Raw genomic sequence first — 288,358 nt, 5'->3', positions numbered from 1 at the left:
AAGCCCATCCTGTTTTTCCTTTTTCTGTCAGGCGTAGTCCAGGGTCTCATTTTAACACTAACACAATAGTGGGGAATAACTAATTTTGAAAATGCACTTACATCACCACACCAACGGATTAAAATGCATTTATATGTTAATGTTAAAGGTATTTATACCGCGCACCGTCACCAATGGAATTGGTCCCCTGGCACTCAGGCGGATCTGCAAACAAGAGGGCGGGGTTAGTAGGGTAAAGAGGGAGTAGGAAAGTGAGAAAGGTGATGTCCTGTTGGCAGCTTCAGTTCGGTTTTCACCATGCACTGAGCTTGGATGTGAATATTGGATCGATGTGAGTCCTTGTGTGCTGTTGGTGCGACCTATGTGTTGTTTGTTTGTTGGTGCGGTGTGGTGAACTGCATGCGGTTTACTGTGTGAGAAGGTTGTTGTGTGGATTTTTGTGTGAGTTAAGTATGCAGAAATTTGAGCTTTTGGGTTAGTGGGTTATATGTCTCTTAGTCCTTATAATTCTTGTTCTATTTATCTGGTTGTCCTATGGAGTAGGCATATTTTTTCTCTTTTTCTTTCCTGTCCTTCTAATTGTTAGGAGTGTTGGCGTGGAAAGTTCACAGCTGTGTTATTTTCAACCTTTGCGTACCAGGTTGAGGCGTGTATTGTCCCCCACTCTGGTATTGGTGCTGTATTTACATTCTCCCGCTCCCTTCCTATCTATTTCCTGTTGGTGATCCATTGCTGCCTGTGTTTACTCTGTAGGCCAAGGTATTATTGACATATCATCTTTACCCTTCCATCCCGATCGCTTCGTGATCGTTCTTTGGTATGATTCTAGCATATCTATCTTTAATTGGTAGGTTGATATGCCGTAGATTTTTCTTCCCTTACTTCAGTTGATGGGCAGTAGTTTAGGAAGATAGGGAGGATAGATTTCCTCTCTCAGCATTGTTTCAGCTGTGTGTGTGCCCCAATAGGCATTTGTTCTAGTTACGGGGTGAAGAGCCAAGATTTGAGGAGTTTTCTGAATAGGAGGTGATCCCTGGAGTTACGTATGTTATGTTCTTTGGTAGTTCGTTCCAGGTTTTTGGGGCGAGGCGAGAGAAAGAGGATCCTCAGAATTTTCTTTTGTTGTATTGTTTTGGTTCCAAACTGATGTCGCTGCTGGATCTGAGCCGCCTTGTTGGGCGGTGTAAATTTATTTTTCTCTTAGGAACTGCACGCCTTGGCCGTGGATGGCTCTGCGCGTTATGCACATTGATTTGAAGTTGATTCGCTGTTTTTTTGGGAGCCAATGTAGCGTTTTCAGCACTGGTGTGATGTGTTCTCTTCGAGGTAGTTTGAGGAGCAGTCTGTCCGCTGTGTTTTGTATGCATTGGAGTTCTTTTAGAAGTCGTTGTGGCATGCCCAGATATAGGTAGGCTATTGGCGTAGCCTACTCTGGACATGATGACGGTGAGTGTTTTGTTAGCAAATAACAGGAATGGTAGGATCCTTTTCACTGCTCGCAGGAGAAATAAGCATTTCTTGATTAGAGAATTTACTTGTGGCTCTAGAGTAAGTTCGTTGTCCATCAGGACTCCCAGGTTTTTTACAATCGACGATGGGGCTGGGGTTGTGCCAAGTTCTGTTGGCCAGGGGATGTAGTGGTTGTCTCCTCCGTTTTTTGTGATGATCATTATTTCTGTTTTGCCGTGGTTCAGTTTAAGGTAGTTCAAATTCATCCAGTTGTAGATTTCACAAAGACAACTCTCTAATGTTGTGTTTTCTTCTTGTGTGCCTTGTATTTTGTAGACTATTTGTGTGTCGTCAGCATAGTTGTAACAGGTGAGGCTGTGTCTTTTAATGATCTTGATTAGTTGAGACAGGTAGATGTTGAATAATAGTGGGGAGAAGGATGATCCTTATCGTACTCCGTATGAGGATTCTCTTGGGTTGGATTTGAAAGGTTTGATCCATATGGTTTCTGTTCTGTTTGCTAGGAAGGATTTGATGCATAGTAAGGCGCGGTTGGTGATTCTAATTTCTTCCAATCTCATGATGAGGATGTCGTGTTTAACTGTGTTGAATGCCGCAGAGAGGTCTAGAAGTATCAAAGCGGTACTATTGTCTGAGTCTGCGTTTGCCCTTAGATCATCCCAGAGTGAGTGAAGTGCTGTTTCCGTTCCTGTCGTTGGTCTAAAGCCTACTTGTTCCTGGTGCAATAGGAGGTGCTCTTCTATGAATTCTTGGGTTGTTCTATATATGTATGTTTCCAGCAATTTAGCTGGGTATGGGAGGTTGGAGATAGGTCTGCGATTGGAGAGGTCCTCCACGTTTCCTGCTGTATCCTTGAGGAGCACCTTGATGTATGCTGATTTGAAGGATTGCGGCACTTTCCCCGTTGAGATTGATTGGTTGAAGACGTTTCTGTAGTAGTCCATGGATGTTTCTTGTGAGAGGATTGATTTACATATTATGTCTGGGGGGCAGGGATCTGTGGGGGAACCTGTTTTGTTGCTATTGTTTACCAGTTTGATGAATGTCTCCACTGATATTTGTGGTAAGCTTTGGAGTTTGTTCGGTCATTCCTCGTAGGGGTGGGTGGGTTGCATATTGTGGTCGCATGGTCTGCTTGGTATGGTCTGTTGGATGGTCATGATTTTGTTTTGGAAATGGTCTGCAAGGTCATTGCATAGTTTCTTTGATGGTATTAGAGTATTGTTGCAGTCAGGTGGGTTTTTTATTTCGTTTATGATTTTAAACATTTCTTTTTGGGGGGTTGGTGCTTTGAAGATTCTCGCTTTGGCGTAAAGCGCTATATAAATAAAATAACCATAAACATAAACATTTCCTTTTTGCTTTTTGTATTTCCTTTTTGTATGAGCGGGTATGTTGTTGGAATTTGAATTTCTTTTCACAGTCGTATTTGATCCTCCTTTATAGTTCAAGTTTTCCATCGATTTTTCCGTTTCATGGCGCTGAGTAGTGGGGTAAACCATTTTGCCATTGCTCTTTTGCGCGATGGGGTAAACAGTTTTTCTTTGGCGATCTCGTCTGTTGTTGTTGTGATCCAGTTTTGAAGTAGTTCTATTTTTTGTCCAGGTCAGCTTCGCCCATAGTTGTTGCTTGTACTGCTGATTTCCAGTAGTTCAGTTAAGTTGCAGTTTTTGATGGTTCCCAAGTTTCTTTTCATGATGATCGGTGGCTTGTCCTGTTGCTTGATTATTGGTGTGGCCAGTGTGATTATGAAGGGAATGATGAGGTGGTCGCTTCAGAGGATCTGAATTGGTGACGGGAAGTTTTTTGTTGGCAAAGATTGCGTCTAGTGTATGTCCTGCCGTGTGGGTTGCTCCTTTGATTAGTTGATGTAATTTCATTGTTGCTAATTGGCTGGCTAGAGATTTTTGTGTGGTTGTGGTTTCTTCATCAATCGAGATGTTGAAGTCATAGAGGATAATCAGGTGTTTGTGCTCGATGGCTAGGTTGGTGATTGCTTCGGTGAAGGCGTCTGGTTTTTTTTGATAGACAAAGGATTAGAGGTTCGCAGTTATCGATGTTTAATGGGTCTTCCAGTTTAATTCCCAGGTGTTCCTTGTGGATTATTGCCAGTCCGCCACCTCTTCTGGTTTTCCTGTTTGCTTGGATGCACCTGAAGTTGTCAGGCAAGCAGTTGTTGAGAGTGATCTTGTTGTTGTCATCTAGCCATGTTTCAGTTACGAATAGGATGTCGATGCCTCTGTCACATAGGAGGTCGTAGATGTTGGTGACATGTTTGGACATTGCAGTGGATCTTTTTGGTGTGGTTTGGTTTAATTGTTGTTCCCTGTTTTGATTTGTCAGTGTTCAATTGGGGTGTTTCTGTTTTGACACCGGTTGGTTGAGGTTCCGTGGAGGCTGCTTAGTCATTGAATCGGTTTGTTAGATTGATAATTGGGTTGTTGACTTCTACTTCTTCATCATCTCCTGTGGTTTGAGGTGGATATCGGTAGTGCCCTTGTGATATATGGAGTGAGGGGATTGGTATCATCCCATACTCTTCGTGGGTCATCCCTTCTTTTTTTCTGTTGTTCGGGGGAATTCTTTGCCTATCTGGGAATGTCAGTGTTGTTGAAGCATCGAGGTGCTGCGGTTGTTGCGAGGTATGGTGTAAGATATACAGATTTTTCTCTTACAATGTTTGTTCTGTTAATTGAATTATTTGGCGGGGTTTGTTCTGTATTCAAGGCGGCTTCTACTGGAGGCTGTTGAGTTTGTGTTTCGTATTAGTTGTTCCATGTTCCTGCTCTCTTTGTCGGTGTCCAATTCTGCATCGGGAAATTTTGCGTCCAAGGTGCTAGGAGTTGGTCTCGGTATTGAGTTTACAGGGGCAGTTGTCCACCTGTCGTGTCTTGTGCTAGGATAATGTTGAGTTTTCTCCTCTTCTGTTGCGATTCCTGGAAGCTCTCAGAGGGTGACTGCCTGCTCAGTCGGTTGGGTTAGGGTATTCCTCTTTCTATGGGAGGACTGTCCAAGGGAGTAAGTGAGTACTAGGCGTTGGATGTGTGTCGGGTTGGTTCTGGGGGGACTATGGGGTGCAGGTTAACTAGGGTAGTGAGTTTGGTTGCAATTGCTAGCTTTTAGTGGCTGCTAGGTGTTCTTGGGTGTCAAGGGGGGACTAGGACTCAATTATGGCAGGTACTGATAGAGTACCCAGAGGTTTGAGATGACAAGGTAGTGGGGAGCCTAGGTTTCACATGTGGTTTACTCTGAGATAGTACTCTTAGATATCACAGGGTGAAAGATGGATCTGGGTATCAGCGAATGCCAAGCAATAATCAGACACCTCGATTCTTGACTCCCAGACGAAAGGAGAATGGCCTAGGCTCCACAGAGTGGCAGGCAGCAATCAAACACCTAGACCCGGGACGCCTGGACAACAGGAGAAGGCCCAAGCCTCACAGAAAGGCAGGCAGTAATTAAACACCTGAATTTGAGACACTGAGACAATGGGAGAAAGGCCTAGGCTTCGCAGAATGGCATGCAGTATTTAAAAAACCTAGATTTGAGACACCTAGATAACAGGAGGGAGGCCTAGGTTACACGGAATGGCAGGCAGTAATTAAACACCTGAATTTGAGACACCTAGAAACGGGACACCGGCCTAGGCTTCACAGAAAGGCAGGCATTAATTAAAATACCTAGATTTGAGACACCTAGATAACGGGACAGAGGCCTAGGTTTCACAGAATGGCAGGCAGTAATTAAAACACCTAAGGCCTCATTACGACCCTGGCGCTAAGGGATTACCGGTACTGGTAATCCCTTAGCGCCTGATTACGAGGTCCCTTTGCGGGTTCCCACCTTAACAGCTGGTTTTACCAGCCATTAAGGAATGGACCCGCAAAGGGACCTTGGTGCAAATAACGGTACTGCAATTTGCAGTACCGTAATTACCGCCTTCCCCATTCCCATTATGCCCTATGGGGCAAAAATGGGAATGGGGAAGGGCCATGGTGAAATGGGGAAGTACCGCCCTGCCAACCTTGGAATGGAGTGGTACTTCCCCATTTCACCATGGCGGACTCGTTACAATATACCGGCAGCAACCATGGTGCTAATAGCGCCATGGTTTAGCGCCGGTGTTGTAATGAGGGTCCTAGATTTGAGACACCTAGATAACGGGAGAAAGCCCTAGTTTTCAATGAATTGCAGGCAGTAGTTAAATACCTAGAATTGAGACACCTAGACAACGGGAGAAAGTCCTAGGTTTCGCAGAATGGCAGGCAGTAATTAATTGGTGATTTGTGGCTTGTTGGTCATCACTGAGCTCCCTAGGACAGCCCTCTGCCCGGCAGCCCCTGCGGCTAAGGGCCCCAAGGCAAAGGGCGACTCCAGCTAGTGTCTTCAGGTGTCAGCAAGGGAAGCCAGTGGCCAGCCATCAACCAACAGCGACTGAGGAAGGTAGGATTGAGCCGGGTTAGGTATTGAACCTCACTCTACCCTGCAAACCTGTCCATATAGCAGACTCTCAAACTAAGTGTGTTTTCTCCTGTATTCAACATTTTCACTGTGAAAGTGTTTGAAATTGCATTGTGGAACCTAGGCCTTTTCCCCACTTTTCAGGACTCTCAACCGTAGGTGTGTTTCCTCCTATTTTTTAACAATTGCATTGTGAAAGTATTCCCGTTCTGTGGCTGTGCCTCCTAGCAAAGCACTCATCTATCGTACCTTTCTACCACTATTTTAGCGCCCGTCGCCTTGTCCAAATGTCAACTTGTCACATCTCTCTCTGTCTCATCGTCTGCTTGCTCCCTTGCCTTGTGTCCTTCCCAGTGTTCTCCACTTCCCACTCCCTCCCTCCTCTCTCCTCTCCCTACCTTCTCTATGGTGCTCTCTGTCTCTCCTATCTTTTCAAACTGCTTCTCTATTGACTATCCATCTCTCCTCACTAAATCTGGTAGGAAGAAGTTTAAAAAAGGCATCCTAGTCTCCAACCCAGACCTCCCTGTCGCTGACACCTATACCAGTGCCTCCTCCAGGCAAACTTTCACTGACATCCTCTTTGTCATTCCATCACCAGACCTAGGGACTCTTCATATGGTCTCTGTGCTCTCTCCCTTCTCTTCCTCTCCTGTTAAAAGTGACACATGGTGGGAGGTCCTCTTGGCCTCCTTCCACTCCTCTAAGGTCATCATTAATGTTTACTCGAATGGTACCATCATGGTCCACGGCCCTCAAGCAAACCTTCTCCTCTTTGATAGACTCTTCCCACGCCTCATCAATTTCCTTTCTTCTCCTGCCGTCCTCTCTATCTCCTCCACTGCTTCCTTGCCTACTACTGCTGTCCCCTCCTTGGCTACCTTGCCCTCGCCTCTTCCTCTTCTGCCCCTGCTTGGCTGCTTAAACACCTGCGCGGGGCATACCTCTGATTTGTACCCCTCCCTGGAAGTCTTTCAAGGACAGCAACCTTCTCATATTGCCACTCTAAACTCTTGCTCAGCTGTCAAACACTCCTATGACATCTGCCACCTCCTGGAGGAACTTGACCTTGATGTCCTCTGTCTCACCGAGACTTGGTTCACAGCCAGCTCTGTCACAAGCTTTGACACTATCCTCCCTGATGACTATAAGATCCTCTCCACGCCCAGATCCAACTGCTCTGGAGGGGGTGTAGCTCGGATCTTTCCTGAGTGGATTCCTGCCTCCGTTATTCCTGTGCAGGCCTAATCCTCTTCCGAATGCCTCATCTGCAGGCTCTCTCTCTCTCCTAGCCATTCCCTTACTGTGGCTACCATCTATCGGCCACCTGGTCAGATAGCCTCCTTCCCCTCCGAGTGGGCGGACCTCTCGTCTTCCCTCCTGGTCTCAACCACTCAGCTCCTCCTTCTTGGAGACTTCAACATCCACCTGTATGCTTCCTGTCCTCCCACTGGACTCTTTCGTGATCTCTGCGACTCTCTCACTCTCAATACTCCCCTCTGACCTGACTCACTCTGCAGGGCACACTCTGGATGTTCTGATCTCTTCAGACCTTCCCCTTTCTATGCCCCTCACCACTCCTCTCTCCTGGAGTGATCACTTTCTACTTTCCTCCCATCTCAACCTCTGTACCCTTCAGGCCAAGCCAACTCCAGCACTGCCACCTACCTTCTCGGTTATCCGACCCATGAAGCGTGTGTCACTTGAGGCTTTCGCCAACATGTTCTCACCCCCAATGTCCCCTTGGCTGACTCACTCCCTGACACAGCTCTTTCCATGCTCCACTCTGCTATATCTGATACTCTCGATGTTCATTGCTCCTCTCATGAGGATCCGCTTGAAGCCCAAAGCCAAGTGCAACTCTTGGTATGACTCAGACCTGGTCACCCTTAAACGCAAATGCAGGGTGGCTGAATGGAAATGGTGTGCTTCCGGTACATCCTCTGATAAACTGGCCTGCCGCCTGCTCCAAAGGCAATACCGTCTCTCCGTCCACACCAAGAACAGAGCCCACATCCAAGACCGCTTCTCCGGAACATCTAACAACTCGGCCGAACTCTTTAAAATCTGCAAGGAGCTGGTCAATTCTGCTGCAGTCTCTACCGCTCCTGTCCCCTGCCAGGCCCTTTGCACGGCCCTAGCTTCTTATTTTATCTCCAAAACTCAGGACATCCTGTCCTCTCTCTCTTCCTCTCCCCCTCCTGCCTTTACTCCCTGCTCTTCCTCTGGCCCTTCTTCGGCCACCTCTGCTCCCTCCTTCTCTGCCTTTCCCCTGTTCTCCTCAGACGAGGTTTCTAGACAAGTCCGATCTATGAAAGTCTTGCCAAGACAGGTTCACCCCTGTTCCTCCAAAACCATCAAGGATCACATAGACACCCTGGCTCCTGCTCTGGCTGATTTCTGCAGCCACTCCTTCGCCACTGGAGTCTTCCCCTCCCTCCTGAAGCACTCCCTTGTGCACCCTCTTCTTAAGAAACCCTCTGCTGACCCTTCCTGCTCGACCAGATATCGTCTTATCTCCATCACTCCTTTCCTAGGCAAACTCCTGGAAACGCTGGGCATCTCCCAGCTTAATCTTCACTCTGAACTTGTTGGTTGTCTCCATGACCATCAGTCTGGCTTCAGAGCTGCCAGAAGCACGGAAACTGCTCTCCTGAACATGCGTGAAGACCTGCTCTCCAACCTCGATTCTAACACCCCATGTGTCCTCATCCTACTTGATCTCTCTTCTGCCTTTGACGCGGTCAACCATGCCATCCTGCTCAACCGCCTCCGTGATAACCTTGGTATCACCGATCAGGCCCTGGCTTGGTTGACCTCCTTCCTCTCTGACTGACCCACCCAGGTCCAACTTGGGGCCTTCCTCTCCTCTACCTCTGTCTCTACCTGTGGTGTTCCCCAGGGGTCTAACCTCTCTCGCTGGCTTTTCAACCAATACCTTGCACTTCTTGCGCACCGCATTGCCGCTCTCTGCCCCAAATTTCAGTGCTATGCAGATGACACTCAACTCATTTTCAGGCTCCCTTCTGCCACCTCTTCTCCTTCTCTCATCTCAGACTGTCTGTCCACCATCCAGGAGTGGTGTGCCACCAATGGCCTCTGCCTTCATGCCAGTAAGACCGAGATTCTCCTCATCGGCACACCCACCCCCTCCTTTCCTGTCACTCTCTGGCTGGCCTATCTTGGCTCTCTCCCTGTTCCCACCTATGAGGCTAAAAACCTTGGGGTCATCTTCGACTCCACACTTGCCTTCTCACCTCACATCTCTAGGAAGTCACACTACCAGCTGCACCTCCTCAGAGGTATTCTTCTTTTCCTCTCCTTCCACCAGAAACTCACTGGCCCTCATTACGAGGTTGGTGGTAGTCATGGCGCTATTTGCGCCATGACTACCACCAATAACGGTACCGTGTCTGGTTTGGTGAGATGGGGATTTACCAGTCCAGTCCGACCTTGGCGGGACCGGTAAGTCCCCATTCACCAAACCATTCCCCATTCCCATTTGAGCCCCCATAGGGCTCAATGGGAAGGGGGAAGGTGCCAAAAACGGTACCGCAAATTGCGGTACCGTTATTGGCTGTGATTTCCCTTAACGGGTCCCGTTCACAACGCCTGGTCAAACCAGACGTTAAAGGAGGGACCCGTTAAGGGAACTCATAGTAGGGCGCTAAGGGATTACCGGCACTGGTCTCCTTAATGGTGCCCGGTATCCCTTACCGCCCTACTCATAATGAAGCCCACTGTCTCCACAGCTCTGGTTCTCTCGAGGCTAGACTACTGCAACAGCCTCTTTCTAAATCTGCTTGCCTCTACTCTCCGCCCTCTAGAACTCATCCAAAACAGGACTGCGTGACTTGTCCTTGGCCTCAAGCCCAGCAATTGTATCTCTCCAGGACTGAAATCTCTGCACTGGCTCTCAGTGGCTGCAAGGATTAAGTACAACACCCTCTGCATTGCTCACAAGGTCTTCTGGGGCCTCAATACCTTCAACTCTCTCTTCCTAAATATCTTCCTTCTAGGGCTCTTCGCTCATCCACCTCCAACTCCCTCAGGGTTAGTCGCTTCTCCAAGCAGCGAGTTGGTGGTAGATCTCTGTCCTCTGCCGGGGCCTCTCTCTGGAACAGCCTCCCTGTCATCTCTGGTTCCGGAAGCAACTCCAGACCTTCCTCTTTGCTTCTTCTTTCTCTCCTCCTCTCCCCTGCTGACCTCCTGGCTGATTCTGAATCTGCACTGGTAACATGGCTACCCTCTGATCTCGGGCCCAGGTTCCTCCCTGCCAGCTTCACACCTGCACTGCCCCCTGGCAACCCCTGCACTCTGGGACTGTTTCTGTGGCCCTACAGCCCCTACTAGCATTTGACACTTGATGTCAGCACTTACCCTTGCCACCAGCTGGCTGCACTTTTATTTATTTATTACGTATTGTCTTATTTATGTACTGTTATCCTCTTTACTGCACTGCCCCAACTTCCCCTTGCACTTTTCCCCTTCCCACCTCCCCTGCACTTGAACGATCTCAATGTCACCTGGCCTAGTAGGTTCGCTGTCTCTGCCTTCCCTCGTTTCCCCTCTCTTGCCTCCTCGCGCCTTGAAACACTTGTGTATAGTACGCGTTATAAATGCCATATCATATCATATCATATCATATCAAAACACCTAGATTTGAGACACCTAAACAACGGGAGAAAGGCCTAGATTTCACTGAATCGCAGGCAGTAATGAAAACACCTAGATTTGAGACACCTAGACAGCTGGATAAAGGCCTAGGTTTCACGTAATGGCAGGCAGTAATTAAAACACCTAAGTTTGAGACACCTATTTGAAATGCCTAGACAACGGGAGGAAGGCCTAGGTTTCACAGAATGGCAGGCAGTAATTAAAACACAGAGATTGGGACACCTAGACAACGGGAGAAAGGCCTAGGTTTCACAGAATGGCATGCAGCAATTAAAACATCTAGATTTGAGACACCTGGAAAACGGGAGAAAGGCCTAGGTTTCACAGAATGGCAGGCAGTGATAAAAACACCTAGATAACTAGAGAAAGGCCTATGTTTTACAGAATGGCAGGCAGTAATTAAAACACCCAGATTTGAGACACCTGCATAGAGGGAGAAAGGCCTAACACTGAGGGGCATCAGTAAACATGGGCCAACACGGTCTGGAGCTGCTTCTTCAGGAGCTGCTGTCCTTTACCTTGGGTCCTTCACCACGGGGGCTGCATGGGCAGGGGCTGCCCTAGGAGTGTGATCTAAGTGTGTTTCCGGGACCCCTATCAGGGGAGGGGGGTGAAATAGGAGGAGGAAGGGAAAACGGGAAGTGATTCGGGCAGAGGGACCAAGATAATTAACCCCTTTCAAAAACAGGTGGGGAGAGGGCCTGGGGCTGCACACTCACCTTATCCACTTGCCAGAGCTAAAGAGGCTTGGATGAAGGTGTGGGGAAGAGGGGACCATCGGATGGAAAATTACAGGCAGCTAGGCCCAATCACAGATCTCAGGGCGGGAGGTGGCAGGAGAAGATGAAGGCTGTAAACTGGCTTGGGAGGCAGAGAGCAGCAAGTAGGGACCCAAAAGGGCTTCAAACCAAGACAATTAACCCTTACAAAAATGGTTGGGGAGAGGGCCTGGGGCTGCACACTCACCTTATCCACCTGCCAGAGCTAAAGGGGATCGGATGAAGGTGTGTGGAAGAGGGGACACTCGTATGGAAAATTACGGGCAGCTAGGCCCAATCGCGGAGGTCAGGATGGGGGGGGGGCGGGAGCAGAGGAAGGCTATAAACTGGCAGGGAGGCAGAGAGCAGCAAAGTAGGGACCCAAAAGGGCTTCCAAGATAATAGATAATTAACCCTTTCAAAAAACGAGTGGGAAGAGGGCCTGGGGCTGCACACTCACCTTATCCACTTGCCAGAGCTAAAGAGGCTTGGATGAAGGTCTGGGGAAGCGGGGACCCTCGGATGGAAGATTACGGGCAGCTAGGCCCAATCATGGGGTTTGGGGTGGGAGGGGGTGGGAGCAGAGGAATTCTCTAAACTAGCTAGGGAGGCAGAGAGCAGCAAAGTAGGTATCCAAAAGGGCTTCCAAGATAATTAACCCTTTTCGAAGAACCATCAGTAAAGAGGATTTACCCTCCTGCTAAAGCATTCCCCTTCACATGGGGTATATCATCATAAAATTCAACATAAGTAGCACAGTCATGCACATGATCGCCTTCTTCTATTGGCTCAGCTATAAACGTGGCAGGATTCACTATTTTACAGCTTGCAATTTTAATTGTTGGGTTCAAAATCATTACCTGATATGCTGAAGCTCTTTGGGATGTCAATGTGCCCTTGGGTTTCTCTAAAATTGCAAACAGAGCATGCTCCACAAAAAGAGTCATAGATCAGCCCATGATAATACTTGTAGATTTATCAATCGCGAACGCGGCAGCAGCCAATTACTGTTCGCCAGGAAAGTGTAATCTCATAACTGGGTCTAAAATCCCACTGAAATATGCTAAAGGTTTGTACCCCAATGTACTTCTCTGCGTAAGCACTGCTGTCATGACTGTCCCATTTGTGTGTGAAAACAAATACAATTCCTCAGCATAATTGGCAATTTCCAAAACAAGGGCTGTACAAATTGCTTTTTTAAGTTCCTCAAACCCTTCCTCCATCTCTTCAGTCCATTCTATTTTTACTTTTTCCACCTGTGCTTTATTTAAAGCTGTTATGATCACCTGGTCTCTGCCGGGGCGTCGGCACTGTTGGACGATAGACAATCTTCTCCTGGTCCACTGGTCGGGATAACTTGGGACAATCTCCGTGGGATCTGCTCCTATGGAAATAGTGAAGGATGATGAGTCGTGGGCAACCCTAGGATTGTGGAACCCCCCTTCGGCCCTCTCCAGTTTGTACCCCCGTATGGGTGGTTAGGCCAGATGGCTCACCTGATATTTTGTAATGATGGACTCTCCGTCCTGCCGTTCTTGCACGGGCGATATTCTTCCTAGAACCAGTTACTTCACTGAATCCCGATGAGGACTGACCCAGTCCTGCTGTGGTAGTCCTGTCTGTTGCTGCTTATCTTTTCTTCAGCCGTTCGCTATCTGTCTTTGTCCCTTATGTCCTCCTTGCCTTCCTTGTGTAGTTCGTTGTTAGTTCTTACTGTCTGTGTGTTGACGTTGTCCCTTTTTCTTCTTTAGGTGTTAATCATGAAAATGCTTGTTGTCTTTGCATTAACGCTGTTTCTTTATCGCCCCAGGTGTTAGTGCGGCTCCGAGATCGAAGCACAGTGTGCAGGAGCAGCCGTGAAGGAGAAGGGGAACCGGCGTATGCAGATTTGAGCGCCGGGGGATGCAGCGGACACGACTAATGGGTATGTAGGCTCAAGCGCGAGTGACTTGGGCGCTGCACGTGTCTTCAATGTGCTAACCTTTCTCCTCTTTCTCTCTTTGCAGCGCAACGGTCGTGGTGAGGCGTCAGGTCCAACGATAAGTATTTGGAGGTTTCTAGGTTTATTCTCCGCTCCTACAGGTGAGGTCGACTCTGCATCTAAGGGTAAGCTGTTGTTTTGCCAGGTTCTCACATGGATCAAGCTGTTTCTTCTGCAGACTGGATCACAGTGAGTATTACTGGATGAGGATGTTTCTTCTGCAGACTGTATCACGGTTGGCGTTACGTTGCAAGCAAAGTAACGCGAAGCACGGACCAATGTGAGGGCGGGGTTTAAATATCCTTGAGCTGCTTAGCCCCGCCCTTTGGTAGTCTGGCTGTACACGCCCAGCCACACCCGATGGAAGATGCTGGACATACTCTGCCACACCTCCTAATGCACGATGCACGTGCAGAACGAGCCTGGCAGTTAAACAGGCTTAATATTCCACATGGTCTGGCCCTTCTCCTGAGCCTGGCATCCCAGAGGCACCATGACAACACCCACCTGGCTCCATGATGCCTTCCATGGGGAATTCTGGATTCCCCCAAAGAGTCTCCTGAATAGGGGCGGACGGGCATTGTTGCCCCTGACTGGGTGGCCATGACAAAAGTTTTCAGAAGTATTCTTGTATACATACTATAATCAAACACCCAGGCATAGTTGCATAAGCCCAAGAAACCTTTGCATCTGTTTCACTGTGTTTGGTTTTGGCATTTTCATAATCGCCTTTGCTCTTTCAGGCGTCACTTTCTTTCCTTCATGCAAAATCAATTGACCTATGTATAACACCTCTTCTTGACAATATTGCAATTTCTCCTTGCCTACGTGTCTGCTAGAATAGTCATCAACTGAACAGAATCTTGTCTGCACTCAGACCCCAACAAAGGCATCCAAGAAAGGCCCCTGACTGAGCCTGACGTAGCTGGACGTGCGCCATGCGCCAGGGACTATACAAGTTACACTTCCCAGCTAAGTACCATATGTTGACATTGCGTCCCTATATTACACAGCCACAGTAGTGGCTGTGTAGTTACGGTTAAGTTGCTGTTTCCATAGGAAGAACACTTTTGGGGCGGCCTATAACTCTGCTCCGCCTGGACGAATCCACACCAAACTTTGCAAAAAAAAGTATATGGGCCACTCTGAATTTTTTCGCAAAGTTTGGTGAGGTTTGCTCCAGGGGGGGGAAGTTATAGGAGGCGTCCCAAAACGTCTTTTTTTCCCACAGACTGAATGGGGGAAAAACTTTGCGCACAGCTACAGGTCAAGCCGCTGGACGGATTTGCACCAAATTTGTGTCAGGTACAGGGGCTTGGTCCAGAAAGCGTGCTTCTGTAAATTTAGTGACCTTCCGTGCAGTACTTTTCATAAAAATGACCAAAAAGTAGGTCTGAAAAAATTAGTGATATTTATGTCCGCTTCGTGGTCACACTTCCCTGTTCGGTCCACGGACAAGATACCGATTGGCTAAGGGGCTGGCGTCATGACCGCGGACACGCGACGTGTCTGCCGATTGGCTGCAGCGAGACATGTTCTGCGTCAGATTGTATGGATGCGCCCGACATCTTGGATCCGCTGATAGCGGAGCGGCAACCAGCGCAAACATGCTATATTTATAAAACTCTTTTGCTGTGTCATAGAGCGTTGGGAAAGGTTCAGATAGTAAGACATGGATGATCAATGCATTTGTTCTGGCGGTCGGTCTTCATGATGTATTTTCTATGGCCACTTTGTACGCACAGAAAATGAGGGGTCCAATAACGGTAGTATTTCAGTCCATGCAGTGCACAGGCAACTTGTAACTGTTGTAAGGACATGCGTGGTGTTAGCAACCATTGAAATTGACAACATGCCGTAATTGCATTACTTTTCCTATGGGTATTGTATTCATTAGTACACCGCCATGGGTGTGACATGCTACGGTGGTTGTAGCCAGGGCCTAGAGTCTTGGATTCATGGCCGTCGGCCAAAGGCCGAAGGCCTTACTTCCAAGACAGTGGGCCATGGCCACAACCACTGCAGCATGTCACACCCATGAATACACCCGTAGTATTGCGTATCGATTGCCTGGTTGTGGGGAGTGTGTTCACTCTTGGGTGCATAAGCACTGGATGTCCAAGCCACTGCACATCTATCTCATGTAATATCTATGGACATACAGCTAGGAGTGCAGCCTCTGGCCAGAAGCACTGAAGGATACCACACCTATAGAAAAACCCTAACTACCACACATCACTGAGGTGGTTGTGGGGAGACCCTGCATTCTTGAGCCAAAGGCCATGCACCCAACAACAAAGTTATAACCTCTTCACTTACAAGCCAACATGGGTTTTATCTAGTGCGGTGGCTGTGGCCAAGATGTATACTTTTGGGTGCATGGTTGCAGGCTGTATGCCATACACCCAAGCATGTACACACTGCCCACAACCACTGCAGCTTACCACATTTATACTTCACACCCACACAATCGATTATGTATCTGGCAGGTGTGGCCAGCTCCCAGAGTTTTGAGTACAAATTCAGTACATGTTACATTTACAATGTTTCCTTCTATGGGTGTAATACTGATTTTTACGCAACCATGAGTGTAATATGCTGCAGTGATTGTGGCCAGGGCCTACAGTCTTGGGTGCATGGCCGTAGGCCGTAGGCCGCTGGACGCCATACTTCCAAGACTGTAGGCCCTGGCCACAGCCACCGCAGCATGTCACAGCAATGGGTACACCTGTAGTATTCATTATTGATCAGATGGTTGTAGGGAGTGTGTACAGTCTAGGCTGCATGGTCGAAGGCCATGCACCCAAGAAGAAACATCTAAGCACTGGAGTTATAAGCCACTTCACATCCATATATTGAAATGTATGGACATACACCTAAGATTTTAGGCCCTGCCCACAATCACTGCAGTATTTCACAGCTACAGAGACACCCCTAGTATTGAACATCACTCAGGTGGCTGTGGGGAGGTTCTGCAGTCATGCGTGCATAGCCGCAGGCCATGCACCCAAAAGCACAGTTATATGTAGTATACTTACAAGGCACAATGGGTGTGATATGGTGTGGTAGTGCATCACTCAGGCGGCTGTGGGGAGGGGCTGCAGTTTTGGGTGCATGGCCGAAGGCCATGCCCCCAAAAGCACATTTGTATGTTGTGTTGTTATATGCCCCAATGGATGTCATATGGTGTGGTAGTAGTGGCCAGGATGTAGAGTATTTGAACAAAGTAATACGCACTGCAGTTGTAAGCATCTATGGATTTTATATGGTGTATACCCATTCATTGATAAATCTATGGCCTCACACTCATGTCTGTAGCCTGTGGCTACAAACTACTGCAGCATATCACAGCTATAGGTACACTTGTACTATGCAACATCATTAAGATGGTTGTGGGGAGGGCGTAGCGTTTTGGGAGCATGGCCGAAGGCTATGCTCCGAAAAGTAACTTTGTACATAGTGAAATTACAAGGCACAATGGTTCCAATATGCTATGGTGTTTCTGCCCTGGACCCAGAGTGTTGCCTGCATGCTCAAAGGCCATGCACCCAAGACTGAAGTCATAAACAGTGGGGTTATAAGTGAATATGGGTGTGGTGTAATGCGGTAGTTGTGTACACGTCCTAGCGTCTTGGCTTCATGGCTGCAGATGATGGTCCCAAAAGTTAACTTAAAAGTAGTTAATTTACAAGGACCATGGTTTTGATATGCAGCGATGGTTGTGGGTAGGACATATACTCTGTATACCTTGTCGTAAGGCGTAGGTGGTAGCTTACACAACCAAGATGCAAGGGCCAGTTTACAGCCACAGCAGCATATTGCTACCATAGATTTGACGTGTAGGTGTCGCATGTGTACAAAATGACTGGTAATATACTTACGCCTTACTTTGTTCAGAATCCATATATGTTTAAAATGCCTTTAGTACTTGGCGGAAGTATCCTTTCTTAATTTCTGTGATAAAAGAAAAAGGTATGTTAGTCTTTGTATTTTATGAAAACTTACTACATTGCATAATAGACAGTAAACTTTTGTTTTTACCCTCATGTTTAGTTTACAAACCAGTGTACTGTGCATTCTGCTCAGTTTCTGTGTTTGCTTTTCTAATCCTTGGGTCTGGGGAAAAAAAAGCCTTGTCGGATTAAAAAAAACCTTTATTTGCTATGGTACTAATTACTTCCTTGTTTCCTTTGAGTGCTTCCTTCTTCTTTCTGATTAATGTTATGTTTGTTGCCTTGCTGCCGATTTTTAACAACAGTTAGATTCCTGTAGGCATATTCTAACTGTGCATTTGTTCTTACAGATCTGTGATATTCATTTATTTGTGTCATTGTTATATCCTCTTGGGCAGTTAAATACCTGTAGGCGTATTCTAACTGTTTGTTGTCTTTCACATAGTTTTTTGATAATCTTGAAGTACACATTATTTATTAAATTTTGGCTTTAAGAAGATTAAATACGCATTTGTAAGATTAGCTGGCAATCTCTGCTTTAGAGTAATGGTGCTATCATTACATTCGAACCATCCACATTCTTTTTAATGTATGCAGTGTAGTGACCTGCATTGGTTGTAGCTCCTGCATGGTAGATAATACCTATTGTTGTAAAGGTTTTCTTTCCAAGTGACACTTGACGGTGTGTGAATCCAGTCAGTTTGCAGTGGTTTTTAGTACCATCTGCATTATAAGATAGAAGCATAAGTATTATGTAGGCACTATGTGATTGTATCAGTAAGGTGGACCGATTGTCTGAATTGCAAATAGTACATAATCTGCCATGGTTTGCATTCGTACAAGTTGCTGAAATGGAATAGATTCACAATTAGGTATGTAAACATACAGAAATCGCTCATTTGGGATTTGTTCTTGTATCACATTGCTACAGAGAGTGCATGTATGTTTCTGCATGTACGAAATCTGGAAGATTTAATTTACAGTTATGCTTTTGTTTTCCAATACTAGTAGTAAGTACATTAGAAATTCTTGCAGATCTTCTTGTGAGTTTATAGTGAATCTCACCATTCTAGCACAGTGGTCCAATTCTTGCCTTATTCCATGCACACTGTACGTGTTGTCAGGATTGTTTGTTGCGTTTCTATGAAGCACTAACATTTGCAAACACAATTGGTCTGTACTGTGTAAGTAAATATTGTTAACAATTGGTGGCAATTGAAATAGAATATTCATTGCTACATTTGCATAGCAACTTCCCCCAGTTTCTTTTGCAAATTTGAATGGACCAGCTAGTTCTGCATCTGAGTGCATTTTTCGGAGTTTCTGTTCCTTCTTTGAAGACGTACCTGGTTCACATTCCCTAAAAGGTTCTTCTTTGTTTGTGGTAATTGATGAATATTTAGCTTCTTTTGTTTTCTTTGAGGGATTTGCTTTTGGATTCTGTTGCATTTCTGTTTGATTTAGTTTTCTTTTACCACGTTTTACTTTATCTGGAACAGGATATTGTTTCAGATGGGGGGTGTACAGTGAACGCAGTCTATTGTATATTAGAATGCAAGGAATATCAGCTTTGACTTTACTTGCATCAAAGTTCATTAGCAATAGACCATCAAGTGTACGTAAGCGTGATAATTCTACATAGCTCAAGCCTTCTTTAAAGACTGTGTTTCCAATATCTATCAATGCTTTGTATAGGGTAAGACCTTGGGATTTATGAATGGTAACTGCATATGCAATAGTGAGAGAAAATTGCTCTCTACGTACATACATGTCTTTGAAGAGAAGGAATCGAGCAAATGAGCGCCCTATCCTTTTCACTTCTGAAAGTTTATCAAAGCAAATATTGACAAACTGAATATTGCTATCACGTGGGTATGTGTAACGCTCACCTGAATCCCTCGGAGGCGCAGGTCTGGGCTGGGGGTTCTCGGAGTCTTCTAGGGTCACGCGCAGGCCTCGAATGCCACCCTGGAAAGGCCCTTTCCTCACTGAGATCTTGATCTGAAGGGTGAGGTGTCTGCAATTACGAGAGCAAGGGGTTAATATGGATATATAAGCCTGACTGGGTAAGCTGCCTCCCCTTCCTGGTACTCCCAAGTAGTTTGTAGGCTAAATGTGCTCACCTTATGTAGGTGAAAGCGGAGCTCTCCATCCTGCGTTTGTGCAGGGGCGCCGAAGCCAGTTACTTCACTGGTTAATTGTCCAGCCTCTTGGTTGCAGAGGATGAAGATTTGGAGCTAGGCCATTGTTAGCAGCACGAACGGCAGTTGCTTGAATATGGAGGTCCGGAGAGCGATGGAATGGCGAAGGTATTGCAGGCAAGTAAGTAGAAAATGTCAATTCGAAGTTAAAAGCACTTCTTAATGTCTCTTTTCCTTTTTCCGGTCGCAGAAGCAGCTGGGTAGAAAAATGGATGTCGAGGAATGCACCGAGGAGTGAGAAAGATGAGCACTGCCCAAAACACGTGCGTATAGATGGAGTTTTGTATTTCTTAATGATGTCCTTTTGTTTTGCAGATGCGAGTAGCAGCGTCGGCGGAGGCGGGAAGAATGCAGCGCAGGTAAGGAAAGTTTCACGGAGGTTTACTAACCAATGTCTTTGCTTCCACAGGGTGCCGGAAAAAATGGAAAGCTGCAGCCCGTGGCTTGAGATGCACCGATGGACTGGGTAAGTGCTGCGCTGGTTTTTATCTCGTGCTAACCTGGTGTTCTTTTCCCTTTTCAGATGCTGCTGAAGACGAAGATGGTATTTCGGAAGGTAAGATTGCGGATTTCTCTTCCCCAGAGACAGAAGTTGAAGATTCTCTGGAGCTGACACGGTGAGCGTCCTGCTGCGATTGCAGAATAATGCGAAGCACGTTGCTCTGATCGGGCGTGGTTTAAATAGCTTACTGGAGTGCTTATGTGTCTCTTTCCACAGCAGCCTCGCCCAGGTAAGAAGTCCCAGCTTCCAGAATAGTTCCAGTATCCAGTCCCAGGGAGTGGTGCTGGCCACACCCAGAAGGTATAGTAGTTCCAGCCATGGATGGATGAGGATTTCATCCTGCAGGTGAGCGAGCAGCATGGTCTGCAGCAGGTAGGTCCACCCAAGCACCATTCCTTACATCATGAGCCCGGCACGTCCTGTGCCGGGACTGGGTCCCCTTATGAGCCTGGCGCCACTGGCGCCAGGACAAGGTCCATAAGGCCCCTATGGGAGCCGATGGGTGCCTGGAAATGAAGTTGTGACCCAGCTTCCGAGGCAGTTGGGCTAGACCTGACTCCTTGGAGGCTGCGGTCATGACAGCACCCCCCCTCAAGGCCCCTCCCAAGCTTGTCTTTTCCGGAGGTTTTGGCTTGTTAGGAAAAGCCCGATGAAATTTTCGGACTAGACGAGGTGCATGTACATATTCTGAGGGTTCCCAAGATCTCTCCTGGGGTCCATATCCCTTCCAATCAATCAAGTAGTATAGTTTTGATTTGGAAATTTTGGAGTCCAAGATGTCTCGAATTTCAAATTCGGATTCTCCGTCAACTTGGATTGGCTCAGGAGGTTTAGTCAAACGGGTTCCGGGTTTCACAGGTTTCAGGAGAGAAACATGGAAGACAGGATGTATCTTCATTCGAGTAGGTAATTCTAGCTTGACAGCCACTGGGTTAATCACGGCCGTGATCGAGTAGGGTCCTAAATATCTTGGGTTGAAGGTGCGTGGCCCTTTTAAAGATAAATGTTTAGTGGACAGCCAGACTTGATCTCCTTTTTGATATTGAGGAGCCTCTTTTCGATGTTGGTCTGCTCCTTTTTTGTATGATTCTTTAGCTCGTTGAAGATGAGCTGTGGCTTCTTTAAATGCTTGAGTTATCGTCGAATGCAGATGGTCAACAGCAGGTGTTCCGAGAGCTTGAGGTGGGTCCAGATTTGAGGTTCGAGGATGACTTCCATACAGCAGGAAAAAAGGGGTTTTTCCCGTCCCAGAATGGATTGAATTATTGTAAGCGTATTCAGCAATCCAAAGGACATCCTTCCAAGTACCCTCGGATTGATGCAACATGCAGCGCAGATATTGTTCTAAAGTTTGGTTAGTTCTCTCAGTCTGCCCGTCGGTTTGAGGGTGATGGCTGGTGGAAAGTCGTACATCAATTTGTGCTAAACGACAACAACTCCGCCAAAAATGGGAAATAAATTGGCTCCCTCGGTCAGAGATTAGTACTGAAGGGAAACCGTGCAACCGGACAATGTTTTCAAGAAATTCTCGGGCTAGAATGGAAGCTGTAGGTAAACCCTTCAGTGGGATAAAATGAGCCATTTTTGAAAAAAGGTCCACGATCACTAGAATTGTGTTGTATCCGGAGCAAGGGGGTAAATCCGTGATAAAATCCATCGAGAGCGTGTGCCAAGGGCCTGGTGGAATGTCTATTGGACGTAGTAATCCTGCTGGTTTTTCCGTCTGACTCTTGTTTTGTGCGCAGATACCACAAGAAGCCACAAACTTTTTAACATCTTTCCTCCAAGATGGCCACCAAAAATGCCTTTTAATTTTCTCTGAGGTTTTGGCAACTCCAGGATGTCCTTCCATTAGAGAATCATGGTAGCAGGTGATGACCTGTTTTTGTAAGTCAACGCAGGGTAAGAATAGTCTTCCTTGGAAATACAATAGGTTCTGATCTATTGTAAAATCCTTTCCTTTCAATTGCCAATTCGATGAATCTTCGGGAGTTATGAGTTGATTGACCCTTGCTTTAATCTCTTCGAGGGATAGTGTGTTGATTGCTCCTAGTATCTTTTGTTCAGGAATTATTGGCACCGGCTCCGGATTAGCTGTAAATTCGTCTACCCCTATCCGGGAAAGGGCGTCTGCTTTTCCGTTCCTAACGCCTGGTCGATATGTGATTACAAAATCGAATTCTGCGAAGAATAAAGCCCAGCGTAGTTGCCTCGAAGATTGAGCTTTAGCTGACTTCAGGTACTGGAGGTTACGGTGATCCGTGATTACAGTTACTGTGTGCCGGGCTCCCAAAAGATAATGCCGCCAGGCCTTAAAGGCGGACTTAATTGCCAAGAGTTCTTTGTCCGTAATTGTGTAGTTGATCTCAGGAGCCGAAAATTTGCAAGACCAAAAGGCTACAGGGTGTAACTGGTGCGTTTCGGGGTCTCTTTGTGACAGCACCGCCCCCATTGCAAGACTGGAAGCGTCTGTCTCGACGATGTAGGGAAGTTCTGGACGGGGATGCCTTAAGACTGGAGCAGAGATAAATTTGGCTTTTAATTCCTGGAAGGCTTGTTCGGCTTCTGGAGTCCACTCGAATTTTTTATTCTTTTTCAGAAGAGCCGTGATAGGTTGGACTACCCGAGAGAATTCAGGAATGAACCTTCGGTAAAAATTAGCGAAACCTAGCATGCTCTGTACACCTTTCACGGAAGTTGGGGAAGGCCATTTGGTGATAGCATCCACTTTTCTTGAGTCCATGTGAACTCCGTTGGGTGACAAGATGAACCCTAAAAATTCCACTTCCTTTGCATGAAAGGTGCACTTCTCCAGTTTAGCAAACAAGCGGTGTTGGCGAAGTCTCTGTAAAACCGCTGTGACGTGTCTACGATGATCAGTTTCTGAGGCTGAGTATACCAGGATGTCGTCAATATAAACGACTACGCACACATCAATAAGTTCTCTGAGGACATCATTCATGAAAAACTGGAAAGCGGCCGGTGCGTTACATAGTCCGAAGGGCATTACTTGATACTCAAATAATCCATATTTAGTGCGAAAGGCCGTCTTCCATTCGTCGCCCTCCTTAATGCGTACCAAATGGTAAGCTCCTCTGAGGTCTAACTTTGTGTATATGCAGGCGCCTTTTACCTGGTCCAATAATTCAGGAATCAAGGGCAACGGGTATCGGTTTTTGACTGTAATCTGGTTCAGGGCGCGATAATCGATACAAGTTCTTAGGTCACCTTCCTTTTTCGGGACGAAGAACAAAGCTGAGGAAGCCGGGGATTTCGAGGGGCAGATGAATTCGTTAGCCAAGTACTGGTCCAAGTATTGCCTGAGATGGAGGTTTTCTGGTTCAGTGAGGGCATATATTCTACTGCACGGAGGGGTGGACCCAGGTATTAGGTCTATCTGGCAGTCGTATGACCGATGCGGAGGCAGGGTGTTGGCTTGATCTTTCTGAAAGACGTCGCTGAACTCTTGGTATTCCAGAGGTAATCGGGGGTCCTCGGAAGTGATGGCTGCTAGCTTGATTTCGGGCTGAGGATAACAGGTTGAAGCGCATTCTGGAAACCGAATTACCTTGGCTCGGCAGTCTATCTGAGGATTGTGCTTTTCCAACCAAGGCATTCCCAGAATCACCTGAAACTGCGGGGCCTTGATTACATCAAACACGATCTTCTCCCGATGTCCGTCTTGACATAACAACGTTACCTCCATGGTGGTATGAGAAACTGGTCCGGAAGCTATTTCAGTACCATCCACTGTAGTGATTACGTCCTTTACCATCTTGGGACGTAGGGGAAGATCCATCCTGATAGCCAAGTCTTGGTCCACATAATTACCGATTGCTCCGCTATCAATGTATACTTTGATAGCATGCATGCGATCTGGTCTATTGGGACTTATGAGGACCATAGGCATTACCAAATGCGAGGTCAAGGAACTGGTTTTAACGCTCGGCAAGCGGACCTCTACGTTTGTCGGGCGAGGTCGTTTCCCGATTCCAGTTTCTCAGCATTTTTATCAGAAACTCCTACGGTCTTCTTGACCGGTTTCACTGAGCAATCACGAAGGAAATGTCCAGAATTCCCACAGTATAGGCACAGCTGTAATTGCCTTCTTCTTTCCCGTTCTTTCTGAGTTAATGGTCCTTTTACTACTCCTATTTGCATTGGTTCCACAGAGTCATTCCCTTTAGCGGAGCTCTGAGGTCTTGAAAGTACCCGGGTTTCAAATCTGGATCGATCGGTCTTCCTGTTCTGTAGCCGATGATCTAATTGGACTACTAGGTCGATATAATCTGAACAGTCTTGCGGCGGATTAACCACCTGTGCTAAAACGTCTTTGAGTTCCCCACGTAGACCTCTGTAGAAGAGCGTGATTCTCTTATCTTCAGGCCACCTGGTCTCAACCACCAGTCTATTAAAGGACGCTATGTAAGACAGGAGATCCTGATTACCTTGTCTGAGTGACAGGAGTTCATTGTCCAAGGCCTGCCCCTGTGAATGTCTTGCGAACAACTTTTCCATACTGGTCTGAAAGTCTTGAAAGTTATAGAGGAGCGGGTCATCCTGTGTCACGAGAGGAATGGACCAATATGCAGCACTACCACTAAGATAGGAAAGTACAAACGCTACCTTGGCTTGGTCCGTTGGGAATGCGGCGGGTCTACACAGAAAGTGCAAGCGGCATTGATTGATGAATACTGCATATCGCTTTGGATCACCGGAAAAACGTTCGGGCGGGGCCAAAAGCACATTCCCTGGCAGATTAATTTGCACCGGATTACTTGAGGTTGTAGGAGTGCCGCCCCCTCCATAGGGAGGCAGTGGCGTCTGTCCCGCTTGGGCCTGTAGCAACTGTCTGGCCAGATCATCCGTCTGTTCCTTGGCAATGATCAACTCCCTTCGTAAAGCGTTTGTTTCTTGGCGAGATGCGTGTACTTCTGCCCTTAGTTCCCCAAGCAATTGAGCCAGTTGATCTGTGTCCGTGGTTTCCATTGCGCCTGGGTGGGAAAATTGCGGTAGGCTTCGCGTTCTGTAACGCTCACCTGAATCCCCCGGAGGCGCAGGTCTGGGCTGGGGGTTCTCGGAGTCTTCTAGGGTCACGCGCAGGCCTCGAATGCCACCCTGGAAAGGCCCTTTCCTCACTGAGATCTTGATCTGAAGGGTGAGGTGTCTGCAATTATGAGAGCAAGGGGTTAATATGGATATATAAGCCTGACTGGGTAAGCTGCCTCCCCTTCCTGGTACTCCCAAGTAGTTTGTAGGCTAAATGTGCTCACCTTATGTAGGTGAAAGCGGAGCTCTCCATCCTGCGTTTGTGCAGGGGCGCCGAAGCCAGTTACTTCACTGGTTAATTGTCCAGCCTCTTGGTTGCAGAGGATGAAGATTTGGAGCTAGGCCATTGTTAGCAGCACGAACGGCAGTTGCTTGAATATGGAGGTCCGGAGAGCGATGGAATGGCGAAGGTATTGCAGGCAAGTAAGTAGAAAATGTCAATTCGAAGTTAAAAGCACTTCTTAATGTCTCTTTTCCTTTTTCCGGTCGCAGAAGCAGCTGGGTAGAAAAATGGATGTCGAGGAATGCACCGAGGAGTGAGAAAGATGAGCACTGCCCAAAACACGTGCGTATAGATGGAGTTTTGTATTTCTTAATGATGTCCTTTTGTTTTGCAGATGCGAGTAGCAGCGTCGGCGGAGGCGAGAAGAATGCAGCGCAGGTAAGGAAAGTTTCACGGAGGTTTACTAACCAATGTCTTTGCTTCCACAGGGTGCCGGAAAAAATGGAAAGCTGCAGCCCGTGGCTTGAGATGCACCGATGGACTGGGTAAGTGCTGCGCTGGTTTTTATCTCGTGCTAACCTGGTGTTCTTTTCCCTTTTCAGATGCTGCTGAAGACGAAGATGGTATTTCGGAAGGTAAGATTGCGGATTTCTCTTCCCCAGAGACAGAAGTTGAAGATTCTCTGGAGCTGACACGGTGAGCGTCCTGCTGCGATTGCAGAATAATGCGAAGCACGTTGCTCTGATCGGGCGTGGTTTAAATAGCTTACTGGAGTGCTTATGTGTCTCTTTCCACAGCAGCCTCGCCCAGGTAAGAAGTCCCAGCTTCCAGAATAGTTCCAGTATCCAGTCCCAGGGAGTGGTGCTGGCCACACCCAGAAGGTATAGTAGTTCCAGCCATGGATGGATGAGGATTTCATCCTGCAGGTGAGCGAGCAGCATGGTCTGCAGCAGGTAGGTCCACCCAAGCACCGTTCCTTACATCATGAGCCCGGCACGTCCTGTGCCGGGACTGGGTCCCCTTATGAGCCTGGCGCCACTGGCGCCAGGACAAGGTCCATAAGGCCCCTATGGGAGCCGATGGGTGCCTGGAAATGAAGTTGTGACCCAGCTTCCGAGGCAGTTGGGCTAGACCTGGCTCCTTGGAGGCTGCGGTCATGACAGTATGATTGAAAGCCAACATCTGTACCCAGTGCTCCATTAACTAGCCCTTGCTCGATGTCAAGGTTACGTTTAAGCATTACTCTACAATTTAGCTATCCAGCTGTGTTGGAGATAGAATTTTCTAAACTATTTAGTCTTCTTGTGGTTTGCTCACACATGGGTACTGTCATACCATGTACGTCTAGTTTGTCTGTAGCCCTAATTTCCATTATTGGTTGCATTTCTTCATTTAACATTGTTTCATTGAATTTGAAACAGCTTGCAAGAGTTGACATTAAGGCCATACAATTGACATTTTTGTGCGCTAATTGTTCCAACACATCAGTTGCACATGCATTATCGCCATAAAGTGCATGAATGTGCCGGTTTTTCAATACTACTTGTGCTTCTTGCGATAGTACACCAACTCTAATACTTTTTAAGATGTTGGCATAAGTGAGATCTGCAGATTGCCTCATGTTCTCTGTTAATTGTCTGTATTGGAAATGTTGCCAAAGGTTGACATTTCCTATGCTGCCAACAGTTTTACGGCAGAGTTTGTGGCCTAAGGTTTCAAAAATAGGTTCACCTTTCACTGGTGTCAATTGTAGAAGATCTCCGAAAACGATAATGTTTTTCGCTGCAAAAAGTTATTCGTTGTTATTTTTAAGTACTTCCTGCAATCTGAGGTGAATCAAAGCCAACATTAGGTTGGAGACCATGCTCACTTCATCTATTAGTAGCATTTTCATTTGTTTCAATACTCTGCGTACTTCCATTGCAGCTTCTGCAGAAAGTTCGTAATAGTCTAAATTATTTTGATGCTCTACTGGAAGCAGTAGTAATCGGTGTAAAGTGACAACGCCTATGTTCTAGGCAGCTAAACCTGTGGGGGCCGTTACAACAGCTGACAGCTTGTTGTTTGTCATTTGTTGAAGAAACTTGCTGATGATTTTGATCAAGAATGTTTTTCCTGATCCAGCTTCACCACTCACATACAGCAGTATAGGTTTGTAATTTTGGCAGTTACATTCTTTATTTTCGTGTTGTACACCATGTACAATTTGTTTTTTTACGTCTTCAAAAATGGTGCGCTGATCTTTGTTAAGTTTTACTTGTTGTACAGTTAAGTCTTCTGTATCTTCTTGATACTGATACATGGTGTTTTCTACTTCTGCCATAGCTACTTCTGCCTCATTTTCTATTAGTGGTTATCCTAGTGGTTCTTGACTTCCTGTTACAGAAGGTTGACTGCTGTCGGAAGAGTCCTTATCTAGTTGGGCCTGAAATTCTTCTTCCTGTTGCTGCTCATTGTGTAACATTGTTTTGTACTGCATAAAGTTCACTTCGGTGATAGCACTTTCATTTGCTTTGAAAGCATCTTCATAGCAGTCATAGTTATCTAGTATGTCTTCCTCTTTTCTCCATGGTTTCAAAAGTTGTAACAGAGACATGTAATATAGTTCTTTCTGTTGAGAAGTTTTTAATGACAATTTTACATGATTAATTAAGCTTCGTTTGGTAAGTTTCACTAAGCTCCCTTCACAATCGGTCACTCTATATCTATGTTTGCTTTCATCGGGTTTTATATTATTTTTGTATGCAAAGTTTTGAGCTATGTGGTATAGACACGTGCTTTCCAAAGTGCTACTCCTGTTCGGATAGTATGTGTCCAGTAAATTGTTTTTTTAGAATGTCTTGGCTGTTGCGATAATTTCTGGCAATTGTTTCTATGTCATCATATGATTTCAGCACTCTTTTCCTAGATTTAGCAGGACCAAGACTTAGCCATACTATGTTCTCTGATTTTCCATACAAAGCAGTACCAGTTAAACAATGCTGCTTCATAGGCGCCACATTCTCTATGAGAGAGCATTTTTATGCCTAGGCTGTACAATTTCTGTGATAGTGTTTTGTCTGATGCTAGGTCATCCCAGAGGTCTTGAAGCTCTGTTTTTTCTGCTTTTGTTAAGTAGGCTGTAACCTATCGTGCAACAGCAGTAGAATTGTCTGCAATGTACTGCACATCTATGTTTGCATTCCATGAGAGGGCAATGATTGCATTGTAATCATTGATATATTTTGATTCTTCTGTTCTTTTTATGTAATATGTGTTCTTAGGTGATTTACCTTTAACACTATGTCGAACTGAAACATGAAGTTGTTTTCTTCACCTGTTTCTGTAACTGGTCTAGGGAAACCAAAGCGGCATTTGGTGTAGTATTTACCTTTGTTTTTGTATTTGCGGCGACAATATTTGCCACATTTGTGTCTTTGAAATTGTAAAATCTGCTCATGCAACTCTCTATGTGTCTGTTGTGACGGGATTTCACAAGTGACATATTTTTGGATAAACTGCAGAACAGTGCTATCACTGTCGTGACCAAATTTAGGTGCACCTTTGATCCATAACAGCATGTGAATATGTCGTGCTCCTCTCGCTTGATATTCTTTTCTTCAAAAGAAGTGTTGCACTGTCACAATGGTCAGTTATATCCTCTTCTTCAAAAGAAGATTCCGTCTCTCCTCCCTCCCCTTCCTCCTCACCTTTAATTCGCCACGTGGTTTCTGGCTTCTTCTTCCCTTTATGTCTAGGTTTCTCCTTTTTTTATGTAGATAAGGGCGCCCACGGAAGGACACCACAGTGTCGCCATATAGGTGAGCTGTGGGCAATCCTCCCTGGTGGCCAAAAGGGGAAAAAGCCAGAGGCACAAAAAACCCCAATGAAGATCACACAGATGGGAGAAAGTAAGTCCTTCGTTCACGAGCAGGCACCGAAACACACTACCAGTGAGGATCCTGAAGTCCGAAGGCAGGTAAGGGTTTAGTACTCAGGTAGGCAGAGAAGGACAGGAAGGTATGAAGAGGCAATCCGAGGGCAGGCGAAGTATTCCGGTACACAAGTAAGCAGAACAATGTTAGTGGGCCAAGCAGAAGCAATCCAAAGGCAGGCGAAGGTTTCCGGTACACAGGTAAGCAGAACAATGTTAGGGGGCGAAGCAGAAGCAATGCGAAGGCCAGGAATCCGGTACACAGGTAAGCAAACAGAAAAGAAAAGACAGAAGGGGCAGCAAGTACGAGAAGGGTGAAGGTAAGAGAAGACTGGGTAGTAAAAAAGAGCATGGGGGAAAGTCGAGCGGGAGGGAAAAGAATAGCAAGCAGCGGAAGGCAAGACAGGAGGGAGACAAAAAGGCAAAGGGACAAAAGGCAGGCGGGTGAGACCGCAAGGCAAATACGGGAGCGCAGGCAACAACAGGAGGAAAAACCTAGGTACGTTGCAAAGCATCCGAAAACCGGAAGTGGCTGTAGTTACAACCGGCGCCAGATGTGAAGCAAAAAAGAACTGGACCTACACACGACGTTGCGGAGAACGTGATGGAACAATCAATGGCGGACCTCTCTTCCAGCGGTTCCATAGACGCCATCTCCCCCCGGTCGTGACAGTATGCCCCCTCCTGAGACCCCCTCCCCCAGGCTTGCCTGGATGATACCGGTGAAACCTACGTAACAAACGAGGGGCATTAATATGAGATTTGGGTTCTCACGAATTCTCTGACCAGGGATATCCCTTCCAGTGAACCAGATACTCCAACCTACCCCGATGATACCTGGAGTCACAGATCTGAGCGACTTTATATTCTTCTTGGGTCAAGTCTGGGGGTAGGTAGGTGTTTCTGGAGGTACATGCCCACTTATCCGGCTGAAAGGGTTTTAGCTGAGATGTGTGGAACACAGGATGGACTCGTTGAAGACCCACAGGGAGTTGGAGACGAAAGGCCACAGGGTTGATCTTATGAGTGATCTTGTAGGGACCGATGTATCTGGGGGACAATTTGGAAGGACACACTCATCGGGGTAAATATTTGGTAGAGAGCATTACTCGAGATCCTACATCCCAGTCGGGGACAGGTCTGTGGTGTTTGTCGGCCTGGTTTTTATTACGGTCTCGAGCCTCCTGGAGGCTCTGTTTGGCTTTACTGTGTGCCTCATGAATGCGGGTGAGGGAAGACTCAATGGAAGGGACACTTGAGGAAAGACCAGCCAAGGGTAAGACAGAACGGGGGTTGTACCCAAAGGTGCAGAAAAATTTACTCATCCCAAGAGTGGAATGTATGGAGTTGTTATAAGAGAATTCGGCAGTAGACAGGAGTCTGACCCAGTTATCTTGTTGCTGATTTATAAAACAGCAAAGGTACTCTTCCAGGGTGCCATTCAGTCAATCAGTCTGTCCATTGGATTGGGGATGGAAGCCAGAAGTCAATGCCCTTTCGATTCCCAAACCTTTCGCAGAAAGTTTTCCAGAAACGAGAGGTATACTGACTACCACGGTCCGAGATGATTTTGGTGGGAATTCCATGTAGACAGAACACATCCTTTAGGAAGACTTCTGCCATCTCGGTGGCTGAAGGAATCCCTGGCAAGGGTGAGAAATGAGCCAATTTCGAAAATGAATCCACAACGACCATTATGCAGGTACACCCCTGGGACCTGGATAAATCTACAATAAAGTCAGTCGAAATGGTACTCCAGGGACTCGTGGGTATGGCACACGGCTCCAATAATCCCAAAGGTCTTAGAGTTGGTACCTTGTTGCGAAGGCAAGTGGTACATGACTGTACATATTGATTTGTGTCTTCTTTCATGCTGGGCCAGTACAAATGTCTTTGAAGATAGTCTAGCGTACTCTTACTGCCTCAATGTCCTGCGATCTTAGAGTCATGACACCAAGTCAGTGCGGTCTTCCTTAGAGATTGAGTGGGTAGGTACAAGCTTCCCTTGACAAGGTAAAGTCCATACTGGATGTCATAATTTGTGTGCCTGTGATGTCGTTCGACTTCAAAGAGCCCTCCGGATTCTTCTCTTACTTGTTGAAGAAAGGTTGAAAGGGTTCCAATCCTCTTGGTCTGAGGGAACATCAAATCTTTAGTAAGTTCAGTTTCGGAGGAGTAGTCGCTGCGTCTGGAAAGGGTGTCAGCTACCACGTTATGTTCTCCAGGTATGTTTGTAATGTGGAAGTTGAATTGCGCAAAAAAGTGGGCCCATCTCGCCTGTCGGGTATTGTAACACTCAAACTGGCATAGGACCTGCAAGTTTTTATGGTCGTTTCTGATGGTAAAGGGATGTTCACCTCCATGAAGCAAATGACGCCATTCAAGACAAGCCAGCTAACAGTTCACGTTCAATGACCGAATAGTTCTTTTGGCTTGTATTAAGAGTCTTCGAGAAATATGAGATAGGGTGTTCCTTATCTTGATGCTTTTGTAGTAACACTGCCCCTACAGCCGCCGCAGAAGCACTGTTTCTAGAATGAAAGGTAGCTGCTGATCCGGCTGTCGTAGAATGGGTGCTGAGCAAAAAGATTGTTTAATATTTAAGAAGCTGTCTTCTGCTGTCTGGGACCAACAGAATGGAGAAGAGGATTTCTTGAGCAGAGTAGTAATAGGTAATACTTTCTGAGAAGAATTTGGGATGAACTTCCGGTAAAAGTTCGCCAGATCAAGAAATTTCTGGACGTCCTTGACGGTCTTAAGTGAGGGCCAATCAAGAATGGAAACAACCTTCTGTGGATCCATAGCAACACCTTCAGGGGAAAGTATGAACCCCAAATAAGAGATGGAAGTGTCACAAAAGACACATTTGTTCAGTTGGACAGATAGATGATTATCTTGTAATCTCTGAAATAGCTCCTTAACATGCCTGATATGTTCTTCTTGAGTCCAGGAAAATATCAAGATGTCATCGAGATAGACGATTGTCGTGTGGCTCAGTAAATCCGAAAAGAGGCGATCCATAAAACGTTGGAATATCGAGGGAGCATTGACCAATCCAAAAGGCATTACTTGATACTCGTATAATCTAAAAGGGGTACAAAAGGCGGTCTTCCACTCATCAACTTTCTGAACTCGGAGTAGGTGATATGCATTTCTCAAATCGAGCTTGGTGAAAATGGTAGACCCTTGGACAGCTTGTATAATTTCTGATATAAGTGGAGTACCGATCTTTAATTGTCACCTTGTTTAAACCCCTGTAATCGATACAGGTCGTAACTCTTGAGACCCTTTCTTGGGTATGAAGAATAATGATGCTCCTGCCGGTGATTTAGTGGGTCGGATCAGTTCATTGGCGAGATTGTTATCCAGGTATTCTCTGAGATATCGCTTCTCTTCCACTGATAGGGGAAACATGCGGCAAAATGGTACCAGGGCTCCAGGAGTGAGATCTATACAACAATCTTCCGGTCTGTGTGGTGGTAATTCCAACGGGATCTTCTCCGCAACCACTTCGGTGTATTCCCTTAGATGGCTAGGCAGACAGTGAACAGCTCTAGGTTAGGAACTGCACACTGTCTTGACCGTTTCAAACTTTGGTTCAGGTAGACATTCGGCCTTGCAGTGAGGAGAATGGAAGCTTAACAGGTTCTTAGTCCAGTTTATAGTTGGATAGTGTTTGCTTTACCAGCCGATCCCAAGGATAAGAGGAAAATGAGCAGCTCTAATAATATCAAAGATGATGCATTCAGAATGTTGTTGGATAGACAGGTGAGCTCCTCTGTAGTATGGGTAATCAGACCCGAGTTTAAGGGTACACCATCGACACCCTCAACTTTCTGGTCCTCTTTTTTAGCGATGCAGATTAAACCTTTCTGTTCAGCCCACTGTGTGTCAATGAAATTTTCGGCAGCACCACAGTCGAGTAGAGCTTGAGATTGTATCTCAGAACCTCCCAGATGTAAAGTCACAAAAATGACCATGAGACAAGAGTCTTCTGTCCTGTCAGAGGAAGTGACAGAGAGGGTGGCATAAGGACGGATAGTGGCCCCTCGGAAGTGAGTCCCAACACTTACAGAGGGCAATCGTTTCCCGAGTGCCTAGGTGGGACATCTGGACAGTCTCGTAATAAGTGTGGAGATGCACCACAACACATACATAGACTACCATCTCTGCGCCTCCTATGCTCTTCTGGGGTAACAGGGGCACGAGTGGTACCTATTTGCATAGGCTCTTCTCGGGGGATTCGGGTGGAAGATGATTGAATAGGAGGAAGGGTTTCCAGAGGAGGAGTACCATAGGCTTTCGTCTTCTTTCTTTCGGTGCGACGTTCCGTCAAACGAATGTCGATGTGGAGGGTGGCTGTAACTAGCTCCGCAAAAGTAGGAGGTCGAGCTATTCGAGCCTACTCATCTTTTAGATCTTCCCTAAAACCTCTCAGGAAAATGGCATATTGTGCTTGTTCCCGCCATCCGGCTTCAGCTGCAATCTGCCTGAAGGTTGTAATGTAGGACAGTAAATCGGTACTACCTAGTCTGATGTCCAGAAGGTCTTCCGAAGCCAAAAAAGTGCTTTCAGTGCGTAAGAAAGTCTGCTGAATGAGAGTTTTAAAGGTGCTGTAGTCCTGGAGTACTGGATCGGTTTGGTTCACTAATGGAGTAGCCCAGGCCAGGGCGTTTCCAGTCATGTGTGTGATCATGAATCCCACTTTGGCATGATCAGAGGTGTAGGTCTGAGCCCAAAAAAAAAAAAATGTAACTTACAAGCATCCAAAAATTCTTTCACTCTTTTGGGCGTGCAATCTAACTTTCCCGATACCAAAGGAAGTGGGGGTAGATCTGTGGAAGGTCGTTCTCTCTCAGTCATCCTTTGTTGAAGTGTCGAGTTGGCACTCTTGAGATTCTGCACTTCCAAGTTAAGATTCTGAACCGCGGCTACCAGTTCCTGTATTTGTTTTGGAGTAGCCATGGTGCTTTTGTGGCGTTGCAAACTGTAACAATGGTCAGTTATATCCTCTTCTTTAAAAGAAGATTCTGTCTCTCTTCCCTCCCCTTCCTCCTCACCTTTAATTCTCCATGTGGTTTCTGGCTTCTTCTTCCCTTTATGTCCAGGTTTCTCCTTTTTTTATGTAGATTAGGGTGCCCGCAGAAGCACGCCACAGTGTCACCGTATAGGTGAGCTGTGGGCAATCCTCTGTGGTGGCCAAAAGGGGAAAAAGCCCGAGGCACAAAAAACCCCAATGAAGATCACACGGATGGGAGAAAGTAAGTCCTTGGTTCACGAGCAGGCACCGAAACACACTACCAGTGAGGATCCTGAAGTCCGAAGGCAGGTAAGGGTTTAGTACTCAGGTAGACAGAGAAGGACAGGAAGGTATGAAGAAGCAATACGAGGGCAGGCAAAGTATTCCCGTACACAAGTAAGCAGAACAATGTTAGTGGGCGAAGCAGAAGCAATCCAAAGGCAGGCAAAGGTTTCCGGTACACAGGTAAGCAGAACAATGTTAGAGGGCGAAGCAGAAGCAATCCGAAGGCAGGCCAGGAATACGTTACACAGGTAAGCAAACAGGAAAGAAAAGACAGAAGGGGCAGCAAGTACGAGAAGGGTGAAGGTAACAGAAGACTGGGTAGTAAAAGAGGAGCAGGAGGAAAGTCAAGCGGGAGGGTAAAGAATAGCAAGCAGCGGAAGGCAAGACAGAAGGGAGACGAAAAGGCAAAGGGACAAAAGGCAGGTGGGTGAGACCGCAAGGCGAATACGGGAGCGCAAGCAACAACAGGAGGAAAAACCTAGGTATGCTGCAACGCATCCGAAAACCGGAAGTGGCTGTAGTTACAACCGGCGCCGGATGCGAAGCAAAAAAGAACTAGATCTACACACAACGTTGCAGAGAACGTGATGGAACAATCAATGGCGGACCTCTCTTCCATCGGTTCCATACACACCATCTCCCCCAGGTCGTGACATGCACTTCTCCAAGGGGAGGAACAGTTTTATTGCACATAAAGTGTAGCATGGCAATGAAATGATGATGGAAATATCTTGACACATTCACTGGATCTAGAGAGCAAAGTTCTCCAGGTGTTAATATATCTATGTTGTTTTTGTTGCTGTTTGCTATGCGTAGGAACTCATGTAAATCTTCCCATGCATATTCTGCACAAATTAGTGTAACAAACCAAGTCGGTGGTCCAAGGTTTCTGATCATACAACGCACGTCTCCGTGCCGTCGGAACTAGTATTCCTTTGTACCACGCATGTTTGCAAACAAATTTGTTATACTTGATTGTAAATCCTCATCTTTTTCCTGTACTTTTTGTATTAACTGCGTAGCTGACATGTTCTGAAAGTGGGTTCCAGATTTCAAAATGTGTGCAACTCCGTAACATAGCGTTGCTAATTCACTTTCATAGGGTAGGTGGAATATGTATTCCACATTTTGCCTAAATCTGGGATCTTGCGAATACATTCATAATGAGTGGTATTCTGATGCCCCAATCTGAGTGGGTCTATCATCGTATCTTCGACCTTTGCCAGTAGGAAATAGCAGTGGAAAAGCACGTGCCTCTATACTTTTTTCCTATATACTCATTGGTGAACCTTTAGTTTGTCGCATTTGGTAAGTTTCTAGTGCATCATCTATGCTTTCATTGGAATGCAATGGATGAATTGTATACTGGTCCAAAAGAGTGGATACTGTAGCAGGATCCAGAAGTTCAAATTGTCCAGTTTCTGATGGCTCTTGAATTATTTCAGTTGTTTCCCTTAAGCTTTCTTCAATATGTATTTCCTTGTAGTACTCGTTATTGTCGTTTAGATATTGCAATGCTTGTCTCACTTTATGTAAGTCCACCAGTTGTTGCCACATTTTTTTGTCTTTTATTGGTACACCATTTACCAAGATTATTAAAGAATGCTCTATTGAACGTTGCACTCCTAGAGTGTGTACATTTTTTGTTTGATCTAATGGCAAATAAACGACTTTGCCATGAATGCCTTTCACCAATTCAGAGGGAGGTAATTTTGCTGTTTTAGGATGAAGGCGTATAATTGCTTGAATTGGGTGAACTGTTTGAATTATGATGCTCTCATAGAAATTGAGTTGTTGCAGGATTGTTGGTAGTGGGAACAATTCCAAATTATTTGTAATAGCACGTGAAGGAGTGTGGTTGTTGTCTAATTTTGTAGTGCAGTAACTGCAACATATTAGTCATTCAGTTAGTTCATATTTGTTTTCTGCTAAAAGGTAGACATCTAATTCAAACCATTTAGAATCTTCATTGTTTTCTATTTTGTATGCTATGTCCATATTTCTTGTGTTCCTTTTGCAAAACGTTCTGCGGCAACACACAAACACATGGTTTGGTGCTTCAGCCGATGCCCTTTTAAATTTCAGTTTTTCTTTTCTGTATGTGTGTAATAGAAGGTTGCTATGTTCAGAATTGTTGCTACTATGTTCTAAAACTATTGCATTTTGTAAGTGGCTTTCACTTCCAAAATATTTTCTCTGAATACTGTCAATTTCTTCTTGTAAGTATTTGGGTGTACCATGCAAAAGAGTATTATTTAAATTGCTTAATTCTGAAGCTGGACTTTTTGCATAGTATATTGCATACACTAGATTTCTTAAATTTGAATGATGTACTGATATCTTTTGATATCATGGAAGGTGCTTTTGCAAATGGGCCCAGAAATGCAGGCTAATGAATGTCCTTGTAGTCCTGTGTATTTGCGCCCTGGACAAATATCCATATTTTGCAGCACTTTCATTTTACTTTTGTCTTTACCTTTTACATACTGATTGAGGAACTGACGTAAAGATTTGAAAGATTTGTTTGGAATGGCACACATTGATGTGCACAGCCATTTGTAAACTGGACGGTGTGGTTCTGTCGAATCGAGAGGTAATTCTGAGTTTTCAGGGGATACTTTTGTAAGCAGTGTTTCTTGTTCCATGATGGTAGTATTGATTTTATCATACCCTCGTCCACTGCTATGGATGGCAATTGTGTTTGTTCGATTTTGTTTGTATGCTTCTTCATTAAAATATTGTTCTTTGGTTGTCGTGTGACTCCATTCACCTCCACAAACATTTAAGAAATTATTTTTGTTCACATTCCGTTTATTGCTGAGTTTCTTTTGTAGTTAGGTACTTAGTTTTGTTAGTGCTTTCATCCTACTTAACACTAATATGAACAACTTCCTTTTGAAAAGGTTTGCACTGTCCCCAAGAGCTTCTAGGATTAATTTTCTACGGTAGGTTTTAAGGGTTGAGGATGATTTCGGACCTCTTCTTATTAGATTCTGAAGGACTCTGTGGTGAAACATTTTTGCTAAAATACTTTTTTTACTGTGGGTTCTTCTTACTATATCCGGATTATTAGGAACATTGCTAGCTGTACTGGTAGCCGATTGTTTGGCAACATTTTTGTGTTTTGTGACACATTTTGATGGAGGAGGTAATGTTTCAGTAGTTGACGCTTCCTTTGTTCTGCTAAACGACTGTATTAGCTGGTTTGTTCCTACGTTCTCTACAAACTCTACTACAGATGGATGCTTAGATTGGACACTTTTCTTTTTATTTGCTCTAATTCTGCGTTCCTTTCTACGGACTTGCTTTTTGGTAGGCATTCTTTGGTGTCTGTTAAAAAAAAGAAGGCATGCTTTGGTCTGTTGTACAATGTATGTGTGTTGTGTGCATGCATGCAGGATTTTGATGGGGAAGCTGTTTGTCGTAGTGTGTGAATGTGCATTGGACTTTTACAATGATTTGGGAAGGATATTTTTCTATTTATATAGCACTACAATGTGCTTCAGATGACAGTACAAAGTGGCCTAGTGGTCACGAGAAGCATTATTTGTAAACGAAATGGCATAAAATTGAAACAGCTATTTCTTTCCTAGCACTAACATTCTAATGATTACGTATGTTTGAGTACCAAACACACAGGGATTTGTGAGCCATTCTGCCTGTTATATTTTATTTAACAAATGGGGATTTGTGAGTAGAATGGTGTAGAAATCAATGTTTGCTTTGGTGCCCAAAGTTAACAAATAACCCATGCACCCTCATTGAGGAATAGTTAGAATATAAAGGTAGTACTGTACTTACTTTTTTTTGGAAAAAACAGGTTTGTTCGGATATTTCGTTTGCAGTGTAGATGCTGTTTCTTCCCAGGAGAGTAGTCTTCACTGCAATTGAGAAGAAAAAAAATTATTCACTTTGTGTGTTTAAAGCAGTGATGATACTGTACACGTTAATTGTGCATCATTTGTCACAGTATTCTCCTTTCGTATTGCAACACAGTGCATGTGTGCATTTCACTTCACTATGTGCTGTCTTTGTATGTTTTTTGCAGTATGTTACTTGCAAGTCCTTCAGAAATTAGAACAATTTTAAGGTTATGAAAATGCCTTGTTTTTTTAAAGCTATTTTATCTATAGGAGAGAGGTTTGTAAACGATAGGACATTATAGTAGATGGGAAAAAAAATTCTACTTTCAAATTATAAGTACGATGCTGAAAAATCGGGAGACCCTCAGAGGGAGATGTCACCACAGCAATCGGGAGCGCTTATTTTTCCCATACGATCTCATTGCAAGTAGCATTACTGTAGGCCGTACACAGTATACAATTCAGACATTTTGTAATGTAAACTCGAGCTTCGCGCTAAATAGGCATGCCTGTAACGTATGTATAGGTTATGCGCAAGACAATAAGACGTAGTGTGGTTTGCCAATGAAAAATCGGACATCTTGCACTTAAAATTGGAAGCTTTGATATGTATTGCCTATGCAGATTTGGGGGCATTAATTTGTTTAAATGAAATCATAAGGGTTGCACATCTTCCCTGATTAAAATATGCATACCTGTACTCTATAATCATGCATGTGCGCATGCATGGAGGTGTATGTAGAAATCCGCGACACTTGCACAGTCGTTTGTGAGGTAGGTGCTTTGCAACAATATGCGACTACCATTCAGAGTCATCAATAGTAAATTTGAAGTGCGCAATGTTGCTGACGGAGTTAGATTTATCGATGTTTAATGTAATTGGTGGATGGTTGTGTGACTGCTTAGTTGTGTCCAATGAGGGACTGGATTTGCGACTGATGTGGAAAGGGTAGAAGGACTGGGTAAGAGTTACGTGCCGCACGTAGACAACGCTTGTCCGCGGGTAGGGCGTGTCACATACGGGTTTCTACAGCAAATCCAGCATGGAAAGGGGACTGTAGGTATTAGCCAATCAGATGTTCACATTGCTCTTTTGTGTCGAAAGACGGTGTGTATACTGAAGATGGCAGAGGTGGAGGGTCAGGCTTTTGGTGCTTGGAGATATTTTTGTCCATGGCTTACAGCACTATGCCGAGAGTAGGCATGTGGCACACCATTTCGATGTGAGAGGAGTGGAGGTGGTGTGGAGTGCTGAGGCTGATGGCGATGTTGCGTCAATTCTGCAAGTTTGTAGACAAATGCGTACGATGACCTCTCCTCATGTGGTACTTTTGCACTACGGTGCTTGCCATTTGAGGTACGTCAGTTCACGTACTTAGTCTGAAGATTTAAGAGAGTTGGTTCAAGCACTCATGAACATCTTTCCAACTGCGAAAGTAATTTTTTCCGGTTTACTCCCTAGAGGAAAATGGGACAACAGGTCTGTTTTCTGTCCAGATCAAACTATTGGGAGGTGCAACATCAATCGTGGCATGCGTACTTTCATGTTACGAGCTGGTATGTTTTTCTGCAGCCACAACATCATTGATCCCAGTAATGCAGATTATTTTGCAGCAGATTGTGTTGCACTGTCTTCTTTGGGAAATGCCATGTTCTTTTGGAATGTATGGCTTGCTTTAGAGAACATTCTGTAATGGTTGTAGGAGGAAAGTAAGAAAAAAAAAGAAAAACACTAAATAACAGGTGTCTGTAAGGCATCTGCCCAAAAAAATGTAAAAATTAAAAAAAAAAAAACGGCTCTTTTCAGAGCCCACCTTCAAGGGGAAAAGGGGATTATTACTTAACTGTACAGTCGTCACGCTCTGATCCTGTACTTGTCCGCGGACATGGCGGTAGTTTGCAGGCAGCACATATTACCAACAGGGATTCTGGGGTGGAGACGCATGCAAATGAGAATGAGCGCAGTTAGGGATTGGTCAATACAGTTCAGTAGGTGTGTTCTGAACGGAGAGATTTAGTGAGACCGTCCTCTCCCTGACAGGAGACCACTCGGCTATGGCTCTGTGTGCTCGAAAACAGATTATCTGGATTTTGGGAGACTCATGGATACATTGGTTGAAGGTGCATGCAGAAAGTTGCCGTCTATCTACAGATCTTGGATTGCCTCATGCAGAAGTGCGTGGCATGGCGTGTGTGGAATGAGATGGCTGGACTTGGTATCTCTCTGATTTACTTTACTGACAGAGCGTCATCCTGATATACTTATCATTCATTGCGGAGGAAACAGTTTAGGCCACGTGTCTGGAATTTCTTTGCAATTTGCAATAAAGGAAGGACTTGCGCAGATCATGGACATGTTCCCTAATTGCCACATACTTTTTCCCCGTATTGCACAAAGACAAATATGGCTGCGTTCTTCTGCATTTGGACCACAAACGTAGAAAGAGAGACGCAATGTGAATAAGGCTGTTTGTGCTTTTCTAAGAGATGTTGGCATGTCCTCATTCCACAATGAAAAAATTTTCTTTTGGAGCTCTTTCATTTTTCGCCGAGATGGCGTCCATCTCACATATGCTGGCACCCAAATTTTTCTTCACAATATACAAAATGCATTGTTCCCTTTTTTGCAATCACCCTAACCTATTTGCCATTCCGTTTTTCCCAATGTACAGTTTTTGAAGCAGACACAACACCACCAAAGGCTCTTTTCAGAGCCACCACTTACTCGCTGAGTAAAGTCCATTGGTTTTACTCTGCATGCACCCTCCATTTCTGTGTCCTACGACTGTCCGCAGACTTTTTAAAAAATGCGCGGGGGCCTACAACAGTCACTTGCTAATTCTACTGTTAAACTGAGAAAGGTGGCTCTGAAAAAAAGCCATTTGTTTAAAATTTTTATTGTTTTCCACTTCCCTGCTTTTGGGCACACGACACACTAGGAGAGGAGGGTAAGGAAGGGACACCAACCATGGGGATAAGAAGGGGCAGGAGGAGAGAGAAAGCTATAGGGTGATCTTTACTTGGGTAGAAAGCAGTTATTCTGATGCTCTGTGACCGTAGCCTCAAAAGCACTTCGAAAACTCTCCACCCTGCAGAGTACTGCGTCACAAAACATACACACTATTGTCACCTTTGAAAGAAAAGGGTCAATAGCATTTCAAATGGCTTGTGAGGCAGCTGAAAGAAGGCGCTCTCCCACAGGAGTGTCTCTTGTGGTGAGAGGATCGGACATGGAGGATGCTGTGGAGGAACTTAATCTACTACGTTCTTCACATGGCACCACCTTGCGAACGTCTGCACTGTGGAACAAAGTTAGGTGGCGCTTAATGGTTGTAGTACCAACGCTGTACACACCAGGTCTCCCACGTTTCAGCACCAACTGGCACTGGTTACACCTGACCCGGTTCGCACGTGCTTTTGGTACGTTCCCACAAACGGAAAACAACCGCCACACCCACGACTCCCGGCGAGTTCTTGTAGTGCGCAGTTCCTCCACCTCATTCTCTTCTTCCTCCTCTTCCTTGATCTCTTCATCCTCACCCGTATATCCCTCTGCAGGCCCCTGGGGAGGTGGTGGTGGTGGATGGTTTGGGGGTGTTGCTGAGGCTAATGAAGCGACAGTAGCCATGGATGCCATAACAATTAGTTTTCCTATTGGTCACTACAGCAGTAAAGGCAGCACAACTCAATCTGCTATAGCCAGAAGCAGAATGAAGATGCACTCGGGGTGTGGCCATTTATAGGGGTGGAGGGATGCACCTCATCACCATCTTCATCACTGAAAAGCGTTCCAAAAATTTTACACACTATGTCCACTGATAAGCTATTGTCTGCGATATGTGAAATGATATTTTTATACTGTACTTTTATACTGTACAATAATTTGCCTTGTGTGTATAAGTTCTTTTGTACTGTGGGTCATCAGGCGTAAACGTAGCGATCCTGGCGGGGTATAGTGCAGTCTGTTTAGCATTTTAAACTGTATTTGGCGCAGTCCCGCATTAAGGGACACTCTTCTCGTGAGTGCGCAGTATCTTGCCCACTTATCTTCGGGTATTGGCATTTTCAAATCTGCTTCCCATTTCTCCTTCACCTGATTGGTCGTAGAGGAGTAAGTCTGTATTATCTTGTAAAGTTTGGAAATTCCCAGTCCACCCTGTGTTGTGACCAGCTGTACGCACGGGTGGAAAGGGGGTTCATCAGGGAAGGATGGCCAGCGTGCTTGATATGCAGACCTCATTCGGTAGTACTGTAGTGTCCGGTATTGCCCACCTCCCGTACCACTCGTGAATACAGCCAGGGTCGCAAATTCTCCCTCTATGTACATGTCTCCCACTTTCATCTCTGTGTTCGGGTCCCAAGCTTCCTGTATACTGGTGTCAAATGTGGGGGGGAGGTTGGGGTATTTCCACAGGGGGATGTCGGGGTTATATGGGATCTCTATTTTCAGTTTTTTATATATAGCTCCCCAGGCCTTTACCGTGCAGCTCACAGGGTCAAATTCACAAGAGTCCTTATGTCGAGCGCTGAAGATGACCGACCTAATGTCGGTGTGCATCGTGGTGTATTCTTCTATTCGTGTGTGAGGTGAGTTGACCGATTCATCGTACCAGTACCTTGCAAACTGTGCCTGTGCCACCTTGTAATAAAGCTCAAAGTCTGGTGCAGCTATACCCCCCGTTTCATATGGTTCTGTCATTCTCTCCCAGCTGATCCTAGCCGTCTTCCCGTTCCAAAGAAACAACACCACCATGGATCGAAGCCTGGAGAAGAACTCCCTCCCCGGCCATATAGGGATATTTACAAATAGATATAGCAGTTTTGGGTGTACAATGATTTTAAGAATGGCAATCCTGCCGTGTAATGAAGTTGGGAGATGCCTCCAAACCTGCAGTTAGTGTTAAGTGTTTGTAGTGCCCGATCATGATTATCAGCGTATAAGGTTTGTTTATTGCTAGAAACCAGTACCCCAAGGTATCTGATGTGGTGTTCAGACCATTTGAGGCTGCACATTTGAGCTGGGTATTTTGTGGAGGGGGTGAGCAGGAATACTTCTGATTTGGCACTGGTAACCGTACATCCCTGTACTCTGCAAATTCGTTGATGTCTGTCATGATAGGGACAATGTTTTTGTCGGGTTCACGGACATAAAGCAGCGTATCATCCGCGTATAATGATATTATTTGGGTGGCTCCCTTCAGCGTTATGCCTCTGTTGTTATGTCCTAACCGTATTGCCGCTGCCATGGGTTCAATTGTCAGGGCAAAAAGGGTAGGGGAGAAGGGACACCCCTGCCTGGTTCCCCTGCCTAGCTTGAACAGTTCAGTGCAGTGCATACTTTCGCACATGGAGCTGTATAAAGCAGTTTGACATATTGGATGAAATACGGGCCCACCTCGAACGCCTCCAATACCAGAAAAAGGTACTCCCAGGAGACCGAGTCAAACGCTTTCTCGGTGTCAAGGGATATCGCTACTGCTTGCTTATTTGGATTAATCTGTGACATTATGCCGAATAGCCTACGTAGGTTTAAGGCAGTGGATCTTTGGGGAATAAACCCGCTTTGATCCATGTGTACTAGTATTGGCGTTACGGGTAGCATGCCGTTCGCCAGTTCTTTCGCAAAAATCTTGGCATCCACGTTTATCAGGGACAGGGGTCTATAGGATGACATATCCTCTGGCGGGCGTCAGGGTTTGGGCAGCACTGTAATTATGGCCTCGGGCATCGATTGTGGCAAAATTTGTTTACCCAGGGACTCTCCCCACACTTCCAGCAAAACGGGGACCAATTCTTCCCGGAATTCCTTATAAAATTCCACTCCAAGGCCGTCCGAGCCCGGCGCTTTGCCAGACGCAAGCCCCTTCATTGCCTCGGTGAGCTCCTCTGCCGTGACAGGTTGCTCCAATATTAGTTTATTTTCATCTGTAAGTTTAGGGAGGTCCAATGTAGCAAGGTAGTTCTTAATCTCATCTGGGGATTTCCTATCTTTATTCGCGAATAGTGTTTTGTAAAAATCAACAAATTCATCATTTATTCCCTGCTCGCTTGTTATTATCACGTTTTGTGTCGTGTGAATTGATGCGATCGGGGCCATTTGTTTTTCATGCTTAACCAGATTGGCCAGCATTTTCCCTGCTTTATTCCCTTCCTCATATCTGCGAGCCCTTGCAGGGGCTGCTATATATTGTACCTCCCTTACTGCCCGTCGGTCAAATTCCCTAAGAGATTTGTGTATTTCAGCCAGGGTGTCTCCACTGTGCGTCCGGCTATAAACTTCCTCTAGTACGTTCAGTTCCTTCTCCACCCTCTCAAGGTCCCGTCGTACCTCCTTTAGAAGGCCCGTTGTTTTAGATATCAGGGTCACTCTAGCCCAGACTTTAAATGCTTCCCAAACCGACGAGATGTGGTCGACAGACCCGATGTTGTCTGCAAAGAAATTGGCAATTTCTGTGTGTAGGGTTTCAGCAATGTTTGGGTCTTTTAACATATCTCTAGGCATTCTCCATCTCCTAGTCGACCTAGGGGCATTTCCCAGACTAATTTCCAGTGTCACTGGGGAGTGATCAGATAGTGTGCAGGGAAGGATTTCGCAATTATGTAGGGAGTGTGTTGTATTTGAGGGGACGAACCAATAGTCTATGCGCGACTCGCTGTCATGTACGGGAGAGTAGAACGTGTAACGCTTGCTTGTTGGGTGGAGCACTCTCCAGGCATCCAGCATGGATAGTTGCTGGATGATCTGTTTCAAAGCTAGCGCCGTCTTGGAAGGTGGCCTGATTGCCTTGGCGGATCTGTCCAGGGTCTGATCGAGCACCACATTAAAGTCCACTCCCCATAGTATAGTTGCCGTTTCGTGCTTAACAAGGATCTCCAGTATATGTAAGTAGAAGTCCGGGTCATCGAGATTGGGTCCATAGGTGTTCACCAGGGTCGTGTGTTCCCCCGCAATTTCCCCCCAGACCAACACATATCTTCCCATCGGGTCCACAAGGTGGCCCTTGTCGATGAAACCTAGTGATTTGTGAATAAGAGTGCATACCCCTCTGGACTGCGAGGAGTAATTTGTGTAGTAGCACTGTTTACCCCATTTTGCCAGTATTTTCTCATTAGCCGAGCCCTGTGCATGCGTTTCTTGCAACATTAAAATGTGGGGCCCATGTCTGGTGACATAATTACCAACCTTCCTGGCCTTCATTGGGTTATTTAGGCCTCGAACATTCCATGCCATTAGTTTAATCTTCAACCCGTCACCCATTTCCTATATATACACATTGCAATGTATTATAACAACCATAAATGCACAAGTGACCAGAATTAGGGTAGCACCAGTACCTGCGAGACCTTATCTCAACAAACCAACAACCTTCAACAGTGCAAACTCTCCTCCCAGACTTAAACTCGTCCGGTTGGTTATCACAACAAAAAAACTTCCCCCTTCGCCTTATCCCACCCTCCACCCACATCATCTGCCCCAACTTGACGATGGACCCAAATAACCAATTGGAACATTCCTGAGGGTGCTTTGTTGCCGTCCAATGACCAGCCGTCTGGTCGCCCACATGGGAGACTCTACGGCCCGATAACATCGGATCTTAGTCCAGTACAGCTGTGTTGACTTTGCGGAAAGAAAAGCATGTTACTGCTGCAAAGGAGGCGCAATTATCCATCTATCGGATCTCCTCTGCCTTCACCCGGGCCGGGTCTTGCATTTGGGTCCCTTATGCGATCTCTGGGGGGCAGTGGAATGGAGGCCTCCACGTATGCCATTGCCTCTGTAGGGTTTTCAAAAAAATGGGCCCTGCCTCCATGTTGGATTCTCATTTTCGCAGGGAAAATTAGAACATAAGGCATACTGCGGAGCCGTAACTGTTTCTTGACCAACTCATAGGATCTACGTTGTGCTTGTATGTTTGCAGAAAAGTCTGGATACATATGGATCCTGTTTTCTTCATGGTGCAATGTCCCTTTTTCCCTGGCCAGACGGAGTATCGTGTCCCTGTCCCTATAATTCAGGAGACGTGCAATAATGGTTCGGGGTGGAGCGCCCGGCTTGGGGGTTGGTGCAAGGGTGCAGTCAGCTCTTTCAACGAGGAAATGGTTTGAAAGAGATTCTTCCCCAGTACGGATTTCAGCAGTTCTTCCACCTGCCTTTCCATGGAGCCTTTGCCAAACGCCTCCGCCACCCCTACAATACGGATATTGTTCCTGCGGGACCTGGATTCGAGATCCTCGCACTTGTTCTGAGTCTTGTGTAGCTCCGTCTGGAGTAGGGCTATATCATGGCCATGTTGCGAAAGCACATCTTCATTTACACCTATCCTGTTTTCTGCTTCCGAAATGCGTGCGCTTTCCTTTTCCACTCGCGCTTTGAAGGATCCAATCGTCGCCACTATGTCATCCGGTTTTACGTTGACGGCAAGGAACCCACTCTGCACAATAGTTGCCAGGCGGTCCAGGGCATCTGTGTCTTGATTTTCCGGTGTTTGTGTTGCCCCTCCTGTTGTCACCTGCGGCTGGGAGCTGGCAAAGGAGTCCATTGGGCCTGTCTTCTGCCCCCTGTGGCCTTATTCTCAGTGCAGCCCATTAGGCAAAGTGACCACCTGCAGAATGGATTGTGCTCTCCCAAGTGAATGGAACCGCTGTCTCTGCGTTCAGTTATTGCCCACTGTGGCTACAATGGAGGTTGACAGTGCAGCCCCTGCCCTGATCCCACAGCCAGGGTGCGCCGCAGTGCAGGCAGGAAACTGGGCCTTTGTCGCTATGGGCCAAAGATCTTCACTGCAGGGGCCTAGTTACGGAACCACACAGCTCCGGCGTATGAACGGGTATTGGCCACAGGGTATGCCATCTAATCCAGTGCTAATTTATCTGGAGTGCGTTTCCCTGTCTGAAGGATCGTGACAGTGCAGTTCTCTAAGTTGGTGAGGTACTTGGTGTGTTAAGCAAATTTCACACCCTGCGGCCAGCCACGCTCCCCGCCTTTCCTCTGAGCCGCCGCCAACGCATGGAGGCCTCGGTCTTGTTGATGCATTTACTCCCCGTGCCCATGCGACCGAGGCTGTATTGCAGGGTGTCTCGCCTCTCGCCGTGCCTCCCCTTGGTGTTGGCCACCCGATGTTACAGGGCCCCCGGCACTCCCCGCCTCCTACAGCGGCCCACTTACTTCACTAGCGCGTCTCCGCTGGACTTCTGGCGCGCGCTGCAATCCCGGCCGTCTTCAAGCACTCGGTGTGGGCCCTCACAGGCCCGATGCGGAGGGAGCTGCCCCAAGCTCTCGTTCGGCGAAGAGGGGGAGCCGGAGCGCCGCAACCCTTTGCAGCACCCGTATGTTGGTAGGCTGCAACTCCCCGTCCAGGCTCGCGCGGGGGTAGCGTGGAGCCCAGCAGTGGTTACGTCTCAGCTCTCTGAGCGCTGCAACTTCACCGACCAATATCTCCTCAATCCCAGTGTCGTGAGCTCTGTTTTTTAAGGGGCACTTCCTCGGGTCCTACGCCACCGTATTTTGTACATATTTTCTGAGCAGTTGCTGACTGGAAGGATATTCGGGGTAACAGGATTTCGCTCGAGCCGGAGCTCTCCACCTAGGCGGCCATCTTCAACATGCGCAACAGCGCCCCCCCAGTCCGTCCCTTTCTAAAATCAATAGGGAGGGGGTTCTGTATGTTGTATGTTACATGTATATCAAGTACGTCCATTATACTACATATCTCCCAAAATCACATGACAGTTTACATTCAGCACGTCAACTTCATTGACACAATGTTATGATTAAGTTCCCTTTCCAAAAACCTGTACAATTCACTACAAAAAAAACTTTGTTAAGGGGACGTTATCGTTAAGTTACTCTCCCAAAAACCTGGTAAATGCACTACAAAAAAAACTTTGTTAAGGGGAAGTTATGGTTAAGTTGCCCTACCAAAAACCTGCGCACTTCACTAAAAAAAACTTTGCCACCTCCCCATTAAAGTTCAAATTAAAACTGAAAACCCACTGAAATTCGCCAGTTATGGTGAACTAAGCCACGATACCTGCCATCACCACTGTGCACTGCTAACACTAACACCCAGAACATGAAACATGCCATCACAAATGTCAATGATGACATCACTGACGACATCACATGTTTAGCCCCTTTGTTTCCGTTCTCTGCCATACATATATATGTCCATTCAGTAAAAAAACTTTGTTAAAGGGATGTTACACTTCACCTCACCTTTTAAGCACTGTGTCAGTAGGGTGGAGCTGTTCTTTTTTTTGGAAAGAGATTTTTTTCTGCTAAATCAGATGAGGGCATTTATTCAGAAAGGCAGACGGGGGTTGGGGATTGCAGAAGGGCGAGGCGTGAATTTCGGAGATGTGTTTTTGTTTTATAAATATGAATGAACGTTGCTGTAATTGTCGGAATTAGGATGCAGCCTCGAGAGAAAACTGATGACAATGTATTGTGTTCCCTACTTTCCCTATGCTTTGCGAAATCTTCCTGTGTTGTGAGCAGCACCCCTCCCCCAGAAACAAACACCCTCCCCCCCCCACACACACACACAGACACCCTGCCCTGACACCCAATATGATGTAGCAGGCTAGCAGCTAAAGATGGACCATGGGCTGGCTAGCATACAACACGAGCATTGTAACAGGTGATTGAGTACCACGTGCATTAACCAATCCCAAAGCGGCCCCCAAAAGTTGCCCGCTTTGGCCACAGGCCGTGGTGTGACCCGAGAGTTGTGCATTCTGCACTAATTCGGTGTTATCTGAACCCAGCCCAGGAGATATAACAGCAAAGTGCAATATATATAAATTGACTGTGATTGTATAAACCGGTTGCATGCACTAGTGGGCCCGATTCATGGAATGTTTGCCCGCTTCAAAGTGAATTGGATGAGCATTATTTACAGTAATGGGCCTTGGAGTTTGAATAAGGGAATTAGGGGCAGGTGAGATACCACTATAGGGTGCCCTGGGCCAGGCCCTTTGCCTGGACAAGGGGTGATTTATATTTTTAGAACCAATCCAGAACACCTGTAAATCGGTTGTCATCTCAGTTTTGGGCATCCCACTGTGCGGCGCTAGAAGTATTCATGTTTCAGACTGTGGACCAAGGAATTGCCTCACAACCTGTGTAATAAGGTTAAAGGGAGTCTCCAAGCCCGGTCCTCGAAATACCCCAACCTCTGTGCCTTAGAGCTGTGGACCTCATATATCATTACATACTCATCTCACCCCCCTGCCATGTTGGGTCGGACTAGTGGGGGGGCCATAAAATTGCCTTGGGCAGCCGCATCAATGAAAAAGTGGGCAGTGGGCGGCCCACAGTTACAAATGGCTATTCATTCCTTTTGAGACACTGTTGGAATAGTAACCAAGGGGGAGTTGTTTGATAAAGTGTGATGCAAATTGTGCATTTTAAAGAATATTTACTCAGCAACATTGGTCAAACACTACTAGCCTCAGAGTGAATTAACTCATCATCAAACTGGTCCAAATTGGCCAAAAAAGTGGCCCACTTACTTTGACCAAAAAAACTGGCCTCCACCAGCATTTTGTGTTTTTGGTTCGGCCATAGGCCTATTGCCAGTACGAGCCTGGCTGACACGAAGTAATGTATGGGGTAAGAAATTGTATAATAAATATAAATAATCATAGTGCCAACCTTTCTCAAAGGCCTTATACTTTTAAGCACATCTACCAAGTTACCCTCACTTTGAGGGCCCCCATCATATCTTTTTTACAAGCCCTGCACTGTATTTGTATGATATGTACTGTGTTTATTGAGTTTTCGTCATCTTTACATTGTTTCTTTTTGCAGGCAGGTTGCTGTTCAAGTATTCACTGTAGCCTGGCTGTAGCAGAGCTAACAGCCAGCCAGGCAAGCCCATCCCTGTGGGTAAGTAACCACTAGTGACTGACTGTATAGCTTCAATGCAGTGTAATGTAAGGGGGCCCTGTATAGCACACTTAAACCACTTTGGTGACCTTCATTATGCACACCTTTTGTCTCCCCCCAGGAGCACAGCCACCCTAGGCTCCAGTCCAGCCTATAAGCAGCAGTGACCAGGCAGAACGTCTATCCTATTCCTCCGCGCCCAAATTAGAGTCAGAGAATCAGTCGCTCTACTCTTTCAATCTGGCCAAGTTTTGTTATTGTGAATTTGCACCCAGGCCTAATGTGCACCAGGGCAAAAGAAAAACCTAGATTACACCTCTCTCAAAGGCCCTGTTACAGAGCACACACTGTGGTGAAGGGTAGGATGATTACACAAACGTGCACATTTGTGTGCATGTAGCAGGAATTCACTTGCTATACATATATGTATCTATTGCTGCATGCCTCTGTGTTTTTCATATGTTAATTACAATGCAGCTTTCCTTTTTGGGTACTTTTTTTTCTGAGACATCAGACCATTTGAACAGCTACTACGACACATCCTGGCACAACGAAATTGCAGGAGACAACAAGGGACACTATGGTGACAACTAAGCTAAGATGCTGCACTACCTCACGTGTGTTTATTATGTTACTGTGCCTTTCTATACTGCTAAAGTGATATTGTATATGTGTGTAGAGTCAGAAACAGGGACGTGTGTTTCTATGAGTGTAACTGCTCGCTGGAAGCGTGCGCAGTGATCTAAACCTTACCCTAACATCCCCAACCTACTCAAAACCTCTCCGTAAACCTCATTCCGGGTTTCCTACTCCCCCCTCTTCCTATCCAACTATCGTCACCCTAACCCTCCTTCCCTGCTGGGGTTGCGGAGCCCTGTATAAGAATCGACTTGCAGCAAGTCCCAAAACCAAAAAAAAAAGTGGAGGTGGTTGGTTCATGCCACTCCTGTGCCTCGGATCTGTGGATCCTGTCACACAACTGTTTGCAAAGTTATGTTATTTTATGAGTTGTGTTGTAATGTAACAGACACATGAACCCTCCATAAGTAGCATTTTCTGCAAAGTCGTGAATTGACACGATTCACAGATGATGGTTTGAGGGCCACTTTTTTTGAGGCGTGGGGTGCGCCACTTTTTTGAGGCGAGGGGTGGGCCACTTTTTTTTGGGTGTCCGGGCTTATTTCTTATCCCAGTCCGACCCTGCTAAGATCATGCCAAATTGAAAGACTAAAAGGACACGAAATCCTACTAGCCAAACTCCCCATAGATGGGAAAACTACTATCAGTATAATAGTCACCTTCAGAGCCCCCAACTCCAACAATCAGACAGAGGTTGACATCCCGCTACTACTGGCACCCATCATTAAACCTAAAACCAAATGCATACTTTTGGGAGACTTTAATTTGGGATTTAATGATAGCCAGGACCCTGAAGCAGAAGCCCTACACTCAGCCATGAAGGATATGAACTTCACTCAATTAGTGAACGCCCCCACACACGCCAAAGGAAGAACCCTAGATTGGATTCTCTCAATCAACACCGACATTACTATTGATGCCATCTCAGCTCTAGACTGGTCAGGCCATCACAATATCATGTTCACCATTAATTCCATTGCTCCTATGGCTAAGGAAGGGATCCCTAACTCATTTGAAACCAGAAACCTCCGCAAACTCACTCCAGAAATGCTAGAACGACAACCCCAACTCATTAGCAGACGCATATCATAATTGCCTCACATCCACCATCAATGTTGTGGCCCCACTCATTAACAAAACCAAGCGTTCAGAAAAACGCTTATGCTTCTGGTTCAATGAGGAACTTATCTCACTCAGAAGAACGGGCCGTTGAACATACGTGTAGAAAACTACTCTTACCAGTAAACAAATTAGCTTTCCAAGAAGCAAACAGAATTTACAAAAAAGCCATTGTCACACACAAAGCCAATGCCCTCAACACTCGGATCACCAATGCTGCATCCGATTCCAAAGAACTCTTTACAATACTAAGAGAACTGGAAAACCCCACACCTATCACCAACTGCACCAATACTAGTAAAGAATGGTGCACCACGATCCAAGACGCGCTTACCGCAAAGATCAACATCCTTCAAAACAAAATCCAAACTAAAAAACAAGCACTAGCAGATAAATATGACAATGACTCCCAAGCCCCCACCGGCAACACCAAACCCACCTTCCAATTCACACGTGTTTCACAAGCTTTAGTGTTCAACACCATCTCCAAAATTAAAGCATCTAATTGCAAGGGAGACGCTGTTCCGGCAAAAGTAGTAAAATCCTGTATCCACGCACTGACACCGATCATAACGAAATTTGTAAATGCCTCCTTTGCTACAAATATAGTACCAGCTAGCATCAAAGAAGCCTGGGTTACCCCTCTATTAAAAAATCCTAACCTTGACCCCACAGTGCCCACCAACTACAGACCGATAACAACGGTCCCATTCCTTCTAAAAATCCTGGACAAAATAGCATACAATCAAGTCCAAGCACACTTAGAACACAACCAGCTCCTTGACACCAGACAATCTAGCTTCCGTCACAACCACAGCACTGAAACAGCCCTTTTGGACCTCAAAATCCAAATGGATTCCATCAGAGACTGAGGAAAGCTCTGTATCCTCCTTCTCCTGGACCTCTCTGCAGCGTTCGACCTTGTCGACCACAACAAACTCTGCTCCACCCTAACAAAAGATTTTAACTTCTCCAAGGATGCCGCTTTGTGGATCAAATCTTTTCTCGCTGAACGTACCTCCAGAGTGTCCATAAGTAAAGAAGCAGCAGACCCTATACCAGTTCCCATAGGCGTCCCAAAAAGTTCCTGCCTATCCCCACCCTTTATTACGCCTACACAAAGCTCCTCTTCTCAGCCCTGGATGACATGGGTGTCATTTACACAAATGTTGCAGATGACACCCAGATCCTCATCACCCTTTCAGGAAACTACACTCAAGACACTGCCACTATAAATAAAATGTATTCATTATCCAAAACTGGATGGCCCTAAATAGCCTCTGTCTCAATGACGAAAAGACAGAGATCCTCATTGTAGGCCCACAAGCCAAAATCAACACCCTTCTGCCTAATTATGCACCTATCAACATAGATGGAACCATCATTCCAGTCCTCAAACATGTAAAAACACTAGGAATGTACTTAGACTCGAATCTATCCTTGAGCAAACACATTAGCGCTCTTTTCTCCTCCACCTGATACACGTCTAAACTGATCTCACTGAGCAGCAAATTCCTGACCCCTGCTAACTGCATCACGTTAGCCAGGGCATTGATACTATCCAATCTGGACTACTGCAACATACTATTTCTAGGCACCACAACCACTAACCTCAAGAAACTGCAATTAATCCAAAATAAAGCCCTCAGGGCTGCCTTGGGAATAAGAAAATCTGACTACATCTCTAACACTAGAAGAGAGCGCCATTGGCTCTCTATCAAAGATAGAATCTTATTCAAAACATTATGCATCACATTCAAATGCCTACATGATAATGCACCTATATACCTTACCACATAATAACCAAAAAAACGATCACCAGAACCTTAAGATCCAACAACCTCTCACTACTCTCAGTCCCCCACATCAAAAAGATCAGAGCAGGAGGCACCAGCTTTCAGTATTTAGCCCCCAAACACTGGAACGCGCTGCCACTCCGTATTAAAAATGAGAAAACCCTCACTGGGTTCAAAAAATCAGTGAAAATGTGGATGTTTAATCAAGAGCATCTCCCTAGTTGAAAATACACTTTTCCCTCGTATATCTGCTAAGATCATGTATATATATTCGCTGTAATGCTTTTGTATATTGTTTCCTAACTGTTATGGTTATATTTTTTTGCTTTACAATCGTATTCATCCTCAAGCTCTCTGTAACCTCACTGTGATACCTACGGGATTAAAAAAAATCTTCTGTGGTGCTACAAATTAAAATGTCATATATGTATTGTATCACTGCACTCTTAAAATCAATATTGCCTAAATCCATCTATAGGACTCTAAAGATCGATGGGGACTCACAGTACCCTTGGGGCAAACAAGTATTTTTCAGTCGAGTTTGACGGAACATAAATGACGTCAAGTCTTGTGAGTCATTGTGCAATAGTATCGAGAAAAACGCATTCTTCAAATCTATCACCATAAAATATCGAGCTTCCACCGGGATACTACATAGTATCGTCGCCGGATTAGGAACTAAAGTAAACTCTGCATCTACTATATATCTTGTATAAATCTTCACGATCCTCCTGCAGATTTCTTAATCGGATACACTGCGGTATTACACGACTATTCCGATGCCACCAGAAATCCTTGTTTCATCAATGCTGAGAGAGTCTGGAATATACCCTTATCAGCTTCTCAAGACATGGGGTACTGCTTTGCTCGGGGTAAAATTGCTCCTGGCTTAAGCTTTATTTTAACTTCCCCTATTCCCTTCAATAAACCTACATCATAAGGGCCTGTGGTCCAAAGGACGCTTGCCACCTTTTCCAAGTCTTCCTGAAAAAATGCTGGATGTTGCCGCTTTATTGCCATTCGTTGTCAGACTTCCCTTTTCTCTATCCTTATCCAGTATGTAATGCGCATGAAGAACACCACTTGATCGTCTGTTTGGTCTTCCGTGAACATGTCGTCATCAGTTATGTCAGTCAATCTGTACCCTTCCTCTAGAGCTATTACTGTTCTCCATGGTCTACCCTCATCGTCTACTACTTCTAGGATTGCCATTTGCTTTCGTACTATGGCTGCCTCCAATTCTATAGGGATAGTATGTCCCCCGTGTTCGTCCATTGGTATTCATGGTCTAAACAAGAACTCGTCAGGTATCCTCACAATTTTTCCCACTAAACCAGGTAGCCATGTCAGTAAAATGCTGAATCCATGCAGAAAAACCTCTGGATCTACTGGAACACCTCGCAGAGCCACTTGCCCTGTGAATGCCAGCATGAATTCTCCCACGTTTAAATAGTGTATACCTGGAGTGGAACACACTATCCCTTGATCAGTGAATAAAATCGTCATGTTAAGTTTTGTCATTACATTTCTTCCTAAAATGTTAACCAGCGTCTGTCGTGAATATAACAAAGCAACAGACATGTCACACTCTCCCATAGAGACTGGTAATTCTTAAAAGGAACTCAACTTGTAGCTCCAAAGAACCCTTGAGCATTCATGGCAATTCCCGACATTTGATATTTTCCCTCTTGTTTATATGAACGAGTAGCTACAGTGTCTACTAGAAAAGAAAAAGATTTGCCTCCTATCGTCACATTGACCCTTTGTTCCTCTTGGGGGTCTGGTATCACAGATAGTACTGAACACATCATGTCACCCTTTGGGATGTCCTATTGTGGGTACAGGCTCATCCCCATCCCTGTGAAAGGATTCCCCCCTACCACAGTAACACCTCCTATCCTGGGTGTCAGTACTTGTCATGAATTTGCATACTACTGTGTCTGCATGGGGGCTTGTTGCGACTGCCCTTGCAGTGGATTAATTTGCACTCGTTCTTGCTGTTGCACCTGCTGCTTTTGCAGAGCTTGTGTCTAATACAATGTATGATCCTGGGTGAACCCTTCTCTAGTCTGTGTACTATATGGTGGAGGATAAACTGTCCCCCTCTTGAAAATTGGCCATTCTGTACATTCCCTTTGCTCCCACATTCAGGTGCAATGTGCACTGTCATCCCACAAGTCCACCATACTGGGGATGCCCGTCTGACAAGTCCTCCTTGAGTGCTCTGGTTCGCATTCTGTATACCTTGAAACCCACCTTGATTATTTTGAAATCCTCATCTTCTTCTATAGCCTTTTTGCCACGGCCCACGAGTTTCAAGTTGCCATTTCTCCCAAATATCCTGAATTGTAAGCAATAGGGTCTTCATCTTCCTTCATCTTGCATGTCACAATTGCACCCATATCTGATGTGTCAGGATACTGTACCCTGAGTGCTTTCCAAACATCTGCTCTCCAATTATTAAACGCTGCCCCATTATGCGCTGTATTCTGTGTGGTTGCACTTGAATATCCCGCTCTTCTCCATATGTCGTCAGCTCTCTCCCCAAGAACAGCTGCCAGGAGACCTTTTATGTCCCCTATGGCCAACGTGTTTCCTCCTGTCATTTTTTCTAATTCGTATATCCATTTCTTCCTGTCATTTTTTCTAATTCGTATATCCATTTCCCAGCACCCGAAGTCAAACTCAGGAGCTTACACCTTAAATTATCCTATTCCATCTGCGGCCATGGAATATACTGTGGCCTGGCTCACCCGTTTTCAAATAAGAGAAACTGTAAAACCCTGCGCCACAGGCGGATCCTACTATCAGTCTATCCCTGGCAGGGAAATTCATCCCTGTTTGCCTCCTTATGGGTAATGACCTTAACCTGCTCACATACTGTGGTGACTCTCCCTTCTCACTGTACGATCGTCCTCGGGGACGCTCCGGATATGCTATGGGATTTGGCGTCCTATCCCTAGGTTGCTCCAGATCAGACCATCTCACTTCTTTGTTCATTTGCAAGCTTCCTTCAGGGGCACACATGTTCCCTCCTCCTACCTCAAGGGTAGACTCTCTTTCCTCATCTGACATGTCTTGTCCCCAACTAGTGTGACTATCATCCCCTTCACCCTTATCCAGATTCAATCTACTTAAAGACAATGCTTGACGTTCATCACTGAATAGACTTCCCTCCTCTCTTCGTGATTGAGGCTTTAGGGATTGATCATCGTTCCCTCGAGTTTCATACTCGCTATTTCGTCTCAACTGTTGATAGACCTTATCGATCCTTTCTCTGATGCTTTCTGCATCGAATCTTTCATCGTCTAACGCAACTCTCGATGCCCCTCGTGTTGCTTCCTTTATTGGAAGGAACTCTTCTATCCTATCCCATTGTATTTCTGGGCATGGCCCTACTGGTTCTTTATGAGTGAGACTGGTATCAAGACTGGTATCAAGACCTTGTTGCCACCTTTTTCGTTCAATTTTTTCATCTATCCCTCTTCGCTTTCTCGCATCCTTTCTTATTCTTTCTTCCTCTTGCCTCCATTCTTCCCCTCTCCTTATTCCTTCCCTCATTTCCTCTTCTTCACTTCATCTCTGTAATCTTTTGTCCCTTAGTCTTTGTGCGTCCTTCTCTTCTTTCTTCCTTTCTTGTCTATCTCTTTCTTCTATCACTCTCTGTCTTTTGTCATACTTTCTTTGTTCTTCTGCCTGTTCTTTTCTCTCTTGCTCCTCCTGACATATCTTCTGCTCATCTTCTCTCAATCTCTTCTCTTGTTCTTTCTCCTTTCTTTCTTGTTCGTCCTTGTCTTCTCTTTGCCTAACTTCCTCAATACTCTTCCCATCTATTTTAAGTAAGATCAGTCCTCCCATCCATTCTTTCAGTACGTGCTTTATCTCGTCAGCTTTATCCTTCTCTCCTTTCCATCTCTTACTGTCCCTGTCTATTTCTGGCAACAATTTTGACAGCTCACTCCTTTCTTCTTTGTCCTGTATGATCTTATAGATCTCTTCTTTTCTCTTATTCTCGGGGGGTTCGTATATCAAATTACTATACCCCATCACCACTTTCAACTCCTTTAAAGGGTACAAACTTACTTCTTCCATGCTAGCCCCTTTTACTTCGGGCGAGGTAGTGGGAGCTGAAGGCTCAACACCTTCCTCCTTTTGCTGACTAAGCATCCACTCCTCAGGTGGAGGGTCTTCCCTTTCTTCCTGGTATATTTTCCAGAGCTCTAAAATCACTTCTCGTTTCTCTAATTTCTTCCCTGTGTACGCAGCGTGCATGTATGTGGTCATGTGTTGCAATACCGCTTTTGACAATGATTCCCTTTGTAGCCATTGGATGAACATTTTACTTGCTGTGCCTTTCACCCATTCCGCACTACACTCTTTGAGCTTGGGCATATGTTTTCGTAATGTTTTACATAAGTGGATCAGAGGAATATCTCCCATAGTGACAAGTCTCAATTGACTGTCAATACTTAACAGACTTATGAAACAACCTTTATACTTTTGCTTAAATCACCACTTTTTCAACGCCTTTAAAACAGCAAATATGAGCATGCACCATCATTCGCCACTCAAGCCTCTAATTTCTTAGCTTTCTCTACCTTTTGATTGGTACCAATCACTTCACTATGCTCAATCACTATTGCTCCTCAACTTTTTCAATTACTTCACAACTTCTATCGCTCTTCTATATTTTTACTCAACAAACAACATACAGACTAGTCGACATTACACATTAATAAACACTGTGATTACCTTTTTCTCACTCGCCTTTACTTTATACGCTATATAGGGTTTGAGACGTCACCTTAGGTAAACCTGTTTATGCGTTATATGTTTCTTCTCTACCCCCTTTGGGATTTGAAACGCCTCCTTCTGAAACTCCCTTGAGTCAGGACTCCTAGGCGCTACCTTTTCTTCACACAATATTTTTGGTTACTTAAAAAGATCACAATCCCATCCCCTTCATTTGCCATTCCCCTTAGTCTACTCACCATTCGTTCATTAATCGCCTCTGGTCTTTCGGTATCGACTCCTCCTCCAATCTGACCACTTCAACTTCCGTCCGCAGAGCGCCTGTGTAAACCGGGCAGGGATTTTGTCAAAGGGGGACCTGCCCACCATCTCGGTTCTTCTTGCAAGTTTATTTCTATCGCCTGGTCTCCACAGGAAACCCTGCGATCTTCTGGCTGATGGCAGAGGATACTTGATCATCCGAAAGACTGGGGAAAAACTGGTTTGGATCTTTTCCAATCATCCCCACCGCTATCACGTGAACTTATGGGGTTTGCAAAATAACTCTTGAGTCCAAATAATCTAACCAACTCAGGAAGATGGGAAAGGTTGCTGTTTTATTAACAATTATCTAAAACAGGGAGGTTACAGCAGACATCAACGGACATTCGCTCAGTTCTTGACAAATTTCCCATAAAAACATCCTCATGTGCAAAAAATATGTCAGCAGTGACATCATACTACGTGGCAAATAAGAAAAACCTATGAGGGATTGTGATAGGTTCAAGGGGAACATCTAAGTATACATTCTATAAGGACTGGGATTGTGATTGGATTTCTACTGTCAGGTGGACAACTTATGCCTACCTCTGAAACATGTCATCTTCAACACTGTTCAGTACACGTTATATCATTGGCTCTCAAATTATAAGGCCCTTTGTTATATGGCCCTCGACAATTGGTTGGCACGCTCGTGCCACGTCTGGAACATTCGGTTCACTTAGCAGCACGTAAGCTCATACCCAGGTACCAGGAGGTGGACTTGACTTTAACTCCCCATCCAATTAGCCCAACATCTGTCATCTCACAAGCCTTCTGCCATGCAGATTGTCTTTGAACTTGGCCTTACAAAGTATCCTTGTCTGTGGGAATAAATGGGAGTACAGGATTTCACTATCGTTTTTCTAGGATTCCAAGCTCAACTCTATTTCTATCCACAGCTCACGTGACAGGGGACCATGATTCTGGTCTATTCTGCAGCATTTAATTGTCTAAAATAAATAAAACATGGCACTCTTGGTGTTCTTTCTTTGCCCCTTGATAAGGGATGATTCATCCTTCTAACGTTATTGCTTTCAAGAATAGATAACCTACAATGCCTACTTCTGTTTTGCTGCCAGGCCAGACAGCCCTGCCAGGCCCTTCCACGATCTCAGCTTTTTCTTGCTGCAACACAATTCTCAGCCTTTCCTCTCCATGGGTTTCAGCTTAATAAAATGCATGACACCAATGTCCGGCTTCTATACAGTGGCGGCTTTGCCTGCAGTCTATTCACTACGTATAGCCAGCATCTATGATCACTTATTCTACTTGCACTTCAGCGTCTGTACAATCATTGAACGGTTGCATTTCTGTAGCACTTCGCATACCTGCAATCTTCTTTTCTGCATGTGAAAGTTTACTCAGTTCTTAACTTCATCATCAGTTCTGTAAGATCCAAGCATTCGCTTCAGCCAGTATTCTCATTGAGTCACGCTCGTCTCTTGTGATGTCACCAGCTTCTCTGTCACTCTTTTTCATATTCCTTCAGGTAGTTCCTCAGATTGTCGTCTATTCGGGGATACATTCGATAGAGATTTCTCAGAGGATACCTTTTCTCAAACTACTGGTGTCAAACATGGCGCAGTCTCCGACTTCCAACATATAGGGGTTAGGGGGTGGCATTTCCTGCAGAGGCATGCAGCTGCTCCTCTACAGGCCGGATGACTGAGAAGGAAGGTGTCAGTGCTGGGGGAGGCTTTGCATTGGGGTCTAGAAGTTTCAGGTGGGAGAAGAGCAGAGAGTGGTCGGTCCAAGAGAGAGTGGTGAGAAGGTTAGAGAGGGGGATGTTTGAGGAGATGAGAACATCCAAGTTGTGTCCAGCAGAGTGTGTCGGACAAGAGGGTAGAATGGAATGGGAGAGAGTGTCACAAAGGTTGCGTAAAAGCCAGGAGGCAGGATTAGAAGCAGATGGGTGGATGTTGAGGTCTCTGAGGAGGAGTTGAGAGGATCTTGTAGCCTTCAGGGAGGAGAGTGTCAAAACTTGTGACAGAGCTGGCCAAGAACCATGTCTTGGTGAGAGCAAGGACATCCAGGTCAAGGTCTTTGAGGAGATGTCAGAGGGGTGTTTGACAGCTGAGCGAGAGACGAGAGTAACGCCATGGAGCAGGTTGCCACATTTGAAAGACTTCCAGGGTGGGGTACAGAAGTGAGATGCACCCAGCAGAAACAGTACATGGGCCGAAGAGTGGGCAGAAGCAGCAGACAGAGGTGGCATAGGGACCAGAGAGGAGGGGGAGGAAGCAGTAAAAGGAAGTGGCATGGGGCCAGAGAGCAGGATGGGAGGGTGCCAGAGAGGTGGCGGAGGAGGAAGGCAGTGACAGAGGAACCAGAGAGGTGGTAGAAGGAGTAGATTGGAGAGACACAGCCATCTTGTTTACCCTGTGGACTCTTCCTTGCCACTGAAGTCTTGCCCGGCTGTGGTCCCTGTTGTCGGCATGTAGACGAAAAACTCAGCTGATTCTGACAAATTGGATACAGGGATTGAAAAGCAAGTGGGGAGGAAAGTGGTCTACTGTGGTCCTCCTTGAGTGTCTCTACTATTTCCATTGCTATTGCTGGTGTGGAGGAGGAGCCTGTTACCTGCCTGCCTGCTGTCCCTCAAATATCTAACACCCACTTCTGCATGGAGAACTGCGCAGGAAGCAAGTGGGGATGAAAGTGGTCTCCTGTGGTCTGCTGGAGTTGCGTGAGGCGGGGGAGTCTGCTGTTCGATAAATTCCGGTAAGCAAACTCACTTGTTGTTGATTGAGCCCAGAGCTGTTTCTGTCACGGACTACAATCTGGAGCTTTAACGCTCACTATTTTTCAAACACCCACACGCCCTATGCCATTATTTGGTCAATTATTCTGGTTTGTGCTAAACAGGGCTAATCTGCACCAAACTACTACAAGTCGGAAATTGGGAAAACAGAAAAACCTGGAACATTGGCCTATATGGATTAAAGACTGGATTTGTGCAGCTTTGGGATCCTGGGCTAAAATCGAAAGTGAACCCAAAAACTTGGAAATAATAGACTTCCCGTTAACTTGATTCTTATTCCCCGAGCAAGGGCTCGTGGGGCGCGAGGGGTTTGGCCACATTCTCTCGGCCTCTGGCCTCTCTGGCACCTGAAACCTGGGTGCTTGCCTCTGAACGGTTAGGCGGCCCATGCGGGAGGAGGGGCGTACTAAGGCAGCCCTTTAAACCTGTCGGGCATTACCTGAATGCCTTTTATAGCTTTTCTTCTTTTCCACTCTGCGTGCTCCAAGCTTCCTGCCACTGTTTTGCACTGCCACTGGGACTTTATTCTAGAAATTACTATAAACTCAATTGCTGCAATAATTTTTCACGTTTGCTGGCCTGTGCTGCAGTGCTTTTTCTTTTTTAATAATGGAATGACATTTTATACGATTGTCCTTTTTAGCACGAAGAGCTTCCATGAATTTCATGAACTTTTACCCCTAGCTTTTATGAATTTTATTCTTAGATTTTTATATGTGCCATGGTTCTCGTTAATTCGCCCATTGTCTTGTCGCCTCATTATCGTTTGCTGCTTAGCAGATTGTTAGGCGAAACCTGTGCAGTTCCCTCTGGGACCACTGCAAAAGATTTAGGACTACAGGTGTTTGGCAGTAAACACACATGGTAGCAGTCTGTACCACACAGATTCACTTGGTAGCTGTGGCTGAGCAGTTAGACTTCCCTCAAGAAGAGTTACGCAGTATGTGGAGTATACAAGATAGGGCAATTTACACAGTAGAACAAGCAAACATGGACAGAGCTTCGGTGTAAAGATATATAGGTATTTATTTATAACAACACATCTATGAAAAACACTCTGGCACTAATACGGCAAACAACTCTTATCACAATTACTATTGGAAAATCAATCCCCCTAACAATATTTCGACAAGTCTAGGTTCAACGGCACCACTTATTTGCAGATAGAGGTGAATGCTTTAACCTAGATGGCACTCTAGTATTCGTTAGGATGGGAGAGAAAAGAAGCAGGTTATGAAATCAACTCGGTACCAACACTTTTACGAACAAATGCAAGGCAAGTAAGGCAGGGTCTACTGTAGATCGCAAAGTTCAGAGGTCAGGCCCACTCGGAGAGAGGCAAGGCGATATGTCCCAAAAAGTATCACAGTGGAAATGCACTTTGAGTCTTTGTCGCAAATTGTTATGGAAAGATTAGACCAGTTCAGAACAGAAAGCTTGGAGGCGACCCAATGGAGAGGCGAGGATTAAGACACCTCACTCTATCCGGCAAAAAGGGAAGCCAGGCGGACACGGTACCTTGTTTGTGGAGAGACAGCTCCGGCGGGGGCAGTTGTTCCTGGTGGTGGATGCAAGTCGAGGCTTTGACAAGAGAAGAGATGATCTCGTCGTCGAAGGAAAAGTTGAAGATCGTTGCACCACCAGGGAAGAGACCAGCCGCGGAGTGCTCCGTCACAAGGCACCACCTTTTGGTCGCGGTACAGGGGTAGTGGCTATCCGGTTGCCGGGGTGCTCTGCACAGACAATTCGACCACTACGTCCTGGAACGAAGAAAAAGCAAAGGGGACTCGTTGTTCACACCAGTCAGGGGAAGAAGACGCTCCGGCCGGGAGATCTCCTCTGTCATCGGGAAGTGGTGAGTCGGTTCAGCAGGGCTCCACCGGAGGTGTCGTCGTTGCAGGTCGGCTCAGCGTTACCCTCGTCGGATTCTTAGGTCCTGTGTCGATTTCTGAAGATCCAGTCCCAAAAGCCCTGCTTTTATGCAGAAAACCCCCATTCATTCAGCCTAGCTTTCAATCAAAACACGCTAAGTGGTGAGCGGGGTGGCTCACCACCTGGGCCAATCACACCAGAGTGCGACTTTAGTTGGCAAGGCAACTCAGTCCAGTGTGCCTAAACCCCCTCCCACACCTCCTGTGGTACCCAGACAGAATGGCACCACTTTGGAGGGCCTCTGTACAGAAGCCCGCCAAAAGTGTAACAAAGGGCTCAACCTTTGGTTTAGGAGTCACAGAGATGAACACAGACACCATTTTAAAAACCGAGTTCTGGCAGAAAATACCAACCGATAGATTTGTTTAAGACAAATAAACCGGTGGTATGTTAGAGATTAACGAGAAAAAGTATTAACCGCCAACAATGGGAAGAATCCCATAGGGTTATATATTCGGGGTCGAATATAACAAGTAGTTTCCACTGCCACCAGCCAAAACTCTTCGAGGGAGGACGGGACAGTGCCCCCCTCAAATAACAGACCCAGGAGTAATCCAATTACCCCTACTAGTACGTCCACAATAGGATGGTTTGTACTAGTTCTGTTAGTAAATTTAGGTCTAGTAAAGCCAATGGTGACTTTACATTCCCGGGGAGACAGTAGTCAGTCCCCGGGTATGGAGTCTATGGTGGGGATCCTCTAGGACGCCCCAGTGTTACGGCACGGAGGGTGCGGTGTAACACACATAGCAAAACATATGAGACCCTATGGAGTAAAAGACCCCATAGCCCATAGAACACATTGACATTCAAAGGAATTACACACATTCATGTCCAAGAGTGGGAGAAAAAGAGTCTCACTCTTGGCAGGATGGAAAAAACAAACTCCAGAAACCCAGCAAAACTGCTGGGGGACTCACTAGGTTAGGAAATTCAGCCTAAACAGAGAATTCTCCCTAACACAGATACCTGCATAATTTGCGCTGTCCGAATAGTCTAATTGGCCACCCACAAGAACTCTATTCAGGTGTTTGGGTTTGCTTATGTTGTTTACGGGTTTGCACATATTTGCAATGTTTTGCAAATTTTTGCACACTTGCATAACCTACACAACCTGGTCTTAGTCCGCTAAGTTTATTGGGTGTGCCCTGCCCTGTTACTCTGGTATTGTTTGTTTTATGCATGTTTTGTACATGTTTGCATAATTTGCACAAATTAGATATTCCGTGTCCAAATTGTCTAGCAAAACTAACCCAGCATTAGTCTGCCCTGCCTTATCCTAGTGGGCGTGCATTAAGAGTAGGACTCACTATGACTAAACACAAGGCAACAGATCTATTGCCCACCGAGAGCAAAATTAAAAAGAGCAAGCAGAGTCAAAATGGGGCCAAGACACAAGGTGCTCTCATCTCCCAACAACCTACCCTGAATGAATACTTGAAACAGATGGCAGGGAAAATCGAGGAACGAATTTTGAACACTGAGAGGGCAATTGACTTGGAGGGAATATTAACAATTTCATCTCGCCCCAACTCTAGCACTCAAGGGGTGCCCCCTGTATCAATTTAAATGGCCCTTCTGTTGGGACTGGAGTAGACCTTCTGATAAATCACACATTGCCCGACCCTGTCTTAAACAGAGATAGCCCTTCAGAGAGGGGTAATGAGAGCAGAGGCTTGTTCCATTCATCATTTTCACAGGGGCTAATAGTGTGGTCTTAGTATCCAGTCACTTCAACAAGAAATTGGCCACATTATTGCTATGATATGTTATCTCATAATTAAAAAACTCCCTCAATATTTCCCTGACCATCTTAGATGATCTCAAGAGAGGGATGAGGAACGACGTCCTGGATCTTAAACAGGTGGTTTCTGAAAGGAGCGCAGCCTTTGGTCGGCATTCTGCCTTGGAACCGGCCATTGAGGCACAGTCCAAATCCCGGGCTAAACCCCAGGGTGTGCAAAGTTCACTAGGCCAGCAGACACTGCGCATATTCCCCCGAACAGTGTTGGTCTCCCACCTGAAGCCACGCCATTGGTGGGTGTTATCACGGGTGGTGTCCCAATCTTGGCAGAGGAGACAACAATCTCATTAATTTACAAAAAAACAGACTGGATTAACACCCATTTACCTAGCATGAAGATCAACCCACGGGGCTTCTTGGCTAAACAGGGAGAGGGTGATTGCGTGATTATCACAGTAGTAACACCAGCTATGCTGGACTATTTGGTCCCTGCCCTTGGCCCCAGTCGACATAACATGGAGGGTGCAAACAATGGAAGCAAATGTATCCCCTTGGCTGTCTTCTATCCCTGGCACATTACTCCTCTGAGCTCACAGCGGGACCACTGGGAGGTGGTAAGAGGGAGGGTAGGGGCAGGCTGCCCACTTGGTGCAGTCGCAAGGGACGCCTGGAATGGGGGTGGGGCAGTTATTACATCAAACTGTTTTGACACCCTATCAGGCATTGAGGAATTAGACTTACTAGGGGCTCCTGAGGTAGGAACCCAAAACCCCTCAGGATCAGAGCCTTCTCCTCACCGGGTTGGGGAATTGCCTGTCCACCCTTCAGAGGATGTGGTCGCCATCCTCAGCTGGAACATTGCAAGGGCTGCGTCTAACTGGAGAAAATGGACGTAGTGGCATGTATGAATTAACATGACATCATTTATTTACAGGAAACCTGGGCCTTAGAACCTGTACGGCTGGATGGATTTGTCTCACTTTCCATTCCAGCACATCACATAAGAACACACGAGGCCGTTGTTATGGGAGGATGACGATCTAGATTAAATCATCCATGAATTATTGTATTAGGGCAAGGTAAGTTAACACCACCTGCATTCAATATGCCACTGCAACTCCTGAGCTGGGAGATAAATTATTGTTGGTCAACTTCTACAATAGCATCCATGCCTCAGAAGCCAATTGGCTTGGGCCATTGAAAGTTCTGCTCGAGTGTACAATTTTAGACCACCTGGATGAGCACACGGTTTTGATCTTGGGGGGGAGGTGGATTTCAATGTGAAACTGGGCAATGGGATTTCAACTCTCGCCAAGCTGGGTGAGGACTTTGTATATGGCATTGCATGCCCGCAAATGGCAGATGACCGGGTGTGCTCCAGGGGCTTACAAGTGAGCATGTGGCTCATGAAATGGGGCATGCGTTCTTTGAACGGACGCATGCAGTCTGATGTTGCTGGCAAGATGACATTTACAAATGCCCAGGGGTCATCAACCATTGAATATTTTTGCATGCATGTCCAACTTTGGAAGCTAATAGTGGATTTCATGGTTGTAATAGAAATCTTTAGCGACCACTGCCCGTTGAGACTGGTGTTAAGACAGGACCGCCTTCATTTGCCTGTTGTTGTTCTTCCACAGTGGATTCATGTGAGATCAATCCACATTGCAAACATAGAGTAAAATGGGCAAAGTGTGACCCATAATAATCCAAAACAAAGCGGTGTCCATCAACCTGGAGTACACCCTGTCTATCCTTGCTCTGGACGCTCACTCGAACCAGATGATTTTCTGGTCTAAAGTCTTGTGCAAGTCCTTGACAGAATCATTTCAGCATGATTTTAAACTGAAGAAAAGGAGGCTGAGTAGCTTGTTTGATGAACCGTGCAAGACTGTGCAAAACCATCTAAAGGGGACATTAAGAAATAAGGATTATCCCAAGGTGAGGTCATTAGGGCAAGGGAAATTTACAGAAGTACAGTGGAACTTAGGAAAGATTCTCTGGAGAATGAAGCTTGGGAAGAACGTCTGCTAGCAGTGTCCAACAAAGACACCCAGGAATGTTGGGACTTTGTTGCAGGAGGCCCGCCCTATAAGAGAATGAATACACATTGAGAACATGACGTGGGAGCAAAATCTTGGCTTGACCACTATTCGCCCCTATATCAGGGCCAGTTGATGAGGTATGTGGGTGGAGACCATTGTTCCTCGATAGGGCTGACTTTGAAGGAGGTAGAGACAGCAGTTAATCAGCAATTGCATAATCACGCAACGAGTCCAGGCACAGTTCCAGCAGACTTATATAAGGGTGAACTAGATGTGTGGGTCCCTCTCTTGATGATTTGTTTTAACTCCTTCCTGAAAACAGGTGTTTACCCGCAATCCTGGAAAAGTGCAAATATCCAACCCATATTCAAAAAAGGTGACCCTGGAAGTCCTTTGGCTTACAGACCAATTTCACTGCTGGTCACCTCCTTCAAGGTCTTTGGACGTGTCATACTACAACACCTAGAGGACTGGATCCTGAATAGCCAAGTTCTATCAGAGATCCAATATGGTTTCAGGCCGGGTCTGGGCACACATGATCAAGCACTCACTCTGTACTTGGTAGGGGCATGATCTGTCTGTAAAGTAAAAATGTGCAACATGGTGAGCAATGGTGCATCATCCCAAGTGTGTCAAAATGTGATTATTTAGGCATTTGCTTCTTCGAAAACTGGAGGGTCAGGCTAATCCACAATGGAAAGCGGGATGCTCATATTTGGAAAGCCAACTTACTTTTGAATAAAAAGAGTAAAGCTGTATTGGGGGTTGCCCATGTGCAGAGACAAGGCATTAACTTAATCCTTGAAGTGTATCGAGTACAAGCTAAGGCAGCTACCAATTACGGGGCAGCACTGTGGGGGAATGAAAACTTAGCAGCCATTGAGGTTATTTAGAATAATTTCCTGAAAAGGCTACTAGGGCTCCCTAGTTCTGCTCCGAACTATGCTGTGCACGCAGAACTAGGCATACCCCCCATTGGGGATCATAGGTACAAGGTGCCACTCATGCACTGGCTTGGAACATGGTCCAACCCGAGAGCAAGTTTATCTCATGAAATCAGCAAAGGTTTACTCTCAAGTTCCTTTGACGTAAAGTACCATGGATGAATTTGATTTCTGTCTATCTGAGACAGTTGAAGTCTGTAGTGAAGTCTGACAGTTGAAGTCTGTAGTGTCCAGATGTTCTGCGCACTGCAGGTGAGAGCAATATGTACAAGGGTGCCTTCCGATCCTTATTTTCAACAAGACGTGAATCCACTGAGCTTTTACTTGAGCCAAACAGAAAACATATGCTCCTCATGAAAGCTGATGCAATTCAGCCTTATTTGTTACACAGCAACAAACCTGTAGATCGCTGAGCATTGACTAGGGCACAGTTTAACCTCCTGCTGCTAAGAGATAACACGAGGAATTGGTAGCGCTATGAGCAGTCCTCGGTTTGCCCAGAATGCAGTGCTGTGAAAGAATTTCAATGTAACAAAAAGTTACATTTTGTTTTATTCTGTCCATGATATGATGACATCAGGAAACAGACCATCACTCCACTATTGAGAGAGGCCAATTTTAACCAATGCCGACAGGCACTCATATTCTTGCTGCGGGCTGTTCCCTAGAATCTCTGAGAAAGGCATGGAACAGAAGAAAACATATCGTGAATTTTAATTGATGAGATATTTTTTACTATGATTATGAATATTGCATTTTATTATATTTAACCATGTATACCTATATTTCCTTGCATTGGTTTATGGATTTTATCCGGATAAACTTTATTATGATGATGATGAGTAGTAGGAGAAGGGAGTAAGTTAATAAGACACAGGGGACGCCTATCCAGAAGGAGGAGAGACATTGGGCTGAGAGCCCTGGACCATGACAGTACCATTTATATAGACATTGTTGAAGGCGTTGGAGGAATGCAAGGAATGGAAGGAAGCCAAGAGGACCTCCTGCCAGGTGCCATAATTAATGAGAGAGGAGGAGAAAGGAGAGAGAACGGTCTGGCAGTAAAACAGGCTGCCCAAGCAGGGGGTTATGCATGTGGATCAAAGTAATTTTAAATGCTTCCAGTTAATACCAGGATTTGGATTCAATTGATCTTCAAGGCCTATATATTGAATTTGTGGGAGGGGCTGATTTTCTAGTTTTTAACATTTGTAAACGTCCTTTTGGCCCTTAAGGCATCAACACCTTGAACAAATTGGACCATGCAATAGAACATTGGAATCCTGTGACTGGAAAAATACCAATCATCATAATCATGGGAGACCTTAATCTCCAATGTCAACCCCTTACACAGATTGCATAGAGGAGGAGGAGGATTTAATTTGGATATCCCCCCTCTAGTCCTGCCAAAATGCCATAGACATTAAAAATATGCCTCTTCTCACAGCCCAGTTTTTCTATAAACTAGGTGTTCAAGCTTGTAATAGAAGTACCTGATATACCACCGGCCCATTCATATCGAAAAGGTGAAATAACTAGACATATTGTTCAGCATCCCAGATTGGAGATGTGTAAACAAAATGGAAGTTTTCTCCAGAGAGGAAACTGACCATGTTTTATTAACAATACCTTTAGAGGGCCTTATAACTATGAGCGAAACATCAATTAGTAGTCTGGTGTAGGAGGAAACTGAAGTAGGAGGATGGCGACCATGGCAAAATTATTCTAATTGCTTATTCTAATATAATCCCAATGTTCGAGAAGATTATGGTTGAACACCCACTGCATCTGGCATTAATATGCTGCTCATATGATAATATCATAACAGCCCTTCAGCCAATATTCACGAAACCTCTGAAAATCATCTAAGCTGACAACCAACAAATGATCCTTGATTTGATAAGGAATGCAGAGTTAAAAGAAAAATAGTTTAGTGAAAGTCTTAAAAGCCCGGACAGCAAGAGATAGTGATAATGTTAATAATTTATGAATACAATATAAGAACTTGATAGAACATGAAAAGGCTAAGAAAAAAGTCGAGAAATGGGAATTTCTTATCAAGGCCACTAAATATAAGGATTATAAACGTTTTGGGAAAATGGTTAAAAAAAGTAGTAAATCCGAGGCCAATGCTCCAAAACTGTATTTCTGAAAACATACAGCTCGAGTATTTCAAATTACTATATAGAGAAGGTAAAACTGCTTCCCTATCTATATCTTATGAAATTCGGAATTTAGGCAGCCAATCTCTGTTGAAATTGTCACCCCCAGAGATCGTAGTTGCCATCAAGAGTCAGGCCCTGGGGAAAGAACTGGGGCTGGGCAGGAGTTTGTGGACTTATATGAAAGCAAAATATTAATATAAGCTCCAAACTTTTTACTTATATTTAATTCAATTACAGAGATGGGTAAAATCCCATAAACAAGGGGCACTGCCGAGATTGCAAGAATATATAAAAAAAGGTGGGTGATCTTAGCAAGGTACATGCCAATATAATTGCTTGATGCAAGTAGCAAGATCTATGGCAAGGTATTGTTAACAGGACTTGAGGACCGGGCAAGCCAATTTAATTTAGTAATCTGCAGGCTAACTTCTCCAAGGGGTTTAGGATCGTTGACCTGGGACCAGATTACAGAAACTTTGCACTGGTGCAAGTGCAAAATTGCACAATATTAGCAATAGGGCCTTTGCCCTATTTCTAGAAACACTGGGACATACTAGAAAACCATTACACCATCACATGTGAAGTTTGGAATGGTACAATAGCCATAGATGTTCAATGCATTTTTGCGCCAGGGCAAAGTTTGCCCTAGTCCATGGCACTAGAGAAAACATTGCCCTTGGCCTAATACTGTGCAACTTTGCACTTGCACCGGTGCAAAGTTCATGTAATCTGGCCCAGGTCTTCAGGTTTACCCTCATTGTGAACAAGTATTTGTTTATCAGTATTGAAGCACGTTATTACATGGTCCTTGGCCTGAAAGCTGCCTTCCACAGCATCCCTAGACAGATGTTATGGCAAGCATTAATGAGAAAAAACATAGCGCTATCAGTGCTTAAAGCAATACCTGAGTTATATGGCAATAGCATTGCCACAGTGAGATGGGGACCAGGAGGAGAATCTATAATACCTTTCCCAGTTGAAAAAGAGAGTTTTGGCTCTGTTTTAGCTTAACCTTATTTCAATGGGGTGGTGGATTGGCTAACGTCATTATCCTCTGATGCACCCACTTTTGGGGGAGGGGGATTTTGCAATTATCGTGGTCTGGTGATCAACTCTGAAGAAACAAACCAAAGTAATGCGTTGTGCTAAAAAGTATAGGTCCTTTGCTCCCCTACACCGATATATAGAAGAATCCAAGATTGAAGAAGTTGGGTTCTTAGATTATCGAAGGGTCAGGTTAACCCACAATGGAAAGTGGGATGGCCATATTTCGAAAGCCAACTTAGTTTTGAATGCATAGAGTAAAGCTGCATTGGAGGTTCTCTAAATCATACGGTACTAATATCCTGTGGCCAGCATTGGAGACTCTGTAGGGCTCAGGCCAGTGCAGTTGCTGTCTATGGGGCAGAGCTGCAGGAACATTGAAACACAACATGTTTGACTGTCACAGAAAATAACTTTTATTTCTACCAGGAAGTACACCTAATGTGACCCTTTCAGCTCGAGCTTGGTATAACACCCAATGAGGACCACATTGCACATTGCTGCTAGGATTGCAGGGAGTTAGATCATTACCCTGGTTTGGATACCCCGACAATCATTACAGAATGGTTGCGGTAACGAGAAATTAATGCATTTGAAGAATGTACTCTAGCAGGGAAAATTGATAAATGTTTAAGCCTCTGAACAGGACAAATGTACCTGTTTTATAAGAATGTTTATGGCACGGAGAAGTATTTGACACTGGTAACTAAACCATTTTAAAGAACCCCATACATCCAACTAAGATTGGGAACACTACATGTTGCTGCATTTAAAGAACAGTGGTCCAATACTTCCAAAGCCAAATGCTCCTTCTGTCCTGAAGTTGAAGAAACGGTTCAACACTTCTTTTTCATGTGTTCAATGTATGAGCTTATTTTTCGTAGGAAAGTAAAACTCTCCCTTTCTATTCATGGCGTTCGAACATTATGTGATGCAGAGATTATATGTGTAAACTCACAATTTATGAATGTAATATTTGCTGTAACAAACTACATCAGGTCTGCCTGGCCAAGGAGAAAAAGAAACATTAACAAGATTTGACTGCATTTTAAACCCAGCATTTGAACTTGGAAAAAGTCCCACTTCCAGCTGCACCTCCTCAGAGGTATTCTACCTTTTCTCACTTTCCCCTTGATGCTCACCGTCTCCAGAGCCCTGGTTCTCTCTAGACTGGACTACTGCAACAGTCTCTTTCTCATTCTTCCTACTTCTACTCTCCGACCTCTTCAACTTATCCAGGACAGAACCGCGAGACTTATCCTTGGCCTCAAGCCCAGTGACCACATCTCCCGTCCGCTGAAATCCCCCCACTGGCTCCCAGTGGCTGCAAGGATCAAGTACAAGTCCCTCTGCATAGTCCGCAAGGCTTTCTGGGGCCGGGGCCCACACTACCTACAATGCTCTCTTCCTAAAAACTCTCCTTCTAGAGCCCTCAATTCTGCCCCCTCCAACTCTCTGCAGGCGAGTCGCTTCTCCAAACAGAGATTTGGGGGTGGAACGTTATCCTCTGCAGATGCCTCACTCTGGAACAGCCTCCCTGCCTCTCTTCGTCTTGAGCCGGGCCATCTCAAGTTCTGTAAACTCCTCAAGACCTTCCTCTTCTCCTCTTTCTCTCTCCCTCTCCTCTGCTAACCTCCTTTCTCCTCTATCCTGCTTCCCTCCTCCTTTATCTTCCCCAACTGTGCTCAGTCTCACTAACTGGCCGCCTGGTGCACCTCCAGAGCCACACAGTTCCCAGGCTCCCCCACCAGTCTTACACTTGCCTTCGGGCTTCTGCACTCTGCCCTTGCACTACTGCACTCGGAATACTTTCCATGTGAGGGGCAACCTCTCTGCAGTTAACCCAGGCCCCTGATGGACTGGGCGCTCTAGTTCTTCCTCCCTCGTACTTCCTGTCTGCACACTTGCACGACCCTGAATGCACTAGGCATAGCAAGATTGTTGTCCTGTCCTCCCTTGTCTCCTCTCCCTAGCCTGGTTGTGTCTGAAACACTTGGGCATAGGTGCATTATTGATGATGACCAATCATCAAGCAATCGGAATGTCGCCAAGCCTAGGTCGATTGTCTATATGTTCTGTATGTTCTATATGTTCCCCCTCTCCACACCCCTTGTCTTGCACTTCTACGCTCTTTCCTTCTCTCCCCCTTCTCTCCTTTCCCTCCTGTCATGCACTTGCACTAGTAGAAATGCCTCAGGACTAGTATGCTAGTTAATTGTGTTAGATCATTCGGGAACTTCAAGTCCTAAGAATGACCACTGTACTCCCTTGTTCCCTTCCCGCCTTGAAGCGCTTTGAAGCACTTCAGTTGTGTATAAGCGCTGTACAAATAAACAATACAATTCAACTGGTTTGTAAAATCCTAAGGTTAGCTGAGTGGGCAAAGGGAGATATAATCCACTTTATACTAATTTCAGCGTTTTTTTTTTTAAATTGAATGATTATCGTCTTTTATTGTTCTTGTTAGAATTATCTTTCATCAGTAATGTGAAATGTGTACAATGCCTCCTTTTATGGTTAAACCGAAATATAGACTTTTGACTAACTCTCCCACTACTCTGCCTCTGCATATGCCTGTCATACGTTTCCTAGCGCCCTCTGCCTGGAGAGCAGGATATGAGAGCGGAAATCAGTCACCCTGAAGCCAACATGCTTCCTCTTAAAAATCAAGTTGTTAGCAATCTTTTTTTTTGTTTGTTGTCACTTAGTTCCTAAAATGAGCGGGCAGCTGTTGTGAAAGTTTCATGAAAGGCGGGGGATGGTAGTTTTGTGGTGCTTAAATGGTTAAGGATGGTTAGCTGCTTCCCCGTCAGTTCCCCACTTGCTCCTGTTGCAAGTTTCAGCTGACACTGAGATTTAGGTTTCTGACTAAACAAGGCGCTCATCATGACATCGGCTTTCATCCCCTGCCTCGTCTTTAGCTGTAAGTACCCAGCTCGTCTTTCATATCACACATGATACAAGATAACGAGATAAATCCCCCGGCTGTCTGCACCTGTTATCTTCTTCTTGGAAACTCGGTCATATATATGTTGCACCCTAGCTTTTAGCAGACCTTCCCACATTTGATTTGACTAATGTTTGTCAGGTTTTTTAATTTTTTTTTTAAATCCCTAAGCACGGTATACAAATACGAATTGTTTTGCTTTAAAAACCAGTGGCAACGTGTAGGGGTGGACGAAAATCTCGCCCATTGGCAAGGCGGAATTGGCAACCAGCCGTACTCGACTTCCTCCCTTCTCTAATTAGCCAGAAGGCGCACAATCAGCAGCAGAATCCCGCCCAAGCAATCAGAGTCCATGAGCCATTTTGACCGCCTCATTGGATGAAGGTATTGTTCTGGACTTTTTGACGCAAAATTAATTTTGCACATCACAGTTGCAGCAAGAAGTGGACGAGGCAAAATCTGCTTCCGCTATAGAAATGTAGTCCATCATTCCACATGCGCATGTCATAGTTATTAAAGGGTATTGAAGGTTTTTTGGTTTGGGGTTCACAGTAGGTTGTATTTATGAGCATTGGTGTTCTAACGATATTGTTTGGTGTATGTATAATGGATGTTTACGTATGGAGTTATTCATTGACTATATTTGACTGAAAACATTTGACCACTATAGTGGTCATCAGACACATTTTGGAAACCTATTGTTAGTGCTTGTTAATGAGGCAGGCATGGGCATTCTGGGATTCTTATGATGGGTCATTTATGGCCATGCAGCGAGAGCTACAGATAGATGGAATGGCTTATTTTCCCTAGATATCCCTTAAAGGGTTTGTGGGTGTTCATGTTGCTGAGTGTTCCCTCTCCATGTGTTGCTGCACTCATCTCCGATGCCCAGCTTCCTCGCTAGCCTTCATTGTTTCCTGACATTTTGTGGCATCTTACTCTCTGTGGCTCATGAGAGCAGTTGAGAAAGTAAATGTACCTTCTTGAGTGACATTCGCTCTGCATGTGAGTCCCCCAGCACTTTTTGTTGGACTCTTGGACTTTTGTCGGATTCTCCTTAGTGAGTGAGGCCATTTTCCACACTCACTCATTCTTTTACTCTGATCTTGGAAACCCCTTTTCTCCCTTTTTGGTATTTTATTTTGGAGTCATGCTTTCCTCCATTTTTTCTGCATCTACGCTTTACTGAAGTAGTATGCAGCACTTCTTATGCAGTGTTACTGGAAGCTCCACAGTAATGTTTCTTTATTTTCCTTTGGTTAACAAACTGTTACCAAGGCGGGGAATACATTTTGTCTTACCTGCATTTACTTTTGTGAGGTCAGCACCCGCAACATTACGTGGAGCGCTGAGGGGATCCAATGTATCATTTTTCTAACTTCTCCAGTAACCTTTGCCATAACCGAATTATGGCTACATGCAGCAGCAGGCCCTGCCCTCATGCTTGCAGTGCCTGATAACTATATAATTCTTAGAGCAGACACGATCGATGCGCATAACTCTCATAGCCAAATCTAACCTAGCCATGAGACTGGCCCCCTCACTGGACTTCAAGTCCTGCAAAGCTCTTACTGCGAAAATACCCATCTCTGACTCTCAAACGCTCACCATTCATCTTACCTATAGACCTCCAGGCCCCATTGGCGCATTTGAGGAGGACATCTCTACTATCCTATCTGCCAAACTAAAAAATAACTCTCAAATACTCCTGCTGGGGGACCTCAATTTGGGATTCAATGACCCCAAACACCAGCAAGCTACAGCTTTCTCTAATGTGCTTAATGAACTTGGCCTCACCCAAAGAGTGCCGGTACCCACACATAACAAAGGGAGAACACTGGATTGGGTGTCAGACTTTAACAGCAATGCCTTACTCACTGCCATAACTCCACAGCTACGGACAGACCACCACCTTCTATCATTCACACTAGCAGTTAAAACACTCCTAAAAATAACCTAGCAGCTCCTCCCATCCTAACTAGGAACAAAAAGAACATCACAGCAGATAAGACTATACCTCAAATACAACCTACCCTTAACTCACTGGCAGATACCAATGACCCCTCTACCTTAGTAGATGAATATAACAAAACCATGACCGTAGTTTTAGATACTATTGCTCTACTAGAAATGAGGAAAGGTAAACCCAGTGCTCACCTGAACTCTTGGTTCACTCCACAAGTTAAAACCCTAAGAGCTGAAAAAATGAAAATGCAAAGTCACTTGGAGACACTTACCCTCTGACGAATACAAAACGAATCTTATCAACATTTCGTCCCTATATACGAATGAAATATTACGTACCAAGCGGGAAACGTACAACAATAGGATTCTTCAAGCAAACTCAAGCACAAAGGAACTCTTTGTAATCCGAAAAGAGCTTGAAGCTCAGGTTCCTATATCTGACAGCTGCGTGAAGGACAAACTCTGATGTTCTAACATTCAGAAGGTCCTTACTAACAAAGTTAATCTCCTTCAGCATAAAATCACCAACAGAAAAGCTAACTTACTGACATGCCGGCCAGTACTCCCACGTATTCCCATAAAGCAGGACCACACTTTAGCTTTTCAAGAGTCTCAATCCTCGAGGTTGAAAAAATGATCCTCTCCCTCAAACCATCTAACTGTCAGGTAGATAAGTGCCCAGCCCAAATTATTAAGGATGCCGCGAGAGACCTCACACCCTTCATTGCTGAGCTAATAATGCCTCTTTCTAAACTGGCACTATCCCTAACAATTTAAAGGAGTCCTGGGTCCTTCCCCCTCCTCAAAAGACAATAATTAGATCCAACCAAACCCACCAACTACAGGCCTATCACGACAGTGCCATTCCTACTTAAAATCTTAGGGGTGGCCTATCTCCAGATACAGGAGTACTTGGAATCCAATCAGCTCCTTGGAGTCCACCAATCGGGTTTCAGGCCCCAACATGGCACCAAAACTCTGCTCATTGATCTCAAAGCACAGATTGACAAACATAAGGATAAGGAGAACGCAGCTTTGTTTCTCCTCCTGAATCTCTCAGCTGCTTTCGACCTGTTGGACCACAATGTCTTATGCAACCACCTTAACTCAGCAGCCCATTTTACACAGGAGGCCATAGCTTGGATCCAGTCCTTTCTGAGCAACAGGACTAGAGTCTTCTCGCCACCAGTGGCAGCAGACCCTATTCTTATTACATATGGTGTGCCACAGGGCTCCTGTGACTCACCCACAATGTAAAACATATTTACTAAGCCCCTTTTCGATGATCTGGACAATCTTGGTGTCACCTACATTAACTATGCAGATTACACCCACATTCTCTTATCGCTTACCGGGGATTATGACAAGGGTTTGGCCTTGGTAAACAAAATCTATCTCATCATCCGGACATGGATAGCTGGCCACGGACTATGCCTGAATGATGACAAAACCGAGCTCATCATTCTGGGGACTGCATTCAACCTCAATAAACTTGGCCACAAATACACCTCTTTCAATATCGATGGCAACTTCATTAAAGTTGCTAAAGAGGTAAACACTCTAGGCTTTTTCCTAGACTCTACCCTCACTTTTGCTAAACGGGTCAACACAATGGCCTCTGCCTCTGCATATACATGTAAGTTGATCAGAGCCGGTAAACCGTACCTATCTAAGAATAGTTGCACCATTCTGGCCTGAGCCTTAATTTTGACCAAACTGGACTACTGCAACTCCCTATAATTGGGCGCTTACAAGTACATTATCAACAAGATACAAATTCCCCAAAACAATGCCCTGAGAGTGGCACATGGTATTGGTAGAAAAGAGCATATCTCAGAGGTAAGGAGACAGAATAAATGGCTGTCCACTAGCGAAACAATCTTGCTTAAAAGTGCCTCGTTAACCCACAAATGCCTAAATAATGCTGCACCTCGCCACCTTATGGAGAAAATCATTTTAAAAACCTCCTGCCGCCCTACGAGGACTGCTAATACAAACTGCCTAGTTGTACCGGTTCCATGTAATAATGACCCCTCAAAAATATTGCCATGCAAAAAAATCACCGAAAAATGGCAGTTTTTTGTGGGGAAATTATTGCATGGAATAATCGGGGGACACCCCTGCAACCCCAAACCCTTTTTTATTTTTCATGGGGAGCGGGGGACACCCCTGAAACCCCTGCTGCCCCTGCCCCTGTCCCTATATATATGGTCACCTATATAATGTTGCCACAACCTTTTCCCGGCGACATTATATACGGCGACCATATATATAGTGATGTTATTACCTGATAGCGTTGTACCTAGGTTTAAACTGACCAAAGCTGGAGGGAGCAGTTTCCCAGTCAAAGCAGCCCAGTTATGGAACTCCCTCCCCCACTTCTTGAGGGCAGACAAAACCTTCTTGAACTTCAGACACAACATTGCTAAATGGCTTAGAGGAAAAAGACCACTAAGTTCCCCCAGTGACTGGCCCACTGCTCCTACACTTCTCTGCACTACAAACTAACTTTTACTATAAATAGTAATGACACAGTTTATTATATGTTTAACTTCACCCATGTAAATTATGTAAATACGCGTACACTGCCTCTTTACTACATGCTTTTTGTAAATATTGTATTCCTTTATGTAACTATGTAACTTTAAGCTGAAAGTATTAATGTCTCCTCCTGTTCCTCTGTGCCCTGATACCCCCGGGTCTGGTGCGCTTTACAAATATATAAATAAAACAACCTTTTGATTACTGTGACAAGTCCCTCTTTCCAGACTGGTGACAGTGTTCCTTTTCCAAGACTTTTTGTGAACTTTTATTACAGGCTGTCATTGTGGCTGTGGTAGGAGACACATGGGTCACCATTGTATCAAAATCGTGGATGTAATTTTTTAAGCCCTAACAAGATGACTTGTCCTTTCTTAGGTCTTCTTCTACGTACCTGGATGGAGGAGGTACCTCTAGTTCCTTCGTCTTAACCAGGCTTCCCTTGGAACGCCCGCAAAGAGTCTTTGACTGGCAGGATAGGAAGTGGGGTGGGTCAACCGAAATCCCCCAGTCGTTTGTCCTGCAGGGTGCCTGAGAGAAACCAGTTCTGACTGGGAGGCTGGCTATACCCATTAGACAGCCATCCCCAGGTTGTGAATGTTGCATGGGATACGATTGGTGTGCTCAGCTAGTGTTTCTGCATAAATTCTGAGGTTCTGGAGCAGAAACCCAGAGTTGACGACTGGAACAGAAGAATCCAAAGAAGATGCCCAAAGTAAGAAGACGCCAGCCACTTCCAGTGACCGCTAAAGCCCGCTGAGTAACCGCTGCTGCCCCGACCTCCACTTATGAGTGACTGGGAAGATTCAAACACGACGACTGCCTCCATTGGACTGGTGGGTCTAACCAGTCCCAAAACTGCATTTTGTGCAATCACTGGAAGCGCTGCAACCTCCATGGCCTGCAATTCACCAATACCTGTGCCACAGAGCAGTTCATCATCGCCCGAAGAACAAATTTGCCTGGAACTTTGTGGGCATCCTTCCGGATCTGCAGTGACAAGACGAGGGCTGAGAAAAGGAGAAGAGTCTGCCACCATAACATCCGTCCTTTAACAAAGCCGGGAAAAGCTACCAACAAGCCAGAACTGAGAAGATACTTTGCTGGGCGTCCGTCTGCATGACAGCTGTCACCAGATCTGCCAAAGTCAATTTCTTCTGTCTCCAAGACTGAGAAACCTGTGACTGGATTTGCTGTTACCTCACTGCTGGAACTGTCCTGCAGCAACAACTTTTTCATTTCAAGGTACTGTCTTGCTCCTAATAAAACTTGCTTGGAGCTTTGCTAGCAGATTCTCTATTCCTGAGGGCTGTAGATAGCTGTATCTGACACCCCTCCAGAGCTCCTATTGAGATACATTGGGGTGAACAACCCATTGTACTCTAATCCTGCCTTACGACACAAGTCATTGGGGCAACTCCTGATTCCCCTGCTTAGAACAAACTGACTTTACTTAGATTCAAACCCAGAAGTGATCCTGCTGGACTCTGCCACCATAGAACTTTGAACAATGTATCCTGTCTATCCTGCTCAACTCCTAACCTTTGGTGGTCTAGTGCCCCTCTGAACACTGTGAGACTCTAATAAAATAGGGTAGACCTTTTTAAGACATGCTAAAACAAAGTTTTTCTAAGTTACAGTAAGTTTGAAACGTTTGCATCTATGTTTTAAGATGGTTATACTAAGATGTGTTACTGTGAAAGTACTTCTAAAAGTTACTACACCTATGGTCTATTGCCTTGCCTTAAGAATCTGTCATTTGTGTTCTGCATGTGTTGCTATGGTTTAGTACTTAATTACCTTGAGAATATTTAACAGTGTGCCTTACTGTATATAATGGCTTTTTTTTATATAACTTCAAGTGTATCAGTGTTTTCCTGAATTAGTGTATGCTCAGAGTTCTTTGTACTTTCCTACAACCCTCCTCCACTCCTAGACTAGGCCTGGCTGCTCAGTCATTCTACCAAAACTGTGTGTGATTCAGGCCAAACCTAAGAGTTGGAACCCTATACCTCCAAGCTGGGCTTTGCTAAGTTCTGTCACAGACAGTAACTTGTGTAAAAAAAAAAAACTCCCTAACAGCAGTCCTTTAGTATCAGGTGTAGAGAATAGTGCATCTGCATCACCTGCAGACTTCAGTAGAGCAGCGGTCTGCAACCTTAGGCTCCCAGACATTTTGAACTACAACTGCCATCTGCTGTAGCCAGCAGATTCAGTGGTGAGGGATCATTGGAATTGTAGTGCAAAACATCTGGAGAGATGCAGGTTGCAGACCCCAGCAGTAGAAGATGCAAGAGCTTGGGGATTAATTGATGAGGAGCTCTGTCCCAACTGGTGGGGCCAGAGAGGGGCCAGAGAAGATCTTCCTGTGATCACGCAGAAGAGATGTGTCAATTCTATTACACACCTCTAAAGGAGCTTTGTTTCATGGGGTGAAACACTCACCCACACACATCTTCCAAATTTAAGTGAAAATATAAACATGTGCATACAATCTCCATCACTTGTTTTGCATGTAGATAATGCTCCTCTTGGAGTCCAAGAAAGGGCCAGACTCATAATGTCGCAATGGCAGTTATTTAAAAGAAAAAAAAAAACATTTGGGGGGTGATTTGGTTCCTAACCAAGATGGCAGCATCTCATCAAAGCTCCTAGGGAGGAGAGAATAAGCAATGGGGGTAATTCATGGAATATTTGCACCGAAAAAACCGGGATTTGTGCGCCATTCTGCCCGCAAATCCCTCTTTAACAAATGGAGATTTGCGGGCAGAATGGCTCACAAATCCCAATTTTTTCAGCGCAAATATTCCATGAATTACCCCCAATGTGTTCAGCCCAAAAGTGGATACTGGAATCCTTATATTTGTCATGGAATGGCACTCTGAATGCGGTGACCTTAAACAGCAGGTTGGTGCAAGCAAAAGCAGCTACAGGGAACGGGGAAGATGTGTGCAGCTCTGTTCTACCCTCTGACTGGGAAGAGCACAATGTGACTGCAGAGTGTAAGGACAGACATAGAATCAAGGATTTAAGGGGCAGAGGCAAGCCTCCGTTTTTACTGACCTGAACTTGATGGCGCTCGATTCGTTCTGTGTGCTGGATCGCTGCATAAAGGAGCCAGCGGGGGATTTTGGCGATGAATTAGGAAGCTGGTGTGAGCCCTGGAGTTCAATCACTTTGAACATTGTTAGTGAAAGTCTGACCCCACTGACCACAGCAAAGTGGACATTACCCTACATTAGCACCGTCGGCGGGTGCGGGAGCCATTCAGGTTGCTCCAAAACCGGGCTGTATCTGGTGATGCTAGACCGGGTTCGGAGCAACCTGAGTGCTCTCTGCACCCTCCCTCTACCTGGTGCTGCACTGTTACCCCCTCCCCTGCCTCCCGTCCCCAGATGCAGCCCCTGAGCACCCCCCCACCTCCCTCTCCTAAATTCAAAGGGGCTCCTCTGCCAGGGCCGAACTTTCATCTTCGTTTCCTGGTGAAGGCATGGAAATCACAGAGGGGCTCCGAGCGGAGCCCAGCATCACCCTGATGGCAGCAATGTGTAGCCGGTCGGGACAGTGCAGGATAATTACTTTTTTTTTTTAATAAAAAAAATGAAAACATTAGCACCTGTGTAGGGAACTTCAGAGGCTGCAGCACCAGAGTTATTTTGCCTGCCCCACACTGGAGAGCCATAATCATGGTTTTCCCCCCTCCCCCAGCAAAGGGTATGATGTGTGTGTTGGAGGGGATTCTTTCACTGGTCACCTGAATTGTTCAAATGGGTTTACTACGTTGACCATAATTCCTAGAGACTGCAACTGCATTTATATTGGTTTCACCTGATTTGATTGGCAACTCAGCCTCCCTGATGAGTATTACAGATATGAAAGCGCTTGGAGGAGTACAACAGTGCAAGTAGGGAATCAGCCCTGTGAACAATTGGGCAGAAAATTGGGATTTAACCGTGTGAATTATTTGGACACTTGGAGGAGCACAACAGTGCAAAAAGGGAATCAACCCTGTGATTGGGATTTAACCCTGTGATTGTTTTTGGACACTTGTTCAGGTAATATATTGGCCAGGAATTGGAGTGTGCAACTCGCCCCTGCTTTTTTGAACATTTAACTTGTGGAGATCCGGACTCCAGAGGCTGCATCACCAGGGTTATTTTGCCCTACACTGGAGAGCCATAGTCATGGTTTTCCCCCTCCCACTGCTAAAGGTATGATGTGTGTGTTGGAGGGGAGGCTTTCACTGGTCACCTGAATTGTTTAAATGGGTTTACTACATTGACCATAATTCCTAGAGACAGCAACTGCATTTATATTGGTTTCACATGATTTGAATGGCAACTCAGCCTCCCTGATGAGTATTGCAGATACGAAAGCGCTTGGAGGAGTACAACAGTGCAAGTAGGGAATCAACCCTGTGAACTATTGGGCAGCAAACTGGGATTTAACCCTGTGAATTTTTTGGACACTTGGAGGAGCACAACAGTGCAAAAAGGGAATCAACCCTGTGATTGGGATTTAACCCTGTGATTGTTTTTGGACACTTGTTCAGGTAATATATTGGCCAGGAATTGGAGTGCGCGCCTCGCCTCTGCTTTTTTGAACACTTATCTTAGGTTAGTTGTTACCAGAGTGTTGCTTCTTGTCTCCTGCGATTTCGTTGTGCCAGGATGTGTCGTAGTAGCTGTTCAAATGCTGCAAGAAAGTGCTATAATTAGTGCACATATCAAACACTGTTACATGTGGCTGTTCATGTGCTTGTACACATGCAAGAGATTTAGAGAGGCTGCACGCACTTGGCTACTACTAATCATGCACAGTAGGGGCCGCCAATGGGTCCTGTCCCTCTGCCCTGTGCCCCTCTCTCCTCTTCATTTCTCTGCCACACCTATCTCTTCTTTCCCCTGCCATCTCTTCTCTCCCCTGCCCTAGACACACCTTGCCCCAACTTCCTATTCTGCAATGTTACCTCTAGTACCAACTCTGTCTCGACCCGTTTTTCTCTACTGCACTCTGCCAGCCTTCAGCCTGGTTCTCTCTCCTGCCTTGCGCTCTGCTAGGACGTTTCCCTACCATGCCCTCTGCCCCCTCTTTCATAAGGTTCGCTCTCCCTCTCTCTCTTCCTCTGCCCTCCTCTCCAGGTCTTTTGTGGTTCTCTCCTCCATGTTGCCCTGCCCCCCCCAACACACCCACCTTCTGTTATCCGGCCTCTGCCATCTCACATCCTACTTTAAATTTCTAGTGGTAGAGTTTAGTGCCAACTAGTCGGGCAGGCGTTGCCAGCGAAAGATATGGATCAAGAAGCAGTAAAATTTCTCAGCAAGTGCAATGCCAGGGGCTGAGATGTTTGATCCGTATGCAAGGATCCCAGTGGCAGACTCTGCCTTTCGTCGTACGGGGCGATATGAGTATCGACTTTGCTTGTGTAATAATACACCTGCAGGCGGTTGTGCCACTGCCTGAGTGTGTTGGTGAAACCCCAATGTGCTCAAATAACTATAGTGTGCACCTCTAGAGGCCAGGCAACCCTGTCACTCCCATGAGCCCCCCGCCATACCGACGGAGTGCATGTTAGATCACAAGCAGAGAACATTTGCTAATGACCATCCCAGGAGCAAATGCGGGGGGAGTGGATACGGGGGGAGAGAACGGAAGGCAGTTAGAGACAAAAAGGGAAGTGAAGAGTGTACAGGTGGTGTGTAGTGGCGTGAAATATTTATCTCTCACATTTTCAAATTGGCAATGAGGAACACTTCATTCATGATGCGCTGGCCATGCTGTCACAAACAGTGAATCGGGTGGAGACCTGTTATTAACCGCCAAAAGAGAGTCATGGTAAGAAGTGGTGGTGTAGAGAAAAAGCTGTTGGCCTACCATATTAGGTTTGGGGGGGTTTTATGCACACTCATTGGAGTTACAATGCAGGTGCTGCAGGACAGAGAGCCATATAGCCAATGTTATACAATCTACCCGGGTGAAGCATGCACATAGAGCAGCAGCTAATGTGAGGTGAAAGGTCCAGGAAGTTTAGGAGGGTTCACACACAGCCAATGCTAAGCGATCTCCCCAGGAGGAACAGAAGCAGAACACAGCAGCCAAGGTGAGGCGAAAGCTCCAGGAGGATTAGGAAGGATTGCAGCCATTGCAAGTGAAGTTTACAGCATTAACATACATTCAGATCTGCTTTTGCCAGCACTGAGATAGTACAAATATTGACTTTTGAGAAATGGTCCTGGAAACGTACTTGGTCTGGATGAAGAAGATCACAATGCCAGCTGCTAGGTGGCAGGTGCAGTGCCGCTGCAGTGGCAGGTGCCGTGCCACCCACTGCAGTGCCCAAGAATTTGGTGTGGTGGGGGTGCAGGCTGGGGCTGGGCACTATTATTACTGCGATCTCACTCTCGTATGCTGCACCGGGCACACAGACTGCCTGCTACTGCTGCCTCTCCCTCCGTGTGCGGCTGTCTGTCTGTGCACCCAAAAAATCATGCCCGGCAGCCCAGCCCAAGGCCCAATATCCTCTCTCAGAGTCACGTCACACACATCATGGAATTTACCTCTCCGATCTCCTCCCGGCGCTGGCAGTGCAGAGTCTGTGTGTGTGTGTGTGTGTGTGCAGCCAGGCTGCATTTTCATTGGCCTGTCGTTCCCCGGCGGCCCTGAACCCCAGGCACAAGTTGATTTCAACTTTGCAGGCAAGTGCAACAAATTTGTTGTTACTTCCTGCAAAGTTGAAAGCAACTTAAATAGAGAACTTGTGTGCCATGGCGTGTGCTGTGGTGGCCCAGCCCAGCCATGTCTGCTGCTGCCCGACCCCAGTCCTAGAGCCCAATTAGGACTTTTGTTAATTCAATTGTCTCTCTGCTCGCACAGGAGCATGGCCTGGCTGACTGGTGCCAGCCACGCTGTCGCCAAATGCCCAGGCCACACTGAATCTGCGGCAACAGGCAGAGCGAGCACTGCATGGTGGCCCTAGCGGCCCCTCTCTATGCATGATGATGCATGCAATTTGCAAAATCATCAAAGCAAGGTAACAACGTGTGTGTGTTACCTTGCTTTGATGAATGCTGCCCAGGGCCAGCTCCTGCCAGTTCCATCATTGCTGGCGCCCCTGCTGCTTGGGCCGCGGCCCGCACACTGGCAGACATTCCAAGTTAAGTTACAGTCAACAAACAAACATAATTTCAAAAAACACCTACAACAAATGGCCCAGTGGTGGCATGGTGGAAAACCAGCCCCCAGGTCCTCAAGGTCATTCAGCCAGTGGCCAAATGATCTATAGCCCAGTCCGACCCTGAATGTAGACAAAGGTATGAGTTAAATCCCCATATTTTTCTCTCCATTGGTGAGGTCAGTCTCTTGCACCTTAGTGGAAATCAATTCCTCTGGCTCCGAGTATTCCTATGACTACTGTTAGAAACATTATTAAAGTGTTTAGATATGGGAGAAAAACGTTGCTACCTGTTGAAAGTGTTGACCTAGGGTACTTTTGTTGGTTTTGGCTTGACACTAAGAATGAACACAGGGGGACAGTTAACATACTTGTTGCAGCATTAGCGGTCTAACAAGATAATTGACCTTCGCAAGAAGATGGGTACCAGGCTCCTCACAGGGTATGCTAATGAATCCGGTGGTGGAAGCATATCTCCTTGAACAGTAAGGTTACACCAACTCTACAAACACTAATAAAGAGGGCTAGAATGTTATCGACTTCCTGAGTTGTTGAAGTTAGTGTTGTTTTTTATTGTTCTCCAGTTTCCTTAAACTTTTATAGAGCATAGGTATGGGCCTGAAAAGAATTTGAAAATATGCATTTGTTCTGTTATGCCAGATTTATGATTCCAATAGATTCTCCTCTATTCGAATTTACTCTGAACTGTACTCGTCTCCCGTACAAACATGATTATAAAGACTTCTAGAGTGCTCCCATGGCACTCAAAGCTGTGGAAGTATTTTTGGATATACTTTGGGGACGGGTGTCACGGATGGCACTCTGTTAAGAGTGGTACAGGACACCCAGGAAGGGTTTGGGTGGTTGTGCCGAAGTAAGGTGGACAGATAAGTACACACACAGCTGAAAGTAAAGAGAACGAAGAGTAGGCAAGTGTAGCAAGGACATAAGGTACAACAGAATGGATTCCCTCTTGGGGTGTATGCAGATATAGGAAAAGAGTATTCCACGGACCTTAGGAAAAACTCTAGCCTTCTGCACAGTTTGCTATAACAGAGGCCCACGCTGATTGCTCATGGCTTGGAACAACAGCTATGGGTGTCTGTAATGCAGAAACAAGACAAGGGAAGGGTCAGAGTTTGCCTGACGGAAACCAACAGACAAGCTCTGTACAAGGGGTCTACAAACAGAACAAGAGAAGACACTAACAGACAAATCCAGGAAAAAGGAAGTCGATAGCAAACTAGCAGAAGGAAATGAAGGGAAATCCGTATAACAGGATTGGATAGGGATAAAGAACAGAGGGTTGAAAACAAGGAAGAAAGCAAGGGAGCAGCAGTCAGGAAACAGGGGGACTGCAATAACTGAAAGTAAATAACGTAGGTGAACTGTTGTGGATAGCAGAGGACGGTAGGGTACAAGGTTGAAAGCTCAGAGGAGCAGGAAAGCAATGAGCAAGCCCAAGGGAGCAGGGCTGTAAGGAAGGGAGCCCAGAGGGAAAGGGCTTAGGGCAGCGGAGTAAAGCAGACTGCACGGCAAGGAGCCAGAAGGGCCGGGCAGCAAGGAGTGAGCCCAGGGGAGCAGGGCCGCTGACTGTAGAAGGCTGCAGAGGACTGTAGAGGGCTGCTAGGCTGAGAACCCAGCGGACAAAGGCTGTAGGTAGCAAGCAGCGGAGCGTGATCGGCTGCAAGGTAGGAAGCCCCGAGGACAAGGGCTATTGGCAGCAGAGAGAAGCAGGCTGCGCGGCAAGGAGTCAGAAGGACCGTGCAGCAAGGAGTAAGCCCAGAGGAGCAGGGCCGCTGACTGTAGAATGCTGCAAAGGACTGTAGAGGGCTACTAGGCTGGAAGCCCAGTGGACGAAGGCTGTAGATTGAAGGCAGCAGAGCGTGATCGGCTGCAAGGCAGGAGCCTGGAAGACAATGGCGGAAGGTAGTAGCGGAGCGTGATCGGCTGCAAGGCAGGAGCCTGGAAGAGAAAGGCGGAAGGTAGCAGCTGAGCATGATCGGCTGCAAGGCAGAAGCCCGGAAGGGCAAAGGCAGAGGCTGGAAAGCAGCAGAGCATGATCGGCTGCAAGGCAGGAGCCCAGAAGGGCGGAGGCTGGAAAGCAGCAGAGCGTGATCGGCTGCAATGCAGAGAGCCGGGCAGGGCACTGTATCCAAAGCAGGAGTAAGGAGGAACTGCATACAAAGATCTGTAGCTCGAAGCAAAAAGGTGCCGGAAGGACTCTTAATGCAAGAGACTGAGCTCCTGCAGGCAGCAGCTTTTATACCGCCCAGCCCAGCACAGAGGCAGGCTAATTGGTCGCACCTGGATCAGCACACCTGCATACAATCTGCCTCCTCCCTCTCTGTCCCTCAGCTGGTGAAAGCAGAGCTGATCCCTAGGGCTTCTGGGGATTGTAGTTCCGATGATGACGAATAGGAACGGCCAGGAATAGATAGTTATAGCCAAGTGCATTGTGGTAAGTGTAGTTTGTTGGGAAAAATAGAAAAGCACCAGAGTCTCGCAAATGGGAAACAAGGTCCAAAAAGTGAACAACGGTTGATCCAAGAGTTCTCCGCAGAAAAATGAATAACAATTAGTCCATATTGATCGCCAATGTATGCGCCCATGGCGCAGGCATGACAACGGGCCTCTAATGTTAAAGATTTTTGTGCTTACTTCGTTATGTGCTGCGAATTGGAACAAACAAAAAATAAATTAAAACTCTTGCTCCATTCGCCCACTATTTTTTTACTTTCAGTGATTGACTTCATCTCAAATAGGGGTGCAAATTATGTCCACCTTAACTTTGTTTAAAAAAACTGTTTGATAGGACCACACTAAAGATGGGCATTATGGGTATATTGCCCTGTGTTTTAATTGAAACAATGCCACTTAGGGGACAGCTGTCATTTTTATAAGTTCTATTTGGCAAATGCTACAGGCAGCATCACATTTGTGAAAGGTAGAAACAAAGGACCAAAATAAGATGCTGTCTGGATCCTTTTGTGTCATGGACCATAAATGCCTGTGTGGTGTGAGAGTGAAGAGGGTGGGGACATAAGCAACAGCAAACCTCTTTTCTCCACACTCGAGCACTGTATTGTATGATCGTACCAAAAAAAAGGTCCTTCCGTACAATACGACCGAAAAATGCTACCACCAAAGGTTCGAACCCCAAAGTTCGGACCTTTGGTGGTAGCATTGCAGGTAAGTAAAACAAATTTTAAAAAGGCTGTGCGGGCTGCGGGTATGCCCTCCGCAACACCCCGCTCACTATACTGTGTGGTATAGTGAGCGGGGTGTTGCAGGGGACACCCCCGCAGCACACAGGCAAAAAAACAAAACAAAAAACAAAAAAAAACAGGGGCTGCAGGGGTGTACCCGCTCATGAGCAGGGGTTGCGGGGGAAACCCCTGCAACCCCCGTAGTATTTAAGTGTTTTCGCATGAGAAAGGTGCAAACTTCTGGTAGTTCGCACCTTTCTCATGCAAACTTTCTGGCTGCTGAAAAATCAGCCGCGGTCGGATCACTTAGAATCCTCGAGCACTACATAGGTCTCACACTAGTTGGTGCTAATGCGACACCTATGGAAGAGATCTAATACATGACTTCTGGGTCCCAATGGATACATAAAAGGTCTGTGTTTTACCAAAGGGACATCACTAATATCTTTTAAATGGGTTATGGTGGAGGTGATGAGGAAAGAATAAAAAAAATCATTAGTTGGAATAATTCTTTGCTTAGCTTCTGGGGATATACTCGTTGTGAAATGCTATACCTGTTATATAAATGATAATATTCTGATTGCATATTCTTAAAATGTCTTGGTGCTCGTCTGAGGGGGTGCATTTATGGTGTACCACAGGTTTTTATAATCTGACATTTCAAACTGAAAGTAAAAGCCAGCAAGTTAACTTTGGAAAATTAAAAACAAATGTTTAGAAATAGATTACTCTTATGCCCATTGAGTTTGCTGTTCCCCGTTTTATTTTAGGTTACCTTTTGGACAGGTGGAACTGGTTGTCATTGGGTCAGGGTGAGTACCTGTAATGAAGCATACATTTTTCATTTAAGAATCTTGTCAAAACAAGCTCTTCCCTGTGTATCATAAGCCAAACTAGCGTGATATGTCTCTCTGTCTTTCTCTCACTCTAGAGGTCCTCATTACGAGTATGCCGGCCCAGTAACAATGTCTAAAGAAATGCTGGCAATACCAGATCTGGCATTGCTACCGGACCGGCAAACTCTGAGTTTGCTGGTAGGCGCAGTGAACTACAGGCAGGCCTGCCCTGCCGGGAGTTCAGTATCCTACAGGAAAGGAATTGCGGCTATCACCTGCAATGTTACTACCGGTGCTGGTTATAGGGGCAAAACTATTCCTATAGAGTCCTTTTGGACACCATGGAATGGGAACTTACCACTGTTGCCGGCACCCATAATATCCTGGTAACACCAGGATATCGGGCACCGGTAACTTGCCTGGGCTACCTGCGGGTTACCGGCAAACTCGTAATGAGCGTCTGTCTTTCTTTGGGCGGAAGACAGGTTTTCAGGTGTGCCTTTGCTTTATCTATCCAGTTGCTGGTGGCAGTGTGAACTGAGAAGAAATACAGATATCTTGAAGAAGGTGGTGATGTGTTTTATATGACTAACAGCAGAATGAGAGCAGCACCAATAGAGGCCTCCCCTGTGATAGGGTCCGTCCTAGAATTCTGAGATTTATATGTTGTCATTGGGTGTGCCCTGCAGGGTTCTCACTATCACAATGAGAAAGCATTGTCCATACCAAGGGAGGAAAAGGAGCTGTGAATAGATTCTGAGGTGATGCTGGGGCTCTGACAAACTTTGTAATAGTATGTGTATAATCTGGTAGAATTGTTATTTCAAAAAACATTCTGAAGATCCTTTCCAGTGTACATTGAAGTCGTAATAAGAATATTAAAATTGTCTTAATGTGCAAAGCATATTATCAGAACCTAGAATAACAATGTAAATGATCTCCTGAAGACTGTTTTCAGTCCAGGAAGGGCACTTTGGAGCACTCATGGTGTACTCTATTGAAATACACTTATGAGAAAGGAGATGGTGACAAGTAGAACCAACAAGGATTCCTGGCTGCTTTCCGTAACATTAAAGACCTTTTAGGAACGTAGGCATGACCGCAGAACTTAACATTTGACAAATATGTGTAGGTTTGAATCACTAAATTCATAATGGACACTGCGGTCGGTGCCCATTTCATGAAACGTTTATACAGATTCGAACAGGCTCAGAATTTGTATAGGAGGATAACATGGATGTGAGAATTGTACTCCTTTGGGAAACAAATGACCCAAGCGTGAATGTTCGAAGAGAGGAGGATGAGAGGGAATGCCGGGATTTGCAATTGCTTTCAGAATGGTATAGCATAGTTAAGTGTAAGACCAATTATTTATATCATTCTCCAAGCATGCCCGTGCATTAGGAATTGAGTATGTGCACATTTGTTTCTGAAACACAATTACACAATTCGTCTAAACCTTTACTACACTAGCATGATAGTATATATACATATATATAAATATATTATAAATTATAGGGCTACTGTCTCCGCCCTACAGTTGAGGTGAGTGACTCGATCCATAGAAAATGCAAACATTCTATTGCTAATAGCTTTTGACTTGCACTGCGGATTTGGCTGATTTTATTCCAAAACAGAAAAATTGTCACGGGCCCCCCAGAATGGACAGTTTGGGAAAGATGTGTTAAAAAAATGTAAAAGTTATTAAGAAAACAAAAAAACACCGTTTTTCACCTACTTCCCATAGAGAAAAAGTCAACATTTTGTCAAGCCTAAGCAGAAAAGCTTCTGCAGTGAATTGGAGTAAATACGAAACAACTTGGCAAGAAAACATTAAATCGATTCACTTGACAGGTTTGGGATAAATCCGTCCAGGAACTTTACAAATATATGACAGGGATTGGGGTGCCCACTGCTCCCAAAAAAATAGCTATATCGCCCATGGTGCTTTGCAGCAGAGACTGAGAGGCTTTTCAGAAATGAAAAAACAGTCATTTTAGTTACAATATTCTATTAGTAATAACAATTGATTTGCTGGATGTATTTATTTGACATTTTTGAAACTAAAAGTTTGTCAAGGTCCCCTGCAAACTGCAGACTATGGGAACAATATGTTATAAAATGAAAAAAGTTATAAAGAAAACAAAACACAGCTTTCAGCCCATCCTTTTTCCCACAGAGAAAAAGTGCAATATTTGAACCGCCATAGCATGAAAACCACTTATTTGTACAAAATAAGAAACAATATGGGCAAAAAGCGTTGATGTAATTTCCTTGTCTGGTTTGGGGTAAATCCATCCAGCAGTTTCTAAAATATTTGACAGGGAAGGGGTTGTCCCCTGTTCCGTAAAACTTTTATATGAGACTTGGTGCTTTTGAGAGCAGAGCGGCTGAGCGAGGCTAATAACTTTTCATTTTCCCATTGAGAAAAAGTGCAGGTTTTGAACAGCAATAGCATGAAAGCAGCTTGGCAGATGTGGACCAAGTAAGAAACAATTGACTTAACTGTTGACTTGATTTCCTTGACTCGTCTGGGGTTATTCTGTACAGTATATTGTTGAAATATTTGATGAGCAAGTGGGCCCAAACGACCAACATATTGGGGAAACATGCACAGTGGACACGGCCGAAGCGGCCAGGGCCAGTGGCCCAGTAGTGTTTTCAAAATATACAATGGCCGTGCTCAGTGGGTCCAAAAGACATGTATATTAGGCACAGCCAAAGGTCGTGGCCACCTAGTGGGTGAAAAGAAACACATTTGGGGAACATGTACAATCGACACGCCCGAAGGCCCGGGATAATGTTTTGTAAAAAAATGTATGGTATAACATAACCCTTGAACTTCACAGAAACAACTTTAGTTAAGGTGTAGTTAAGTTGAGCAGATATAATGCATCAAAACCCTTGAGATTCAGAGGATCTGGGAAGTCATGGCCATCTTAACTCTGCGCTTACCTGCTGCAAAGCCCATGAGTACATATATAATAAGAGTAGGGATTCACAATGACATACAAAATGGCATTGTGGGGGACATAGCATTATGGGGCACATAGCATTATGGGGATGTCACGTTTTATGTGTGAGAAAGGTTTTGGGACTGTATTAGTGCAATTGCAAAATCAGCCCAAAAAGTGTTGATACTTTTTATTGGACTAATAAAATATTGTGCTCAGATGGTGGTTCCATAAGCTTTGGAAGTCCTAGAGACCTCTTAATCATATGGTAATTACAAGACAATATGTCATATAAGACATAATGGGCCTCATTACAGGTCTGGCGGTAGTCCTGCCGGTGACACCAGCAGATTTCCGCCAGACCCGAAAACAATTACGAGCACCTGACTTTCCGGTTACACTGGGGTATTACAACCCCGGTGGCCGGGAAGTCAGGCACCAGTAATTCTGTAAATCCCCATTCCCATAGAGTCCAACTCTATGGGAATGGGGAACATGGTAGCACTGGCACTGCTAATAACGGTGCCGGTGTTACCGTTACGGTCTGCTTACAGCGACTCCAGCAAGCAGACCCTTAGTGTACCGGTCTGGTAACAACGGTGCCTGTAGGCTTACTGGCACCGTTGTTACTGGACCGGCACACTTGTAATGAGGTCCAATGTCTTGTAACTACCATATGATTAAGAGGTGTCTAGGATTTTGTTAGTCCAATAAAATATATAATAACTTGGATATTCTTTTATTTTTAAAAATGTTGTTTAAATTATTGTATTTGAACCCTTTTAAACATGGGTTTTCCAATTTAAAAAAAAACATGTTTTCTGTGCAAATATCTCAAAATTGGTTGTTTTTCATTTACAGGATTTTTAACATGCTCCTCGTCGGGATCTGGTTAATTAAATTCTTTTTCAAAAACCCAGCTAGCCAATATTGAGATATTCAATTTTTTCAGAATGATTGCACATCTCCTTTATGAAATGCAGATATACAAGCATGTGTGCATGCACAAAATGCTTGTGTCCGAAATGTACATGTATATTAAAAAAATCGAGCAGGCCAATTGTGAGCCATTCTGATTTGAAGATCGATAGCTCACACATGCACATAATTAATGTGCATTTCATATATGATTTGTAAACTCACTTCAAAGTCAGTCCTCATTTTAATGTGAGTGATCATATGGATAGGTGGCGTTGAGGACATGTGCATGCCATATGAGTTGATAACAAGCACTCATACTTCACTCATACGCCAAGCATTGATATGCCATATCTCAACCACAATACCTCACATGCATAATCCTCACATGCCATATGCTCACGACAGACACCCATACATCAAACACCCATACACTATGTCATACACTCATATGTCATACACATATATGCCATACACTCATGCACTGAACACTCATATGCCAAACTCTCATAGGTTGCACACTTATTTTCAGCAGATGCACGCCATACATGCATACATCATGCACTGATATATCACACACTCATGCACCACACCATCATATGCCACACACTAATATGCCACACACAAATATGCCATACAGCAATATTCTATACACTCATACTCCATACACGTGTTTGCCATAATTTTGATGTGAATCATATTATGTACATGTAGGAAAAGTATATATACATTAAAAAACTGTACATGTAGATGTACAGTTTGTACATGAACATGTCCAAATAGACTTTTATGTGTTTTGTTACCTTTAGGATACATGTGGGAAATGTACATTTCCTACATGTTCGATTTATAAATCTTATATATGCCTCCTATGTGTATGAAAACTCCCATTAAAGTCAGGGCAGACTGATGTGAGTTTTATCGCCTGTAGGAGACGTGTAGGAGACATTGCTGACATGTACAAAATGTACATGTACAAAAAGTACAGGTATGTGTACATGTGGAAGTATGACATATATATGTACACAGACATATACTTTTAAGGCTCACTTTGATGTGAGATTTCAATATATACATTGTGCACATCTACGAAATCTGAATCTCCTATATGTCTCTGATACTTATGAAAATGTATGTCAAAGACAGTGTTCAGTTTAAAGTGAATGTTCATATCTTTAGGAGCTGTACAAATTATGTGATTTTCATATGATTTAATACGAAACACTCCCTTACATATTCCAAACAATATGTCATACACTCATAAACCATATATTCACACACTATACAATCACACGCCATATGCTCCCACGACATACACTGAAATGCTAGAAATACAACAGACACTCATAAGCCATAGGTCACACACTCATACGTTACACACTTATAACCACACACTAATATGTCACACACAAACTCCAACAATAAGCATCAAACACTCATACCTCCAGTGCTGGGGTGAGGACAGGTGCTCCACGGCACTATAAATTGTGCATTTGTAAAAGTTTTATTGTTGCGCTGCAGCGTATGTGTGCCCACTCCCCCTTTGCTGCATTGTATTGCATTGTGCTCTGCTGCATTCTTCCTTCTAGGTTTACATTTGTCGACTGCTTTGTTCTTTTGTATATTGATCTTTGTTCTGTTGTGCTCCACCCTCTTCTAAGTTCTCTTTTTAATGACTGCTCTGTTCCTGATTGGCTTACCAAACTGCCTGGTTTTCTGCCTGCTCTTCCATCTGAGCTCTTGTCTACTTAGTCAATCATCCACCATTGTATTGTCCCTTTCTGTCTCATCTACTTGCACCCCTTCTTGTGTCCTCCCCTAGTGTCTCCCCCCACCTTTCCCACCCACCCCTCTTCCTCTCTCATCTTCCCCCACCTATTCTATGGTGCTCTCATTGCTTCTCTGGTGACTCTCCTGCTCTTCTCACAAAGTCTGGTAGGAATAAGTTCAAAAAGGATATCCTGGTCTCCAACCCAGGCCTTTCTATCGCTGACACCTGTACCAGTGCTTCCTCCAGGAAGACCCTCACTGACATCCTCTTTGTCGTTCCCTTGCCAGACCTATGGACTCTTCATATGGTCTCTGTGCTCTCTCCTTTCTCTTCTTCTCTCATTCTGGTGGCACCGGGTGGGAGGCCCTCCTCGACCCCTTCCACTCCTCTAAGGTCATCATTAATGTTTACCTGAATGCCACCGTCTTGGTCCAAGGCCCTGAAGGCTAACCTTCTCCTCTTTGATAGACGCTTCCCGTGCCTCATCCATTTATTTTCTTCTCCTACTGTCACTTGTCTCCCTTCTGCGGTTTCCTTACCTCCCCGCTCTGCCTCCTCCTTGTCTACCTTGCCCTCTCCTCCTTCCTCTTCTGCCCCCCCTCGGGCTCCTTCTACAACTCTGCAGGGTGTACCTCAAGACCCTCTCCGTGCCCAGAGCCAACCGTTCCGGAGGGGGTGTAGCCTTGATCTTCCCGGAGTGGATTCCTGCCTCTGTCATTCCTATGCTGGGCTATTCCTCTTTCAAATGCCTTGTCTGCAGGCTCTCTATCTAATGGCCCCTCTCTTACTGTGCTTACTATCTATCAGCCACCTGGTCAGATCACCTTCTTCCTCCCTGAGTGGGCGAACCACACCTCCTCCCTCCTGACCTCGAACACTCAACTCCTCCTTCTTGGAGACTTTAACATCCACCTGGATTCTTCCTTTCCCTCCTCTGGACTCTTTTGTGACCTCTGCAACTCTCTCTCTCTCTTTCTATTCTCCCCTCTGGCCAGACTCACTTTGCAGGGTACACTCTGGATGTTCTAATCTATTTAGACCTCCCACTCTCTATCCCCCTCACCACTCCTCTCTCCTGTAGAGATCACTTTCTACTTTCCTCCCATCTCTCCATCTCTACCCCTCAGGCCAAGCCAACTCCAACTCTGCCACCTACACTCTTGTCATCTGACCCATGAAGCATGTGTCAGTTGAGGCTTTTGCCGCCACTCCCCCCCCTGTCCTCCTCCTTTGGCTGACTCGCATCTTGACACAGCCCTTTTCATGTACCACTCTTCTATCTGTGACACTCTTGATGTTCTTGCCCCTGTCATGAGGATCCGCTTGAGGCCCAAACCAAGTGCAACTCCTGGTATGACTCTGATCTCATCATCCTTAAATGCAAGTACAAGGTGGCTGAGAGGAAATGGCTAGCTTCTTGTGCATCCTCTGACAAACTGGCCTGCCGCTTGCTCCAATGGCAATACCGGCTCTCTGCCTGCACTGAGAAGAGAACCCACATCCAAGCCTGTGTCTCTGCGGCATCTAACAACTCATCCGAACTGTTTAAATCTGCAAGGAGCTGGCCAATCCTGCTGCAGTCTCTACCTCTCCTTTCACCTCGCAGGCCCTCTGCATGGCCCTGACTTCTCATTTCAAACTCTAAAACCTGCCCACCCTCTCGTCCTCTCCTCCTCCTCCCTCTATTCTCTCCTCTACATCCGCCCCCCCTGTAGCCACCTCTCCTCCCTCTTTCTCTTCCTTTCCTCTGTTCTCCCCAGACAAGGTTTCTAGACAAGTCCGATCTATGAAAGTCTTGTAAAAACAGGTTCTTCCCTGTTCTTCCAAAACCATCAAGGACCACATTGACACCCTCGCTCCTGCCCTGGCTGACTTCTGCAACCACTCCTTCACCACTGGAGCTTTCCCTCCCCCCCTGAAGCACTCTCTTGTGCACCCTCATCTCAAGAAACCCTCAGCCGACCCCTGCTGCCTGGCTAACTATCACCCCATTTCCTTCACTCCTTTCCTGGGCAAACTCGTGGAAAGGCTGGCCATCTCCCAACTTAATCTTCACACTGAATCTGTTGGCTGTCTCCATGACCATCAGTCTGGCGTCAGAGCAGCCAGAAGCACTGAAACTGCTCTCCTGAACATCCGTGAAGACCTGCTCTCTATCCTTGATTCTAATGTCCCCTCTATCCTCATCTTACTTGATCTCTCTTCTGCCTCTGACACGGTCAACCATGCCATCCTGCTCAATCGTCTCTTTGATAACCTGGGTATCACCGAACAGGCACTGGCCTGGCTATCCTTGTTCCTCTCTGATCGTCCCTCCCAGGTCCAACTTGGCTCCTTCCTTTCCACTATCTTACTCTCTACCTATGGTGTTCCTCAGGGGTCTAACCTCTCTTCCTGGCTGTTTAACCACTACCTGACACCTCTCGCCCACCGCATTGCTGCTCTCTGCTTCAACTTTTAGTGCTATGCGGGTGACACTCATTTAATCTTCAGGCTCCCTCTGCCACCTCTTCTCCTTCTCTCATCTCTGACTGTCTGTCTGCTATCCAGGAGTTGTGTTCCGCCAACAATCTCTGCCTTAATGCCAGTAAGACAGAGATGCTCCTCATCAGTACACCTGCACCCTCCTTTCCTGTCACTCTCTGGCCAGCCTCCCCTGGCCCTCTTCCTGCTCCCACCCGTGAGGCTAGGAACCTCTGGGTCATCTTCGACTCCACACTATCCTTTTCTCCTCACATCTCTGATGTCTCTAAGAAGTCAAACTATCAACTGCACCTCCTCAGAGGTATTCTTCCTTGCCTCTCCTTCCATCAGAAGCTCACTGTCTCTAGAGCTCTGCTTCTCTATAGGCTGGACTACTGCAACAGCCTCTTTCTAAATCTGCCTGAATCTACTCTCCGCCCTCTGCAACTCATCGAGAACAGGACTGCGAGACTTGTCATGACCATCGTATCGCTCCAGCATTGAAATATCTGCATTAGCTCCCAGTGGCTGCAAGGATTAAGTTCAAGACCCTCTGCATTGTCCACAAGGCCTTCTGGAGCCTGGGTCCTCAATACCTTGAACTCTCTCTTCATAAATACCTTCCTACTCGAGCTCGTCGCTCCTCCACCTCCAACTCCCTCAGGGTCAGTTGCTTCTCCAAGCAACGAGTTGGTGGTAGATCTTTTTCTTTGGCTGGGCCTCCCTGTGGAACAGCCTACCTGCCTCTCTGAAACTTGAGGAGAACCATCTATGGTTCCAGGAGCACCTCAAGACCTTCCTCTTTGCTTCTGCCTCTTCCTCTCCACTGCTGATTTCCTTTCTGATACTGCACTGGTCACCTGGCTACCCTCTGATTTCGGGCCCAGGTCCCTACCTGCCCAGTTGCACACCTGCACTGCCTCCCGGCATCCCTTGCACTTGGGTCTGTATCTGTAACCCTACAGTCCCCCTACCTGCACTTTTGGACACCTTCTGTCTACACTTACCCTTGCACCTGCCACCTGCTGGCCACACTTCTTGTTATTGTTTTGATCCCATGTACAGCACTGTACCCTCCCCTTTCCCCTGGCACTTTTTCCTTCTCCCCTCTGCTGCACTTGCACGATCTCAATGTCACTTGGCCTAGTAAGGTCGTTGTCTCTGTCCTCCCTCTGTTCACCCTTCCTTGCCTCATCGCACCTTAAAACACTTGTGTATAAGCATGTTACAAATGGCATATCATATCATATGCTATACGTTTAATATGTTTTCTCTTGTATATTTTAAAAATGAAGCTGGCCAATTTTGAGATGTTTAAGTTTTAAGATTTACCAACATTGCACACATGTGTGAAATACATGTCCCTCTCCTATATGAAATGTACATGTCTATGGGCCTCATCACGAGTCTGGCAGTAACCCTTAAATGCGGCAGTAGCACTATTACCGCTGCATTTAAGGGTCCGCCAGATCATGGCTTTGGCGGATTTCCCCCCAGCTTTTAGCTGGGGGGAAATCTGCGGCAAAATTGCTGTTTTTCGGTGCGAATACCGCCAGCGGGAAAACGGCCAGCAGTAATAGCACAAATTTTCCCCATTGGGCCCAATGGGGAATGAGGAATTCCCGAATGGGCCCAATGGGGAATGGGCAATAACCCTTCCGCCAAACCCGTGATCCGGCGCTAATAGCGCTGGGGGTTTGGCGGTAGGGCTATTAGCGCTGGTGCTAATAGCGCCGGCGTTACCGCCCAACTCGTGATGAGGCCCTTTGTATATGTTTGAACTTTGCATGTTCATCTACATGTAGAGGAGCAGCTGAATGCCCCTGCAGGAAGTCCTGTCCCCTACTGCCTGTATTTGTATTTATTAACTTTAATATAGCGCTTTAAGCCAAAGTGTTTTACATGAAACAACAGTGAATACATTACTTGTGCCATGCTTGGCACCAGCAGTTGTGACCATACCACAAAGAATATCCTAAAGAAGATACCCACTGAGAAAACCATATCAGATGTATTCCTGAAGAGAGCGACTATCTGAGGGAAGGAGCGCCCCGAAGAAATATGAAGAAGAGCGAAAGAGGAACTGGTGACGTCACAAGAGACGAATGTGATGCACTACGAAGACTGACTAAAGAGAATGTATGGACCTTAAAGAAACTGATGACAAAATTAAAAATCGAGCAAACTTTCATATGCGAAAAGGAGATTGCATGTGTGTGATGCACTGCAGAAAATACAAACCATTCAATAACTGTACAGATGCAGCAACGCAAGTAGATTGAGTAATCTTAGAAGCTGGCTATTTGTAGTGAATAGACTTCAGGGGGAGCCGCCATTGTATAGAAGCTGGACATCGGTGTCATGAATTTAGTAAGCCCATACCGATGGAGAGAAAGGCTGAGAGCTGTGTTGCAGCAAAGAGTTAGCTGAGATTGTGGACATGAGTGGCGAGGCTGTCTGGCCTGGTATCAAAGCTGAAGACTGCTAAGGCCGGCTGTATGTTCTTGAAGGCAGTGAACGTGAAAAGCGGAATCATCCATTGTTAAGGTATAAAGAAAGAACATCATGCGTGCCAAGCTTTTTTCAATTAACACATTTAAATTCTGAAAAATGGCCCAAACTGTGGTCTCCTGTAACGTGAGCCCAGCATGAAAATAGAGTTGAGCATTGAGTTCCAGAACTACGATAGTGCATGCCCGCACTCCCTTATATTCCCAGAGACAAGAATACTCTGCAAGGCCAAGTTCAAAGACAATCTTCATGGCAGAAGGCATAGGTGATAAAAGACGTTGGGCTAATTGGATGGGGAAGTAAAGTCAAGTCCACCTCCTGGCACCTGGGTCCGAGTTCACAGGCTGCTAAGTGAACCGGATGTTCAAGGCCTGAGCCTATCACAACCCCTCGGAGGTTTTCAAATTTGCCATGTAGTAGGATGTCACTTATGATGAATATTTTGTATATAAATGTGTTTTTTTATGAGATTCGACGAGAGAACTGTGCAAACATCCGTTGATGTCCGTTGTAACTCCCTCTTTTAGACAATTGATATTAAAACAGTAAACTTTGCCATCTTCCTGAGTCGGTGCCATTATTTAGTGTCAGTTATTCTGCATCCCATCCACTGCATGCGTGTTACTCAAAGGGCTCTAAACTCAGGTGGTAGCACTGCAGATGGTTCAAGATTCAAACTAAGTTCTGCTCCAATGTTTCGGGCGATCAAGTATTCTCTGCCATTAGCTGGAAGATCGCAGGGTTTCCTGTGGAGAGCGGCCAGATAGAAATAAACTTGCAAGAAGAACCAAGACAGTGGGCAGGTCTCCCTTTGTTGAAATCCCTGCAGTTTCCATGGGTGCTCTGCGGACGGAAGGCGAAGTAGTCGGATTGGAGAGAGGAGTCAATACCGAGTAGAGTGAAATATAAAATGCACAAACAGGTTTGTGTAAGGTGACATCTTAAAACCTGTATAGGGTATAAGTAAAGGCGAGAGAGAAAAAAAGTGTGATCACAGTGTTTATTTGTGTGTAAAGTTGATAGGTCTGTCTGCTAGTCTGTCTGTTTGTTTTGTTGAGTACAAATATCGAAGAGCAATAGAAGTTGTGACATAATTGGAAAAAGTCAAGGAGCTATAGTGACTACCTACTGAAGAGGTTGGTACCAATCCAGAGGTAGAGATGGCTAATTAAGGAATTAGAGGCTTGAGCAGTGATTGATGGTGCACGCTCATATTTGTTGTTTTCAGGGCATTGAAAAAGTGGTGATTTCACATTCTGGTAAGTATTGATAGTCAATTGAGACTTGTCATCATGGGAGACACTCCGGTCATGCACCTATGCAAGACACTGCCAAGACACATGCCCAAGCTCAAACGGTATAGTGTGGAATGGGTGAAAGGCACAGCAGATAAGATGTTCATTCCATGGCCACAAGGGGGATCGCTGTCAAAAGCGGTATTGCAACACATGACTACATACTTGTACGCTGCGCACAGGGGGAAGAAATTAGAGAAAAGGTTAGCTATTCTAGAGCTTTGGAAAATGTACCAGGAAGAGAGAGAGGATCCGCCACCTGAGGAGAGGATGCTTAGTTAGCGAAAGGAGGAAGGTGTTGAGCCTCAGCTCCCCTTACCTCGTCTGAAGTAAAAGTCGATAGCACGTAAGAAGTAGGGTTCTTTCCTTTAAAGGAGTTGAAAGCGGCAACGGGGTAAAGTAATCCAATATACGACCCTCCCGCTTATAACAGTGATGATAGTCCATAGGAGAATAAGAGGAAAAAAAAGAGATCAGTAAGATTATGCAAGACAAAGAAGAAAAGAGTGAGCGGTCAAATATATCAACAGAAATAGAAAGGGAGATTAAAAGATGGAAAGGAGAAATGGATAAAGGTGCGAGTTAGTGCTTGTGCAGAACGAATGGATGGGAGGACAGATATTGCTCAAATTAGATGGGAAAAGCATCAAGGAAGTTAGGCAAAGACAATATAAGGATGAATAAAAAAGAAGAGACAAAGAACAAGAGAAGAGATTGAAAGAAGATGATCAGAAAAAGAAGAGCAGGGAGTGACGAGAACAGATGTATCAGGAGGAACAAGAAAGAAAAGAAGATTGGACAGAAGAACAAAGAAAGTATGACAATAGATAGAGGGCGATGGAGACAGGGACAGAAGAGAAAGGAAGAGAGAAGTGAGGAATCGCAGAAATGAAGGCATAAAATAATACAGAGATGAAGGGAAGAAGAGGAAACAAGGGAAGGAGTAAGGAGAGAACAACTAAGGCAAAAGGAAGAAAGAGTTAGAAGGGAGGCAAGAAATCAAAAAGAACTAGATGAAGAAATGGAAGGAAGGCGGAGACAGCAGGGTCTTGATATCAGTCTCATTCGTAAGGAGCCATTAGGGCCAATCCCAGAAATATGATGGGATAGAACAGAACAGTTCCTTCCAATAAAGGAAGTAACACCAGGGGCATCTAGGGTTGCATTAGACGAGGAAAGACTTGATGCAGAAAGTATCGGAGTAAGGATCGATAAAGCCTATCAACAGTTGAGACAAAATAGCGAGCATGGAACTCGAGGGAATGATGATCGACCCCTAATGCCTCGGTCACAAAGAGAGGAAGAAAGCTTGTTCAGTAATGAACAAAGAGCATTGTGCTTAACTAGATTGAATCTGGATAAGGGTGAAGGTGATGATAGTCACACTAGTTGGGGAGAAGACATGTCAGACGAGGAAAGAGAGTCCATCCTAGAGGCAGGAGGGTGGAGCGCGTGCCTGCCTGAAGGAAGCCTGCAAATGGATAAAGAAGTAAGATGGTCGGATTTGCTGGCGTCTGACTTTCCAGGCTGCTGGACTCATAATGAGCCGGTGGCACCGGGAAGTCAGGTGCCGGTAAATTATTACGGGTTTGGCGGCAACCCGCCGGTAGCACCGGCAGGATTACAGCCGGACCCGTAATGAGGCCCAGTGTGTAAAATAATTAAAATGTTGTTTAAAAAAAATGAAGTTGCAGCTTAGTCCCCATTCATTTTCCCATTACAAAAAAGGTCTGTTTTTGCCAGACTGCACAGCCCAAATTGCTGGACGGGTTTGCACCAGGTGCGGAACAACCTGGCCACTTTTGTGGTTTGGGGTAATTCAGTCCAGTAGTTTTTATAATATTTGATGGAAAAGGCGGTTCTCCTTTCTCCAAAATAGATAGCTAATTCACAGTATTGCCAAGAAACCGGGAGTTTATAAATGAAACAGCCACCATCTTTTTTTTTTTTTAAATCAATTCGAGAGATAGCCGTGGTTATACCCCAGGTTATACCACAGGTTATAGCAGAGGGTATCGGAAAATGAAATGCAGAAAAAATGCTTTTGGGGTAAAAACAACATGCAAATGACATCCTGCATGGGGGAGGCATGAGGACATCAAGTGAATTTGGCAGTTGGAGGAGATCTAGGTACTGAGTTTGCAAAACAAAGCTTTTCTGTAACCTCAGCTATCGGACAGAATAGTTGCGAATAGCTGACTTTTCATAGCAAACTGCATCACAGAAACAGCGAGAACTGTGAAAGGGAATGGGAGAGCGCAGGCCTTCACAAGAGTGTGGGGAGCTGGCACAGATGAGGGGTGCACTTGGAGTGGGACTGGGGGACAAAAAGCATTTTATTCTTCTGCCACTTTTACAATATTTGCAGCTACAAAACTACACATACCCGTGACTATCTGTAGTCCATATTAAACTGGTCATCCAGGTATGCCTTCCATGCAGTAACCAGGACCAACCCTGCTTGGCATCAAAGCGAGGAAGGGGCAGGCTCCCTCAGGCCATGTTGCCTAACAAATGAGCACGGGTTACATGATCAGTTAGAGCAACATTGCCTGAGGGGGCCACCTCTTCTTAGCTTTGAAGCTAAGGAGGGCCGGTTCAGTCCACAGTCATGGATGCAGTGTGTTTTCTTTGTTTTAAACATCTCAAAATACACTATGAAAACACACAGCATCCACATTATTATTTTTCAAACTGTGCTACTATCAGTACTTGAAAGTACTTCACTGAGAGACCATTGTTTTGCCTTTTGTTGAATTGCATTCTGGCATTTGTAGTCTCCCAGTCAAGATGGGGAGAATAAGGCCACAATTTACACTTTTTGCCTAACATAGTTCTATAAGAATTTATATATTTGATTGACACTATAGTTTTTGATCTTTATAAAGCAGAGTATTGTTGAAAGCCAGACAAGGTTGTGGGGAGGGAGAATGATGAGAGGACTAGTAAGTCATGAGTATTAGTGCAGGATGTGGCAAGAGAGTTTGCAATCCTTGACCCTGGTGCAGTTGTTTTCCGCTAATTGTGGCTGTTTTTCAGGGCACGATTAAAGGACACATGTGGGTGGATGGTGTAACATTTTTCAGATGGCAGACCCAGCCCCATGGGTTTTCTGAGGTTGGCAAGCTTGCTGATGTATTTGGCTACCAGGATTTTACTCAGGTTGTCATGTTCCCAGTGCAGACGCTTACCCACAAGACCACAAGCACTTATTATTGGGATTTTGTTTTCCAGGGAATATTTAACTACAGATTGCTGAGTTTAGAAGGTGAGCACCTTTCACACTTTACCAGTATTTTTATTGGAACATATCCTCTCTCAGGTTATTTTCCTGGTGTTCATTACTTTTTTTTAAAAAGTCCAATGATATTTTGTCTTGTGCACTTTCGTCTAAGGAGTAGGTCAATTGAACTACATTTGTATATTTCACTTTAAGATATATGTTCACTTACCATGCGTACATTCATGGGTACCAACTTTTGATTTTCACTATAGGAGAAGTACCTGGGCATATCTTATTCTTGCAGCCGGTCATTTTTACACTTTCTGTGCTGCTCAAATGCGGCCAATTGGGGTTGTGCGATGTATCACAACAGTCAACAAGAGATCAGCCATAAAACAAGGGGCTTGTAGCACGCTGCTCAACCAAAGTGTGTGACGCTTGGAAAATAATTTAATATCACTGCTCACTGCCTAAAAAATTGGGAGTTCTAAAAGCTTGCCATCTTTAATACATAAAAATACTGACAAAACATGTCATAATCAGTCTGTGACTGATAAACGTCTTTGAGCGATAGGTTTCAAGTGTTGTAAAATGTAGAATGGGCATGGCCAAAGGCTGTACTCACTGGCCATGGCCGAGGGCATAGCTGTTGGTCTGGTAGTGTTTTAAAATGGACATAGATATCATCTGTGATGTCATCATTGTGGGCATAGGCTGCACAACAGGCGGCGCAAAGTTAAGGTGGCTTTAGCTGAATTTCAGGGGTTTTGTTACATTATGTTCTCACATTAACGTCCCTGCAACTAAAGTTTTTTCCTTGAAAAAAAAAAAAAAAAAAAAAAAAATATATATATATATATATATATATATATATATATATATATATATATATATATATATATATATATATATATTCAGTGATTCAGTGAACAACCTTTGTTAATGGGACATTATGGTTAAGTTGCGCCACTAAAAACCAATGAAATTCAGTGAAAACATGTTGTCAAATGGATGTTATGGTTTTAAGTAAAACCAAAAAACCCTAGAAATTCACCAGTTATGGTAAGCTAAGCAACCATAACTCACGCCACCACCATGCATTGCTAAGACTAATACCCATGACATCAAAGATCACTGATAACATTACATATCTTATTACTACTTCTTTTTTGTTCACTAACATATCTTGGCCAGGTTTCTTTTTTAGTAACAGTCAGGAAGTAAACATGCAAAAGATACTGTTTCTATACCTTACTCTTCTTTTATATACTTACACTACGTTCCTTAGAATTCACTCACATTATACAACACATAAACATAAGGAAATAAGCAGCTTTAAGATACAGCAATCATGTCTGTGCAGGAACTTAAATAGGCAGGTTATTAACACTTTCTGGCAATGCTGCTGTTTTTTGTTTACTTTACTTTCCTTGTATATATTCATATTTATGTGCATTGTGGTCTTTTTATATTTTACGTGTACTACTACAATTATGCAGTAAAGAAGGCATTGTTAGGTACTTAGTATATGTGTCACAGTGCAAAAAATGCTAAATAAAAGGATTCATCAATTTACTATCCAACATAGTAAGGTATTGAATATTGCTGCTCTCTGGCGCATGCTGTAGAGAATGCCTACCTTTCTACACAAGTTCATTCATGTACTGGAAAGAAATCAGTAACACAATGATGTTTATAGCAATGCATCACCTAATGAACTATTTGGCAAATGCTAGTTCTTCCAATGATTTTTTGACTTTTTTATGCCAACATTATAAAAACAATCCCTTGTATAGGCTGCACATAAAAACTAAAATGCATATGTAATGTCATTTGTGATGTCATCTTTGATGTCATGGGTATTATGTTATGTTATATACATTTCTAAAGCGCGCATACACCCGAGGCTATCTTGGCGCTGAGTGATACAGAGAGAGCAGTAGTTCAGAGGAGCCTAGTAGAGATAGGTCTTAAGGGCACGACGAAAAGACAGATGGTTATCAACCCTTCGGAGAGACAGAGGAAGACTGTTCCAGGCCTTTGCGGCAGTGACAGAGAAAGCCCGGCCGCCGACACGAGAGAGTTTGACTCGAGGAATGGAAATCAGAACAGCAGAGTGGGAGCGCAGAGGACAGGACGGCACATAGCAGGGAAATTTTGTTTGGATGTATTCTGCACCCTGTTTGTAGAAAGCACGGTGCACAATGCACATTGATTTAAAAAGGATGCGCTTCTCGATGAGCGGCCCGTGCAGTTGCCTGTGGAGAAGGGGATGTGAGCTCCAAAAGGAGGGCCAGTGACTGCCCGAACTGTGGCATTTTGCAGCATCTGGAGGCGGTTGATAAGGTAGCCTGGCTGACCCAAATAGAGGGAGTTGCAGTTGTCCGTGGTGCTCAACACTAAGGAAGCTACCACAGGTGCGTGGTATTCAATAGGCACAAAGAGGAGCACCTTGCGCAGTATACACAGTTTCAAGTGACCAGACTTTCATACAGCCCCCACCTGGGGTACCATGGATAGAGAAGATGACAATGTCACACCAAGATTTTTTATTGTTGCCGCGGGAGAAGGGCAGGTACCTAAAGAAATTGCCCAGAACTCAGGGGTCCAGAAGGAGAGGGGGCAGGAAGTACCGACCACCATCACCTCTGTCTTGGACCCATTGAGCTTCAGCTAGTTAGCAGCCATCCAAGTGCCAAGATCTTCCAGGCAGCTCCTTAACCGAGTTGCAGTGTCAGCTCTGGTGAGATCAAGCCGGACAAGAATCTGTGTGTCGTCGGCATAGGAATAAAATCTGAATCCATGCAACAGAATAAGAAGCAGGAGAAGACGGATATAAATATTAAATAGAATAGGGGAGAGGGCGGATCCCTGAGGAACTCCACAGGGGAGCAGGCCAGGAAGGGAGCAAAAAGGGGGCAGAGCTACTTGAGTCTGATTGGAGAGAAAGGCTTGAAACCACTCAAGGACTTGGCCAGAAATCCCAGCATCAGACAGGCTGGCCAGGAGGGTGGGGTGGTCGACCGTGTCAAACGCGGCCAACAGATATAACAACAACACGGCTCCAACCCCACCTTGATTGACTAGCCGAGAAAGATCATCCATCACAGAGTTAAGGACCATTTCAGTTCCTCTTCCGGGATGGAAACCTGATTGAAAAGGGTCATAAATTCATAAGGTTGTACCCTGTGATAAACGTAGTAGGTTGAGTTCCTCTGCAGCATCCTCCGTTTCTGCTTCTGCCACCACAAGAGGCACTCCTGTGGAGCAGCGCATCCCTCCAGCTGCCTCGCAGGCCAAACATGATGCTGTAGATCCTTACCTTTCGTAGGTCACAGTATTGTGTATGTACTGCGACACAGTACTCTGCAGGGGGGAGACCCTTCGAAGTGCTTTCGAGGCTGCGGTCGAAGGGAGCATGAGAAGGACTGCCAACTACCTGATTAAGGCCTACACTACATCTTCCTCTTTCCACCTGCCCTTTCTTATCCCCGTGGTTAGTGCCCCTTCCTTACCCGCCCTCCCTTCACTTCCTTTCCATATGTGTCATGTCTGAAAAACCAAAAGAAAATACAAAACAACAAAACCAAAAAAAAAGGATCTTTTCAGAGCCGCCTTTCACAGTTCAAAAATAGAAGTGCCAATGAAATGCTGCAGAACCCTGTGCATTTTTAGAAGTCTGCAGACATTTAACATTTTATTGTACTGCCCTATCAAAACTATTTCACTCTTCTCTGGGTGGAAGTGGTGGCTCTGAAAATAGCCTTTTTGTGGTGTTTTTTTGTGTTTCAAAAACTTCAAATGGTCAACACCTACTGGAAAAGGGATTGCTATAATTCCAAAAAGAATCGCAATCCAGTTTGTATATTTTGCAGAAAAATCTGATTGCCAGCATAAGTAAGATGTACTCCATCTCTACGAAAAATGTGTGTACTACGAAACATAATATTTTCATTGTGAAAAGAGAACATGCCAACATCTCCCAAAAAGGCACAAACAGCCCTGTTGACATTGCGCCTCATTTTGTCCATTTGTGGACTAAATGAAGAAGAACAGAGCAATACGAGAAAAAATTACTCGGCAGTTTGGAAACATGTCCATTACTTTTCCAAGTCCTTCTTTCATTTCAAATTGCAAAGAGATTCCAGAGACATGTCCTAAACTGTTCCCTCCACAATGAATAATAATAATGTCTGGATGAAGCTGTGTCACCAAAGTAGCACAAAGAGGTACCAAATCCAGCCAGTTAATTCCAGTGCACTTGCACATGAGGGAATCCAAAATGTGCAGCCACTCCACAGCGATCTGCATGCATCTCCATGCACCTCCAACCAATGTATACATGAGTCTCCCAAAATCCAGACAATCTGACTTCTGAAAGACACAGCCATAGCTATCGGCTCTCTTCTCACAAAAAAGACTTTCTGACAAAGTCTCTTCTTACACATCACACCCAGTAAACCTTATTGACCAAACCCTTGCCCTGCTAAGTCTCATTTGCATGACTCTCAGCCTCAAAATCCCTGTATGTAATACGCACTGTCCGCGGACAGCCGTGATGTCCGCGGACAAATCATAAAATCTGAAAGTGTGGAATAAAAATGTAAATAGTGTTCCCCACTTCCTCTTTGAGGTTGGCTCTGAAAAGAGCCTTTTTTTGGAAACTGCTTATAAACAAACAGCTTTCATTTTGTAATTTGTTTTTTCCACTTACTTTCTTCCTGATGTCTTCACATTATCCTCTGTAAAGCACTCCTTATATTTTGAAATAACATGGCATTGCCAAATATGGATAAAGAAATGCCATCTGATTTAAAATAGTCACCATTGACATAATCAATATTATCATTTAACAAGACAACATTCCACTTCTCTACAAAAAGCAGCCATCCCATCAGTCTGTTCACCAAACACCTTGCACCATTTTGCTGGGGACAGAAACATTGGAATTGTCCCATAGTGCCCTAGGCAGTGTTTGAGAATAAAATCACTTTACCATTTGGAACAACCTCTATCACTGCCTGAACCACGTTTTCAAGACTACTGAACAAAGTAGGAGCACTGGTGTATCCCAAATGGACACCAACCCAACGCAGTACCACTACATCTGGACTCTTCCACATGCAGAAGGTTTTACAAGCTCCAACCACTGCCTGCATATTGCAACCAGGCACAGTTGACCAGTAAACCTCCACTCTTCCAAAACCAAAACTGGAAGCCTTATGTTTAAACATAGCATACCATCTATAATCATATTTGCAACCATCAGCACCCTGACTTTCTCCAACTCTGCCATCTTCACTACACACAACCTCTCTCAATACAAAGCAGAACCTCAACACCTGATTGGCTAATCCCCAAAATACACTCCCATTTCATGCTCAGAAGCCCCAGATGGTGTACGCCCTGTCCGCAAACACCCATTCCGTTCTAGAATTTACAACATCATTCAACTATACACAGGTGCAGTCATGTCTATCACATCAAGTACAACAGTGTAGTAAACCAACACATATAACATCTCCCCCTTCCCTTCAGTCTGCAAAACAAGCAGTAGACCCTTTCATGCAACCCTTACTTTATTTCAGACTCTCCCATCTCCAAGCACCACAGGATCACCCAGTAGTTTGCTAATCACCTACAGTCCGGTAAACTTGCTTTGTCCCTTTGGCACTTTTCCAGGTTTTCTTATTTAAACCTTCTCCCCTACAACTATCCAGTAATAAGCTGCTGAACGCATCAAAGCCTTATCCTTTATTTCCCACACTTTCACAAATACATACATTGCATGCTTTTCCCCACAGTTCATGACATTTACCCTGTATAAATAGCAAGAAAAGCATACAGTTATTTGTCCTATTTCCAAACATCCAATAGCACTGCTTTAAAAAGCCAAGTGTGCTCTGTGTGCTTACTATTGTAATCATTTCTAAGGCAAGTTCAACTGACAGATTCTAAGTAAAATATACAGAATGCACATAGACAAAGGAAACTGCATCTACATTCTATGCACAGTTATCATAAAGCACTACTACTACAAAAATAAACAAATTCATGTCTACATTAACAACATTGCTATTAACACACATATTTACTAACTTCTTTCTTTCACAATTGCAGTGAAGACCACTCTCCTGAAAACCAGCAGCGTCTGAAGTACGAACCAGAACTCAGACAGAAGAAACCTACTCTTTCCATCCAAAAATGTAAGTGCAATACTGCCATAATGTTCTAACTGTTACTCAAACACTTAAGAATTCTGGTATTGTAGAACAAACAATTGTATAAACCCTGCAGCATTAGATTCAGTATTACTGATTGCCCCTCAGCTGGTGCACACTTTGTATTGTCATCTGAACACCAGTATAGTAACCCACAAATACGAGAATAGCCTTCCCAACCTGAAGTAACAGCCCATTGCACAATCACAATCAGATACCTCTACATACATGCCTACGATCATACTCAGCCACTCATGCACAAAGCACACATACATTGCAAAACGTCCCAACCCACACTTTCTTTTTTTTCTCCAACAGACCCCAAAGAATGCCTACCAAAAAGCAACTCTGTAGAAAGGAACGCAAAAATAGACAAAATCAAAATAAGTGTCCAAACTAAGCATCCACCTCTAGCAGAATTTATACAAAAAGTTCAAACAAAACAGCTAATACAGTCACTAAGCGGAAAAAAGCAGCCTCCACTAAATAAACTTGGCCTCCTCTTTCAAAATGTAAAACTAAACAGAAAGTTATTAAAAAGACTGCAGCTACCACTAGTGCTAACACTGCACCTATAAATCCACCAAAAAAAATATTTTATAAAATATTTTCCACCAGAGTCCTTCAGAACCTTATAAAAACAGGTGAGAAATCGAGCACAACCCGTAAAACCTATCATAGAAAATTAATCCTAGAAGCTCTCATAGACAGTGCAATCATTCTCACAAGGAAATTATTTATTTTAGTGTTAAACAGTGAAACCACTAACAAAACTAACTACTAGACTACAAAAAGACTTCTTAATGAATGGAATATCAACAAAGATGGCTTTGCAAACATCTGTGGAGGTGAATCTGTGGTCACACCACCAGCACAGAACCATATTTCAATGAAGAAGCATAAAAACAAAAGCAAAGAAACCCAATTGCCATACATAGCAGTGGACGAGGGTATGAAAAACTTAACAATACCATTATGGAACAAGAAACGCTGCTCACAAAAATAACCCCAGAAAACTTAGTATCAACTCTCTATTCCACTGAACCAATGCGTCCAGTCTACAAATGGCCGTGCACATCAATGTGTAATATAGGCAAAAAATCTTTCACATCTTCATGTCAGTTCCTCAATCAGTATGTGAAAGGCAAAGAAAAATTGAAAATAAAACTATTATAAAGTATGGACTCCGGTCCAGTGTGAAAATACCCAGGACTACAAGGACATTCAATAGCCTGCATTTCTGGACCTATTTGCAAAAGCACCATCCACCATATCAAACTTATATCAACACACCATTCAACTATAAGAAATCTTGTTCATAAACTGTACTATGCCAAAGGTCCTGCTTTAGCACTACCAATTTAAATAACAATCTTCTACATGGTACAGCCAAAGAACTACTCTAAGAAATAGAGCATATGCAGAGAAAATATTTTAGAAGTGAAAGCCACTTACAAAATGCAATAGCTTTACAACAGACCAGCAACAACTTTACAGATGGCAACCTTCTACTACACACATACAAAAAAGAAATACTAAAAGTTTAAAAGCACATGTGCTGAAGTATCAAACTATGTGTGTGTGTGTTGCCGCAGGACTTTTTATAAAAATAGCACAAAATCTGTAGACATAATGTACAAAATAGAAGACAATGAAGATTCCAAGTGGTTCCAATTAGCTCTCCATCTTATAGCAGAAAACAAATGCGAAATTACTGACCCCTTAATACTTTGCAGTTACTGCACTGCAAAACTTGACAACAACCAAATACCTTCATGTGCTATCACAAATAACTTGGAATTATTCCCACTACCAAAACCCCTGCAACAACTTAACTTGTATGAGAGCATCATAATTCAAACAGTGCACCCATTTCAAGCAAGAATACGCATTCAACCAAAAACAGCAAAACTACCTCCCTCTAAATTACTGAAAGGCATTTGTGGCAAAGTAGTTTATTTGTCATTAGATCTCAAAGAAAATGTATACACTCTGGGAGTGCAATGTCCAATAGATCAATCTTTAATTATCTTAGTAAATGGCGTACCTACAAAAGACGAAACATTTGGCAACAACTCGTGGACTTACATAAAGCTAGAGAAGCATTGCAATATCTAAAAGACAACAATGAATACTCCAAAGAAATAACTATTGAAGAAAACCTGAGGGAAACCACCAAAATAATTAAAGACTCATCAGAAACTGGTCAATTTCAAATTCTAGATCCTGCTACAGAATCCAATATTTTAGACCATTATACAATTCACACATTACACTCTAAAGACACCATAGATTATGCCCTGAAAACTTACCAAATGCGACAAGCCAAAGGATCTCCAATCAGCATATGGGAAAAAAGTATAGAAGCACAAGTCTTTCCTTTTACTCTTTCCTACTGGAAAAGGTGGAAGGTACGATGAAATACTCAAACAAATAACAGCATTGGAATACCGCTCTTTACAAATGTATTTTGAAGACCCCAGATTCGGACAAAACGTGCAATAAAATCCCTCCTTCTCTTTGAAAGTGAACTAGCAACTCTATGCTACAGAGTTGCACACACATTAAAATCAAGTACCAATTTTCAAAATGTCAGCTACGCAATTACTACAAAAAGTACAAGAAAAAGATGAGGTTTTACAGTCAAGCATTACAACTCTTTTAGCAAACATGTGTGGTACAAAAAAATACTGGTTCCGACATCATGCAGATAGACGCTGTATGATAAGAAATCTTGGCCCACCCACTTGGTTTGTGACATTAAGTTGTGCAGAATATGCTAGGGAAGAATTACACAATTTCCTACGCATAGCAATCAAAAACAAAACAAATATAGATTTAAAACACCAGGAGAACTCTGCTCTCTAGATCTGGTAAATGTATCAAGATATTTCCATCATCACTTCATTGCTATGCTACACTTCATTTGTAATAAAACTGTTCCTCCCCTTGGAGAAGTTCAACACTTCTTTTGGAGAAAAAAATACCAAGCAAGAGGAGCACCACACATCCACATGCATTTGTGGATTAAAGATACTCCTGAATTTGGTCAGGACAGTGACGCCACTGTTTTGCAGTTCATCCAAAAATATATCACTTGTGAAATCCCTTCACAAATGACACATAGTGACCTTGATGCACAAGTTTTACAATTTCAAAGACACAAAGGTGGGAAGTATTGTCATCGCAAATATAAAAACAAAGGGAAATACTACAACAAATGCTGCTTTGGTTTCCCTAGACCAGTTTCAACAACAGGTCAAGTAAAGAACTTCATGTCTTCTGTTAGACATAGTGTCAAAGGTAAATCACGTAAGAACACATATTACATAAAAAGAACAGAAGGATCAAAATACATCAATGATTACAATGCAATCATTGCCCTCCTATGGAATCCAAATATAGGTGTGCTGTACATTGCAGACAATTACACTGCTGTTGCACAATTTGTCACAGCCTACTTAACCAAAGCAAAAAAACAGAGCTCAAAGATCTCTGGGATGACAAATCATCCGACAAAACACTATCAGAGACATTTTACAGCTTAGGCATAACAATGCTCTCCCATAGAGAATGTGGCTGCTATGAAGACTGCAGCACGTTTAACCGGTACTGCCTTGTATGGAAAATCTGAAAATAAAGTATGGCTAAGCCTTGGTCCTGCTAAATCTAGAAAAAGAGTTCTCAAATCATATCAAGAAATAGAAACAATAGCCAACAATGATCCCAACAGCCAAGACATGCTAACAACAACTTAATAGACACATACTATCCAAACAGAATTGCCATAGGGACAAAGACTGATATGCAAATGGATATTTCCCATCTGTGAAAGGTACAGTGAGCAAAAAGCGTGTGCTGCAAGCTCTCATCTCAGAACAGGTTATCATGCCATGTTCTTTCTGGAGAGGAGCTCCTGCTACCTCTTTTAAAATATTTTCAAGGAACTTGGAGTTGGTCATCCTGAGTTACCTGGGGGCAACCAGACGTGGACTCCCTGCTCACTGTGCTCAGAGAGGCACAGCTCCACCTCACTGATGAGGCCCAACAAGGCTGAAACATGTGTATGGGGTTGCTGTTGGTACTCTTGTTCAGAGAGGAATTGCCATAGCATTTTGGTGCTGGACTGCCCATGCGGGCGGGACAAAGACTGATATGCAAATTGATATTTTCCATCTGTGAAAGGTACAGTGAGCAAAAAGCATGTGCTGCAAACTCTCATCTCAGAACAGGTTATCATGCCATGTTCTTTCTGGGGGGGGAGTGCCTGCTACCTTTTTTGAAATATTTGCGAGGAACTTGGGGTTGGTCATCCTGGGTTACCTCGTGGCAACCAGACGTGGACGCCCCGCTCACTGTGCTGAGAGGCACAGCTCCACCTCACTGATGAGGCCCAACAAGACTGAAACACGTGTATGGGGTTGCTGTTGGTGCTCTTGTTCAGAGAGGAATTGCCATAGCATTTTGGTGCTGGACTGCCCATGCGGGCGAGACAAATACTGATATGCAAATGGATATTTCCCATCTGTGAAAGTTACAGTGAGCAAAAAGCGAGTGCTGCAAACTCTCATCTCAGAACAGGTTACCATGCCATATGATCTGATATGATATGATATGACATTTATAACGCACCCATACACAAGTGTTTCATGTTCCATGTTCTTTCTGGAGAGGAGCGCCTGCTACCTTTTTTGAAATATTTGCAAGAAACTTGGGGTTGGTCACCCTGAGTTACCTGAACATGGCGTGCAGCATGAAACTAGAAATCGTACCTGCCAAGACTACAAACCTATACTGTTATATATGAGTGGTCAAGCTGGTTCAGGCAAACATTTTTAATCAAAATCATCAGCAAGTTCCTCCAACAACTGACAAACAACAAACTGTTAGCTGTTGTAACTGCCGCCACAGGCTTAGCTGCCTACAATATAGGCAGTGTCACTTTAGACCAATTACTTCTCCTTCCAGTAGAACACCAAAACAAATGAGACTACCACAAGCTTTCTCCAGAAGCTGCAATGGAACTGTGCAGAGTTTTCAAACAAATGAAAATGCTGCTAATAGATGAGGTAAGCATGGTTTCCAATCTAATGTTAGCCTTCATTCACCTCAGATTACAAGAGGTCCTGAAAACAGACTATGAAGAACTCTTTGGAGGAAAACACATTATAGTTTTTGGAGATCTTCTTTAATTAACACCAGTTAAAGGTGAACCTATTTTTAAAACCTTAGGGCACAAACTATGCCGTAAAACTCTTGGCAGCATAGAAAATGTCAACCTTTGGCAACATTTCCAATACAAAGAATTAACTGAAAACATGCGTCAGTCTGCAGACCTCACATACGCCAACATTTTAAAAAGTATTAGAGTGGTGTACTATCTCAAGAAGCACAATCTATATTAAAAACCAGGCACATCCATGCACTCTGTGACCATATGTCATGTGCTACTGATGTCATGGAACAATTAGCACACAAACATTTAAACTGTATGTCCTTGATGCCAACTCTTGCAAGCTGTTCAGAATTCAATGAAACAATGTTAAAAAAAGAAATGCAACCAATAGTTCAAATTTGCTCCACAGACAAGCTGGACGTACATGGTATGACACTACCCATGTGTCAAGAAGCCACAACAAGGGTAAATACCTTACAAAAAACTATCTCTAACACAGCTGGTTCTGAGAAAATATTAAAATTATCTCTAAACTGTAGAGTAATGCTTAAACGTAACTTTCACGTGGACCAAGGACTAGTTAATGGAGCACTTGGTACAGTTATTGCCTTTCAAACATACCCACGTGACAACAGCATTCAGTTTGTCAATATTCTCTTTGACAAACTATCAGAAGTTAAAAGGATAGGACGCTCAACAGCCCGCTTCTTTCTTTTCAAAGACATGTATGTACGAAGAGAACAATTTTCTCTAACTAGCATACGCAGTCACCATTCACCATGTAAGGCAGGAATTGGACTACTGTGCTGGAATGGTCAAATTTACTATAAACACACAAGATCCACAAGAATTTCTAATGTACTTACTACAAGTACTGGAAAACAAAATCATACCTATAAATGAATTCTTCCAGATTTCATACATGTGGAAACATACATGCACTCTTTGCAGCCATGTGGCACAAGAACAAGTCCCTAATGAACGCTTTGTGTATGTATCCATACCTAACTGTGAATCCATTCAATTTCAGCAATTTATACAAAATGCAAACCATGGCAGATTATGTACTACCTACAATTTAGATAATCTCTCGACCTTACAAATACAGACACATAGTAAATACATAATAGTAATGCTTTTACATTACAATACAGATGGTACCAAAAACAACTGCAAGCTAACTGGATTCACACATGGACAAGTATCACTTGGTAAGAAAACCTTCACAACAATAGGTATAATCTACCATGCAGGAGCCACAACCAATGCAGGTCACTACACTGCAAATATAAAAAAGAATGGTGGATGGTTCGAATGTAATGATACTACCATTAATCTAAAACAGAGATTACCAGCAAATCTTGTAAACGCTTACTTAATATTCTTAAAACCAAAATTTAATAACTAATCTGTGTATGAACATCAACAAAACTTCAACTGCAAAACTATCAACAGTTAGAATACTCCAACAGGTATCTAACTGCCCCAAAATTCTGCAACAAGCAAACACATAAAAGAATACTGCTCAAAAGAAACAAAAAAGAAAGTTAGAATACGCCAACAGGTATCTAACTGCCCCAAAATTCTGCAGCAAGCAAACAGATAGATGAATACCACTCAAATGGAACAAGAAATAAACAATTAGAATACATCAACTGCTATCTAATTGCAACAATACTACCATCACTTCCAAATAAAAAACCACACACCTATTCACTTCCTCCTATTGAAATCAACCAAAGAAATATATTGTACCATAACGCAGAAAGTTTTTTTTTTTTAATCCAGCATGGATTTTTTTCCCACAGACCCAATGATTTAATGAACAAACACAGGAACTGAGCAAATTGCACAGTACACTGGTTTGAACTGTAGTACTTCTAAAGTACTAACTATGAGGGTCGACAAAATACCGAAATGTCTACTATGTAATGCAATAACTCATTATAAACTACTTACACTAACATGTGATCTTTTCTTTTATCACAGAGATTGAAAAAGAATGTCTGTTCCAATTACCCATGTCATGAAAAAACTGCATACAACCACAAAAAGTCCAACAGTAAGTATATAATGATTGGACTCACAAAGCCCACAGCATAACACACCTATTCAGCAAACACCTGACCATAGACCACAATCCAAAATGTTTGCTTCCATGAGTATCTTATGCTTCAGTGCTTGTTGCCAAAACCTACAATCTTGACTGCATGGCATGGCCAAAGCTCTACATAGAGCCTCAACAAAGGAAACCGTAAGTGTATAATAATTAGACTCACAAACACCACAACATAACACAGCCATGCAAACGAACACCTCACCAATAAATACAACCCAAAATGTCTAGAGTCTTCAATACCAACATTCTGAACACAATCCAACAAACAAACTAACACACATCATCTCACTATACTATAAACACTATTACACTACTGCCAATCAGTACACAAACTTTTGAAAACATATCCCCTAAGCAGCCCACATACCACAGTCAAAATATTTGCTAGCATGTATGTGTTATGCTGCGGTGGTTGTGCCCAGAGCCTAGAGTTTTGGGTGCATGGTTGGTGCGTGCCTCGGCCATGCACCCAAGACTCTAGGCCTTGGCCACAACCATCGCAGCATAACCCACCCATGGAAGCAAACACCTACCAAATGACCACAACCCAAAAACATAACACGTCCACTTCAAAACCTATCCTCTTCAATTAACATTCTAAAACAATCATTACAACCAATGCACAAAGTCTTCAATACATACCCTCTTCACCCAATGCTCTACTAACGACCCAAAACCAACATCATAGTAAAGTTAAAATAGCCAGTAGTGCGCCCAGTGTTTAGTATGTCCATGGACAACCACGGTGACCACGGACACCGCAAGCACATCACAGCCTTCTCCCACCTAAAAAAATACAGCATTTGACCCATCTCTCACTCCCCCACCCTCCCTCTCCAGCCACTCCTACACACCAACACATTCCCCAAAATTAGATTTATGCTCACTTCCACGCCGCACTGTTCGCGGATCCAACATGACGGCCGCATCGAAAGAATGTGACGCACCTCACGCTTCACCCCAACCAATCAGCAAACACGTCGTATGTCTGCGGACATGACGTGAGCCGATTATCCAATCGGTGTCCTGTCCACGGAGCGAACATGAAAGTTTTTCTCCATTCAGTCTATGGGAAAAAAGAAATGTTGCCCCCCCCCTATACCTTTGCCCCCCTACACCAAACCTCACCAAACTTTGCATATAAATTCAGATTGGCCCATATACTGTGTTTGCAATGTTTGGTGAGGATTTGTCCAGGGGGAGCGAAGTTATATTCCACCCAAAAAGTGCTCTTCCTGTGGGTTTAGCAACTTAACCATAACTACATGGCCGCTACCGCAGCCCATGTAATATGCATATGTATATATGCATATATACACACATACAATTTGATTGGTACTATGCTAACTTGGTAATGCATTGACTCTGGGGGTAACTTTTTCTATTAACATAACACTTATTACAATGCTTAGAAGCACCAGGATTATGTAAAGGCTTTCTAGTAAACCTGATAATAGTGTATATTTTCTTTTAAAAAGGACTGGCAGAGACAGGAGAGGGGGCGTGCATAGATGCCCTAATAAATGTTTCTTTTAACTGCAAAGTTCATTAAACAGCATACTGTGCTGCCACTGGATAGCTCAATTCTGACATGTGTCAGCATCTTTCTGATGGTGATGATTTAAGCACCATTAGCACCAAATTGGACGAGGCCTCTCAGCTAATCAAGGAGCTTGGAACTCGGGCATTGCCTCATGGGAATTCCTGTATTCTGAGCCTCCTCACAAGTGGGAGACCACCATCTTCCCAACCGGATAGAAGTTAAGTCCCCCTTGACCTCTTCCCCATCTCTATCTCCAATTTAAACCTCCCCACCCACTCCCCAACATACAACCCCGTCCCACGTACATGCAGCTGCCTCGTCTCACTTCCACACCTGGAAACTCATAGTTCCGGTTCATTTCGACAGCAGCAATGGCCGCCAAGGAATAGGTGAAGGAACTAAGTAGTTTTGCTTGGGCCTGTAGCCCCGGGCATTACCTGACCTGGTAATGCCTCTGCCCATCAGGGTTGATTGCTCAATTAACGCTTGCAGTAATAATTTCTATTCTTACTGCACTTTGAAGCACAAAGAGTCAGGAGTCAAATATGAAGTGCTAGACATAAAAATATGATAGAATGCCAACTCTTCTGCCTGGATACAGGAACAACTAGGCCATGGTAACATCAAAACAGTGAGTATTTCTGCACAAAATGATGTACCTCAGACACATAAAAGACTCAAGTTAACTCTAAAAACGAAGATGCGGGTCTGGTGCACACAGTTATGCCTGGCCTATAAAGGCAAACACTACTGTGTAGCTGTATCTGTGTGAATATAGCACATTAGAGGAATCCAAAACACACTTGAAATGAGGAGGGCTTCTCACAGGGGGATATTGTGATGGAAATGTCATACTTTAGCTCACATTAGCTGCAATGTGTCCATATTTCATCTGCCTTGACTGTATGGGATATGCTCATGGTTACTGCCCCTAGATACTCAGTGCTGGAAATTGACATGTTTTTACAGTGGGATCCCACCAGTGACGTGTGGTATGTGGGTATGGAGGGATTGGTCTGACCCCCACTCCCTGCCCACATAAACATTTGTCTCTCAGATTAATCATGAACACATGGAAGATAATTCAAAGGAGGAGTATAAAAATGCACACCTTTTAAAACTAAATAGTAGTTCTTAAATATTGCCATATTTTCGGATTTCCCGCTCATTATCATTGTAACAAGAGAGTTCACAGTACTCCTGAACAGCTGCTAAACTGGGACTGTAGATAAGTGTCTCACGGCCAGGTGCAAACAATTGTGGCTTCAATCCTGGCGTTGGTAGCACAGCACAATTAAAAGCAGTCCAAATGCCTTAAAATAAACTAAGAATGCAATGGATTTCCTTGAGATCTGGGGAGACATTTATTTCAGAATTCCAGATCCGTGAAAATCTGTCCCAATAGTCAACACTGTAGATACTGGTGGAACATTTAATATATTGGACAACCATGACATGATCTTTGCAAGATTTTCAGGGTATTCAGACTCCATGTTTTCCCTACAAATCCTTTTGATGGCAAATTCAGCTGACCAACAGCTAGATATTATCTTAGCCCTGCTGCACCCAGAGGCCTCATCAGCATATCTATGCCCTCCACACATAAAATCAAAGGGAGATTCTTTGTGTCTCTCATTCACAATGCCTCTTGTGATTGCAGAAAATATCAATGGGGCCTCATGTGAAAGAGTCAATCACATGAGGGGTTGAAGTATATGAAACCAGGTGATGTTATCTGGTAACATTCGGCCTCACAGCACCTCACAGCATTATTCTGAATATGAAGGAATGAGTGAAGGAGGGCGGGACATATACATGATAAAGGACATTTTAACTGGCGAATGGGAAAAGAGATTGTCTTTGTAGGTGCTTTTATCTAAGCTAGTCTCCTGTGTGTTCTGGTTGCCAGGTTACAGAGGAAGAAAGAGAGAACTTATGCCTGGGCTTATTAGAAAGTAGCACTGAAAATGATCTTCAGTTAAATAGATTTTTTTAAATAGAGGAAGAAACATTGATTGGAGTGTGAGGTCCATGAAAGGAGAAGCTCCAGGAACAGCTAATAACTGACAGCTGAGTTTGCAGGAGTGCTGAGAGAAGTGAAGCAGAAACAGCTGATCTCGCTTCCTGAATGTAGAGAAAGGAAAGGCCCGGGTAGCGAGGACCTCTAGGAGCCATCAGTGGAACTGCAGGTACCAAGAATTGCTGTTAAGCCTGTAGCGAGGACCTCTAGAAGCCACCAGTGGAACTGCAGATACCAAGAATTGCTGTTGCCTGCTGCAAGGACCTCTATGAGCCACCAGTGGAACTGCAGATACCAAGAATTGCTGTTGCCTGCTGCAAGGACCTCTATGAGCCACCAGTGGAACTGCAGGTACCAAGAATTAATGTTAAGCCTGCTGCAAGGACCTCTAGGAGCCATCAGTGAACTGCAGCTAGGAAAAAGAGAGGAATGAAAGGATAAAGAGAAAGTCAGACTTTAATAATAAGAAATAGAGTGCAAAGTGGAAGGAGAGAAAAAAAACAAGAAAGGAAAGAATGAAATGACTTTTACGATGTGATTGAAAGTGGCTGGAGAACGTTCAAGTTAAATTTAGTAGATAAGAAATGTTCTGTCTAAGTGATAAGTTGAGAGACTGATTCTGGCACACCTTCTGGAAGAATTTAAAGAAATATCACTTCAGCAGTGAAGAGAAGCTAGTTTTCTAATCAACTACAGAGAATCTTTCTTGCAGTTAAAAGTTCGTGTTGAGTTTGAATAAAAGTTGACAGTTTTTACAGAATATCTAGAGTGATTGCCTTTATTCCCATTTTGAAACTTGACATTTGGTGGCAGCTGTGGGATAAGGCACAACACAATGGAAGCTCTAATAAAGACTTGAAGTGAGGGGCAGTATCTTTAACAACAATTACTGCAGTTACAGAGTCAACAGGCACAAGCAGACCGCCAGGCATTCCAACAAGCACTACAAGTTCAACAGGCACAACTAATTGAAACCACTAACCTAAGAAGACATGCTCAGGTACCAGCCTTTGTACTACAAAAATATACCCCCAGAGAAGATCCAGCCCATTTCTTTGTACATTTTGAGAGGGTGGCGAGTAATGCTCAGTGGCCAGCTGAACAATGGTGTCATTTCATTGATTCCCCTGATGACGGGCGAGATGCAAAGTGCATATCAGGCTGCCAATCCGACAGATGACATCAATTGTGTCGACATGAAAAGAGTAGTACTTGAAAGGTTGGGACCTGATGAGGAGGCATACCGGATTAAATTTAGAGAAATCAAATTACAAAGTGAGGAAACCCGGAGACAATTATTTTATCACGTTAAAGAATTAGGCGACAAGTGGCTACAAACCTCAACCACCTCAACTCAAGAAATGGCCAAGAAGATTGTATTAGAACAATTTATAGATGCGCTACCACCAACGATACAACGATGGGTTAGACAGCACCACCGTCCTAGTTCGATGGAACTAGTGAACATTGCATCGGCATACGAAAAGGCAGGTCAAAGTAAAATGATGACATATGCAGCACCCTGCAGAATCGTCAATGGACCCTCGACCACCGTCAATAGATCAACAAATGTGTCAAGGTGGCCAAATTCAATGATACGCAGTTATGAGTGGGAGGGATCACAATCCCGACCTGGCAGTGAAGGTATTCCAGGAACTGTTATAACAAGACCAGCTAGTCAATCCTTCAAAGGTCCCCAATGTTTCGAATGTGGTGAGTGGGGACATCTAGCACGACTCTGTCCTAAGCGAAACAAGTCCGAGCCGATGGACGTTGGCACTTTTGAAATTTCAAAAGAAACTGGGGACAATGAAGAACACCAGCTTATCAAAATGCCATCTGTTTATACCTGTGAAGCTGAAGTGGAGGGCCGCCCAACCCGAGCAATGATTGATTCCGGGAGCCTGCAAACAGCAGTTACAGCTGATCTGGTAGGTAAAGTGCCTGAGTCGAATGTTAGCATCCCAATAAGGTGTGTGCATGGGGATGTGAAAAGGTATCCCACTAAGGAGATCAGGATTAAGGTGGCGGGGCAGCAAATTGGGGTAAGAGCTGCTGTGATGCCGATGTTACCAAAACCCCTATTAGTCGGATCGGATGTTCCCGATCTGCCACGACTAATACAAAACATCGGGAAAGAGTGGTTGAAGACTGCCCCCTTCTATGAGCAAGTCATTGTGACCACTTCCACAAAGGAACAGAAAAGCATAACCAAACATCGGAACGAAAAGAAAGAGTGGCTCGAGCAGAATATGTACCCTGTCACGGTGGATTGGAGGCTCGACGAGCAGGGGGACAGTTTCCGGATGGCACAAGAATTGGATCCGGTCTTGAAAAATGCACGAGAATGTGTAGAAGGACGCCGGGAAGGGAAGAGCCCGAGCATCAAAAGGACAAAGGTCTATATTACCGGGTCACACAAAACCAAGGGGGTGAAACACTTAGACAACTGTTAATTCCCAGTAAGTATTATTAGACCGTATTAGAAGTAGCTCATGTGCAAGTGGGGTCACTTGGGTACAGAGAAAACAACGCAAAGGATATTAGCATGATTCTTCTGGCCCGGGGTATACGGTCAAGTGACCAGGTTTTGTCAACAATGTACTGAATGCCAGAAGAAGAATAAGGCAGTAGTCGTAAAAGCTCCACTACAAACTAGGCCTTTAATTGTGGAACCATTCCATCGAATACGTATGGATAAAGTTGCGCTTTGGATCCTACTAGTCGAGGGCACAAATACATATTAGTGTTAGTTGACTACGCCACCCGCTATCCAGAGGCTTTTCCATTGAGGTCTACCAACACACAACAGATATGTGATGTGTTAGTTCCCTTCATTGCTCGAGTGGGAAGCCCCAAAGCAATTGTGACTGATAGAGGAAGTTATTTTATGTCAGCAGTGATGAAACAGGTGTGTGAAACGTTAAAGATTGAACATCTCAAGACCGCCGTCTATCACCCACAGACAGATGGATTAGTCGAGCGATATAATCAAACAATCAAACAAATGTTAAGAAAAACTACAACTCCAGGAGAAGGAAATTGGCATTGCTTATTACCTTGGATTTTGATGACTCTCAGAAATGCACCACAGTCGTCAACGGGATTTGCCCCTTTTGAACTTCTTTTTGGTAGACCAGTCCGTACACTGCTTGATATATTAAAAGAAGGATGGGAGGAACAACCACATCAAGAAATAAGGGTGACTGAATATGCTTCACAACTAAGAGAGAGAGTAGAAAATCTCTGCTCGATAGCCCTAGATAACCTGTTACAAGCTCAAGGGAATCAAGAAAGATATTATAATCAGCATTCCCGAATGCAGAAGTTTCAAGTAAGGGACAAAGTACTGGTTATTCTTCCAACTTCTGAGAATAAAATGTTGCCCACATGGAGAGGCCCCTATATGGTGGAATAAGTACTAGGACCAGTGACCTATAAAATACGCCAATCAGATAGGAGACTGCCTCTACAAACTTACCACGTGAACCTGTTAAAGGAGTGGATCGAACCTTTACCTATGTTATCCATGATTAATACTGAAGAGATGTCAACTGGACACTTAACACAAGCTTCAGAAGAAGTGGGGAAAGAAGCCTTAAAGGTCAACCCAGAATTGTCTCTACTGCAAAAATCAGATCTTTCCAAGTTAATTGACAAATACGCTGAAATATTTTCATCCATTCCTGGGAGAACCACTTTAACATATCATAACATAAATACTTCTCCAGGAGTTACAGTAACTCTTCGACCTTATAGGATACCTGAAGCTCGGATACAAACCATTGACGTGGAAGTAAAAGAAATGCTTAAATTGGGAGTCATTGAACCTTCACACAGTGCTGGGTGTTATCCCATGGTATTAGTCCCTAAACCGGATGGGAGTTTAATATTCTGTATGGATTTCAGGAGATTGAATGAAGTGTCTAAGTTTGATGCATTTCCAATGCCACGAATTAAAGACTTGTTGGATAAATTGGGGAAAGCAAAATTCTTAACTACCATCGACCTTACGAACGGATACAGGCAAATTCCTCTTTGGCCTTCGGATAAAGAGAAGACAGCCTTTGCGAAGCCAACAGGCCTTTATCAATTCACAGATCTCCCCTTTGGGCTCAATGGCGCACCAGCTACCTTCAAAGGTTAATGAACTCCTTAATCAAAGGACATGAGCAATATGTAGGAGCCTACTTAGATGATATTATTGTTTATAGTCAGTCTTGGGTAGAACACCTGACACATTTAGAGTGAGCATTGATGACCCTACAACAGGCAGGCTTATATATCAATCCTAAGAAAACACATGCGGCCAATTTTCATACTAAATACCGAGGATATATTGTGGGGCAAGTGTTAAGATGGATTTCTGAACTCTGACCTGGAAGGGCAGAGGTTCAGAAGGCCAACCTAGTTTCTTGGAACAGGGTAACCTCTGGACAAGCCAGACCAATCAGGGTAGCTATGGCAGGCAGTCAAGACTAAGTCTCAAGAGGGGTGAGGGTGACTGAAAGACCTCAATGAGCACACAAAGCAAGGACACTTACAAATGACTCTAGACAGGTGTTATATTAAAAATATAGACACATTTATTACAAGGCCTTTGTAATATAGACCATAGCAAAGAATCACAATAATAATGAAGTAAACCAACACATCACAATCAACACGATATATATACTAGACCAGAGGGGTCTAATGGATTAAGAAGCACGAAATATGTAGACCACCTAGATGGGGAGGAAAACAGGCAGTGCAAGTAATCTTTAGACCCAGTTCCACATCAAGAATACACCTAACTAAGAGGCAGTCCAAGCCCTATGAAGAGATGAGCCTTATGCTCAATAGTACATGCACACGCTTGTGCCACTGGATAACATAGGGTCTCTTCAAGAGTCACTAGCAGCTCAAGAAGGCATGTAAGGTCGATGAAGAACAAGTCCCCACTATTCAAGCAGGACCTCCACTTGCGGGCAGAGGCAGGTTGAGAGTGCGGGATAGAGTCGCTATTTTCCAACAGCGGTAGAAAAGAAATGGGCTCCTGCGCTAGGGGCTACCGTTTGGGGTATGGACTACTCACCGGTCCCCGACGCAGGCAGACCCAGACTTCGCCAGTTCAGTCCACTTCGCTGGCAGGTTCGACAATCAGGACGTCTCGACACTGTGTAGTTTCCACGGTAGCAGGCTTCAGGGTCAAGAGGGTCACAAGTGCAGCGAACTTGCACAGGTTGTTGCCACAGCAGGGCAACACGGTAACTGCGTTTACTCCGGTTCGGGCGCACTCGTCTCACTTCAGACCTGGGAAAGCCAAGTGTACGAAATTCACTGTGAGGGTGCCGTGGACACAGAGCAAGCAGTATACCAAGTTTCGAGGGCTTCTGCGAAACCGCAGCGATGACAGAGCAAATGTTCTGCGTAAGCTGGTCAGCCCACTGGTTGGCCCAGGGACACTTCCGAAGAGGCTTACTTGCAGGGTTTGATGAAGGTGCCGAGAATAGTTGGCCCCACTATTCCAATGGGTCGAAGCGCCTTCGCTGACCTTCTAGGATAATCAGAGGCAGAAGGGTCTCGCAGGACGACAGCGGGCTCAGGGTGCCAAACCTTCCAGCGGGTCACCAGCGGTTCCTCGACTCGGCTTCTTGTTGCAGGATACTTGGCTCCTTATCCTTTGTTTGTGTGAACTCAGGAGATTGACCTGGTAGTGGTGTTTTCGGCCTCCTCTTATCCAAAGTTCCCTTCGCGCCAAAACGGAGAAGACCCAATGGGAGATCTGCTCACAAACACTCACTCCATACGTGGACCAATCACGGACCACGGTGGTCCCAGGCATTCAGGACACTCCAGACTCTCTGGCACCCAGGATGTGTATTGGGAACAGACATCCCAGCCCACATCCTGGAGGCACACACACAAGGCATGCAGAGGCCCGCGAAAGCTTTGAGTTTCGCGGGAAAGTGCATGACCAAATAAGGACTGACCTGGGTCGGCTCGACCTGGGGAAGGTGAAGGGTCAAGATGGCCAAAGGACAGGAGAAAGAACCTCGTGGCATGGCTATTTTGGAGCCAGGCCACCTATTTGTGCCAAACGTGGTAAGTGCGGATAACATGGCACAAAAGGGTTCAAAACATAAGATAAACGATAGCTGCCACCAGTCCTGTCCGTGGCGCATCTGCACAGTTCATAATAAGTCCAGCGAGAGTTTTTAGGGCCTTTGGAATGACTAGAGACCCAAGGGTGCGGTAAAGTAAGTTACATTGCACTCTTGTTACATGTTGCACCAAAGCTGCAACATGAGGAAAGGACTTAGGGAAACAAAGTCTCCCAGTACTGACTGTCTTAAGGACATGTAAGTTTCCCCATAAGAAGTGAGCGAAAGCCCAGAGGAGTGCGGCTGAGGGCTACGCTTCTCTGGCAAAGGTTAGATCAGGGTGTAAAACAGCAGCAAAAAGTTTGGGGGTTGACTCATGGAGGCGAAATTACATTCAAATATGAAATCTTTCCTATCACTCGTCCCTCCCAGACTAAGGACAGGGGGAACTAATCCACCCCTGGATGAGTTTCTTGTTCAGGTCGGTTAAACATTCTGGACAACCCATCAGCATTGCTATGTTGGACACCTGGCCCATGCTCAATAGTGAAGTCAAAGCCTTGCAGACTTATGGACCACCTAAGCAACTTTGGATTCTCTCACTTCATGTTCATTAGCCACATTAAGGGCTTATGGTTAGTTTGCACAGTGAAGTGGGTCCCATAGAGGTAGGGCCTCAGCGTCCGTAGGGCCCACACAACAGAGAAACATTCTTTCTCTACTGTGGACCATCTGAGCTCTCTGTCCTTAAACTGGCGACTAATGAAGCCAATAGGGTGTTCCTTACCCTTCTCATCTACTTGTGATAGTACAGCTCCTATCCCAGTGTCAGAGGCATCTGTCTGCACAATAAAAGGTCTTTGGTAATCAGGGGCCCTGAGCACAGGGGCCTGGCACAAGAAGTCTTTTAAGCCATTGAAGGCCTTCTCACACTTTTCAGTCCAAGTTACCTTCTTGGGTTTCTTTGGAGTAGTGAGAGCAGTCAGAGGGACAGCTATGGTGCCATAGTCTGCCATGAAATTTCTGTAATACCCAGTGAGTCCTAAGAAGGCTCTCACTTGGGTCTGTGTAGTGGGGGTAGGCCAGCCTTGTACTGATTGTACTTTACTGGGTAGAGGCTGTATCCGCCCTCCACCTACTTCATGTCCAAGGTAAACCACTGCGCCTTGTCCAATCTGGCATTTACTGGCCTTTATGGTCAAGCGGGCCTTCTGAAGAGCCTGTAACACAATCCCAAGGTGTTTCACATGGTCTTCCCAGTTGGCACTGAAAACTGCTATATCATCCAGATATGCAAGACAGAATTCGTCCAACCCATTCAACACATGATTCACAAGCCTCCGGAATGTGGCAGGTGTATTCTTCAACCCAAAAGGCATTACCCTGAACTGGTAAAGGCCCTCTGGAGTTGAGAAAGCTGTCTTCTCCTTGGCATGTTCTGCAAGGGCTATTTTCCAATAGCCTGCAGTGAGGTCAAACGTGCTGAGGTACTTGGGGGCGCCTAAGGTATCCACCAGCTCATCTGTACTAGGCAAGGGGTATGCATCTGTCTTGGTGACAGCATTCAGAGCCCTGTAATCCACACAGAAACTCAATTCAGAAGTACCTGCTTTTGGAACCAAAACCACAGGGCTGGACCAAGGACTACTAGAGGGTTCAATCACCCCAAGATCCAACATTTTGTTGACCTCTGTCTTAATGTAAGACTGCACTTTGTCTGACATTCTGTATCCCCTACTTTTTGTAGGAACACTGTCTCCTGTGTCTATGTTATGTTTGCACCAAGGTGTCAAACCAGGGGACTGTGAAAAAAAGGGGGGAAAAATGCCTAAGCAAACTTTTCACCTCAGCCTGCTGATCAGAAGTCAGGTTAGGGGCCACACGGACACCCTCAATGGAGTTATCTGAAGGACTGCTTTGGAATAGGTCAGGAAGAGGTTCAGACTCCTCTTCCTCAACATCTGAAGCCAATAGCAGTGCTGCTATTTCAACTCTTGGGATGAAAGCATTCAGCCTGTTTACATGGAACACTTTTGTAGCCTGACCGGCCTGGCAAGGTCCACTAAATAGTTGACCTCACCCAGTGACTCCACCACTGTGTAAGGGTCTTTAATGAGGGAAGCTTTCTGGTCATACCAATGTTTCACCAGAGCTTGTCCTGCCTTCAAATTGTCACTAGCCAGGCCCATCAGGAGTACCATCCTTTTTCTGAGCCCTAACACATAGTCTACTATGTTGGTAGTAATTGGGGGAGTGGGCATCTCCCATCCCTCCTTGACTATCTCTAAGGGTCCCCGTACTGGGTGACCAAGCAGAAGTTCAAAGGGGCTGAAGCCAACACCCTCTTGTGGTACCTCTCGGTAGGCAAACAGTAAGCATGGTAAAAGAAGATCCCATTTTCTTCTTTGAGGTTCTTCCAGAGCCCCAATCATATCAAGGCCCTGTTACACCGTTCCACCAGACCATTGGTCTGGGGGTGGTATGCGGAGAAAAACGTATAGGTGACCCCACATTCCTTCCACATAGCCTGCATATACTTTGACATAAAGTTGCTTCCTCTGTCAGACACAACTTCTTTAGGGAAGCCAACCCTAGTAAAGATGCCAAGTAAGCTTTTGCAACTGACTTGGCAGTCACAGTTTTCAATGGGTTGGCCTCAGGATACCTGGTGGCATAGTCGACCAGGATAAACCTATTGCCTGAGGATGTTTGGGGGTCAAGGGATCCCTACCCTCTCAAATGGTACCCCCACAACTGGGAGTGGTACCAATGGAGCTTGGATTGTTGAACCACTCTTACCATATAACTGGCAGGAGGCACAACTCCTGCAGTGACTTTCTACTTGCACCCCCATCTTGGGCCAGTAGAAGTGCATGGATAACCTTTGCTTGGTCCTCTTAATACCAAGGTGACCAGCAAGGGGCACTTCATGCGCCAGCTGCAGGAGGAAGGGTCGTACAGCAAGGGGAACCACCAACCTCCTATGGTCTCTTTCTGTAGACTCTGTAGGCTCACTATACAGGAGCCCACCTTCCCAATAAATCTGATGCTTCCCAGGAGGTTCACCCTCAAGCTGTAAGCAGGCCTGTCTCCTTAGGCCTTCCAGAGATGGGCACTCACGTTGGGCTTTACTGAATTCTTCCCTGTCAGGACCACCTTCTACTAACAAATTGTTTAGTTCAGGATGGTCATTGGGGTCAAATACTTCAGGCATCACCACCTCCTCGTCAGGTCCGGGTGATTGACCAACTACCTCTACCTCAGTGGTAGGTGAGTTAGGGGGAATATTTTCTTTCCCTCTTTTTACTTTTTTGACTCCTTTAGCATTGGGTTTCCCCTTTGGCTGGGGCAGGGCATTGGTCTTGGCCAGTGCTGCCCTCGTTTGAGACCTTGTGCAGGGTCTGTCAGCAGTGTCTCCCACAAGCCCTAAAGCTCGGAGATCATTGCCCAACAAGACCTTTCCTGGGACACTCCTCTGAATGCTCACTGGAATCCTGACTGCTGTACCATTGATAGTAAGATTTACAAGTATTACTGGGAACATGAGAGGTGGGCCATCAGCCACTTTAGTGGGCATCAGAGTAGCTCTGGCAACTTCCTCTGGGTCTACCAAGGTAGAATCCACTACAGTCCGACTGCACCCACTATCCCTAAGAGCTGGAGTATCTACTCCATTGATCTGATCAGCACACTGGCCCTCATCATAAGGTTGGCGGAATGGGTTTACCGTCACCGGTAAAGGTGCCGGTAAACCCATTCCGCCCTACCACGAGGTCTCCTCGCGGGACCCGCAATGGGCACCTGGAAAAACCAGGCATCCATACCGGGTCCCGCGAGGACACCAGGCAGCTAACAACGGGCCCGTCATTAATGGGCCCGTTGTTAGCTCCATCCCCATTCCCATTGAGCCCTATGGGGGCTCGAATGGGAATGGGGATGGACCGGGTCCGGGTTCCTCGGACGGGGAATTACCGGGTCCGCCAAGGTTGCGATGGCCCGGTAAGTCCTCATTCGAAGGACCCGGGCCCGGATTGCGGTAAGGAGGCAACCATGCCGCTAAAACCGGCATGGTTACCTCCAACCTCCTGATGAGGGCCACTGTCTTTAAAGTAGTGCTTGGTGTTATCTGGAATCCTAGCATAAACCTCTGAGACTTTAGGCTCCCAGGAACCCAGGGAAACTAAAACTACCTCAGCTTCTATCCCACTGGGGAAGGAGTCTGAGGAGAAGGATGCTCTGCTCTGGTAATCTCTTCTTCCTCGTAGGAGGAGAAGGCCAGATTAGCAGAGTGCACCACCAAGGTTTTGAACTTACATCTGGGATCCCCCTTCACGTGGTCAGTTGCTCCACAAGCAAAACAAGATCCATTGGGTCTGTTCACATAGGGAGGCTTACTATAACCAGAGTTCTGTTTCGGAGGCTGACCTCCACTACCCTGTGAGTTCTCTTGTGTCTTACCCTTATTTTTCTTTTTGTGGCCCTTTTGGGAAGAAGATTTATCAGTTTCCCCACCCTCCTTATCTTTGGACTTTTTCCCTTCCTCCTGCTTACCAGGATGAGTCTTGTCCTTATGGGACACTCGATGTGACACCCACAAATCTGCTGCAATGGCTAGCATCTTAGGATCTATCTCCTTTGAATCTGCCAAATGCTGCTTAAGCTCAGGGGAAGAAGATGCAAAAATATGTTCCAGCATGACAAGACTTATCATACCTTCAAAGGTAGAAACCTTATAACCTTCGACCCAGCCAGTCAAGTTTTTTAAGGATTCGTTTACATAAGATACCCAAGTACCACCTTCTTTTTTCTTATACTCTCTGAATCTATTGAAGTATGAGGCAGGAGTCTTTCCAAACTTTAAGATGAGAGTTTGCTTCAACATTGCAAAATCTGCTCTCTCAGCTTTCGACATTTCCATAATGGCACTGCAGCCAGAATGGGGCAGTCTGCTAAGTAACCAGGCAATTTTATCAGCATTGTCAACTTATTGAACTTCACATGCATACTCAAATGTATTCAGCCAGTCCATAATGTAATTATTTTCCTCATACACACTGAGCAGATCTTTTGGAAACCTTGGATGAAAAGAGGCCCCAGACCCATGTCCAGGACCCTTGGACCCATTGGCAACTTGAAGCTTGGCCTGTTCCAACTGGTGATCCCTGTCTTTTTGTTTTTCTGCCTGCTCTATCTTTAGTTTGGCCATGTTGAATTCAAGCTCCTTCAGCTCTTGCTTCTTGAATTCAAGTATGGCCTCCCCATCAGCACTGGCAGAGGAAACATTCGACATTACATCCTCCCTGTCCTCATGGTCGCTGTAGATCAGTGCAGTGGTAGAACCATCAGTTCTACCAGTGAGAGCAGCCCCACCTCCTTCTGCACCGTCCCCGGAAGCTATAGCTCTAAGCTGAGCTTCTTGCTAGTCCATGATTCTCTGGATCATTTCTACTTTTGAGCCTTGAGAGGAAACACCTCTCTCAGTGCACATCTTTCTTAATGTGTCGGATTTCGAAGCATTTAAAGTTAACAAGGTACTTGTTTCCATACTGTTAGATAGGACTATGGCCTTTTAAAAGTTATACTATGACAATTCACTATGTGTCCTGGTAGGAATAACTCAACATGCCTTCACTCGTGCGCAACACTGGATTCCTTCAGTCCTATCCCAACGCTGTACACCAATTTGTTAAGATGGATTTCTGAACTCTGACCTGGAGGGGCAGAGGTTCAGAAGGCCAACCTAGTTTCTTGGAACAGGGTAACCTCTGGACAAGCCAGATCAATCAGGGTAGCTATGGCAGGCGGTCAAGACTAAGTCTCAAGAGGGGTGAGGGTGACTGAAAGACCTCAATGAGCACACAAAGCAAAGACACTTACAAATTACTCCAGACAGGTGTTATATTAAAAATATAGACACATTTATTACAAGGCCTTTGTAATATAGACCATAGCAAAGAATCACAATAATACTGAAGTAAACCAACACATCACAATCAACATGATATATATACAAGACCAGAGGGGTCTAACGGATTAAGAAGCACAAAATATGTAGTCCACCCAGATGGGGAGGAAAACAGGCAGTGCAAGTAATCTTTAGACCCAGTTCCACATCAAGAATACACCTAAGAGGCAGTCCAAGCCCTACGAAGAGAGGAGCCTTATGCTCAATTGTACATGCACACGCTTGTGCCACTGGACAAAATAGGGTCTCTTCAAGGGTCACTAGCAGCTCAGGAAGGCGGGTAAGGTCGATGAAGAACAAGTCCCCACTATTCAAGCAGGACCTCCACTTGCGGGCAGAGGCAGGTTGAGAGTGCGGGATAGAGTCGCTATTTCGCAACAGTGGTAGAAAAGAAATGGGCTCCTGCGCTAGGGGCCACCGTTTGGGGTATGGACTACTCACCGGTCCCCGACGCAGGAAGACCCAGACTTCACCAGTTCAGTCCACTTCGCTGGCAGGTTCGACAATCACAACCTCTCGACACCATGTAGTTTCCACGGTAGCAGGCTTCAGGGTCAAGAGGGTCACAAGTGCAGAGAACTTGCACAGGTCGTTGCAACAGCAGGGCAACACGGTAACCGCGTTTACTCTGGTCCGGGCGCACTCGTCTCACTTCAGACCTGGGAATGCCAACTGTACGAAATTCGGTGTGAGGGTGCCGTGGACACAGAGCAAGCAGTATACCAAGTTTCGAGGGCTTCCTCGAAACCGCAGTGATGACAGAGCAAACGTCCTGCGTAAGCTGGTCAGCCCACTGGTTGGCCCAGGGACTCTTCCAAAGAGGCTTACTTGCGGGGTTTGATGAAGGTGCCGAGAATAGTTGGTACCACTATTCCAATGGGTCAAAGTGCCTTCGCAGACCTTCTAGGACGATCAGATGCAGAGGGGTCTCGCAGGACGACAGCAGGCTCAGGTTGTCAAACCTTCCAGCGGGTCACCAGCAGTTCCCCGACTCTGCTTCTTGTTGCAGGATACTTGGCTCCTTATCCTTTGTTCGTGTGAACTCAGGAGATCGACTTGGTAGTGGTGTTTTCGGCCTCCTCTTATCCAAAGTTCCCTTCGTGCCAAAACGCAGACGGCCCAATGGGAGATCCGCTCACAAACACTCACTCCATACGGGGACCAATCACGGACCACGGTGGTCCCAGGCATTCAGGACACTCCAGACTCTCTGGCACCCAGGATGTGTATTGGGAACAGGCATCCCAGCCCACATCCTGGAGGCACACACACAAGGCATGCAGAGGCCCGCGAAAGCTTTGGGTTTCGCGGGAAAGTGCATGACCAAATAAGGACTGACCTGGGTCAGCTCGACCTGGGGAAGGTGAAGGGGCAAAATGGCCAAAGGACAGGACAAAGAACCTCATGGCATGGCCATTTTGGAGCCAGGCCACCTATTCGTGCCAAACGCGGTAAGCGCGGATAACATGGCACAAAAGGGTTCAAAACAAAAAATAATCGATAGCTGCCACCAGTCCTGTCCGTGGCGCATCTGCACAGTTCATAATAAGTCCAGCGAGAGTTTCTAGGGCCTTTGGAATGACTAGAGACCCAAGGGTGCGGTAAAGTAAGTTACACTGCACTCTTGTTACATGTTGCACAAAAGCTGCAACATGAGGAAAGGACTAAGGGAAACGAAGTCTCCCAGTACTGACTGTCTTAAGGGCATGTCAGTTTCCCCATAAGAAGTGAGCGAAAGCCCAGAGGAGTGCGGCTGAGGGCTGCGCTTCTCTGGCAAAGGTTAGATCAGGGTGTAAAACAGCAGCAGAAAGTTTGGGGGTTGACACATGGAGGGAAAATTACATTCAAATATGAAATCTTTCCTAACACCAAGGTATTATCAGACCACAAAAAGAAAGGCTCATCCCACACTTCTCTACTATGGCAACACCTCTAACCAACTAGTTAGGATCATCATCCCCTCCAAAAAGGGAATAGAAAAATTAAGAAACAGAAGGATCCTTTAATGCCCTCAAGAATGCACTGTCTGACAAAGCCATGCTTCAATGTCCTGATTTTACAGCACCTTTCTTTTTACATACAGACGCTTCAGGGACAGGACTGGGAGCAGTATTATTTCAAAGAAGGGGTGATGAAGAAAGGCTCATACTGTTTATCGGCAGGAAGTTACTCCCTCATGAATTAGGGTGTGCAACTATTGAAAAGGAATGCTTAGCCGTCAAATGGGCTATAGAAGTGCTCAGATATTATGTACTGGGGAAGAATTTCACACTGGTGACAGATCATGCACCATTAGTATGGCTATCAAGGAATAAGGATACCAATCCAAGGATATTAAGATGGTTTCTGTCTTTGCAAACTTACTCTTTTCAAACTATACATCAGTCAGGTCGGTTGTTAAAACAGGCCGACTTTCTTTCACGCACTCATGCCCTTCCTGAACTTAAGGGCTCAGGAGGGGGGGTCTGTGAAAGGGTCAATCACATGAGGGGTTGAAGTATATGAAGCCAGGGGATGTTATCTGATAACATCCGGCCTCACAGCACCTCAAAGCATTATTCTGAATATGAAGGAATGAGTGAACAAGGGCGGGACATATACATAATAAAGGACATTTTAACTGGTGAATGGGAAAAGCTAGTCTCCTGTGTGTTCTGGTTGCCAGGTTACAGAGGAAGAAAGAGAGGGCAGTTATGCCTGGGCTTACTAGAAAGTAGCCCTGAAAATGATCTTCAGTTAAATAGTTTTTTTTAAATAGAGGAAGAAACATTGATTGGAGTGTGAGGTCAGTGATATGATATTTTAGGAGAAGCTCCAGGAACAGCTGATAACTGACAGCTGAGTTTTTATGAGCACTGAGAGAAGTGAAGCAGAGATGGGGAAGCTGAAACAGCTGATCTCGCTTCCTGAATGTAGAGAAAGGAAAGGCCCGGGTAGCGAGGACCTCTAGGAGCCATCAGTGGAACTCCAGTTACCAAGTTTAGCTGTTAAGCCTGTAGCGAGGACCTCTAGAAGCCACCAGTGGAACTTCAGGTACCAAGAATTGCTGTTAAGCCTGCTGCGAGGACCTCTAGGAGCTATCAGTGGAACTGCAGTTAGGAAAAGAGACGAATGAAAGGATAAAGAGAAAGTCATACTTTAAAGGAGAGTTCCGGGACTTTTTTTTTATTGTCCCTACGGGTCGGCCATGTGTTTGTAAGCATAAATCGGTAGATCGTAGGAAACTTTCCTATGGACCTTACCCGACTTTTCGCCCATTATCGCACTCGAAATCAGCCTCCATTTTGTGATAATCCTATCATTTCGCCCCATCGACCTGGCTCACCTGCCTTTGCGGCACTAAATCAAATCCCCCGCCCCTGAAACAGACTTTATCAAAACATTCATATTCCCCGCCTCTATCCGTGACGTGACTGAGCTGCGTAGGCAAACGCGCCCAGGCGTCTTCTACGCGACTCCACACAGACCCCGGAAATCAACACAGATCAGCTCACAATACAGCGCACCACAATTCGGAATATGAAACTGTACTTTGAAATCAAACCGCAAGATTGTAAATGTGGTAAAGTACATTTATTTGACATCAAATGTTTAGAGAATATTCAGCGATTTGCATTTTTATTTGCTCATGTTCCAAAAAGTTCGTATTGAGGGAAGCGATGTTCGTGTGCAGTACACAGGGTGTTGGTTTACGATAAAAATAAGCTCTTCGGTCGCACTGATAATCGCATGGCTGTTCCAACAACGAGGCACTAGGCCACCACAACGGTAGGTATGTTGCATCTAACCGTTAGTACCGCGTAAGGGCATACTTGTACTTGGCGATCGTCCCATAAAATGGTCAGGGTGGTAACGTTGTTCACGCGGAGAAGCAACTGGCGGCTGTAGAAGCCGTCCGCCGGTGTCTGGTACTCGTGACACAGACAGTAGTGAATGATGTACCTAAAAACATAAAAAATGAAATTAGTCTCACCATCAGATCCTTATTAAAATTATTCATTTCATAGCGAGGACAGCGCTACTGGGTGTACACAAGTGTTTAAAGGCGTGGCGAGGCATGGAGGGGGGGGGAGTGGAGTACAAGGTAAGTAGCATAAAATAATAAATAAATAGGGCCAGCTGGTGGCAAGTGCAAGGTAAGTGCAGAACAAGTGCTGGGAAGGGGGGGGCTGTAGGATACTGAGACAGTCCCCCAGTGCAGGGGTTGACAGGGAGGCAGTGCAGGTGGAGAGTGGAAGGGCCCAGGACCGAGGTCGCAGACAGTGGACCAGTTGTAGCAGGGGAGAGGGAGAGAGAAAGCAGAAGCAAAGAGGAAGGTTTTGAGGTACTTCAGTAAAAGCAGATGTTTCTCCTCAAGATAGTGCGCGGTAGAAAACAATATGCCACATAGAACGAACAAGTACAACTGAACCCGTCTTTAAAGCCACTGTATAGTAATGAAATTGCGGTATAAACTAATCAAAAGTTACTTACATTATATTTGCATTTTCCATTGTGTCTCTGTGTAGGGCAGACCCGAAACACCACTCCTTCTTTGCCGACGTTACTTCTTCTAATGAACGTGGCTCATCGTTTCGTTTCTGAAATTTTATTCATTATCTTTTCTTATTCTTTCGCGATGGTCCCGGCCTGTCAAGGTCAAATCACAATAGAACCTTATACTGGGTTGTGGGCCGTTCCGCCACCCGAGCAAAACATCAAAGCAGCTGACCTTCACTTTGAGCGAGCACACATTTCTAGTTTGGGCCTGCAACATGAGGAGACTTGAGAGAACAGACAATCAAATTACAATCATTTAAACCGTGATGTGTATTTCTCAATGAGCTCTGCTTTAGGTGGACATGGAACAGAGGCAATGTTGGGTGGCAATGCAGTTGTCCCCTGCATAGGTTCGTTCACCACTCCATGTATGTGCCTATCGAGGACATCTACGATAAGTCTCTCAATAAACTCATATTGCATATCCTCAAACACTGGTTTGATCACCCATTGTTTACTTCTTTTAGTGAAGGCCTTATTGTAGCGAAGCGTCCCTAAAGTTCCGGTCGTCCTACTTTGTTGACGGCCAACATTATGGTTATGTGCCAAGACCGCTAGAAGAGTCCGATTTATCATGCCTTCCATGCCAAAATGCAATCTTTTGGGCCTGTACTTTAGGCACATATTGTGGAACACCTCCAAATCTCCTGTGTGGCAGAATTCCGTGAGTCCCCTCAAATCTCTTGTTATAGTTTTATCAAATACAATCTTTTCAATGGCCTTGTGAGTGGGTGATGAAGGAATCAACCACTTCTTCTTCCGTGCCTCCTCTGTGGACAAATGGCCATGTTCACATTTGTGGAAATGTTCATTTGTCGACCATCGATGTACGTTGCTACAGTGCAACATTACTGACCGCCATTTTTCCAGTAGAATTTCCAACGACCCTTCACATGTTTTTGAGCTCCACCAAAGATGGTTGCTGATTGACTTGGACCACTGTGAAATACCTTGCAATTCTTTTTTTTTACCTGCAGCCGACAATTTTTTATTGATTGATTTTGCAAGATGCCAAACGTCAAATTGGTGATTTATATTTTTGTACTGTTCTCTCATTGTCTTGGCAATTGAAACGTGTCTGTCAGTGGCTATCAGGTCGATCACCATTCCCCGCGATTGTAGTTCTTGCAATGATGCTACAAAGCCAACTTTCTCCATGGTCACTGAGGATGTACTTTGTGACACCTGCACGACCACCGAACTCACAATTTTCTTACTTTCCATGTCCTGAAAGTGGTAGGTGCAGTACTTGGCTGAAAATCCTGGGCTGTCGCACTGTCCATCACCGGCTAGCCTGAAGCGTTTGCCCGCGAATGTACTTTCCATTGACATTTTTTCCATTCTCCAAGCTTCGCTGATGGCTGGAAATAGATAATCGGTTTGGTATTTGTAGAACTGAGTTTTCGCAATGAAATGGATTCCCACAAACTGAAAGAAATACTGTAACTTTTTAAAACTTGAACCACTAAAAAGTGCGGCCGCTGCACAAAGTAGATTGCCTGCTGGCAGTTGCCCCAGCATGGGTTGTGCAGACCATGCGAACGGATGATATTGTGTACAGGTGGCATGTATTTTAAGGTTAGTGCCTCGAATTGCACGAGTCACATTAATCAATGGCTCCCCACATACTTCCCCACCAACCGAATGCCCACATTTCATCATCATAATAATATCCATCAAACAGCTATCGAATACAATGAATTTGGCCTCTTTCCTTATACTGTCACTCTGCATCCCAGCTGGTTCGGCCTGTAACGTTGAGGACATGTCACTCGCATGAAAGGTACAATCTCTGATATCGTCTTCCGCTATGCTGAGTGATATTGATGGTGTTTCATTGTCGTCCATGTCATTCTCTTCCACTGCAACAACTGTTCCTTGTCCGGAGATGGGAGAAAAAAACAATGTCTTCAACTTTCGCGCGCTCTTATTTTTTGCGGGTGTGGATTCTGTGAATTGATCTCCGACTGCATCCAAACTACCAGGAGGACATTCACTATCAATGGCTGGTGGTGGTATAGCTCCGTTGTCAATCACTTCATATTCTTCCCATTGGCACGATGCATCTCCAGTCTCAAGTCCCTGCCAAAAGGTTTGACAAGCAACATCTCTCGTTCGCTTCACTGTCTGTGTAGATCTAGTTCTTACACCCACTCGCAACTAGAGGACAGATTAGAAAAGGGATGTTCAGTTTAAACACAACTTACAGTATTGAACTATTGACAGTGAAAGACAACATATTATAGTGAACAGGACACTAACCTTCTTTTGCTTTCTTTTCTTTGAAACTTTCTTGCCTCGAACTTCAACATCTGGACGCTGTTGCTCCGACTCGTGTGTGCATGTCTCCACTTCCTCTCGCGCTGCAACGACTATATTTTCATAATAAGCACATCCATCACTCACTGAGGCTCCATCGACTCCCTGAAACATAGAACTTTCATTAGTACGTATAATAATATTGAAAACACAAAATGTACTTGGGGACCAATACCCATACGTACATCTCAATAGCAAAACACGAATGAACGCATTGTGTAGAACATTCAAACGACAATAGTTCACGCATTGTTGTTCTAGTTAGATTGAACTGTCAAGATCCATACCTCGGGCTCCGCATAGACTTCCATTGATGATATTATTGAAGATGACGCTTCAGCAACTCCCTGAAACACAGTAATTGCATTAGTATGGTTTTCTATTTTGTTTAAAAGAACATAAACTTTCTGCAGGCGTCAACGGCTCATCTAAATAGACCTGCACAAATGATCAGTTGTCTAAAATAAATAATGGATATCTAAATATGATTCGATTTGCTCCATCGTTGGAAGTGTCACCACCCAGAGATCTGCATCAACTACTAGGGGTGATGTTCTTGTTGAAGAAGCTCCGTCAGCTCCCTGAAACATAGTAGTTGCGTTAATAAAGAAGGAAGTATAGCGGATGTAATCACGTCATTTGATCTCGCATGATTGATCTGTCAGTATCCATACCTCGAAATGCATAAGAACATCAAGGGACGCTGTAACTGCGGTGCACACTTCTGCAAGCTGTTGCGCCGACCCGTAACTGCATGCTCCCCCTTCTTCTTGGACTAATGCTCCATCAACTCCCTGAAACATAGGACTTTCATTAGTAATGAACACAATATTGAAAAAAGAAGACACATAGGAGGGCGCCGATAGAAGGACATACCAATGGCTAAAAACGAAAGAAACATTGTGTGTAACAATCACGCTACAAGAATGCAAGATCTGATGATCTCCATCGATGGAACTGTCCGGAAACGTACCTCGAGCATCTGAGTGACATCTACGGTTGTCGTCAATGCGTTGGACTCCTCAGCATCTCCCTGAAAGACAGTACTTGCATTATTTTGGATAACAATAATTATAACTGAAAACAAAGACTAGAGGACGAGTACTGTGGTGTACCATTAGGTAAAATAATTACACGATCAATTAAAACTATTGATTTACATGCCTACAACAAGTCAGTGTCAGAATAGCTAAGTAAGATTACCCGATAGGCGCTTGAAGTGGCTGATGACTGCAATAACGACACGGATGGAGAATCTTCCGCCTTCATATTGAGTGGATACATAAATGGGGAAATTATTGTTAGCTAATGCTACACACTACCGCAAGGCCGAGAGATAAATACGTAAACTTGACTCACCAGTGGAGGGATGTGGACGAATAGAGTGGGAATAGCGGTTGAGAGCAATTTTCGCCTCGCTCGCGGTGTTTTCTTCTTTATTAGCAATGATGTGGAGTACATGTCTGGGCTAAAGTGCCTGCTGCAGATGCGGTATCGATCACCCCTCTTGTCCGCAAAGACTTCTAGGACTCTACTTTCTAGCTCAGAGGCTGGATATCCGCAATATCGGACCCATTCTCTTATCTGATCTATTGTCTTAGGGAAAACATGCATTATAGTACCTTCAGATTTGTTATGGGTCTTCGAAGGGCAACCGCCAATGGAACAGGCAGGCATTATGGAAAGTTCTGAAAAGTAAAGATCAACAATTCTCTATGAATACCAATGTGTTAAAACAGTAAATGACACATAAAAGGTTCAATGCAAGGTCCGTTTTGGTTCTTGGAACTATACACGTTATTCACATGCGGATAAGTATTTCAATAACTTTCAAAAAATAGAAAAAGTAATTTGACTAAACTCAGAACATGTGACTAGTTCCTTGCATGTACTGTCGTGAACGAAAAGAAAACATGGATGCAATTTGATGACTACTAGCAAATAGATATAAATTAAAAAATTGGACGCAAAATGATTATGGTACATGGACTTACCTTGACGAACAAACAGTTAGATGCAGGGATCAGAGTAGTTTCTTGTCGTAGAACAGGGAGCAGTTCACAGGTTGCAAACTGACGAGTTTGCTCAAAGTGGTCACGGAAGTTCACAGAGACGAAGAGCAGATAACCAGCACCTTCACGGGTTGACTAGCAAAGCGCAAAGAAGTTCTCATTAGAAATATGAAGTGGGTTATAAAGAATTCGAAACAGGGGTGTGTTTGTGAATGAATGACGTGTATATGTCGTGGCATTATGTGGATTGCAGGGGGGCGTCCAGCGTGAGGGGGGATGCTTGGCAGGAGACACGGGGTCTGGAGGTAGACATGGGAACAACAACCCATGCTCTATAGACCACTTTGAAGTGTACATGGTCTTTGGCACCTCTTGGCCTTTATCGCTCCCTGACAGCTCCACTTGCCAGCAGCGCAAGTACCCTGGTGCGAACTGCCTTTGATAGGGCGGGGGGTGGATCGGGGCGGTGGTCGTGCAGACAAGACACAGGAAGACTCGTGAATGGAGACACACTTATGTGGATTGCAGGGGGCGTCCAGCGTGAGGGGGGATGCTTGGCAGGAGACACGGGGTCTGGAGGTAGACATGGGAACAACAACCCATGCTCTATAGACCACTTTGAAGTGTACATGGTCTTTGGCACCTCTTGGCCTTTATCGCTCCCTGACAGCTCCACTTGCCAGCAGCGCAAGTACCCTGGTGCGAACTGCCTTTGATAGGGCGGGGGGTGGATCGGGGCGGTGGTCGTGCAGACAAGACCCGTTTGCCGCAGGGCCTCACCAAGGAGAGGCCATCTAACTGAATGTAAGAGGATGGCTGCAGGATCTACTACATGGAAGGCAGGGGGGTGAGTTTATAAATACCTCACCCTCCCAGGAGAATATATGGGGGTCATCTCTGTACCCGGTGCCCAAAAAGAGGATTTATTATGATCAACCATATTTATTATTTACCTATAACCATGTTTTGTATCAATAAAATCCAACGGCTTTTTATTGCCAACGCTTGATGCCAACCCACAAAATAATATATGTATGACTGCTGCATATATGGCTTCAACGGTTATGTGGATTGAAGTTGTGCGGCCAGCGTGAGAGAGGATGCTGGCCGGAGACATGTGGTGTGACAAGACAAGGCACTGGAAGGCTATTCAACGGAGACACACTAGATTCATTTAAAAAATCAAAACAACCATTGTTAAAATATATGTTGGGCTTTATTTTAGATTTTAATTAAACATAAATAATAAACATTACACATTGTAAAGTTGAGGTTGCAGCACATCGAGGGAAAATCTGCGGTATTGTCCACTGTCACTGGGGAAATGTTGTCTAATGGCAAGTACCGCACAGGCAGGTATTACTCTCCGAACGCGGTGTCCGAGCCTCCCGTGAAGCCACCAAGTGAAGCAACGATAGGCCACCAGCCTGTACCACCTGTGAAAAAAAAAAAAAACTGTATTAAACTGACAAAACTTTCTTATCAATGTCGATTCAGGTAACACATGTCATTTTTCTTAGAAAAAAATTATATCTAGAAAATGCACTATATGGAACCAATTTACATGCGTTCGAATGATATGTAAATGTAATTTTATATGTGGGAGACGACCATGAAATAGTAGTGGCATCACTGACATCACAAACAGAGTATACTTACTCGTTACTCGGATTACGCGGACGAACAGTGCCACGAAGTTCGTGCATAAGCACCATCATCATCCTCAACACGGTCCGTGAGAGGCAAGCTTCCCTGAACTCTGGCAGCTCGGTGATGCATTGCGGACTTTGCTCGCCTTCCTGCAGACTTTGCTCGCTTTCCGAAATGTAGGCCAAGCACCCGGAATTTTCACGGCAGCAGCAGTTCTCCTCCTCAGTTGGCATTAGCTCGCACCGATTGCACGTGCACCAGGTGGAGACGCCGTCCATGCGACATGGTCCAGGCTCTTCATCCGTTGACTGGTCCTCCCAACTGCCGTCCGAATCCCCATCGTTTTCGCGTGCTTGCCTTTCCAGTAGTTCCTCCTCGGTGTACTCGGGCTCGTACATATACGGCATTATTGTGGCCATTGTGCGGTAAAGATAGTAAAATAATTTACAGAGATGGTACAGGTGTTCACACGGGCTACAAGCGGCGAAGGTAGCTGACCAGAGCACTGAAACGAGTCACAGAATACTCAAAGTAACACAGAGAGAGGAATGGAATCGAAAATCTGCTGCTGTGTGTTGTGAAACGGTCTGTTTATACTTATTGGGGAAAGAGGCGTCCTGCCATTTCCATGGCAACACGTCAATAGCTGAGGCGCAGCGATTGATGACACGAGACGTGCTTGAAATGGGCAGTACGCGTCTGCTGATGTCAGGCTCAGGGGCGGGGGATTTGATTTAGTGCCGCAAAGGCAGGTGAGCCAGGTCGATGGGGCGAAATGATAGGATTATCACAAAATGGAGGCTGATTTCGAGTGCGATAATGGGCGAAAAGTCGGGTAAGGTCCATAGGAAAGTTTCCTACGATCTACCGATTTATGCTTACAAACACATGGTTGACCCGTAGGGACAATAAAAAAAAAGTCCCGGAACTCTCCTTTAATAATAAGAAATAGAGTGCAAAGTGGAAAGAGAGAAAAATAAAAACAAGAAAAGAAAGAATGCAAAGACTTTTAAGATGTGATTGAAAGTGGCTGGAGAACGTTCAAGTTAAATTTAGTAGATAAGAAAAGTTCCGTCTAAGTTACAAGTTGAGAGACTGATTCTGGCACAGCTTCTGGAAGAATTTAAAGAAATATCACTTCAGCAGTGAAGAGAAGCTAGTTTTCTAAACAACTACAAAGAATCTTTCTTGCAGTTAAAAGATGGTGTTGAGTTTGAATAAAAGTTGACAGTTTTTACAGACTATCTACAGTGATTGCCTTTATTCCCATTTTGAAACTTGACACCTCACCAAACCATGTCACAGCCCTGCCCTGCTCCCCTCTTACATGGCCTGGGCCCTGACTCAGCTATAATATGGCAGGGTCAGGGTCTTGGTTGTCATAATTGGTCCCTTTGAATAGTAACTCTAATAGAATATTGTCCTCTATCCTCTACACGTGTTTCGACACTCAGGTGTGGCTCATCAGGAGAAAAAAGTCTGCCTTTAGTATGTCCTCCCAGCTTAATAAAGGTTCACGTAAATTATTTCTTGTATATCATTCTAGATTATAACACATTCTTGAAAAACAAAATAACCTTTTCCCATTATTGAGAAGCAGAATTTTACTTTTGCTCTTTGATGAGGATAGAGGAGGAAAACGAATTGAATTCACTATTTGCCACGAACCATCATTCTTAATCATTGTATGGATTGGTTTTCAAATCCATTATCAAAGTAAACTTTTAAAACAAAAATACTGAAAATAAACTTATGAAACCAATTTCAGAACACAAAGAACAATATTGAACTTCTACATTTTCAAAGGAATTGATGAAGTAAGTACTAAGGAGAGTATTTGATGTTAAAATAGAACAAAATAGTTGATCAACTAAAGGAGTAAAAACCTGGGTATTAAGCACATTATAAATACCCAATTACAAAATTACTCATCCCACATACCTATCACATACGCAGATATGAATTCGGACCCCCTGTCAGAAATGACTTCTTTGAGGAATCCTATGTGAGAGAATATCCCTATAAAAGCCTTTGCCAGCACCAGGGCGTTGATGCTTCCCAAAGGTACAGCATTTGGGTACCTGGAGGCATGGTCTACCACAGCCAAGATGTACCTGTTTCCTGAGGTGGTCTGAGCATACAAAGGACCCAGTATGTCCACGCCAGTTCTGGATTCTTGGCAAGTCTGCCAGACCTAACAAACACATTTATTTTTACAACCATCTGGGGCCAGTAAAAATGAGCAGACACCTTGTCAGCTGTCTTGGCCACTCATAAATGAACTGCCAAAGGCATGACATGAGCCAAGTCCAGTAGGAACCTCCTGTAACATTGGAGCAAAACCAGCCAATGGTTGGTCCCGGCCACAGGATTCTTGAGCTCACTGTTTGTACAGAAGCACATTCTTCCAGTCAGTACACCTTGAACACCCCAGGGGCTTCCCCCTGAGCCTGTTTCTCTGCCTGCTACGCAGAGTTGGACAGTCACACTGCTCTTTGCAAATGTCAGCCTGTCTGTTGGCTCCAGTTAAGGACATGTCATCAAGCTCTGACAGACCCTTGAGGTCTGGGACTACTATGTCATCCACCCCAGGTTGTGGTTCTATGCCTGTAGGCAATCCTAGGGTCACTGTATCTGGTGCCACCAAAGGAGGCACCCCATGGCCACTAGGTCCTCTCTGGTCAGAGCAGGCCTCCCTGTGGACTCAGGATCTAGACTAGGCACCACCTGCAGCACTGGTCATTCACCATCTTCTTCTGGTAGCACCCCTGGACACATGGCCAGGAAGGTAGATAACCATGCTACATCTTTGGGCCTAGATCCCTTGATCGTGGCCATTATTTTGACTTCAAACCTGTCATTCCCTGACAGTCCACTGGAATTGCATCCATGACAGCAACTCAAAGCTGAAAGGTTTCACCGGTCCAATTTAACTCTTGGAATCTGGTGATGCCTTCGAATCCTTTGACTAACTTGGGAGGACCATGAAAGATATTGTCTTTGCGCACCCACCGTCATCAGACAGCAGTGATGCTCACAGCTGATGCTCTGTCCCAATTTATGAACATGTGGTCCAATTATATTACTGTATTGGTGGTAACCAGGGCCTCTGTTGGAGACCCTGTGCTTTTCCCACATAGAGATATTAGGGTGCCTTCAGCAAGCCCTTGGCCTAATGGGAATTCATCATGTATGATGCCCACATTGACTATTGTCTCCTCTTCCATGAGGGTAGCACTAAGTATGGCCTCTATGGGTCTATCCTTGTATGCTGGATCTTCTCTCTCTCCTATGTGTAGTACATGCAGGAGTACAAGCATGAGTAGAGGCTAAAGCACTAGTCAACCTGTATACCTCTACAAACCAAGAGTGAGCCCATTCATAAAGGTAAAACAGGCACATTTAAGAGATATACCTCCTTTGCCTTCTGTGGTAAAGTGGGCCAAGGAAAGGCTTTACTCTCAAGAAGGGTGCTAATATGAAACAGTAGCAACTCTATCAGCAAAGTATAACAATCCAACATAAAGGAATGTCCAATTAAGGTGCTAGAAAAATATATGCACTTTAATTAAAGAGACATATGCAGTAATTACTAAATAGAAAACACTACAAAAGCCCACCCATGTAAAAAATAAAAAAAACACAGAATATTCAAGATATGAAGATTCAGCACTCTGGGTAATGAGACAGGGGACAAACAGCAATACAAATCACAATGTTCAAAAGGATATGCTCCTCAGTTGCAAAAGGGGATTACTGTGACCTAGGCAGGCTATACGTCCCAAAATAGACCAACAGGTAGTTATCAGGCAATAGTAACTTTGCAGTGTCTTCACGGTTCAACAAGAGTGAACCTGTCTTCTCAGCGCTGTCAGGTGGTCCAATTTGGTTAGAAGATGTGGCAGTCATTGTGGTCCAGCTACAATCAGATGTCGAGGCAGGGTCAAACTAAAGAAGGCTGCATTTCGAAGTGTTACTCAATACAGATTGTGGAGGCCACCAGGTTTGTTTGTCGAACTACGACAGTGGTTGAGCTGGTGGCAGGATGCGCAAACGACTAGGTTTGAAGCAAAGTCTCGAAGGATGCAGTTCAGCAAGAACACCTGGGTCGGTTTGATTGTTGACTGAAGTGGCGATGAAGAAACAGGTGGTTCAAACAGCGGTTTAAGAGATGCTTCTTTGGTCGAGCCGAGGCAACAATACACTTCAATTGACGTGGTGCAGCGGCAAACTGGTTGGAATGGGTGGAACTTCTGTTTGAATGTCAAAAAGTGGAAAAAGTAGCTCTGGAGGATCCTGTGGTTGGAACTGGTTCAAACATGCTCGACTCACAGCGAGCAGCAGTTTGACAGCAAAATTGCAGGAATCCTAGCTGTCTTGGCTTTCAGGAGCTGTAAGCCCCACTCCCTGGTCTCAAGGATAATATGGGTCTATTTGCCGGGCACCCGAATATGGGGAGACAGGCACACACATTCAGGGGTCCTACAACATGTTGAGGTACTGAGCAACAGAGTATCTGGCATAGATGGAGGTCTTGTTCCTGCAGATGTTCACCTCTACGGGCTCCAGGGATGGTTAGGGGAAGGAGGTTGCCTCTTCTTTGTAACAAGCGTCTTCACTTCACAAATGGAGGACTTTGGAAAGGACTGCTCTCCCAACAGGGTCCACAGAAATCTTCTTGAAGGTTGAAGTTCAGAGATGATTCAGGGAAGTGGTGAAAGACCCCTTCATTTAAAGACAAAACTCTACAGGTTATTGGATAAAAAGCCTGCTTTATGGGTCCAATGCCTATCCTTTGAACTATTGAGTGTTGCCTTCGGATATCACTCCAGAAGGGCTTTGTGCTACAAGAAGGGAAGGGACAGGAAGGAAAGACAGAGGCAGAAATAAATAAGATGGTGGAACCTTTAACAGCTGTCAGGAGCTACCTCTGTCTGCACTAACCATGTCCCTTCCCTTCTCAATAGCATCAAAGGCCTTTTGGTATGCAGCACCCTGGTGTGAGGCTACTCCTTTTGTTAATGGATGTGCCCTTTGATTTCTGTTCCCAAGGTAGCTTCCTGTGGAGTCGCTGTCTCTCTGGGGAGGGTGTTACCTTCCCGCAGAAAGAAAAAAGAGAGACAACTCCCAAGACTAGTCTGTCTAGCAGCATCAAGGACAGCCTATTTGGGGATAATAGACAAAAACCTTCCAAGGCTGAACTGGGCTCACAGGGCGTTCACATGTGTAATATCAAATCGATGTGGCTTGCATAACTATGATAGATGTTGGCCACCACATCCTTAACTCAGGTACGGCTAATATTTAGTTTAGTGTGCTACCAGGACAGCATTCTCATAGTTATGTAATTTTTGGAGCTGGGGTGCATATCTTAAATGCAGCCCCCCTTGCGCTGCAGAGACTTGGCTGTCAATGCAGCTGTCAAATATGCACCTATGTGCTCTGAACCTGCTCTGTACCGCTGGCAGAGCAGGTGCTGTCGATCATGCTTCTGATCCAGCAGGGCACAGGCATACACTATGCTTTTGGCATGGAGTTTTGGGAATGGGGGACCTGATAAGTAGGTGGATCTACCTGCAGCATTGTATTAGTTAATACAAATGTAAAACGCCAGGGCTTCTACATCCTTGCCAGATGGCAATTCCTCAGTTTGTCCTCCATTCATGGGTTGTTGGAAGAAGCATGCAGAATAAAACCACAGAGGTCTAAGGCAAGTGGACTGGTGTGAGGGGGGGTGCACATAGAAGAAGAGATTATGTGTATGCCCTGAAGATGGATGCATAATAGATTAAAGAAAACATACTATGGACACATCGACCAGCCATTCATAATTCACTGGATTCTCTGTGATGGTCTAAAAATCTCTTTGCTTTGATGCTAATCTTCCCTGAAATACAGTCCATTGACCCACGTCATTCTAAAACGTTTCTTTAAAGACATCTTCACGATTCTGACATAATCTGACATTTCCGCTGGTCAGTGGCAAATGGTTTCTGCCCGATCCTGTTGCAGTGTAAGGGACTTAACAATGAGCCATGACAAAAAAAACACACACACAAAAACCCAAGCGGAATTAAGCTGTTAAATAATGCACTCTGAAATACCGTGAGACATCGATATGCAACAATTTAGGAACATGACAAACTATGACGTGTCTGCTTTGGCCTCCCCATGCAGCATTTTGTACAAACATCCTGCAAGACAACACTTAATTTAAAGACCACAAAAAAGCAACATTTATTGCAACGTTTATTAAAAAAAGAATAAAACTCAAAAATGTTCACAAAGTACAAGCAGGTCGAATGATATGCCTTTCATAAAATGCATTGTGTTGGTGCACAGAAATGGGAAGACTACGTATTTATATTAAGTATAGAATATCAACACCTTTGATTGTGGAAGAACATTCAAGCACATATCAAATGTGTGTTCCATGTTTAATTCAAGTGTGTTTGTTATGTATGAAAAACAATGGGCCTTATTACGGGTCTGGTGGTAATCGTGCCAGTTCTGCCAGCAGGTTGCCACCGGACCCGTAATAATTTACTAGCGCCTGACTTCCCCGTACCAATGGGGGATTACAACCCCGGCGGTCCGAGAAGTCAGGTGCCGGCAAATTGTAAGTCCCCATTCCATGGGACTCTATGGGAATGGAGACCAAAGAAGCACCGGCACCGTTGTTAATGGTGCCGGTGCTTCCGTGACGGCTTGCCTACCGTGGCCGCTGTGGCCGGCAGTGTCAGACCTGTCGGGCACAGCGGCTCCAGCAGGCAAACCCGCAGTGTGCCGGTCTGGAAACAACGGTGCCGGGTTAGCTTACCGGCACTGTTGTTCCCGGACCCGCACACTTATAATGAGGCCCAATGTCTTTTGTCACAGTACATAAAAAGGGGTGCATATTTATTTTCGGCCTTTTTTATAGGTTATCTGATTTTCAAAGAAACTATATATCAGCAACTGTATCCTGTATCCATCTGTTGACTCATGTTTTTCACCTAAAAGCACAGTGTTCTGGTATAAATCACAGTTAACTGTCTCCAGATGTTTCCTAATGGATCCAGTAGCTCACAGATGGGTGTCTGAAGATCTCTTGAATTGCCATCAAGGAAGGACCAGGGGTATTTGTTTTATTTTGTCCAATGCATTCCATTATTAAAACCCATATGCTTCAAAAGCAAACAGCAGAGACCATTTCCTAAATGTCAGTTGAAAGTTTACTGGCATGAGCTGCTTGGAGCTGACATGGAACTTCTTGCGATATTCTCCCCTTTCCATAACCAGCATCGGCTGTCTCAAGTTTTTAACTTAAAGGCAGTGTGCCCTGTTATAAATTTCATTTTTTTTTTTTTTTTATTTTATTCGTATGTGGTTCATACATGAACCTTTATAAACAGAGATAGGGCCTCATTCCGAGTAGGGCACAAAGGGATACCGGGCACCGTTAAGGACATCGGTGCTGGTAATCCCTTTGCGCCCTATTCCGAGGTCCCTTAGCGGGTCCCTCCTTTAACACCTGGTTTTACCAGGCGTTGTGGACGGGACCCGTTAAGGGACTTCGGAGCTAATAACGGTACTGGAATTTGCGGTATCGTTTTTAGCGCCTTCCCCCTTCCCATTGAGCTCTATGGGTGCTCAACGGGAATGGGGAATGGATTTTTCAATGGGGACTTGCCGGTCCCGCACAGGTCGGACTAGACCGGTAAGTCCCCATTGAACCAGGGCGGAGTCGGTACTGGTATGGGAGGTAGTCATGGCACAAATAGAGCCATGACTACGTTCATACTCGGAATGAGGCCCATACTCTATTTAATCAATCCAACGTTTCAGTAGTTCTAAAAACATGTTCCGATTTCATAAAAACATAAAACATATATTGATTACAGACATTTGTCATAAAACATGTAAACATTGCATTTTGATTTTGACTTCTATTTTCGTTTTTGTCCTTTTCCTCTTTGCGCATAAATTGCTAAAGTGAAAAGTTGCGCATGATGCATACACTAGCACAACTCAAACACCTAACTGCTACCCAAGTGCTAGTGTACGTTTTATACATTAGAATGTGTAAAATGGCAATATAATTTAAAATATACCTTCCACATAGATATGACGCCTTTTCACTGTAACCAAAAAGAGCACTTAGTAAATAAAATGTGAGTCGTTAAATCTTATAACTGATTAAAATGCCTGCAACACCTCATTGAGTTCCTTAGATACCAAAACAATATCTCAAAGTAAAAACTGTCACTACATAGTTTCCAAACCAGATAAATGATCATCAATTGTGTGCAACAGGGGAATGAGTGATAACACCAATGATGTGTTTTCTCCCAACATACAGCAGATCTTTAATAATTCCCTTGAAACACTAGCTGACACAAAAGAAAAGAAAATTTACCAAAGGCCGAACTTCTAGCCGGTTCCCAATGCACGCAGAAGATGACAAGATGCTTAAGGGTTTTGAGTTTGTTACTGCATGAGCAAAAGCGACACATCCCATCAGACTTCAATACATTATTTGTTTGCCAATATTGTAGACAGTCGTTCGTATGAAATTGATTAAGCTTGAATCTTACATATAGCGATCAGGCTTTGTCACACGGAAAGCATAGTTTATATTGTGATCATGGATATTTCTTTTTCATAAAGTGGGCATATTCATTATAAAATTTATATCCAAAGATGGTCTCAATCATACACCCCCAGTCATATTCAAAATGCTACTTCTTAACGTGAGCAGGGCACAAACATAGATCAAGAGCAAGTTTTTCCATGTTTTTCAAAAGTACTTTCTTTTTAAGATCAAAGCATACAATTGACGCATGCTGAAGATTAGTTATCATTTGTAAAAGATCTAGATACAGTGAGTTACGAGGAGGTGTGATCATTTTCATGTAATTACTCAACAACCTCCATTGGTGTTTGGACGCTAAAGAATGTAACCCCAACTCATGCCTTAAAATCTCATTTTGGGGGGCATTTGTCAATCCAAGCGTTCTCTTCATAATCCTGCTTTGTAATTGATCTAGCAGTTTATCAATATCTAAAAGACACATATCGAGGCCATAGTGTAAAATTGCTTTGACCTTGAGAGTATAAAATTCTAATATTGGCATAATTGAAAACTTGCAGTGTTTGCGATATATCATTCTCATGTGTGACAATAGAGGTCTGATCTTTTGATTTAGAGAATCCTTCCACATCAATAGCAAAGATGTATCACAAAGGTTGCATCCTAAGTAACAAGTTGTTAGTGTACGCTCTATTCGCGTCCCTTCAATAGACCATTTGAAGGATCGAATCTTCTTCCTATTTGCGAAAATAACAATGGTGGATTTACTCGCATTCGTCTGCAGATTATATTTTTGTGCATATATCGAAAAAAATAGCAATTTATTTTGCAGACCAAATGGAGTTCTATCAAAAAAGATCAGATCATCAGCGTTAGCCATCCAATGTAAATGGAGCCTGACAAGTTTTACTGCAAAAATAATGTCATGGTTCCATATGTCGTCTAAATCACACAAATAACGATTGAACAAAATGGCTGCCATGTTACATCCTTGCTTCACTCTGATGGAGGTGGGAATCACATCTGTAAGCAACCCCTCTTGATTGATGCAGACCTTGTAGTTAGTGTTTGGAGTGAAACATTACAATCATACCAATTATACTCAAAGGAATTGCATGTGTCTGAGTCTACTGCTGATTCCAACATTTCGGGCCCTAATGCGCAACTTTGTCAGTCTGTTCTATTAGGTCTGTGAGAGGGGACAGGTTGTTGGGTGTGTCATAAGTGGACGCCATGTTCATGTCCCTCCTCTGATTAAATTCCTGACATTGCTTACAGTCAACAAGGGAGGGAGAGTTCCTTTGAACTTTTTATGTATTTCTCAATTTCTGAAATTCTCTCATGCTGTGATTGGACTACTTGCACAAGATCAATTGCAATGTCTCCAAATTTTCGATCTCTAATTTTTGTTGGTGTTACCCAGCACATTCGCATGAGACCTATTTTTTAAACCATGAGAGGCATCGTCACTGCGTCGACCTAGAGCTTGCTCCTGCAATAGAGGTGTGTGTCATACTTGAAGTAGAGAGAACAGATTTCGCACCCTTCTGTAAAGAGGGTTCAGCAAACAAAGTGATTCTTGTGCAGCTATAAACCCTTGGAGCCTGTTCAATTTCGCCAGGACATCAGAAAGGGATACTTTCATGTCTCTGATTTGATAGTGCGTTGTTTCGTGTCCTTTATCAGTAAGTTTAATATGCGCATCAGGACTGGAAAAGAGTAGTTATCAGGTGCAGTAAGGTCATGAGACGTGTCACTACAGGCAGAGAACGAAGTGTGACCAGAATCCATCCTGGTGCGATTCACACCCTCAAGATTCCTACCAAGACAAAATTCATCAGCATTAGGAGGCGGTGAGGCAGAGGCATGAGCAGAGTGCTTAGAGAGAATAGAGGGCGAACTGGCTGTCATTACACGGGACGGCCTACTGCCCGTGTTTCTGTGTGATGGGGGTGTTCCGGCAGTAAAGAGTTTGAATTGCAGTAGTTGTTAAACAGGCGGCGCCCCTCCTCCACATTAGTAGGTAGTGTGGCAGCTGGTGTGGGCGGACCCAGCGGGAGTCTGATACGCTTGCCCAATTCTGCCATGACGGCAGGAGCACGCATGGAATTGGAGGCGTTAAAGCATTCAGATGAATTTAGTGTCATGGAGCTATTCGTGTGTGCCAAATTCCAGAAATTTGCTGGAGGAATTATGGTCACATTATTTACCTCATGGAGTGTGAACGTATTGTAATCACCTTGCAGGGCGAGGGCAGCATGCACCTGAACACACACATGTGTGGACCAATGGGCGCACAGAGGCTCTGGCGTACTGGCGCTCAACCGCATCTTCGACCTCAGTGCGCTCATTGGCTGGCATGGCCTGTTGCGGCGCATTTCCTGCTTCATTTACTCTCCAGTCTTCTAGATCAGACATGATGGGGGCGTTTTATTGTCACGGGGTTACCAATGTATTCCTTAATGCGTCTCCCACTTCTGCGACCCCTAATCCTTCTGTTAGGTTGTGGGCAAAAACCGTTCCACACACTAATGAGGGCTTGCTTATAGTAAGTGTATTTGAGCACAAGGTATTCCAAGCAAAAATAAAAAGCGGAGAACCAGTGACCCTTGCAACGTTGCCCTTACCATACACATTGTGGCCAGTACCATAGGGACCACTCAACATCCGTGAGCTAGGATTGGGCGACGAAGGAGCTACGGTGCTGGTATCAGCAACAGAACCTATATACGTCATATAGACGCTGGGATTTAGCCAACCTTATTACAACGGAACGGGGCAGAAAAAACACGGCACAGCAAAGTCTTGTTACAATACAGTTTGGTATAATGACAAACGTGCAGCCCGCTACCAGTAAACAGTTCACGATATAAAGGTCGCTAACTTAACAAACCCATACAACCAGCCTTTAAGCTGCAACAAAGTACACATTGCTGTCCAACAATGAGTAGTAAACCTCAGATCTTACCACGTTTGGGAGTAGATGGAAATAGCACATGACAAGATTACATGTCGTTGAAAGGAGTTAGTTAATAGCAGCCCACACCCAGCCACACATTCCAAACAGGCGAAACAGGCACTTGATATGATAGTTCATTTATATAGCGCCTATACACAATGTGTTTCAAAGCGCTTCCAGGCACTCTTACTAGGTGCATGCGGGCGTTCCCTTTTACTTTGGTGTACGGGGGGCGTGGCTTGAGACAGATGGGCTAAATGAGTAAATAAACGATGTGTTCGGAAGCGGCTCCGTCGATTTTGCACGTAGGATCAAAACATGTGCTTCTATAGTTCCCTGAGTCCAGTTACTGTATCAGTCCAGGAATTGAAACTTGCTCACAACAAACGGGCCGATCAGCAGGGTGCAGTGAGAAGCAGGATCAGCGTGCCAGGCGAAACAGGCACTTCCAGGCACTTACTAGGTGCGTACCTATTTCACTTTACCATTTCCAAATAGGTTTTACTGGATCCAGGTGCTGATATTTTGATTTGTGTACATCTCCTGAACCAGTTTGAAGAAGGGTTTAGTTTAGTGGTGCTATTTCTCCAGACGTGTGCGCAGCATCACCCTCCCCCTCCCCGACCATACATCACAGCCACAGGTTTAAATTCCAATACTATTGCTTGGCATGTTACGGCACCTGTGTCAGAACAGTGCGTGCAACCAGAGGTTGCAACTCGCTAAGAAACTGGGAGAGGGAAATCAAAGGACACAGAGAGAGGGAAAGATAGGTGGGAAGAGGAAGAGAAAGGAGAAGAGGGAGGAAGGTAGTTAAAGAGAGATAAAGTGGCAGGGAGAGAGCAAGAGATAGGAATGTCAGTGGTAGAGGAGGGGGCAGGTTGGGCAGGAGAAAAGAAAGAGCAGCTAAGTGGGTTTGAGAAAAGAGGTAATCATGGAAGTAAGATGAATGGGGATATTTATTTATTTATTTGTTTTGGTTTGTCATAAACCTTTATAATGCAAAAGAAGCAAAACATTTCACATAAAATACAGCTAAAAGTTGCACATTAAAATATACTAATATCACATGAATAACCATTTCATTCCTGAAGGAAACATCCCGATAAATTACATATCTAACATAAGTATACATTTAAAACTCCACAATAAACTCTTAATCTCAAACCGACACATTAACAGAGATCACAGATGTTTTTCAAGAAGACACGTATGGTCAAAACTAATGATTTTTCACGTAGCATTCTATGCCAGAGCCATTCTCTGTTCACAGAAGCGGTTGAATTCACAAATTGAGCAAAATACGCAATTCGGTGTCCCACAAGCGCGGGACAGATGAGCAAAATATGTGGGAGTGTTTCCTCCACACCCTCTTTTTTACAAAATCGACATCATTTCCAGCCGTCTTCTGTTTCTTTCTTATATGCCTAATTTGATTAGTCAACATCACATTCATTCTACAAACGCATGAATTCATTCCGAATCAACCTGGAAGGATATTTCCACATATACCCTTCCATTTCAGGAAAGAATTTCCACGGAGAATATGCCTGATTATACAGCTTCGAATTGATGGATGTATTGGGAGAGACATGGCGAGAGAGAAGGAGGGGTGAGAAGAAGGCAGATAAACAGGGGGACATTGAGTAGTGTGTGTAAGAGAGATGGAAGGAGCAAAGTGAAGAGAACAGAAAACTATTGCCACAGAATGAAAAATGAAAACTGTACACCGCAGAGACCTGGCAAAAGCCTGAGCAGGGAATCCCATTTAATCATGCCTGAGGAATAAAAGGTGTGCACCTTTTATTAAAAATGTATGCATTAATTGAGCTACAAAAGCAGTACAACCACAGACAAAAGAAGCAAGAACAGTAGGGTGACATCAATCTACCAATAGTCCCTATCCATCCTTTCCATTGCATCCACCCCTCTTCACCTTTTACCCCACAGTCAATTTACAGAAAATCCTTTTTACCACCATCCCAGTTTACTACCACTTCTTGGCAGTACAATCTCACCAATTATGTCTTATGTGCCTGGCTGGGGAGAGTACAGGATGACACCTCTTCTCCTGTGCAAGGGCTGAGCGATGGGGACCCCAGCTCTTATTCCCTTTCAGATTCATTGCACTCCACAATGCCTCTCTGAACACCGTGGCCACTCCTAGCAGGCCGCTGGGGGGCGGGTGGGGAGGGCACAGGGGCCTGGTATCTTGTAATGAAAGACAGAACCCCTGTCCCTCAGATTACCGCAGCATGGAATGAGACAGTTTTTAACTGAAAGAAAGACATTTTAAAGCACAAAATGATCTATGTTGCTCATGTTTGCAGCACATTTTTCAATTGAGTTGAGTGTGTGAGGTAGTGCTGGTATGCAGGAGAGAGACAGGGTGAAACAGCAATTGGAAATGTAACCAAAATTCTTAGGGTAACACACATTGATATGCAAGATCTGCAACTTTGGATGGTGAATATGAAAGTCCACTATTACTATTTTTTTGTATTGTGTATATGGTTGATTATCAATCCTTACACAAAACTTTATATATGAACATGAAACAAGAAAAAAAGAGCAATACGTTATTCACCCCATAACAAATAACATGTGTATGACCGTACACCTACACAGGGTAACACATCCACTCATCAAAAACACAAAGCCTCCCACATGTTTTCGACCGCAAGGTATTGCTCGCCCAATCATTAACCAACCGCCTATTCAATCAATCCAAAATCAATTCTTATTTTTAAAATCCCTCTAACATTTACGAATGTCCTAACTACACCTCAGTGCCGCTCAAATTAGGGAGACTTGATTCCCAGCCAATGTCATGTTCCAAAAGTGCAAATGTGCATTAATATTCATATCCTGCTTAGAGCCCTTAAAATATTTGCATCTCACCTGGACGGTTTTGGGATACTCCCTGAGGACTTTGAAAAGGACTGCTCCCTCCTCGACGCACCATTTACGTTCTTCTTTTGGGATATATGTCCTAGATCCCACTACTTTCATTGTAAGAAATAGGTTGAATCTAAGTCTTGAAAAATCGGATACTAACATTACATATGGGGCAACACTAGTGTATTAACCCACGAGTGAGACTTTTTTGGAATAGTGTGCACTGCAAAGTGAATCACTTCTGGGGGCATCTGATTTCGACAGGTAAGGGCACATTGAGATTAAAATATTTGCCCATGATCACATGTTTATGTGGTGCTCTCACATGCTCTCTGCTCTACCTCTCAGCACCCATTCACACTCCCAACTCGACATGGGTGGCTAGCAGGCACTTGGCCACCCCTACCTACCTTTGTATTGGCCAAAACACACACGCACATTTAAATCTCTCTGACAACTTCCCAATACCTGTACTTCTGTCCTCCGAGGGCATTCAACCTACATCGCATTGGGACCATGTCAATGGTGAAAGGCACTATACAAATGACAGATGATAATGATGATGATGGGGAAGCTGGAATTTGAGACTAGACTGTAATGTAGGTACTTGATCAAGTATTGTGTCAGCTCATGTTGACAGAAATATGTGTTAATGTTGGAGTGCAAAAACATAAAAGAATACTCCATTTTGCACAGGTGATTTAAATTTGCACAAGTCACATGATAAACCAACTTGACAACACATATATACATCATTGTTTGAAACATGTTGATAAAAAAGTGCATGAGCCTAATTCCATTTGCATCCTAAATTGCATGGAGGAGACCACTTCTGTTTTACGCTCTTGGGCAAAAAGTCTCTGGTGCTAGTTTAATTGTTTCCACCACGTAGTGGAAAAGTAAATAGTAAAACACAGGCAAAACAGCCTTAACTCTTCAGTAAGTGTCTGGAAAAGGGTGACTGCCTCTCAAAATTAATGATCGTGGGAGACATCTATAATGGATTCCTTTGGAATCTGTCTGCTTTTACCAGGATGTACAATTTAGGTGGATTCCTTAGGTATCTATTGGTTTTCCTCCAGCATAAAAATACATGCCAGTGGAAAATTAAGCAGATTTGGCAGAGGGACTTTACTTTCACACAGCTTCTTCTGTAGCCACATCATTTCTAAACACCCAACAATCCCACTCAAATCACTTATTAAAATCTGGTGTAATTCTAAGAAAAATAGGGCCATAGCAATGGCCACTGCCTGTCATCAAGTCCCATCACTAATCAATTCCCGCTGTAAATGGTCTGATGGTGAGACATGTCCAAAAGATAAAGCCTCGAGGAAGTCCATGAGCAGCCCTGGCTGTGTGTCTTTGAAGTGAGGGAGACGGAGCAAGGGAGGCCTGTGGGTATATGTCTCTTGTCTGATTGATAAAGTCGCCCCAGTCGCCTCCTCCAATGTATGCAGGAGGATTCATTTTTTTCAATCCATTGCTCCTTTAGACACCATACAACAAAATCCTATGTTTTGACCAACTATAACTTGTTGGTGTAAATCTTGATACTTTTACAGCATTTGAGTTAAGGATTTAGTTAAATAAAGACATCTCGCCTGTACCTAACATCAAAAGTCGGCACCCATGTGCACGGCTGCGGTTTGTGCTGATACTGTGGTGTTTGTGTGAGGGAAGTCCGGGCATAGGTGTTACTGCCGAATTGCTGATCATGCTCTACCTGTTCTTTGTGTGGGGGAGGCCTGCCGCGCTACACGTTTAAAGGATGTTTTCACTGCTTACACCTGTGTTGTGTCTGTTCTCTGACTTTTGGGAAGGAGTGTGCACTTCTGCTGCCTGTGTACGATGCACCAAAGACCCTCTGCGAACCTGGGGGCTCGCCTCAGTGATCTAATGTGCTCTGTGGGAGTGCACACTGCGCGCAGTGCGCTCGCACAGAGCACATTAGGTTTGCTGAGTGCGCACAAAACAGAATCCATTTGGAAAACGCAATTCTCACCGAGCCCCGATCATTGTCGTTCCCAACTGAATTCTGGTATTTGTAGTTTTGGGGGGATGTCAACACGGACAGTAATGATCTGCTCAGAAAGATGGCTTAAAACTACACAAACCATAGTACAGTACGCTTACCATGGTTTGCGTACTTTTCAAGCAATTAAAGAAATTGCAACATTTTTACGAACATTTCCTTCGATCAGAGTTCAACTGGCAGCTCCGCCCCCTCCGAACTCCCTCTCCTCGGAACTCCACCCCCTCCTCCAAACTCCAACCCCACACCGTCCCTTGTGGGATCCCCCTCCACATTATTTCCATTTCCACCACTGGCAAGACAGTGAGGACAGTTCAAGCCTCACACCCAAAATGTGTGGCTGTCCAAATGAGAATACTCGGTTCAGGGTTTACAGAAAATGTACTGTAAGGGTGCGTTTTTTGACAAATTAATTAAACACGAAGCCCTGCATGCATCACATGCTCAGAAGGGTTAAAGGGTTGAATCAGAAATATTTGTCAAATCTAAAACCTTGTGCTCATTCTTATGTCCCCAAAATGCTCTTTGATTTTATGCAAAGCAGCTAGGAACCCACGCTGGTGCTTTTTGTCCCCTCTCCTTCCTCAAAGATTTATTTACAGTCTAAGGGTGATTTACATACTGGCTGGATGCTTACATGCTAAGTGAGAGAGTGCTTTATTTAGAGAAAGTGTTTTATTTGTAAACCTGGCCATAGGGGGATATAGTCACAATATATAGAATGGAATAAAAAAGACCACCATGAGACCATGCTGAGTGACACAGAATGCATGTTTGCAAGGTCTCTTTATGTTTTGTTTCGGGCCGGCTGCTCTCAGGTGGTCTTTTTTTAAAATCCCTTCTGTATATTGTAAATGCATCCCCCTGTAGGCCAAATCCAGCACTCTTTAGTATGCGCGCAGCACTACAGCCACGCCCCCTTGTTAGAGCTGCACCTGTTCTCTGTGTGAGAGCCAATCTTGCTGTGCTGCTCCCCATTCTGTACATGCACTGCTCGCGAGAGGGGAGCGTGCTTCCACTGCTGCGCTTTTACTGAGTGATGCGTGCCACTGTATACTGAGAGTTACTAGGACCGGCCTTCATTCCTTAAGCGGCCTCAAGGCTACTCTCAAAGGCCCCATTACTACTCTGGGCATGCAAAGGTAAGTGGTAGGGTAGTGCTAGAGGTCGGGCAGAGGGCTCAAGCTGGAGATTCTCCAAGGTCAAGAGGGCGACGCCCCATAGAAGCCCAGGAAGGTAGTTCCCTCTAGCAGAGTAGGGGTCTCTCATTTTTCGAAGAAGGAAGTGATCGGGGGGGCGGAGCTGTTAATGAGGATGCATGGGACTAGAATGTGCTCACAGATATCGAATGGCAGTGCTGAGGGACAGACTTTTTCTCTCACCAATCACTTTCTCTCTTTGTTTTATGGATACAGGATCCTACCCTAAACCAACAGTTGAGGTGATCCCAGGCAACCTGATCGCCAGAGGAGGAAACCTGACCATCCGCTGTGTGGTGCTCTATCCATCTATGAGATTCATCCTTTATAGAGGTATAACTGTCCTCAAGACACAGGACCCTCTTGGAAGTGAGGCCAGATTTCTCCTCACTGACCTGCAGCCGGCAGATGAAGGGGCCTACACCTGCCGCTATCGCCCAAGAACAGGACCCGCCATCTATTCTGATGCCAGTGACATCATACAGATTGAGGTTCTAGGTAAGGGGGGTGTTGTGGTGGACATAGTGACTTAACAGTGGCCAGAGCTCAAGACAGCTTTTGGCTAAATGAACATATTGCCAAACAATCCATTACCTATCCTATTCCTTCTCCTTACCTTTCCACTCCTTATTTCCTTCCTATCCCTACCATAGCCTCTCCGTCCTGTGCCTTTCCTGTGTCCTGGCCTCTCCCTTCCTACTCCTATCCCATGCCTATCACTCTTTTCTTTGCCTCTCCATTCCCATTATATGCAGCTTCCTGCAGCTATCTTATGCCCTTGCCTCTCGGGTCTTTCTTCCTCCCCCTTGCCTGTCCCTATGCCAGCCTGTACCCTGCCCACCCAAAGTGGTCTGTAAGGACACATGCAGTTTCTCCATCTCACTCTGGGCTTCAAGGGTCAGCGTTCTTCAGTTTTAAAAGATTCATTTTGAAAAACACACTTTGCAAAAAGAAAACATTACAATTATTTCACAAACAGAACTAATATGTTTATAGTTAAATTTACATCATACAACTTAAAGATGGTGTGCACGAATATTAATTCTCTCCATGAAATATCTTTCATAAATATGCTTTCGGGTCATGAGAAGCCTCCACCGCTGCAGCTGCTAGCCAGTGATGGAGTCTACATCGATACACGGGTTTACCCCAAAATACGCATTCGGCATAGGTCAAAAAATGCTGAATCCGAAAATACCAAACCAGGGGAGGGGAGCTTTCAGGGGGGTGCCCATGTCCCTTAGTTCGGTATTTTGGGGTTCGAGGGTTGCGGGGGTATCCTCTGCATACATGAAAGGGAAAGCGGGGGACAACTGCACAAATTCCGAAGAGCTCGAATTGCAAAATGCTACAAAAGGGGGACTCACTACTGTGTAATTCGAGCTCTTCGGAATGCGGAATGATCACGTAGATCCTAAGACACAGAGGATCTCAGCCTTCTAATGTCTAGAAGTGCACCTGTGAATGTCCTCCCAGCTCTAGTCAGCCCAATGTATTCTTTGACGTCAGCATAAATGTGAACTGTTTCTCTGCACTGTCCAGCATCCTCTTCGTTTAGGGAAGTAGTGTCATTTCTACTGAGATGTCGACACAAGTCAGGCTCTGGGTCCCGGGGTTCGGGACAAATGACTGTAAAGGTGGGGGGCTTTACTTTTACTGACATGTTTACAGATCCACAGTGTTTCCCATAATTTGTCAGGCGGATTTAGGGAGCAGGATCGACTTCAGATGTCTGCCTGCTTTTTCCACTCACCTGACAAATGCGACTGCAATATCCCAGCATGTACTTTCATGCTGGCGGTAATGCAATAGATTCCTGTGGAAACTGCCAGCATTTACCAACTGGTAAAAACACACAGGAAGCCATTGTATATGCCGCTCGCAATCGTTACTTGTGCGAGGCATTCACACTTTTCCACAAACATACTTCACCAATGTTTTACTCTGTACTTTTCAACTATGTAGTGGAATATTTCAAAAGTGCCCGAAGGGGACATTGTGCACTTAATCCATTCATTCTTTTAAATGAAACTGACCCTGACCAGAATGGACCATCTTCTTCTGGTCATTTTTTAGTCTTCTGAGTATCGGTCACTACTGGTGATGTAACTACTATTCCCTGCAAATAGAAGACTTGAAGAATAGTGCATAAGTATTGGTTTTGTATTCCGTTAGTAAATAAATAGTATTCATACAGTTGCCTTAACAGAAAGACTACTATGGATTACTAAAGAAGACTCACATAGTCTGTGATTACTATTAGAATCGAAGTTAACTACTGAGGGCCTGATTCACAGGAGCATTTCATAATGGTGCAATCCCATTGGACACGCTCTCTGAATCAGGCTCTAAGTGTAGAATTTGACTTTGGCAAGGCACCCCCCATAATAGACTTTCCTCTAACGAATTCCCAGCCCATTGCAACTGTCCATATTTAGAAGGCAGTTATTTACCTCTAATCTTTGTGGACCTCACCCTAAACTCGAAGTTACACATAACTAAATGAGGTTTCACGTCCTCGTGGATTTTAAAAGGACGGACTTGACTTTCTATTTGATTAGGAGCTAAAGTGATCATTTTCGATAAAGTGTAAAATTGCAGGGGACTTGGTGCAAACATATCGCTGCCCTGCAATTGTCATTCCTGAACTGTACTATTAGAGAAACGTGTTTAACTCGGTATTAGCAGGTTTAACACATTTCTTTTGCACTATGATTCAAGAAAATCATACATTCCTGCTGCAATTAACGACGGCAGCAGGCAGTTACCATGGTGCTCATTTTCTAAACCCCGGGATTTGTAATAAGTGGTGGTAAAAGTGGGGGGAATGGTTACCGCCACCTTTCAGGCCACACTTACTGATCTAGAGATTTTGATGGATGTCCAAGGCAGATAAGGAAAGCGGAGCAGACCTTGCATGGCCGTCTTAGCCCTATCATTTTGCTTTGGAATTGCAACAGCATTACCACTAGAATGAGACTTTATGCTGACAGTAATGCTGACAGTAATGCACTGGATTCCATCTCTAATAATCACTAAGCCCCAAATACTACTTACACCAAAGTGCTTTTAACGGTCTAAGGAGGTGTTATTCCCTGTCAAAGCAAGCCGGCCCTGTCTGTTATGTTCCGCCACCCTAGGGTAAGGGCCTGAGAAAAGTGAGAGTCCCTTAAAGCAGACACAGTGCCCTCATTTCCTCAAAGTCCCTCCTCACCCTCAGACCCTCATGCATGATTAGACCAGAATTTCAAGCCACTCAACTTTACATCCACAGGCGTAGATGAGCGGGTGAAAGAAAGTGACCTACACGGTTCACATGCAGCCCCAATTGACAGACGAACATGTATCCAGGTACTAAGTTCCCTTAGCCAAAATTTGCATTTGTATTTATTTGTTTATATAGCGCTTTACACCAAAGTGCTGCAGAATTGAACAACTTAGTACATGAAACATAACAAATAACGATAGAAGCAAATTACAATATGAATCAGTCAACAAAACAGTAAGAAGAGCAATTAACTGGATGGAGTAGGGAGAGAAGTGGAGTAGGACTGTGTGGGAGGGGGAGGGGTAAGGAGGAGAAGGAGGAGGGGAGGGGAAAAGGTGAGAGTGGGGAGTTAGGGGTGGGGGCGAAGATATTCAAGGGGAAAGATAAGGAGGGAGGGGAAGCAGGGAAATATCCTGCCACTGACACCCACTTTATCAGAGCAGAGCAAAGTCTGTGCCCTAAGCGCCCACATGCACACACACAGACAGACAACATACTACGAGGATATGAAAAGACACCAGCAGCCACCAAGCACTCATGTGGGCATTTACACACTCTCTCTAGAATCCTGCACAACTGCTTAACCTGCTACATAAAACCAGCATCGCCACTCTGACTAGGACTTGCTTTGCCCAGTGTTAGTCGTGGGGCTTCTCCTCTACCTGACTCCAAAATGGCGGACTAAGGTTTTAAACTCTGTGTGACTGTCAGAGGAGAGATGACAGCTGCCAATAAAAGAGGTAAGAAAAGGAATACCGGCAGCTGCGAAACCTAACAGAGGAACAAGAAACACCTGAAGGAGCCCAAAGAGAACGTAAGCAGGTCCAATCCTGAATCACTGAGGGAAAAAGACAGGAAAAGCACCATTCAAAAGCTTTAGGAGATACAAATAGATATCAGGGGTAATAGAAAATAATGGAGAAGAGATCCTGATAGCAATCCTGGAAGTGGTATAGCGACCCTGGAGGAAATACTGGGAGTGGAGCTGGAATCCTAAGGGAATTTCTGCGAATGTGACAGTGGGCCTGAGGAAATGTGAGGAACAATTTAAGCATCCTGTCAACAGCTCTGGAAGTGTGACGGTGGTCCTGAAAGAAAATCCTGGGGTTAGGGCTGCTATCATGGGGGCAATACATACTGGAATTGCCAGGGCTCCTTACAGCAAATCTAGGAATGTGACATTATGTTCTAGTAATGAAAATTACTCATCACCTTAATATGTGAAATGCGCGAGGGGGCTGAGAGACAATTCTAGAAATTGGGCATGGATGCCCATGCCACATAAAACACCCAGTAGCTGCACTTATCACCCTGATAACTGTGGCAGCCAGTAAGGTTGCTCAAAACCCAGGCTGGATTTCCTGCTCCAAGCTGCGCTCAGTGCTTAACCGCCGTGCTGCCTAGTTTGCAAACCTGCCAGCACAGCGAGTACAGCCCACCTGCTCCACCACCTCTCTGAGACCACACTTTCCTTCTCTTAGACGCCACCTTCCATGGTGTGGCGCTGCTTCTGCTCTGACCAGACCAGCCATGGAAATGGAAGAGGGGATCTGCACCTGGCCCGAGCTTGTATTTTCATGGCAGAGATTTAATGAGTGTTTATCGCCATCTAATTTCTAGTTAATTATCTCCCTGAACAGAATGTAAGTTGTTTGTTCACAAAATTCTTTGAGCTCACTCAGGTACATTTGATTTGTTAAAAAAATAAATAAGCAGCATTCCCTTTTTAAATTGTGTATCTACCCACCAGAGGTGCACGCAAAGCACATTCCTAAACATTCAGAAAAACATCAACATCTACAGAAATACGGCCAAATGGTAATGCCATTGCTGCATGTGGTAAGCATGTGGTAACCTTAAGGGTATGCATGATTCTGACTCATACGCACCCTTGAATGATTCCTCTTTTTGGAGTTCCATAGTACCCCATGGGAATCTTTAACGCTGCACAGAGAACACGTGGAGTGGAGTGGGGCGGAAGGGATTCAATGCTCAAACGATTCAATGTGAAGACAGAAATAGTGCACTCCGCCCCACCTGCGGGTGGCTGCATGTGTGATTGGGGTTCCCGGTGACAGCTCCTGAATGGGAGCAGGATTTCCTGATATCCAGTGTTCTTGACCAGATTCCTTCTCTTTGCCACTCACAGATCTGGCCAAGCCCTCCATCTCCTGGGAGCTAGTGACGGGTGTAAAGGGAGAATACCAGATTCACTGTTCAGCGCCCGAGGACCGGAAAGTGAAGCACTTTTTTCTCCATGAGGGCAGTGTCACCACTCTAATAATGGATCGCAGTCCTCCACCGGGGCGACATCAAGTGACTTTCCCCATCAGCGACAGCACATCAATGGAGTACAGGTGTTCATATCAGGTCCAGGAATCAGGACAATTGGTGGAATCACCGCTCAGTGACCCAGTGTACATTAGAAAATGTAAGTGACATGATCATATACTATAACATCAGAAAATCTCACGTGTGCATAAAAAATTACAACAAAGGGCATTGGAATCACACAAGTGCTAAGTTTTCTCCACCCAAAGGTTCCATATGTAAGCATGCTCTGGAAATCAAGAGTGCCACCATGTGTAGCACAATTGCACAACAGACAGAAATGTTTCATGATATGTCTATGCCATTTCTAATGTCCGGCAGGGACATTATTTGGAGTCGCCAGGGGTCGCAACTGCGACCAGGGCACTTCCTTGCTATGCCTGTGGTCTCCCTTGCTACCACTAAAAAAAGTGCTAATTATTATTGTTTTTATTTTTTTAAATGTAAGCTCCTGGGCTGGCTGTGGCCAGTGCCATATGGCTCTTTGTTTCTGGAGTGGCTGGCTTTCTTGTTCAGGCCTCTTTAAAGAAATTAACAAATAAAAATATGGGGTTGCACTAGTGTAAGACTTTGAGCAGTGACCCTAAATAAGAAAGAATAGGAATAAAAGATGATTTGTCTTTCTAGAATTCTATCCAATAATTGCTAGACTCATTAAAGGTTTATTTCAGACACACTCCAGGGGGTGAGTACCTGATTTAGCCTGTTCTTAAACACCTGAACTCAGCCTTTGATCCTTCTGATGTCGATAAATGAGTACCAACACAAGTTGGGTGACATTGTATCTATATTTGTTCTATATAAAGCGCTTAGGCGTAAGTGCTTCATAATAACACATCATTATCACTTGGCCTTGGATGTCTGCTTGCATTAACAGTAATTCGATAATATGGGCCTAAACACACTGATATTAATGATACATATGGTGACCCATTCTTGTATGAAATGTATATTACATTACAGTGATATTGTAACAATATCTTTCGTTGTGTACATAGGAACAAATGGTATGTGATGCCCCTTCCTGTTTTGTCAACGGGTGAAAGGTCAAGTTCCTCCGCTTCCTCTGATGTCACTTCGGGGTTAGGTCAAATGACATCACTTCCTGTGATGTCATCTGAGGGCAAGGGTCGTGTGATGTCACTTCTGCTACCCCTGTCATTTTGGTGAAATTGCGTCCCTGATGTCAGGACTCGGGATATTCTTCTAAGGCTTTTTTGCTTGGTTGTAACACAGCTTCAGGTGGTTTTATATCACACATGAGGGACCATTCGTGTGACCTGCTGTCCAGGTTTAGACATTGTTTGTATAATAATTAAGTAAGGTTATTGTTCTACTAACAATGCAAATTAATTATTAGCACAACTGCCTCAGTTGGATTCCAATGAGACATCACCAATAAACATTATTTGCCTATGTGTCACTTTATATTCAGTGTTGGCTGAAAGGACTTTTAAATTCTGATTCAGTATCTGTCTTAAATGAATGGCACCGTTGCTTCAGGACAGTGGCTGCACCCCTCTTTTTCTTGCCCCAGGCGTAGACTGACAGTAAACCTGGAAATGGGACAGGGACCGGCACATAAGCTCTGGGAATGGCGGACAGCTCATTGAAGCAGTGGCAATAGTGATAATCCATCTGAGGTCGATAAAGTTGGGCAACAATAAACATCTGTTATCTGTCAATAGCGCCAAGATGCCACTCTGGGTGTGAACGTGCCCTCTACAAATACACCAGCTATGTTATTTTGTATTTGGCAATTCGTTTATTTTAACTTTTACCAACCATTACAAACAATCCCATAAAATCTAATAAAAAAGAAAGAGGTCAGGTAGGAGATGAGTTTGTAACTCACCGATAGCTGAACAGGCCGGGGTGTTGCTCGACCTCGAATCCGCAGATAAGAGGGATCTGCACTGGAATATAGTTCAACCCAAGCTGTGTGTCTCCAAACAAGGATACACTCAGAACCGGGTGTCCTCAACCTGAGGAGCTCTTTTAGGCAATATACCACTTTGCTGTGGATGTAACAGACAGAGTGATGGATTACTCAAAAGAGCGGCGATACCACACCGCTATAACAGGTCTGTAAGGGAAAAAAGGAACACGTTAATCAACTCGGACACAATGGTAATGAAATTATCCTGTTCTAGAGATAGCTACCTTAAAGCCCAAGGATGGGGTATAAAGATGTTCTTAAGACAGCCACCAACTAAGGAAAGTAGAACAGAGACAGCAATTACCCAAATATCCCTTAATAGATACAAAACGATAATCAGAGCTATCCGTAGAAGCTTACCCTAGGGGGTGTAGGATGGTATCAGGGTAAGAAAAACAACGACAGGAGAAAACAACAAATAGGGTGGTTAGTACAGGAAACTACCCCGGACGGAAACGGCACGCACTAGAGCCGGGATGGTGCACTAACCCGGGTAGCGTCCAAGTGCACTAGGATCCAGTGGAGAAAACAAACACACAGTTCCACATAGTAGAAGTCTTTTAGGAAGGTCAAGGTCCTCTTGAGTCAAGGAGAAAGTTCCAGGAAGTGGGAAGGACACAACACTATTTTAATTCCCCTCAGACAGGAGCAGAATGTCTAAAAAATATGAAACAGGGACTGGACTAAGCTCACCTGATTATGGTCTTGTATTTCAGGCAGGAACTCCCTGCCTGATGCAACTTAACCCAGCACGAGCGGTGTCAAAGTAACGTGCAAGTTGCGAGTGCGAGCACACCAGTAGAACTTGCGGCTGAAGAACATCAGCAGAAGATTTGCAGCGGAAGATGGATCCACGGGAACTGTAACCGAGGGATCCAGGGATTGCTGCAGAGGAAGGAAGAAGTCACAGGTTCCGATTCACCAAAACCAAGGGAGAGACAGGTAGCAAAGTCGAATGGAATTCCGAGGGTCGATACACGAAGGTAGAGGATTCAGATGAAAAGCAGGTAAGTAAACGCTAATTAGAAGCAGCGTTCATCTCCTGCGAGTAGCGTTATATCTGTGTTGCCGGTGGGCGGACCCTAACGTGCCACGATCAGCTGACCTGACAAGTGACACGGTACGAAGCCGCGCATCGCGTCCCCAGCGTCTCCAAGGCAACCTCCAGTGTTGGAAACACGAAAGCGTGTTCCGCCGGCCGCAATCCAAACGGACACTTCGGATGCTGGACCGGCATGTTACAGTATCCGCCCTCAAAGGCCAGGGCAACCCCCTGGCAGTATGAAAAGCCCAGAGCAAGACAGGTGAGTGGATATGGCTCAAGGGCTCCCAAGTCCGGTCTTCAGGCCCATACCCTTTCCAATCCACCAGATAGAACTGCCTGCCCCTGGACCATCGGACATCTAGGATAGCAGAGACCTCAAATTCTTCCTCCCCATTGACCATGACAGGGACCGGACGATGCAACAATCCGGTGCCAGCTATGTAAGGTTTTATGAGCGAAACATGAAACACCGGATGGACTCTCCATGAGGGAGGCAGGGATAAACGGACTGCCACAGGATTGATTATGGACGTAATAGGGTAAGGACCCACAAACTTGGGCAGCAAGAACTTTTTTCCTGGTATCCTCAGATTCCACGTGGACAACCAAACCTTCATACCAGGCAGGTAAGTAGGGGCCGGGGACCTGTGTGCGTCTGCATGTTTTTTAGCCCTAGCCTGGGCGCGAAGAAGATGCAAATGTACATCCCAATGTATCTGATCCATGTCTCTTACACAGGAAAAAGCAGTCGGACTACTTGCAGGTAATGTTGGGTCAAGTGGCAAATACCGAGGGTGAAAACCATGTAAGGTAACAAATGGCGATGAACCAGCAGCTGAGTGCAAGGAATTATTGTAAGCAAATTCGGCTTGAGGCAGGGCAGTGAGCCATGAGCACTGCAATTGGAGGCATAAGCACCTCAGGTACAGTTCCATGGTGGAATTAAGACGTTCCGTCTGTCCATCAGTCTGTGGATGCAAGGCAGAGGAAAACCGGTCTTCGAATCTAAGAGACGAGGTAAGAGCCTTCCAAAATTTGGAAGTGAACTGGGGCCCTCTGCCACGGTTTATAAGGAACAGGAAGTGGTTGGAGAAGGCCCATGGGTTTGGACCGTGACTGTTTGCACTGAGCACATACCGCACAAGTGGAAATGTAGTCCATGACATCCCGAGACATCGAAGGCCACCATGACCAACGCCGAAGTGATTCCAGCGTCTTCTAATGGCCTGGATGTGCTGCGACAACCGAATCGTGAGCCCATTGTAAAGCATGCAGCCGAGCCCTACCAGGCGGCACAAATAGACGATCCTGAATGAATGGCAAACCATCATTAATAACGAGATCGAAAGAGTCGACATCAGCTGGGTTAGTGGCTACCCAATTAGTAATGATGGAGCGCAATGACGGCTGAACAGAACATCCGCAAACAACGTTGCCAGATAAGAGAGGAGCGGCGTCTTTCGCTGGATGTCGGACCATAGCAGTTTGTCTTGACAAAGCATCTGCGGGAACATGTAGACGGGCTGGTCGGTAGGTGATGATAAAATTGAATTGAGAAAAGAACAGGTGCCAACGAGCCTGACGGGCAGTGAGGCATTTCATGGATTTGAAAGCAAGAAGGCTCCTGTGATCGGAATAAACAGTGACAACGTGTCTGGCCCCCAGGAGATGATGTCTCCATTCCATGAAAGCGTCTTTGATGGCCAAAAGCTCTCTTTCCGTGATAGGATAGTTTCTTTCAAAAATGGACAATTTACGGGAGTAAAAGGCGACAGGGTGCGTTTCTCCAGAATGTGGACAAGTCTGTGACAATACGGCACCGAGGGCATACCCCGAGGCGTCGGCCTCCACAATGAATGGCAATTCCGGATTCGGATGCTGCAAAACCGGGGCCGATGTAAAACCCTCCTTTAGTGAATCAAAGGCCGTCTGAGCAGCAGGGGTCCACAGAAAAGCGGATTTGGAGCTAGTCAGAGCTGTAAGTGGCACAGCAATGGCTGAAAAAGAGTGGATAAAGCAGCGATACAAATTAGCAAACCCTAAAAAGGATTGTAATGGTTTCACCGACTTCGGAATGGGTCATTCTAATACTGCCTTTACCTTGGACGAACTCATCCTGATGCCTCGGTTGGTGAATCAAGACCCAGAAATTCCACTTCTGTGGTATGAAATACACATTTCTCGGCTTTTACATACAGATGGTTATCTCTCAATCTTTGTAGAACATTAGACACATGCTGTACGTGTTCATGCATGGACTCAGAATAGATGAGAATATCGTTGAGGTAGACTACCATATATTGGTCTTGTATATCATGAAATATGTCGTTCATGAACGCCTGGAATGTAGCCGGGGTGTTGCAAAGACCGAACGGCATCACCAGGTATTTGAACAGACCAAAATGTGTCTTGAATGCCGTTTTCCATTCGTCACCACTTCGGATACGGACAAGATTGTAGGCACCTCGAAGATCGAGTTTGGTGAAGATTTTAGAGTTACCCAATTGGTCAACCAAAACTGAAATGAGAGGTAATGGGTACTGATTTTTTACCGTACTTAATTCAATGCCCTGTAATCGATGCACGGATGTAAATCGCCCTCTTTTTTAGGCACGAAGAATAACAGAGAGGCCGCAGGTGATTTAGAAGGACGTATAAACCCCATGGCAAGCGCTTTGTCAAGATAATCCTTCAAGATCTGATCTTCTTTTAGGGAGAGAGAATACACACGACCTGAAGGGATTTTAGCTCCGGGAACAAGATCTATGGGGCAGTCATAAATCCGGTGGGGGGGGGGCAAGGACTCTGCTCTCCCTTTATCAAAAACATCTTAGAATTTGGCATATTCGCTGGGAATAGCCAGAACCGATGTGAGCGTAATTGCCCCTATGCACGCAGGAATGGTGGAGAGCGTCTGACTAGGAACCTCAGACACGATACCAAGAGCAGAAAGACAGGTATTGTTGCAAAAGGAAGACGGAAACTGAATCGAGCCAAAACCCAATCTACTACAGGATTATGCAATCGTAACCAAGGAATGCCCAGGATGACCTTGTATGCAGGAGCCGTGATAACATCAAAGATGATCTCCTCGGAATGACCTTCCGATGTGTTCATGGAAATGGGAACAGTTTGTTGGGTAACCAGACCAGATATCAATGCAGACCCATCAACCGCACAGACAGATTCAGGGTGTTTTTTGTTTACCAGCTCAACTCCGGAGATCGTGGCAAATTGTCGATCGATATAATTTCCTGTGGCTCCTGAGTCTAGTGTCACTGTAGCAGGAAATGGGCGACCTGCAGAAACTGAGAATGACACAGACAGATGAAATAGATCTGTCTGTTGATGAAGACGAGAGTCCAATGCTAACCTTCCCGACGTAGGGACTCCAACTACTGTCGGGATCTGGCGTTTCCCGCCTTCTTCTTGGGTTTCTTAGTACAATCAGAAAGGAGATGTTCAGAAGAGCCACAATACATACATAGATTATGACTACGGCGGTGTTCTCTCTGTGCAGGAGTAAGAGGTGCTCGAACGGCTCCTATTTGCATAGGTTTCGTGGTAGGGACGACTGCCGTTGGGACCTCTGAGAGTAGAGGAACAACGTTGGGTCTTTTCTCACCCTTCCGTTCGGCTCTGCAAGCATCTATTTGAAGCACCATATCCAGGAGCTCCCCAAACGCGGTTGGGACAATAGGAACTGTAGACAGAGTATCTTTCAATTCATCATAAAGGCCCTGATAAAAGACGGCAGATTTCTTTTCCTCCGGCCAATCTGTTTCGGCTGCTAGCTGATTAAAACGGGCTAGATAAGTCAGTAGGGAGGATGAGCCTTGTCTCAGTTTGAGCAGCTCCAGATCTGAGGCTTGAGAGGTATACCGGGTGTCAAAAACCCTGCTCATAGCGGTCAACAGGGCATCACAGTTGTATAGCACATGACTGTTGGCCTCCAATAGGGGATTCGCCCAAGCAGCGGCGGTGCCTCCCAAATGGGACAAGATGAATGCAGCCTTGGTAGTAGAAGTGGGGAAAGAAGTAGGACGACACAAGAAATGCAGTTTGCATTGGTTGACAAATGTCCTGTCATGTTTTGGGTCACCCAAAAAGCATTCAGGTGGAGCCAAAGGGAATTGTGCTGAAAGCACTATTGGAGTAGCTTCTTGCCTGGTCGGAGGAAACCCGGAACCAGATGCAGTAGCTCCTGATGCTTCTGCCCCCTGTTGCCCGAAGCAACCAAGGAATGGTTGGCATCAATGCTCTGCTGGAAATTGTCCTTCATGGAAGACATTTCGGTCTTCAAATCTGCAACAACTTGCAGCATCTGAGCCATTGCTTCCGAAGGATCCATGGCTTCTAATTTTGTAACTCACTGATAGCTGAACAGGCCGGGGTGTTGCTCGACCTCGAATCCGCAGATAAGAGGGATCTGCACCGGAATATAGTTCAACCCAAGCTGTGTGTCTCCAAACAAGGATACACTCAGAACCGGGTCTCCTCAACTTGAGGAGCTCTTTTAGGCAATATACCACTTTGCTGTGGATGTAACAGACAGAGTGATGGATTACTCAAAAGAGCGGAGATACCACACTGCTATAACAGGGCTGTAAGGGAAAAAAGGAACACGTTAATCAACCCGGACACAATGGTAATGAAATTATCCTGTTCTAGAGATATCTACCTTAAAGCCCAAGGATGGAGTATAAAGATGTTCTTAAGACAGCCACCAACTAAGGAAAGTAGAACAGAGCCAGCAATTACCCAAATATCCCTTAATAGATACAAAACAATAATCAGAGCTATCCGTAGAAGCTTACCCTAGGGGGAGTAGGATGGTATCAGGGTAAGAAAAACAACGACAGGAGAAAACAACAAATAGGGTGGTTAGTACAGGAACCTACCCCGGACGGAAACGGCACGCAACTAGAGCCGGGATGGTGCACTAACCCGGGTAGCGTCCAAGTGCACTAGGATCCAGTGGAGAAAACAAACACACAGTTCCACACAGTAGAAGTCTTTTAGGAAGGTCAAGGTCCTCTTGAGTCAAGGAGAAAGTTCCAGGAAGTGGTAAGGACACAACACTGTTTTAATTCCCCTCAGACAGGAGCAGAATGTCTAAAAAATATGAAACAGGGACTGGACTAAGCTCACCTGATTATGGTCTTGTATTTCAGGCAGGAACTCCCTGCCTGATGCAACTTAACCCAGCACGAGCGGTGTCAAAGTAACGTGCTGTAAGTTGCGAGTGCGAGCACACCAGTAGAACTTGCGGAGGAAGAACAGCAGCAGAAGATTTGCAGCGGAAGATGGATCCACGGGAACTGTAACCGAGGCATCCAGGGATTGCTGCAGAGGAAGGAAGAAGTCACAGGTTCCGATTCGCCAAATCCAAGGGAGAGATGGGTAGCAAAGTCGAATGGAATTCCGAGGGTCGATACACGAAGGTAGAGGATTCAGATGAAAAGCAGGTAAGTAAACGCTAATTAGAAGCAGTGTTCATCTCCTGCGAGTAGTGTTATATCTGTGTTGCCGGTGGGCGGACCCTAACGTGCCACGATCAGCTGACCTGACAAGTGACACGGTACGAAGCCGCGCATCGCGTCCCCAGCGTCTCCAAGGCAACCTCCAGCATTGGAAACACAAAAGCGTGTTCCGCTGGCCGCAATCCAAACGGGCACATCGGATGCTGGACCGGCATGTTACAGAGTTGGTGGGGGAACGATAACAAGAAAACAGGTCATTAAACAAATCAGAAAAATCATTAAAAGGAGAAAGGAAATGCAGCAGAGTGCCTAACCATCTCCGATTTCTCCTTTACTGTAGATTAGTAACTAATTCATTTCGGACATTGCAGCTCTGTGAGTAGCTTGAAAGTCACTTCTAGGAATTTTGCAAGTGCATAAATCAATCTGACATTTATCCCCCCCAATACACAGCCTCCCAAAATGCCTCTGTGCCAGTTCCGAATATCACATTCATACATTTATACAAATATAGAGTTCTCAAAGATCTCTGTTTCGGGTAAAACAATAGCAGGTGCTTTAAAGTTTTTGGGTGATTATTAAACAATCAGCACCTATCGTCTCCCACTTCACATGCATATCTGAGGAGGGTAACCTTTGTGTGCAGAATGTTCTGTCGAATTCTCAGATATAGATTCCTATACCTTGTTCTCGGGAACCTTCTCAGGTATTGCCGTGTTACGTTGGATAGAGCGAAAAGGCTCTTTCAGAGCGTATGCAGCTAAGCGCTGGATCGTTTTGCTCAGTTTCCCTCCAATCGTCAGCCCATAGGATCTTTTTTACATACATAGGGTTTTTACAAAGAGTATCGACCGATACGCCCAACCTTGACAATATTTCAATACAGCGTGTAAGCCTAAATCCCTTAGTTTGATGTTCTCTGAAGATGGCCAGAACACTATCATATTCTACCCCCTTGTCATCCTGGAATTGCCATGCAAGAAGATTTTCAGTCAATTGTGGGACTTCTTACTGTTTCTACCCACTTCCATCTCCAATCTTTGATTCCACAGTTTGTCTTTTTTCACTGCAGAGGCAAATCAAGACAATATTATCGGATCAAGATCGCTGTGTGTGGTGGGAGAGACTTGCAGGGATATAACCCGGGGAAGCACATTACCGGAGACAAAAAAAGTAATCCAGAGTGGCGCTTGATTTTCCATTGCATCAGGTCATAGCACCCGGGATGTCACCCCTTGCCTTACCATTCAGCACATAAATACATATAGTCTCTGTTTCCTCTAACCAAACTTTGAATCTTCTTCTCTTAGACCCAATGCCTTCTTCAGAGCCCTTTTTATTTCTCTGCCCTAGCGTCAGACAGTCTATATTTAAGTCACCACAGATTATCAGCAGTAGCTCTGTAGATATACAATACAGTGTGTTGATCAATAACATCTCAGGTATCAGGGCTCCAATACAATTTGAAAAGGATCAAGCAGCTCTGACCAATATGCGTATGCTCCACCAATTTTATAATTAGGATCTGAATGTAAGGGTTAGGACTGATAACTAAAATCACTTGCAAGTTTAAGCCGTTTCTCAATATTGTCAAGAGACTCGAGGAGGGCCTACCGTACCTTCCCTTTTTGGCGTTGTTTAAGTGCAGGGAAAAGCCATCTAAAAGTTGGGTCTCCAATAGCCATGTTTCTTGCAGGCATATTATGTCTAACCCAGCAACAACCGAGTCAATGCTGCGAAAGCGGTGGGCAAAGCCCCTGGTGTTCCAAGAGCCAACCTGTAGCCTACAGAGGTCCTCATCTCTATGGCTCTATTCTTTGCCCCAGGGAACCAATGCCTTTGCCAGCCAGTCACATGATTGCACACCCTCCAGGGATGATTTCTAGCACCATTCTTGACAGACCACTCTCTTGTTTTCATTCTGATTATTTGCCCCACTTATGGTAACCTTTATCGAATTTTGACCATTCAAAAGGTCAACCTTTTCCCAAGTGGTCTTATTGGGCATCCTACCCAGGAGGTTTGTTCAGCTCTTTAATACCCCCTTCGGTGTTACTGCTCATCACAGGCATCACTCATTTTAATACAGCCCCCCCCTCTCTGACACTTTTCTTAGTAGCTTATCGCTTTCCCTTAAGTCAAAACCCAGAGATCAAAGCTCATTACTAGCATCAAGAGCAGCGAGTTCAAAGAGGCAGAACGCATAAGCAGGTACACTTGATCATGCTTTTTCTCATCAAACAAGTCAACAATTCTAATGTCTTTTAAGTCAATCACATGCAGTCTAGGTATGTGATGTAATAGGCACAGAATGTTAGAACGGTTTCGTATTAGTCTGTCGTCTGCCCTCAGTATCCGTTCGAGAGTTACGGTGTGGTCAACATTGTTCATTTCATTAGACCCGTTGGTTTCAGGAGGCGATCTTCGATACTGTCTGCAACCACAGCGATCACCTCCCTCTGCGGATTCCTTGGCCAGAGGAACCAAGGAACGATCCAGTATGGATTTCATGATCATTTTTTCCATGACATTAGTGGCTTTTGGGGATTCATCCTGTGTTCCTATCACCCTTGCTCGCCTCTCAGCCAGGATGAAAAAACAGGAAATGTTCATTTCCTACAACGGGTCGATCTCTCTGCCATACCTCCATTTGAGGGATCAGTTTTGGGGTGATGTTTACAGTTAAAGTCTCGACCGCTGAACCATCCAATTCACTCTCTTCATGTGTGGACAATTTGATTAACGGAGCCTTGCAGCTTTTCCAACTCGATCGGGTCTTCTGATCTCATAGTTACATTTTCAATGACCTCAGTGTCACTTAAGCTCACAGATGTTTTTGTGTTGTGTGCCTTTTTCCAATTTTTGGCTGGAGCTGAAAAAGCATCCAAAAGGACATTCTTGAGGTTTCTTAAAAAGCTCCTGGATCCACCAGCTTTCCCTGGTTTTATTTTTGGCATGTTTTTAGGTTTCCTGGGTTGATCTGGTTTCTTCGTCTCATCCAGAGCTTTTTTATTGATTTTATTGCTGGGTTCACGCTCCCGCCCTCCTCAACCCCGTCACCAGTACCACCAAGCTGGTTTGACACAGCTATTATAGGCTGATTGGTGCAGGTCATGAAGTTTGGGGAGAGGAGGGGTTGATGGCGTGCACAGGGTAGGTACAAAGGTCAGCAGTTCAGTGGGTTCTGTAAGAAAGGCATTGTAGCAAAGTAAGACAGACACAAGTGATCACAGTTCAAGGGTGTTTATTAAACTGTAAAATGGGTGAGATAAACACCTAATCTAAACCTAAATCTAAGATGGGAGCAAGCTACGACCATCAAATAATAATACAGTCCTAGCAGAGTCTAGTCAAATAAAAAGGGCCTATACTAAAAAAAAACTATTGCCAATCCTTACCGCTTTGCTACAAAATAGTGTGGGATATTGTTCACAAGAAAAGAAAGTAGTGTTCACAAAAATGATAAGTCAGGATGTTATGGCTGGGGTCTCCCTTCCCCACGTTTTTAGCACGGGACAAGGTGAGACTGTTGAGCAGAGCACACTCCTGGGCTTCTCTGGCACGATTTTACTGTTCCTTTTCTCTTTATCAGGGCCTTCTGTGTCCAAGTCTCTTTTCATACAAAGTCTCTTTCTTCAGAGGGCCTGATATGCAAAAAAAACAAAACAAAAGTTCCTTCTGGTAATCTTCGTGTTGGGTGATTACCCTTCACCCTTGGATCTCCCTCAGTCGGGCTCTGATCCTTCTCTCAATCGTCAGCCTCCCTCTGTTAGGCTCAGACTTTTCAGAGCACTTGCCAATTTTAAACAGAGACTTCCAAAGGGCGATCATGTCTCGCTGGGTCACTCTCCTAGGCCTATGGCAAGTGCGGCTTTGCAACATTACAGTTTGCATGCTGTTCCCCTCAGCCGGGTGCAAACACCTGTCTCACAACTCCCTCAGTCGGGTTCACAATTGTCAAAAACGTCTGCATCTTGTCAAGGAATTTCGATTGTACAAGGCGTTTGGCTTGACCCTTCTATGACCACCTTGACACCACACGCCAGCCTGCTCTAGGGCCTCTTGGTATTTGTAGTGTTAATACTTTTTCAATTCCATATTCTCTTTGTTCAGGAGAGGGGTACCAGCTAGAGGCCTTCGAATGAGCACCCACATGGCGGTGGACCACTCTATCTCTGGTACAAAGTTCGTTGACAACAAAAGACCTCGGTCTATTAATCTTAATGTTGCCACTGCAACCTTGGGTCTAACCAGTTCCGGTCCCCTATTAAGTTCTTCCGACTCACCGACTGCGCTGAACTCATTGACATTTCTCTTGCCTCTGGAGTCAAGGACGGTACCACGATGGCAACCACATCTCCCCACCGTGGCTATCATTGCAGGAGGGTTACATGTACCACTGACATTCATCACACCATTCGCCAGCTGTGATTCCGGTCTTATGTTTTCTTTGTGGTATGCTTCATGGGCCTGGGTTGAAAAGGGCATGGGCAACTACCTCCTTGACGTCCTTTCAGTTCTTGCTGCCTTTCTCTTCCGTTTCAACTGCTGTCCTGGAATAACTACTTCAACGTGCGTTCGGGCTTGCTCAGAGTATGCTCTCGTGCTTTCCTATGGGAAAGGGAAAGGGTGGTCAGGTGTGTGTAGTTGTTAATTGGTTGACTCTTCCTGACACTTTTGTTGGGACATTTCAGGTAAACGGCTCGGGTCTTAGTCCGTTGTCGGTCACAGTGTGAGAATGTGTTCGTGTTGGGAGTGGTGGTAGAGTTTCTAAATATCCAGCATGGCAGGATGGAACAATGGTGTCAAATGGAAGGGGATACCGCATCTCACCCTTCAGCATCCCACTTCCACTCCCTGATTACCCCTCAGCCAGGTGATCCTCCCTCACTGGTCCACCCACAGGAACTGGATCCAATAGCGATGTCCTGGCCACCTGGATGACAGATCCTCGGGGACTAGCAAGTTATGTTGTGTTATGTTAAAGGTACTTATATAGCGCACTGTCACCAAAGGAATTGGTCCCCAGGTGCTCTGGCGGATCAGTAAACAGGAAGGAGGATGGTTAGGGTTAGTCAGGAGGAGGGGAGAAGGAGAGTGGGAGAAGTGGTGTGCTGTTGGCAGCTTCAGCTCGGTATACACCGAGTGCTGGTCTTTGTATCGGATTGGGCGAGACCTTGTGTGTTGTAGGTGATGTTTATCTGTTGTTGATGCAGTGCTGTAAAGTTCGTGCGGATTGCTGGGAGAGAGATGGTTGTGTGGCTTTTGTATGGGTTAAGTATGCAGAAGATTGATGGTTGGGTTAGTGGGGTCTGTATCCTGATTCAGGTACTTCTGGTTCCGTTAGAGCTGTATCCCTGTGGGTGGGGTTGTTGCTTGTTCCTCATGGGCGTTCTTGCTGTGGTGGTGCTGAGCTGATCCAGCTGTATCATAGTGTCATGATGCCTACCCCCGGGCATCCAGATCAAGCCCATCAGTCCCGGGAGCAGGCATCCAGGTATTTAATAAAACCCCAGCAGCCCCGGCTGGAGGCTGTCTGGGTTCAGTCCTGGCGCCTTAGGCACCAGGCTCATAATAGAAATCAGTCCTGGCGCCATAGGCCATAGGCGCCAGGCTCATAGACTTTACTTACCTCATGCAGACCATGCTGCAAATTAATCCAAGCCAACGTGAGGCCTGGATGGGACTATTTTTCTACAGGGACAATTTTTTACTCGGGTGTGGTTCTAGGGACTTCTTACCTGGAACTACTTTGGAGGCTATTTAAACCACGCCCGAACAGCAGCACATGCTTCGTGTTATTCTGCATCCAGCAGCGTAACCCTCACCCTGCCTGCAGTCAGCATGCAGTCTTCAGCCACGCCCGTCTCAAATCCAGAGCTCCTAGCAATAGAAGAAAGAAGAAGGAAAGGTTAGAAAACAGATATTATTTCAATCCTTACCTGAATTCCGGATCCATCAATTCTTCGAACTTGAAAAGGACATTATTCTACACGCATCGCATCGCCAGCTGCAGTGCCGCGCCATACTCACCAGTCCTCACAGCATTTTTTGGTCCGGCGCAGCCTCCATAATTTTCTCTGCCGAATTCCACCATCTAGGGGACAAAAGAAACATAAGGTGAGCCAAGAGAGCCAACACATACAACCTCTCCACCATAGACTTATCTGATTAACAACCAGAGGCATTATTCTGTAACAAACCGCAACTTCTTACGCCGCACCTGTAAGGAGAGAGAAACCAGCAATTTAAACACACGCATCTTTTGCCGGACAGTGTTGGGTAATACAGACTCTTACCTCAACACCATCAGCTGCCACAAGACAATCTTCCCTTGGACCCAGCTTCAACACAAGAAAGGAATGTACAAGAGTGGACATCAGACATATCGAACTCTTTGAACTTTATACTTACGGGTTCTCGCCTGGAACCTCGGAGTCAATATTCATCCAGAACTCTTCCAACGCCCTCAAACCAGTGAAGTAACTGGTATCTACGCGCCACAGCATTCCACGCAGGATGGAGAGCTCATCATTTAAAAACATAAGGTGAGCTTACAGAAAGTGAATATCGGTGGTGATTAGTGGGGAGAGCAGTGGGGTGCAATTACTAAAATCCACGGGTGGCTGAATCCCTTTCTCCACTTGCAGGAGAATATTTCTACAGGTAAAGCAGACGAGATTAGGCGGTCTAGTCCAGTCTGTCATCTCTGCACTACGCTTCACGTTGGAGGAGGTCGCAGCTGTCCGGGTCCGATCAACACCCCTCTGGGAGCCAGGTGAGCGTAACAGAACATGAAGCCTATCTACAAATTCCCACCCGGGCGTTATGGAAACCTCCGAAACAGACCAACTAGCCCAATTATTAGGGGAACTTAGGGCGGAAATGCACTCTGCGCGCCAAGAGATTAATGCCCTCAGGAGAGAACTGATTGTGTCAAAGGAATGCACAGATGATCTTGCTAGACAACTGCTGCAAAATCAAGCTGGGCAAACACCCCTACCTGGACTCGGGGGAAACCCAGCTCCTGTTTCATCGAGCAATCCTGTGCAAGTAATCCTACCAGGGGCTATTCCTTTACCTCCACCCGAACGCTTTGCTGGGGACCCAAAAAGGTTCGCAGTGTTTATGAATCAATGCCGCTTGCACTTTTTATGCAGACCTGGAGCTTTTCCAAATGACCAAGCCAAAGTAGCCTTTGTACTATCATATTTTAGTTGCAGCGCAGCTGACTGGTCAATTCCACTAGTCAACCAGGATGATCCTCTTCTTCGGGATTTTCAGGGTTTTCAAAGAAGCATGGAAAGACTATTTGCCAGACATTCAAAGGGACAGGCCCTGGATAACAAACTTTTATCCCTTCGACAGGGTAATCAGGATCTGCTAACCTATATCGCAACCTTCAATAGGTTGGTGGTGGAAACTGGATGGCCTGAGGAGAAACGAATTACATTATTTCATTGTGGGCTTCGGGGAGAACTCAAAAATTTTTTGGCTCAAGTTGTGAACCCACCTCAGGATTGCGCAGAATACATAGACTTAGTGGTCCAGTTAGACCACCGACTTCAGAATAGAAAGGCTGAGCGAACTAAGTTCAAGAGTTGGGTATGGGTTAAACCCAATGTCACTCCCAAAGGAACAGATGCATCAGAACCTATGCAGATCGGGGGGGTTAAAGGACCCTTAACTCAAAAGGAAAGAGAAAAGAGACGGCAGATGCAATTGTGTCTGTACTGTGGAACCGCAGAACATTTTCTACGGGAGTGCCCTATAAAACCACCCAAGAAAGTAGTAGGAGTTGCTGACAAAAGTCAAATAGAGCCTGATTCGGGAAACGACCACGCCCGACAAGCGTAGAGGTCCGCTTGCCGAGCTTAAAGAAGGACACTCAGACCTACGACCTAATTATACCAATGGTCCTAATTGATCCAAGGCAGCCATCACGTATGCACGCAGTAAGGGCATACATTGATAGCGGGGCCGTAGGAAACTACATGGACCATGAATTGGCCTCAAGGATAAATCTACCCCTTTGCAAAAAGACCGCTTCGGATGGCATCACCGCAGTCGATGGAACTGAAATTTCCTCTGGGCCTGTAACTCATTCCACTACTGAGCTGACACTGTTGAGTCAAGATGGGCATTGAGAAACTATTGTGTTTGATTTAATCAAGGCCCTGCAATTCCAAATAATTCTGGGAATGCCATGGTTGGAAACACATAATCCTTGTATTGATTGGCGAGAGAAGAGAGTGACCTTCCCAGATTGTGCACACACCTGTTACCTGGAAGAAACCTTGAACAAAAGCCTGACCACCGTTACTAATCCAGTTGTGCAGTTACCTCAGGAATATCAAGAATTTCAGGATGTTTTTCAAAAAGAACAGGCAAATACCTTACCACCTCACAGATCATACGATTGTCAAATTGACCTAGTACCCGGTGCACAACCTCCATGCAGTAGAATCTACGCCCTTACGGAACCCGAAAATCTTCACCTATGACAATATCTGGACCAATACCTTGCTAATGGCTTCATTCGTCCATCCAAATCTCCTGCATCCTCAGCTCTATTTTTCGTGCCTAAAAAGGAAGGTGACCTTAGAACATGCATAGACTACCGCGCATTAAATCAGATTACAGTAAAAAAACGATACCCATTGCCTCTGATCCCCGAATTACTAGACCAAGTAAAGGATGCTTGTATCTACACTAAGTTAGACCTCCGAGGGGCATATCATCTGGTACGTGTAAAGAAAGGCGATGAATGGAAGACTGCCTTTCGCACCAAGTATGGGTTAATCGAATACCAGGTGATGCCCTTCGGGTTGTGCAATGCACCAGCAGCCTTCCAGTATTTTATGAACGATGTCCTTCGTGAACTCATTGACGTCTGTGTTGTCGTATACATAGATGATATTCTGGTGTACTCCTCCTCAGCATCAGACCATGTGAAGCACGTTCGTGCAGTCCTAGAGAAACTACGCCAGCACAAATTCTACGCAAAATTGAAGAAATGTGTTTTTCATTCTACAGAAGTTGAATTCCTGGGATTTATCCTGACTCCAAAAGGAGTTTGAATGGACTCTCGAAAGGTGGACGCAATCCTCAAGTGGCCATCACCCAGTTCTGTTAAAGGGGTACAAAGCATGCTTGGATTTGCTAATTTCTATCGCAGATTTATTCCTGAATTCTCACATATTGTACAACCCATCACAGCACTTTTGCGAAAAAACAAACGTTTTTTGTGGACTGAAGAGGCTGAAAGAGCCTTCCAAGAGCTAAAATCGAAATTCACGTCTGCACCTGTCTTAAAGCATCCACGCCCTGAGCTTCCATATATAGTTGAAACCGATGCATCCAGTTTAGCCATGGGAGCTGTCCTGTCCCAGAAGGATCCCGAAACCGGTCAACTTCATCCAGTAGCATTCTGGTCAAGAAAGTCCTCAGCACCAGAATTAAACTATGCGGTTACTGATAAGGAGTTATTAGCCATTAAGTCGGCCTTCAAGGCTTGGCGGCATTATCTTCTCGGTGCCAGGCATACCATCACTGTAATCACAGTTCACAGGAATCTGCAGTATTTGAAAACAGCAAAGGCCCAATCATCGCGTCAACTTCGGTGGGCATTATTCTTTGCCGAATTTGATTTCGTGATCACTTATCGACCAGGTTGTAAAAACGGCAAGGCAGATACCCTATCCCGAATAGGGATGGGAGAAGTATATTCGAACCCGGAACCGGTGCCTATAATTTCAGAACAAAGAATTCTTGGCATAACTACTCTACAGACTCTAGAAGACATTCATTTAAAAATCCAACAACTTTTCGATCCAGCAGCCTTGCAGGACGGGGTAAAGAAAGGCCAAGATTATACAGTCATCAATGACCTGCCTTACTAGCAAGGACGTCTATTTCTACCACACAAGGAACTACAAGAACTAGTCTTCTACAATTATCATGACGCCCTTATGGAAGGACACCCAGGTATCGCAAAAACTGAAGCTAAAATTAAAAGACAATTCTGGTGGCCCACCTGGCGAAAGGACGTAAAGTCTTTGTGATGTCTTGTGGTATCTGCGCCCAAAACAAAAGTCAGAAGAAAAAACCAGCTGGCCTTTTACAACCTTTGGATATTCCACCTACACCATGGCACACCTTGTCTTTAGACTTCATTACAGATCTACCTCCGTGTAATGGATTTAACACCATTCTAGTTATTGTGGATCTTTTTTCCAAAATGGGCAACTTTATTCCTTTAAAAGGATTACCTTCCGCTTCGATTTTGGCCAAGGAATTTCTCGAAAACATTGTTCAAATGCATGGATTTCCTTCCGTATTGGTCTCTGACCGAGGTAGTCAATTCATTTCGCAATTTTGGAAGAAATGCTGTCAATTGGCGCAAATCGATGTAAGGCTATCAACCAGTCACCACCCCCAAACTGATGGTCAGACGGAGAGGACCAACCAGACTCTTGAACAATACCTACGTTGTATGCTACACCAAACCGAAAGCAATTGGAAAGATATTTTATGGATTTCCGAATACGCATACAATAACTCTGTACATTCAGGAACCGGACAAAGCCCCTTTTATACCATATATGGACATCATCCTCGAACCTCAGAACTCGATTCGCCTCAACACTTAGAAATGCCTGCAGTGACTCATCTGCACTCTACTATTACATAAGCCTTTAAGGAAGCAATAGAACACTTGAAACAAGCAAAGGAGAAATACAAGAAAAATGCTGATCGACATAGAAGTGAAACTCCACAATACCAGATTGAAGATCAAGTTTGGCTAGCTACAAAACACATACCTCTAAAGGGAACTCGAACTTTCAATCCTAGATATTTGGGACTTTACACCATTAAGGCCATTATAAACCTGGTGGCCGTCAAATTGGAACTACCCTCTAATTTGCAGATTCATCCTGTCTTTCATGTTTCACTTCTAAAACCAGTTCAACCTGGGACAAGATTAACCAAACCACCTGACCCCATCCTAATAGATGGAGAACCTGAATTCGAGGTAAAGAAAATCCTGGACTCTAAGATGGTTAAATCAAGACTTTTTTATTTAATCGGCTGGAAGGGTTACGGACCACAAGAAAGGTCATGGGAACCTAGTGACCACGTTCATGCACCTCGGTTGGTGAAGAAATTCCATCGGAACTTCCCAGACAAACCAGGACCAAGGGGAAGAGCAACTTTAGGAGGGGCCTTGCGGGGGAGTGCTGTCATGATGCCTACCGCCGGGCATCCGGATCAAGCCCATCAACCCCGGGAGCAGGCATCCAGGTATTTAATAAAACCCCAGCAGCCCCGGCCTGGGGCTGTCTGGGTTCAGTCCTGGCGTCTTAGGCGCCAGGCTCATAATAGAAATCAGTCCTGGCGCCATAGGCGCCAGGCTCTTAGACTTTACTTGCCTCATGCAGACCATGCTGCAAATTAATCCAAGCCAATGTAAGGCCTGCATGGGACTATTTTTCTACAGGGACTATTTTTTACTCGGGTGTGGTTCTAGGGACTTCTTACCTGGAACTACTTTGGAGGCTATTTAAACCACGCCCGAACAGCAGCACATGCTTTGTGTTATTCTTCATCCAGCAGCGTAACGCTCACTGTGCCTGCAGTCAGCATCCAGTCTTCAGCCACACCCCGTCTCGAATCCAGAGCTCCTAGCAATAGAAGAAAGAAGAAGGAAAGGTTAGAAAACAGATATTATTTCAATCCTTACCTGAATTCCGGATCCATCACGTCTTCGAACTTGAAAAGGACATTATTCTACATGCATCGCATCGCCAGCTGCAGCGCCGCACCGTACTCACAAGTCCTCACAGCATTTTTCGATCCGGCGCAGCCTCCATCATTTTCTCTGCCGAATTCCACCATCTAGGGGACAAAAGAAACATAAGGTGAGCCGAGAGAGCCAACAAATACAACCTCTCCACCATAGACTTACCTGATTAACAACCGGAGGCATTATTCTGTAACAAACCGCAACTTCTTACGCTGCACCTGTAAGGAGAGAGAAACCAGCAATTTAAACACACGCATCTTTTGCCGGACAGTGTTGGGTAATACAGACTCTTACCTCAACACCATCAGCTGCCACAAGACAATCTTCCCTTGGACCCAGCTGCAACACAAGAAAGGAATGTACAAGAGTGAACATCGGACATATTGAACTCTTTGAACTTTATACTTACGGGTTCTCGCCTGGAACCTTGGAGTCAATATTCATCCGGAACTCTTCCAACGCCCTCAAACCAGTGAAGTAACTGGTATCTACGTGCCCCTGCATTCCACGCAGGATGGTGAGCTCATCATTTACAAACATAAGGTGAGCTTACAGAAAGTGAATATCGGTGGTGATTAGTGGGGAGAACAGTGGGGTGCCATTACTAAAATCCACGGGTGGCTGAATCCCTTTCTCCAATTGCAGGAGAATATTTCTACGGGTCAAGCAGACGAGATTAGGCGGTCCAGTCCAGTCTGTCATCTCTGCACTACGCTTCACGTTAGAGGAGGTCGCAGCTGTCCGGGTCCGATCGACGCCCCTGTGGAAGCCAGGTGAGTGTAACACATAGTGAGTATTATATGGACTGATAGGTGTGTCTGAACCTTTTCTTCGGTTGTGGAACTGGGTTGATAATATCAATTCTCTTATTATCTAATGTGACACTGGTCGGTTGAGGCTTTGAATGGTTCAGTGTTGTAGTGCCGTTGATGGGGCGTCCTAGTGCATCCGTCTTGGTCAGCCTGGGTATTCAATCGTTAGTTTCCTCCTATCATGACTATCTTTCAGTTGGATCTTTGGTTTCCGTGGGGTGGCTTCTTTGGGGCTATTTTTTAGTTGTAGTTTTTGTGTGATTGTGCATTGTGCTTGCACTGTGTATTGATGACCATTGTGTAATGATGAAACATTCTGTTTCTCACCCTCTGGATTGGAACTAGTGGTGCAGGGTTTCCTGTTCCCTTGCTATCTGCCGGGATTAGGTCTGTTGGGAATGGCTATAGTTTAGGGTCATGGTCCTATTGATGAGTCGTCCTAGTGTTTCTGTCTTCTTGCTATGTATTCGGTCTTTGGTCGTATTGCGGCTGTCTCCCGGTTAGTCATTAGGTATGTCGTGGGATATTTTCCTTAAGGTTTTTCCATTGATTGCTTGGTGTGGATCTGCGACTGTCTCTTCGTTCATCGATGTTTTAGTTGTGTGTGTGCCCCTGTGGCCGGTCTTTCTAGTTATGACGTGAAGAGCCAAGTTTTGAGTAGTTTCCTGAATAGTAGTTGGTTTCTTGTGTTACATATGTACTTTGGAAGGTCGTTCCAGGTTTTCGGTGCTTGGTGAGAGAAGGAGGATCCGCCAAGATTTCTTTTGTTGTAGGGTTTCAGTTCCAATGCTTGATCTGAGCGTTCTTGTTGGTTGATGTAGACGCAGTTTGTCTCTCAGGAACTCATTGCCTTGGTTGTGTACTGCATGATGCGCATTGTTTTGAATTTTATTTGTTGTTTTATTGGTAGCCAATATAGTGTTTTCAGTGCTGGTGTGGTGTGTTCTCTTCAGGGTAGTTTCAGAAGCAGTCTGGCTGCAGCGTTTTGTATGCGTTGTAGTTTTTAAAAAAGTTGTTCGGGCATACCTAAGTATAGACTGTTAGCGTAGTATACTCGGGACAGGAGGAGGGCGATGATCGTGGTTGTTTTGTTGGCGAACGATAGGAACGGTATCTTACAGGTCAATGGACAGAACAAGAATATTACCTTGCAGATACAGAGCTACCGCCGGATTGCCTAGGACTGGCACTCGTCCCACTGCGGGGATTGTGGATTCTCTGTGTTCTCCATGTTCAATCATCAGTTGTAGGTGGGCTTGACGTCTTGTTCTTTGGTGGCAGCCAACCTCCTACGATGCTTTCATCTGCCCTAGCACGGGAACCGCTACCACTCTGCTAACACTCTCCAATGCTCCACGTTGGGTGAGGCTGTTTCAAGGCTAGCGTTCCGCCTCACAATAGTCAACAAAGAAAGACTTGGCCACCAGCTCCACAGCACGCCAACGCTCTGCCAACATTCCGCACCAAAGGCTTTAAGTAGGCCGGACCCTCCTTCACCTAATTAGAGCCCCAGAGCGATTTCAGATGTGCCAAATCAGGTGTCTAAAATTGCACTTCAGAAGTTGAGTTGAGTTCTAGTTGAGAATTGCAGGGACCACAATCTATTTACAACTGAGCTCTGTAACACGCTCTTCTCCACATGTTTTAAACTGTGTCTCCCGTCATAACTCACTGTGGACTACTTTGGCTAGGGCTGATGGATGTTGTAGTAAAGGTTGCAGACACCTGATTTAAAAGCTGTGAAAGGTAAGAATAGGGAAAATAGAAGTCCTTCTCTCTTTGAGCAGAACAGTCAGGAGACTCCCACAATTTGAGGCTGTCCAAATGAGAATACATGGTTTATGCTTTGCAGAAGGTTTACTGTATGGGTGAGTGTTATGGCAAATGAATTGAACACGAAGCCCAGCATGCATCACATGCTCAGAATGGTTAAAGGCTTCAATCAGAAAATGTTGACAAATCTAAAACAATGTGTTCCTTCTTATGTTCCCAAAATGCTCTTTGATTTCATGTAAAGCAGCCCCCTCTCCTTCCCCATAGGTGATTTATTTACAGTCTGAGGGTGATTTATATACTGATTGGATGCTTACATGCTAAGTGAGAGAGTGTTTAATTTAGAAAAAGTGTGTTACTTATGAACTGAGCCATAGGGGGATATATTTAGAATATACAGAATGGATTAAAAAAAGACCACCTGAGACCATGCTGAGTGACACAAAATACATGTTTGCAGGTGGTACGCCATGTTTTGGTGCCAGCTTTTTGGCGTCAGCCATTTCGGCACACCACTGTGGCCGCAGAGCCCATTTTGGCACGGCCACATTGGCACGAAAGCCAACTCGGCGCTGGTCATTTGGCAAGAGGGTCGTTTAGACGCGACTGACATTGCAGCCTATGTGTAAACAGCCCTCGTGCCAAATTATCTCCATAAACTTAAGAAGTTTACACTGCTTCGACACCTCCAGCTTAAATATGTTGTGAGCCGCAAAGTATGATGTGGTTTTTCATAAAAAAGTAATATATTTTAGGGAGCAGATGCATCACATGCATGAACCACCGTAATCATCATAAGCACTTTGGGGAAACATGGAAATCGTAATATGTGGAAATCGTAACAGTTAACCTTTCTTATAAACTGCCCCTGTCATGAATAGTAACACACCCTTCGAAATTAGCTGCTTGGTAAGAGCAACCATTAAAAGGCACAAAGGCATTGCTTTGGCTTATTTAGCTGCATATCATTGAACCACCCTTGCTATCTGGTCTCCAGTTTTACCTTTAATGGTTTGCTGCTGGTGCTGAATGTTATATGGTGTGGGCTGCCCAGGGCCCACAACTGCACTCACACGCAGGCATTCACACACGCTGCAGAGAACACACGGGATGCGTGTGTGTTGCTCACGTCCCCGGCCGCAACTGCCGGGTTTGCCGTCTTTATTACAAACGCGAATGCGCAAGCCTCGTTCCCGGCAGCGCATGCGTAACACTGTGCAGTCACTACGCAACATCCCTCCTTTTCCCCCAAACAAGAAACAGTCATAACATGTGCAACCATCAACAACAGTTTAAACGTATACGAACAGTCTTCCACCAGTTACGACGCAGGGTCCTTGATAAAGTCTTGGAACCTCTGCAGCGGCTTGCACCCCGCTCGGCTTGGGTACCTTCGGGCCTCCTCTGAGGGCGTATTGGATGTCCCAGGAGCCTCTGGCGGTCCATCGTCCCTTGGTGGAGATCCCGCCAGCCTCTGGTCCAGGCATGTTGCTCATTTCGGGGGTGGGCGCAGCCTCAATCCGCTTGAAGAACAACACATTCCTAGTGACCGTGCCTCGGGCATTGGCCGCTGTGACCATGGACCCCTTGACGTGGGTCACCCCCATCGGCTGCGCTTCGTTTGGCAATGACAGCTTTCCTTCTGGCCTTCTGTTCCGGACCAGCACCGTGTCCCCCACTGCAATCGTCTTCTCCGGCAGGTTCCGCCTGGTGCTTTCCCGCTCATTCTGAATGGCCCTTTACGCTCGCACTCGGTTGTTGTCGATCACCCCCGGGCAGAGGCCTTCGACCTCGGGCAGTAGGCCCCTGGGAGCTCGTTTGAAGAGGGCCTCCGCTGGCGTGACCCCGGTAGACTGATGCAGGGTCGTGCGTTATTCACACAGAAATTCAAACAGATTGCGTCTGAGTTCCTCCCCTCCATTCAGCGATATTCGGAAGACTTTATTCAGCGTCCGCATGAAGTGTTCTACTTCCCCATTAGCTCTGGGCCATAGCGGGGTGACCTTCTGATGCTTGATCCCCCTTTCCTCACAGTACTGAGCAAACTGCTGCCCCTGGAACGGCGCCCCGTTATCCGAACAGATCTCGATGGGGAACCCATGGGTGGCAAACATCTTCTCCAGGGCCAGAATGGTGTGGTCACTGGCCGTGGATTCCACCAGCTCCACTTCAGGATAATGCGACCACTGGTCTACCACTGCCAGAAAGTACATTCCTCGGCCCGTGGACCCGAAGTCGGCATGCACCGTCCCCCACGCGTGTTCACTCCTTTCCATGGCCTGGATGGGCGGCCTCTCTCCACTGGACTCGCCACCTGGCATGGTATGCATGCCCGCACAAATTTGTCTACCTTGCTATCCAGGTCCGGGAACCACACCTTCAGCCTGAGGCGTGCCTTAGTCTTTGCGGTCCCCTGGTGCCCTTTATGGGCGAGCTGCAGCACCTTACCCGCCAGTGCTCGTGGGACAATGATTTGGTGCTCCCTCAATAGGAGACCATCGTCAGCCACTGACAGCTCGTTGCGTGCCCTCCATAGAGCCTGTAAATCCTTCTGTGCACCATAGTCCCTCCTGGCATTGTTCATGAGCACTTCACGCCACTCTCCACTGGCCACGGCCTCCTTGATATTCAGGAATACCTCGTCCACATTTGAAGCATCTGCAATTTCTTGGTGCGTCAGGGCTACAGGCAGCACCGACTCCACCACGAGTTGTACCACCTCCACACAGTCTGCCACCTCAGCAGAGTCTCGGGGGTGCCCTGCCCACGGGTGGCGCGACAGATAGTCCGCTGGATTGTGCGTGCCGGGGCGATACAGCAGCTTGACTCCGTATTCCATGAGCGAGAGCATCCACCTCTCGATGCGCGCGGGGGCTTGGACGATGCCCCGGACATGATCGGAATCAGGGGCTTGTGGTCCGTTCCGACGACTACTGGCTTGCCTAGGATGTAAATCTGAAAATGCTTGCAGCCCCATAGGATGGCCAGGGCTTTGCACTCAATTTGCGAATATCGCTTCTCAGTCTCTGTGAGGGCCTTGCTGGCATAGGCGATGGGTCGCATGGTCCGCCTGCATGAGGACCGCCCCCAGTCCCACCGGGCTGGCGTCCACCACGATCTCCGACTCGCGGTCCGGACTCAAATACGCCATAGTCTCTTGCCCCGACAAGGCGTTCTTGATATCGGCGAACACTCTTTGTTCCTTCTCCGTCAAGGTCCAGGCCACATCAGCCCTGGTCAGAGCCCGCAAGGGTTCCGACAGCGAGGCCAAATTGCAAATAAATCATCCACAATAATTTACCATCCCCATGAAGCTCCTTATCTCTGCGGGAGACTCTGGAGGTGCCGCCTCTTGAATGTCCCGAACCTTCTCTGGGTCAGGGAGATGCCCCCGGCATGGAACACAAATCCGGAGAATTCTATCCGGTCTTTCAAAAATTCTAACTTTTGTCAGTGCAGGGTCAGCCCCAGGCTTCGGAGTCTCTCCAGTGTCCGCTCCAAGCGCTTCAGGTGCTCTGCTTCCGAGTGTGCGAACACCAGGATGTCATCCGACATGTTGATCACCCCTTTCAGCCCCGACTGAGCTCCCCGGATGGCGTTCTGGAAAACCTCCGCTGCCGACGAGACCCCAAAGCTGAGTCTCTTAAACTGGTACAGCCCCTCGTGAGTCGTAAAGGTGGTAATGTATCTTGACTCAGGGTGAAGCTCCAGTTGATGGTAGCCGGACCTCAGATCCTGTTTGGAAAATACTCTCACTCCCTGTAGCTCGCGACAATGTCATCCAGGGTGGGCGTGAGATGATGTTCCCTTTTGATCGCCATGTTCGGCAACCTCATGTCCACGCAGATGCGGACTGCTCCTGGCTGTTTGGGCTTTGGTGCGACCACAATCGGAGAAACCCACGGAGTCGGGCCTTCCACCCTCTCAATAATGTCTAAGTCAATGAGAGATTGTAGCTTCTTCTCCACCTGTGCCCTCACGTGGAACGGGATTCAGCGATGTTTGAGGGCTATTGGTCTCACCGATCCGTCGATATGAAGCCTGGGTCCCCTTTCATCTTTCCGACCCCTTAGAAGATAGTGTCAAAACGTTGTAGTAGGCGTTCTATATCAGTGTGATAAACGGCCAGCGTGAAGTGCACTATATTGAGGGCTTCGGAGGCAGCACAGCTTAGGAGAGAGTGCGGGCTTACACTTGTCACGAAGAACCGTGCCTTAATCTTGCTCTGCCCATGGGACACTGGTGCCACAAACACTCCCTGGATTGGAAGCGGGGTGTCTCCTCCAAAAGCATATATCAGCGCCCTCGAATCTGACAACACGGGAGGGCCTGGGAGAGCTTCATAATGTTCAGTCGCTGGCACGCACACTGACGCGCCCGTGTCTATAAGAACCGGAGTTGGGACCTCCCCGATGTTCATCGTGCATGTCGGTTGTCGGCTTCCTCTGGGACCAGTGGCAATGCCCGAGATGAAAAAGATCTCCTCTTCCTCCTCTTCCTCTTCCGCTATGTCCAGGTCCTGCATGCTTTGCTCGACCGACGACACACCCCTCACTCTCCGGGCGTTGCTCCCTCCTGTTCTCGCTGTCCCCCTCGATGCCGGCACCAGGGTGGATGCCCTGCACACCCTCGTGTAATGTCCCGGTGTGCCACACCGGCCGCAGATTTGCGTCTTTGCTGGGCACTCTCCCACATGTGGCAGATCATAACCACAATAGGGGCATGACTGTGCATTGCCAGTCGCAGGAGGACCATCCCCCGCTGTGGTGTCCATGGCGCCCTCCCTGGGGCAGAGCGCCCTGTAGCAAAACTTCTTCGCCCTTGCCAGGGTGCATGGCCGCATCCATCTTTGCCCCCCTGCATTCCGCCAGTTCGTAAGTCTCCCTGTGTCAAGGATTTGCTGTAGGGTCAGACCAAGCTCTCTCAACACTTGCCTCCTTAGCTTCCCCGAACTGCACCCTTGCAGCAGCTGGTTCCGTACCATCTCCTCCTCATTCACCCACCTGCAGGTGCTCGCTAGGTGCCTCAGCCGCGCACAGAACTGGTCCAGCGACTCCCCTTTGCTGCCTCTCCGCACACATAACGAATCTGTCAAAATTGACATTTGCCATGGGAAGAAAATGATCTCGGAAAGTCTGTTTCACAGCATCATATGTGAACACTGGGATGTTGAGAGAGTCATAAATTCTGTGGACCTCCGTGCCTGCAGAGTACACCATGGTGGCGATCTACGTGTCATCATCCTCTTCCCCAGAGGCCCTGAAAAACATTTCCAGTTTCTTGACCCACAGAAGCCATTTTGGCCCCAGCTTGGATGGTGGGCCAGTGGTGTCAAATTTGGGCTTGGAGGCTTATGTCTTGTGCATCCTGCGTGGGATAGGCGCAAGGGCACCCTCTTCTTCTCCTCCCTCAACCCATGATAGCAGCAGGGCAAAGTACTTACAGACTGGCGCTCTTCAGATGTGGAAAAGAAACAGCACAGTCACTGGATGGGAGTGCGGGTGTCCAGCACCAACGGATGATAGCAAAAGGCTTGGTGTGCTTGGGTGTATAAAGTTCCAGGCACTTCCTTTGCACAGCCAGGGACAACCTCCCTTTTTCCTTCTTTCCTTCTTGATTTTTTTTTTTTGATGCCACAGCCCTTATGCAAGCAAGGGCTGTGGAAGGTTCCAAAAATTGGCTTCTCAGACGAGGGGATCGCAGCCGGCGCACGAGCACCCTCATGGGCCGCAACCGCTGCGATCCGTGTATGAACAAAATGGCCACCGGCCGTACGTCTGAGTCCTTGCCGACACAGAGTAGAGCCTCTGTCTCCGACACCTTCGGAGCAGTGATACAGGGCTCCGGCGTCGTCCTTGTCGCCAGTGTTATATGGTGTGGGCTGCCCAGGGCCCACACCTGCACTCACACGCAGGTATTCACACACGCTGCAGAGAACACACATGACGCGTGTGTGTTGCTCAGGTCCCTGGCCGCAACTGCCGGGTAGACCGTCTTTATTCCAAACGCGCATGCGCGAGCCTCGTTCCCGGCCATGCATGCATAACACTGCGTAGTCACTACGCAACACTGAAGATGTAGACCCAGTGTGGTCACGCTCAGAGCTATGCTTGGCCTATTGGGTAATGTGGAGTTTTCCCAAGCGGGACAATGCCCATGAAAGTCTTGTGCCGGAACATGCCAGACCCTTCTGACATTCACCTCGGCCCGTCCAGCTGTATATTTAGTTTGTATTTTGAGTCTGCATATCATCCGTGCAGATCTTCATTATCATCACGTTTTCTTGTAAATATAAAACATCCTATTCAGATGCAGAGTGCTCAGCTCCAATAACCTTTCTCATTCTCAAAATATTTTTTTTTAAGTTTTTTTTATCTTCATTTATCTTTTTGGGGCAAGTGCACATAGAACCTGTGCCAAAAATCCTTTTCCATTTAGGCTCCGTAAAAACATCCATTTGATGGAAAAATATCTTTTCCTTTTGATTAGTTGTTTTTATTGACTAAGAAATGAACTTCGAGGAAGGCGATCCATTCGTTCTTGGATTATGGTTCATGCGTAGTTCCACATATCGATAGAATCTGCTACATGGCATTAGGACTGACACCTTTTAAGTATGGTGGCTGCAAAGCGAGCTCATGTCTTGCGGCTAGATATGAGCGCATGCAATCTTTTTAGGCAAACACTTTGATCTTTCCACTAGAGGGTTTCAGTGTTATTGTTCGATAGACATGTAGGCCCTGTAAGGCCCCGGAATACCAGTGACCCCATGGCATGCTACTAGTGGGCAGGAATACATAGGGAATGTATCCAGCTGCTTTCATAGTGATTAAGGCAATGCAGGTTTACCAGAGAGGTGGGGTTGAAGGGGTGTTTCTTCGGCTGGATGCCTTCTTCTCTCCTGCGCAATTTTTGCTAACTTCAGCACTAACTGCCGGAAAGAGTACCAGATCGATAGGGCTTTGTCGATTCATGTGTGGAGTTTGGGCTAGCTCGGCACGTCTAGGCGAGCTGCCGAGGGCTTTGCGCGAGACTCCAGCAGAGCATGGGCGTGGCTTGCGCAGAGGGCTGGGAAGGGGCGGAAACACCAAAAATATGGAAGAAATTGCAAAAAAGTGCGCATTCTGAGAGACGGCCTGCAGGCAGTGCCTCGAACACCCACAATCGCGCGGCACGAGACGTATTCATGGAATCGATCACGCAACCTATCGGCCAGGAAATGGCCATGCAAGTCCTTCATACAATCTGCCACCCGAAGGCAGGCGTAAGTAAAATTGCGCGTAAGATTTGCAGCACGGAGGGGGGGTTTAATGTCAGATTTTGGGGTGCGTGTACTAAATCGGGGTTCGAATGTTACTTAGGGGTGCGCGTAAGCAATGAGGCGGGGCGCAAGAATGGTTTACGGGGGTACGCACACAGATTTTCCGAGTTTAGACTGAGTTACGATTTCTCATACGCAGGTTTCGAGGTGCCGGGAACAGTTATGGGGGACCCTGTGCAGAGTCCCCGGGGTGCAGGTCTGCTTGCGGTGGACAGCACGTACTGTTTGAAGGGTGCGTGTTTTCAAGCCCGGGTAAGTGCGCAAAGCTAGCTGATCTGGCTGTTTATGCTTTGCATGTGGGCGTGTCAGGGGCGTTCCAGTTGCGACTTGCGAATACGGTTACTTTGCGCAAACTATTCCATGAATACGTGGGTGTGCATTTTTTTTCTGTGCGCAGGTTCCCACAGAGTCTTTCTCGGCGCATGGCCCTTATGGGATTTCTGCCCACATTTCCATGAATTGAGCCCTCAGCGACCACTGGAATGTTGTCACTCAGTATGCAAAACCGATAACTGATGATGCGAGGTTTTAAACAATTGATAACTCCTGACTTTGCTCTGGGCCTCCGCCAAACCCCGCTTTTCAGGTTTCTATGCCACTGCAAAAGACCGAGAACTGGATACATATCAGTCCGAGTCACACCCCAAAAGCCACACTCCAGCCCGAACTCCTCATGTGATGTCACATCTTGTTATTGTTTTATTTAATAAGTGGTGCATTAGGTTCATTGATAAACCGTGTACACTCTTAAGAAAAACAATATATTATTCACATCTTCATAATAAGAATAATGTCACACCACTAATGCTTGAGCTTCAAGCAACCCCAGACATGTTTCAGCTATAGTGGGTATCATCAGTGAGCTGTAGGTTGGGGCTCCAGCAACAGTAAGCTTGGGACCGATACATTTCATGAAAGCAGTTTTAACTGAATAGGAATTCACTTTTGGAATTAATATAAAACACATGATGTGAGTGTATGCGCACTGCTATTTAAAAGGCAAAAGACTGCTACAAAGATCATGATTTTCTCACAGAGCTGCAGTCTACTTTCATATTTCTAACGTATGATCTCATTTCTGACTTTTTAAAAATATACACATATTTCGTACCGCAACCCCATTACCTGTTGCACACCCACTAACTAGATCGTTTCTAAACAGGACTCTGCAAATTATTATCAATGTGTTCTGCTAGATGGAAGCCTATTCGCATTTAATCATAGCGGATCCCATACCGGTGTGTTCCCGATTAATTGAAAAAGCGCACAGTCCCTGAAAAGGGTTACCAGACAATTCATCGAAAGAAATTGGTCGACTGGACAAATGGTCGAACCAATTTCGTCGAAAACCAAATGGTCGAATTTTTATTATTTTTTTATTTTTACCCTTTTTTTTTTTTTTTTTGGAGGGGCCCCCCCCCAACCCCCTTTTTTGACTAAATAACCATTTTTTTCTCTAAACTACAACCTTAAAAATAAATATATACATTTTAAAAAAAAATCGACCATTTGGTTTTCGACGAAATTACGTCGACCAAATGTCCTGTCGACCAATTGTTGTCGATGAAATGTCCGGACACCCCTGAAAAGTACTGAGCACATAAAACAACTTTGCACCTACCTGCACGCAAAAGTATTTTTTTGTGTGTTCTGCATATTCATGGAATTCTAACTGCAAAGTCACCCTAGGTGCAGAGAAACTAGTGTAGTGCCCGGCACACCCACAACACACCCCCAGGTAAACCAAAACCAGCGGCATATACCAACCTTTGCCCTTACCTTATCCCCACAATCAAGCACCACGACAATACTGCAGGCCGCCCTTCCGCAACCAAGGGAGCACTCTGGTGACACTGTGTACGAACACCTACAACCCAAAAATGTACCCCCATAATCTGTATACCATTTCTACTCCAGGCAGCGCTCAGTTAACCTGTGTACAAACCACCACAATTCAAGGCAGCATATCCTATCATGTGGCAGCATGGGGACAGGCATTTGGGAGAAAGAAAGCTTTGCGTGTGACTTCTCCCGACATGAAGAGGCGTGTTGAAATCCATGAATTCGGTTGCGTTTGAGGTTGACTGGGCATACAATTTCTTTGCAGCACGCCATCGTTATTTCTTGTTCTTCCTCATTTTGCCGGGCGAATGGGGTATATGCATGTTCTACTCCATATTTATCACTTTGTGTAGGCCCGTCCCACACTTTCAGGCCGATTCATGGAAATACAGTCAAAAGTATCGCACGCGGCTGGCGCAGAGTGTTCCCCTGCGAATGTCTGCGCCAGCCGCGTGCGATAAAATCCATTTCAGCGCACATCGTATTCATGGATTAATCCTCCAAAACAAGCCGTGGCGCAGAGTATCGCAGCGACCCTGCAGCAGCGCCAGTTACGCCCCCAAGAAAGCCCTCGCGCAAGGAAAAGCCATCAAGATCGCAAAACCATTGCAAAGGGCTGCGCCAACCCTGTACCAGTGCGAGAAGTAACACACGCGACCTGGGGGAGCGTGTGCGTGTAATTCAGGGGTGCGCGAGAAGTTCCACACGCGATTGGCCTGGTCGCGTGTATTTCAGGGGCTCGCGGGTGGTTACACACGCGATCGGGCCTGGGGGAGCGCGTGCGTGTAATTCAGGGGTGCGCGAGAAGTTCCACACGCGATTGGCCTGGGCGCGTGTATTTCAGGGGCTCGCGGGTGGTCTCACACGCGATTGGCCTGGGCGCGTGTATTTCAGGGGTGCGCGAGAAGTTCCACACGCGATTGGGCTGCGTGCATGTATTTCAGGGGTGCGCGAGAAGTTCCACACGCGATTGGGCTTCGTGCGTGTATTTCAGGGGTGCGCGAGAAGTTCCACACGCGATTGGCCTGGGCGCGTGTATTTCAGGGGCTCGCGGGTGGTTTCACACGCGATCGGGCCTGGGGGAGCGTGTGCGTGTAATACAGGGGTGCGCGAGAAGTTCCACACGCGATCGGGCTGCGTGCGTGTATTTCAGGGGTGCGCGGGAAGATCCACACGCGATTGGGCTGCGTGCGTGTATTACAGGGGCTCGCGGGTGGTTTCACACGTGATTGGGCTGCGTGCGTGTATTTCAGGGGTGCGTGAGAAGTTCCACACGCGATTGGCCTGGGCGCGTGTATTTCAGGGGCTCGCGGGTGGTTTCACACACGATTGGCCTGGGCGCGTGTATTTCAGGGGTGCGCGAGAAGTTCCACATGCGATTGGGCTGCGTGCGTGTATTTCAGGGGTGCGCGAGAAGTTCCACACGCGATTGGGCTGCGTGCGTGTATTTCAGGGGTGCGCGAGAAGTTCCACACGCGATTGGCCTGGGCGCGTGTATTTCAGGGGTGCGCGGGAAGTTCCACACGCGATTGGGCTGCGTGCGTGTATTTCAGGGGTGCGCGAGAAGTTCCACACGCGATTGGGCTGGGCGCGTGTATTTCAGGGGTGCGCGAGAAGTTCCACACGCGATTGGGCTGCGTGCGTGTATTTCAGGGGTGCGCGGGTGGTTTCACACGCGATTGGCCTGGGCGCGTGTATTTCAGGGGTGCGCGAGAAGTTCCACACGCGATTGCCGTGGGCGCGTGTATTTCAGGGGTGCGCGAGAAGTTCCACACGCGATTGGCCTGGGCGCGTGTATTTCAGGGGCTCGCGGGTGGTTTCACACGTGATCGGGCCTGGGGGAGCGTGTGCGTGTATTTCAGGTGTGCGCGAGAAGTTCCACACGCGATCGGGCTGCGTGCGTGTATTTCAGGGGTGCGCGGGAAGATCCACACGCGATTGGGCTGCGTGCGTGTATTACAGGGGCTCGCGGGTGGTTTCACACGCGATTGGGCTGCGTGCGTGTATTTCAGGTGTGCGCGAGAAGTTCCACACGCGATTGGCCTGGGCGCGTGTATTTCAGGGGCTCGCGGGTGGTTTTACACGCGATCTGGCCTGGGGGAGCGTGTGCGTGTATACCAGGGGTGCGCAAAAAGTTTTACACGCAATTTCAGCAGGGTACGTGTATTGCAGGGGTGCCGGGAGTCCTACATGTGATTTGCCAGTGTGGGTCCTCCCAGGTGTTCCCTGTACACCCTCCACGGCCCCTGCAGGCAGCCCACACCACAGGGGACTACCCTGCATCCCTGGTCATGTCCCACAGGCAGCCCACCCAACATGGGCATGCCCCCCAGCAAAGGCACATGTCTCCTTGCACAAATAATCACCAACTCATGTTCCCCACCACCCCCACCCCCCAGCACTGTGGGGCACCTGCCAGCAGGCCCCCACCCATGTCCAACTCATGTACCCCACCACCCCACCCCCCAGCAGTGCAGGGGCACCCTCCACCAGGCCCCCACCCATGTCTCCCACCACCCCCACCCCCAGCACTGTGGGGCACCTGCCAGCAGGCCCCCACCCATGTCCAACTCATGTTCCCCACCACCCCCACCTCCCAGCACTGTGGGGCACCTGCCAGCATGCCCCCACCCATGTCCAACTCATGTTCCCCACCACCCCCACCCCCCAGCACTGTGGGGCTCCTGCCAGCAGGCCCCCACCCATGTCCAACTCATGTTCCCCACCACCCCCACCCCCCAGCACTCTGGGGCACCTGCCAGCAGGCCCCCACCCATGTCCAACTCATGTTCCCCACCACCCCCACCCCCCAGCACTGTGGGGCACTTGCCAGCAGGCCCCCACCCATGTCCAACTCAAGTTCCCTACCACCCCCACCCCCAGCACTGTGGGGCACCTGCCAGCAGGCCCACACTCATCTCCACCATGGCATGTCATGCAATGTGAGAGCAAACAAATTCATACCCCAAACATTACACAAGTGCCACGAAGTACAGTGTCACAAATGGAAACTGCCCACACACAATATGCCCACATACATGTAGAAATAACAACAAACATGACCAAATACTAAAGGATACGTTGACCTACAACCTGATAATGCCAGCACATCGACCACCTCTTACTGTACAGTGTTGGTGCCAGCCACATCTGTGAGTGCACTGCTTACAACATGAACTCCATCTCCAAAGTAGACGGGCTTGTGAAGACATGAGGACTGACCCTGCAAATTAGGAGGGAGACATGGAAGCACAAGCACACATCAATACACCATGCAGTGTACAATACTTCTACAATATGCACTAGGAATGTATACACAGTATTGACTACAGACTGGCCACATAGCTCATGGGAGTCCAACGTCACTGTGTAAGTCACTGTCACTTGGGCACACCCTTTGCAAGCCCATGGAAACGGGAAGCAGGAGGGGTGTGTGTCTCACAAACCCAAGCATCTAACCCAAACTCAGGACAAGCCTGCATGTGCCCAACGGAATACAGTGGATGCCCACAGGAGCCACACAAGGCAACACACTGCACCTCAAAAATCAAAAAGCAAAAATCAAAAATGGCCATGTGGGGGCCAGGGGGGTGGGGGAGGCCACCCAGGATGTCCGAGGACAGGATGCTCACCAACAGCCACCTGGGTGAATGTTGCAAAAATAAAACACCTCCATGGGCTCATGGCCTGCACGGCTACTAATTTGTGGGAGAATCACTGCTGGATTCGCTCTCCTCAACCTCTGCTGCTGCCACAGGAGGTGGTGGTGCTATGGGAGGCAGCCCACGCAAAGCCCTGGTTTGGTCCTCCATTGCAGCAAGCATGCGGGGGTTGAAGGCCTCGTTCTGGAGGGATATGGTGCGGAGATCCCCATGCAACACCCGACGTGTTGCCCGGACCTCCGCCCGAGTTGCCTGCATCTCTGCTGAGAGCGTACGGGTGAGGCGCTCCAGCAGCTGTTCTGTCCTGGTGACAGTGGAAGCCTCAAGGTCCAGTAGAGTCTGCCTGAGGTGCTGGACCTCTCCCCTCAGGGCTTCCCTCTGTCCCTGGGCATCTAGAGAAATTGATTCCCTCAGATTGTCCAGGGCCGCCTGTCTGTCCCTGTTGGACGCCAACATGTCCTCCCTTACTGATTGGCAAATGGAGGCTGTTGCCTGCTCTAGTAGCTCCCTCTGCCTTTCTGGGGGGACAATGGAAGTGGCCACCCTGTCCATGGCTTGAGCAATCATTTCTGATGATGCTGCCTGTTGGTTGGCCATACCATATATGGATTGCTCCCATACGGTATTGCCAGGTGGCGGACGGCCACCGCGTTGGCGGGCACCACACCTGTCTGGGGCAAGGCGAACTGCGCCTCGCTGTGTCGGCACTGCCTGAGGCTGCAGGACTGCATTTCCCCTCTGATCTGCTGGCCCAGGAACAGGATCAGATGTTGCGGAGTGTGGCCCTGCATCCGTAACCACCACAGGCGCACCTACCAACACTGACATCCCCATAGTGGGCTCTACCCCTGGTGCAGGTGGGTCGGACAGAACAGTATCCCTTCCATGAACACATACCTGCGAATCCACATGGGTCTCATCCGAATCAACACTTGAAAAGAGTTCTGGGGAGGTGCACCCATATACAGCCCTGGAGAGAATGCCCTGCAGCAAGAGTGGGTTCTCACCCACCAACACACCACGTCCCCCACTCGTGCACAGACGTGTCAGAGATCCCTCCTGGGTGAGCACCATCTCCTCACCCTCAACAGCATCAAGTGCGTCATCCTCTGAAAAAACATGAAAGACAGAAAATGGAAACAAGCATTAGCACCATGGCACACAAATAGGCCAGACAAGCTACAGAAACAGTACTTGATAGACACATGTCCCACATGACCATGACCCTCCCATGCATGCACTGTCACTGAGTTGGAAGGGGAGGAAAATGTCAGACACTGATGACACCAAGATGGAAGGGCAACACATCAGATGCATGCTGGCTAGCAGTGCCATCCCACAGTTGGCATGTACCAGAGGCATGTCATATTTGTGAGAATGGGGCAGAGTGATGTACAATAGAACTGGGGGTATTTCAACAATCAGCCAGAACGTGCACAGCAAAATACGGTACAATGTTGTTGCATGTTGCCACTTCAAGGTCAACTGGCGCAATATAGTGGCAAATGCCTGCTGTGGCCAGAAGGGACACTGCAATACCCAAATCCCCGGGGGCCAAATGCATTGGATGAAGCACATGGGTGACCCAAACCACTCAGGCACACACACCCTGACCTGGCACCCACCCTGGACCCCTCCCACATGCAACGTACACATGGATCACACACACATGCATGTGCACTCACCGGACAATGCCTCGTAATCTGGAAGTTCTCCCACACCTTGGATCTGCTCCTCTGTGACGTAGGTCCCAGCAACATTCTCATGTAGAGTGAGCTCAATGTCCTCTACTGGAGACCCACTTCCAGTCACCAGAGTTGCGGCATGACTTGAGCCCAGCTTACTCTTTGCCCTGCGCTTTAGGTCATTCCATCGCTTGTAGCACTCAGTAGCTGTGCGCCTCATAAACCCAAGGGAACTTATGCTGTCCGCGACGGCCTGCCAGTGTGCCTGACGCCGAGCAGGTGTGATCCTAGACCCTGGAGTGCTCAACATTTCGGCGTCATGATCGGACACATACTGCACAAGTTGATTCAGTTCGGCATCATTGAAGCTAGGCTTCCTCGGTGTGCCGGACTGTGTAGCCGTGTCTGGGGCATCAGCCTGTAGTGCACGAGCACTCTTCCTCTTCCTCTTGTAAGGTGGTGGGGACTGTGAGTGGCATATGCCGCTCTGGCCACTCGGGGCAGGAGCACCGGTGGACTGTGTCGTAGTGTGCAATGGCACACTGACCATCTGACTTCCTGCAGGCATTAGCTCGAGTGTGATAGTGGCAGGGGGAACCTCAGACTGACGGACTGGGACCAACACTGTCCTGGCTGGGAGAGACAGAGCTGGGGTGGACGGAGCTGCAGCTGCCCCTGCAGCCTTCCCACCCCGCCTACTTGGGGCAGCAGATGACATGGCTGCCCCTGATACACGTGGCCTGGTGACACTGACTGGCACGGCCACCCGTGGCCTAGACTTGGGGACCTGGTAATCAGCCTCGGAGTCAGCCTGTGCCAGGTCAGGTGCCACAATGGACGGGTCCAACAAGGGCTGAGCATCGATGGTGTCAGTCACGTTTTCCTCAACCAGGGGGGGGCATGGTTCTCCCTGACTGGTCCTCCACACGTGGGGTGCTAGGGGTAGCCTGCAAATCCCGGCCACGTCCCCTACCGCGCCCACCACGCCCACCTCTTGAGGGTCGGCCACCTTTGCCACCCTTACCTCTTGCTCGCCTCCCAGACATGGCACTGATGTAGCTGTGCGTATGGGAGTAGCAGGAAAGTATTGTCCTGGGCAATTGGGGGTCAAAGGGGTAGGGTACTAGATGGTATTCATACCCTAGTGCACTTGCAAGGCTGAATGGAACCCCTGGGGAAAGATGACGGGTCACGCAAAGCACAGGCACCCCAATAACAGAAAATGACGTGCAAGCGACCCCTCGTAGACCACGTGCGTGGAAACAAAAACACGCACTACGCTGTGGCACCCAGAAACACAATAATGAACGTATGCGTGTCACACGCAGCCTACAATGACCTCTGAAGGGGTACGCGACACACGGGGCAAGCACTGTTGGAAAATAGGTGTGCAACTCACCGTCTGCCAGGAAAAAGTGCGGGAAGTAGACGCGCGTGCGCGCCCACGCATTGGCAACACCCCCGCCAAAAGAAGAATTGTACGCTGTCTGAGGAGACAGGACTACAGGAGAAGTGAACGCTGTCTGAGGAAACAGGTCCAGAGAAAAAGAGGAAAAGAAAAACTGACAGAGGTAACAGGGAGTACGAACTCGAAACGCTGTGAAGTAATTCGCGTGTGAACCGACAAGAAGTACAGATTTCACCCACTCGCTCTCCACGAAAAGCACGTACAAGGAAATGACATCCTACACGTACCTTTTAAACCGGACCACACGTCCAACGTCACTTCCGCGTATACGTGCTAAGGACCTATTACAAGAGCTGTGACTAGGATGTGCAGTTCACGTCACAGACGCGCCTGCGCTGTAAGGGCCTTTGGTCCAATGGATTTGCGTACCCAGCCAAAACGCTTGTGAAACTTCTCCCGCACCCCTGAAATACACGCACCCAGCCAAAACGTGTGTGACACTTCTCGCGCACCCCTGAAATACACGCACCCGCTCCCCCAGGCCCCATCGCGTGTGAATCCTCCCGCAGGCCCCTGGAATACACGCACCCCGCTCACCCAGGCCCCATCGCGTGTGAGACCACCCGCAGGCCCCTGAAATACACGCACCCGCTCCCCCAGGCCCCATCGCGTGTGAAACCACCCGCAGGCCCCTGAAATACACGCACCCCGCTCCCCCAGGCACCATCGCGTGTAAGACTTCTCGCGCACCCCTGAAATACACGCACCCGCTCCCCCAGGCCCCATCGCGTGTGAGACCACCCGCAGGCCCCTGAAATACACGCACCCGCTCCCCCAGGCCCCATCGCGTGTGAAACCACCCGCAGGCCCCTGAAATACACGCACCCCGCTCCCCCAGGCACCATCGCGTGTAAGACTTCTCACGCACCCCTGAAATACACGCACCCGCTCCCCCAGGCCCCATCGCATGTGAAACCACCTGCAGGCCCCTGGAATACACGCACCCCGCTCACCCAGACCCCATCACGTGTGAGACCACCCGCAGGCCCCTGAAATACACGCACCCGCTCCCCCAGGCCCCATCGCGTGTGAAACCACCCGCAGGCCCCTGAAATACACGCACCCCGCTCCCCCAGGCACCTTCGCATGTGAAACTTCTCGTGCACCCCTGAAATACACGCACCCGCTCCCCCAGGCCCCATCGCGTGTGAAACTACCCGCAGGCCCCTGAAATACACGCACCCCGCTCCCCCAGGCACCTTCGCGTGTGAAACCACCCGCAGGCCCCTGGAATACACGCACCCCGCTCACCCAGGCCCCATCGCGTGTGAGACCACCCGCAGGCCCCTGAAATACACGCACCCGCTCCCCCAGGCCCCATCGCGTGTGAAACCACCCGCAGGCCCCTGAAATACACGCACCCCGCTCCCCCAGGCCTCATCGCGTGTGAAACCACCCGCAGGCCCCTGGAATACACGCACCCCGCTCACCCAGGTCCCATCGCGTGTGAGACCACCCGCAGGCCCCTGAAATACACGCACCCGCTCCCCCAGGCCCCATCGCGTGTGAAATCATCCGCAGGCCCCTGAAATACACGCACCCCACTCACCCAGGCCCCATTGCGTGTGAGACCACCCGCAGGCCCCTGAAATACATGCACCCGCTCCCCCAGGCCCCATCGCGTGTGAAACCACCCGCAGGCCCCTGAAATACACGCACCCCGCTCCCCCAGGCACCATCGCGTGTGAAACCACCCGCAGGCCCCTGAAATACACGCACCCGCTCCCCCAGGCCCCATCGCGTGTGAAACCACCCGCAGGACCCTGAAATACACGCACCCCGCTCCCCCAGGCCCCATCGCGTGTGAAACCACCCGCAGGCCCCTGAAATACACGCACCCCGCTCCCCCAGGCACCATCGCGTGTGACACTTCTCGCGCACCCCTGAGATACACGCACCCAGCCAAAACGCGTGTGAAACTTCTCGCGCACCCCTGAAATACATGCACCCAGCCAAAACGCGCGTATGACTTCGCGCGCACCCCTGAAATGCACGCACACGCTCCCCCAGGCACAATCGCTGAGCTGTGTATACGGTATTTTTTAAGCGCACATTTTGGCGCACATGTATTGGGACGCTACCGCCTGCTTTCTGTGGCGTACGGGTATGGGCATGTGCGCGTCTTTGGCCGTGCGCTGTTTTACCCGATTCGATTCCATGAATGCCTGTTGTAGGCGAGCGTCTGGGCGTTCCGCGCACTTGCCTCCTGGTCCTCCCCTGTGACGCCCACATTTTCACGAGTTGTTCCCCATTCCGCGTGTCACGCCCCGTTTTCCGCCTACTTTTGGGATGTGCGCCGCGCTATGTGCGAATTCGCTGTGGCTTTATCGCACAGCGTTAGATGACCTGTGCGCTAGCATGCGGCGCCACTTTTTCGGTGCACATCCCACATTTTGCTCATGCCCGTGCTTCCATGAATGGATGTGCGCTGTTTTCTGTGCGATTTTCTGAGATTTTTTCTGTGGCACTGCGAATCGCACGTTTTCGCACACGTGCGTCGGTTTTTCTGCGCACATTATTTCCATGAATCGGCCTGTTTGTGTGGCGTGTCACGCAAAGCGCTCGACTGCAGGCAAAGATGTGACGGAGCCAAGCAAAGTCTCGGAAATACAGGCAAAGTCCAATCCATGAATTGGACGAAGGAGTTTTGCGCGCTGAAACGTGCGCAAAGACATTTTTCAGCATGCACAAAATTCCCTGAATCAGGCGCTGTTTGTTCTTTATTCTTGAATGCAGTGGTCTGCGCCAAAACATACTGGTGCCTAAAGGTCCCTGCGCCCTTTTGGCTGGGGCAACAGGGCACGCTGAAAGAGGACCTTCAGCCAAACGGTCGTGCCTAAACGTCCTGTTCCAGTTTGCAGCGTCTCCCTATGTTTTCTTTCGGGCCGGCAGCTCCCCCTAAAGAATAAATCCAGCACTATTTACTCTTCGCCCAGCACTACGGCCATGCCCCCTAGTTAGTGCCACCGTCCTCAATGGCGGGTCCTACTTCACGCACCGGCGGCACCTGCTTCCACCGCAGCGGGTTTGCTGGTGAAGCTGGCTCTGTGTGCCACTGTATAGTGAGCGTTATTGCGGGAAGCACATGTGTGAGGCCAGCCCATTATTCCTTAAGTGACCTCAAAGCTACACTAAAGGCCATGCTATTACTCTGGCATCCAAAGGTAAATGGTAGGGTAGTGGTAAAGTTCGGGCAAAAGGCTCCAGAAGCAACTTCTCCAAAGGTGAATAATCTTTTAATTGGGAGACGCCCGATAGAAGCCATGAAGGCAATGACTTCTTGCAGACTGGGGTCTCTCGTGTTTTTCGAAGAGGGAAGAGATTGAGGGCAGGAGGCTGTTAGTGAGGAAGCATTAGACCACGACCTGCTGGGAGCCATCTAATGGGAGTGCTGAGGGGCAGACGTTTTGCATTCTCTCACCAGTCACTTCCATTCTTTTTTGTAGATGCAGGATCCCCCCCAAAACCAACAGTTGAGGTGATCCCAGGCAACGTGATCACGAGAGGAGGAAACCTGACCATCCGCTGTGTGGGGCTCTATCCATCTATGAGATTCACCCTTTATAGAGGTGCCGCTGTTGTCCTCCCGACACAGGACCCTCCTGGAACAGAGGCCACATTTCTCCTCACTGACCTGCAGCAGGAAGATGAAGGGGCCTACACCTGCCGCTATCACCCAAGAACAGGACCCACCATCTATTCTGACGCCAGTGACATCATACAGATTAAAGTTCTAGGTAAGGGGGGTGTTGTGGTGGCTATGTAAGGGGGTGTTGTGGTGGACATAATGACGTAAAAGTGGCCAGAGGTCAAAACAATCTTTGGCTAGAAAGAATATTGCCAAACAAGCTATTACCTATCCTATTCCTTTTCCTTACCTTTCCACTCCTTATTTCTTTGATATACCTATCATAGCCACGTGCATGCTATTTCCTGTGTCCTTGCCTCTCCCTTCCTACTCCTATCCCATGCCTATCACTCTTTTCTTTGCCTCTCCATTCCCATTATATGCAGCTTCCTGCAGCTATCTTATGCCCTTGCCTCTCGGGTCTTTCTTCCTCCCCCTTGCCTGTCCCTATGCCAGCCTGTACCCTGCCCACCCAAAGTGGTCTGTAAGGACACATGCAGTTTCTCCATCTCACTGTGGGCTTCAAGGGTCAGCGTCCTTTAGTTGCACAACATTTATTTTAAAAATCACACACTTTGCAAAAATAAACCATTACAATTATTTCACAGCCAGAACTAATATGGTTTTAGTTACATTTAAATTACTCAATTTAAAGATGGTTTGCAGGTTTGCATAAATGTTTATTCTTTCATAAATATGCATTCAGGTCATGAGAAAGAAACCTCCACCCCTGCTGCTGCCAGCCCGTGGTGTTGTCTACATTAACACACAGAGGATCTCACCCTTCTAATTTCTAGAAGCGCACCTGTGAAGGTCCTCCTAGCTCTAGTCAGGCCAATGTATTCTTTGACGTCAGCATAAATATAAACTATTTGTCTGCACTGTCCAGCATCACATTTGCTTAGGGAAGTAGTGCCATGTCTACTGAGATGCCGCCAGAAATCATGGTCTGGGTCCCTGGGTTCGGTACAAAGGACTGTACAAGTGTAGGTTTACTTCTATTGCCACTTTTATAGATTCATAGGATGTTCTGCAGTTTGTCCGGCAGATGTAGGGAGCAGGGCGGACTTTACATGTACTCCCGCCTTTTCAACTCAACTAACAAATGCGGCTACAATATCCCAGCATGTATTTTCATGCTGGTGGTAATGCAATAGATCCCTGTGGAATTTGCGTGAATTTACCACCTGGTAAAAACAAACAGTGAATTCCATGGGAATCAATTTTACATGCCGCCTGCAATTTTTGCTTGTGTGAGGAATTCACGTTTCCACAAACAAACCTCACCAGTGTTTTATTCTTCACTTTTCAACTCCGTCGTGGAATATTTCAAATTTGCCTTAAGGGGACACTGTCATCATCATAATATTTTATTCCGGTTTCTCCATTAACATAATGAATACATTAGATCACAGCACATTACATAATAAAACAGAACCGTAAAATATAACTTGGTCCAATTAAGACCACATCCTTTACAATGTTTGATAGCACCATCAGACCTTTCCTCAAAAACCTGTGCTAAAACTTGTTATGTGAAACCTCTTTTTTAAAGACTGACCTAGGTAATTCATCAGATCATAGAGGAAGTTAAAACTTAGAAACATCGCCTCCTTACAAGATCTAATATTTAAGGCAAAAAAATGAGGTGCCAGCCATCTCATACTCTCCCTTTTGTAAAATGGGCATAACAGAATAAAGGTCACCAGATCATCCTCTGCACCTGTACCACATTTTCATTTTGTTGAAGCCTTTAACCAAGTAGTTACTTTCGCCAGGAGGAGCAGGTTTAGCCTGGCTTTGAGAAGGAGTCCTGGTCCTTCCAGGAAATCTGAATCTTATATGGGCCCCCAGGGACACAGGCTCCCCTTATACTGTACATAGGCTACCAGGGAGAGTAGAGCACGAACCCTCTCCCATCATTCCATAGCCGTTCTCTGGACAAGGTTTTAATCTCTATTTTGACTTGGTCATAGTTGACTCTTCCTCTTTCTGCCAAGAACCTTTCCTGAAGTTTGCTTCCAGTTTCATGCCAGACCGGCTTGTGTACGGCGGCTTTCCATGACTACAAATCCCAAGTGGAGATTCTGATTCTGATTAGCTGTTACCTTTAGTTTTATTTTTGCAAAATAGGCTGGTTGTCTGGCTTGTGCCAGAGAGGTGATATTCTCGATTCCCAGCAGAATCCTCAGTGCCTTGCTTGGGCAACCGGGCGGGAGCCCCAGAGCCTAACGCCAAAATTGCAACTGTACCACCTCACGTGGACACTGTGCACATATTCTATTCACGTTTTAAATGATACTGACCCTCACCAGAATGGACAATCTTCTTCTGGTAATTTTTTAGTCTTCTGAGTATTGGTCACTAGTGGTGATGTACTTACTATTCACTGCAAAGTGAATACTTAAAGAATAGAACATACATTTTGTTCGTGTATTCTGTTAGTAAATAAAGAGTATGCATACACTAGCCTTAATAAAAAAAGACTTTTATGGATCACTAAAAAAGACCAAATATAGTCTTAGAATACTATTTAAAAAAAGCCATATTATCTACTAAGAACCACATTCTAAACTCTAAGTTACACATAACTAAACAAGGTTTCATGTCCTGTTGGATTTTAGTAGGATGAACAGCATTGACAGACTTCACTTTCTATTTGATTAAGAGCTAAAGGGACCATTTTCGATAAAGTGTAAAATTGCAGGGAACACATCAATGTGCACTTAGTACAATTCTTATTCCTGAACTGTACTACAAGAGAAAAGTGTCTAACTTGGCATTAGCAGTTTTAACACATTTCTTTTGCACTATGATTCAAGAAAATCACAAATTCCTGCTGCAATTAACGACTGCAGCAGGCAGTTACCATGCTGGACATTTTCTAAACCCTGTGATTTGTAATAAGTGATGGAAAACATGGGAAAAATGGTTACCGCCACCATTCCGGCCACTTTTACCGATGCAAGGGATTTTGATGGATGTCCAAGGTGGATAAGGAAAGCGGAGCAGACCTTGCATGACTGTCTGAGCCCTACCATTTTGTCTTGGAAATGCACCAGCATTACCACTAGAATGAGACTTTATGTTGACAGTAATGCTGACAGTAATGCACTGGATTCCATCTCCAATTATCACTAAACCCCAAATGCCCTTAAAATACAAAGCAAGGGAGATTGAGTTTGTCTTACACATTTTAAAGCTAATTGCATCAAAGCCTTTTTAAAGGTCTAATGAAGTGTTAGTCCATCACAAACCAAGCAAGCCGACCCTGTCTGTTATGTCCCACCACCCAAGGTAAGGTAATGCCCTCATTCCCCCAAAGTCCCTCCACACCTACAGACCCTCATGCATGGTAAGATCAGAATTTCAAGCCAATCAACTTTACATCCACAGGCGTAAATCAAACAAGTGAAAGAAAGTGACATACATGGTTCGCATGCAGTCCCAGTTAAAAGATCAAGATCCAGGTACTAAGTTCCCTTACCCAAGGTCACCCTGCCAATGACACCCGCTTAATCGGAGCAGAGCGAAGTCTGTGCCCTAAACGCACACATACACACACACACACACCTAAATACCACGAGGAAAAGGAAAGGCATCAACAGCCACAATGGTCTGGAGGGTTTCCCAGAGCGATGCCTGAGGTTACGATTAATTCAGAACTTTCCAGCCATCACTTTTTTGTTTTGCTTAAGTCACCCCAAGTGGGATGGGTATGCCCAGACGTGGGTCCCATGCCTTCTAGGCTCAGACACTCAAGCTACTCCTCACTGATGATGCCCAACAAGGCCAAAACATGTCTGGGGATTCTTGTGGTTTCGTGCAGAAGGGGTGTGACCTAGCAGTTTGGGCTTGACTGCCTCTTTTGGGGTGGGACCAATCCTGATTTGCATATGGTCTTTCCCCTTCTGTAATGGCTTGGCAGGCTGAAAAACGATGGTCTGGAGGGTTGCCCAGAGCTGCACCCATGGTTATGATTAATTCAAAACCTTCCAGCCATCAACTTTTTGTTTTGCCTACCTGCACTTACACGCTCATCCACTCTGTCTAAACCCTCTCTCGCTAAACCAAACGGTCATATAATGCACCTCATTCGAGCTGCTCACCACTCTCCACTCCCGATGCCACCTTCCCGAACAAGTTGTTCCCTGCCAACCCGCCAGACTCGTTGAGCTGCAGTCTTTCCACTCACCCATCCTGACATTCCCATCACCATTGTACCCCTCTACACCCACTCTAACCCTGCCTACTCTAACAATCAACATAATTTCCAGTACAATCATGCCCTCCATTCACACCACTGTATGAATCTTTAATCTTGACAGACCACAACCATTTATGTCAGTACCGCTGCAGTCCCATACTAACATGCCTGCTCACTGTCCATCGATAACCATACACTCCATACCCATGCTCATCTGGCACCTCCTTACCTCCCATCCCAACACTAACTAATTGATGACTCCACTATCTCTGCCCAACTCACTAAGTGCAACCCTCCATGTCTCACTGAGCCCCAACTATTCAGACCTCACCTTCATCTGCAATGCATTGCTAAATGCCACACAGGTTGTTGCAGCCCTGCCCCATTCAATACCCTCTAAACTCTCCACCTGATGGCCCCAGTCTCCCCTCCCCCCATCCTCTCATCAACAACCATCCACTAACGTCACCTAAACTCAACCAGGCCTTCACCTCTTACATGCCTGCCTAAGAGGAGGAATATAGCTCATTTGGGGCCACATATCCCCGATGCTAAATCAAAATGTCCCACTTTTTTTGATTTATCAGGGCCCTGGGGCTGCTGCATTTTGGCATATTGTTTTGGTGCTGTATAAAACTGTGAATTAGTATATTTAAACTATACTGATAAGCACCCTGTCTTGGGAACACATTAACAAAACAGAAAATACTCTCTCCCCATCCTTCATTTCCGAAAGGACCTGAAGACCCTACTCTTCCTCCAAGAACATCTCGCTAATCACTGATCGCTCCACTCAATGCTACGTCTTCCTCTCCATAGCGCCTACCTCCCGGTCTCCTCCTGTGCATTCTGGCTCTTCTGCCTCCCCTGCACCCTCTGTTGCTTCACAGCTAGGTTTGTGTTCTATAGATCACTTGTATACATATGTACGAACGATGGACACTAAGCTTCTTCAGCATGGCTGCTAACTTGTTGCCCACAGTTATTGGCAGATTCCTGAAAGTGACATCCTTATTCCATATGTGTGGGCGTGTGTGTTTGTGCATGTGTGCCTGCATGCCGCTCAGGGATAAAACCATTGATAAAAGGCATTTCAGACACAAATCTGTGAAAAAAAATCTCCTCGGTGTGCCCTCCATTGAAGGAGGTCAGAAACCTGAAAAAATGACACCTGGGGGGACTAACTGTACATAAACGCTGGGTGTCATGCACATATCTATTGATAGTATTACATATTGTATTTAGGAATATGTCCACTGCACTCTTGGATCTAGAGTATTAGATATGTTTTAAAACAATGACAACATCAATCACATACATCACAAAATTGAAACAATTGCAAAATACAAGCAAATCAAATGCAATGACAAATGATAATTTTCACAATAGAAAGCCAGAGATAACATGCAGTAATATGCACATTTTTCTATGTACATCAGTGCACAACTGTAATTTCTCTAAATACATCCGGACCACATCTATACAGCCTTCATTAACCACTGCTAAACTATACACAGTTTAGCAGTAATTACATGTGTAGCTAATCTCCAGATATGCTGATCAATATAGTTCCTCTATATACAAAATATGGCAATTAACAGTTATTTCACAAAAAACGAATGCATGAATTAATCTAAAGAATTATCTACCCGAACATAGAACAACTACAGGCAGCTCACAAACCTTTTAAAGCTCACTCAGGTATATTTGAGTTGTTGTAAAAGAAAAACAAATAACAGCATGTACATTTTTAAACTCCACTCTAACACATCAATGGTGCAAGGAAAACACACTTTTTCAAGTCGAGCAAAACAGCTAGGAACTTTATTCCCTGTTGATCTAATTTGCCTCCTTTAACAAACACTTACCATCAACTCTTACTATATTGGCATACAAACCTAAGGGGATAATTACAGGTTTTGAGTATTCCCTCAGGAAACACCACCCAACCGGAATACCAATACTGTATAAAGTAAGCATCCAGTAATTTCAAGGTTCCACATGGTTCTGAGTCATGCAGACCCCTAATCTATGCCCCATTTGGAGGTCCTATAGTACTCCATGAAGATTGGTAATTACCGCCTTCGGTAATGCTTTTATGTGGCAGTAACTACTGCCACACATAAGCAGCAGAAGTGGAAGAGTATCAAGCCTGAATCTCGTAGATAGAGGAATGCTAAATCATCCAATATTCTAAACGACCTTATGTGTCACAACTACGTCCAAAAGTCTAAATCATAATTTAGGCTTCTGGTTTTCTGGTGCTTATATTTTTAGCATTTCCGTCTGTATTTACCACAATCAAATTTCACAAATGTTATCTGTAATTATCTACGTTTCTATCAGCACTGTAAAAAAAGAATTTGCAACTAGTGCTTTTCTGCACTTATTGAAATAAAAGAGGTAGCACTTTAATGCCAATAATGGGAACTGGAAACTGTGCTCTTTCACAACAAGCATAGCAATGTAGTACAGCAGGGATGTCATTTCACGAACATGCCATGGGTAGTGGCAGTGACACCACACGACCCTTGGCCTCTGATGACATGACAGGAAGTGATGCCATTGCACTGCACCCCCACATGACATCGCAGGAAGTGATGGCACACATTTCACCCCTTGACAAAACAGGAAGTGGCATCACATAGCATTGTTCCTCAGTACAATAAGAAAAATATGGTTACGATATCACTATAATATGATATACATTACATGATATACATTTCATACAAGAATGGAACAGCATATGAAGCGTTAATATCATTGTGCATGGGCCCATTTTACCGAATTACTATGAATGTATGCAGACGTACAGCACAACAACCTGGACTATTGTACATCACTCAGGCTAAACTGTAAACAGACAGAGCATCTGGAGGAGGCCTTAACCCCTAAGCGCGACATGCAGTGCATGAAAAGTCTGGCCCCAGACTGGAAACAGCAAATGAACAACACAAGTCCAACCAGAAAAACGATGGTCGGCAGGGTTGCCCAGAGCTGTGCCAGTGGTTATGAATGATTGAAAACCTTCCAGCCATCACATTTCTGTTTTGCTTATTTGTTATTTTTGTTAGATGGGAGATAGAGGGGAAGAATGTGGTGCATGTCAAACTAATTGCAGGTTTTTTAAAATGTTAAATTGTAAACAGCAACAGCTCCATGACATCACCACTAGAAAAAGGCCCATTTTATTATTTTCTTGGCCCTTCATATCTGGCTTTATGACAGCCTCCTCCAGCTTCTAAGCACTGGAACAGGAACTGAACCCATGTAGGACTGCATCCTCTTGTACATAAAGCAAGTGCATTGCCCCTGGGCAGACCTTCCAAACATATATTTGTTTTGCTTGAAGAAACAACAGAGGGTTTACTTTAAAGGTGGAGTGAAACTTCATGCAAATGAATGATCTCACTTTGCGTCTGTCCACAGTGTTCTTTTGATGAAGGTCTGGCAGATCTGGGTCAGGTCACACAGTGCCAAGGCAGGATTAGTGGCAGAAGCTAGGGCACACCCCTCTCATCTCAGGCCCAGTGACTCACTGGATGTGCAAAGCAGACAACAAGAAACACTGATGAAATTTGCGTTCATACTGTGCTGTCACTGAGTACTGCAAGCTGCTCTTACCCATCCCCAGCTAGCTAGACCTAGCCCATACCCTTCCTGTTGCTACAGTACTGGATATGAGCTGCACAGACAGCCCTCCCTCTAAACCCAACCATTCAGGCATTCTTCACAAATGGACTGCCAACTTGTTAGTGATGGCAGCTTCATGGTTTTCCTGCATCCTTGTTATTTCTCCTGCTAATGAGATCTAGTCTTCTGGTGAAAAATGCTGTGGCACATTTAACTGCATTTACAACCTCCTTTTTCACGTGCAACACAGATATCTGCTCCTGGCATTGCTTCTTTGTCCAGGGGACAAGGGGTCGCAAGGACCAGGTCTAAGGGTTTTAGAGGGGGTACCAGGGGTAGCAGCTGCGATCCCTGGTAACACCCAAATGATGTCCCTGGAGTACTGGTGTTCATATCGGATGCAGGAATCAGGACAATTGTTGGCATCACTGCTCAGTGACCCTGTGTCTATTAGAAAAGGTAAGTGATATGACCATGCAAGTTTATTATCAGAAAATCTCATGTGCACAATAGAAGATAGAAGAAAGGACATTAGAATCGCACAAGGGCTCAGGATTCTCCACCCAAAAGCAAAGTCATGCAAAAGTTCCACGTTTAAGCATGTATTGAACATGAGAAGAACAAGGCGACTATGTCTGACTACGAGTGTTCACATATGTAGTGCAATTGCCCAACATGCGGAAATGTTTATAATGTCTCCATTATTTCTAATGTCTGAGATTTTTCTGAGGCTTTTTCACTTGATTATAATACAGGCAGGTTTATATCAGATATGAATGACCATGCATGTGACCTGCTGTGCAGTCTTTAGACAGCAAAGCCGGAAAGGGGACAGGGAGCTGTACAAGAGCTCTGGAAATGGAACCGAGATTATGAGAGCAATCGCAAAAAGGAATAGGAATCCCAACAGCACTCCTGAAATGGAGTAGTGATCCTGATAGCAATCATGGGATTTGGATAGCGATCCGGGAAGTAATCCTGGGAGTGGAGCTGGCATTCTGAGGGCAATTCTGGAATAAGACAGTGAGCCTGAGGCAATACTAGGAATAATATAGGCATCCTGTCATCTGTTATGGAAATGTGACAGTGGTCCTGAAGGAAATCCTGGGAATAGGGGGCAATACTGGAAATGGACAGGGATTCTTATAGCAAAGCTGCGAATCGGACGGGCATTATACCAGTAATACGTGAAATGAGTTAGGCGCCAAGAGACAATTCTCAAAATTGGGCACGGATGCCCACGCCACATCAAATCCCTAGTAGCTGCAAGTTGCCCACATAATTCACTCAGGTACATTTAAGTTGTAAAAATAAACCTAAGGAGCATTTCCTTTTTAAACTGTGCTTCTACCCATCAGGGGTGTGTGTAAAACATACTCCTTCACATTCAGAAAAAAATCAAGAGACTTTATATCTTGTTAACATAATGTGCCACCTTTAATTTAGCACTCAATAAGAGACAGGCTCCCGATGACCGAGCTGAGGTTGAGCAGGGATACAATGGCGGAAGAAAAAATCTTTTCAGTTGCGAGGGGAAGATATGCGGTCAACAGAGGAGTCTGCAAAGACTTTGGGGGAACTAACCCCGTCAATAGGGGGGATTGATTCTGCACACGGATCCACAAAGAGATTGTGGAAGGACACCATTGGAGGTGACGAGGGGTTGCTGCAGCATGGAAATGGGCGGGGGTGCCTATGAGCTTGATCTCTAGGCGTTCTTATACTTAAGGTCCTCTGGTCATGCACAGAGACCTCAAACCCTACACAGGTCTGCGCGAGGCCGTGCACCCTTAGCACAAGCACAGGGTCAAGAGCTTCTGACGGAGAGGTGGACCACTGCGGTTCTACTATCATGGTTCATTTGTTACTGAATTCTATTGTTGTGTTGGGGGATGTTATGGTGTTGAGGGGGCAGGGGGCAGGGAGTTCAGGGGGGCGGGAGGAGGGTGGTGGATCCCAGTTCAAGGTTACATGCCATGCTGGGTGTCGGAAGATACGAGGTGCTGCAAGGACAAGAGGAGGGGACTCACAGTCACAATTATGGGATCACTGATGGTTCTTACGTGGAATGTGAGAGGGCTGGGATGGCCTGCTAAACGGCAAAAGGTACAGGGGTTCCTTAAGAGGTAGGGGATGCAGATAGCGCTCCTCCAAGAAACACACCTAAATATAACCGAGCTGGAGAAGGTGAAATCGAGCTGGGTAGGCGAGGTACGTGGCACAACTTATTCCTCCTACTCCCGGGTGGTCCTGACCTGAGTAGCGGGTGGGATTCCTTTCCAGACAACCAAAGTTATATGAGATGTGGATGGGAGGACTCTCATTCTTCTTACCCCGCTAGATGTGAGGGAGATATGCTTACTAAACTCATACACCCACAACCTTGATAATGATACAGGGGTGGTCAAAAGGTTGGGGGGCGGGGGGAACAAGTGTGGGGAGGAGATGTCAACTGCATCCTCAAACCTCAGCTGGACAGACCGGACCACAGGGAGCGGTTTAAGCCACTAACTTCCAAATCCTTGAGCCGTACTCTGGTACCTTGACGTAATAGATCTTTGGCGAGAGAGCAAGGGGGATGAGAGGGGCTACTCATTTTACTCCCACCCAAATGGCATATACTCACGATTAGACTACATTTTCGTGGGGAGGGAACAGTTACCCCAGTTTTGGAAGGATGAATACATGGGGAGAACATTTCTGGATCACGCCCCTCTAAACGCAATAATAACTTGGCGGAAGAATACAAGCACATCTCATACCCGGTGGTTGTGGGCTGAATCTCTGACAGATGGGCAGTATGTGGAGAAGATTAGACTGGCCTTTGCAGATTACTTTGATCTTAACAACGACTCCGTGGATGATTATGTGGTACTGTGGGAGGCACTTAAGGCGATGATCAGGGCTAAATGCATCGCCACCTCTCATTGCATTCGCACTACGGTAACTCTCCACTTTGAAGGGCGCAGAGGATCAGATCAAAATACTGGAAGGCGAAATGGCAACAGGGTCACTGTGCGGGGCGGAACTCCTCTGGAAAAGGGTGCACCGACAGGAGCACCTAGGGCAGCATGACTATGCATACTAAACATCGAAGATTCATGGGGAGGGGGACAAAGCGGGACAACTCTTAGCCTGGCTCCTCAGATGGGAACAGCCATGGTGTCAGCTTTGATGTCCATGCAGAGAAATTTGTCTGCATGTCGGAAGCAGCTTCAGAGAGATGGGTGCAGCTTGACACAGCGGATAGCAGATAGCGAAAGAGCAATGTTGCCACTCAGACATGTTCCGCGGTCCTTTCCTCTCTTGTTTTGCTTTGCCTAAAGGTAGTTTGCCTGGTGCTCGTTTGCCTGGGAGCTGCAAGCTATGTGCTGTGGTGGTGTCACTCATCTTATGGAGTTGAGTTGAGTTGGAGCATTGGTGTTGGCATTGGACCCTCCCCCCTCTGGTTTTGCAGAAAGTGCCCTGTTGAGCCCTGCTGAGCCCTGATAAGGTGGCACTGTAATCAAGTGTTGGCTGGTTGGCAGGCTGGCTGGTTCGCTGGCGGTGCAGCTCCACGAATGTATACCATTGTTTACCAGCCATCCACCAGTCATTGCTCGAAGAGTGAGGGTGGATGGTGTGTGGAGTAGTGGATTATTGGGGGGTTTTGGAAGTGTTGGGGGGATTGAGGTCCTGCAGCTGATCTTGAGCATGGGGGATAGCGGCAGTACGTAGTGAGTAGTCTAACAAATAAATCATTACAAATCACTACAATTTACTACAAATTAAGTGTAAGCAGTGGGAGGTCTGAGGAATGAGCGGGGGCGCTCCCCCCTTTTTTGCCTCCCCTCTAGAGCCTGTGGGCAGAGCATTGTAGTGCAATGTTGATCTTTGGGGGGCAACAACTTTTCCATGGTGCTCACTCCAAGATCTAGAAGATGGGGGACCAGAAAGTTGAAAAGGAACAAGACGTCCTTTGACCTCTAGGACCTGCAGTGGTCGAACAAGCTTATGCAATTTACCATGAAGTGGGCACTGGAAAGGCAGAAAGTGTTGGAGCAGGATTGTGGGACTCAGGAACTACCTTTTAAAGCTACTTCATCAACTGTCTCCTCTGCTGTCTTGCTGATCCCCCCAAGCTCTCCTTAGCTCTTCGATAGTACTGATACTGATATTGCATATGATGTCCTGAGATGGAATATTGACCCTTCTGACCCCCCCCACCTCTGTCCCCCTACCCCATTATTAGTAGGAATGGTGCAGGGAGGGCCGGGGCAGCTCCTAGTGCACCAAGCTGATCCATTGGGAGTCATGGAAAGTATGGCAGTGCCTAGGGCCAAAGAATACTTCAGAGAAACACAACAGGAGAACACAGATTGGTCAATTTTAGAGGCACTGGAGCGCTCCATTGATCATTTCTATACCGAGAATTGCCTAGGGCTGGTTAATAACAATGCTAATAATGCTAACAATGCTATGGTGGATATGGCAAATGGTATGGGCAACATAATGGAGGAGCCCCGGAGGTTGGAATCGATTTAGATTACATTGGGTGATTCTGTATCGGCTCTTAAGGGCGGTTGCCCCCCTCAGCGACTACAGTGTCAATAGTAAGAAAAGCTCCTATGATGCAGAACTTTGCCAAAATTCCAGATGTCCATTAACTAATTATGGAGTGGTACGATAGTCAGGAGGGCTCTGCCTCTTTGGAAGTAGGCTCTGTAAGGGGCGATAGACTGTCTCAGAGGGAAGTGAATCTCGATCCATTGGCGATGGTATTAAAGTGGTCTCACAAGATGTGGGATTGCCTATTTCTTTGACCTCAGACTTGGCCATGAGGGCACTAGTAGTTTCCATGTGAGTCCAGGGGTTTCCCCCTTTTCCCCAATCATGGTAACTATTATGCAACGTTTACAGGATCTTGAAAAGGCTATTTGGGCACAGGAGGAATTAAGGCAAACTGATAATGCATGGTTGGAAAAGTGCTTAGCTATTTTAGAAAGGCTGGTAATCAATGATGTATACTGGGGGTGGACATGCTGGCAATGTGAGGTTGAGGTTGAGAACGTCTTACAACAAGGTGGATAAAGCATCACAGGCATCACAACCATCATTAAGGTTGGTGGGATCCAAGAGATTGGATGTGTGGTCATCGAACAAGGGGACGCTGTCTTGCAGAAGTTTTTGATCTCGGTGGTTCGACCACCCCCAGTTGCAGTATCGAGTGAATGTGCCATCTCCACACTTGTGCACCGCTCTGCAGTCACGGATGCTTGTTATGGTGATAGTGCTTGTGGGAATTCTGGTCAACAGCTTGGAAATGCTGCTGTTGGAGGCCTTGTTGATGCAATATTGGCAGTAGAGACCATTTACGGTTGTTACTGGAGAAGAACAAGCTCCATGCTAGTTCGTCTGACCCCAGAAAGGATACAGTGCCCAGAAAGGAGACAGCGCACAGAAAGGAGACACCACCTGATTTGTAGGATTCAAGTTTGGGGAGTGTGCCTGATTTATTGAAGGGATGGAGATCCACTAATCTGATTTGTACCTTTAAGGGCAGGTAAAACGGAAATGAGAACGCCTATAAGCACGCCGTGGTTAAAGCCTTGTCAGAGATTATGGAAGTGCATGATATCATGAGTAGTATTTTTACCACCTGCCAAATTCTTTTGGACTACATGTTTTGTGGGGGCTGTAACATTAGATATAGATTTGTTAACCCTTTTGTGAGAACATGTATAATCATTATATGAATACTGTTTTTAAAACGTGTCATCTTCATGATTCCTGGCACAAGCCTATTGTTGAGACTTCATCTGCATTGGTAGTTACATCTGAGGTAAAGAGGGGGGAAATTGGTCTCTTGGACTATCCTAGAGAATCTCTTGATCATGTATTGAAGGTATGTATGACTCCGAGTTTAGTTATTTCCTGAGGGGCTTCTGAGAGTGTATACCGCTCCTTAAAACCTGTCCCATTGTTGCAGGTTTAAATGTCCCTTAGTAGGCGTTGTAAAAAGTGTGTCTGGTTCAGGGCCACATCTCAAGGCGGATAGTGGTATTACGATCTACTCATGGAACATCAGGGGCTTAGTTCAAATACTGATGACTTGGAGTGGAACAAGTTTATTTCTAAAGCTGAGATTATCTGTCTTCAGGAGACGTGGAGTATTATCCCAGTTCATAGACCGGGTTACCAGATCTTCTTCCAACCAGCACTTGAAGGCCAAAGAGGGCGCCCCAAGTGTGGGCTTATCATCTGGGTCCAAACATCTATTGGTGCACTGTGCACTCCCCTATAGTTATCAAGCTCTCAGGATTTTTGGGGGATTAAAATCAAGTGGAAGGATAATTGGACGCTTGTCCTTTTTAATGTTTATCTCAGGCAGTCTACGGAAGCAGTGGGGATAATGGACAATGCTATATCATTGATAATGGACAGTAACTTACATGTAGGCCAAGAACAGCTGGTGGCGGTAGGTGACTTAAAGTGCCAATTTGAATCTGATCTTGTTGTTAATAGAGATTATTTGCCTTCAGGAGACGTGGAGTATTATCCCAGTTTATAGACCGGGTTACGAGACCTTCTTCCAACCAGCATTTGAAGGCCAAAGAGGGCGCCCCAAAGGTGGGCTTATCATCTGAGTCGAAACATCTATTGGTGCACTGTGCACTGCCCTATAGTTATCAAGCTTTCCGGATTTTTGGGGGATTAAAATCAAATGGAAGGATAATCGGACGCTTGTCCTTCTTAATGTTTATCTCAGGCAGTCTACGGAAGCAGTGGGGATAATAGACAATGCTATATCATTGATAATGGATGGCAACTTACATGTAGGCCAAGAACAGCTGGTGGTGGTAGGTGACTTACATTTCCAATTTGAACCTGATCTTGTTGTTAATAGAGATCAGTTTACTGATGATGAACTTTGGGGTATTCCAGAGTTATCCCTTGATGCCAGCAGACCTATGCTCTGTGAGACAGGCATGGTATCAAGAGAGACACAGACTCAAAAGTATTTGTTTTAAAAACCTTTATTTACTAAGTTTCCTGGGTTGGTGGAATGCCTGACCGGCCCTAACTCTAAAGGGATGGTTCCCTTAACTGATGTTTCTAATGTCCACCGTTGTCTAATAGTCCAAAACAAAAGTATCTCTGTGTCTAAACCTATGCTTGTCCTCACACTCTACAAAGACGTGATAGCAAGTCTTTTTTGAAAAGGACAAATAGTGGTTCAACAAAAATGGCAAAACCAGAGTTGGTTTCAAGTGGTCTTCTCATCAGGTGCAATTTGGTCAATGTCACAGAGATGCACTCACTGTGCAGGTCTGTTCAAAAGACCTTCTCCACAGGGTTCTTACAGTGAATTCCAGTACCTTCAACGTCTCTGAGTTCCTTTGGGATTCCCTTCCCTAAGCTTCAACTTGTTCACTTTGCTTTCTTCAATAGGCCTCTCTGGGTTTCCTTCCCCAAGCTCAGGCCTTTTCCAGCTTTCAGCACAAAACACAAAGTCTACTTGTCTCAATAGGCATCTCAGGGTTCCCTTCCCCAAGCTCAGGCCTCTTTCAGCTTTCCAAACAAACAAACAAACAAACAAACAAACAAACAAACAAACAAACAAACAAACAAACACAAAGCAATATGTATCACAGTTCCTTCTTAAACTCTCAGGGCACCCGCCCTCAAGCTTAGGCCCCTATAGTTTCAAACACCAACTTATCTGTTTAGGATGCACCTTTTCCATATACATATCCTTTCTTACATGTCACCATCTCATGGGGTAGAATCAGAGGCTTTAAGAAATGCCAGGCTATTTGCTTTTCCTTGGCGTGAACACTCTGACCCTTTTGCCCCTCTCTTTATTTTCGTGTGCTCCTTTGCCTTTGTAGCAACTTTTCTGCATTATTCTTTTCCTTTTGTGCCTCTTGCACCTTTTCCACAGGCTTCTAGCCGCATTTTCATTCACATTACTTTTCGTGCCCCTTGGACCCTTTCCACAGACTTCTAGCCCTCTTCACATTCACATTACTTTCACTGTTCAATTTTACTTTCTTTATTCTTGCACACACGCACATCTTCCCAGTTTCGCACTTATACTACACTGTTCCTTGTGTCAATGACTTTGCACCCTATCAAATCTTCCCGTTAGCCTAAATTGAACACTCGCACAAACGCAATCCTCTTTCTTACACATTTCCATTGTTACTATGCATCACGCTCTTCACAATCCGGCTCTGCAATTCATTCAGACTCACTGGGCTGACTTCGGTACTTTGGCTCTTACGGGGCACTCTGTTCCGAGGTCAGGGTCTCACCGCCTGCCCCTCGGAAGGAGGGATAACCCGGCTAAATGTACTTTTAGGTCTAAGGTTAGCTCAGACGCATATCGATTATAGGTTGTTGGATCTTGCATCTTGGTGCAGTGTGTTCTCGTTCGAGGTCATCATGAGACCAGAGAGGGATCACGGTCCCTTAAAACTATATGATGTTTTGGAGCTAAGGGGTGAGGTCCTTGGTGCACATACTGTGGTAAAATGTTCACAGCACTCGGCAATGTTGAAATCTGTTAAATGGTATTCTTTGAATATTGCAAGCTTTATACTCAGATTTGTTACTCCTGTTGAATGTTTACTCGACAGGTGATGTGGATTGTAATTATTTGTTGTTTTATGACCAGCTAGCGACTACTGAAAATGGTCATGTTACCTGTAAAATCAGTTATCACAAGCCACCAGTAAAGGGGCACATATGGTATGACAAGGAATGTAGAGGAGCAAAGGTTGACCTACTTGCGGATTTAAAACATCTGCCCGGTGGGAATTGGGATGTTATTAAAAGGAAACACCTAGCCTATAAGTAATTGCCTCTCTGGCCCTGCATCCACCACCAAGGAACCACAGTCCCTGCAGGAGTTGCCACATGATTCCAGCAAGCCACAGGTAAACCCAGTTGGGCTACAGCATCCCCACAATCATATGCTCTGCAAACATGGTTGCCCGCTTCTCAATGACCGACACACTTGTTTCCAGTATTGTCTTTATCCGCCTCTACCCGACGCTTATTGGCCGGCTCTGCCTTTGTTATCAGCATCCCCTGGGAGCTGGCAGGCGATGATGCCCCCCTTTAAAGACCTGGTTTAAGGCCTTGATGCCTCAATGGCCGTCTGGCCCTTCCTGGCCATGGCCGCAGGCCGCCGGCCCTCCATGGCCACATTGCTTTACATGCATATCTTGGCATTCCACCATCTCCTTGTCCTTCTACTTGACCAGGCAAACTCCAATCTCGGTACCATACTTCTAGTTTTGGATACACTAGGTAAGGGTACTAATGCTGCATTGCATAAGTGCCACTGCCATCCCTCCTCACCAATTATTGCAAGGATAGGAATGTATAATGTCTGACTCATCTGCCCTGTTTACCTCTCATCATGCCTGATGCCCCCTGTCACTTGCTCTGCTGGGACGTAGGCTTCCCTCGAAACAACTCATCGACTCACCTGCTCCTCCTCCACCTTAACTTGCACACCTGAACTTTGTTGCCAGATTGGGCTGCCCTTCATGTTATGCAAATCTATCTACACCTATCTCCCACTTCTGCAGTAATAGCTAAAATATGATTTGCTTACGGAATCTATCTGCTTGCCTTGTAGCCTTGTATTGTAAATCAATTTGAACTTTCTGACGTCCTACTGGTCTTGACCCACAGCTGTGGGCCGTGCATGCAACCTGAACTTGCCTTTCACATTCTGAATTCGTCCCACAGCCTTGTGCTGCATATGCTAATGACCTTTCCCGCAACGTACCGGACCTTAAGTACAGTGGCGTGTGCAATATATAATGGGCCTCATTACGGCCCTGGCGGTACGAGGTTAACAGCGCCATAAAAGGTGCCGGCGCAGTTAACCCTGTACCGCCTCATTACAAGGTCCCCTCGTGGGACCTGGTAAGTAACGCCTGGTCAAACCAGGCGTGCTTTCCGGGTCCCGCGAGGGGAAGAGGGAGCAACAACGGGCTAACTCGTAATGGCCCGTTGTTTGCTCCCTCTCCCATTCCCATTCAGCCCTATGGGGGCTGGAATGGGAATGGGGAAGGACCGGGTCCGGGTCCTTGGAGGGAGGAATTACCAGGCTTTCTGAACTCGGAATGGCTCAGTAATTCCTCATTCCGTGGACCCGGACGCGACTTTGGCGGCAGCCATGCCGCCAACAGCGGCATGGCTATCGCCGAGGTCGTAATGAGGGCCAATCTGTTTTTTTCTCCATAACATACCTAATTGGGCACAATGCTGTTTTTTGCCTATGTATTCTTAATTTATTTGTAATCAACCAAATCTGACATGCAATCGTATGCTGAACTTTTAATTTGCTTGTGTCTACAAAGCACCCCATTTGATCTACAGCCGTTTGTGGCTTATGTATTCTCAACGCGTCTGCAACGCAACGGTCTTGACGCACAGTTGAGAGTTGTACATGTATTCTTATCGTGTCTGAAATGTTCTGGATTTGACCCTGTCTTTGTAACTGGATGAGACCAGATCTTTCCAAACTAGTTACCCACTCCACTTTGTTTTTTTGCCTTGCCTGAATAACAGTTGTAGCCATGAGGCGTGTCCTTGCCAGAAAGTGCCATCTTTCTTGCTCTGCATTATGACCTGGTAGCTCTGGCTGTACTTGAAACCTATCTTGTCTACAACCATACGTTCTGCATATGCCTGCCTGATGTAGCCAACGCACCATGAGTTGAAGCTTTGCCTGTCTGTATACACTCATACCTATTTTGTCTCATTTTCTTGTCTGCATGCCTGATGAAGCCCCCGCACTATGAGGTGAGACTCTGCCAGTCCATATACACACATACCTATTTTGTCTTTCAACTCCCTTCTGCATATTGTAACCATTATGCGTTGTTTTTCACTGTATTACCTGTTCACTTTGCACTTAATGTAACTAGCGCTGTGATTCCTGAGGGTCTTGGGCACTTATCTAAAAGCTAAAATAAAATAAAAAATGAAACAAATTACTTGCTACAAAAAAATAGCAATGTGAGAAGTGCTTTCAAGCCCTGAAAGCTGCATTATTATTTTGTAATCGGTGAGGCTGGATGCTCAAGGTTCAACGTCTTCTGTGCAGCCTTCTTTGATAGCAGGTCATTTAATGCTATCTCACTTTAGTTTGATGGAGATATCGTGGGCACAGGCCTGTCGGAGAAGCAGACTAATTATGCAGGTCTGTGAATCATAGAGTTGGGTCCTGCTGAGTTTGAGCCCCTGACGTTCATCGAAGGGGGGATAGAATTTGCATTAGCTCATCAGAAACCTAATAAGGCACCGGGATTGGATTTCTTGCCAATGGATTTCTTTACGGAGGAACCATTATTATGGGTACCTTTCTTGACAAAATTCTTTAATGAAGTTCTTGAGAGTAATACAATCCCTAATAGGTGGCAGGGCTCAGCCATTATTCCATTATTTAAAATGGGGGACCCGAGTGTCCCCTCTATCGACCGATATCCCTATTAGATTCCCTATCTAAGCTTTTCGCTGAAGCATTAACCTTAAGACTTGAGTCTTGGTGTGCTGATAATAGCATCCTATCCCCATCTCAAGTAGGGTTTAGGAAAGCTACATCGACACTCGATCAGTCCTTCAGATTGTCTCTCTTAGTGGAGGATGCCTTTATATGTCACTTTTATTGACCTACATGCAGCTTTGGATTCTGTTCCTAGGCCTCAATTATGGGCCTTCTTAGAATCAAAACTGGGTCCAGTAACATTGATTTTGGTAATATCTTAATTATATGAAAACAACTTTGCAGTTGTCCGTTGGGGCAGTGCAGGTGAGTACAGTCCCCATTTTCCAATCTCAAAAGGAGCAAGGCAGGGGTGCGTTATGGTGCCTCTCCTATTTTCAATATTTAATAATGATATTGCACTAGGGATTAACACTTTGGAAGCTGATGCGCCGCTAATGGATGGCAAAAGGCGGGGTATTTTACTATTTGCCGATGATGCTGTTTTAATTTCCAAGACCCCCTTAGGCCTACAAAAACAATCGACTGCTTTTTCAACCTACTGTGAGGATAAATAATTAAAAATTAATACTTCAAAGTCTAAAGCTATGTTTTTACTCCTAAGAACTAAGATATCCGCAGATTGTATTCATTTTATTTAGGTAATGTTAATTTGGAACAGGTGGAGGGTTATGTTTATCTGGGGCTATTGGTTCGCTATAATTGCAGTTGGAGTTCCCAGATAGAGAAAAGCTTAAATACCCTGTCCAGGAGGGGACAATTACTTTGGTTAAACAATACATCAAATCAAGGAGAAGAGAAGAAGTCCCTTGGTATTTTCACATAGCATTTCTAAATCCCTTAGTCTTAAAGCCGCAATGGTTACCATTTAGCCTTGTCCCCAATGGTGTAAGATTCGTACCAGATAAAGCGGAATTGAATGAGAGATTTCAAAATAGGCCAGATTTCTAATAGGAATAAGAGTCAATTAGAATCCTCCTATTTACAGTCCTGCCAGGGACCCCAGCTCTACCCAAAACACCATTGGCCACGCTTGGATCCCAAAATTCCAGTTTAGCAGAATCACAGGAATTGGCACCCTCATTGCACACTATATGACAACTCGCCATGGCTTCCCATGACACAAAAGAACAGCCCCTTACAGTACAAAGCTAGTGGAGGAATTTGTTTGAGAGTGCTTCCCTTGATTGCTGTTGGTTAGTAGGCAATTTATGTACCCCTTGAAGAAAAACTGTGGCCCTCCTTGGGCCCCCGGGGACTAGGTGGCTGGTCATACTTTCCCTAGGCCATGGTCTGTGTACTCTATTTTCAACCAAGCTGGGGCCTTGGGTTCCCCCTGTGTTTGTGGCCCAATTCTTCCCTACGGTATTCATAATGTTAACTTTAGGGACCTCGTTGACTCCCCTGAGTATATTCTGCAGGGAAACTTGCTCATCTTCAGGCTTTGTCACATGAATATGCATATTGGTCTTGCAGTGGATAGGTGCCTGAATTTGTATCACATTTTCAGAATTGCTAGAATTAGCCATTTCATCAGGGGGAGATGTATTGCATATATTTACTTCCCCTGGGATTCCAGGGGTAGATTATAGGACCTCTTTACATCCAGTGGGCTATTATTAAGGCCCCCTTTGGGTCCCTCTCCTCACCTCCCATGGACTTCTACCAGAATCAGTAATAGCCTTTTGATATCTGCAAGTTCGAAGAGCACTTGTTTACAATTACATCCCTGTGCAAAGCGATCCTCCTTAAGAAAAGGTCTTGGTTAGATCAAGGGGGTAATTCATGGAATTTCGCACAAAGGTGGCGCACGCGGCTGGCGCACAGTGTTCCCGTGCTATAGACTGCGCCAGCCGCGTGCGATAAAATCCATTTCATCGCACAGCGTATTCATGGATTTTAGCCTCCAAAACCAGCCGTGGCGCAGAGTGGCGCAGCGACCCTGCAGCAGCGCCAGTTACGCCCCCAAGAACGCCCTCGCGCAAGGAAAATCCATCAAAAGTCCCAATACAGTGCAAAGGGCTGCGCTAACCCTGGACGAGTTTACAGGGCTGCCAAACAGCAAACGCCAAGCGGGGAACGTGTATTTCAGGGGTGCGCGGGAAGTTCCACATGCGATTGTGCTGGGTACGTGTATTTCAGGGGTGCGCGGGAAGTTTCACACGTGACTATGCCGGGTACGTGTATTTCATGGGTGCGCGTGAAGTTTCACACGCGAATGTGCTGGGTACGTGTATTTCAGGGGTGCGTGGGAAGTTTCACACGCGATTGTGCCGGGTACGTGTATTTCAGGGGTGCGTGGGAAGTTTCACACGCGATTGTGCCGGGTATGTGTATTTCAGGAGTGCGTGGGAAGTTTCACACATGATTGTGCTGGGTACGTGTATTTCAGGGGTGCGCGGGAAGTGCCACACGCGATTTCAGCAGGGTACGTGCATTTCAGGGGTGCGCGGGAAGTGCCACACATGATTTCAGCAGGTTACGTGCATTTCGGGGTGCGCGGGAAGTTCCACACACGATTGGGCTGGGTACGTGTATTTCAGGGGTGCGCGGGAAGTTTCACATGCGATTGTGCCGGGTACGTGTATTTCAGGGGTGCGCGGGAAGTTTCACACCTGACTGGGCCTGGGAGAGTGGGCTATGTGTATTCCTGTGGTGGGCGGGAAGATTTACACGGTCGCCTACAACGCGCCAAAAAAGACGGTCCAATCCGGAAACACGTACGCCAGCATGATGCCGGCGTATGTCGACTCGCAGGAAGCAGGCGTACGTCGACACGCGCAGCATAAAAGTGCATGCAAACAACAAACAAGCTCATACGCCAGGATGAATATACCGTTCCTAGCAGCAGTGGCCGTGGGATACTGCAGGAGGAGGAGGAGGATAGTCAGGGCCAGAATCTTCACACCCAGAACCAGCCTTTTTGGGATGCCTGATGACCAGGTGTATGGGAGGTACAGGTTTCGACCTCACATAATACTCGACCTGGTCAGTGAGTGGGAGGATGACCTCACATCACCCACCCTCTGCTCCCAAGCACTCACCCCCCTGGAGAAGGTCCTCAATGTACTGCACTTCTTGGCTACCGGATCATTTCAGCGGACAAGTGCCATAGTGGGGGGGGTGTCACAGGCCACGCAGTCACGGTGCCTACACCAGGTGTTGGCCATCATCCCTGCACGCCCATCAGTCCGCAGGCACATATACCTGCCCAGAACACCAGCAGAAAAGCAGGCTGCCGCCCAGGATTTCTATGGGGTGGCACAATTCCCCAAAGTGCTAGGTGCCATTGATTGCACCCATATGGCTCTATGTCCCCCCAGGGCATCTGAGCACATCTATAGAAACCGCAAGCACTGGCATGCCATCAACATCCAGGTAGTATGTGATGAAAAGGGAATCATCACCTCAGTATATGCCAACTATCCAGGGTCCACCCACGACAGCTTCATTTACAGAATGTCAACCCTAAACCGGGCTGCTTGGTGAGTATAAATGCCACTGCACATGCATGCATGTCAGATACAGAGTAATGTCACTACCCCACTAATGATACCCATCACCACCTCCCCAGGGGACAGTGCCTACCCTCTGAGCACCCACATGATGACGCCAATTCGGAACCCCATCACTCCTCCCGAGGTAAGATACAACACAGCCCATATTGCAACCCAGGGCATAGTGGAGCGCACATTCGGCGTGCTCAAGTCATGCTTTCGCTCCCTTGACCGTTCTGGCGGGCAGCTGTTATACGCTCCCCCAGTAGTGTACAGGATCATAGTGGCAGCATGTGTCCTGCACAATGTTGCAACACGCCGGGGCCTGGCTGTGGACATGGTGGTGCCCCTACATCCCCAACCACATGCACGCCCGCTGCTCATGGGAGGGGAAAGGGCACGGGGTGAGGCAGCCCGTACACAGCTGGTGGCTAATTACTTCACATAGAAATCACACCCCTGTGGAGTGCACACAGCCCTGGCACATACCATCTGACAATCAATGATGCCTCAATCAGACAATGATGATGAATGAAGGGACAGTCAACTGTCACAACCATAGGAGCCTGAGATTGTTCACCTGGAAGTGTTACAATGTGTGCATCCCTACCTACACAAACGCCACCAATGCAGTGTCATCAAAAGACACACTACTATGCAGCAACAATGAATACCCACTTGCAAAATACAACATGAGAACAGTGCCATGTCACCCAACCCCTCCCCGGCACCGCCACACAACACACCATGGCATGTCATGCAATGTGAGATCAAACAAAGTAATCCCCACAACATGACAAAAGTGTCACAAAGTTCAGTGTCCCTAATGGAAACTGGCCACACATGAAATGCTCACAGTAATGCAGGACCAACAACACACATGAGCAAATATTTAGCAATAACACAAATCAGCTACACAACCTCAAGCCTACCATAAACATGACAGTACGAATTTCAAAAAATGTGTAGTCTCACTACCTGATAATGCCAGCACTTCGACCACTTCCAACTGTACAGTGTTGGTGCCATGCAAAAGTGTAGGTGCACTGCTTACAACATGGACTCCATCTCCAAAGTAGACGGCCTTGTGAAGAAATGAGGAATGGACCTGCAAATCAGGAGGAAGACATGGATGCAGAGGCACATATCAATACACCATGCAGTGTACAATACAACAACAATATGCACTAGGAATGTATACACAGTATTGACTACAGACTGACCACACAGCACATGGGAGTCCAACGTCACTGTGTAAGTCAATGTCACTTGGGCACACCCTTTGCAAGCCCATGGAAATGGGAAGCAGGAGGGGTGTGTGTCTCACAAACCCAAGCATCTAACCCAAATTCAGGACAAGCCTGCATGTGCCCAGCCACAATACAGCGGATGCCCACGGGAGCCACACAAGGCAACACACTGAAAAAAAATCAAAAATCAAAAATTTAAAATCAAAAATCAAAATTCAAAAATCCAAAATCCAAAATCCAAAATCCAAAATCCAAAATCCAAAATCCAAAATCCAAAATCAAAAATCAAAAATCAAATATGGCCATGTATGGGCTGGGGGGGTGGGGAGGGCACCCAGGAGGTCCGAGGACAGGGTGCACGCCAAAACCCACCTGTGTGGATTCTGCGAAAAAAAAACACCTCCATGGGCTCATGGCCTGCACGGCTACCCTATTGTGGGAGAATCACTGCTGTCGCTCTCCCCACCCTCTGCAGCTGCATCAGGAGGTGGTGGCACTATGGGAGGCAGCCCACGCAAAGCCCTAGTCTGGTCCTCCATGGCAGCAAACATGCGGGTGTGGAAGGTCTGGTTCTGGAGGATAATCGTGCGGAGGTCCCCATTCAACAACTCACGGGATGCCCGGACCTCCTCCCGAGTTGCCTGCATCTCAGCTGAGAGCGTACGTGTGAGACGCCCCAGCTGCTGTTCTGTCCTCATGTCAGTTGAAGCCTCAAGCTCAACAAGAGTCACCCTGAGGTGACGGAGTTCCACCCTTAGGGCTTCCCTGTGGCCCTGGGACTCTATAAAAATGGCTTCCCGCAGAGTCTCCAGTGCCGCCCGTCTGTCCCTGTTGGACACCAACATGTCCTCCCTGTGTGACTGGCAAATGGAGTCTGTTGCCTGCTGTAGTTGCTCCATCAGCCTTTCTTGGGGGACAATGGAAGTGGCCACCCTATCCATGGCTGAGCCATCATCTCAGCTGATGCTGCCTGTTGGTTTGCCATACCGTATATGGATTGCTCCCATGCGGTATTGCCAGGTGGCGTACGGCCACCACGTTGGCGGGCCCCACACCTGTCTGGGGCAAGGCGAACTGCGCCTTGCTGTGCCGGCACTGCCTGAGGCTGCAGGACTGCATTCCCCCTCTGATCTGCTGGCCCAGGAACAGGATAAGATGTTGCGGAGTGTGACCCTGCATCCGTAACCACCAAAGGCGGACCTACCAACACTGACATCCCCATTGAGGGTTCTACCCCTGGTGCAGGTGGGTCGGACAGAACAGAATTCCACACAGAAACACTTACCTGCGACCGCACATAGGTCTCATCATCTGAATCGACACCTGAATAGAGCTCGGTGGAGGTGCACCCGGAGTCACCCCTTGAGAGAATGGTCTGCAGCAAGTGTGGGTTCTCACCCACTACCACGCCACGTCCCTCACTGGTGCCTGGTCGGCCCTGAGACCCCTCCTGGGTCTGCACCATCTCCACAACCCCAGCAGTATCAAGTGCGTCATCCCCTGCAAAGACATGAAAGAAAAGAAATGGGAACAGGCATTAGCACCATGGCACACAATTAGGGCTGAGAAGCAACAGAACCAGTACTTCATTGACACATGTCCCACATGACTATAACCCTCCCATGCATGCACCATCACTGCGTATGAAGGGGAGGCAAATGGCACACATTGATTACACCAAGATGGAAGATCAACACATTTGCTGCATGCTGGCTAGCAGTGCCATCACACATTGGCCTGTGATTGGCATGTCCAATACGCATACATGACACATGCCATCACACAGATGGCATGTACCATAGCCATGTCACACATGTGACAATAGGCCTGAGAAATGCCTAGTGAAAGTGGTGGAATGCAAACAATCAGCCTGAATGAACACAGAAAAATATGGAACAATGTTGTGGCAAGATGACACTTCAAGGGCAACTGGAGTGATGTTGGGCTACATGTCTACTGTTGCCAGAAGGGATACTGCAATACCCAAATCCTGGTGCGCAGAATGTATTGGATGAAGCACATGGGTGACCCAAACCACTCAGGCACACACACCCTCACCTGGCACTCAATCAGAAGCCCTCACACACACACCATGCACATGGATGACACACACATGCATGTGCACTCACCGGACAATGCCTCGTAATCTGACAGGTCTCCCACGCCTTGGATCTGTTCCTCCGTGACGTAGGTCCCAGCAACATACTCATGTGGAGTGAGTTCAATGTCTTTTGCTGGAGACCCACCTCCAGTCAATAGAGTAGCGGCATGACTTGAGGCCAGCTTTTTCTTTGCCCTGCGCTTCAGGTCATTCCAGCGCTTTTAGCAATCATTAGCTGTGAGCCTCACGATTCCAAGGGCACTAATGATGTCCGCGATCGTCTGCCAGTGTGCCTGACGTTGAGCAGGTGTCGTCTTGCACCCTGCAGTAATCAACATTTCCCGGTCATGTGCGGACACATACTCCACAAGTGCATCACGTTCGGCCTCACTGAAGCTAGGCTTCCTCGAGTTGCCGGACTGTGTAGCCGTGTCTGGGGCATCAGCCTGTACTGGACGAGCACTCTTCCTCTTCCGCTTGGAAGGTGGTGGGGATCCTGAGTGTCCTACGCCGCTCTGGACACTAGGGGCAGGAGCCCCAGTGGACTGTGTAATAGGAGTGTGGGAATGAACACTGAGCATGGGACTGGGTGCAGGCATTAGCTGAAGTGTGATGTAGTCAGGGGGAACGTCAGCAGGATGGACTGGGACCGACACTGTCCTGGCTGGGTGAGTGAGAGCTGGGGTGGATGGAGCCGCAGCTGCCCCTGCAGCCTCCACACCCTGCCTATTTGGGGCAGCAGATGACATAGCTGCTCCTGATCCATGTGGCCTGGTGACACCAACGTGCACCGCCACACGTGGCCTAGACCTGCTGACCTGGAAGTCAGCCTGGGAGTCACCCTGTGCCAGGTCTGGTACCACAATGGGCTGGTCCAACAAGGGCTGAGCAGGGATGGTGTCAGCCACGTTACCCTCAACCAGGGGGGGGCATGGGTGTCCCTGACTGGTCCTCCACACATGGGGGGCTAGGGGCAGCCTGCAAGTCCCGGCCACGTCCCCTACCATATCCACCACACCCACCTCTTGAGGCTCGGCCACCTTTGCCACCCTTACCGCATGCTCACCTCCCAACCATGGCACTGATGTTGTTGTGCATATGGGAGTTGCAGTAAACTACTGTCCTGGGCAAATGGGGGTTAAAGGGGTAGGGTACTAGATGGAATTCGTACCCCAGTGCTCTAGCAAGGCTGTATGTGACCCCTGGGGAAAGATGACGGGTCACGCAACGCACAGGCACCCCAAAAAAGGGAGATAACGTGCACACAACCCCTCCTAGACCACGTGCGTGGAAAAATAAACCTGCACTACGCTGTGGCACCCAGAAACACAAAAATGAACGTATGCGTGTCACACGCAGCCTAGAATGACCTCTGAACACACGGGGCAAGCACAGATGTTAAATACGTGCGCGACTCACCGTCTGCCTGGAAAAATAGCGTGAAAAAGATGCGCGTGTGCGCGCTGGCAACACCCCCGCCAAAAGAAGAATTGTACGCTGTCTGAGGAGACAGGACAACAGAAGAAGTGTATGCTGTTTGAGGAAACAGGCCCAGAAAAAAGACAAAAATAGAAAAAGCTGTCAGAGGTAACAGGGAGTACGAACTTGAAACGCTGTGAAGTAAATCGCGTGTGAACCGACAAGAAGTACAGATTTCACCCACTCGCTCTCCACGAAAAGCATGTACAAGGAACTGGCGTCCTACACGTGCCTTTTAAACATGCCCACACGTCCAGCATCACTTCCGCGTGTACGGGCTAAGGCCCTATCCTCCAATTACACGAGCTGACACTCTGAAGTGCAGTCATTGGATGTGTAACATGCACCCGTGTACAGGGTAACGCCTGCGCACGCACGTCACAGAGGCGCCTACGCGTTGAGGCCCTTTCCACCAATTACACGCTTTGACACTCGGACGTGCTTACTTTTTTCCACACGCCATGGAAAACGCCCGTGCGCGAAACGTCATAGACGCGCCTACACGCTGGGGGCCTTTGGGCCAATGAATTTGCGTACGTGTGCTGACGCGCTTACGCGCTAAGGGCCTTTCTTCGAATTACACGCAGACGTGCTGGATTTTCACATGCCAAATCACTCCGTATCAAGCTGGCCACGCGTAAGCACACGGAAGACCACGCTCCTGCCCAGAAGGCCGAATCACTGCCCCCCAGAGCCCCGAGCACGCTCCCACCTGCCATCTGCTGCTGCCTGACTGCCTGCTGCCCACGTGCCCTGCCATTTGCTGCCTGCACATCAGCCAGGGGTGCTGTTCCTGGGACCACCCCTGCTGGAACTGAAGACTCCCGACTGGGATTCCATCGCTCCACAGCCCAGCCCCAGGACCCAGTTGCCCACTCACTACTGCCTCTGGGGTTGCCATGTCAGGCACTACACCATCTGGCACCACTGGCAACCCCCAGCCAGAGAGGCAGAGGGGCACCAGCTTCACTGCCACCGAAGTTGGTGTCCTGGTGGAGCTAGTCCTGGGGCAGTATGATGCCCTCTTTGGAAGTTTGCACGCCGACAAGGAAGGACGGACTCGGATCTGGACAGACATCGTGACTGCCATCAACGCGGAGGGGGTGGCAGTCCGACAATTCCATCATGTCAAGAAGCGCTGGGAGGACTTCAGGTCCAGGACCCTGAACAAGGCCCGGCGCCTCTTGAAGGCAGTGGATGCTACGGGGCGCCGGGGCCACTTGTCGGAAGATCAGATGAGGGTCCTGGAACGCATATCCCCAGCGCTCCACGTCCAGGTCCTTGAGAGGCAGACCCGTCTGGAGTCGAGCGGTAAGTGTACATGCATACTGATTGTAAGCTGTGCGTGTGGTGGAGTGCCAGTAGTGTGCAGGTTGCACATGTGGTTTTATGGGGCCAAGTATGGGGGTGTGTGTACAGGGCCGTGAGGCTAACACAGGCGAGGGCTCTCATGTGTGAGACATGGATGGTGCTTGTGTGTGTAGGCTTGCATGCCAAATGCAGATGTGTGTGCACACATGTTTGGATGAATGTGTATGTAAGTAGGCATGGTCGTGATGTCACACATGGATGTTGGTTTCATCTGCATGTATCTGCACCGTGTACATGTGCATGTGTGTATATTTGACAAGGGTGCAACAGTGATGCAACATGGATGCATGTGACACCGGGATGTGGAAGACTGATTGGCAGATGTGACATGGATGCCGATTGCAACACTGCGACAGTTGGCGGAGGTGTACACATGCATGCAAGTGTGGTGGTGTGTGTGCATGTGTAGTCCACTCCCTGTGTTGCATGTGATGTCTGGCTCACCTTTGCCTGCTCATGCTGTTGTATGTGTATGAATGGTGCTGGCTGTTGCGATATCGCAGTGGTATTGCTCATGTGTGCTAGTTGAAATGACATGTGTGTTGGTGTATGAGTCCATTGTACAGTGCCCTGATGTCTGTGTTTTATTTGTCCCTGTTTGCAGCGTCAACTGATGAAGAGGGCGGAGAAGGTGCTGCCGCCAGCCGGAGACGCAAGGCCCGGCTCCCCTCCCATGTTGTCATCTCGTTGGGGAGTGAGGAGTCCGGTGCCGCGTCCCAGGCCGCAGCTGCCGAGGGCAGGTCCAAGAGGCGGAGATCGGAGTTGGACTCCTCGGCAGCAGAAGAGGCAGCTGGGAGCCCACAGGGCCCGACGGGGGAAGATGGCACGGAGTCATCCAGGTTGGTGGGGGGTTTGGTGGAGGAGGAGGCTGTGCAAGTGACATAGACGGGGTCTGGAGGTGGGGATTCCACTGGTGCTAGTGGTGCAGTGCAGGACAAGGGACAGGAGGCAGCACAGGCCGCCGCGGAGGTGCCTGTGTGCAATCCTGTCCCTGATCCTGTCACTGCATCATCTTGCACCAGCAGGGATGCCTACATCCAGACCCGTTTTCAGGCAGGGGATGAGCTTACAACAACTGGGCTTCCTCTGCCTGCGGACTTGGCTATCCAGGTACGGGTTGAGCCTGTCCTGATTGGTGTGGCGTTGCGTTAACGGGCCATGCGAGGTGACCTGCAGTCTTTTCGTGAGGAGACTGCACGTCATCTCGAATGGCTCGTTGACCGCGTTGGCCTACTGGGACGGGTCACCCAGGCCGGATTCCTCTGTCTGCTGGAGCTTGTTCCGGCCCCCTCCTCAACTGAACACCCTATGCGCCAGTCGTCCTCCGTGCCATCTTTCCACCCATTTGTCACCTGGGTGCCCTGTGGAGCTGCCTCTGACCGTGCGGCCAGGCTGGTGGAGGACACATCCCTGCCACAGTCGGGAGTCGGACGTCCAGCAGGGGTGGCCACATCAATGACTGCACCCCAGCCGGAGGAGGATGTGCAGGCAGCAGGAGCACGGGCACGGGCACATGCACAGCAGCAGCAGCAACGAGGTGGGAGCCATGATGGCTCGGGGCCTTCGACATCGGAGGAGCAGGCATCGCGGGAGGGCAGGAGGACCCAGGATGGGAAGTGTCTTCCGTGTGGCAGCGGTTGGGCCACGCCATAGATGCGGAGCGGCAGTGGGCGGAAGAGGCACGGATCACGATGGTGAGGGTGGAGAACTCCATGCGGAGGGCCCTGAGGCGGGCCGAGTGCCTCGAGGCAATCCGCAGGGAGTTGGAGGAGAACATGTCGTCGTCCCTGTGGACCCTCGGGGCCATGGAAGAGGACTGCCTCCGGGACATTGAGCAGGAGTTCGATGATGCCCTGGCCCAGAACATCCAGAATTGAGCCGTCGGACTAGCCCGCTGCCCTTGTAAATAGTTCTTTAGGGTTAAGTTTCCTTTTGGTTTATTTTTTTTTGGGGCGGTTGGACAATGCCAAAACTTCTTGTATATAGTTCTTCATTAGGTAGGGTTTTATTTCATAGGTTTCATTTTAAGGATTGGGCACATGGACCCTGGATTTTCACTTTGTAAATAGTTTGACAATGGATTTGGTTTATTATTATTTTTTTTCCATGGATCAATGTTTTTTTATTATTTTTGCACCTTGGATTTATTTTCTCAGACTAAGACTTTGGAGACTTGCTTTTGGATTGCTTTTCATTTGGATTTCATGCATCTTTTTCATTTATTGGACATGCAGGATTTCAATTCTTATTTACATTTTCTTCTGTTCCATTTCATTCCCTTGTTTTTCTGTTTAATACATTATCATTTGGTAATTCAATGTGTGGTATTCTCTCTTTGGTTTCATGCATGTCACAATGTGTGTTTTATCATTCACATGCTCTCATTGTGTGGGTTTGACGGATATATGTGGACGTGCAGACTAGCCATTTGGGATGCATCATGTAGTGGTGATTCCTTGGTGGGGTGGATGTCATACCTGGCGGTGTGTTCGGACTGGGGGGTTTGGGGGGTGTATTGAGGGGGCATGGGGACCATGATTGTGGATCGTCATGAGGTTTTGGGGGGACATGTGCGGGGGCCTGCTGGCAGGTGCCCTGCACTGCTGGGGGGTGGGGGTGCAGGGGGACATGACTGGGGGCCTGCTGGCAGGTGTCCCTGACTGCTGGGCGGTTGGGGTGCTGGGAGACATGAGTGGGGGCCTGGTGGAGGGTGTCCCTGACTGCTGGGGGGTTGGGGTGCTGGGAGGAGTGGGGGCCTGGTGGAGGGTGCCCCTGGATGCTGGGGGGTGGGGTGCAGGGGGACATGTGTGGGACATGAGTGGGGGCCTGCTGGCAGGTGCCCTGCACTGCCGGGGGGTGGGGGTGCAGGGGGACATGTGTGGGACATGAGTGGGTGCCTGGTGGAGGGTGCTCCTGACTGCTGGGGGTTTGGGGTGCAGGGGGACCTGAGTGGGGGCCTGGTGGAGGGTGCCCCTGGATGCTGGGGGGTGGGGGTGCAGGGGGACATGTGTGGGACATGAGTGGGGGCCTGCTGGCAGGTGCCCTGCACTGCTGGGGGGTGGGGGTGCAGGGGGACATGTGTGGGACATGAGTGGGGGCCTGCTGGCAGGTGCTCTGCACTGCTGGGGGGTGGGGGTGCAGGGGGACATGTGTGGGACATGAGTGGGGGCCTGGCGGAGGGTGCCCCTGACTGCTGGGGGGTGGGGGTTCAGGGGGAATGAGTGGGGGCCTGGTGGAGGGTGCCCCTGACTGCTGGGGGGTGGGGGTGCAGGGAGACATGAGTGGGACATGAGTGGGTGCCTGGTGGAGGGTGCTCCTGACTGCTGGGGGGTTGGGGTGCAGGGGGACATGAGTGGGGGCCTGGTGGAGGGTGCCCCTGGATGCTGGGGGGTGGGGGTGCAGGGGGACATGTGTGGGACATGAGTGGGGGCCTGCTGGCAGGTGCCTTGCACTGCTGGGGGGTGGGGGTGCAGGGGGACATGTTTGGGACATGAGTGGGGGCCTGCTGGCAGGTGCCCTGCACTGCTGGGGGGTGGGGGTGCAGGGGGACATGTGTGGGACATGAGTGGGGGCCTGGTGGAGGGTGCCCCTGACTGCTGGGGGGTTGGGGTGCAGGGAGACATGAGTGGGGGCCTGGTGGAGGGTGCCCCTGGATGCTGGGGGGTGGGGGTGCAGGGGGACATGTGTGGTTATGAGTGGGGGCCTGGTGGAGGGTGCCCCTGGATGCTGGGGGGTGGGGGTGCTGGGAGACATGCGTTGGTGATCAGTAGTGCAAGGTGACATGTGGGTTGGCTGGGGGGCATGGCCATGGTGGATTTGATGCCTGCGGGACATGACCAGGGCTGCAGGGTAGTCCCCTGTGGTGTGGGCAGCCTGCATGGGCCGTGGAGGGTGTAGAGGGAACACCTGGGAGGACCCACACGGCCAATTCACGTGTAGTACTCCCCGGCACCCTCAAAATACACGTACCCTGCTGAAATCGCATGTGGAACTTCCCGCACACCCCGAAGTACACGTACCCTGCTGTGATTGCGTGTGGAACTTCACGCGCAACACGAAATACACGTACCCTGCTGAATATGCATGTGGAACTTCCCGCGCACCCCAGAATACACGTAGCCTGCTGTGATCGCGTGTGAAACTTCCCGCGCACCCCGAAGTACACGTACCCTGCTGTAATCCTGTGTGGAACTTCCCGCGCACCCCGGAATACACGTAGCCTGCTGTGATCGCGTGTGAAACTTCCTGCGCACCCCGAAGTACACGTACCCTTCTGTAATCGTGTGTGGAACTTCTCGCGCACCCCAGAATACACGTAGCCTGCTGTGATCGCGTGTGAAACTTCCCGCGCACCCCGAAGTACACGTACCCTGCTGTGATCGCGTGTGGAACTTCACGCGCACCACGAAATACACGTACCCTGCTGAATTAGCGTGTGGAACTTCCTGCACACCCCGGAATACACGTAGCCTGCTGTGATCACGTGTGAAACTTCCCGCGCACCCTGAAGTACAAGTACCCTACTGTGATCGCGTGTGGAACTTCACGCGCACCACGAAATACACGTACCATGCTGAATTTGCGTGTGGTACTTCCCACGCACCTTGAAATACATGTACCCTGCTGCATTCGTGTGTGACACTTCACACGCACCTTGAGATACATGTACCCTGCTGCATTCACGTGTGACACTTCACGCGCACCCCGAAATACACGTACCCAGGCCAATCGCGTGTGGTACTTCCCATGCACCCCGAAATGCACGCAGATGCTATTTTTCACGCAGCAGGTGTCCGTGTTTGTCGTGTACCCCTTTGCACGTCATTTGTCCTAGAGGGCCACAGTATGGGACATTCATCATAGCTGTATATAGGTGCTTTTTGTTAGCGCACATTTTGGCGCACATTTATTTCAGGCGCAGGGACGCTACCGCCTGCATTCTTGTGGTGGACGTGTTTAGGCCTGTGCGAGTCTTTGCTCGTGCGCTGGTTTGCCCTATTCGATTCCATGAACACGTGTTGTAGGCGAGCGTGTGGGCGTTCCGCGCACTTGCCTCCTGTACTTCCCCCGTGACGCCCATATTTTCACACGTTGTTCCCTATTCCGAGTGTTACGCCCCGTGTTCCGCCTACTTTTGTTATGTGCGCCGCGCTATGTGCGATTTCGCTGTGGCCGTGGCGCACGCCGTTAGATGACCTGTGCGCCGGCGTGCGCAGCGCACTTTTTCAGCGCACATCCAATATTTTTGTCGCGTACGAACTTCCATGAATCGATGTGCGCTGGTTTCCCTGCGATTTTCGCACTTGCACTGCGATTTTCGCTCTTTCACTGCGAATCGCACGTTTTCGCACGCTTGCGCCGAAATTTTCGGCGCACATTAATTCCATGAATCGGCCTGTAAATGTGTTGGGTGGTTTGCTTGGATCCCCTTAAACAGAGAAAAGAGCTGTTCCCTGAGCAATTAGATACATGTCCATTCTGTACCACCTAGGTGGAAGATGCTATGCACTTCATTTGTATTTGCCAATCATATATCTCCAAGAGGAGATGTTATTTAAAAACTTTATTTGTTCAGTGGCAAAAGAGGGCTGTTGTTGCGGCCTCTAAGCTGATGAAAATAATGAGGGATGAAAACTGTGTAGTTGATTAATGAAGTATTTAGCACCTGCTTGGGTTTTGCGTGGGACATTTTTAAATGGCTGTGTATTAATTTCTTGCTTTTATGATGTATAATGTACATTTTATCATGTTTTAAATGTGCACACTTTTTATGGCATCAGCAATAAAAGATTTTTACAACAGCCACAGAGTCTGATCACCCAGATTGAGGACCGGGACGGGGCCCTGATTACAATACAGGAGGGCATAAATGCAATCTTTCAGAGGTACTATGTACAGCTATATGAGTACCACTGACATGGAGGATGCGCTAGACCAAGCCTCTCTTCCTTGGCTATGTGTGGAGGTGGTGTCCAAGTTAGAATAACCCTGAATTAAGCTAGCGATAGAATCCTTTGGAATGGGAAGACGCCAGGGGGCAACGAGTTTTATAAAATATATTCCGACCTTTTCGTCCTCCGACTCAGACGACTTTATGACACAGCATTCCATGGGGGGAGCCAACTGGCATCGGTGAGGGAAGCAATCATTATAGTATTGTTGAAGACAGGGAGGGAACCGCAACATAGTGGGTCCTACTGCCCCATCTCATGATTCAATATAGACACCAAAATACTGAGGTAAGTGTTGGTGACTAGGCTCATGAAAGAGGTCCCCCGACTGATCCATTTAGATCAGTGCGGCCTTGTATGAGGCAGGAACACAATGTTAAAGCTCAGAGGGATTTATTACATTATAGATAAAAATGACAGAGGTTGGAGGAGGATCTGGCGGTGGTCTCCCCAGACGCAGTAAATGCCTTTGACTCAGTACACTGGGATTGGCTTTTCCACGTCCTTGGGAGAAATTGTCTGGGTTCTAATTTATTGAGGTGGATTTGTTTGCTGTACCAGGAGTCTTTAGTGAGGGTAAAGAGGGAGAAGGTGGTTTCCCACAGTTGGCAACTGGGAAGAGGCACACGTCAAAGCTGGCCACTGTCCCTCGTCCTCTTTACCCTAGCATTAGAGCCGGTGGCAAGAATCTTCAGTTTACAATTCCGAGAAACAGGGATAGTGGTGTAGGGTCAGCATCAGTTATCTCCCTGTATGCAGATGATGTTCTGCTCTACATACACAGCCCCAGCGTGCATGTCCATTACATGTTGGAAGACCTATATCATTTGGAGGCTCTCACTGGCTACCAGGTGAATGTGGACAAATCGCTGGTGTTCTTGCTGGGCTCACAAAAGAGACAAATTAAAGGGCTCCTGGCACTTCCCTGATCCGTCCAGACAAAATAAGTTTAGCACAAAAACTAATGATCAGGGCAAGCCCGAATATATTCTGACTCAATTGGATTTTTAAATGAGTTTACCTAATTTAAAATGGTAGACATCACAACTCCATTCATGAGTTTGGTGCAAGACATTCAAATACAGTTATTGAGCAATGTGTAACACAGGAAAAACAATATACATCAACAATACAGTGTAAATATAGACAAATAAAGGTTCAAACTGCAAACATTAGTTTGTACAAATGCAGGGTGGTCCCTTTACATGTTCTTGGAACCACAAATCATTGTATCTGCTGAATGTTTCAGCTTGGTGAATAGTATGAACAACCAATACTGTATAGAGATTTGGTTGTCGACACAACTGTGTTTCAGCCACAGGGAGCAGTTGAAATGTGCTGTGAATGGTACAACATTCATCAGGATGGGCAAATTGATGAGTATTCACTTAATGGGTACTCCTATGTGGATCATGCAAGGAAGTTCATGCACAACAGGCGATGATTCAGTAGTGCTGGTTTGTTGAGAATCTGGCTGCATTGTTTATTTGCATATTGTCCATACATGGCTAGGGCCCCCTTCTTTAAACTTCTGGACAGCAGCATTACAGATTTACTATGGGTCATCAAATGTTTCTAGATGTCTGCCCCATACAGGACTGCAGCCTTTTTTGACTCACATGTCGTTTTCCCTCTTTACTGCAGCTGTGCACGGTGGTTGTACAAAATCAACCACAACACATTGAAGTCCCGGGAGGATAGCTCAGCGGCAGCGTGCGCGTCTTGGAAGCAAGACGACACGAAGCAATAACAGGTTCGATCCCCGGGTCCGCGCTTATAAAGCTCTGGGTGTTTAAGCGCGTTATAAATACGTAACTAAGACAAAAAAAAAACACAATTACGCAACTAAGAAAAACAAACAATTCCTGTAACAGCGCCTCGATGCCTGCGGGCTGTGTGAGCGCTTTATAAATGTAAATAAATAAATAAATAAATAAATAAGGTGCTGCCACCAACAGCCAGTGTTCTAAAACACTTGCAGCACTGAAGCACTCCATTTAAAGAATCATCAGAAACGCTAGAAAGGTCACAAAGGAGGCTTTTCATGAACAGTCTACAGATGTGCTGCTGCTATCTACAGCAGTACCACTATGTTTGGAATATGGGTTGGCCTTTCACGGGAGTTGACTGTACAACATCCTGTGAAAGTCCACTGGCATGATGAGAACGATACAGCTACAATAAAATACAAAATTTAAAAAATGACTCAAATGAACTTGCAAACCACCTCACAAAATGCTCAAAAGCCATAAGAGTACTGCATACCTGAAACTGCATTAAAATTACAAGAAATACAAATGAATAAACCTTCACCCTCTCTAACATAAATACAAAAACGAAATGCCTGCATATAAATGCCATTTGTTTCCAAATCTAATTTTGACGGTCCATGTTTGTGAAAGTTAAAACATTCATTAAACAATACTTGCCACAAAATAAAAGCAGATGAAAAAAATGATAATGAAAGCAATCTGATAGCAGTGGTTAATATAACTAACAGACACAACACTGCAAATAAACCTCCAAATATGTAAATATTTATTAACACATACTTTCACATCAGCCACACTACTGCCATGTGCACAGTGAGAGTTCTAGAATCAAAAGGATAACATTGCAGAAAATGGTGGCTTTTATACTTTCCAAAATTAACATCAAAAGAAGAGCACTATACACTAATACAGCTACTAAAATTGATGGTACATTTTCACCACAACCTGCCACAGAGAGCTACACAAATAAAAAAGTAACAACAACTAATAACAATCAAACTCACAGAAATCTTATTCCCTAACACAGCATCTTTCATAGCTGCGGCTATTCAATGCGACTACAGATCATGTTTTGTATCTCTGGCTACACGTACATTTTTTGCAAACTCAAAATCACACTAAGCTGGCCTTCCAAACTTCAAATGAAACAAGGGAACACCGCACATAAAATAACACACACAAATGAAATTCTGTGCTGTATCATCCACATTACAATATGATTATTGCACAGAAAATGTATGATTTAATATACATGGCTATAACCATAGCCGTGCCTACAAGAACAACTAATAAAATGACAAAAAGCATTGACGCACCTACGCACATGCTTTGTTATAGACGCGATTATAGAAAAGCCCTTCATGGCAGTTTGCGCTAGCCGCGGCTATACAAAAAAACTATGAATACAAAAACGTATTTCCACTCCCCCAAAGTCCAAACCAGTGCCCCTAACACACCTACCACACCTCCCCACCCCCACTCCCCATGGTCCTCCTCCACTCCTCAGCTCTCTCCCAATCCACCAAAACAATCAATGCATCTATGACGTAACGCCATCCGAAATGTCAGATAGCCACAGCTACCACACCTCCACCAACAGACGATGTGCCATTTTCCAAGATATATCGGTGGCTGCACAGGGTACCACATCTACCAGCGAGTAGCAACACTGCACACTGAGTGGCTGCTGGATAGCCACAGATAATCACAACAATACCATCAACCAATTACAAACTGAAAAACACACACATCATACATACCCTGCTCGTACAAACCACTAGAAATTCAAACTAGGAATCATTTTCCTGGAAACAGAGAAAGATTGCAGATATCATGGCTGGTTTGAAAATTGTGTGGTTGATCAGAGAAAGTTGTCTGTTTCGGTTACTGGCCTTTTGTGAGAAACTAAATATTAGCATAGACCCAGGTTTGAGAGATTTTACAATTTAATGGTTTGGACTGTGGGGAATGTGTTGGCTCCAAGGTTTTCCAAAATTGTAAAGTCTGAGAAGTACAAGGCAGCCAGATTAATTCATTATGGAGGCAATGATTTGGGGAATGTACGAGGTGTATCGCTTACTTTAATGATGAAACAAGACATGGGAAAACTAATGGAACTATTTCCTCATACCATCTTTATCTTTTCCAATTTGACTCAGAGGCAAACATGGAGATGGACCAACAGATTTAATGGTAAAATTGAGAAATCACAGAGAAATGTTAATAAAGTCTGCCTGCTTCTACTCTCTGCCCTCTGCAACTCATCCAGAACAGGACTGCGAGACTTGTACTTGGCCTCAAGCCCAGGGATCGCATTTCTCCTGGACTGAAATCTCTGAACTGGCTCCCAGTGGCTGGAAGGATTATGTTCAAAACCCTCTGCATTGTTCGCAAGGCCTTCTGGGGCCTCAATACCTTCAACTCCTAAATATCTTACTTTTCAAGCTTTTCGCTCATCCACCTCCAACTCCCTTAGGGTCAGTTACTTCTCCAAGCCAGGAGTTGGTGGTAGATCTCTTTCTTCGGCTGGGGCCTCCCTCTGGAACAGTCTCCCTGCCTCCCTGAAACTTGACGAAACCATCTCCGTTTCTGGAAGCACCTCAAACTTCTGCTTTCTCTCCTCCTCTCCTCTGCTGAACTCCTGGTTGAAACTGAAACTGCACTGGTCAACTGGCCACCCTCTGATCTCGTGCCCAGGCCCTCCCCCCCCAAGTTGCACACCTGCACTGCCTCCATGGCAACCCCTGCACTTGGGGACTGTATTCTGCATCCCTAAAGTCCCCTACCACCAGCGGGCCACACTTTTTTACTTATTGCTTATTTCATCTATTTATTTTTCCCGCCATGCCATTTCGTCTATTTATTTTTTCCGCCACGGCACTTTTCCCCTTCCCCTTCTCCTGCACTTGTGTGATCTCATTGTCACCTGGCCTAGCGAGATCGTTGTCTCTGTCTTCCCTCTGTTCTCCCTCCCTTGCCTCGTCGCACTTGAAACACTTGTGTATAGGCGCGTTATAAATGCTGTATCATATCCTATCATTTCAAAGTAGTTTCAGCATTCATGAGAGACCACAACCAATTATGGATTTCAAACAACAACGTACAGTTCTACAGGGCCAATTTCTATAGGCTTGACGGAGTACACCTAACTGATGAAGGAAATGTGGTGTTCCTTCATAACATCAAAACAGTACTCCAAATGTGCTAAAATACTACACTCAGCGTACCCCAAAACAGTCCTTTTAAGGACTACTTATCTCATATAAATACACAAATATACAATCAAATAATAACCAAAAACATTTACGGTTCATTGACTTTTATTATAACCGTTAATTGTTAGTTAAAGGGGGGGCTCACTTTGGGTTTTATAATACAATAAAACTTAAAAGATCAATACCGTACAACACTGCTCATGTAGTTATGTAAGGTAGCTGAAGATAAAGAAAGCAGAGAAAAATACATGACAGTAAACTAGGTAGGGAAACATTTATTAGGCTCAAGATATAATAGCATAAGGGACAATACACAGACTAAAATACAGTGTATGATCCATCTAAAACTAGAGTAGGGTGGCTCCTTTTTATATTAATTTTAACTATTTTCTTCTGTTTTTCACCACAGTCCCACATGTACAAAAGTCTGAAAATACGCTGCCAAAATAGATAAGACTCCCAAATACCTACCGTGTAACTGACCGTTATTTTTCACCCCCAATATCACTATACCTATAAAAATAACTTTCAAAATGAAATAAAACACTGATACCCCAAAATGTATAGCCGCGGGCACAAAACTACTGTTACCCGCGGTAATAGGCCTTTCTAGCCTCAAATATAACCGCGAATATTGGCAAAACAGGCAGGAATAAAAATGCTTTCTTGGACCCAATCCCTCACCAAGCGGCCCCCTCATCTATTCCAGCTCCTCCCACTCCCCAGATGGCCTCCTCACCTCCCCTGCTCTCTCCCTATCCCCTCACAGCACACGCTGTTTCTGTGATGCAGTTTGCTTTAAGATTTTAAGATGGCGGCTATTTGAGGCTATAGCCGAGGCTACAGAAAACTGTGTTTTGCAAATTCAGTCCTAGACCCCCTCCAACTCCCAAATTTCAAGTGGTGCCCTTCAGCCACACCCCCGCCCCCACCTCTAGCCTGATGGCATTTGCATGTTTTTTGACAAAACAAGCGACTATCGTACTAGGCCTGACGACATTTCAGATAGTGCTAAAGTGGGGGGAATAAGTATGGGAAGGGGGGGAGACAGACGAGGTTGCTATCATACTAGGTCCAGGGACAATTCTGATCGAGTAAGTGCATAGAAGAAAGTAAGGGGAGGAGATAGGAAAAGGGAGAAAGGGAGAGGAGGAGAGAACAGAGAGTAAGCAGTCAAAAAGAGTCGAGAAGCAAGAGAGGAGAGCGAATACAATTGCAGAAGTCAATAGTAACACATAATGCTTCTAGCCAGGATACAAGATGAAGATAGGAACAGCATGAATCAGGGCCACCATGTGTACAAGATGCGAAGGAAGTCCAGCATGAGAGTTGAGAAAGGGTGACACACCATGAATCAGCGAAGTCCATAAAAGTCAAATCCAGCATTGGCCACAAGGCGGTGATGGTGAAACCAGAATGTATCAGGACAGACTCCTGCTGAAGTAGGCTGGAGGGTTGGGAGGGGAGCAGGGTAGAAGAATCAAGCAAACAGGCAACCCCTGTGTGCGAGAAGGGGGGGACACAAGGCAACATCACAGGGGGACAACAGGGGGTGGGGATGGCCTGTGGGGACAGAGGGAGTAACACATGTTGGTGCATGCTTACCTGCTGTCTGGGAAGGGGTTCGGGCCCTGGGTCCTCCTGGTCCAAACAGGTCCAAACAGGAATTGCCCTTTTCTTCGTCTGCCCTTCGCTTTGGACGCCCGGGCGAGATATGCCCTTGATCTAAGACTTAAGAGCAGGAAGGAAGAGGCAGGGCTAATAAGGTGGGTGATGGTTAGGCCAGGTGACCTAAACCCACTAAAAATTCAACTTGAAACACATTTATTTAATTCAACATTATAAAACAGAATGGAACATGTATTACGCCATCTCTGGGCAACATTATAAAACTGAAAAAAGGAAATAAAAACACATTTATGTTGAATGTTGCCTTCGAGAACCCTGGCCTGCAAGAGTTCAAGACGCAGCACTTAAGCATTATGCTACAATGACATTATTGTTTGAGTTCTCACAATTTTCATACTTAGCCTTTTACAATTGGACACATTAAATTGTAGGCTAAGTATGACATGTATGCAGCATGAAGCATTAAGCCATTGTGGCGTAGTGGTTGAATGCTGGTCCTTGAACTGAGGCAGGCCAGGGATCATGACCTTTTTAAATTTGTATTTAAAACAGTATGTTTTGTTAAGCACTCTATTCTGGACTATGTAGTCTTACAGGCGTGCCTTTGAGCCATGTGGCCTCCTTCATGGAAACGTTTACCCAATCACTGCATGATTTTATGAAGGTCTTTTGAGCTGCACTACCAATGGGTTAATAATAGTTGCGTGTCTTCCATTGTACGTGAGTCAGCGCAAAAAAGACTTTCTTTGCAGCGAAAGGGAAGGGCTTTCCAGAGAGTCCCCTTATTCCCTTAATATATTGCGCTACTATTAGACTTTAAGAATGTCTGGGGCAAGTAGACATCATTTCTCTCCAGCCCCTTATTATCACTTTCCCCAGATGAAAAAAAACATATATTTTATTTTTTCCTCCTCTGATTCACCACTACGTATCTCTGCCTTCAATAACTTAAAGATCCCCTACTGCCATTCAACCCAAACAAATAGAGATGCAGGAGAAATCATGAATATAGCCAAGTTACATGTCTTGTACATATTGTATATGCCACACGTCCCTTGTTATTTGTAAGATGATCATTCAGATTTCCTTTTTACTTCGCATTTTGGGACTTGTAGTACAGGACACTTCGATGGACAAAACAAAACCACAAGTCACAAAATGCAACAACAAAAACAAGAACTGGATGGCTATTTTACGAATTACATGGAGACACACACACACACTGAAAACTCACACTCAATGTGTCACAATGCTCACATACATACATGGGTGCACACATGTGCGCACACACTAACACTCGCCTTGATGGAGGAAATGCACACGGCACGCACAATCCTTCAAACAATTTCACACCATGTACACACACATGATCACATCAAACACAGACACATTGCATGCACACTCTCTCAGATGACATGCACACCCTCACACCACACATTCCCTCTTATTGTACATATATCCAAAAAGAGGACTACACTATCTCTGGGCAACAATCTAAAACAAAACAATCACATTTATGCTGAAATCAAAGTACCCTGGCATGAAAGAGTTGGAGACACAGCACTTAACCATCATGCAACAATGATGCTATTGTTTGGATTTTCACAAGTTCCATACATAGCCTTTTTATCATTGAACATATTAAATTATAGGCGAAGTATGAAATGTATGCTCAACAAAGTTCCAAGCCATTGTGGCTTAGTGGTTGGATGCTAGGCCTTAAACTCTGACAGACCAGGATTCAAGGCTTTATGTTTTTTTTTAAATGTAACTAATTTAATTTAATTTGATTTAATAAATAGAAAGGCTACGCAAGGTGGAGGTGGCAAGGTTTGTTGCAGTGCTGTCCTGTGATCTTATTTGGCATGAGGGTGTTTAGATGTGGCTGCAATGTCAGCCACTTCCGAACATCCCTCATGCCAAAATAACAGCGCCAGAATGGCTTTTGTGTCAAAAAGGGCACAGCAAAATGGGCACTGCGGCGGAATGGCAGTGCCAAACCTGCCCACACCAAAATGATGGCACCGAAAAGGGGTGTACCGCTTGGAGTACACTGCTTAACCAAAGTGTGTGGTCCATGGCAAATAATTTAATCTCACTACGCATTGCCTAACAACATTGTGAGTTTTCAAAGCCTGCAATCCGAAGGCCATGGCTAGTGGTATGGTAGCATTTTAAAATGGACATTGGATGCCTTTGGCCATGCCCACTGACCAAGGCAGAAGACCATGCTAGTGGTCTGGAAGCGTTATAAAAATCTATGGAGTAACACAACCCTTGAAATTCGAAGAAAAAACTTTAGTTGCAGGGACGTTAAGGTGGGCAATACATTTTAACAAAACCTTTGAAATTCAAGGAACAAACTTTAGTTGCAGGGAGGTTAAGGTGAGAACTTAATGCAACAAATCCCCAGAAATTGAGCTAAAGCCACCTTAACTTCGTGCCCCCTGTTGCACAGCCTATGACAACAATGATTACATGACAGATCACATCACTGATGACATCACTAATTACATTACAACAGTATATTTTAATACATGAACGGGTACTAGTCATTGCGTTCAGCTATGGACAGTGATCACAACCTTCAACCATGTGCACTGAATATTTTAAAACATAACAGGCTACCAACCATAGATGTTGGCCTTTACCAGTGGATACAGCTTTCAACCTTATGCACTGTATGTTATATACACTGATTAGGTACTAGACATGGACTTAGCACAATAATGGCCACTGACCACAATCTTTGGCTGTGGCAACTATATATTCTAACATAGAAATGGGCCGCTAGCATTGGCCTTTGACTTTGAGCAGTTTGTACATCTTTTGGCCATGTCCACTGTGTTTTTTAAAATAAAAGTAATGCAATAATTGATGGCCTTCGGCCGTGCCCACTGCGTATCACGCAGCACTAAACAGCCACTAGCTATGGTCTTCAACACAATACTAGCCAGTGGCTATGGCCTTTGGCTGTGCCGACTGTATATTCTAACATATTAATGGGCACCAACTATGGCCTTTAGCAATGTCCACTGACTACAGCTTTCAATGTTGCCCACTGTACATTTTAAAACAGTGATGGGCTACCAGGCATGGCTTTTAACCATGCACATTGGTATTTTTGAACACTAACCTACCACTAGCTATGGCCTTTGGTACTGGCCAGTGACCCCAGCCTTAATCATGGCCAAGTCCATGGTCTACATTGTTATTAAGGTAATCAAACTTTTCATGAGCTAACTTATAAATGATGTTATGTCTAATTCCATTATTGATTTAATCATTTATATTCAATGTAATTAGTGTTGTCACCAGGGATGGCATCAGCAATGTGGTTTTTAATGTCATAAGTGTTCTCATACAACATGTAATTAGTGATATTATTAGTGATGTAATCTGTGAGGTCATCTTTGTGGTAATAGGCTGCGCAACAGGGGATGCAAAGTTAAAGTGGCTTTAGCTGAATTTCAGGTGTTATGTTGCGTTACGTTCTCAACTTGACGTCCCTGCAACTAAGTTTTTTCCTTGAAAAACAACAATATATATATATATAAAAACAAATACGTAGAAAGTTTAAAGAACATAATTGAATTTAACAAATACTGAACTGTAGCCACAGTAGGTTGGTGTAGCATGCAGGCTATAATAATCCACCATCCAGAGAGTGATTTACCCAACCGAGGAGAACCTTCTATTCCTTGGACAGAATATAATTAATCTTGGAGAATTTACATCAAGGCTGTAGAACATGATGGGTTGATAGCAGAAAAGAAGAAATCACTTTTACTCCATGTTTATGCCTTGAAGGTCAATGAAAATATACAGAACTACCACCATTAACTGTTGTATATACAGGGGATTTAGATGACTGTGAAAGGGCAAATAGACTTAAAGTATGTCCCTGAAACAATTGTTGCCATAAACAGGTTTTATTTCTATTCCAGGATTAAAAACCCTGAAGAAAACAAAGAAGAATATGTGTCAGCTCTTAAATCATTAGCACCATCGTGCAAGTTTGGGGTGGAAATCACAACAGAAGAGTTAATAGGAGAGCAAATAGTCAAACATACAAATGACACAACCATATGGGAAAGATCATGGATGTGTTGTGATCTGTCACTAGCAGAGACCAATGCTGTTGCCAAAAAGATTGAGCACACTCACAGGGGCTCTAAGGAAATCAAAACAAAATATAAAGAAGTGATTGAAGAGAAAGTGGAATTCATAATGAATACTGAAAAGGGAAGACAGGTCAACATAATTAAAAGGTAAACAGAGGGTTTGACTGTAAAGGACAAGGATTTGAGAGAATGGAGGAGGATGTGGCAAGATAAATGTGGATATGGAAGTGACACCAATAAGAATATATATTACATATGCGGCAGACAAGGGCCCTCATTACAACACCGGCGGTAACCAATGGCGCTATTAGCACCATGGTTGCTGCCGGTATTGTAACAAGTCCGCCGTGGTGCAATGGGGAATTACCACCCCATTCCAAGGTTGGCGGGGCGGTAATTCCCCATGCACCATTGGCCCTTCCCCATTCCCATTTTTGCCCCATAGGGCTCAATGGGAATGGGGAAGGCGGTAATTACGGTACCGCAAACTGCGGTACTGTAATTACATTCAAGGTCCCTTTGCGGGTCCCTACTTTAACGGCTGGTCCAGACCAGCCGTTAAGGTCGGGAGCCGCAAAGGGACCTCGTAATTAGGTGCTAAGGGGTTAACGGCGCCGCAGCCTTTTATGGCGCCGTTAACCCCTTAGCGCCAGGGTCGTAATGAAGCCCAAGGTCATTTTGCCAGCTCAAAACATTGTCCTGTGATAAATCAACAATGTGCAACATGTAATACGAGTGGACACTTTGCAGTGGTCAACACAAATAAGAATAGGGTCATAGTGGTGAAGGAAGATGTCAGCTCCGATGAAGAGATAGAGATGATTGTCAGGAATCAAAATAAAATTAAATGCCATAGTTGTGAAGAGACCATAGGAAACTGGAATGTGAGGATGATGGTAGACGGTTGTTCACTGTATTTGATAATAACTGAAAGCAAGTGGATGGAATTACACATGGAGCTCAACAAGTCAGACATAAAAATACTCAGGTGGATTTGAAGGGTTATGCATTGAATGTATGGGATGGTTTTAATCAATGATTGAATTAAAAGTTAAGAAGGTGGTTATACAACTATTTGTGTCTTAGGAAGGAGTTGAAGCTCTTGGATTGACGGAGCAAGCAGGGATGGAAATTAAATTGGATCTGTTTCAAGAGGAACCGGTTTTGAGTCTACAAATGAAGAACAAATCAGAAGAAGATGCATTGGCAGAAATATTCAAACCAGGCATGGATTGTCTGAAGGCCTATGCACACAGGATTATTTTAAAATCGCGGGTGATACCTTCAGTTGACATGTCAAGAACTGTGCTGTTTGCCCTTGAACAGAAGGTAGAAGAAGAATTGAACAGATTAGAGAAGGAAGGGTGATAGAAAAGATTGAATCAGCATAGTGGGTGAGTTCTGTTATGATTGCTGTGATGAGAAATGTGAAACTTAAAATCTGTGTGGATTTGAGATACTTAAATAGCAACATAAAGGTGTATAAGATCTCTTACCCATTATTTGCGACATACTAGATTGCTTGCAAGTAGCCAATTTATTTACAATATTCGACTCATTTGCAGCTTATGTTCAAGTACAGTAAACCGAGGACTGCAGAAACCTCACAGCATTTAGTACACTGTTTGGCTTGTACGGGTACTGCAGGATGTCCTTTGGTCTTGCTTCAGGGACCGCTGTGTTCTAAAGGATCAAGACTCATATATTGAAGGGTCTGCCTGTGGTGATTGCATATCAGGATGACATTTTGGTGTATGGAATGAGGAGAAATACACATGAAATTGTGTTTCAGACAGTTTTAAACAAGACAAGGGGTTGAAGATTGAAGCTAGCAAATGCAACTTCAGGGAAGAGGAAGCTGATTATCTAGGTCATGCCAAAAATGATAAAGGGTACAGGCCTAATGAATCATGAATCTATGAAGGCTATCAGGAATTTACCTACACCATCAAACAAGGAAGAAGTTAGATAATTTCTCAGGCTAGCTGAATATCACAACACGTTTTGAAAAATGTCACAAGCATCACGCATCCCATACATTTGTTGTTGATGAAAGAAGCAAGGTTCATATGGAGTGAAGAATGTGAAGAAGCCACAAGGGAGATTAAGGAAGGGATATGCAATGCACCAAATTTGGGAAGGTTTGCCATTGGAAAGAGTGTCAAGTTGAGTGTAGATGCCAGTGGGAAGGGTTTAGGAGCAGTCATATCACAGAAAAAGAGGAAGAGAGTGATATGTCATACCCGCAGAGCAATAATACAGGCAGAATCAAATTAAATATGGCGATAAAAAAAGAATTGTAACCCTGCGAGTGGGGCGTATGTTTCCTTTGATGGTATTTGTGGGGTACTATATTTGTGATTTGCACAGACCATGACCCATTGGCCAATCTGTTGACAGTGAAAGCGATGAACAAGGTGACACCACATTTAGCTAAATTGAGTTTTCAAAATACTAGAGTATGACTTCCAAGTAAAATATGTACCAGGGATAAGGAACAAGGTGGCAGATTTTCTCTCTAGACTACCAGTGGGGGAAATTGAAGAACAGGACAGAGAAGAAAAGGAAGAGGTGTTAGCCTTGTTGGTAGAAGCAGTGACACAAGTATAATGGGTTAAGCAATTAAGTATAGAGAAGTTGTTTCAGCAGGGAATTAATTATGCCATTGAAGATTGTCCCAGGAAAGGACGTCTATACCAGGAGTTGGTGTCATTCTGGGAGGTCATGGAGAAATTGTCAATTGAAGGGGGCATGATAATATATGGGCTGAAATGAATACCATCTGGAACGTTCAGAGAGAATTTGATATCTATATCCCATGAAGGCCATCCCAGAATAATGTGAACCAAACAAAAACCAAGAGAAAATGTTTGATGGCTAAGCATAGACCTGGAGATAAAAAAGGCATTTAGGAATTGCTGCCCATTCCAGAATTCAGACAAGAGTTGTAAAGTGATTAAACAGGTGATTTCTGGAATTCAAGCACATGAAGGAGCATGGAAGCAAGTGGGTATAGATATTTTGGGGCCATTTTCAATCTGAAAGCGGGAGTAAAATTCCTTCTAGTCATGGCGGATCATTAAACCAGGTGTCAGAAGTGAAATTTGTTAGCAAGTGTGCATGATAGAAGTAATACAAATCTTAGAATAAGTGTTCAGGAAAGAGGGATACGCGGAGAACATGTTAACTGACAATGGTACTCAGTTTAAGAGTGAACGATTGAAGGGGTATGCGAGGAGTGTAGGCATAAAGCAGATGGTTTGAACAAATTACCATCTTGAAGCAAATGGGGTAGTAGAGAGATGTAACCAGGTGATGGTTGAAACAATTGAACCAGCATTGGAGAATGGGTTAGATGTCAGAGAATCAAATACAAAAAGGTTGCAGAACATTAGAATGTCTCCAAATAAGATGACAGAAGTGCCTCCCTTCAGTCTAATGAGAGGTTTTGAACCTAATATCCAAATAAAGCTTGCATGGTTGAATAACCACGCCAAGGCTAAAAATGTTAAGATGGGGAGGAGTCTCCAAGGAAGACACAAGAAACACGCAGTAGGGAGAGAAGCATGAATGATTGAAGTTTCTACCCAGTGAGTGGTAAGAATTAAGTAGCAGCAGACAGTACAAAAGGGTTTCCCCAAAATTCTGTGTCCCAGTGAGAGTTAAGGAAGTGTTTTCCAAAGCATTGAGAGTTGAGGATGGGTCAATTTGTTAACATTCTGGGGAAGTGGAAACGTCATTGAAGAGAGCAATAGCAAGGAAAGAGAAAAAGCTGATAGTTCCAGGTTTTGGGAAGATGATATTCAACACAGTACTGAAGAAGTTTAAATGATGCGAGTAGATCCGACTGTACCGTGCTAAGTGTCCTAAAGTGTGGTAAGGCTGGCTGCACCACCTGAGCCTTGAGGCTCCAATCCCAACCTCAGAAAATAGATACGTACAAAAACAAGGTGGCTCTAGGTGATTGCAATAGCCTGAAAAAGAGTTTCTTCAAATAAGGGTACAGTAACACACTTCAATTAGTGATCAATTGAAATCAATACACGCTTACAAACCTATCAAGATACATGTGTTGAAACTATTTTTCAGGCTACGCAATCACCTAGAGCCACCTTGTTTTTGACAGTGGTGAAAAAATGCAGTGAGAAATGCAGGTGCGAAAAGTTGAGCAATACTTCAAGATCCATGGTGGAAGAAAATCAGAAGAGAGAGAGAGACAGGTAATGAGTCTGTTATTTGTGCCCAGGTGCACAGAGGAAGTGATAGGACATGCAGGCCACCTGTTTGGGTTAAGGACTAAATTATGAAATATCTATCCATATGTAGACCTACGGACGTAATAGTCTAAGTTATATTTTTCAAAGATGTTCAACTGTTGTGTTTTTATCACGATTGTTCTATAGTTTCATAATTAAAAGCCAAGAATGTACATAGTTGTTTTTCTTCAACATAGTTTGTTCACTTGCATGCTTTAGACGGTTTATAGTGATTCCCTCGAAAAAAATGGTCGACATGCTAAAGCAACGAATACAAACAGTCGAATGCCAAAGCATTGACAACCTATATATTAAATGTAAAAGTGCAATTCCATCGAAACCAGTCCATCGACAATATACATGGACTGGTTTCAATGGAAATGCACTTTTACATGTAAAAAGTAGCATTTCAATGCATTTTTGTGTAACTTAAAACGTTACATGGCACTGTCCAGTGCTGAAGTTTCAGCACTGGCCAGCCCCTTGTAACATTTTTTTTTTTTTTATATATTGGGGGGGTTCTTCCCCAGGCCCCCCAACCCCCACACCTACCCCCCCCCCACCCTAACCTAAGCCCCAACCCTAACCCTAGCCCTGGCCCCAACCCTAACCCTAACCCTAATGCAACCCTTAAATTAACTCTAGTCCCAATCCTAACCCCAACCCCAACCCTAACCCTAGCCACAGCCCTAACCTGAACCCCAACCCTAATTTAACCCTTAAACTATCCCAAGACCCAACCCTAACCCTACCCCCAGCCCTAACCCTAATTTAACCCTTAAACTAACCTAAGCCCCAACCCCAACCCTAACCCTAGCCCCAGCCCTAACCCTAATTTAATCCTTAAACTAACCCAAGCCCCAACCCCAACCCTAATACTTACCAATTTTTTCAACAAAATGGCCATTCGATGGAATGGTATTTCGATGAAAAAAATTTGATGGTTTGACATTCGATGGTTTGGGTTTAGATGGAATGACCGGATACCCTTTAGACAGACGTTAGTACTTAAAGTCACTTTTGATTTGGTTATGTAAGTATTTAAGGAGGAGGATGTGCTGTACCCAGATTCCTGACTTGGGTTGCAAGTTCCAAGGTGTAATATGGAACATGGAACGTGGGTGAGGAGGCAGGTGAAAGTGAAGGTGGCTTGGGCAGGGAGGAAGGAAGCAGCTGCAGGTTTGAAGATACTTGTAATAAACATTGTTGACTTACCTCTTTGAGTCAGATCTTGAGACCAACATAAAGACATGCTGCCCAGCTTCCAGTGTAAGCTCAAAGGGAGGACTCTATTCCTCTGTGCCTACTTGATGGCTGGGATAGTTCTTTTGATCATACTCTGACACAGGTGCTATTCTATTGCATACAATTAGTAGAAAGGTACTCTCACTCAGCATTGTTGGGACTATTAGAGTTTATGTTGCCACTGTCCCAATCTTTCCTTAATCTTCTCAGGGCATTGACCTGTCTTCTTTGATGTTATTCCTCCACAACAAAGGTAAATGTGGCTTCCTAAGTGGGCGGGGGCTTTTGGAAACTTGGCTCTGTGGATGGCATTTCACCCCTAGTTGAATGATGGCCATGGGAGGAGGTTAAGTCATAGGGATTGGGGCACTAGCCCTCTCTTGAGGTTGGATATTGCTGCTGTGGGCCCAATGTGATTATCTTTGCGGTGGTATGCTTTTAGTTCTGGAGCATGAATATTCTTGATGTGTTCCCATGTCTCTTTTTCTGGCTTGTACCGTATTTTAACCTATGTTTCTGAGGCAGGAGTCACAGATCTTTGGACCTTACATTCCTGTTCTGCTGGGCATTGCATAGGCATCAGTGGGATGGTTGTTATGGTATGAATATCAAGTTTTAATAGCAAGACTTGAAAGACAGGATGGCTCCTCCACCCCACCGAAAGATTTAGAAGATTAGCATTTTATGTCACTTGCTTGGTGATAGAAAGAAGACACACACATCTAGGATGAATTGTTTTGTTGAGATGGTGAAGCCTTAGATTCTTGGTCTTTAATTATATGAGCTGTCCTTGGTAGGTAGATGTGTAAGAGATGTTGTTGGATTGGGGTAATTTTGGGATTTGGCTGTATTTTCTTACTGTAAAAATATTGGCAGTAATTTGGTGGTAAATTAGTCTTGCGCTTAGATTGGGTTTGGCATCACCTTATTTTAGTGACCATACCTTGTTAGCTTATATTGGGGTAATTTTAGTGGTATCTAGTTTTGCGGTAATTATTCCTGTGGTATAGTGGTGAGCATGGTTTTCTTCTTTATACTATAACCCCATCATAAAACAAAACTTTCCTTTCTATTAGAATACTTCTTAGTTGTCTGTAGAGAGCCCCAGACTTATGCACTGTTAGAACCCAATCATGTTTTTCAGAGCGCCACCTAAAGTGTGTGGCTGGTATCACTGGCTTATCTACATCCAGCAATCTATGTGCCCTTGGACATTACTGGCTCATGGACGTCCAGTAATCTATATATCATATCAGATTCCCTCCCATCAGCATGCAAGGAAGACACACACACACACACACACACACACACACGCATGCACGCACGCACGCACACACACACACACACACCTTCAGAACACAATTATTGTTTCATTTTGGTTTCCTGCTGCAGCACTCTTTCTGCTCTCCACAAGCTAAGGTAAACGCCAGTCTGCATTTAAAATGAATTTCAGTAGTGCCAATAAAACATGGATTTGCACCTCATTTTGCACATGAGACTACATTATAATGTTAGCGAAGTTAGAATTAGTATTTAGCGATGTTAATTATATTAGTTAGTTATATGATTTAATGTAGTCTTCCATGTATGAGGTATCCAAAAATATGGTGCACTTTATTGTTTGGCCTGGCAGCACTAAGCTTTTCTATGCGTGCATTTCATTCTCTGCAAGTTTCAAGTTGGGCTTGGCTGTGTTATACATTCTGTACTTTGCATACTACCAATAACACCTTTACATGTCATACTGGCAAAAAGAAAATATATATATATGCCATATTACTGCTGACAACAAAAATGCCACTACATTTTGCAATAAAAAAAATGCCATTACATTTTGGTAAAATATCTATGTCCTTACAGATGCAAAGGTTGATCTCCGGACTACTTGTTTGTTGTATTGTGGGTTGGGTGGTTATATTTTTATATGTTCTCCTTTGTGTACCTCCTGAACCTGAACCACCATCTCTCGAGCAGCAGGGGTCGAGATTCTCAGCAAATGCACGGGTACAGTATGAGGGTGATAGGCCTGTAAAATTAATGTATCCCCATGGTAGCATCGAAGGGGTTGTTTTGAGAAAACTCTGCCAAATATAGACATTGGGACAAACACTCTTATTCCCCCTGAATAAAACATTAGCAGAAATTTTCCAAAGCCTAGTTTACTCATTCAGTTTGTTCACCCTCTGAGGATGGTGACTGTTGAAACATGAAACTTCAATTTGCAAAAGTATGCAAAGCTCCTTCCAAAATCAGGAGGCGAGTTGGCTTCTTAAATCAAATACTATTTTAGTGAGCAGACCAGGGTGCTTATAGATATTTTCCTAAAACAAGCGTGCCAATGAAATTGCAGAAGTCATATTGCTGGTAGGGATGAAATTAGCTACGTTTGTCCATGTATATTTGGCTCCATGGCTGGGGAAGATTCTGTAGGGGTATCAAGAGGCCCTGATAATCTCTTGGTATACATTGCTTGCAATTGTTTCTTAGTTCAGGCCAACAGAATTGTCTCTGGATTGAGTCCAGGATCGAACTGGCCTATAGGGAACTAGGGCAATGCCCAAAACAAAAATGCTAAATTCTGGTGCAGGCCAGCTTTTTGGTCAAAGTGGGCCACTTGTTTGGCCAATGTGGACCCGTTTGATGAGCTACTTCACTATGCAGCTAGTAGTTTTGACCAGTGTTGCTGAATAAATATTCTTTAACCTGAACAATTTGCATCACAGTTTATCAATCAAACTCCCCCTTGGGTACTATTCAAACAGTCTATCACAAAAGGAATTATTTGACATTTGCATCTGTGGGGCACTTTTACATTGGTGCCCGAGACAATTTTATGCCCCAGTCCGACCCTGATTAAATGCATATTCTTGTGTATTCCCACGTGCCCTGCAGAAGGTATGTCGTGGCACCAAGACAGGACTTGTTCTTGGAGGACCAGGATCAGTATTAAAAGTTTAACCTTAAACAAGTAGAGATCGTCCTGGACACGGGCCTTTCTTTGGTTTTCCAGTACCTTTGAAATTGGCATCCCTTGACAGACTTGAGCCAAGAAGTTGCAAGAATTCCCTACAGCTGGAATTTGTTGAGGAGTGAACATGATCTGTACTACCGTACACTGTTCTTGGGTATATGATTAGGATACTGCATCAGCATCTGTATGCTTAGGACCTGGGATGTATGTAATAATAAAATTGATGCAGGAAATGAATATCAGCCAGTGAGACAGTTGGTTCAAGTACCAAAGGGTTCTTAAATTTTGCCGATTATTGTCATCCGTATAGTTAATTATCAGAAGAGCGGTTCTTTCAAAACAATGCCTCCGCTCTTATAGTGTGTCTTTATTAACAATAACTCGTTTTTGATGTCATTAACCTCAGCGGGACTAAGCTTTCAGGAAAAGTAGGTGTTCAGTAATCATTCTTGATATTGACAGAAGATTCCCTAAAACCATGTTGGATGCCTCTATTTCCAAATAGTATGCTTTGTTTGTAGCAGGATTTTCTGACAGTGTGGCTATGACAAAGTCTTGTTTAATTTGATGAAAAGCAGTTTGTACTTCTTCAGTCCAACAAAGAGTTGATTCTTTCTGGCACAAAGATAGATAGGAGATACAAGTTGTGACGACATAGGAATTAATCTACATTAGAAATAGATAAACCCAAAAAAACCACTGTACTTCATGACATTACTTGGGCTTGGCCATAACTGAATCACCTTGGTCTTCTTGGTATCCATGTTTTATCCTTCAGGGCTGAGAACACATGAGGGAATCCACTGTGTTAGTACGGAATTGACACTTGGAAAGCTTGCCAGGCAGTGCTCTCTTGATCATGTATGTACCTTTCATGCATGTTCAATGCCAGATCCTTCATTTGCCAACTAGATTAACCTATCCACTAGATTAATCACCATGAAGATATGGTGATTATCTTGGAAGATATCATCAACAAATGGAGTTGAAAGGTTGTGGACGTATTACAAAGGCAGCCAAGGGCATCACCAGATAATCAAAATGTCCTAACTGCATTTTAAAGCCACCTTCAACTCATAACTTGGTCAGATCCATAGTGATTGCTCACTCTACTCAGGTCCAGCTTCATGTATAGTTTGGTGTCTGTGACTTGATGAAGCACAGGAAAAATATGTTGAATAGTATACTTGTTTCTTCTGGTCTTGGCGTTCAAGCCATGATAGCCCATACAGGGACTTTCCCCACCACGCATTGTCTCTATAAAGAGTGGAGCTCCTGCTGGGGATGAAGATGGCTTGATGAACCAATTTCTTCAGCTGTTTTAGATAAAGGAAGTGAGTGTGTCTTACTCCTTCTCAGAAAGGGTGTATATATTTCCAGGCAAGAGCGTCCCTCCAGGTTGTAAGTCAATTGGGCATTCATGCTCTCGATGGGGGGGGGGAGTTCTTCTGCCTCCTTTTCATCAAAGTTGTCTGATAATCATTGTAATGGTTAGGTAATGTAAGAGGATTCAATTCAACACTACAGCTAAGTCAACGCCTAGTCTAGAATACTGAATGAAAACCCTTATTGATATATCTTTATGTCCAGTTCATGCGTTCTGGATGACTACCCCTATATAACACCCCTCTCTTGGAATCCCCCTGACCCCACTGAGCCAAGAAGTAGTTCTGTTTTGCAAGTTAAAAGGTTTATTTGATAATTTAAACAATAGATATATATATCACACTTTATAATAATTAATAATTGGATATCACACTTAATCTGAGCAGTAATCAATAATGGATAGTCTGGCACTAGCACACTTGTGAATAGGAACAGAAGAATAAGGTGGTAGAGAATACTTTATATAAGTTCAGATGGATGTAATGTTGAATGAAAATGCAATACAGAAAATACTCAATATGATTTCAACAAAACAATATAATCACTTTTCTCTGGCAATCCCCTCCCCCCTTTATGCAATGCAAGGAAATGGAAGGAAAGCACACAGTTCTCAGAAATGCAATCAAATGTAATTCGGTTCACCCCAGCAAGCTTAGACTACAGAAGTTTGAAACACAGGCCCAAGATGCTTTTATATGTGCTGGCAATGAAGTGAAAAATATGCTAAAATGCTTTTAATTCCCTCTAGAGGTTCAGGGTGAGTGGTGTCAAGTTAATATTAGTCCAGGCTCACTCTAGCAATGATTCAGGGATGGTTCTTAAGAGGCTAACGAATTATTAGCAAGGAAAGCAAGGAAGCTGCTGTTTTCACACGTGGAGAAATTTGCAAATCGCGGTAAAATTCGCGAGTGCGTTTTTCGCGATTGCGGCAATACTATAGGGAATAGGAATGCGGTTCTAGGTTCGTTGAAAAGCCAAGATTCCCAGCTTTCAGAGGAAAGTTACCACAAGTCTCTAAGACAAACGGTCATATGAGCGATATGGTAAAAGTCGTTTTTCAGATTTGAAATTTTAAAAGTTCAAAGTGACAGTTACAGCTAGCAACTAGAAAATGACAGGTGACAGCTTTGCAAATGACAGGTGACAGTTAGGAGGCAGTTCTACTTAGATTAAAATAGCTTGGATTAGATTATTTTAACTAAGAGATTGGTTCTGCACAGTTCTGCTAGGTACTCACAATATATTTAGAAATAGAATGGGCCTCGCCACGGATCTGGTCAGGTTTTAGACTGGACTCTGGTCTGGTCTCGGCACTTCACAGTGATCTGGGTCAGCTCTCTGGTTCTGCTAACAGTGGTCTGGGTCAGCTCTGCTCTCTCTGGGTACAGCACTGCTTCTGGATCTTTCTGCACAGCTTTCTCTGGAGATTGATGGATTTGAAGTCTGGATCTCTGGATGTGGTATGGTCCGGCAGCATGCTCCGCAGCAAATGGATTTGAAGGTCCCTATCTGTCCTGACTGTCTGCTTTTATGTGTTTTGAAAATGGGTGGAGAGGCTAGCTTCCTAGGCCCTACCCCTCTCCACTTGTCATTGGCCACTTCATCCTCTTCCCCTTGATTGGGGGAATGAAATGAAGTGTCATCATGATGAGCTCTGTTTATGGTACAGAGAACCCACCCCTGTCAAATTACACACAATCTATATTTTGACCCAAAAGACATATTTGCACAGGTACACATTTGTTTAAAATTACATGCACCCATCACATATCACAGGAGGTATACCCTGTCCAAAATCTGCTCTTCCTGGGAGCTTGCATTCAGAAATGGCAACATTTGCACTTTTTAACTGGTTTCGTAATATCGGACATTACCCCAAATTTATACACATGTGCGCAAGGAGTATGGACATTACTTGATGAAGTGTCAGATTTTTAACATGCATACATTTTAAGTAATACCCTCTTAACTGCTAGCTTGCCCCCAGATCATACCACCGGTTCTAAAAACCTCTTAAAATGTGGGCAGAAAAATCACAAGAATTATGGTATCATTTAAATAATTTTCACAAGTCCGCTCTATGAATGATCCATCTTTTTAGAGTTATGTTCTGGCCCCAAAGGGGTGTGGTTTCCCCCCAGCACAAGGTTGAATTTCTGGTTTTTCCAGTTCTGCCAAGCCAGCTTGCTCTCACAGGCAGTGCTCCTCCCCTTTCCTTCCAGGAGGAAGCCACTATTACGGCCCCCATAATAAAACATTTGCCTGAGTCAGGACAGGGCTTTGTTCAAGAGGAAGCCATTTATGGCCACTTCAATAAACCCTCTGCCTGGGTCCTATGTTTAGTCTCTAGCAGTCCCTTGGTAATTCAATCAGAGAAGTGTCATATCCCTTTTGGTGGGAACAGCAAAAGGCAGCTACGCCTGGGAACACAGCAGTTGTGCAAGTCTCAACTCCTGTCGGGGGTAGCTGGTGGGCAGAATTCAGTTCCTTAAGCCAGGCCCCAGCTAATGTCACTTTTAGTTACCCAGTTTTCTGCATTCAAATAAACTAACCATTTTTACATATGCAGCTAGAATACTGATTCTAAGTTTCAAACTATGACATTTAAACAATTGCAACCTATGTGATTCTCAGAAGTAGGTCACTCATTTCTTTTAAACATTTAGATTTTTAGTGTCTTACAGTCCAAATTTACTTAAACTGCTGAAATCCACATCTCAGCCAGTCTTGTTATAAACCTTCAAGTCACTTCAGAATATAACTTTACATTGTATCCACCTCTCAGTAAGTCTTTCTTTGGCCTGCTTTGGGTTCATTTATTCAGTTTTACACAAATGTCTGGTGTTGTTTTAAAACGCCGGCTTTCTGATAGTGGTGAGTACTGGTAATGCACCCATTTTTGGGATTTAAGAAAATGAATTCCCCACAATTCTAAGTTGCTTTTGGCAATCAGCATTGCCATTCCCAATGGTTTCAGACTGCTGTGTGGGTAGTCCAATGGTGGTTTTAGGCAGTGCCCTTCTGTGCCCATAACATCGGCAAAATGGGTGGCAGCCTATTCTTCATGCACTTCCCTGGGCATTTTCTGGGAAGCTCTGGCCATCATGATGTTTTCAATGCCAGTACTGCACAGTTTTTGAGGTAGGGCTCGGATGCATGGGTAAAAACATCCCACAGTAAGGTCTCAGTAGCGACTGTTAGTAGTGTCTGTGTGTTGAACATAGGTACTTCTGTTTCTGAAGGCAATGATATAAGCTGTAGGGCGATTACATGATTATGGGGTTGGCCTTCCAATCCATTGCCGGATTAAATTTTACCAACCAGGATAAACCCAGTAGAATCTTGAACTGTGGAACTTTGATCATTTTAAATCATGTAAGTTCTTGATATTAGTATACTACAACACCAGATCTTCAGTCCTTCAATGCTGTACTGGGTGGGTACCAAAGAAATGAGCAACCATCTACTGTGCAGTGTGAAACACATCTACTTGGGATGTCATGATTAGGAGGAACCTCAGTACTTCAGCATATTGTTGGTCCATAAAGTTGCCAGTCGCCCCAGGATCCAACATAGCCAAGGTGTCAACAGGCTGTATGCTGTCCATCACCATATAGCAAGAGTGGGCACAATTCATAGAGCATACTATCTGGGGGCTTATCTTTCTGTTCTGGCTCCACCCAATTCCCCTTCCTATGGTCGGACTGGTCCGTTAACGTGAGGTTTGACTGTGCATTCCTTGATGAAGTGGCCGGCCTTACCACAGGGCAAACATAGATTATCACTTGCATACTGGTTACTATCTTCAAGTGTTAAAGGGGCTCTCATGCTGGATCCCAACTCTGTGGGTTCTGGAGGAGAGGGCTGGTGGCTTTGCAATATTTTCCTTTGCCTAGAAAAGTAGTTTCTAGCCCAGCATCATGGCCAGTCCCTTCCACATCCCTTCTCTACTTCCCTTTCTTGAAGGCAAACGTCTATACTAATGGTTAGATCAACAACTTGAGAAAATAAATCTAGTAAATTAAAACTGGTCATTTCATCCTACCACTCATTGCAAAGACCTCTCCTAAAATGCCCCCTCCCCCCAAGTTAGGATTGTTCGAAGAGGACTGGAAATAATATGGGGGAATCAAGCAATATAACTGTTGAGGTCTTGTTCTTCTTGTTGCAAGTCAAATAGATCTGTTTCTCATTCTTGCTCCAACTATCATTCTGCAAACACGGTCCTGAACTCCTTTTCAAATTGTAAAAGGCCTTTCATGGTTGCACTATCCTTGGCTAAATATGGGGTAGCTCTTAGAGGGCTGCACCCCCATTCAATAAACTAAACACAAAAGCCATTCTTGGCGTGGTCTGTAGTCAATGTTTGGGGTCAATATAGAACTTAGATCTGGCAATGATTAACAAAAATCTGAAAAGTCTTAGGGGAACCATGATAATGTTCAGGTAATGAACAACGTACTGGAACATTTATCAACCAGGCCAGAAGTCCCGATCCCATGTAATGATCTTTGTTGCACTTGGTTCTCGGTAGTTTGCACCCGTCGCTGCGGCTTGGTTTCAACTGGAGTAATGTTTCCAACTTTAGGTAGAGGCACTGGAGTGGATCTGTATGTACCCCTGATGCACCCTCTTGTTGATCATCCACCACATGCTGTTCAAAATATTCTTCATCTTTAGGCTTTGCAATCAATTAGCAGTGTGTGTATCAAATCAAGGAAACCGTCCACCAGTGTTCAAGATCACTATTTTAATAAAAGATGGGAAATGAAGATGGGTATAATTGAAATACCAAATAGTGTGGGTGGGGGTGGGATGAAAATACCTGGGCTGAATGAAGCACTTCCACAGAACAGCGGCAAAGCATTCTATGCTGGGGCAGACTTCTTTTGTGCTCCCCAGTTGAGCCAATACTGATCCAGCTATGCTTGCCTGTTTGGTGTTTTGGGCATCTTCAACGATAAGGGCGTCACTCTGAAAATAGATACGTGCTGCGCTGTAGTTGAGGAAGTAGAGTATCTTAGCTGCACCATATACCGAAAGGGTATACAACCCAAAAGAACTTGGTGGCACCACTTTAAGGGTTTCCTGACCAGCAGACAAAGATTTTTTTATACAATTTGATGGATACCCAGAGAATTACTGTAAATTGATTCAATATTTTGCCACCAAGACAGAGTACATGATGGAACTCCAGCAATGCCTCACTAAGCTGTTGACCAGCGTGTTACTAACAGAGGGAAGCAGACAGGTCTGGCATATTAGTCCTTGGAGGAGCACCAGCCAAAACAAACTCACCAAGACATTTCCAACTACGTACATTGCCAGTAACCCATAGAAAGAGCAGAGTAGAAGGAGCAGTGCTTTAAAGCAAATAATAAACACCAATTCTATAAGCCGTAAGAGACCCCAGCCTGCCTAGCATTACAGGTGCCTGAGACTCTTGCAGCTTTAGCTGCTGAATCAGTGATGATATCGCTAGGTATCTGGAAGGAAGGCCATAAGATTCTAGAAACTGTTCTCATGAACAACCACAGGTTTCTAAAATTCATTTTAGGAGATGGTTAAAGGGTTACCACCCTCAGGGACTCTAGGAAAAGCCAGATTATAGTGCATAGGAGATTAACAACCCCAAGTATTTTCCCCAGTGAGCATCTTCCTACCAAGGGATCAAGAGGACGGATAGAAAGTGAAGCTTGTAGAAGTTGTCACAAAAACTGAATGTGATATACAACCTAGAGATGGTAGTCATGTTTCCTGTGCCTGGACCTCTTTTGGGAAATAAATTGCTGGGTTGGTGTTTACTGCAGCACGTTGAATGTTGAATGCCTGTTTATATGCAAACGGAACCGCCAAGTAGCAATATGTCTTTCAGAGATGAACTCCATGATAAATTTGCCATTGTGTAGACCTTCACAAACTGCTGGGCTACCAACTTAAAAAGTATTCACTGTTAGGTGAGAGGTCTCAAATGCCTAACCTTTGTTTACTACCAGAGCTCCAAGTGCCTGGACAAATTATTGTTCTGCAAGGAACAATTGCTGTGTCTCAATCTGAAGGATCGGTACATTCAGGTTGCTGCTTAGGAAGATGGATCAAACTCTGAAAAGAAGGGCTCATATACAGCCTGTTCAAGGAACCTGAACCTGGTGCCAGAAAGAACCTGTGTGTGCCAGAGGGCTCTGTGTCCTTTGTATTGCAGTTGGAGCAGGAGGTACACTGCACTAGCATCTCAGTGAGAAAAAGACAGTGGTGAGGTCATCTCCTCAGTTCTACTGGGCCAGCATGAGGGCAAACATAGAAAAGTACATACCAAAAGAGTGGTAAGTCTGGAAAGTAAACCAATTATCTCCACCCTTCCACTACCAGAGGGGTGATTGCCATTAAAATGTGTAGAGGTATTTATAGTCAGACGTCTAGACCTATGTATTACTTAACATAACAAGAGCATCTTTTTGTGGTGGACCATACAAAAGGACACATAGAATGTCCTCTTCCCAAGAGACTTACTAAACAAGTAGCAGACCAACTTCATATTGACGTGTGTGGAGTGATGTACATGTTCCAGGTAGATACCAACCGGTTTTTTGAAGGTTTGACAAACACATTAAGGTGCTTGATGAGTGCTTAAAAGAGGAGGCCACGGGTATCCTATTGCTAAGGTTGTTGCATATATACAGGAAGGTTTGCCAGAGTGGAATATGGTTCAGCTTTTGAGATTCTCTTTCTGTCCAAGTACCCTTCCCTTGAATGAAGCACCTCTTCCCGAGTCCTACTTCCTCCCTGAAGGCATCCTCTTGATTGGGCTGTCAGAGGAGTCTTGTGGAGCAGGGGGGTGGGTTGGTGGGTGTGTGTGTATATGTGTGAGACCGCTGCAATTTTGGTGTCATATACATTTTAAAGCCACATGAGTTCGTACTGCCTTTGATGTATGTGTAGGAAACATATAGGATTTTTCTATTTCGCACATGTACGCTTTCTGCTTGTTTGTATATATTGCATGAAAAATGTACATTTATTGTACACTTGTGTGATATATGCATACATCTTAAAATATGAAGATCTCTACATTTTCCAGCTCAATTTTCAATTTTGTTCACTGGACCAAATATTGATAAGTAGTAAGTGGGTGCCTTAAGCGGAAAATGTTCAGATAAATGGCCTGATTTCATTTTATTTTCCCTATGGGAACATTTAAAAAAATGTATGAAGCTGTCCATGAAAATATTCGCAAATGTTCCACGTAGGAGTTAATGCCTTCAAAATGTGCAGTGGTAATGTTTCAGAACTTTCAATGGAAAGGGTTCAAAAGTTATTGGAAAATGTTATTGTTATGATGCACTCTGTGATGTGTGGTGAGATTTGGAAAGAAGGGAGATGTACTGTATAGTGCTTGGGGATGTTTGCAGGAAGCTGCTGGTGTCAGAGAGAATGTTGGGTGTGACAGAGCGAATGTTATGGCGTGATTGAAGGAATGAACGGTTGTAGTGTCAGGCAGTTGGAGAGCTCCTCCTGGGCGATGGGAGCCAGTGGTTCTCACTAGTCATCTTAATTTAACTTACTGTGACTGAAATAAAGTTACTTGCTGGAACCTATCTGTTGTGCCTGAGGATCCTGCTTTACTTCACTGGCGACGAGTTGTTCTCATGGAGGGTCCAGGAAATAAACCTGTGTGCCAGAAAGTTGAAGATAAGCTAAGGAATCTGCTGCAGGGGGTGTAGAAAAGAAGAGAGAGGAACCACTGCCCCTAAAAAGTAAGTCCCATCACCCAGGGCGAGAAAGAGGGGGAGCGGCAGCCATCTGATGAACCAGGTTGAGGAAAAAGCGGAAGTTGGCTCCATTATATGGGACAGGGTGAAGAGACGCGAGCTGTGCCCCATTGGAAGACTCAGAGTATAGAGAAATTCGCCAAGGAAGAAGAAGTAACGGGAGTTGTCCCAATATAAAGGCACCGTGCTGTGTGCTGGCCCTGTACAGGGCCCAGGGTAAAGCAAGGGGTGTTGTCTAGCCCCATGAGAAGAGCAAGAGGGAGGAAAGGGTTTCTGTTTGTAATTTTCAGTAATCAATGCAAGATTAAAGAGAAGTGTCAATGGCACCGTGCGCTCATATGTACTCAGGGACTCTCTTCAAGACAAACAAAAGTGAGCTTATGCAAAATTGAGCCCCACACAGAGCACTTGCAGTGCAGGAGAAGAGTCATTGGTTATTTGCACTGCGCTTGTAAAAGTGAGATTGATTAATGCGAGGATGGCAGTTATCGTAGTGCATGGACTCACCCAGCGCTTTAATTGATAGTTAGTGGATGGAGCTCAGCTTCTACTTAGCTGGATGCCGAAGGGTGGTAGAGAGAAAAGGCAGCCATTGGAGTCAAGGAGCTACGCTGTGCTCTGCACTCAGGAAACCAATGGTGACGTCAGAAGAACTGCAGTGAGGGATTGCAATCAAGTAGAATGCCGAGGACATTGACGTGTGTGTCTTCTCGGCGTGCGTTGGCCTGGTGAGGTGATTCAAGGGAAGCAGGAATTGTTAAAGTAAGGCACCTTATGGTGCATGACGTGATCACGCCATGTGTAATTGCGGAAGGGTTGAGAAGTAGTATGGTTAATGTTACGCTCCATGGCCCAGCTCCGACCCGATGAATCAAAGTGGCAGTGCACTACTAGTGTGTTAGAACTGCATCATTCCAGGTTGACAAATGTATTCTATGAAATAGGAGTTCATTGAATTTGGCGGTGTCCTGCCGACCTTGCATTAAGGGCAATGTGGAAGTTTGAGGTACTGGCCATTGTAGTTGCAGCAGCGCTGGATAAAAGAAGTATGTTTAAGGCTATATGCGTGTTATGAGAACAGCCTTAAACAAATACTGGCATATCGAAATTCATCGGTGAGAGACCCCAAGTGAAGTGCCTTTTAATGTTGTCAATCCAGTGCAACATCTCTTATGAAATAGAAAGGCAAAAGTAATGTACTGTAAGTTATGCACTTGGTAGATATGTAACAATATATTGGCATGGTTACAGATGCGTGAGTAAGTGTCTATTACAGTATATTGTAATGTGACATTTTCTATTCTCCTCATGAGGTTCAGTGTATTGAGCAATATTTGGCACCATAGTGTGTTGGGGATGTTGCAATTAGTTAATTGGTTGATTAGGAGCATACTGTTGCTATGCTGCTTGCAGGAGGTTCAGGCCTCATTAATGTCTGTAGTAGGGCTTTCAGGTTAGAGCTGTGACCAGCTATGGACTTTGAGGTTTAGTGCTCTTTGAGAGCAATGGACTTTTAGAGGTTGAGTCAAGATGTTCATCAGTGATACAGCTGCAAGCTAGCAATTGACGTTTAGGGTATGATAGAACTTCACATCTCTAAAGAATAGCACAAGCTAAAACATGCAGAGCGTTTAAGAGTTTAGGCCTGGAAATGTTAGGGAATGATAGTACTTCATTGCAGTAAAAGCTGTGTTAGTGTGGGCTAGCATGTAGAGGTTAAAGTGTGGTATGATGTGAATGGAGAGTGAGAGAAGCTAGATTTAACCGATTCGAGGAATTTCAGGTTTGCTGCTGTGCTCAGGTAAGGACTTTTAGCGAAACATGTTTTGATATGTTAATTGTCTTATCTGTGTGAGAATGTTCAACATCTGTTGGGAATGTTGAAGGCTGATATTGTTAGAAGTTGTGTCAGATGTATTCTATTACTGGCATGTCTGGAGGAGTGTCTGCATCTGTACTAGGCATCTGAGTGTAGTTAGGTCGTAAGACCCACATGATGATTTGGATCCACAATGACAGTGTGGGTGCGCAATCTGCTGGCGACACCGGGCATTAAGAAGGTGTGTTTGTGTAAGTGGCTAACCGGAAGCATTTCAGCTAGCCATAGGAGAGTAGTTGATGGGAAGATCAACCTGATTAGTAAAGGGGGGTGCGCCCTCCATCCTATCGAGAGTCCCACCCCTCGTTAAAAGGGTGATATGTGAGAAGTGTGAGAGGTTTGTGTTGATGTTTAGCCACACGTGATGTTCGTTAAGGAGGAGTGTTAGTTGATGGAAGGTGTTTTCTCTCTTTGTTTGAGGGTAAGGGCATATGGCCTCCACTTGCCCTTGTTTTCTGCACTTGTCTGTGCTGCCCCATCTCTCTTCACAAGTTCTTGGTGTTGTCAGTGTGCGGCGGGGATCAGTTGTTGTGAATGAGTGATGTGTGTTTCTGTGTGTGTGTGATGGATGATTGGACTGTGTAAGGAAATGGGATGTGTTATGATGTGCTTGTGGTGTGTGGTGATATTTGGAAAGCAGGGAGATGTGTTGTATAGTGCTTGGGGATGGATGCAGGAAGCTAGTGATGTCAGAGAGATTGTTGGGTGTGACAGAGAATGTTATGGTGTGAGTGAAGGAATTCGTGTAGTAAAGGTTCTAGTGTCAGGAAGTTGAAGAGCCCCTTCTGGGTGATGGGAGCCAGTGGTTCTCACTAGTCCTCTTAATGTAACTTACTGTGACTGAAATAAATTAACTTGCTGGAACCTACCTGTTGTGCCTGAGGATCCTGCTTTACTTCAGTTATTTTCCGAAACTCCATAGACAATTTGTCTTAACCTTAACTATGTTATGTGCTAACATGATATCATTGTAGATAGATAGAAAGATAGATTCATACATACATAGATACAAAGATAGATAGAATGCTTCTGTTTATGTATACAATTAGCCCACAAACTTTCTCATGAACCCAAACAACAATGTTCACAGGTAATTGAACCACACATGGGAAAGCAATATATCCCTGCACAGATTACTCATATTTGAGCAAGAGAGGAGAGACCCACTTTGCACTCAGGAACCGCTGTCAAGTATACAAAATAGAGGCAATTGATACTCTTGGGGAAAACAATATCATCAGATCATCAAAATATATGTAACAGGAACCTGAATTAATCAGTATTTATCACTAACGCACTGTTTAGACACAGACTGCTGGACGCAAAGCAAGTCAATAAATAGCTGCCATGTTTTTATTGAGATAAAATGAAACAATATATATAAAACAATCAACAAATATTCAGATTTCACAGTTTGGGGCTGGATATACCAAGCTTTGTATCAAATGCATACGGATTACACCAATATATGAAATTTAAAACCCACCACCAGGTACAAAGAGTCCTCTGTTTAAAGAGTCAGGCCTTTCAACATTCAGGCTTTCGTAGGATTTGGCGTAGGGATTGCTGACTTTGAAAACCAACTGGTTTTGGCTTTGCTTCTGCAATCTCAGCAGAGAATCCACGCTGACCAGCAGTGATATTGACCGCGTCTTGTGTACTTCATTTAAACAACCACTATGACACGCAACTTATAGACAGACGGTCTCAGGAGCCTTTACAGATCAATGGTTAATTGCAAAGATTATGCACGTGTACTATTACACAAACAACCCTGATGAAGGCGGCCTTATACAATGGGCAAAGCCAAAACTAGTTGTTTTCCAATGTCGCCAAATCCTAGGAAAGCCTGAATGTTGACAGGCCTGACTCTTTGAACAGTCCTATTCTCTATAAAGGCCTGATTATCCAATAGGCTCTCTTACATGCATTTGCACATGGTGGTGTTTTTTTAAAATTTCACATATTGGTGTAATCCATAAATATTTGATACAAAGCTTAGGCTATCCAGTCCCAAACCGTGAAATCGAAATATTTCTTGAGTGTTTTATATATATATTTCTCATTTTTTTCTTATTAAAAACATGGCAGCAGTTTGACATGCTTTGCGTCCAGCAGTCTGTGTATAAACAGTGCATTAGTGATATATGCTGATTCATTCATGTTCCTGTTACATATATTTTGATGATCTGATGATATTGTTTTCTGCAAGAGTATCAATTCCATGTATTACAGATGACTCATACCTGCAAAGGTGCAAAGGTCATACCAGGGGTATGTGGAGGAGAAGACATTTGTAACCCCAGATGATTAATGATACACACAGAAAGGTTTCCTGCTAGGTTGTGCTTTTGGAAGGCTAGTGAATAGTTATTGTCTCACATGTCATTGAATTAACTCTGCCCCAGTCCTAATGGACATCAGAGGTACGGGTCTGTTAGTGAACATCCCAATGTACACATAAATCATCTTACCTGTTCATGCAGCTATTTCACCTAAGTGGATCTGGTGCCAGAAAAGGGCAAAACAACTAATAAAACATTCAGTGTACTTCAAAACATGCAGTTTGCTGCGATCAGTGGGACTCTAAAACTATCTGCTGGCGCGAAACTCAAAGGTTCAAATGCATCCCTAAAAAAATAAAACAATATCATACTTTCCCACATTTCAGAGCTGTGATCGGATTTGTGGAGGGAGCTGCGTTGGGAAGAATTCCTTTAACAATAGTTGCAGCGCATTGGAGAAATGAGATTGGTAGCAAAAAAGTAGATATATCGCACATATTTCCAAAACGAAGGAGGCCCAGACAGAAAAAGCTGCCGATGGAAAAATGTGGTTTAGTTCATGTTTCCAAACATCAGCAGCATTTACCAAAGGCAGAAAAACAATACATATCTGAGCTTAAATCAGAAGAAGACAATGACCATCATTCATGTAGCCTGCCGGACACACCTTGCACAGTGACAAAAAACTGATGTCTTCTGCTCTGAAGAAACTACTACTTGACTATTTGGGTAACAAAGATACAATGAGCTGCAGGTAACACAGTGGAGGTTGCAGTGTGGCGAAGGGGTACTGATATGTGCCTAGTGACCAGTCTCACTATATGAAACTGTCTTTTTCACTCAACAGTAAGTTAATTTTGAGCTGTATACATTTTCATCGTAAGAGTATTTATTTGGTTTCAGACAGGATAGCCATGTTTTCCAACTGTGCAAAATAAAATTCAAGCTATAAAATGTTGTTTACATTTATTCTTATCAGAAAATACATTTGAGTACCTGTTTTGCTTTCACAAAGTGTGCATATATTTCTGTTTTCTGCCCAGTATACTGAATGAAAACTTTAGACAGTAGGGCAATTACTCACACAAACACTCAGCTCGGTGGTAAAAATGTCTCTTTACGGGCTCTTTATTCATGAAAGCATACATGAATAAATAAATGCAACAAGAATAATAAGTAAAGAAATTAATGAAAAAAGTCTAAATAAATTACATCACTGTTGACTCAGCCGCAAGGCACACCCTCATCTCACCAGGAGTCACTGAAAAGTTCCCACACCTTCAGGAAGAGAGATCTTGGCATCAACTGGCCTGGAGCAATGCATCCTACCTCCAAGTGAAGCTTTATCCCTGGCGGCTTTGGTGCCCCTTGTTTTAAGCCCTCAGCAAATGTTGGGTGGCACCTTCTAGAATCTTCTGGCTCTCAGAGTTTCCACTCATTGGCAGCTCTCATGGGCCCCTGGCCGGAGTGACCCACGATAACCTCAAGGAGCAGAACTCTTCCCTTTCTCAAGGAAGCACAAAACAACTCTATAACTCATCTAAAGCTATGACAACATCCATGGTAATGCTATCAGGTAACAGCCGGCACCTACCTATCCTAGACCCTTTGTACACCGTGTCCTTGGATGAGCAGTGCAAACTAACATAAGCAATGGATAACGTTGAAAAACATGTTTAACAGTGGAATAGTACAATGCTAAAAATATGTTTATCCACTGAATAGTTCACACCAAGTGCCGATTCCACTGAGGCCTGGAGCAAATGTCCATTATGGCTCTGAATGCACCAGAATGCACTGCGCACCAGCGCCATGTTTTAGTCGAAAGCATTACAGTACCGGATATATCCAAACTGTATAATGTCACATGAGGATTTAAATATTTAGAAAGCATTTCTGCTATATAGTGTATTATTTTCAACATAAATCATTTTTGTTTTTCACAGGAAAACATAAATATCTCAGAATGTGAAATAATGTTCTCAGTTGTTATGTCTTTATACAACACAAAGGTATTGCCAGTTTGTGATATAACTATTCCACCATGCAGTGGCTGTCTTTCCTTATATGTTATACACATTTCACCTTGCTATATATGGCATTTCTTAAAAGACATACCTGACTCATTATACTAAAATATGCGTTTTAGTATATGCTTTTATTGCAAATATGTGATGGAACTTCAGAATTACCCAGGTGGCCTGTCATATTAATGAGTTACTTTGACATATGTAAAAAACACATAAAGACATTGATTACATTAGCAACTATACATTGCATTGTTTTGTAAATTGTTAAATTTTGTTGGGCATTTATAGGGGTTTCTATTATACAGAAGAGGCTTTTCAAAGGTTTCCAGGCAGTTAAAAACAACATGTATGTCTTCAGACGTGCAGTTTAAGATGGAGCGTATATTATGGAGCTAAGCACCCATTCCAAGGGCTGGAACACGTTTTAACGACCCAGGGCCCAAGCGAAGTGAGGATATTTAATTATCGCCTTGGGACGCTAACACCCGTTCCAGCCCTTGGAATGGGTGCTTAACGCTATTAGCACCCCGGGTTCCAATCTGGAAACCAGGGGTGGTAAGAACATTGTATTTTCATTCAACAAACGGGAAGCGCATGGGGTCCCATTCATTGAATGAAAATTCTGTCTAAAGATGGGCACCATGTATATGGAAGACAGGGCTCCATACGAAGCCCCTCTTCCATTTCCATGGCGGCCACAGAGCGTCGACAGCTGGGCCGCCGCTGCTGATGAAAAGTGATAAGTGGGGCAGGTGGTGTAGGGAACCGGAAAAACAAAAATATAAGGGAGGTTGATAGGAAGATGGTGCTGTGGGGTGGGGAAAGCAGCCTCCAGGTTCCATGGAGCATGGGCTGAGATTGGCAGTGTCAGCCTGCAATCCAAGGAACTTGAATAGCTGCCCCCGACCACCGCCACCCCAGGTGCTAATATGGATTTAAGTTAGACATGAGATCAAACCTACTTAAGGCCATTTCATGAATATTGATCTGTAGGGATAACATGCTCTGAAAGTTCACAGCCATCGACTTCCTTTGTCTCCAAATGAAACAAACGTAATGTTAACATAACATAACATCCATGTAGCCTTTGTTGTGCAGATCCTCGAACACATGGTTTGTGCCTTAACAAAGGTTGGCAGCTCATGTTTAAATGTATTGTTTCTCATGAAACAAAATACAACCCATTTCCAAGTGTAAACACTGAAAATAAATAGGTCCTAATTTTTAAGTAAAAAAAATGGGTAAAAGCTTTGCGTACGTCTTCAATGCATTTTGTTTACTTTACAGCTAATTTTCCTTGATTTGTATGGTGGAGGGTGTTAGGGAGAATTCTCTGTTTAGGCTGAATTTCCTAACCTAGTAAGTCCCCCAGCAGCTTTGCTGGATTTCGGGAGTTTGTTTTTTTCCATCCTGCCAAGAGTGAGACTCTTTTCTCCCACTCTTGGACATGAATGTGGTTAATTCCTTTGGATGTCAATGTGTTCTATGGGCTATGGGGTCTTTTACTCCATAGGGTCTCATGTGTTTTGCTATGTGTGTTACACCGCACCCTCCATGCCGTAACACTGGGGTGTCCTAGAGGATCCCCACCATAGACTCCATACCCTGGGACGGACTACTGTCTCCCAGGGCATGTAAAGTCACCATTGGCTTTACTAGACCTAAATTTACTAACAGAACTAGTACAAACCCCTATTGTGGACGTACTGGTAGGGGTAATTTGATTACCCCTGCGTCTGTTGTTCGAGGGGGCACTGTCCCGTCCCCCCACTTCAAGTTTTGGCTGGTGGCAGTGGAAACTACTTGTTACATTCGCCCCCGAATATAATTCTATGGGATTCTTCCCATTGTTGGAGGCTAATACTTTTTCCCGTTAGTCTCTAACATACCGCCGGTTTATTTGTCTTAAGTAAATCTACTGGTTGGTATTTTCTGCCAGAACTCGTTTTTTAAAATGGCGTCTGTGTTCGCCTCTGTAACTCCGAACCAAAGGTTGAGCCCTTTGTTCCACTTTTGGCAGGCTTAGGCACAGAAGCCCTCCAAAGTGGTGCAATTCTTTCTGGGCACCACAGGGGTTGTGGGAGGGGGTTTAGGCACCCTGGACTGAGTTGCCTTGCCAAGTAAAGTCGCACTCTGGTGTGATTGGCCCAAGTGGTGAGCCACCCCGCTCACCACTTAGCGTGTTTTGATTGACAGGTAGGCTGAATGAATGGGGGTTTTCTGCATAAAAGCAGGGCTTTTGGGACTGGATCTTCAGAAGTCGCCACAGGACCTAAGAATCCAACGAGGGTAAAGCTGAGCCAAACTGCAATGGCGACACCTGCGGTGGAGCCCTGCTGAACCGTCTCACCACTTCCCAACGACAGAGGAGATCTTCCGGCTGGAGAGTCTTCTTCCCCTGACTGGTGGGAACAACCAGTCCCTTTGCTTTTTCTTCGCTTCCAGGGCGTAGTGGTCGAATTGCCCGTGCTGAGCACCCCGGCAACCGGATAGCCACTAGCCCGTACCGTGACCGAAAGGTGGTGCCTTGTGACGGAGCACTCTGTGACTGGTCTCTTCCCTGGTGGTGCAACGATCTTCAACTTTCCTTCGATGACGAGATCATCTCATCTCTTGGCAAAGCCCCGACTTGCATCCACCACCAGGAACAACTGCCCCCGCCGGAGCTGTCTCTGCACTTACAAGGTACTGTGTCCGCCTGGCTTCCCTTGTGACGGTTAGCGTGGGGTGTCTTAAATCCCTACCTTTCCCTTGGGTCGCCGCCAGACCTTCTTAACTTTTTGTTCTAAACTGGTCCAACCTTTCTGTGACAATTTGCTACAAAGACTCGAAGTGCATTTCCACTGTGATACTTTTTGGGACATATCGCCTTGCCTCTCTCGGAGTGGGCCTGGCCTCTGAACTTTGTGATCCACAGTAGACCCTGCCTTACTTGCCTTGCATTTGCTTCGTAAAAGTGTTGGTACCGAGTTGGTTTCATACCCTGCCTTTTCTCTCCCGTTCTAACAAATATTAGAGTGCCCTCTAGGTTAAAGCATTCCCCTCTGTCTGCAAATAAGTGGTGCCATTGAACCTAGACTTGTCGAAATATTATTATGGGATTGATATACTTATAGTAACTGTAATTGAAGTTGTTTGCCGTATTAGTGCCAGTGTGTTTTTCATAGATGTGTTTTTAAAATAAATAATTATATATCTTTACACCCAAGCTCTGTTCCGTGTCTGCTTGTTCTACTGTGTAAATTGCCCTATTTTGTATACTCCACATACTGCCTAACTCTTCTTGAGGGAAGTCTGACTGCTCAGCCACAGCTACCAAGTGAATCTGTGTGGTACAGACTGCTACCAAGTGGGTTTACTCCCAAACACCTGTAGGCCTAAATCTTTTGCAGTGGTCCCAGAGGGAACTGCACAGGTTTCCGCTTAACAGAGGGGAGAGCGGAACTTATGTTTCCCCGGCTCCCTTCCTCTCTGCCACATAAAATACTCCAGCATTTGCGCCGGCATGGATTTTCATGCCGGTGCAAATGCTGGGTATTGCTATGGAGTATTTGCACCAGGAAAAGGCAGGAGCACTCCATAGGAATCCATTGTAAATGCTGCCTGCCAGGACAAAATGGCAGGCAGTGTTTACTTCATTTGCACGGCACAGTGCAAAAGGGCAGCCTCTGGCCTTTTGCACTCCACTGTGCAAATGACAAATGTTTGGTGGGAGAGGACCGAATTACAGGAGGCTTGAAAATGGGTATCCGCAAAAATGTACGAAAAAAATAAACGAATGGTAGAATTGTTCGAATTTTGACTGTACCAAAATTACGTACAGCCGAATATTTCGAACAATTCTACCATTCGGAGCCATTATACTGAACAAGGGGAGCAGGGGTTGCAGGGGTGTCACCTGCACCCTTTTTCACTATAATGGCAGCAGGGGTTCCGTGGGTGTCCCCCGCTCCTGACTGGTTAAAGTTAGAAGAAAAATAAACAGGACCCTACATCACCGGTTCCCAACCCGTAAGTGAAGGGAAGTGGCGTTGCAGGGAGTCGGCCACACACAGCGAGGTGTGCCGCCAACAGGTAAGTAAGGGAGGCGGCAGGGGAGCGGGTTGCCAGAAATGTCAGCGGGAGAAAAAAATGAAAGTAATTTTTGTTCAAGTGACTTTCCGTATTTTCTTTCCGCTGACATTTCGCATTCAATTAATTCATGGACAACCACACGGCACTGGCATATTGAACCTCTTTACATTGAACAGGTTCAGAGCAACATTGAATAGGGACCTGCAGCTCCGGTAAGAAGCACACCCTCTCAGGCATTTGTAAGCTCTTAAGTCTACTCTGTCACTGGAGTACAAAGTGGGCGTGCTCCACTGTGTAATAATGTACTGTGAAGAAATCGTAACTCTTCTTGTACTTTTTCTGACAGATTACACGACAAGTAACATCATACAAATTGTACTGGCGGCTGTGGTGCTTCTCATTCTTCTTGTCATCCTGGTGGAGCACTGTCACAGCAGCAAAGGGAAAGGAAACTCGGCTCCAGAAAGTGGCCACGAATAACTATCCAAGGAGTCCGGCTGCAAGCCTGTTGAAATACCTTCTCTGAATCAAACTTCTCTTTTAAATGTAACAACAGCACCCTGGGAGACAAATCATTGTGCTATGTGTGTTTGCTTGTCTTGTTGTTCTTCTATCAAAAGGGGTCCTTCCTACACGTTACTGGTAGTGATTGTGTTTTCACTGCTCTGATTTTAGGGCGCAAAGGTTTTACATTATGCATTTCATTTTACATTTTAATCAGTCAGCAGCCAATTCGAAAACATGTTATTAAAATGCTCCCAATATGACTACATTTCCCATAATTCTTAGTCTATCCCCTCATTGGAGACATCCAGCATTGGCTCTTCTTCCCATTTTACAGTGTCCCAAAACTCAAGTCCAAATCCTCTTTTCTTGCCCGTGCAGACCACTGAGAGAAGTATTCAAAATCTATCATTAAATCCATTCTCCTTCTCATTTGTAGGTAGTAGGAAGTGTCACACGCTACAGCGCCCCGCCGCCTCTTCCAATGCTCTCCTTCTTTATTCGGGGCATAGATGCAGAAAGCAAGGGAAGGGCCCCTTTGGGGACAGATTGTGCCTTCTGCTGGAGATGATTTCCTGAATGGGAGTGTAAAGCTGGATTGGTGTGCTGCACTCGAAAGAAAGGTCCCCCTCTTGCTGGGATTCACGTCTGGTTTAGTTGTACATGCATCTTACAAGCCAACTGCGTGGGCAGCCTTTAGGATGTGTGGTGCACTGGGCAGCAAAAAATGCGGGGGCACAATTTGCATACCTAGTGACGTCACATTACATGGCGTCACAGAATGAGCCTTTGATACTCAATTGGATTATTTGAAGATATGTTAAAAGAAGTTGGCAGGAGTATACCAAGAGATAAATGCATTTTGTGATGTCGAGTTTATGAAAGAGCGCTGTTGGAACTACCAATGTGGTAGTAGCAAGTGTGACAGTCTTTTGGGAGTAGTGGACAGCGTGCGCTGAATCAGTTCTATAGACATCTCAGTTGACAGATAAGGCAGAGGGAGATAACATTTTTATTGTATTTATTTTATTACATTTGTTACTCGCCCAGACCCATAGGTATCACGGCGAAGTTACAGACAGCTTGAAAATGAATACATTATAAGGCATAACATTTAACAATAACATGATGTGCACTGGAGCACACACTTAGGTTGGATGGTGGAGCTGGGATTTGGGGCCACACTGAAATGTGGGCACTTAAACTCAGATCATCCCAGATGCAGCTGATCGAAATATTGCTTGCCACCGGCCTTTCTGCAACTTTGGCTCGAAAACAGCACATGACCATAGAATGGTGACCCTGTTTAGCACTTCTTTCTGCAGCGGTTTCCTGACTGCTTTTGTTGTTGCGGTGTGTACATAATGTCACATCGTCCAAACTGGCAGCATGAGTTCATGCAGAAGCTGGAGATGGGGATTTGACTCAAAAGAAATGAATCTCCAAGCAATGCTTTTTTGTGTTCATTTGTATACATGGCTGAATATAAACCTTACACAATGCAAAACATAATCAACATTCCTATTAAACATATAATCGACATTTATGAATAAATTACAAAACAACATAAACCGCAACCTAATCCTAAGTAGGCATTTCATATGACATCTCTATCATACCATTTCCCATAAAAACTCATTCCACAAGATAATTCTGCTTTAAACATCTCATGAGAGTGTAAGTCATTTTCAAGGAAGACCCTGAATGGAGCTGTGCCCAAAACACAGCACAGGGGTTGTGCACCAAATACATGAAGCACAAGAAACGTTCCGACCGCAAAGACCCGCACTCAATCATTCGTTTTTTAAATAATTATATTACAAATCACAAATCTTGTCGTCATATTTGTTTTCGACTACACATGCCTTTGTACAAAAATGGATGAGGGAAGTTTATTTCGCCCTAGCCAGAGCTGAGATTACCATAGATATCTTGGTGAAAAACCCAGACAAGGCAAAACATATGTTATACCGCCATGACTGGATCACGACCCAGACCAGATGTCTAAAATACAAGAGTCATTGCGATCAAAGTTTCTATCCCAAACATATGAAAACTATGGAATCGTATTTGGTAAAATCTCTCTCCCCATGCAAAGTGCCATCCTAAGGCTATGTTTCAACCTGTGGCCCACGCGGGTCATTCAAGCAAGACGCAAAATCATTGACATACACATGAATTTTTGTCGCTTTTGTGCGAATAGAGCCAAATCACTTGAGCACCTTATTTCCAGTTGTCCTGCATTAACAGAATTGCGATGCATTTATTTCAGAGACCATTGTTCACATTTGGGCTCTTTGGAAATGGAGCTACGATGGATTTATATTTTTGTGCTGGTAATATGTCTGTTCAGTTAGCTGCTGGGAATTTTTTGAAAGCTCTTAAATTGTACTTAAAATCTGATCAGACATGATGTTTTCAGTATGAAGTTGATGTGTTCTTTTGTATCTGAAGTGCACTGTTTACTTTTATACATGTGTGTTTATTTTGTATTGATATGGAAAAGCTGATATAATGTCAGCTAAATCAATTAAAAAAATGTAAAAAAAAGAATTATATTTTTGCAATATAAGCTAGGCGCAAATAGAATGTATCTTGCAGTAACTGCAGGTCCCAAGGACGTCAGGCCGGATACTGGGCATGGGGCAGACAGGACAAAGTGCCTCTCCTGTATGGTTTTCTTATAGCATGATCAACTATGCACAGGACCAGGGAAACAATATCTCGAGCGCCTCTGCTCATGTCCCTGGCAAATCATTCCTTCACTTGCCCTCTCCTCCTTTCCCCCATGTGTGGCTTTCAACAATGCGCTATTTAATAAAGATCACTTGAAAAGTACACACATCATAAAGTACTTTGACAAATGTATAAATACTAATAGAAGTATGTTAAGCAAAAAGAGTAGATTGTAGCGTATGTTACTGCATGTCAAATGGAACTACAAATACCGGAATGCAATTCAGCCTAAGGCTAAACATGGGCCGGCGTGTTTTGTAAATGTTCTTTCGAAACTTAACGGTTCACAATAAAAGATACTGAGCGTAATTCACAGAGCGTTTTTCAATGGGGTTTTGCTATTATAAAACGCTTCTGTGAATTAGGCCCATTGTGGGAAAAAGTATGCTGGTTGGTTTTCATTGTTTGAAAAGGTCATGCTTCATTCATGTTGTGAGTAACATGAGACATTCTACAAAAAATAAAGGCTTTTTGGGGCACATGAACATAAGAGAGACTGTTTAAAACTTTTCTTGTGATAGTTTTCTTGGAAGAAGACATTGATTTGGGTATCTGACTGGTGCTTTGTGCGCACTTCCAGAATAAAAATGCCCTTTTGCAGTTTGTATTACCGAAACATTACAGAACATCCTATCCAAAAGAATGATCACTTAAATGAACCATCACTGTCTGGGACTACTGAATATGTGAGCAGCTCCCTCTAACTGAGGGTGGAAATGGCTCCTGCTTTGACTATTCTAACGTCAAGGAAGCAAAACATGGAAGGCCCGCCAATTGACATTTGCAAAGTACATAGCTGGATACTGCGTGGAGGGAAT

The 288,358-nt window shown here is 45.6% G+C and overlaps 1 protein-coding gene across 3 annotated transcripts; it reads left to right on the top strand.

Annotated features, from left to right (window-relative positions):
* The first annotated feature begins 74,284 nt into the window (after positions 1–74,284).
* LOC138526208 (osteoclast-associated immunoglobulin-like receptor) lies at positions 74,285–288,032 on the top strand. 3 transcript variants are annotated; one of them, XM_069636674.1, is made up of 6 exons: positions 74,285–74,410; positions 90,091–90,132; positions 162,821–163,102; positions 168,022–168,303; positions 210,486–210,776; positions 284,647–288,032. In XM_069636674.1, exons 1-6 carry the CDS (start codon positions 74,374–74,376, stop codon positions 284,778–284,780), a joined length of 1,068 nt encoding a protein of 355 aa, XP_069492775.1. In that variant the 5' UTR covers positions 74,285–74,373; the 3' UTR covers positions 284,781–288,032. The 3 variants fall into 3 exon arrangements, with proteins under 3 accessions (XP_069492775.1, XP_069492791.1, XP_069492783.1); XM_069636690.1 differs by lacking the exon at positions 168,022–168,303; XM_069636682.1 differs by lacking the exon at positions 90,091–90,132 and having other exon boundaries at positions 74,335–74,410.
* Positions 288,033–288,358: the final 326 nt, after the last annotated feature.

This window comes from Ambystoma mexicanum, chromosome 1q (genome assembly GCF_040938575.1).
Source record: "Ambystoma mexicanum isolate Mex_15411 chromosome 1q, UKY_AmexF1_1, whole genome shotgun sequence".
NCBI classification, from domain to species: domain Eukaryota; kingdom Metazoa; phylum Chordata; class Amphibia; order Caudata; family Ambystomatidae; genus Ambystoma; species Ambystoma mexicanum.
This window is presented reverse-complemented; position numbering and strand designations above follow the sequence as displayed.

What these genes read in the sequence shown, in the direction of transcription:
- LOC138526208 (XM_069636674.1), top strand. Translation starts at nt 74,374, where the DNA reads ATGACATCGGCTTTCATCCCCTGCCTCGTCTTTAGCT. An exon ending in CCCCTGCCTCGTCTTTAGCT is followed by an intron (nt 74,411 to 90,090) that starts GTAAGTACCCAG and finishes GTTTTATTTTAG; the next exon opens with GTTACCTTTTGGACAGGTGG. An exon ending in CTGGTTGTCATTGGGTCAGG is followed by an intron (nt 90,133 to 162,820) that starts GTGAGTACCTGT and finishes TTATGGATACAG; the next exon opens with GATCCTACCCTAAACCAACA.